This window comes from Castanea sativa, chromosome 12 (genome assembly GCF_040712315.1).
Source record: "Castanea sativa cultivar Marrone di Chiusa Pesio chromosome 12, ASM4071231v1".
NCBI classification, from domain to species: Eukaryota; Viridiplantae; Streptophyta; class Magnoliopsida; order Fagales; family Fagaceae; genus Castanea; species Castanea sativa.
In genome coordinates, this window is record NC_134024.1 from 43,953,341 (window position 1) to 44,228,638 (window position 275,298).

The window sequence follows — 275,298 nt, forward strand, 5'->3', positions numbered from 1 at the left end:
ATATAATTAATGGAAGAGATTCAGAGGAGTTCAAGAGAGAGAGGAAACACTGCAAGAAGGAAAAGGGTAAAAGAGATGAGGGGCTCAGATTCAATTCCAATCTGATTGTCCCCTTCTGATTGCTTTTGGATTATTTGGGTTGGGTTGGGTTGGATTGGATTTTGACCCGACCCAATTCCGTCAACACCATTTTAAAAGCCCCACCAACCAGTTCTGGCAAAGCCCAACCCAGTTTCATATTAACCAAAACCCAGCTCACATCAAACAATATTTTTACCTTTGCTTCTCTCTTTCTTTCATTTTCCCATCCCCTTTCTTAGTTTCTCCTGCTTCAAATGGCAAGTTCGTTTGATTGAAAGGATGAAAAGGTGAGAATATTAAAAATGTAAAAATTAAAGGACAGAAAAGTGGAAATATGAAAAATGTTCAAATTTTCCGTTTTGTAGAGAAAAGATTGGGCAACATAATAAAATCTAAGGAAAAAAGTTTTTTTTTTCCTCCACCTTTACTCCCAACTAGCCGCAAACCCGAGCATTACGCGTGATAATTATTTTTGTAATGGTTTTATTTTATTTTTTTTACAATTTAAACTAATTTAATAAAGAGTAATGTATTTCGTAATCATATTTTTGTTTATTATAGGAACAATCATAAATCATAAATATAAATTTTGTAATACCAAATTAAAAACAATACAATTTTTTTCAGAAATTCAAAAGGCAAGTTAACGAAAATATTCGTTTTTTAATAAAAGTTATTTATAACATTTTGTGAATCACTAAAAAGAATATAAAATTTGGAAATTATTCTTTTAGTTTTAAATAATCTTTCTCAACTCCTATTTTTTCTGCCTACAATCCAAAACAACATAAAACGTAACTAAAAAAATTAATAAAACTTAACAATGATTAATTGGACCAATTAGGAAAACAAATTGTTGTTGATAATCTATTAAGGTTATTTTCTTTGCAGATTTTATAATTTCATCCACCCAAAACATATTATCAAATAAACAATTATTAACAAAATCTAAGAATTAAATTTCTATATATGTATTGTTATAAAATAATAATAATAATAATAATAATAATTAAAATAAAATTGCAAAAGCTAAAATTTGTTACCCATCTGATTATTTTTCGTTTGGGAACACATTTGCTTTTATCTAAATCAATGACATTATAGAGTACTTCTAATACAACTATTAAGAGTACTTTGTCCACCACAAAGGATTAAAAAATAAACAAAAATTAGTAAAGTCTCATAATTTAACATCTAAATTGAGCACTATAAAAAATCATGCAATGTAATAAAATAAATACCAAATTACAATAAATATAAAATTATCCAAATTATGTTATGTAATGGAATAACATTTTATACGCTATATTTAATTCTTTATAAGGCAATATCATAACATTTAACAATCAAAGAGAGCAAAAAAACAAAAACAATTTAAAAAACTAAACTAAATCACATTAACCCAAAGTAGATTTTTAAATAATATAAAAAAAAAAAAAATTATCAACTTAAAGCAGAGATGCAAGAAAAAAAATCCACCAAAAAATTGAGAGAGAGAGAGAGAGAGAGAGAGAGAGAAACAACATTTTTTTGAGAGGGAAAACTATGCATAGAATGGTAGAGGTAGTAACATATTTATAGTAAGAGAGTGTAAATAAGAAGAGACAAAAATAAAAGAAGATGAAGAAAAAGAGGAAAAATGATATTAATTTAAAGGTTAGTGGGGAGATGCAAAGGTAAGGGAAAGAGAAAGGTTAGAGAAGTAGTGAGGAAATGAAAATGTAAGGAATGGAGAAAAGTTGGAGAAGTGTAAATATTAAAAAAAATGTTAAAAACAATTATAGGAAAATTGAAAAGAAAAAATAATAATAATGTGGACACTAATGTGATTCAACTAGAACATAATAACAATAAATGTTATGCTTCAGCTTTTAGATATATATAGATATAGATTTGAGAGGATGGTGTTTGGTGGGCTCAAGTGAAAAGCCCATGCACCCACTTTTCCTTCTTCCCCATTTTCCACTAAACCAAATGATGAAAAACTATCATTTTCTATCTTAGCAATGATATTTTACACTTGTTTTTTTACATTTATTTTTTTAATATCTACTTTTATGTTTTACAATGTAGACGTTTTTGCATCAATTGTTAATATTGATGTTAAATAGTGGTTATAACGAGTGTAAGATGATATTTTCTTTTTCTATCCTTATTCTTTCAACTCAACAAAAAATTCATATTAATCTATATATATATATATATATATATATATATATATATATAACCGAAGCCTCTGAAACTCCCACGATTTTCCACATCAACACAATATTTAATTAAAATTATCATTTTATTTAAATAAATTTATTTTTATTTAGTCCAAACTTAGCATGGGGTGAAACTCTATTTCTCTAACAAATCCAACTTAAACTCAAACTCATCATTTTTTTAAAACAAAACCGAAACCTTTGAAACTTCCACAATTTTCTACGTCAGCACAATATTTAAATAAAATTATAATTTTATTTAAATAAAATTATTTTTATTTAGTTCAAATTTAACAAAAAGTGAAACTCTATTTCTCTAAGAGCATTCATAGTGGGCACACGAAATGCCCAATGAAAGGTACATTTAACATTCAAGCCCAAAACGTGCTCAGCATCTAGAAGTGGGAAAGTGTAAAAAGTCAAATTTTTTTTGGCATGGTGCTACAGTACCATCCTAAATGTAGGATGGTACTATAGCACTTTACCAAAATGTTATATTATATTTTATTCATTTTTTCTCTCTCATCACACGGTCTCTTATCTCTCTGTCCCTCACTCACTTTCCTCTCTTTCTCCCTCTTCTCTACAATCAACAAAGCTCCAACATGATCATCAACCTATGGGTAAGCACCAACGGAGCTCCACGGATCATCCACCGTGATCAATCACTGTTATTGTGGGTTTGCAAATCGAATTTGGTTGTGGGTGGTAATGGGTTTACTAATCGGTTTTGGCCATGGGTTTGGGGCTGAGTTTTAGTGGTGGATCATGGTGGCATCGGTGTGGTGGTCTGGTGGTGGCCTAGCGTGGCGTGGGTGTTGATCGGCATGGAGGATCGTGATGGGTCTCTCACAGGGATCGGCGTGGCATGGAGGATCGTGACCAGTGGCGTGGAGGGTCTCTCATGGTGCGATGCTCACGGACCAGGTGGAGGTTGATCTTGCCCTAGTTGTGGTGGTGAGTACTGTGGTGTTAAATCTTGTGGTGTGATGGGTCTTGCATTGGTGGGTATTTGTTTTGTTTGTGGGTGAAGATCAAGTGGGTTTGTGGTGGAGATCGTGGCAAATCGGTGGTGGGCTTTGGCAGATCGACGTAGGTTATTTTGGCATGGGTTTCTTCGAAGGCGTGGTCAGGTGTGGTGGAAATTGGTGTGGAGCTGTGGTGGCTTTGGCGTTGTGATTGGCTCTGATGGCTCCGTTAATGGTTTTTTTTTTTTTTTTTTTGGGTTTGCTAGTATATGTGGGGTGTTTTGGTTTGGTTTGATGGTTCAATGGTGGTGCTAGGATACATGAGGGTGGTAGTGTGTTCACTATGTTGCTATTTGGAGGTTGTTTGGTGGTAAGAGAGAAAAAGTAAAAAAAGAATAAAAAAGAATATTTAACTAGAGAAACAAATATAGAGTTTAGGGATGTTGAGAGTGTTGTAAAATGGTATGGTATAAATGATAAAGTAGGTTTTGAAATGGTAGAATAGAATGTTTGAAGATTCCATCTACGAATGCTCTAACAAATCCAACTTAAACTCAAACTCATTATTTTTTTTAAACAAAATTATTTTTGTTTAGTCTAAACTTAATAAGGAATGAAACTTTATCTTTCTGACAAGTCCAACTTAAACTCAAACTCATCATTTTTTTAAACAAAATTATTTTTTTTTAGTCCAAACTTAACAATGAGTGAAACTCTATCTCTTTGACAAGTCCAACTTAAACTTAAACTCATCATTTTTTTTAAACAAAATTATTTTTGTTTAATTCAAACTTAATAAAGAGTAAAACTCTATCTCCCTAATAAGTCCAACTTAAACTTAAACTTAAACTCAAATGGTGATAATTTTTCTTTAATATTTTTTGGTCTTTCAGAAGTTTTAATATCTGAATTTTTTAGTTATTTTTTTGTAGTATCTAAAATTGTCTGACAAATTTTTTGTAAGTCATTGTACATTCAAGTAATAACTTCTTTATCAATTTGTAACACAAATTGAAATTATACAAGAGCAAATCATGCAATAATGTAATTTCTTAATCAATTTAAGATTTTATAAAATTATTTTAGTCTACCTCACAAATAAATAAATTTTCATACATAACATTGATTAGCGACTAGTTTTGCATATTCTCAAACTTAACTTCCCAGCTCACACATGAGCCATTAATAAAATTGCATATTATAGTGGATACATATTGACTATGGGAAAATTATTTTGAAATTTTTTTTTGTCAAAGAACACATTCCCTCACAAAGCTCTTTGAAACCCTAAAATCCACTCTCTCTCACAAAACTCTCTATGCGAGCCGAACAACAACACTCTTTAGTCATGGATGACTCCACACCGACTGCTGGAGCAGGCCGCAAGATCGGCGTGGCCGCCGATTTATCCAAGGAATCATCTGACGCTGTGCGATGGGCCGTCCACCACCACCTCAGACCCGGCGACACCTTTATCCTTCTCCACCTTAACCCCATCGACACGGACTCCAATGACATCGTAATTCTGGCAAAACCTTTGGTTGATGCTCAGATCCCTTACAACATTCACAACGTGAACGACCAGAACATAAACGAGAGACTTTGCCTCGAGGTTGAGAGGCTCCGCCTCGACGCTCTTATCATCAGCAGCCACAGCGGACTCATCGCCGTGGCCGACTACTGCGTCCACCACTGCCTCTGTCCAGTCGTGTTAGTTAAAGATGATCAGAAGGAGAAAAAAGATGATAAGATCTGCGTTATTTACAGTCTCTATGGGAAACACTGCTTCTATGTTTTCGATGTTGGCACGCGTGTTAATCATAGCGAACCAATGCCATTGCCTAGAGAGGTTTTGAAATGAGAGACGTGGGTTATGCAATTTTGGTTTCAACAATCTACTGCATCGGCGGTATCTTCTTCCCTGAAGATAAGCCATCTTCGGATGTTTACATCTTTGATACAAAGAAAAATGAGAAATCCTTAACAAAACTTGGATCACGTCTCAATGCCACAAAGTGTTTTCCTAACGTAGTGGTTATCCAAGGTAAAATTTATGTTTTTCCAACAAATTATAGAGAGTAATGTATGATAATAGTTGTCCAGCGGACCAGCACATTATAATATCTCTCCTAGATTTGAGGTTTTCGATCCTCTTAATGGAACATGGAATCCTCTCCCTGAGCCGGATCGCGATGTTAAGCAATTCTGGGTCGAATCATATGTGGCTGATGACTCGAAACTCATAGTGTCAACAAGAGAACGTATATATATATATATATATATATATGTTTAATGTAACCAAGCCTCTAGAAGGATGGAAAAGTGTTCATACATTTTGTGGTGTTACTCGCGTGCCTTCTGGTTTAGTTTTAGCTGACAATGACGATAAGTGTTTCACGCTAGACTATTGTGGCTACGACTCTAATTTCAAAGCTTATGATCTCTCTAAGGATGATGCCTTGGCCAACCCACTCTGCGTATTGCAATTAGAAAAAATGCCCCGTGATTATTAAAGGTTATATTTTGATTGAGGTATTTGCCTTCGAGAAAGGGTAAGAAGGAGGATGATCATCATCAAGTACAAGATGTTTTATTACAATCCAACGTCCACTCCTCCATCTTTGAGGTGCCAGATGGTGATGTTCACGGTTCCCTCATAGCTTGTTTCAACTTGAATATTGCATACTTCAATTCAAGCTGTCATTTTGAAGTAGAGCCATTATTTATTTTCCATAGAAAACTAAATTTGTTCTTTTTAGTATGTTCTGATTTCACTAAACAATATTAATTTTAAGTATAGCTTATCACTTATGATTTATAATGATAATGTTGTGAATTTATCATTATCCATATATATAATTAGACATATTGCGTTGCCATATATAATTTGCTGAGTGGTAAAGCTGTTATTTATTTTTCATAAAAATGTAAATTGTTCTTTTAGTAATTTTTTTGATCAGTAGTATGTTTTAATTTCACTATATTGTTTTTAAGTAAAATGGTTCATTTATTAAAATGACTCCCTAGAACTTTTTTTTTTTTTTTTTTGATGAGAAACCAAACAGTGTGCAGCATTTTATTCAACTAGAAAGAGGAATCATTATGGAGAACTTACTTCTGCACAAATTAAAATGTGTCTCTCTCTCTAACCTAATAAAGAGTCTCCTTTTAAGCTCTACTCAAAACAAATGATACCATAGGGTGGGAAGGCTAAATGATTAATGGTGAGTATACTATAAAGAGAGCTAACAATTTGCTTATAAAGAGTATTCAATTAGATTTGGCAGAGTCCTCAAATCATTATAGAATCACAATACTATAAAAGACAATATTGAAAACTCGTGCCAATCAAGTCAAAGTTTTCTCATGAAAAGCTATTCTAAATATTTTGGCTATGGAAACCTGTTTGTAGAATAGATGAATCTGTTCAGCATTTACTTGTGATTAATGTGGCAATGCTCCCAAGACTTGTGTTCATGTTCTATGGTCATGCCCTTATGCACAAGATATTTGAAAAATAAATTTGCTGTTATAGACACTCTTGGCCAGCATGAATATAGTGATTATAGAGACTGATGTACAGTTACTCTTGCATAAAGATCAATCATCAATGTTTCTTCAACTATTATATTGCTTATCCTTTCTTAGATCGTATGGACAAATAGGAATGATGCTAGTATAAATATAAATAAAATTAAGTTGGGTGCTAAGAGCATTAATTAGCATTTGCCACAATAAATTTTCCTCTCGGACCATCTCTTATCAGCATTAGCATTTTAACGGAGGAAATGACTGTTTATCCTTTATTTTTAGAATATTTAGCCAAGCATCTCTTTTTTCAAAGTATCTAGCAAAATACCCTTGTTTTTAGAACTCAACATTGCTAATGTCGAGTTTAGCAATATCGAATTATGTACATATTTTGCCACTTAATTTTATTTTTTTTTATTTTGCGTAGAACTCAACATTAACAATGTCGAGTCATACTTAAAAAATACACATAGAACTTGACATTACTATTATCGAGTTCTAAGTAGAACTCAATATCAGCAATATCAAGTTCCAAAATAATGGTATTTTGCTAAATACTTTAAAAATATGTTTATTTTGTTACATAAAAAATAAAGGGTATTTAGTCATTTTCCCGGATTTTAAATTTACATATACTTTGCATTTACAGATTCATCTACTTTAGTTTAGAGAGGCGATGAATATTTTGTTGATTTTGATTAAATTTGTGACTTTGGGTCTAGAATCTAGACACAATACTAGTTCTTCATTGTCTTGCCCTCTCATTGATATTGGGTTTATAAATCTAAGAATAGTACAGGAAAAATAAATAATTTCTTTAAGATTTCTATGAATAAACCAAACATAGGAATAGTTAAATTCCAAGGCATCTAGATTGCAATAAATCACATTTGAAGGCATTTGGATGCCGAGGGTAATTTGGATTTTCCAGTGCGAAACACCACCTTAGGCTCTACCTCTAGTACAATGTTTATATGTTGGATCATAACTGAAATTAACTAACCAACATTGATGATTTTATAATAAAAAAAAATTAAAAAAAATGTAATTTAGCCGTTTTTTTTGTTTAAATGGAAAATTTTATATTAATCTAATATGTTACTTTTAAACTGTTTTGATTTTTGATTGATTTGTTACTTCAGCAAGTTTTATGACATAGGGGGCTCAAATAGTACATAGACAATTTTGTAGGCAACCCGTTAATGTTCAATCGTAACTTGCATAAGATATTTATTCTTGTATATATGTACACATTATGATGAAGAGGAAAATGGATAGCAAGGTTGAGGAGCTTACTTTTGTATCCTCAGTTTCTAGAGCAGGAAGAATACTAACTTGTAGGGTTAGAAAGCTTGGTGCTCTGAATTTATGTTCTTCCTACTTTTATCTTCATGTTGTTGAAATGGTAAACACCATATTGAAGTATGTTGAGGTCCAAAATGTGACAAGGAGCCAAACCTGTGGACATGAAGAAAGCCCAACCCATGGGAAAGAGAAAAGAAGGCTTGGGCCCTAAAAGGAAGGGAAGCTCAGCCCAATAAGACAAAGAGGACATTATGAACTACAAAGGCCCAGTAAGAAAATGAAAAATAAAAGACCAAAGGAGCATGGGAAAGGAGAGGATCTGGGTTCAGACCATACATGGGACCTCCAATCCCAAATAGAAGATCCTCAAGAGGGGCTAGAAGATGCTAAATAGGATGTGGACAGCTCAAGAGATGGTCTAGGAATAAGGCACGGGTATTTCAAAAAGGGACAGGAAACAAAGGAAGTCTTATTCATTCAAGTCATGGGATCCAGAAGGCAGCAACAAGAACAAATGATGGCTTCAAGACCAATACCTAATGAGAAGGACCGCGGGATCTCGGGTAAGGCAGAGGATGTGGAATAAGAGGAAAGTGATCAAAAACATTTTCAAGCACACCATTTGTAAGAAGGAATCTGTCAATTTCAGGAAAATGGCCAAATTAAGGAATGTCAACATCAAGATCTCAGGACCTTTGAAATGTTTCTTTTAAAGCCTTGGAAGAAGAATAAAAAGCATTAACCCTAAAGGGAGTCTGGGTTTACCCAAAGGAGCTCCTACAAGTGGAAAGTCAGTAGATGAACTTTCGGCTATCAGATCCCAGGAAAGTGAAATAAGAGGAAATAAGGAAATGACCAGCCACCAATATTTCAGACAAATATGTGGCTCAAGTATCCAAAAGAATCAAGAGATAAAATATTGATTTAAAGAGCCTTCAAAGGACACTATAAAAGGGAGGTGAGCTTGAGAGGCAAAAAGGGGGAGATTTTTTGAACAAGCAATCAAGAGAGAGAATACAAAAGAAGAGTCTTTAGTTTCCCTTAAGCTATTAGTTAAGTTTATTAAGAATAGAGGCATTATAGTAGGCCCAATAGCAAGTACTTGGGGAGCCACTTAGATTCAAAGAGATTCAAACTTTGCAAGTCTTGAGAACCTGGGTAGAATTGCTCAAGTTTGTGATTTTTAAACTTTATTGAGCCTTGTAGAGCATCCACATAAAGTAGGGCCTAATGTACTCAAATACTTAAATAAATGCAATACCATCCTCTTTGAGGGAACTTCATCCTTTATCTCATTTTATTTTATATCGAGTACTTGTTCATTATTATTTGCTTAATCAATATATTAGTCTTGTGGAGTTCATTTGTCTTATGCACAGATTGGTTCTTATAACGACCCAAGAGAGTCGCGGTGAGCCAAGCCCAGTCCAACCAATATCCATTAACCACTTTTGGTGGCCCAAGATCCTCTTATTAGTGTTGGGCTTGGGAACTGTCAAAGTATATACATTATAGAGGAGAGTAAGAAGCTCTTCCCATTGTGCCTTACTCTGATTTTTCAGTTACCGTCTTGGCAACCAAATAGAGTGGGTGTTTGATTTTGCCCAAAGAAATTGTACTTATTATTATTTATTTTCTTAGATTGCTTTTTTAATTTTTAGTCTAAATTTTATTATATAATTTTTTTTAAGATAATAATAATAAGAGATAATTACACTCCCCTCCCTTGAGATTTGAGAAAATGAAACTCGACTCCAAACTGAAGGAAGAAAAACACTTTCCCCACTTAACATACAATTGACCAAGTCTTGCTATTTTAATTAATATTAAATGGTTTTTTGTTGTTGTAGAAATATTCAAAAATGTTTTGTATTAACCTGTCCTTTGTTTAAGGGTACGTTTCCATAATTATTTTATTTTATAATTTAGATTTATTGTTTTAATTTTTTTTAATTAAAGTGTGTTTTAAAATATTAAGTGTGAATTTTGCTTTCTTTTTTTCTTTTTACAACAGGTTATGAAGAGATTTTCCATTGCAAGTGTTTTTTGGTGCTCAATGAATTTTGCATTTTATTATGAATTTTGCATTTTATGCTAAATTTATCAGTAATTTTTTTACTAACCATGATTAAAATTTTTAAAAATGATCCTTATAAAAATTTAGAATATTTCATTATTAATATAACCAAAAGGGTGGGAGAGTGTTAATTTCTTCAAACTTTAAGGGAGGAGAGTGTTTTTTTTCCTTTAGGTGAGGTGAAGTGTCATTCTTCCAAATCTTAAGGGGGGAAAGTGTAATTTATATATATATATATATATATATAATAATAATAATAATAATAGGTGAAGCTGAGAGATACTCAAATTAAAATTTCAAATTAAACTTCCAATTTTGCGCCATGTGTCATAAATTATTTATTCTTAAAGAGTTTTATTTCTTAATTTTAAAATCAAATATGAGATCATATCATAAATATTAGTCAGTCATTAAGGGTTCGTTTGGATGCAGCTGAAACTGAAAGCTGAAAAACATTGTAGCAAAATAATTTTTTAATGTGTAAATAGTAACGTGGGACCAACTTTTAATAAAAAATTCTGAAAAAGTGCGCGCACAGTGCAAGCATAATACGCGCACATTGCGCGCACTGCAGTTTTGTCTCCCCATAGCAAAAAAAAAAAAAAAAATACTGAAACGCCTTTTGCATCTAGACGTGGACGCAAAACACAACACCCAAACGCCCTCTAAGTATAAAACCCAAAAAGTTTAGAATAAATGAATTGTAAAAAAAAAGTGTTTCATAATAATAATAATAATAATAATAAAACATAGACAATTTACATTTTATACCTAATAATATCCTTAGAAATTTTTTGAAAAAGTTAACAAAATATAAAAATGACTATCAATAATATTTAAATTATATATATATATATATATTTATATTATGTATTTTATAGTACATCTTTAAGTGTATTTATGCATACGCATGGGATTACAAGCTAGTTACCCATAATAATAATACATTAGAAAGAGTCAAAAAGGGAATTCTCTCCCAATAATTAAGCCCAAATTTTTTGTTAATAATTCTTTTTCTAATCAATTGAATGTTCGCAATATTGTTTTCCTTTTGATTTTTTTTTTTGTTCCTTCCTTCATTATTGATGATTCATAATGGTTATTCTTTTTGTCACTTCCTCTCAAACCTCTCACTTACTGTTATTACTTAGAATTGGTTCGTATCAATCTAAGTAATTGGCTTATTGGCTCTTCATACCTCATGATATCATGAAATTTTGAGTTCAAAATCTCTGGTTAGTATCTTATGGCAGTCCTAATAAATTACTCTTTGTAATAGCTTTCTTTTTTTTTTTTTTCCTAAATAACCTCTTTATTAAAACAAAAACCAAAAGATTACAAAATAGGAGAGAGCTTGTCACCATCTTTGTCAATCGCTTGAGCAACCAAGTTAGGAAGACCAAAGAAGGGAATTACCCTCCCTATATACAGTAGAAAAAGAACAAGATTATAGTGTGCATTTAGGTTAGAATTAAAAATTAAAATTATTTTACTATTCAGTTTATTTTTGCTACTATTCATGGTCCCACTGCATTTTTTGGCACTATTCATGGACCTCTCTGTACTATTTCAACTAACCTTTACCTTTACCTACAGTGCTTTCATCAATAATTTTTCAATTTTAGCAAAATAAGTGGTATCCGAACACACTTCAGAAAAACAATACTTTTTGTAATAACTTAGGGGCCGTTAGGTATTGTTGTTCTAGTAATGTTATTTGTATTTTTTGAAAATACATGCGGATGAAAAAATGTATAAAAATATGTGTAATATTGTTTAAAAATTAAAAAATGTTGCTTAAAGCCTTAAACTACCCTACCAAACGGCCCGTTAGTACTGTAGATTCAGAGAAAAAATTAGGCATTGAAAAGCCCAATCTAGCCCAATTGAACACCTGGCCCATTGAATCCAACCCAAACCCAATACCCCCAACCCCAAAACCGTAACCCTGGCCCATTTTTGAACTCCTTCTCTATCTCTCATACACAAACAGAAACACACTGCGAGAGAGAGAGAGAGAGAGAGAGAGAAGCAGCAATGGCGGGAGGCAAAATAAGGAAAGAGAAGCCAAAAGCAAAAGGAGGAGGAGCAGGAACAAGCGCACCTTACCAGGGAGGCATATCGTTCCACAAATCCAAAGGTCAGCACATCCTCAAAAACCCTATGCTCGTCGACACCATCGTCCAAAAATCCGGCATCAAAAGCACCGATACCATCCTCGAAATCGGTCCCGGTACCGGTAACCTCACCAAGAAGCTTCTCGAAGCCGGCAAGTTTGTCATCGCCGTTGAAGTCGACCCTCGCATGGTCCTCGAGCTTCAGCGCCGCTTTCAAGGCACCCCTCACTCCTCTCGCCTCAAGGTACCAATTTCATTCTACTCTTTGATTATATATGTGTAAATTGCAAATAAGTTTAGGAGTGATTGAATTTTACGGCTGAAGCTTCAGAAGTTGGATTTTACCCCTTGAAGTTTGAGAGTTTGAATTTTACACCTAAAGTTTCAAAATTTAGATTTTACCTTTAAAGTTTGTAAGCGTCTAGATTTTACACCCAAAATTATGAAACTTTAGTGTAAAATCCAAATACCGATAAATTTTAGAGGTAAAATCCAAACACACATAAAATAGGAGTTAAAATTCAAATTTTGAAATGTCAGGTGTAACATCTAGGCACCTCAAAGTAAAATTTAAATTTTGAAACTTTTGGAAAATCCAATTACCCTAAATATAGGTGTGTTTTAGTTTCTGGGTTTGAATTAGGGAAATTTTTTTTGATTTTAACAGGTGATACAAGGGGATGTACTTAAGACTGAGCTTCCTTATTTTGATATTTGTGTGGCCAACATTCCTTATCAAATTTCGTCGCCACTGACATTCAAGTTACTGAATCACCAACCCGCGTTTAGGTGCGCAATTATTATGTTCCAAAGGGAGTTTGCTATGAGATTAGTGGCTCAACCTGGTGATAAACTCTATTGTCGTTTGACAGTGAATACCCAATTACTGTCTCGAGTTTTCCATCTCCTCAAAGTTGGTAAAAACAATTTCAGGCCTCCACCTAAGGTCGATTCGTCTGTAGTTAGAATTGAGCCTAGGAAGCCGCGAATTGAAGTGAAGCAAAAGGAGTGGGATGGGTTTTTGAGAATTTGTTTTAATAGGAAGAACAAGACCCTTGGTGCGATTTTTAGGCAGAAGAATGTTCTGTCCTTGTTGGAGAAGAACTACAAGACGTTGCAAGCGCTAAATCTTTCTGTTGGTAATAAGGATGCTGAAATGGGTTCTTCGAGGTTAGGGAATGCTAATGAGGTTGAAACCATGGAGATGGATGATGACGACGATGAGGATGGTGGAGCAGATGATGCAATGGATGTGGAAGATGGTGATGCTGAAGGGGAAATATCTGAGTTTAAAAACAAGGTTTTGGCTGTGTTGAAGGAGGGAAATTTTGAAGAGAAGAGGTCATCCAAGCTTAAGCTAGAGGAGTTCTTGTACCTACTCTCTCTGTTCAACAAGGCTGGCATACATTTTTCTTGATTTTAGGACTGAACATGTAGTTTTATTGTTTTCTTTTTCCTCTTCTTTTACAATTAATATAAAATTTTGTTGGTTCTCTTTTCTTGTCAACTTAAAGTCTTATTCTTATTGTTCTGTATTTTGCTTAAAGTTTTAGTTGGATAGTTTAGGTTAAAGAATGCTATTATGAATGTATTTTTTTGTTGCTCTCCTGTAAATTAGCTCATGCCAATTATATACTATTATGCATCCATACTTGTTCAAATTTCTTACATATACCTCCGGTGGAAAATTTTCTATTGGTTTCCATGGAAAAAGGATCCTTCTTATCTTTATAGATGACTTGTGAGAGAATGTAATTGGATAAATCTAGGGACACAAGATTATTGCATTTTTTGCAACTGCTTTCATGGATTGTTGTGATTGGTGGATAATAAAAATGGTGTCAACAGTAGATCATGAAATGGATGTTTCTCTAATCACAACGTACTATGTCAGCAGTTGTGAAAAAAATATAATTTGTATTTTATGCCAGCCCCAGCTGGGAAAACTGTAGTCCACGAATGTTACATAAAACCTTATACAACCTATGTTATATTCTCCTCTTACCTATCAAAAACTAATATGATTATGGAGACCTGATCAATGACTCAATGGCATCTCATTTCAGCCTATGCAGCATATAGATCAGATTGTTTGAAAGCTTTGATTAAACCAACATAGCAAGCTTGATTGAGTTTCCAAAAATATCCTTATGAAATAAGGAAACAAATTTATATATATTTTTTTTTTTAAATCACAAAATAATTTTATCAATTTCTTTTATTTTCTCATCAACCAAACAAAATTACAATCCACAGTATAAGCAAGAGTGCATGACCTGCAAATCTGCAAGGCATTCTCAACGTTCAAAGCTTCAAATAATCGTTAAAGTAGAAACCCTATTCATTTTTTCTTAAAAACATGATATCACCCATTTGCCATTTAGCTTTTTCTTCACTTTTTTTTAGGTATAAGTATGGTTTAATCAACTTTGCCAATAAGCTTACAAACAAAAGCCACTTCCAAACACACTACAAAAATTTCACTAGTAGTGCATAGAAAAAAAAAATGAAGAAAAGTTAAAAAAAGAGCAAAGACCTGTGGCTGAAGTTGTAAGGTGATAAAACGCCAGATGGGTGTCTTGCTGCCCATGCTAGGCAGTCATCTTTTGAACTCAAGGAGCTCATCTTGGACTGGTTTACCATAAAGTAAGCAATCAAACATCAGTTTGCTGAGATTGATGTACAAAACATATGCATTTTATTACTACTCTGCTGCTATTTGTTCAGCACCCCCAGAAACTTTTGGTAATACGTGCATGTATGTATTATGTAACATATCTATTGTCCATCATAACATTTTCTGCGACATGAATCTGTGATTCTTATTGTGTCATAGTGCCAACTTTAGTACAACATTTAGTGGTGAACATTATTTTGAACAACTTTGCTTCGATCTTGTAGCCATTTTTGATAGGTCAGGAAGATATGTAATCACTGGTTCTGATGATGGTCTTGTCAAGATTTGGTCAATGGATACAGCATTTTCCTTGGCTAGCTGTGATGGACATGAAGTGAGTGAAGATTGTCCATATAATAAGTGGAGCTTATAATTTGATAATAAAGCCTGCTCTACTGTTTTTCCTTATATTTTTAATTTTGTCTGCTCGTTATATGATTAGAGGGTGACATTACTGACTTGGCTGTAAGTTCAAACAACGCTTTAGTGGCATCTGCTTCAAATGACTCTGTCATTCGAGTTGTAAGTATATCCTACCTTACATTTTAGTATGCTCCTTTCAAATTCCTTGACATTTGATTAGCTCTTTCTGGTCTATTCAGTGGTGTTTGCCAGATGGAATGCCGATTTTAGTTTAGAGGGGCACACTGGAGCTGTTACTGCTATGGTATTTAGTCCTAGGCCAAGTGCCATATTCCAGCTTTTATCGTGAGCCCCATCTTTAGAGTTATCAACCCTGTCCTTTTGTTGTGCAGTTGATCTGCTGTGATTATTTGTGAACTTAAAATACTGATTAGTTCTGTTTACTAGTTTCAAGTATTTACATATTTTGTTCATTCTATGCACCTCCTGACACTTAGCAAGATCTTTGGCATTAACAGTGATTTAATGGAATTCTTTTCTTTTGTTATCGCATCCGTGCTTACAACATTTGTAGGTTTCTTTGAAATGGGACTGCACACATCCTGTGTGTCAGCACATTTTCCTTTTTCAATAAAATCTTTACTTGTAAAAATAAAAATAAAAATTTGTACGTCATCAGATGATGGGACTTGTCGAATCTGGGATGCTCGGTATTCCAACCTCCAGCTATGAGTATACATGCTGAAACCTTCAGACATTTTAAATGGTTAGAGGATTGCTTCTACATTGTTGCTTATTAGTTAACTAATATTTCTGTGATATGCACTTACATAGTAACTGTGAAGTTTACTGCAGGGAAGAGCAATGGTCTGTCAAGCAACAGACCCTCCTCAAGTAATGATCCACAGAGCCATCAGATACTTTGTTGTGCTTACAATGCCAATGGAACTGTTTTTGTTACTGGTAGCTCTGACACTTTTGCAAGGGTGCGTTCAAACATATACCCTTGAATTAAGTTCGTATGATTCGTCTACCAAAATTTAGCTTACTTGTATTGGTTACTTTGGTTAGATATCGTGTTGGATATGTTCATCAAGAACCATGTACTTGCAGGTTTGGAGTGCTCTAAAATTTACCCAAGAGGACCTGGATTAACCAGTACCTGAGTTGGATGTGTTGCCCGGCCATGAGAATGATGTCAATTATGTGCAATTCAGGTTAGTCCACCCCAGTTAGCGACTGACCTTGCATTTGATTTTTGCGATGTTTCATATTATCTGTGCTGCTTACTTTATGCAGCGGTTGCGTTTTTGCCTCAAAATCTTCGATGGCTGACTCTTTGAAGGAGAATATTCCAAAGTTCAAAAATTCCTGGTCTGTGAATATACCTTCATTTTTTAATCTTATTTTCCTTTCAAAATTTAAGTAGCCCAATATTGCCCCTTCGTTTTTATTTCCTTTCAAAATTACAAAATTTCCACTCTAAAGGGCTTCCCATATTTACCAGTTCTTGAGGTTAGTAATTTAATTTTGTTTGTTCGGCTCACTGCATGCTAAATAGTTTCTCAAGTAGTCTCATGTGATTCATTATGACTATTGTTCATCACATAGCGGATTTAATTTGGTATGAACTTACTGTACTAATTTTGTAGGTTAAAATCATTGTCATTTAGTTTGCCTTTTTTACAACATGACAAATAATATAGTCAAGAAATTTGAATTGTTCAGTTTGCAATTTTCAGAAATACAGTTACAGATTTAAGTAACTGATCATGATTTTGGGATAGAGCTTAGTTGGGTTGGTGAATGAAAGTTACATGATCTGAATATCTTGATTGCCCAACTTTCAACCATGTTGAGTTTGACATAAAGCCATCAAATCTTTTGAAATTAAATCAATATTTTTTAATAATTACTATATGTTGTTGTTGTTGTTGTTGTTGTTGTTATTATTATTTTGCATTTTGGTGAAATTTGCAAAAAAAAAAAAAAAACTTAATGAAAAGATTATTACTGCATTTTGGATTGCACTAATAATATCTTATCATTTTGAAAAGATTGTGGTCTAGAAATTCAGCTATATAAATTCTAAAGCCATTTTTAAATAGCATTGAGTAGGCTGCTGCTTCGCATAAGGCAGAAAAGTATAAATTTTTGTAGTCTTGTAATAAGTGACCAACTACAAGTAACCCGCCAAATGACCTGAAATAATGTAATTAATAAATGTGCCAACAACCCATAGGTCTTCAATGCCCCCTATTGACCATGATTAAAACTAAGACCATAATATTTTGCTTGGAGCTGGAGGGAATGCCACAATATCTTGCTTAAATATGCAAATTTATTTAAACCCAGAGTTGGGTTTGATCCTCTTTTGTCCACTATGCCAAGAAACAATCAGCTGAATATCTTCTTTTTTGATAAAATATGTTGGGTTAAGATAGCTTTATCCCGGTTAATTAATTCAATTACCCAAGTTGATTAATTAGATTTAATTGCATGCAAATTATGGAGGCATCAACAAATCACCAAAAATACTAAATGCAGCGAAAAATGAATTAACACGGTGATTTGTTAATAAATGGGAAAAACCTCTTAAGGCAAAAACGCCACTAGGTGATTTTAAGGTCACTCTTTAGAATTCACTAATCAACAATTAAGCGGTTACAAGAATAAAGAATCTTACCAACTATCCTGGTCTATCCCGAAATACCAACCTATAGTTGAACCTTTGCTCCAATACTCAATTGGATTTGATCTTGTAGTAGCCTTCTTTCCCTTTAATGCACAAACCTCTAATTTGTGATTAACCCTTTGCATGGATCTCAGTATGTAGCTAACTTTAGCAATTTGAACAAATGTTATTGGCTGCAAAGTTCTTCACTTTATCAACAATGAAGATCTGGAAGCATTTGGTTACAAATCTATATAATGTACAAACGCAATAACTTCACACAAAGAAAATAAGTCTCTTGGTCTCTATATCCGTATGTGATGATTTTTAAAATAAACTTTATATATGTCTAGGGTTGGGAGAGAGAAAAAAAAAAAAAAAAAAAAAAATCTAAACAATTACACAAGCCTGGGTCAATTTTAGGTCTAGAAAACTGAAAATTTTAAATCTCGATAGATCTAGCTGCTGTCAAGCTATCTATCGAGCTTCACATTAAGTCTCAATAGTAGGCATCTGTTAAGTTATCTGTCAAGACTTAATGAACAGCTTTTCTTCACTTGTTTCTTGGATCAATCTTTATATCTTTAATACTTGATTTGAACAACATGTTTTTTGAAGTACTAAATATCTTAGATCTATCCAATTACAAGTAAAGTGCATTTTGTCAAATGATTAGCCAATTACAATAAAATATGACTTTAACAAAATAATATCCTATTAGATTTGGTTTCAAATATTAAAAAAATATAAATAAAATAAAATAAAATAAAAAGTAACGCAGCAACAACTAATTGTGTCAAATAACCTCCGGTTATAATTCATCTTATTAGTAAAAATCAAATCTGGAACCATGGGAACTTAATACAGCGGCCTCGTTAGCATAAAATGTTTGTGGAGGATCCTTTAAAACCAGCACTCAAGCACAGGTGTCAGGGTCTGCATTGCAATTAGTTTAGCATGATAATTGAAATAAATACCACAACACCCCACAGAAAAATGGGAATGTTACAAAGGCCTTTTGAGATTGTATAGTAAAGTTTCTCAATGATCTGTACAATTCAAGTGTAAAAAGAAAAACAGGAAATCCAAAACAAGAATGGGTCATTTTGGTAAAAAAGATTGATTCAGCTAAAGCTGAATTATGAAATAGGATTAATGCAAGTCAGTCCCACATAGCTGGGATATAAAGCTTCTTGGTGGTTGTGTTTTCACTTTGCAGTGAAAGGACAGTATCAACTATCTCATACATGATAAGATGACCTTACAGATTCACATGGATCAAACACAAATGTATAGAAATGATCTCAGTCACTGCAGTCAATAACCATTATTTTGCAATGTCTCGGAATTGTATCAACCATTGATAAAAAGAGTAAAGGGGGGGACGGGCTGTTACGTAATAATTATTATATTTCTATCCAAAGATTAGATAAGACAACTAGGAGCAATTTTGGCCAATTTTCTGAGGGATCACTTTTTTTTTTGGTATTCTTGTTATTTTCACAGTAAATAAAGAAGATGGGGACACACACACCAAAAGAAGAAGAAGTTACTTTGGCTACAGGCGTTGCATACTCTAATAGCTAATCTTGATTGATAGAGGATACTCAAAGAACTTTGAATCCTACCAACCAAAAAGTTTTGACCATGTAGAAAAAGTTATGGCTTATGGCTGTTCATCTTGAGCAACTACATGAGACACATCATACAAATGTGCTCAAAATCGCAAAAGCCTTTTAATAGTAACATACTGAGTGAGCAGAAAAGAACTTTGAGAAAAACATATTAAAATAAAAATAAACAATTATGCAGTAATATAATTGAAATGTATAACCAAAAAGAAAAATGAAACAGAGGAAAGCAAAAGCTAGAAAGCACACCAAGGCAGCCATACAAACTTATCACTATATTTATACTCCAATATATAGCAAGTGAACAAACATCATACAAATCGCTCCTACTACTGAGGAACATTTGCACAGCTATCTCAACTCTAGAGACTAAGTAAGTTTATCATTAAATCATCATCTTAAAGAGATGATGCTTTACCTTAAACCTGTGACCATTAAGACATGGAAACTAACAAAGAAATTTAAGTGATGCAATATCGACAGGAGACTTAAAACTAAGTAACAAATCAATTGGATCAACAAATCGGAAAGAAGAAACCAAAGCATGTTCTTGTTTCATTCCATGACATAAATGAGAATCAAGTTCACGGAACATGCTATAAAAATAAAAACATTTACAAGAGCAGGGAGATACCAATTCAGAGCTTTTGAATTCTGCTCAAGCCATATTATGCTTCACAATGATCAGACTCATTAAAAGTCAAAAGGTTCATGCGTGTCTATTGCTGTGTCATAATTAAACATCCAAAAATCCAACTGCCGCTGACTCCATTTTGCAATTGCCATGATGCTTTCTCATTATTCAGTTGCTCCCTAGCAACCCAATGTCCTTGGAATCTGACATAGAGACTCACCTTCGTAATGCTCCTAGAATCACCTCTCATTCATTATAGATCAGTTATTCAGTTTAATTCCTTGTTTTCTAGATAAAGCAAAACAACTGCTGCAAAAAGGCTGAACTGATCTTTTAAGACTCTTATCTGTCTATCATTAAGGTTTGTGGTAGGCAATAGACAAATCTCCTAAAATATTGGGGATGTTGGTGAAAGTTTTTGTTCAACATTGTATTTGTTTATATTATTTTATAATTATACATTTTAATTCTTAGAGAGACATACCAATTCTTCTATGCCTCTTTGTCTATGTATCTATCTAGCCAAGTATACATAGACGCCAGTGTGGTTCATATTTCTAAATGTACTCGTACACCATAATCTATCTAAACCATGATCATTTATTTCATAACATTTATTAATTTAAATCTTAAATTTTATTATAACATATTTTGAATTTTTTTCTCTATATCATATAAATATGATAAAAAATATTCATACTTCCAAAATCCATAGAGTGCACAAATAATTAATTTCATGTATACTATTTTTTAAAAATAAATTGTAAATTTTGTGTAAGTGTCATATCAAATTGCTTTCATTCACATTCAAAGGGCGCCTTTTGTAAAATATAGTAATAATTTTTTTGCCTTAAAAGTTCAAATTTTTAACATAAAGGAGCTCTTTTTATGGATAAATATCATAGAGTACTTCAAAAATATTATTCAATATCAGACAAATATTATGTTTATGTTTATGTTATGTCTTTTACATGTATTGTGAACATACACACACGTACATATACACACACACGCGCGCACACACACACACCTACCAAATTAAGATCTTAAAAAATAATTGAGAACTAATTAATTACTAAAGAAAATTTAAAAACAAAACTTTTGTTTTTGTTTTAAGGTAAATAAAAAATAATATAACTTTAGGTAATATAACATTGGAGATGGCAACTGCAACATGTGCATATTAAATATTCAAATGTCATTTATTCTTAATTTTTTTTTTTAAAAATTAAACTTGAATGAGGGGAGACAAAACTTTACCTGGAACGGTTGTAATAAAGACCTCGTTGAAGCAGCCGGAATCAGGTTAATCATGCTTCTCAATTGTAAGCTAAAACACCCTACTAAAACTCCTACATAATGCAGGAACAATATTGTATGGTTTTTTGTTGCAATACTTAAAGAAAGAAATAAATAAATAATCAAATTCTCCTCTATTAATTGAATTTTTCGTTTTGAGAAAACCTTATTTCTCATTTACTAGTCGAAGGCATTTTATATAATGAGAACAAAAATATACATTCTTCCAAAATCCATAAAGTGCACTTATAATTAATTTCATTTATACTATTTAAAACAATTTTTTTTTGTAAATTTTGTATAAGTTTTATATCAAATTGCTTTCATTCACATTCAAAGGTGTTTTATAAAATATTAATAATATTTTTGTTTTATCTTAAAAAGTCAAATTTTTAACATAAACATCTCTTTAAAGTTAATATCACATTGCGAACCAAAAAAAAAAAAAAAAGAAGTTAACATCACATTGCGAACTTCAAAATATTAATGTTTATGTTTATGATTATGTTCTAATTGTTTGGGCTTACTCATGATTGATTCCGGATTAAATGTCGCAGCAATGCCCTTTCAATGAATAACATCAATGTGTCCATCAAAAACTCATGTTTCATTTCATTATGTTTTGTAGATTTTAAAGTGTCTACTAATAAAACAAAAGTAACACATTTTTGTATTTTACTCTTAGTTTCATGACAAATGCTGCTGGAAAGCAATTACAATGGGGAACACAAAACATTGCCTCATCAACTTCTCCTCCATAGCCTGCATAATTTTAATAAGATGACCTATTCTGTGTTTCCAATGTAGCGAATTATTTTACAATTTTATCCTATGTAAATATTTCTTGTTTCTACATTCATCCATTGACTTCTTCGTAATAGATTCCGTAAATATTTTCACATGCAATTTTTAAATAGTTTTATAGTTACAATTTCATTATGTATTTTCATTTTATGTAAAATTATAAGATTTGCACCAAGGATCTCCCCCACCCCCCTCCCCGCCTTCCCTCTAGAGGTTAATACTGAATTATAGCATCATCTTCCAATAAGTTAAATAATTTCCATTCAATATAATTTATGATTACTACATTTTTCAATTACAAAAATACTTAGGAGTGTGATGAGTATTTATACGAAAAATCAATTAATTATTTCTTCCACAAACACATAACACTCATCACATGTTTTTGGGACATTTTACAAACGCCGCCTAAATCCAGATTTCTTGCAATACCACCCCTTGGTATGATTCGGTTAGTTTTTATTTTCTTAAGAGATGATGATGATGATTATTATTATTATTATTATTATTATTATTATAACCGAAACATCTAAAACTTTCACAATTTTTCACGTCAGCACAATATTTAAATAAAATTATCATATTATTTAAATAAAATTATTTTTGTTTAGTTCAAATTTAACAAAGAGTGAAACTCTATCTCTCTAATAAGTTCAACTTAAACTCATCATTATCATTTTTTTAACATTAAATTATTTTTGTTTAATCCAAACTAAATAAGGAGTGAAACTCTGTATTTCTAACAAGTCTAACTTAAATACAACAATAATATTTGTTAGTTATTACTGGTTATTATATATATATATATATATATATATATATATATATATATATATATATATATATATATATTATTCCTATATATTAAGAAGATTCAGATTATATATTAAAAGGATTCTAAAAATTAGTTATCGCATTTTCTATTCTCTAAAATACCCCTAGCTTGTAATCTCTTTCCAATCAAAAAACACAAGACATAAAAGTAATTTTACAATTAATTTATAATAAATTGACATAAATAACTCAGCTCATATTTTAATGTGTTTTAATTCCCCCTAAAAAGTTCTTTTTGCCCTAAAAACAACCCAACTTCATTGAAATCGTTAACACCAGCCAACCACCTCCACCACCATCTCTCTCTTCCCTCTCTTCCTCCATCAAACCCACAAAGCCAAACCCACCACCCATAGCTGCTGCACGACCCCACAGAAACAACTGGAATGACCACTAGCTAAACCCACCACCTAAACCAAACCAACAATCACTGAAGCACACTACCGGAGCCAACCCAGCCACCATTGAATCCAACCCCACCACAACTGACTCAACTGATTCAACAGATTCACTCACAACCGATTCAAGCGATTCAACCCAAACAAAAATTTCAGCAGAGAAAGAGATAGAGAAGAGAGAAACAAAGTGAATAGACAGAGAAGAGGGAGCATTGGAGAAGGGAGGGATAGTCAAAGAAGAGAGGAGATACCGAGATAGAGAGAAGAAAGGATGATGCCTTGGCCAACCAACTCTGCGTATTACAATTAGAAAACAAGCCCCATGATGATTACAAGGACAAAATGGTAGACTATGATTGTGGATCTGATGGTCATAAAAGCAAGATCAATTGCTATTTAACTTCTACCAGAGATGATGGTGAAAACAGTCGAATTTGTAGAGTGAGATCCAACAAAAAAGAATATCAACTTAATGGTTATATTTCGATTGAGGTATTTGCCTTTGAAAAAGGATACATAAATAAGACGAAGGATAATTATCATTAAGTACAAGACGTTTTACTAATAACCCATGTCCATTCCTCCTCCTTTTTTTTTCTTTTTTTTTTTTTTGAGGTGAAAGATGGTGATGTTTATGGTTCCCTCGTAACTTGTTTCCCAATGTAATTACAATTTTATTATTCATATTAAATTCAATCTGTCTTGTCCCACATCGTTTAGTATCAGTTGTGTGTGTGAGTTTAAAAGCCTTGCTTAAGCCTTCAAGAGATCGGCCTTTTAAAGATTTAAGTATTGTAAGTCTTTATAAAACAAAAAAACATAATACTAATTTGACGAGAAGTAGAGCTATTATTTATTGAGAAATAACATGTTCACAATAATTTTTACAACAATTCCTATTTCTATCCACTAGATAAAATTTATTTTATTTTCTGAAAAGAGAAGTTCTTTACCATCTTATCATCGTTGAGAGTTATAGACTTAAAGTAATGCTAGGTTTTTGTTATCTATATATGAAGAGTGTTGTGCATATATATATTTGGAGAATCTTTTTGCAACAAGTAACAATTATAAATTGCATACATATATCCATTATAATTATTCAATTGAAGTAATGAAAAAAAAAACTTTGGAGAAAATGTATAAAATAAAAGTTGATATATAATGTATCTTTCTCTTTCTCCTTAATTTTAAAATAAAATACACATCCCAAACCAAGGTAATCAATACCGTACCAGTACCAGCCGTACCGGCCAGTATATACCGTATCAGTACGTATACCGGTATCGAAACGTCAACGTTTTATACTGGTTTAAATACCGGGCATATTGACTTGTACAAATTTTTTTTTTTTTTAAAGTTTTGTAATTTTTGAATTTTTGTTAAGGTAGAATGGTAACTTATTTGCATTAATTTATTAGTATTATTTGTTTTCTTAGTATGCAATGAACAATTAAGCTTTATATTTTTTATATTGTATTTTTTTTTTCCTTTTAATTGTCACTAAACTCTAAAATCATGAATAATTTGTTTTGAATTGAGAAAATTTTTTATGGTAAATTTTTATATTTATTATAATACACACACAAACATATATTTATAAATATAAAAAATATCGGTAAACTTGAAACGGTACACCGATATTGATCGGTACTGAAATATATCGTTCCACTAGTCAAACCGGTACAACCTCCAGTACAAGATTGACTCCCTTATCCCAAACACCTATAGTTAATCACATCATTTCCAAACCCCACAAATCCACAACGTTTGACATTGACATCATAATCATAATCGCTGTTGTTACTCAATATAAAATGCAAGCCCTCCTTCTTTAGTTGTAGCCAACTCAAATTGGTTTAGATGAAACAACAATTTTAGAGTTAGGTAGTTGACATCAAAAGATTGAAGGTAAATGACATCATTTTTTGTTGTTTCATGGCAGTGGCGGCTCCAAGAATATTTTTCAGGGTGGTCATTAAGAAACTTAAATTACAAAAAATCTAATTAAAAAAGAACTTCATATATTGATTAAAAAAAAAAAGACGCATACACACAAATACATAAAGTCTTACAATTTCTTTCTACAAATATTTTTTATTTTCAAATTTTTGCATGATAGTCTCATTACCAATGATGCAAATTACATCTCTATCAAAATTTTAGTTAGATAAAAAATTTCTTGGGATTTTTCTTTTTGTTTGTAAAGACCTAATATATTATTAAGGAAACTAAAATTTAAGGACAAAGGTTAGCTACAAACTTAATTGTACCCTAATGCTACAAGCCTACAACTCTCATTAAATAAATTAATATAGCCACATATTTTAAAAATCTAATTGTTGAATTGCATGCTATTTATGTTCTTAAAACGTATGTCAAATTTCATGTCAATTGTATGTTATTTACTTTTAATCCATAAATTTATTTTTTATGTATAATTTTAGACTTCAAAAACTAAATTTAAAAATTTGATTAATGACATAGTTATTAATCTTTTATTTTCTTTAAATTTTTCAAATATGGAGGATATAAGAAGAAAATGTAATTTATTTATGGATTTGTCAAAGTTCACGTATAATAAAAAAAAATATATTAAGTAGAATTATAATCTTAATTTACATCCAAGTTTGTTACCAAATTTTGTTCAAAATTTAATTATAATGGGCCTAAAAAAATTTAGGCGGTCACAAATAACTTTTAAGGATTAAAAAATTATAAATTTTTAAAATTTATATATAATAATTTTTTTTTAGGACAGGACAGTCCTGTGACAAAAAAGATTTCTCATTATTTAAGGTTATACCGTCTGTTATCCATGGATCTCCAATCGCAGGAAACTGTATCCAAGCTCCGTACGTGGCTAGTCTGCGCTCTTTGGACTTTTTCAAACTTAGCAAACTGAAACATCTGAGTAGCTAAAGGAAGGGAAATCAACCATGACCCCGTTAAACTGAATGTGGAGCCGCCAGTGTTTCTCGGTGATTAACCTTCAATCTTTATAGGCCTCTTGTGGGTGTGGAACGAAGAGTTTTACTTTTCGAGGGACTGTTGGAAATGGGTTCGTTGTGAAACCAATTATGGTGGGGTTGGATTGGGTGGGAAGAAGTGGCCGGTGCTCTTGCGGGTTTGAGTGGCTTTGGCTTTGGCTTTGTCTTTGAAACTGTTTTTGATGAATTGGAGAGAACAGTGGTGAGGTTGGGTTCAAATTGGAAGAGATGTTTCTGCTTGCTTTTCTTTGCCCATACACAAAATGGTATGCATCAAAATTCTGTCTTAGTGGGCTTTGTGTTCTTTATTTTCTGAGCGAGTACTTAGAGTAATATTTAGAAATTTATGTATGCTATGCAGTTGGTTCTGGTTTCTGATGTATGGTTTTTGCAGAGATAAATAGAACCAAATCAAGTAAATAACTATTGAAGAAAGCATTAGCTAGTCTTCTACAAATTAAAGAAACTGTTTTTAGTCTCTAGTAGGACTATAAGCCACCATTCATTGCCAAAGGCCAACAATGACAGAATTTTGTGGTCTTATCTTAAGGCGCAAAAGTGCAACTACATACGCATAAAAGGAAACAGTGCAGTTAATTGTCTGTTTTATAAGACCAATACACGCTTGCTCAACTCATAGCTCATCATTTTGTCTTAAACAGAAGCAACGTCAAGCTTATTCAACTATAGCCTCCGTTAAATTTACCATACAACATTTAATCATAGAAAATCCTAAACTTTAATGTCTTATCATTATCAGACCCTTAGGTGTTCTTATCAAGATGCAACACTTGGGGATGACTTCAATTTCTTTGTTAGTGTGCTTGCTCCCAAGATCAGCAAATATGAGCAGAACCACAGATTGATGGACAAAAAACAGAATACAATCAGATGAAAACTTGAGGCAGCATTAAGCACTTAAGTCGCTTGGAATCAGCATCAAGTTAAACTCTCAGGAGTCAGCAACTAACTATTGGAAAATATCCAATCTAAATTCCATTAATCACTTCTATCTTCCAATGCAAATAAACCAGTCTCTTATACAGAAGTAGAACGAGAAATAAAGAGATAAAATAACAACATGCCAAAACTAATCCTAAGAGAACTCAAATTGATCAACAATATCAAGTTCCAAAACAGGGGTATTTTGCTAAATACTTTGAAAAGATGTTTGTTTTGTTACATAAAAAATAAAGCGTATTTAGTCATTTTCCCGGATTTTAACTTTACATATACTTGGCATTTACATATTCATCTACTTTAATTTAGAAAGGCAATGGATAGATTGAAATTTTTTGTTGATATTGATTAAATTTGTGACTTTGGGTCTAGAATCAAGACACAATCCTAGTTCTTCATTGTCTCTCCCTCTCATTTTGTCATACTAAAAGAGAGATAGAGACAATGAATTGAAGTAAGAGTAAAGAAGAAAAAATAAAAGTCTAGACAAGGAGTTCTTTCTAAATTATAGCAAATGAATGTTTAAAAATAAATTATATGTAAAGTTAAAACCATCCAAGATACCATTATATGAAAATAAATAACTGTGCGTGCCATTACCTTGGTTAATGGGCTAACTGTTTTATTGGGCTAACTGTTTTATTGGGCTCACAATTTACTTGTTGTAGTGGGTGTATGGATATCCTACAATGGGAAGCTCCTAAGGGCAAAAATCCTTACCTAAAGTGCAATTAACTGGTCCTCCCAAGCAAGCTTGCTCTTAGTTTCTCTTGTACTTGCTCTAACTCTCTGGTTCCTCTCCCTCTAGTGTCTAACCCCTCTTTCTTCTTCTCCTTCTCTATTTATAGCCTTCCTTAGTGGGTTGGTTATGATTACGTTAGATGGCTTTTCGTGCAAGCGGGGCCCTTTAGCATTATATCTAGCAAAAAGAAGCCCCACTTTGGAAATTGGTATGTCAGTTGTTGGGACTTGCTACAGACGTCGGATGTTGCTCCGCGGCAACAACCCCCAAGGCATTACCGAGATACCCCAAAATGGGCCCCGAGCAAGGTCAAACCTCGAGAACTAAATAGTCCTCAGCCCAATCCATCGAGCATCATGGATTGGGCCTATCGGGAATTATTATCCGACCTACAGCCCATGGGCCTACCAATGATGGGTCAATAACTGTACAATAGCCCCCCTTGATTCCTTCCCACGTCTCAAGGATGGAATTAAGGATCCTCATTAGGTCACCAGTCACTTCTCGGGTATATCAATTGTCAGTCATTAATTATAGACAAGACAGCCTGTGTTTTTGACACGTAGGGTAACAAGCTGTCTAATCAGATGGTCATCATTATCTAACGGTTCGTGTATCGAGGCCACGTGTGTAACAGTTACAAAAGGAGGGATTAAAGCCCTTCCTGTCTAAAACTCATTTAACGCTTCTAGGATTCATCTTCCTATAAATTGGAGCCTTCCCCTTCACTGATCATTTCTTATTTCTCTCCACTCTCTCAATGTTCATAGTTCCCATGCACCTTCCTCCTCTCCAAGATCATCTTTCTTAGCGTATCTACTGTAAGTTCCTTTCTCTCTACCTTATCTTTTAAACATATTTCCTGATATTAAAGATGGGTTTTGCACACCTTCTTAAGACCGAGGCTACTTTAGCCACCTTTAGGGATATATTTAATATCCCTCTAGATGTAGATATAGAGTATTGTCATGAGGGCAGTATAGAAAATGATAGGCCTCCTCAGGTAGTATTTTTTCCTCTAATGGCTATATTAGAAGGAGGGGTTAGATTTCCAGTAGATCCCTTATAACTTAGGACACTTAGGTTCTATAGCCTTTGCCCCGACCAACATCCACCAAATTTGTATAGAGTGGTGAGTTGTATGAGTCGGCTCAACAATTTGTAAAGTCTACGTCTCGACCACCACGACATCAATTTTATGTATAGTATATGTGGTAATAAAAGGTCGGGGTATTACCTTAAAGTTCGAGAGACCATGGTTTGACTAATATTGTGCCTCCCCCAACTCCAACAGGAACTTAGCGGGAGAGTACGTCAAGGTGAGCAGCAACTGGCTTGCCGGTGAACTAACATGCCCGACCTTACCCCAAGAGATTAGTCAGTAACCCCTTTTTTTTTTTCTTTTCTTTTCCTCCTTTCTTTTTCTTTTTTACATGGGAGATGTTTTTGCTCGACACTACCCTCTTTCTTTCTTTCTTTCTTTTTTCTCTCTTTTTTTTTAACACATATGTTCCCTTTTGTCCATGTAGATACAAAGCATTTCAAGCTAGATCTCAACACCGTACATTCTTAGGACCTAAATTTCACACTACGCTCCGAGATCTTTGTGCACTATGATGGTCAACCGAAGGCATCCCACCTCATTCTTGAGTGTACTCCTCCATACACAAGCTACCAGGACCCCAATCAAGCACTCACTACTGGTAGCATGCTGCTTTCCTACCTTGACATTTGTCTTTTCGTGGTTTTCTCCTGAGAGAATTAACACTCAACGAGGCTAGAAGGCTCAGTACTTGACAAATAAGGGAAGGGTCCTTACTTCCTGTCAAGGACGGCTCAATGAACCGAGTATTTCACGGCCGAGCTGAACACATCCCTGTCAAGGAGCCAGCTACAACTGTTCCCATTCCTATTGCTGATCCCATCCCTGTTGAAGAGACAAAGCCCGAGGAGTCTGATACCAAGATGGTGGTCCGGAAGAAGATGACTACCGACCACTTTCTGCCCAAGGGACGGTCGGCCCCTCAACAATAACCTCCTTCTCTTGCTCCCCGTGGACGCAAAAGCCCACAGGATACTTCTGAGTCTACCGAGCACCCAACTGATGCTCCTTCAGGCCCTTCTCCAGTCCCGACTGTCGTGCCATTGGTCATCCGGCCCGAGGCCCACCAAGCTGATAGGCTCTAACATAACTTTCTCCTCTGCACCCCCTTTTCCAAGCTAGTAGAGTGTTTTTATGCTAGGTGATTACCCTTTTCCCACGGACTCTTACATTTAGAACTAGGCCAGCGGGTAGGGTGGTCGGATTGATGACAGCCTCGAGTAGGCACTTTTGTTGCCCGACAACATGCAATACTTTGCTAAGGGCAGTGGTGAGGCTATTTCCCTTAGGCTAAAATGGCATACTATTGCGGTAAACTTTAATTTCTCCCATTGTGTTTACTTTCGTATTATTTCCATGTCTACTTCTAACTTGGCTTTTCTTTCCCTTTATTTCAACTGTTTTATCAGGCCGCTCAAATGACGCACATGCTGGAGGGACAGCTCAAGGGTGTCATAGAGGAGGCTGAAAAGGAAAAGGCTCTCAAGGAGGTGTTTGAGGCCAATTTGTGAGATCATATCACCGCACTAGCAATTGCAGAAAGAAGAGCAGTGGAAACTGAAAAGGCTCGAGCAGCAGCTGAGAAGAGGGTGGCAGAGTTAGAGGGGAAGCTGGGTGATGTTGAGGTGAAGCTTGACCAGGCTGAAAGCGTCAACTCAGCCAGGGATAAGGAGGTGGCTGACTTAAAGGTTTCCATGGAGAAAAGTGAGACTAAATTCTACAACATGAGGTTTACTGGCATCGTGAACTCCAATGAGCGCATCATGCTTTAGTCTCAGTGCTATGAATCTGGGGAGGGGTGGATTCATTTATTTTTAATTAATCTGAATTACTTTGCCTTTCCTTTCTTCTTCTTTTTTATTATAATTATTCCTTTATTAATCCTAACCCTCATCAGATGAACCATGCAAACATTTCTCTTCCTTTAAAGCAATTCTAGTCTTATGTACTTACCATGTATGCCTTCCTTCGAGATCCATTTGGATTTGGAATAAGGTAGACCGAGAACTATACTTCGATTTTTGTCCTTAGGAATTTTTTTTAATAAGGTTTCCACCTAGTCGGTGACTAGGGTCAGGCCAAGGCTAGGTTTTCATCCTTAAAATTTTTTTAACAAAGTTTCCACCTAGTTAATAACCGAGGTCAGGCCGAGGCTATGTTTCTGTCCTTAGAAATTTTTAGTAAAACCATTGAATAAAAAGGGTCTATCATACTTTGAAAATATACAATACCATTGATGTGGAGACAGTTGGGTACAACACTCTTCAAAATTTTACATATTCAATGGTAATATCTTTTCAAGTTTTGCACATTCCATGGTCGGAGAAGTGGTCTCTCTTCTAGATCTTCCAAGTAGTATGCCCCTACTCCAGCAATTGCAGTAACTTTGTACAGCCCCTCCCAGTTCGAAGCCAACTTCTCGGTGCTTTGATACCGAGCACTTCCTAACGCCCTACGTAGCACCAAGTCCCCAGCACTGAATTCCCTCAATTTTACCCCTTATCATACCTTTGAGCCACCTTTTGTTGATAGTTTGCTAACCGAATAGTTTCCATCTCTTGGCGTTCTTCTAGCAGATCCAGCTGCTTCGTCATTAACTCATCATTGGCAGTCGGAGAAAAGTCTAAGACTCTCATATTGGACAGGCTTATCTCCATATGTATGATTGCCTCGACTCATAGGTTAGGGAATAAAGGGCTTCACCAATTGATCTTCGCGGTGTTGCTCAGTAAGCCCATAGCACATTTGCCAATTCCTCGATCCATCTGCCCTTTACTTCTTCCAACCTTTTCTTCAATCCGCTCACAATTTCTTTGTTTGTTGCCTCAGCCTGGCCATCACTTTGCGGATACACTGGGGTCGAATACTTGTTCTTAATCCCAAGATCACCATAATACTTACGGAAAGCCTTACTATCAAATTGCAATCTGTTATTCGACACCAAAGATTTCAATACCCCAAACATTGTCACTATGTTCTTCCAGACAAACTTCTTGACATCTACATCCCAAATATTGGCCAACGCTTCAGCCTCAACCCACTTGGTAAAGCAATCAACGACTACTAGAACAAACCTTCTGTTTCTGGTTGCTCGAGGAAATGGCCTAATGATGCTAGCCCCCATTGCACAAAGGGCCATGAACTGCTTATTAGATTTGAACTCCCTGTTGGTTAATGTATAACTAAGGCATGCTTCTGGCATTGCTCACATCTTTTTACATATTCAATAGCATCCTTCTGCATCTTAGGTCATTACTTAGGTCATTACTTAGTGAGTCAGCGAATGACCCCCAACATGGCTGCCGCATACTCCCTTGTGTAGTTCAGTCAAAAGGTCATTAACTTTGGAAGGGTGAAGGCACAGCAAATAGGGACCTCCAAATAACCTCATGTACAACCTTCGGGTCGAGACAACCAGAACCGTGCAGCAACTCTACGTACCCTCTTAGCATCTTTACTTTCACTCGGCAGCCGATCCTAAGTCGGAAATTCTATGATCGGGTCCATCCAATTGAATCCAAACACCGAAACAACCGATACGCCCACTTGCCGAGTCAATGCTAGGCTTACATAATACCTCTATCATGATCAACTAAGGAATTTCGTTATCCAAGGATGAGGCGAGTGTTGCTAATGAGTTGGCATGCCTATTCTGGTCTCGAGAGATTTGGACTACCTTTGCCTTTTGAAACTTACTCATCATCTGACCAACCAACCTTAAATATTCGACCATTTGAGAATGCTTGGCCTTAAAACTCCCAACAACCTAACTCACCACCAGCCGAGAATCCGAATATATCTCCAAATCGGCCGCCTCTAACTTCTGTGGAGCTCTACGCCCCACGATAAGTGCCTCATACTCGACTTCATTATTCGATGCTCGGAAACCTAATCTTAGAGAATGTTCTAGCTTTATTCCTTCTTGTGACACGATTACGATACCAATTCCCACCCCCCAAGCATTGGATGTGCCATCAACAAACACCTTCCACGACTGGGCAACAACATTATAGACCCCATCAGGGTAAGAAATTATAAGGTCCTCATGGTAGATAAGTGACGTGGTCCACCATTCCACTAAAAGATTCCCACATGTTTAAAATTATTGAGATAGAAATTTTTTTAAAACAAAAACTGATTACTAACTCAGCAATTTTAAACAAATGAGAGTTTTTTAGTGGAATGGTGGACAAGTGACGTGGTCCACCAGAGGATTGTATAATTTCTCCACTAGGGCCCCCTTCAATGGGAGTGAATTCTGCGATGAAATTGATGAGCACTTGTCCCTTGACTAAGCTTCTGGGCTTGTACCGAATATCAAATGACCCGAGTCTAGTTTCGCACTTCGCTATCATTCCTGCAAAGTCAGAACTCTTAAGCAAAGTCTTCAGGGGGTATTCAGTTAATACATACATAGTATGTGCTTGAAAATAGTGAGGCAACTTCCTGGTGGCGTGGACCAACGCCAATGCGAGTTTTTCCAAAGGAAAATACCTGATTTCTGCAACAACCAATGCTTTACTGGTATAATAGATCGGCCTCTACATTCCCTCTTGATACTTTAACAATACGGCACTCACGGCATGCTCGAACACTACGAGATACATATATATATCCTCCCTTGGATCTGAGCAAGATAATATCAGTAAGCTGACCAAATACTTTTTTAGATCCCGGAAGTCCTCCTCACATTCCTCCATCCATTGGAACCCATCCCATTTCTTCAGCAACTAGTAAAAGGGGCGGCATCTGTCCGTCAATTTTGACACAAAACGATTTAACACAGCTATCATCCCTGTCAACTTTTGTACGTCCTTTGGGTTGCACGGTGGCTTGAGTCACTAAATAGCACTTATCTAATCAGGGTTTACTTCTATTCCTCGGTAGGTAATCATATAACCTAGAAACTTTCCAGCCCCAAACTGAAGGCACATTTGTCAACATTGAGATGAAGCTTGTGTCATCTACGTATTTCAAATACCTCTGTCAAGTCTTCTACATGTCTTCAGTCTTCCCAACTTTTCACAATCATGCCATCTATGTACACTTCCACTATACTCCCAATCTTATCTCTGAACATCCTAGTCATCATCCTTTGGTAAGTAGCCACCGCAATCTTAAGACCAAAAGGCATCACCATTTAGTAGTAATTGGCCTCAGGGGTTATAAAGGACGTCTTCTTCTAATCCTCGGCTACTAGTACAATCTGATGATAGCCTTGGAAAGCATCCAAAAAGCTCATCCTCGGGTGTTTACACCTTGTATCTACTAACTGATCAATCTTATGGACATGAAAATGATCCTTAGGGCATGCTTGATTGAGATCAATGAAGTCCACACAAACCCGCCACTTTCCATTCTTCTTCTTGACCACCACAGTGTTAGACAACCATTCTAGGAAAAAGACCTACTGAATTGCCCCAACTTGCTTTAGTCTTTCTACCTCTTGTTTCACAGCTTCAACATGTTACTTAGCCAACCTCCTTGACTTCTGTTTCTTAGGGGGAAATGATGGGTCCACATTTAGCTTATAGGAATTGAATTCTAGATCCACCCCGAGGACATCATATAGGCCCCAAGCAAAAATATCCAAAAGTGAACCAAGGTTAGCAACAGAGCCACCCGATCTTCTTGCATCATGCTTACACCTAGTGGGAAACTTCTATTCTCAAACGGAAGTATCTTACCTTTTAACTAGATCATCAAGCACTGTCAGCCCTTTTGCCTTCTGCGAGCTCCAATAATTGCTATGATAGGTCCTACTCGACCGACTCTTTCTGTTTAATCTCTCGATTGACAGCTGCTACCAAACATTGTCTTGCCACCTACTAATCTCCTCTTACCATAGCAATCCCCTATTTAGTATGGAACTTCACCTTCACATGCAAGGTAAACAGTATAGCTCCCATGGTGTGGATCTAGGGCCGACCAAGGATCGTAGTGTATAGGGAGAAGGAATTCACCACAATGAAGTTTACCATTACCTATTTTCCTTCATTATTAACGGGAAAGGAGATCAGTCCCACAGAGATCACCACTCTACCATCAAATCCTATTAAGGAGGTGGCATATTTAGGCATGTTCTCCGTTTTTAACCCTAACCCCTTGAACAAGTCAGGATACATCACTTCGGCCCCACTTCCCTGATCTACTAACACTATCTTCTCTACAAATCCACCAATTCTTGCAATGACTACGAGAATGTCGTCATGACGCTAGGTCGTCCCTTCCAAGTCCTCATCTCCGAACTCAATCGACCCCCAACTCAATCTTGGTTTCTTCCCTAGCCGGGTGTCACCTTGGGATTCTCCACCGAAACCACACTCAAAACTCCCTTGCATCGACTTAAATTTATGCCAATTGAAGCTGTATGTATAACTTTGATAACCCCCAACGGTGGTGGGGGCGTGTTCCCCTAGGTTCTCGATGTCTGCCCTGTAGCATTGCCCTTGGGCACCACCACAAACTCCTTCAAATGCCCAAATTTTACCAATTTCTCCAAATGATCCTTAAATACCCTGCATTGTTCAGTAGTGTGCCCCTTTTCTCGATGGTATGTGCAATATAAGCTATGATTCCTTCTTACTAAGTCACCTCCCATTTTGCTCGGCCACTAGAAGTATGGTTTGTTCTTGATTTGCTCCAGAATCTTATGAACGAGCTCTTCGAATGCCACGTTAATCTCCCTAATCCAAATGTTAGACTCTTGAATTCTCACTTCTCTCCTCGGCATTGGTTGAAAGCCCCCTGGCCATGAATCCTTTGTATACTGTGAAGTAGCAAGCGCCTTCCCTTTACTTTTCTGGCGATCATCCTCCATCTTTTTATACTCCTCAATTCACCTCATTACCTGATGCATGCTCTTAGGGGGCCTCATGGTCAACAAATCTTTTAGCTCAAAATCCTGCGGAAGTCCTAACCTGAAAGTGTTGGCAACCACCTTCTCATTACCGCCCCTAATTTTATTATACAGTTCCCAAAATCTATTGGCATAACTCTGGAGAGTTTCCCTAGCCCCCATCTTCATGGTTAACAGTGCATCAACAGGTTGGGGCACCCGACTACAAGTCATAAACCGAGCCCAAACTCTGAATTAACTTGCTGAAATTGTGGATTGACCCCTTCCTTAACCCATTGAACCATCTTAAAGCCATAGGTCAAAGACTAGAAGGAAATACTTTGTACATAAGTGTGTCATTCTAAGTATACAACAACATCATCTGAAGGTAAACGACAAGCTATAAACTATGTAGCATAACTTGATCATACAAGAACAGTCATTAAGGAATGACTACAATGATCATTTACCTAGTAAATGATCATCCGGACACGCAATGCAATTAAGTGCAAAGAAAAAATTAATTGCATGTCCAAAACACACAACCAATGCAAAATACCAAAGTATTTGCATTAAGGATACAAGATCCAAGAAGGGCACAAGTGTGTAGTACATAAGATAGACTAAAAGTACCCAAAAAAAATGCTACAAAGCAAAGAGATAAGCACAAAGTACTGAATATTAAATTGAAATTTAACCAAAGTACTTAAAGCTTTAAAAGAAAGCAATGTAAATAAACATGTTCTAGAAACTATGGCAAAAGAAAGTAAACAACTAAACCACCAAAAATTAACCAATATGTCTATGAAGTGCATGTGCTATGCTATGCTCCCCCTCAAAATGTGCAACTCCCCCTCAAAACTTTCTCCCCCTTTTTGACCAGAATGGCCAAAGGAGTTAGAATTGCTCAGATTCCGAATTGGATCCTTGCGCCACAACCATATCCTCAATCTGAGATGATAATGCAATGATTTGGCCTTGAATGTAAGCAAATTGATCCGCGGTGTGCTGGACATAAGACTCGAGCATCCCATACATCTGTTCTACCATTGTAAGAAGGTGATAAAGACAATTAGGTCCCCGTGATTGTGCTTGGGAAGATGGTTGTGCAGAACTCTCCAGGGCTAAGGTAAATCTATCAATTTCATCCTCAATATCTCCACCCTCTTCTTGAACATGAGCCCTTGGTATTTGTGAGACACCGGTCTTGGATTCGGTGATGTGAGCTTTACTTCTAGTCACCGTGTTAACACTAATGGGATAGTCTCTTTATATTATGGTGAGACCGCTCGGAAGTTTAAGCCTTGTCTTTGCAATGAGGCCCATGATGAGAGTAGGGAATGGCAGTATTGTCCTTGAGTTCCTTTTGGTGATGCTCTTGGTTAGAAGATGATAAATGTGTCCACATATGTCGATCTCTTTATGTGTGAAGAGATCATATAGAAAAATGGTCCTTAGCTTGGACAATGTTGTCAAGTTAGTGATCGGGTACAAGTTGTGGATCATGACATATGCTAATGTCCTCATCTCTGCGTCGAATGGAATGGTGTTCATTGAATTCTTGTTTAGTGATCCCCCAAGAAGCGCCACCATTTGCTCAATTGATTCCAATCGGTCATCATATTGCATGGTAATTGGCCAAGAAGGAGGATGAACTTCGAGGAATTCTTGGATTGAGTCTCTTGTAATCACAAATTCCTTGTGATGCACCCAGCAGTTAATGTGGTCTCCGTCCACACTAGCATTCGAAAAGAACTCTCCGATGATTTCGGCGTACACATTGCCACTTGGATTCAGCAGCTTCGTCCATGTTCTCTCCTTAAACACATTAGGAATGCAAGTGTCCTCAAGAGTCTTCCATTCTAATAACTCTTTCCATAATGATTGTGGCTCGTTTGTAGCAGTTGTTATAAGCCATGTTTGCCTCAATGGTCTTGAAGTTGTCAGAGTCTATGCGAGGATGTTTGGAAGATTTCTTAGAAGCAGCATGCTTGGTGGGAGACATCGGCACAAGGAAACACAAAACAGAAAGAGAACAGGTGCAAAAACACAAAAATAGAACACAAACTTGATTAATGTCAAATTAGTCCAAAACACAAGTATAATGACTTAAAACAGAGCACAACAGTGTCAAATGAACATGCCTTAAGTGCTAAAACATGAGAATATCACTAAAATGCAACAACAAAAAAAGTCCACTGTGCATGTGTGTGTATCAAGTGTGCAAGAAGTGTGCATGGTGTGTGCCTAGGTGATGCATGGCAAGGTAAGGTGAGGCACACGTGGGTCAAAATGTGTAAAACACACACCCAAAGATCAAAACATGTTAAACAAGTTCAATCAAGGGTAAACCCAAAAATTGGAACTCATTGGAGTCCAAAACAACTCAGAAATGCCACTTAAGCATTTTATCAAACACATGGAATGCACCACTACGCTACACAAATGAGCAATGCATGAACAGATGAAAATATGCCAAAATACAAGATCAAAATGCCATGAAGGGCCAACACATATACAAACAAAACAATTGGGACAAAGCCCAATCAAAATTTTGAAAATTTTTTCCTAAAATCATAGTTTCCAATAGGGGTGTGCAGAAAACCCACCGACCCGCCAAACCCGACCCAACCCGGCCCAACCCACCGGGTTGGGTCGTTTTTAGGGCTTGGTGGGTTGGGTTGGGTTATAAATTTTTTTTTTTTTTTGTAGTGGATCAGGTTGGGTTTGGGTCATAAAATTACAAATCCACCAAACCCGACCCGACCCACCCATATTTTAATATATATTTAATAAATATTTTTTTAAGTTAAAACCCAGCTGTAGAGCACTTCATCAATTCCTACAAACATATATAATATAAAATCCTATTACTTTCTTTAATATATATTTAAATATATTATATAATTAATAATAAAAAAATATGTGTTCAATTTAATAATAATAATAATAATAAAAATTATCCAACCCATGGGTTCAATCCGACCCAACCCGACCCATGTGGGTTGGGTTGGGTTGGGTTAGACATATGTGATGGGTCGGGTTGGATTGAATTTTTTTTGACCCACCATGGTGGGTTAGGTCAAAAAATTCCCTCAACCTGACCCAACCCGACCCATGCACACCCCTAGTTCCCGACCCCTTTTAAAAAAATAAATAAATATATTCAAGAACCCTAAACAAAATCTGCATAATCTACAATGAAAAGCTAAAAAAAATGTTAAGAAACATACCTTTGAAGAGATTTTGCAAAGTTTTGCACTTGAAATTGGAGGGTTTTGAGTGAAACACAAGTATGGCTTGAGAGAGGTTCGAGTGAGGTGAAGGAGAGAACTCAAGAGTGTTTTAAAACAATAGTCTCAGTAGCCCTATAAAACTGAAAACATGCGTTTTTCGCAGGTTAGATAGTTGCAAAATTACTCGCAAAAAACACCACTGAAGTACAAAAACTTTCGCAAGAAGCTTTTAGTCGCGAGACAGTCGCGAAAGTCTTTGTCAGAAATTTGTGTTTTCTAGTTTTTGCCTTTACCTCTTTTCACTGGAAGTGCTTAGTCGCGAGCTTCTCACAAAAAGGCCTCTGAACAAGTTTTTTAAGAACAACACAAAAATGCATTTTGAACAAAAGCTTAAAGCACAAAAGTATAAAAACACTTTCAAAAACATATAAAATACTCAAAAATCTTTTTGGGTTTGATCGACAAGCAATTAAGTATACACATCACATTTGATCATGTACAATCACACAAATGAAATAAGCATTCATTGAACAAAGTCTTGTGTGTTGTGTGTGAGTATCAAAAACGGAATAGTCCTTAGTCTAAAGTGAAACTTCAATGATCAATTCAATCAAGTCATACACAACTAGTACTAAGTCAAGTGGCCTATCTCAATTATAGAAATGAACATATATGATCTCCCACAAAAAAAAAATGATTACATAACTTTAAAGCTTTTCATTTAGCTTCTTTACAAATCATGACGCTGATCAATTTTGAACAAAACATCTCATTTTGAGATCGATGCCTGAAATTTTTGATATTTCAACTTTATGAGTGAGCCTTTGGCTTTTTAAGGCACCATACATTTCAATACAAGTCGTTTTCCCTTTTTCCTAGTTAAATACTAGTATGTGCGACGGCTTTTGCAGCTCAATATCTCTTTTCAAGATTTGACATTTGATGAGCTATATAGCAAAAACATAAAAGCGTGGAAAAAGATACAAGCACGAGTCTATGCATGTATCAAGACCAACAAGACAATTGACTAATAATTCATGACAAGCTTGAAGATCGATTTATAACAATCACACATAGATTTCAAGATTTTTCCCACAAAGATAGATGTGCATACAAAACAAGCTAAGCTCATAAATGCACTACGCCATTAGTACGAAGATACTAGGCCAAACTCACATGTGATATACACAAAACAAGCGATCAAACTTTTTGGAGATTTTTCATTTCTTTTTATAGGTTTTTGAATTTTTTTTTTTTAATAACACTCTCAAAAACATAATAAGAAAAGTAAGATCAACAAAAACAAGAACAAAACGCAACTTGCAAAAGAAACATGCTATGAACCCGAAGCAATGACACAAGAAGATTTTGCATGACATGATGCATGAACCTATGACCCTAACTAGTGAAAGAATTAATGCAAGGGTATAGGAATTAATCATGCACGAGTACCCTTCTTCGCCCAAAATTTTCGAGTCTTTTGGGTGAGAACCTTGGATGGAGGGATACGACCAACATAGCTTTTCAACCTCGGAATGAAGCTAGCAAGGCATAAAGAGATGTTATTCAGCATTTTCCTAACGTCTCCAATGAGATGTCCTTCATTTTCTCCCTTAGGTTGTGTTCCCTTTGGCCTTTTCTTTGAACTTTCTTGGCCACGTATGGAGTCAGCCTTCTTGAGTGCATGAAGCTCGAAACAATTAGGTCTTGTGTGCCCTTGAACACCACAATGATGACACAAATGCTTCACATAAGGCCCCCTATGATTTTTAGGTAATGACTTCCCTTTATCTTTTGGTTTTGCACCAGTGGTTCTCTTCTCAACAACAACAGTCTTAGCCTCAGGCTTCACTTCTTTAAGTTTCTCAATACTCTTGGCTAATACAAACCTCACTTCCTTCTTAGGTTCACTGCTGAAGCTTCCTTCTCCAGTATAACCCAAACCGATCTTATCATGTGAGGATTTTTGTGAGGACAACACGCTGTCAAGTTTCTTGGTAGAGATACACTCAACCTTGACATTAGCTTGGATTATTTCAAGTCAAGAAACTTGATCTTAGAGTAAGCTTCAACCAGCTCTCCCTTGAGTTCTTCTACTTCACATTTTGACTCTTTAAGTTGCACATGAGTACACCTATGCTCTTCTTCAATCTTCTTCATCTTTCTCACAGCATGGTTCGCAACCTTGGCATATTTTCCACAATCTTCTAGCAAAGAATCATACGCTTCTTAAAGGTTGCTCTCACCTTCATTTTGGCATACATCTTCATCTTCCGATTCTTCAACTTCCTCACCCTCAGAATGCTCACCAAGTTCATTTACCAAATTACTCAAATCATCATTAGATTCAACGGAGGTAATTGCCATGAAAGTCCTATAATTCCCGTCACTGTCACACTCTTCTTCCGTGTCTAAATTTAAGCTCTCAAAGTCACTAAGAGTAGTGGCAAACACCTTACCTTTCCCTCTCAAGTAGTTTAGACATTCTTTCTTGATGTGTCCATAGTCGTTGCATTCATAGCACACAACTCCTTGGAGGGGTTAGGAGTCCTTCCCATCTTTCTTCTTGAACTCCTTCCTACCACCTTTGGATGATGAAAACTTTCCTTTGTTGAAAGACTTCCCACTGTTCTTCATCTTCAGAAATTTTCGGAAGTTCTTTGCAAGGAATGCTACTTCTTTCTCCACATCATCTTCTTCAGAATAGTCATCAATTCTCTCATCATCACTCATCTTGAGTTCTTCAAAACGGGTGGTAAGCATTTGGAGTTTTGTGTCCTTAACTTTCTTGATACCTTTGTAGGTAGTCTCAAGAATCGTCCAAGCTTCTTTGGCAGTCTTCACATGCGATATCATGTGAAATTCATCAGTAGACACACCACAAAAGATAGCATTAATTGCTTTGTTATTGGCATTTGCTAAAGCAAGAGCTGCCTTGTCCCATTCAACCTTGGCTATCGTGGGTCTAACATACCCATTCTCAACGGAATCCCATACGGACTCATCTATAGCACAAAGGAATGCTCTCGTACGAACCTTCCAAAAAGCATAGTTGCTTCCATCAAAGTATGGTGGAGCATTGAGAGATTGTGACCGATCCATCACAAAAGGGGTCTTGGATCACACTTAGGTAATGAAACCACAGCAAGTGCACCCGCTCTAATACCAATTGAAAGTTTAGATTTGTGTTAAAAACACAAGAGTTGTTTAGACCCCAAATTAATAACTTACGACTTAGTTGATTTTACTTTAACTTAAACTAAGCGCAGAATAGAGTAAATGCAAGCGAACAAACAAAACAACTACGCTTTTAGCTTTCATTTTACTGCTGTGTTTTAATGAATATGGCTTAGAGTAGTTGTTTTGTTTGTTCGGTCGCATTTACTCTATTCTGCACTTAATTTAAGTTAGAGTAAAATCAACCGAGCCATAATTTATTAATTTGGAGTCTAAACAGCTCTTGTGTTTTTAACTCAAATCCGAGTTTTCATTGGGTATGTTATAAAAAAGTATGGTATAAATGATAAAGTAGCTTTTAAGATAATAAAATAGAATTTTTTATAGAAACTGGATGTGAATGCTCTTATGTTATATTAATTTGAAATGTTATTTTAACTCTTTTGATTGATTTGTTACTTCAGCAAGTTTAATGACGTAGGGGGCTCAAATAGTACATAAACGGTTTTGTAGGCAACCCCAAATTATGAGTCAAGTTCAATCATAGGAAATGAGGTAAAAGGAATTTGAGTGGGTATATATTAAACTCTTTTTGTGCAGCAAAATATCGATGCATTAAAAAACAAAAACAAAAAACAAAAAAAGAAGATGCTCTCAACAAAAAAGTGTGAAGAGAATTTTATGTGACTTTGAAAAGATAGAATTTCTTTCAAATTGGTTTGGATTAAAAATTGTTGAGAAAATTATACTTTATTTCTTTAAACTAATACTCTCGTAATAGTTGTCCATCTAAATTATAAGAGTGCACACTTATCCTCCCTAAACTATTACACTTTGCACCTTATTCTATGTGTAATAGTTAAGAAAAGTAAGTGTGTATTCTTATAACTTAAGGGGTAAGTGCAAAAAGAATGTATAATTTAGGGAATAAAAGTAAAAATAATATAATTTATGAGGATAAAGTATAAGTTCTCCAAAACTGTTTCAACATAATAGTTTTAAAAATGTGTATTCTTTACTTTTAGTTATATAATCTAATAGTCAATTGGACAGTTTGTAAAATAATTTGCTACTTTATTATTTTCATAACTTTAGTACTTTCTATAATTTAATAATTTTGTGATAATCATATGAATTGTCACATAAATAATTTTAATGAAATTACTACAAATCATTGAGAGAAACTTCTAATTCAAAAAAAAAAAATCATCATTCAAAAAGGAAAATATTATTGGTATACCAACTTGCCGTACAAAAAAAAATGATGACTATGACATTAGCATGTGGTATGCCTTTTGTACGTACTTTGACAAAAAAGCACATCATAATAGAGCCGCAAATCGACGGCTGATCAGGTAAACACAAGACTAGAACGCTACACGTTAAAAAGACCAACAAGATTTGAGATTAGTCTATTGTAGTGAATAGTGTTAGCGAATATATAGTATTCAGGTTGAACAAATCCATGTCTTTTGCTTTATCAACCAACTTCTTCACGGCTTAATGTGCTTGTTCTAATTTGTCCCCATTCAATAAAAAAATTAATCGAAACCAGAGATTATTATTTTCCATGTTTGAATTTTATGACCCTATTTCCCATCAACTGTCAAGGAGAATTGCTACAGTACATTCAAAATTGAAATGTTTAGGCATTTGTTTGTCATGCATAAAATTCCAAGGTTTACCTTTTGGACATGTTTCAATTAAACCTTAAACTTTTAAAATATTTCATTTAACCTTCAAAGTTTTTAAAAACTATTCATTTACACCTTATAGTTCCATTTAATTTTATTTAAACATTAGAGTTTTGCATAAATTTCATCTAAACCTAGTTTGAAATAAATTTCATTTAAACCAGTTGACCACATGATATTTAAATCGGTTAACAGAAAATATGATAAAAGGTTTAAGTAAAAGTTATTAAAAACCTTAAGATTTAAATGAAACATACCAAAAACTCTAATATTTAAGAGATAATTTACTAACTTGAAGAGAATTTTATGTGACTTTGAAAAGATAGAATTTCTTTCAAATTGGTTTGGATTAAAAATTGTTGAGAAAATTATACTTTATTTCTTTAAACTAATACTCTCGTAATAGTTGTCTATCTAAATTATGAGAGTGCACACTTACCCTCCCTAAACTATTACACTTTGCATCTCATTCTATGGGTAATAGTTAAGAAAAATTTGTATTCTTATAGTTTAAAGGGTAAGTGCAAAAAGAATGTATAATTTAGGGGATAAAAATAAAAATAATATAATTTATGAAGATAAAGTAAATATCTCCAAAACTGTTTCAACATAATAGGTTTTAGTATACTTTACTTTTTGTTACATGATCTAATAGTCAATTGGACAGTTTGTAAAATATATTGTAAAATAATTTTTAACTTTATTATTTTCATAACTTTAGTACTTTCTGTAATTTAATAATTCTGTGATAATCATATGCATTGTCACATAAATAATTGTAATGAAATTACTACAAATCATTGAGAGAAACTTCTAATTCAAAAAAAAAAAATTCATCATTCAAAAAGGAAAATATTATTGGTATACCAACTTGCCGTACAAAAAAAAATGATGACTATGACATTAGCATGTGGTATGGCTTTTGTATGTACTTTGACTAAAAAAGCACATCATAATAGAGCCGCAAATCGACGGCTGATCAGGTAAACACAAAACTAGAACGCTACACGTTAAAAGACCAACAAGATTTGAGATTAGTCTATTGTAGTGAATAGTGTTAGCGAATATAGTATTCAGGTTGAACAAATCCATGTCTTTTGCTTTATCAACCAACTTCTTCACGGCTTAATGTGCCTGTTCTAATAAGTCCCCATTCAATAAAAAAATTAATCGAAATTAGAGATTATTATTTTCTATGTTTGAATTTTATTACCCTATTTCCCATCAACTGTCAAGGAGAATTGCTACAGTACATTCAAAATTGAAATGTTTAGGCATTTTTTTGTCATGCATAAAATTCCAAGGTTTACCTTTTGGACATGTTGCAATTAAACCTTAAACTTTTAAAATATTTCATTTAACCTTCAAAGTTTTTAAAAACTATTCATTTACACCTTATAGTTCCATTTAATTTTATTTAAACATTAGAGTTTTGCATAAATTTCATCTAAACCTAGTTTGAAATAAATTTCATTTAAACCAGTTGACCACATGATATTTAAATCGGTTAACAGAAAATATGATAAAAGGTTTAAGTAAAAGTTATTAAAAACCTTAAGATTTAAATGAAACATACCAAAAACTCTAATATTTAAGAGATAATATACCATTTTTTGGGTTTTTTTTTTTAAAGAAATTTTTGTTTAAACAAAAGAGCATGAGAATTACGTAAATTTTTCTGAATTCGGGGATTGCAAATAATAATGGCAATAAGAGAATTCAAATATAGGACTATTCATGTCAAATGGTATCCACCGTATCAGCCGGGCTCCATACAATCCAAAAGGTCTTGTAGACTAGTTCCTACTAATTAGATGACCATTCTCTTTCAAGTCCCCTTGATTTTCAACGAAATCTACGAAAGTTGTAGGAAAAGGTGCAGAATCTGCAGATACGACCGAATATTCAAACAAATAGTTCAAGCAAGTATTTTGAGATTCTCAGAATCAAATTTTATTCTCCTTCTATAAATATATCAGTCCAATTAAAACCATTTCATGCCTCATTCCAACCATCCATCATTCTTTGCATGCAGTATAGTCAATTTTAACGTATCATTATGTTCCTCCTTGTCCTCATGCTTGCATTGGTTTCTTCATCCCAGTATGCTTATTCTTCTTCAGTAACTTTGCCTTCTTTTTCTGCCAATGCTGAGAATGAAGTAGCACAAGGGAAGGAAGCAAAGGCTCTTCTAAAATGGAAAGCCAGCCTTGAAATAAAGAACCAGTCTCCCTTCTCTTCTTGGAGTGGAAGCAACCCTTGCAATTGGACCGGAATAAGTTGCGAAAAGTCTGGAAGTGCTGTCACCTTTATAAATCTTTCAAGTTATGGTGTCAAAGGTACGCTTCACAATCTCAGCTTTGTATCCTTCCCCAATTTACTCGGTCTTGACCTTTCTAACAACTCACTCCATGGAACCATTCCCTCAAACATTGTCAGCCTCTCTAAACTCTCCCATCTTGACTTTTCGGCCAATCAATTCACCGGAACAATCCCATTTGAAATAGGCCTGCTAGGTTCTCTGAGTAAGCTTGATTTGTCATCTAACAATCTTAGAGGTTATATCCCTACTTCTCTTGGAAACCTAAGCAATTTAAACATTTTGAAACTTGCTGAGAATAATCTTTCTGGTCCCATACCTCAACAATTAGGAATGTTAAGTTCTCTGAGTGAACTTATTTTATATACAAACAAGCTCACGGGTCCTATCCCTTCTTCTCTTGGAAACTTATCGAGACTCACTATGCTAGTGCTTTGTGAAAATCAATTGTCTGGGTCTATTCCTCCATCATTGGGAAAACTTAAATTCCTCACTGCTTTAGGATTTTTCTCAAATAAACTTGTAGGCACCATTCCCCCTGAAATAAACAATCTTACACATTTGAAATTTCTTCAACTATCTTACAACCAATTCATCGGTCATTTACCAGAAAATATATGCCTCGGTGGATTGCTTGAAAATTTTACCGCTAGTGGCAATCATTTCACTGGTCAAATACCAAAGAGCTTGAGAAATTGCACTAGCTTGAGAAGGTTTAGGCTTGATAACAACCAATTTATAGGAAATATAGAAAATTATTTGGGCATATATCCACGTTTGGACTATATGAATTTGAGCAACAACAGATTTCACGGTGAGCTTCCAAGGGATTGGGGACAGTTTCATAGCCTAACAAGCCTAGATATATCTAACAATGATATTTCGGGTAGGATACCTCCTGAGCTTGGGGATGCAAATCAATTACAGGCAATTGACCTCTCCTCAAATCATTTTAATGGGGAGATTCCAAAGGAGTTTGGAAAGCTGACACCATTGCTAACACTTCATCTAGACAATAACAAACTTTCTGGCAACATTCCTCATAGTATTGGCATGCTATCCAAACTAGTCAATCTTAACCTGGCAGCAAACAATCTAAGTGGCCCAATTCCTGAATTGATTCAATCTCAAAACCTATTGTTCTTAAATTTGAGCAAAAACAAATTCAGTGAACACATCCCATTTCAAATTGGTAATTTGCAATACCTCCAACTTCTTGATCTGAGTCATAATTGTCTAACGGGGGAGATGCCACAACAGCTTGGGAAATTACAAGTCTTAGAAACTCTAAATCTTTCCCACAACAACCTTTCAGGGCTCATTCCACCCACTTTTGATAGAATGTCCGGCTTGATATCTGTTGACTTGTCCTACAATCAATTGGAGGGTCCTCTTCCAAACATTGCAGCATTTGGCAGCAAAGGATCAATGGACGCATTTAGAAATAACAAAGGCTTGTGTGGCAACGTCACTGGCTTGAAGGCTTGCCCCTCTAAAGTTAACCACAATATTGTCCCGGTTAACAAGGGCAAGAAGGTTGTGATAATAATTTCAGTCCTTGCTGCGAGCATTGTCATATTCATTGTTGTTGGAATTTCATTAATTTTCTTTCGAAGACTTCGGAAAGTGCAAAACAAGCCAAGAGAAGCACAAAAGCATAATCCATTTGCAGTGTGGAGCTACGACGGAAAAATGGTGTATGAAAACATCATTGAAGCCACAAATGATTTTGATGATAAACAGTGTATTGGAGTGGGTGGCTATGGAAGCGTATATAGAGCTGAGTTACCAACAGGTCAAGTTGTTGCTGTTAAGAAACTTCATGGACTACGTGATGACAATATTGCCAATATGAAGTCTTTCACAAGTGAGATACATGCTTTAACAGAAATTCGTCATCGTAACATTGTGAAGCTCCATGGTTTTTGTTCACATCAACGACACTCATTTTTGGTTTATGAGTTCATGGAAGGTGGGAGTTTATGGAACATACTAAACATTGAGGAACAAGCTATGAAATTTGATTGGCTAAAGAGGATAAACGTTGTTAAAGGTATAGCAAGTGCTTTGTCTTATATGCACTACGAATGCTCACCTCCTACAATTCATCGTGATATATCCACTAAGAATGTTCTACTAGATTCGGAATATGAGCCTCATATCTCTGACTTTGGCACGGCAAGGATCTTGAGACCTGACACATCCAATTGGACTTCATTTGCTGGCACCTTTGGATATGCCGCTCCAGGTATGATATTTTATGTTGGCATGCATGGTTTATCTTTATGTAGCCTCTAATAATAAAAGTTGTGATTTGCCAAATAGGGTGTGAGCCCATCATATGTTGGAGCAAACTAATAATTAGTAGAAAATTATTAGATATCTTAGAGTATAGTTCATATGGTACTTTAAACCAATAAAAGCAAACCATTTAATATAAATTTTTTCATATTAGCCTTTTTAGTTTGTATCATATTATTTTAATAGGCGACTTTTTTTGTGTGCAAATTATCATGTCAGTCAAAACTCCAACACTAGACTACTCCTAGTATTTAGTGAGAACATATGTTCCTTTGAATTGGCATCTTGATTGGTATATATATTTTTTTAAAATAAATTAGAATTATATCTTAGAAACAAAACCAAACAAAGTTTATTTACATCAAAATAGGTGTAGTGCCACCAGGATTATCTACCACAGAAGGAAGACAAATTAAAGTCTATTTACACCCAACCCATCCTCTCAAACATTAGAGCATACTTAACAAAAGATGGGCTTTGAGCATATTTTCTTATTCTTTCTGCTTGATATGTTCCTCTCATCTGCAACACCGTTAGCTTCACGGTAGATGTGTTGCAGCTTAAAGTCCCATTGTCGACCTGGAAGATCCCTACAATCATAAACCACCATAGACCTTCCAACGGAATGATTGGATTGAGAAGTTAGGAGATGAATAACAAATGTAGAATCAGTTTCCTAGTAAATATATTTAAAACCCAACTCTCATGCCAGGAACATTATTGTTTTTGATGATTTAGGATAATAGTTCACACCTCACAAGGTCTTCTATAAAACTCTAGTGTTTGGTTGCAGAAGGGGAGCCACATACATTCATGTTAGAGTTTGCAACCGCTGGAGAAATTGCTTGAAAGATTAAACTCAAAATTGTTGCTCGCTATTTCTAAATAGTATGGAACTTTCCAAAGAACATATATATAAAGACTCATTATTATAGAAGTCTAAATATTTTATTACTAATCAGCAGCTATAAAATTTAAGAATTGTACTCAATTGCAGCCAGAGAATTGAGTTAATTAAGTTCCATCAAGTAGAACATGACTCTTGAGTGTCGATCTTTTTTCTTTGCAGAGCTTGCATACACAATGGAAGTTAATGACAAATGTGATATATATAGCTTTGGAGTAGTAACAGTGGAAGTAATTATGGGAAGGCATCCAAGTGATATCATCTTGATCTCTTTGTTGTCTGCATCTTTGTCATCATTAACATCAACAAACCCCCATCATATGCTACTGAAAGATATGTTGGACCAACGCATAACTCTTCCTACATATTAAGTTGCAGAAGAAGTGGTTTTTATGACAAAGATAGCACTTGCATGCTTGCATGTCAGTCCACACTCTCGTCCAACCATGCAACAAGTTTCACACAAGTTATTGGCTCAAAGATATCCTATTAATCCTTTACCAACCCCTTTACACATGATCACATTAGGAGAGCTAATTAATCCCAACAATTCGTCCACATAACTTGTTGAACATATTTACTGTACCACACTTAATTTCCGTAATTTTTTTTCTTTTGTATTTGATGTTCCCATTTTCTTTTTCTTTTTTTTCTTTTTTTTTTTTTTTTGGGCTGAATGTAATGTTTTATTGCAAGAAGATTTTTTATGGGTCTCTGTATGGAGTTGAGAATGATATCAATGAATCTGTTAGAATATCATGCCCAATCCCATTATTAGGCCCAAGCCCATGTACATGCAGTTGTACTTGTACAACTTCACACACTTTTCATGCTTCTAGTGTGACTTTCCAAACAAAATTAATCTGTGTTGAAGATGTTATTTTGATTTACAATTAAAGAAAAGGGTTTGCGGAAAACGTTGTTTCGTGCATCATACACATTAGTATTGAGTCAGAAGACACTTGAAGACTACAAGTTTAAGATGACTCACTCAATGAATTATCTAAGGCATACAAAAATTTCACGACCCTTGCTTGGGCCAGATTAGGAGATATAGAACACCAACTATTTAACCTAGTTTTTACCCTTGTTGCATGATTTTTGTGAGGGGAGATAGTCATTTCAATACCATTGAGAAAGCCTTAATTCCTTGAGCCTAAACCGTCTAAAACCTCTCCCTATGACTGTGAGTTTATTTTTTATTTTCTCTTTATGAGCTTATTCTTGATTTTCCCATTGAGCATTTTTTTCACACTGAATTATTTGATTATTTCAAACCATAGAGATTCTGAAACATTTACCAGTTACCATTTTCATTGGTAGAAATCTTTCAAAAGCTGTCTTTGGAGTATCGAAGTTTTGAGTTGATGTAGACAAGTTTGTAAAAGTTGTTTGTTGAGATTAGACATAGAGTCTAGCTTACAAAATTTCATGAAAAATAATTGATTTTTAGGAAAATGTTAACAAGCACCGTGCAGTGCTTGTTAAGATTTCCCTATATAGGTCCCACTTAATTGAAATAACAAAATTATTAAAAGTTTTGTCAAGAAAGATTTTAAAAAACTACTAAAAATTGTCAAAAATGACAAAAATCTGCAAAAAGTAGAAAAAAAACTGCAAAAGGTTGGTAACGGGCACCTTATAGTGCTTGTTAACACAATCCATTTACTATTTCTTCTATGGTGGATTTTTCTACAAGAACGGATACCCTCGGAGCGATTTTTCTATTAAAAGGTTCTTCAAAAGTTTTCCACTTTACCACCTGATGTTTTCTTTTAATTGATTTATGTCAACTTTTTTCTTTAGAACGTACTGATTTTTACCATAGTTGAACTGTATGTCAAAATTGTTAACTCTAGGCATAAGCTACGATTAATCCGTAAATTAAAACAATGGGGGTAAATCTTAGATTTTTTAAAATAGAAAATTTGAAGCAGCGACAACAAAGATTTGTTGCAGTTTTTTGGTGGATCGAAAATGGCAATATGTAATATGGCATCTCACAAAGAAGGGTTGCTAGAATTGAAGACATATGCTTCAGCTTAAGTGGATAAATTTAACTTAGTACTGTATCTAGAGACACAAAGATGAAAAGAGTTATGCAAGCGTTGTTTTTACTTTTTATTTTATTTTTCCAGATGGTAAACAAAGGAAGATAGCATTTCTAGAATATTGGCTAGCTGAGAGAACAAATGAAAAAAAAATGTGAAGATTTTAACGCATTCTGTGATCCACGTCATTATCTGATAACTATAACCAACAACTACATGAGTTTTTCCTCTTATCCCGTCAGATCATTTAAGTCATCAGCTATTTCAACAGCAGTAGTCAGTGATTGCATCAGTTTTTGTTATCCAAGCAACCTTCTAACTTAGCAGCTAACATGGAAGATCATGCAATGGGTGACCCTTTTGGTTTCTTTCCATTATCTTTCGAGCGAGAGAAATTTGCTTGCCAACCACAAAAATGAATGCCTTACCCTTTCCTCCAGCACCTCTAGCGGTTCTTCCAACACGGCGCACATATTCACTTGGATCACGTGGGAAGTCAAAGAGCACAACATGATCCACCCCAGCAAAGTCAATTCCACGTGATGCTCTGCGAAAATTTTCAGAGACGAAAGTTACCATATTATGGGTCTCATCTGATAGTAAGGCTAATAACCTGGACATAACACTAGTGCTGCCTAAGCATACAGGTAAGTTCTGCATAAAAAGCTAAAAAAAAAAATACCTGTCAGTGCAAATCAAAAACTGAGAGACTTCGTCAGACTGAGAACTGGTGAACTCCTTGATATTTGCAAGCCTTGATTCTTGTGCAACAGCAGCATGGAAGGGTAGAACTTGGGCATGAGTTCCTTTTCTATCGAAACGTTTTAATACATTCTCAACTTTTCTACATGTGTCAATCTGCAAATTGAGTGCATAAACTAACAAAAATAAGAAAGGTTCAAATAACTTACAAAGTAAATGTTTTGATAAGAGCTAACAAAGTAAATGTTACAAGAATGATACATTCTTAGAGCTCTAACTTTCTCTATACATGTTGATTGAGTAAGATACTAAGAATGTAACATAAAAGCACTGATGCACAAGCCAGCTATTCTGGAATTTCACAAGAGAGACTTAAGAGCTCAACTGTACCTTGTTACAGAAAACAATCGTTTTTGAAACTGGACTTCCTTCCAGCAGCTGCAGAAGAGCAGATTTCTTATTCAGAAAAGAAGTTTCTGGAGTTTTTTCAATCCCATCTTCTCCACTGCAGTCTACAAGAACCTGGAAATGCAACATAATGATTAATATAAATTATTTGAGAATTTGTAATTTGTAATTTTTTTATATATATTTCAATAAGAGTGGTTAATGTATGCCCTAAGGGCGGTTAGGGCATACATTAATCATCATTTTAGGAAACTTTTTTATAGGAAATTGAAAAGGTTGTCAAAAAAGTTCAACTTTTCATTTTTCCATAAAAGTTTCCTAAAATGATTTATTAATAGATGTCCTAAGAGCATACGTTAGTAAAACTCATTTAATAATTATAGCACCCACCTGTATTTTACCTTACCTGAACACCCATGCTAACAACAGAATCCTAACAATTAACATTAACAGAGATGTCTCCTTAAGATTCAATGTTCTATAAACAGCCTTCTTTGAAATTAGATGTTGGATTAAGGCTGAAAAAAATACATTTTTTAAGTAATAAAGAATTTTTTTTGAAGAAAGAACTCAAAATATACATAGAATATATGAGTATCCTAAAGAATTCCAGCCTAAGATTTAAGATCTAAACAAAATCTACAAAGAAAGCACAAGATATCCCAGCAATAATAGCACAACATTGAAATAAAGAACCCCAGAGAACTGATTTGAGATTTTCTCTTGATAGTAGATTACTCAACACCTTCAAAAAATCAATTTTTTGCTCTCAAATTGTCCACATAATGCAATTGGGAGTCCCATTTCAAAATGAGGCTGTTGTTATGTTGACCAGACAGCCCTTGCCAGCAGTAGCAGACATCTATTACCTTCTTTGACTTTTTTAATGTATCCCAAAAGCAGAAAATACAAAAGACCACAAATCACTAGTGAGCAACTAGTGTACCAATAGATGATCTGGATTCACAACTACACTTGCACTAAAGGAACTCAAACCAGAAACCACCTTCCTGCCAGCTCAAGCAACCAAGGAGGAACTCCAAAATAGGCAAAACTGGGAGGTTCTGACCAATAGTGCCGAACAGCTCTTTGGTCCAGAAAATTAGTGCCAAACACCACTTACTAAGCCTTAATCAGCACTTTGATCCTGTCCAAGAGTGCCAATCGGCCCGTTGCTTCCATTTTTCAATAGCAGCTCCTTGAAGACTAAAAGCACTCATTAACAGCTGGCAACTCCAGTTAGAAACCTAGAGGGGTTATCTCATATAAGAAGGCTAATTAGGAAGTTAGTTAGAGTAGCCAATCGTTGCACATGCATGGGAATTTAAGCACATGAATGGTGCACTAAAAGTGTATTGAGTCCCTATGATGTGAGTCTTTGGAGGTCTATAATGCAGGAATGGATGACTTTTTCCCAGCACCTTCGGTTCAATCTAGAGTAAAATTCTGGCATGACATATGGTGTGGTAATTTTCCACTCAAGGAGACTTTCCTGAAGCTTTTTAGCATCAGTTCTGTTAAGGATTCCTCAATTGCTGACATTATACGACTCTCTAATAGGGTGCCTCATTGGTTGTTCGCTTCTCTAGACCGGTCCAAGACTGGGAGTTGAAGTCACTGGTTTCATTTATGGATCTTATCTATTCTGAGGCTGTTAGGGGTGAGGGAATAATTGGACTTTGCTGGAAACCTGCCAAGAGTCAGGATTTTGAGGTGCGTGGTTATTATCATTCCCTATATCACCCAATGACATGTTGTTCCCTTGGAAGTTGGCGTGGAGTTCGAAGGTCCCATCTGGGGTTGTATTCTTTTCTTGGACTGCTGCTCTAGGGAAAATCCTAACTACTGATAATCTTTGGAAGAGGCAATTTTTTTATTTTGGATTGGTGCTGCATGTGCAAAAAATGGGGGGAGTCAATGGATCATCTTCTCCTTCATTGCCCTATAGCTTATGAACTATGGACAATGGCATTTGTTTATTTGGACTCCATTGGGATATGCAGAAGAAAGTTATTGATATGTTTGCATCTTGGCCAGGGTCTTTCGGCATGCATAAAATATAGCTATTTGGAAGGTTGTGCCACATTGCATTATGTGGAGTCTTTGGCAAGAACGGAATTCCAAAAGTTTCAAGGGAAGTGAATGAACTATCCTTGAATTTAAAGCCTTCTTCCTTCGTTCTCTGTTGGATTTGAGTGCCAACTTTCTTTCTCTGCCTTGTTTTTCTTTCTTAAATTTATTTGAGCATTTACTGGGGTTGTTTTTCTTTCTAATTAAACACATGTTAAATATGGGAATCCATATTTGAAATTGGCCATTGGCTAAATGAACAACTAATATGAATGGAGCAAGTCCTTGTATAAATGCTCAACTTGTAACTCCTAAAATGAAAAGTGAATAATGATGCAATTTTTTTGGATTTCCCTCTCTCTCTCTCTCTCTCTCTCTCTCTCTCTCATATATTTCTTCTATAAGCTAATAAACTATCACACTCATCGATTTTTTGATTTTCTCAAAATCCAACCCTTGTTTAGTTCCATCATCAATCATATTTCTCCATCACCTAAGCAATTACACCTAAACCACAACTTGATCCTTGCATACAAACGCAACAACAACTGACGATGACAACATTACGGTTAATAAGATTATCCACAACTGCATCCTCCAGTTGATATAGAGCCTTCAACTTCTAATTCCTAATAAAATTTGCCGCCCTTGTGGGAATTCTCCAATCTTTGAAATTAGGCCTCAGTTAAATTTTCATCCCTCAAATTTAAAAAGTTACAATTTGTCCTTGAATTTTTTAAAAGGTGGTAGTATTACCCTTTTGTCCATCAACTTCGAATTGAATTATACACATGGCTAACAGAAGGTTGATGTGGCAAAGTTATACTCTAATGTTGGATTCAGTTCATGGATAGGACAATCTTGCTACCATTTAAATTTTACAAGGGAAATTAGAACTTTTTAAATTTTGAGGAATAAGAATTGAACCTAAGCCTAATTTCAAGGTGCAAGTGTATTTCAAGGGCTTAAAGGATGGAGGTAGAAGAAGAATTTACTGATCACTTATAAAAATATGTAGAAAGTTCTCCATAGACATTTATGTTCGCCAAATGATTAGGTAACATCTTTGGGAAAGACTTCGGAAGATGTTCAGCTTCAGTATTCAGGACTTCAGGGAAAATTGGACTAAAAAATTTATCAGCTCAAGCAAAAGTGATAATATTGTTAACAAGGAGAACAGAATGGCAGTAAAAAAGGACAGCAGAGGAGAGATTTGAATCATATGTCCCAAATCTTATTTATGTACCCTTTTGTAAACAAACGAGGATGAATATTTCAGGTCTAATTAATGTTGAGTAGATTACCAACATGTATGACTTTGTTTGTTTTTAGAGAATCTCTGTTTTCTTGTCCCTGTTTCAACATCAAAATGCCAAGTTGGATCTTCTTTTTTTTTTTTTTTTTTACAAGAAATGGAGAGGATCTTGATCCAACATAAGAGCCTTTGTCACTTATCTACAACTTTACTAAGAAGTCAAGAACACAGATTACAAAATTATTCAGGTTTCATTTTTTTCATTATACTTATCTGTGTGCAGCATAATAATATTAATAGCAATATAATAAGGGAAAAGTCAACAGATGCCTTAAGAGCATTGGTTTAGGAAAAAATTTTAGAAAATTTGTATGGGTAAAGAAACAAGCAACTGGCTTTTTTGACAACTCTTTATATTTCCCATGAAAGCATTATAAAACTTTTTTAAAATGGTCCATTAACAAATACTCTAAAGGCACTCATTAACAGGACCCCCTATAATAATAATGAAAGAAAGAGGGGAAGGGGTGGAGATAATACTTGAAACCAACCTCTTCAAGGCCAGGGCTCATACGGTGCATACCAGGTCCCATGATCAATTCACAATCAGGAAAAATTTCAACTAGTTCGTTGTATATGTCTCTTGGCAAAGTTGCAGTCACAAATAGATACTGTGTGGTAACAGGTGAAGAATTTATCAAAGTTTTCTGTGCTACTTCAAAATCCTCATCATTGAAGAGTATATCGACCTCATCCAACACAGCACTGCAATGCAAGTTTTCAATTAATTTTAGTGCTGGGTAAGTGTCTTGTAAAACATACTTGTGCCATGCAGGTTGATGCACACATATGCACACAAGGCACACACACATGGGCAACAAAATTGAAACGAGCTGTTGTTTGATGGGTCACAACTAGGAGTGACTAACACCAAAATTTGTTCCCAAAGATGATAGCAATGTAGTTGCAGCACTAAAGGAAGCATGAGGCACATTCAGCACAGCTGTTGGTTAGCTATTGTCAGATTTGTATGACCACAAATCAGCCAGAGTGTTTGATGTCCTAATCATGTTCCGCATTCCACACACATAACATAACATATGTTGAATTGTTTGATAAAAAAAAACATAAGTTAAACTGTTTTCATTTCTTAATAGTCCTGAAGAAGGCATGTATATATAAGTATCTCTACAGTTGAAATTAATACTTTAATACAGGAGACTGGGGGCTATGCTTGTAAAGAAAGTAGACAATTACCAGCTTGAAGCAGCATGCATGACCATATTGGGACTATAAAAGGACATTAAAAATAGAAAGTAATGATATTATTGTAAGAATTTATTTTGAACATGATCAGTCCCAGGATATCTTCGACGTGGCTCAGTTCTTTATACATTTTCATCAGTCTCCTCCACAGCTCCTTGTTAACCATTTTCAAATACAAACTCTAAATCCATTAAAACTTCCAGAAACATAAGCACTTACATACATATATCTATGTGTGTATATCCACATGCGTATATTTCATTAATCACACAACACTTAAACTACATCATCCACTCCACATTAATATCCTAACCTCCAATACTCCACACTACGCAATCCATGTATACTTATGCATTGAAAACTTTTTCTCCATTCAAAAAAGCTTTACACTACTGTTTTATTGCTCATTGCAACATACGTTACACTATTCTAAAACATTCTAGTTAACTTGCTAGCCCATTCCACGCTCTAACAAATTATGGTGCTGCTTATTATAAACCTAGATGACAAAAAACAATACAAGATAAATGGGGAAGGCATACATTGCACAAAGGTTCAGAATAAAAGGCTTATAATGTTCAAAACTCTCAACTAGGCACAATTACAGGACAAAGAAATTTGTAGTAAATTAAAGGGAAATAGGTTACCATCTTAGATTTGTTAACTGCAAGAAGCCCTCTTTAATCAGAAACATAAAACGACCGGGTGTTGCTATTAGAACATCAACACCTTGTTGTAAATATTCCAGTTGAGTTCTCTGTCGAAAACCACCTGTTGCAACCACAGATTTAAATGGAACCCCAGACTTTGAAATCGATCTGCAATTACTCAAAACCTGCAAAGGGTTTCGCTTTTATTAACATCCATTCTGCATCAGAGGCATGAAATGAGACCAAATATCCAATTTATTTTTCTAATCTCAAATGAAAACAAGCATCATATCGCATTTGTAAATGGTGAAATTACCTCTTAGTGTCCTGGTTCTCAATTACCTATTTAACAATTCTTTATAGAATAACTTGAATTGCCCTACAAGAAGAGGGCCCATAGTAGAACTTAATACAACATATACGCCTTAAGATTTCTATTTCCACTAGAAGGATATTGAGATGGTTCACTACAAAACTTTTTTTTTTTAATAAGTAATGCCACTACAGAACATACATAGAAAAGAGTGCAATGTGAACGAAGACAGTGCTGCAATGAAATCCTTACATGCAAAAACCAACAAATGATTCATACAAATCAAAAAATCACTAAAATCAAGGCGGCATATGATACTCTCTTAAGGAAATAGAATTAGAGATTCTACATAACAAACCCAATAACTCTACACATTTATAACAACGTACTATTATATTACACAATTACATCACATCATGATACTCAATACCAGAGTATCATCTCAGTAATGGATGAAATCCATTATTTGATGTCTCAATCTCAAATATGTCTTTGTCCCTATTATTTGGGCAAGCTCCATGACTTCCACTTCCCAAGTCTGCCGTATCTAGGGCTTCTTTTCACTCTTTTTGTTAAGTTCCCTATCTAGGGCCATTCCATCTGCCAAATCCCATCTCCTGTCCTTTGATTTCCACTCATCCAGGCAGCCCTATCTGATCAATGACAGGGATGACCTTTGGTAAGTTTCTAGTAGTCCATACATTCAAGTAGCGAAAGAAAGACCTAGATATTGGAACTTTTTTTTTTACATAAGTAATAAGTTTTATTAGAAAATTATGAAAATCAAATACACGAGGTATACTAGATGAAAAATACATCTAAGCTTTAAAAGCACAATGATCAATAAACTCCAATAAGTTTGAGAAAGAAAAATTCCCCAAGGCCAATAACCACTCAAACAAAGTCCTCAGAATATTAAATTTCACATCTAAGGTTGACCTCTCACATCCTTCAAAGCTTTTGGCATTTCTCTCCCTCAAAATACACCACATCAAACAATGAGGAATGGCCTCCCAAATCTCACTATTGTGAGACCAGAATATTGGATCTTGAAAGCGCTTGGAGGGTTTATGGCTGTGTGGCCCTCATTCAGTTGGAAGTAGGAAACCAGTTCTAGCACAAGCAATGACATAGTATTGTTTTAGGGTTTAGGGAAACTTTAATCGCTTAATTTACTAGAGAAGAAATACTGTCCAATAAATTTAAGGAGAAAGGTAGCTAACCAGGCTAATGAGGTAGAAATCAGATCTAACATTAACAAAGTCATGGCTATGATTCTGTTTCATGTCTACAAGCTTAAAATTTGCAAACTTCTTTCCTTCAAGATTTAAAGTTTATTGTCAGCCTCCATGTTCCAGAGGTCCATAAGAGTGATGGAAGGCGCAAGGAGAATGTTCTAGTGAATACGACCAATAAAAAAGTTGCAATGACAAAAGATTTAATATACAAAAGTATATGAAGTATATACTGTTTTGTAGCTTGTGCTTTGTGGAGTGAAGTCTTGAAGATGTTTGGGATTCAATGGGTAATGCCATCGTCTATAGAAGATCTATTAATTGGCTAGAGAAATTGGTTTGGGAAATACTCCTCAAATATAAGGAACCTTTTGCCAGCATGTTTGAAAATGTTAAGATCTTTGGATTATCTTCAACCCTTGTTCATTCATACCCTCTTAGATTGGTCTCGGGTTTGTGTTTTAGTGTTTTACACATTGTAATTCCATTTTTACTTTTAAAACTCTCTTAGATATTCTATCTAATTTATTGTAATTTTTGAAAGAATCTTTGTGCTCATCATCATGAACATAACTTTTTTTAGCATCAATAAAACTCATTACTTATCCACAAAAAAAAAAAAAATGCATATACAAAAGGCACCAGTAGACTATTTTTACACAGAGAGACGAGGTAAACAAAATGAAGAACTGGAAATAAACCATGAGATAATAGGTCAGCTGTCATCTAAGCAACAATGTATAGAAATTAGCAACAACATTAAAAACCAAATAAATTAAAATGAAAAAAAAATGCAGCAAAGCAGTGAGTTGAACACAATAGCACTGACCTGAGAAGCCAACTCAGCAGTTGGTACCATGATGAGAACTCGAGGACTTTTTGATGAGGATTTGCTAAGCTCTTGAAGTTCTTCTTGCCTTAGACGCTGAATTATTGGTGCAAGATATGCCAATGTCTTCCCTGAACCACTTTGATCAGCTATAATACAGCTCCTTCCCTCAATAATAGGCGAAAATGCCATGGCCTGTCAACCAAGATAATCACACAGGCATAAGTTGCACTAAAACTTAAGAAAATCTGCTTTAGGGCATAACTTTCTACAAGAACAACATAAAGTTCATACTCCAGTCTATTAGATGTGTATCATATACAATTCAACTCAACAGAGCCTTAATCCCAATTATATTAATATTATATGTTTATCATGTGTTCTAAAAAATAATAATAGTGCATTAAAAATGAGAGGGACCAACCCAACAAACTACTATTTGAAATATAAAAATCGAGGTGCCCATTTACTTGAATCTAAAGCAGAAGTTGTCATTCCCACAGTCGTATGATTAGGTATCTAGATGGATGCAAGAAGTCTGACATGACAACCTCCCAGAAACTGGAATGCAATATGATTATCAGTTTATCACCATAGACACAGATCTAAGCAAATGAAAAAACTATCCATCGGTTGATTCGAATACCAGAAGACAATATGCAAACATGACATTTATGAAAAAACTAAGATTTTTGTGATAAGTGAGTGAATTTCAATAAAAGGCCAAGGAGAGTGCAATCCAATTACAGAATTACACAAGAGAAACTCTACTAATACTATTCTTTATACTTGCTTGCCTACAAACACTACAACCAAAATTATGAAAATCCAGGTCTATTACAAAAGAAGAAGAACATCATGAAACATAATCACATTACAAGGCAGTCAAAGTGGCAAGTCAACAGATCAGCTGACCATAAGGTCAAATAAATGTTACTTGTAAGTAAGAAACTATTAAGTACAAGAATGGTAGCAGAATTAATCCACAGACCAGATCATTCACAATAAACGAGTAAATTTGTGGGAAAATATTATGACTTTGACAATTCTGGAATTGGATAGGACCTGAATTATGGGCCCAACCAAATCTTCCAATGAAGATAATGTGTGTGTGTGTATGTTTCAAACTTGGTCAACATGAAGATGAGGGTTGATGTACCTGTATATGGGAAGGGCGCAAGAAACGCAACCCCCTTAGAGATTCAATCATAAATTCACTGCAGCCCAAGTTTCTAAAGGATTTTTTACTAAAGAAGCCACTGTCAGTGGATAAGTTCCACCTTTGCTTTAGAAGGTCAGGCACTTCAGATTTGAAGTTGCGTGTGGATCCTCCCCTGCCCCAACCTCTAAAGTTGCTGGCAGAGCTTGGAACTGAAATCCCTGATGTCTGAGTTTTAGTGTCAGATTTGTAAGGTTTACCTGGTGCGGTCGGATGCTCTAAGCGTTGTTCAAAACCATGTTTTGGGGTCATGTCAGAATGATCAAAATCTTCTGCTGTGCCTGTTATTTGCACCATGTCACTGACTTCTTGTGATTGGGAAGCTCTTGGAACTCTTCCTCTATGTCGGAAGGAATTTTCTTTCTGCTTTCTCCCAATATCTTTAAGTATAGGGTGTGAACTGACGGACTTGCCATATGAACTATCTTCTACAAATAGTTTGTTATCATTTTTTCTTACATCTTGCTTCATCTGAGTATTCTTGACTAGAGCTCTCACTCTCTTTGCTTTTAATCTTCCAAAATTTCCAGTGAACCCCCTGGTGCTTGCTTTTGGAGAATCACTGGTTGTAATAGCTGGCACACAACCAGTGTCAGTCAAACCAATACAACCTATGTGAGCATGGATTAAATGAACAAATGTGAGGCTATTAGTAGGGGACTGGGGAAGAAGTGTCTTACAGGTTTCATGGCATAAATATTAAAGAATATGGTACGCATGAGAAAATCACTAGTTCACCAGTAACGTTTCCAAGTTTAATGCATAGGGCAGCTCTCTAGAAGTTTTTACAATTCAATCATGCACAATAAAATCATCAAAGATTTGACCTTTTTGGACTCTTTTCTGGTTAATTCTTTTCTTGGAGTCCAACCATTGAGGTCTGAATATTGAATATGAATTATAAGGTCTATTAGTTAGTAATCAGTGTCAAAGATTCTGCACATTCCAGATAGTAGAATGAATATCCTATGAGGTAACATCATCTTTTTTCTTTTCTTTTTTTTTTAAAGAGAGGTAACATCATCTGTATCAATATCCATAGGATCAATTATAACAAGTCGTGTGAATTAATTAAATCATTTAGCCTTTTTGGAGCCCTCCCTTAGATGAGGCAAAATTCAATTGCAATTGAGTTCTTTCAAAACCATACATCTGGAACATAAGGCCAATAGAATTCACTTTGGGGCCAAAGAGAAGAAATTTTGATTGGGATAATAAAAGTCAGAACTACCCAGAACCCCTTCTTCACATGCCCATGGCATGGCAAGTTGAGCTAATCCACTCCTCACTAATCACCACCCATCAGTCTCGTGATTTTCTCTAATATGAGATCTACTAATATGATTTCCATAGCAGATACAAATAGAGAAAATTTTCTGAATTATTAAGCTTTATTATCTCTAGGTCTAGGTCGTTTCTTTGAAGCTAGAAACATATGCCCTTGATATTTTGAATATAAATGCCTCTGGATAGGTTGAACAAGAGTAATGATCCAATGGGGATAGATTATAATTGTTTCTACAAGCTGATTTAAGTTTTTCTCCAAAAAGGAGGTTTCAATTTCAGATCAAATCAATTGGGGTCCATTCAATTGAGATTTTCAGTTCTATCAAAAGATGATTCCAGTTTAATTGGAAATAAAGTGTGGAAGTAGCGAGAAACTGAACAATAGAGCAGAATATGAAAATTTGAATATGCATACATACATACATACATATATGTGTGTGTGTGTGTGTGTGTGAAAAAACAAACAGCACCTTCATTGGCATAATTGCTACTGATGGAAGTTGTGGTATCTCTAGCATCATTGGGAATGACAGTGGTGGCCGTGGTGATGGAGGGTTGCCAAGAGAGAATGTCCTTTGAAGGAATAGGAGAGTCAGGATGACCATCATCACTTCCTCCCCAAACAATGAACTTTTCACCAGTGTCATTGTCAATAAGCTGATAAGCTCCAGGAGTTTCCATGGGGGTGCGAGTATACCTAGCTCTAACAACCAATCTGACCCCCCTCTCATTGCAATGGTGAGATGACTTCCAGTTTGGCTCACGGAGTCTGGATTTAGTTTTGAGGCTCAAGTTTATAGGTATTGGAGTCGGAGGAGCTTTTGCCAGCAGCATTGCGTTTCTTCTCTCAGATTCTCAATGACACATAACAACAAATTTCAAAACATTTCTGCAATAATTGGGAAGAAAAAGAAAAAGAATTAAGCAAAGGAAACAGTAAAAAAAACTCAATAATTGAAGCAAAAGGTAGGCCAAATAAAGCAAGAGCGTGCTTCTTGGTGCCATCAATTACCTGCACATAGAGACGCTTGCTGGAGCTAGAGACAACTTTGGCCTTTCTGGTGTTCCTTCTACCTGAGAAAACAAAAACATATACCAGAAAGTAGACAATTAGAGAGTCATCAATGATCAAGGAAAATTTCATTTGAAGAAATGTATTTCACCAAAGTACAAAAACAGAGAAGAACTAGTTCATGCTCCCATCCTCTTGAAGGAAAACTAAATAAAAAATTTTAAACTAGTACAATATCTGATAAATATCCCTACAGTGACCCAGTTTGCAATTGCAAATATTTATTTTCTATTCAAAGGGGATCATAAATTGGTAGGTAAGCAATCTGCATGTTTAATTTTAGGTTAATCACGGTCATAGAGACCAATTTAGATCCAATCTTATATGCCCAATTTCCGAGTCCTTAATTATTGAAAGAATGTAAATGATTCTGATCCATCCCATTTTCCTAATCTAACCTCATCTCCTCTTGAGGTGGATAGCAAGTAAAAAATTTATCCACTTGAAGCCCCCCCCCCCCCCCCCCCCGCGGGGGTCCATTTGTTGCTGCTAGTATTTTTTTTTTTTTTTTTGGGGGGTAGAATTTGCTTCTAGTATTCTAGTGAAGACAATCAGGGTCCTAGCAACTATGCTACCTCACTGCCAATAGAATACCTGCAATCACTGTATAGCACCTTACCAGGAGTACCACACTCAGTTAGAGACCATGCCTCATGAAAGTCAATGGTTCAAAATGTCCCCCCCCCCCCCCCACCCCTCCCTTTAGGACTGCTAATCCATTTGAATTTTTTTTTTAGCACAAATCTCTTTGGTGCGATGGCAAGCGCCTTCCACCAAAAGAGATTGGTCAAGGGTTTGAATCCGAGAATCAACCTTTCCAAACAATTTGGTAGTAAGGCTACCTACCATAACCTCTCCTAAACCCCCACAAAAATGGGAGCTTTGTGCACTGGGTACAACAAATATTTTCCAGTCCCTAAAATTTGGGTCAGGGTCTAATTTATTATGTGAAATTTAAAAAGTTCTTTTTTAGTCCTCAAAAAATAGTAAAAGTACCAAGTTAGTCCTTTTGTAGCCTTGGCATTATAACTTGTACTACGCGGTGCTCCTTTATAGTAGTAAGGTTAACCTTTTCAAGGGCCAAAATAAAACCTAACCCAAACTTTAGGGGTCAATCATATGTTTTCACTTTTTTTATTATTAATTTACAATTGCACACGTACTGGGTTTTGAACTCTTAACCTCAAGAAAGTGCCCCTAGTGCCCCATTGTTGTTGCTAGTTTTCTAGTGTAAACAAGCAGGGTCCTAGGAACTTTGCTACCTCATTGTCAGAAGATTATATGTGGTCACTAATAGCCCCTCGTCGAAGGACCTAGTGGGTTTGAACCCACGACCTCACCTTCAAGCCACATTTTTAAGAAAAGGAAGTGCCATCTGAGGCAAGGCTCACTAGTCAAAAAACGGGTAAATTGCACTAACATCCCTCAGGGTTTAGGCAAATGTCAAAAGCCTACTCCTATATTCAAATGACACTTAGCGCCCTCAAGTTATTGTTATTATTTTTATGTTATTTTTCTTGATTTTCTCTCATCATAGAACTAGTTTGACTAGTTAACACTAACTGTGGCTGTTTTGGATAAGATTTTAGTTTGAAAAATGTATATTTCGACTCAATTTGAAATGGCACATAAATGGTTGTAAGAATGAATTTGTTATATATATCGAAACCTCAAGGATGAAATGTTGTTTAAGAAAATAGGAGTCTGACATTTTCTCAAAGGAGAGTAGTGTATTTACTAAAAGGTCCTAAAAGTTCATAGCCAGTGCAAAAAGCTCTCACTTTGGCAGGGTCCAGGAGAGGTAATTTGTAGGCAGCCTTAGCCCAAATTTATTTTGGAGAGATTGATTCCCACCAAGCCCAACCACTAGTGTAATTTAACCCCAAAAAAAAACACCTCTCTTGTCTTTCAACACCTGAAACAGCAACTCTCAAGCCACTGGTACACCTCCATATAAAGTTATAAACACTCAAAGTTGAGTACTAACTTCAACTCATTCAAACCAGAAAATTAGAAAGGACTTATTCACAGATTACAAACTCTCAAAGAACATTCTATAGCTAACAACAACACAGGTGCAAGAGCTAAGTAACTCAACTAAAAGGTGAAGCTGAGCAGAGCACACACTGTCTCACTCATTCAGTCGAATCATTAGGCATTGTTGGGAACCTCAAAAACATGCTAAAAACCAAACTGGATTCATGGGAAACTGTGAGTTTAAGCAATTTATTGCAGTAAAATTGTAATCTTTAATGGGATAATTCAACAACAAATGTTTAAGTAGAGTTCTGAGTCCGAAACTAAACACAAAAACATTTAAAGGGTATTCTTAGATATCGAAAATAGACAGAGTAAACAGAATATATATATATATACCTTTCTTTCTAAGATGTAAGTCGATAATGGTGTCTTCTCTGCTTCTGTCTTTCCCTGTACAAAGATAATAATAGTGATAAAGCGGGTAGAGATGGAAAATGGATACTGGAGACTTGGACTTAGATTTGGACTTGTGGTTGGAGCAGTGCCCAATACTTAAGCCCAACCCAATTCCCTCGTCTCTTCTCAATTCTTTCGTTTTTCCCATTCCAAGTTACAACTACAAATGCAATTTAGATTTTTATTTGTTTTGACGGAAAATATTTGTTGTCAAAAAAAAAAAAAGTGTTCAACTGTTAACACATGTATTCCCATATATATATATTGAAAGTGCAAACCTAATAAATTAGGTACTAATTTAGACTCCTAAATTTAATTACGACTTAATTAATTAAGACTAATTAACTATTAAAGTGGAATTTACATAATTAACCAATTAATCAAACGAACCACTCAACAATTGCATGGATAAACATAATTGAACAATGCAATTAAGATAAAGGGCAGAAGGTAAAGAGAATCTAAACCAAGATAACATCCAAAGTGTAATCGAAGAGAAAAATCGAAAAATTCGACGTAAAAACTTTTTCTGCTGCTCTTTGAGCCAAAAACACTCCACTAATAAATGAGTTGGAGTACAAGAATATACAAAAATTCTCCAAGCTTATGTTACCCAAAGTATTTGAGCCATCCAAGGGCTAGCTACCAACAGACTTATCAAGTCTTGTCTTTACTAGCTTCTCAGATGCCGCAATATTGACTGGTTGCATTACCAAGGCTCATCGGTTGAAAGCAACTTGAAGCATTTCTCCCTTAGACCCTAAGTACTTTGCGTATGGAGAGTTCCAATTAAACTACTAGGCTAGTTGCATATGGACAAATGAAAATAACACAATATAGATGAAGGAAGAGAACCATTCACGTTTTATCTTAGGAACATGTGATTTAGTCACAAAGACAAGGTTTTGATATCGAGTGAAGATCATAGGACAAAGTTAACAACAAAATCAAACAAAAAACAGGTTGTCATACAAATGCAAAAGATGTGATTTTATTTTTATGCCTGGTCAATTTAATCAGTCAATTTAATCAGTTGCTCTCAACAAGTTTGGCATCTATATACATCATTAGAATAGAAATTCAAAACTTTTCTTGAAGCTTCATAACGTCTACTTCAATACAGGTTTACTTAGGGCATTTTCAACGGTTGGGAATTTTAACTCTGAAGAGTTATAGGTTTTCGAGAGTTGAAATTCACAAGAATTAATATTTAAATTGTTTGAATATACTTAGAATTGTATTCATATTATAAACTGTTGATACACATTTTGGGAAAGCCTAGCAGCAGGAAAAAACCCAACCATATGGGCAAGAAGAGAGTTAATAAATTGAGAAAAAAAAACTCATCAAGCCTAAATGGCAAGAATGATGGGTCTTAGGCCCATAAAGCAAACAAATGAGCCTTGGGAAAGCAAATGGGCCAACGGGAGCCTAAAGGAAGAAGCAATAAACTCATGGGCATTATGTGATGTAGAAAAGTGAGAATGGACCATAGTAGGCCCGATGTAATGAAGTAAGAAAGTAAGGGGTTTGTGGAAAGCCTATGAACCCCAAGGATGAAGAATATAGTAATTGGGCCAGGGAAGCCCAAAAGGAGTTGGTAGAAGCCTATGGGAATGTAAAATTGGAAATGGGCCAAGGACGCTCAAGGAAGGAAAATGGGCAAAGGATGCCCAATAAGGAAGAAATTGACCAAAGGAGCCCGCAAGTAATATAATGGGTCCAAGAAGCCCAAAGTAGCATGAGTATGAATCCAATGATCATGCTGGGTCATTCAAACCAATTAGGAGAAGAACGTGCAACAGGCACGGGTTAAATAACACCATAGCAGAAATGGCAGAATGATGTGACAAAAATGACAGCAAAGGTTATGGAATGAGCAAAGAATGGGCTCAAGATGGGAGAACCCACAATCAAACGAGGCCTAGCCTTTGAAAGGAGCAAGCCAATAAAGAACGAAAAATTAGAAGAAAGTTTACGTCATAAGAGGTCAAGGATGAGCGGCAGAATGCACAGATGAACCTCCAGACCATGGCAAACGCATGAGTAGCAGACAAGCTTTTGATGTACACAGAAGAGAAGCACGCGTAAAACCCGGGTACTACCAACCTATACCCAGCCAATACAGGGGTGGTGGTGGGTCATAAGTCAAAGGTAAGAAGGGGTATGGTTTGGCAGTGTGGAGAAAGGAAAAGTCTATTCTAGGGTTCTCGCTCAAACTCTTTTAGGGGAAATGTCCTGCTGGGATGACATACCACCCAAAAGAGAAAGGATGAGCTGGAACCACTAAGTGCATGATATAAGGGATAACAAGAGAGAATACCCATACTGTGGTAAACAAGAATGCCACGGTGGGCAAGCAAACAAAAGAGTTTTCCTTGTCTGGTAATGTTTAGTGGCACTGCCAGCACAGGTAAATGGTGGTGGCTGGGCGGTTGACAAACCAGTGAGTGGTTGAGAAGGACACCCAAATCCAGACAAAAGCAATTAAGGGCTAAAAGGGTAAAAACCAGCCATGGCAAGCAATATATATAGGGCTCTTGTTGTGCACAATAGGAGGGGAGAACAAAACCACAACATTAGCAATCACCAGGAGAAAATCATAGTTTTACCATCACCGCAACACTACACAAGTAAACACGAAGAAAGAAAAGAAAAACAATAACCAGAGAATAAGGAAGAAAAACAGAGAGTGTAGTACGATAGACATGGACTAGTAGGCTAATCCCTTCTCTCCTTCTAAAAGGCTTACTCTCTATTGAGGAAAAATGATTCTTTTGGGCACAAGTCATTCAGGTCCGTTTCCTCAAAGTGAGTAACTTCTGTGGCAGGATTCTCCTAAAAGGTTATTCACATTGAAGAAGTGGATCTCTCCTTAGTCTTAATCCCGTAACATGATTTAATATGGCAGACTAACATTTTTCTTCTTTGATTTAATTACCATTATTATGTCCCTCTTTATTTCTGCCATTCCTTTTATGACACGTCTCCTATTATTGCATTCTTCATTTTAATTAAGGATCATTTATTTACTTTGTCTTTTGTCTAATAGCAAACGCATGTCCTTTATTATTTATTATTACATTTTGTCTGTTATAGCTTTGTTGTAAGTTGTAACAGCTACGCCTGTCATGGGCATGTGATCAAAGTTTGTGCACAAGCCGAGCCAAGGTGAGTTGTAATTGGACCGATCCTAACTCTCCTACCCAGAATACTTCAGCCTCAGTATAGCAGGAGGCAGTCCAGCCCAACATTTTAAAAAAGACCTACCACATAAACAACACTACATTTAAAAATATATATAATTTGATGTTTAAGAAAATCTTAGATGCATTCATGTAGTAACTAAATACAGATGTTAATTCTGGAGAAAAAAAATACCCTTGAATAGTAATAAATATATTATTTAGATAAAAAAAAATATTATTTTCTAAAACTAACTCTATATAATAATTTTTTAAAATGTTAATCAAGTGTCATTTTAGTAATTCTATATTTCCATCAAAAGCAGAATATGTGAGAACTGACATTTGAGACCTAAAATGTTGGAATTCAAACTTCCACAGTTCATAGGACATGAGACGTTCATGTACATGAACACCTCATGTCCTATGGATTGTGAATTTCAATTCTAGATAATTTTTGTCAAAAAACAACTGAATTTTAAGGGATTCTTAACAATTTCCATTCCAAATTCCTAGGTAAAGAACACTCCCTTTTGATTCAATTGGGATTTAGTACAATTTAACTAATCTCAAGTAATTATAGTTATATGTTTCATATATACAATTAAATTATATAAACAAAAATAATTATTGTATAATCGTTGAAAGAATAATCTAAATATAAATGTGATAATATATTTGAAAGTTTTCAAAAACTTTAATATATAACCTAATCTATATAATAAATTGTACAATATCAGATCTTTCTTTCTTTTACCTTAATATTTAATTGTTTTTGTAAATATTCAAAAGCTTGGTTATAATGGAAAACCCTGAAAACGGTATTGAGACATGGCTTTTTTTTTTTTTTTGACAAAGTTTAGCTACAAAATTGGTTGTAGCTTTAGGTAACAAGCTTACTCAATATCTTTTTATTGGAGGTGAATTTTGACAAAACTATCATTGGATGACATCTTATTCTTATATTCTCCATACTTGCAAAATTTCTATAAAGTTAAAGATGAATAGCTGTGTCATCAACATATTGTTTAAATTGCAAATTTTGTAATTTTAAATTATGCATAAAATATAAGTTTATAGATCATATAGTGAATAATATTCGATTGACACAAAATTTGACATGTGCATTAAGAGTGTAAGAAACATGTAATTCAATTATTAGATTTTCAAAATATATAGCAATGTTTATTTTATTGAGCAAAAGTGTAGTCTTAGGCTACAATTATTTTTTTTTCTTTTTATGAAAAAAATTGTTACCTAGTGCACTTTCTAATTTTTTTTTATGAAAAAAAAAATTAGAAAGGAAACTAATGGATGGAATTGACTTGATTTTAAAAGATAGACTAAATTGAAACTACTAATATTAAGGGATCAAATTTAATTGGAAGACCAAATTAATAATTTAGAAAATTATTAAATTAAAATTTTTTAATATATATATATGAGAGAAAAATGAAAATTTGTGATTTTTGGTATGAGTCAAAAGTAAAAAAATATTCTCTAGCACATTTTCAATAACATATCAAATATTGCAACACAAGTAATTTTTCATTAAAAAAAAAATTATAGTTGAACACTTTTTTTTTCCAACAAATATGGATAGAGCATTCCTTAAAACTTACAAGGTTATTGTGGAAGTGTAAAATTTCATAATCAAGTCAATTTCAACTATTAATTTTTTAAATAAATAAATAGAGAGGAAACTAAAGAATGACATTGACTTGAGTTTAAAAATTAATAAATAAAATTGATAAAACTAATGGTTAAGGACCACCAAAAATCTAGTAACTCAGCTAACACCTACCGGTTTATCCTACATAAATATTCAAAATTTAAATCCTCTATTCTATTGTAACTATCAAGTTATCCAAAAAAATAAAGAGTTAAGGGGTCAAATTGAACTTTATCCAATAATTAAATGACCAAATTAATAATTCAAACTTTGGAAGAGTTAAGGGGTCAAATTGAACTTTATCCAATAATTAAATGACCAAATTAATAATTCAAACTTTGGTCCTCCGATTATTCGGTACAGTTCAATTTGGTCTCTCAATTATCAACTATATCAATTTAGTTTCTCAAGTGTTAAAGTGAAGCCAATGTCATCATTTCGATTCCTCTCCATTCTAAATCCTCAACCTCAACGTGATTCTTTTCCTCAAAAATAAAATAAAATAAAACCTTAAACTTAACGTAATTCCTCTTCGTTAAGGGAAGGATAGACATGTAATCTTTTAGAAATGAAGTCAAATTTTAGTATTGAAGCATATCAAGACCAATCAAAACTAAAGCATTCAGCCAAAAAATAAAAAGACCAATCAAAAGCAGTGTTTTCTCCCTAGATGATGTTGGCATTTTTTTTTTATTTGAAGAAAATTTTCCTCTTCAAACTAACCTTCAAACTTCTTTTATATCCTTTTATTAGATACTAGCATCTCAGCATGCATGTTACACATACTCAAAAACTCTTCTATTTAATATATATATATATATATATATATATAATTTTCATGTATACTAATTTGAGATTGTTACATTATCTCTCGTCACATCTCACTCATGTGTGATGTGAGAATTAAAAAAAAAAAAAAAAAGATAAACGTGATATATATATATATATATATATATTTATTTAGAAACAAATAAAAAAGATAAACTTTAGAGATAAATAGTAACTGTAATTTTATTTTTAAACTTATATTGTCCACTATAAGAACCTTATAATTTCTAGTATACTAGAGTCTGCAATAATAATAAAAGTGATATATTTTTTTGAGTTTCATAACAAAAGTGATATTGAAAATATTGGGATAAGGATAAGTAATTCTTGTTTAAATTAGAAGAATTTTTTTTTAATATAGAGGTATTTTATTTTGGATGAAAAAGGAAAACAAATTGCTAAATTTTAGGGAGGGAAAAGGATCAACGTGAAGGATCACATGGAGGTGTTTTATTTGGATGAAAAAAGAATAAAGAAGGCTAAAATTTAGGAATTTTAAGATGAATGTTAGGGGAGAGAAGCCTAAATTTGAGGAGTTCTCTTAGTTTTTTTTTTTTAATTAACCGAGGTGTTTTATTAGGAATAAAAAATGGCTAAAGTTTAGGAGGGAAAAAGAAAGATGAACTTAAAGGGAAAAAAAAAGGCTTAAAATTTTAAAAACTCTCTTTTTGAATTCAAAGCTGTAAGTGCACAATTACACCTGGACCCAAGAAAAGTTGTGGGCTCAGGCCCAATGAGCCTTAAACAATACGAATTTGTAGAGTGTGGGCTTGAAACCCAAGTTAGAAGTATTTGGGGATTAAATGACAAACTAAGGATTTCGAATATTTGGAAACAATAAGGAATATTATAAATTGGCCTCCTCGGACGTAAGCCGAGAGCTGTTCTTATATTATATCCCCTTCTTAGTCTTTATCTTTCTTTTTCGGTTACAAAAGTCCTCCCCCTTTCTGTCTTAAATTGCTCTTTATATACTACTCTTTTGAATGCTTTAGTACACGTGTTGCCTCACCTCTCCCTTAGTTTAGATATTTCTTTTTTTAGTGCCTTTGAATAGTAACCAGAAGTTTCTCTTCCACTGTTCAGGTGTCACTTCTCCATAAATGCGGCCAGGGTGATAGGTGCAGGGTCTTTAATGTGGAGGCAGCAGCCTTTATCTTTGACATTTCTTCAACACCGGTGCTTCTGGGGCGTTCTAGGGTTCACCCCTTTTAACCATTGGCCTTAACTGTGTCATCCCCTAACCTTTATTATGAAATCCCGAGTTCTTAGGTGCTCGTCCGAGGGTAAGTTCACCCTCGGCTGGATCCTCGTATCCTCGGCGTATGGGCCGACCTATAGCACTAACAACTTCCAAACCCAGGGTCAGGTCGACCTTCCTTAACACGGCCCAAAAGGCCCACGTTCCCATCAAGATCTTTTTGCCCCCCACAAAAGCGATAGTTGTAGGTGTTGTAGAAAACATGTGTTTTAAATTTTTTATTTGACATTATTGTCCTTATTTCTAAGAGATCATTGTTTATATAAGGGTATTTTTTTAATCACATAAAAGTCTAGTTCAATAAAGAGATTTTTTTGGGGGAATGGTGTGAGATTATTGACCCTATTCCTAAAACATTTGTAAGAGAAGTTATTAGATACTAGATGAGCGTATTTTTTTTACCATAAAAATCCAGATCAAGGAGATAAATTCTCTTATAAATAGTATAGATGAATTTTGAAGATTTAATTGTTGGATTACATTTTCTTTATGTTCTTAACACGTACATAAATTTTCATTCTAATTAGATAGTATTTACTATTCAATCAATAAACTTATTTTTATGCAATTTTAGATCACAAAAATTTGAAATATAAACATTTGATTAATATAGCTATTGATCTCTGATCTTCTTGAAATTTTGCTAATATAGATGATATAAAAAAATAAAAAAATACAATCCAACGGTTAAATTTTTAAAATTTATATTCAATAAAAAGATAAAATAAGAGAGTTTAAAGGGTTTCTCTTTAAACTAACCACATAACCAAATGAGAGGTAAATACCATAAAATAAAGCACCAAATAACTCTTTATATGTAGCTAGATCGAAGGATTTAAACTTTTGATATCTCCATTAAAAACACCACAATGTATCAATTGAGCCTGATTGCAACATAAAATAACTCTTCCATGAAATGATATGTGTGTGTGTGTATATATATATATAGACGCACGCATAAGTATATTTGTAAATTATCCTATAAAGCTAATTGTATACATCATAGACAGCAGCAAGATTGTACAAGTGTCTCAACAAAAGATGACACCTGTTGCTGAGTCAGAAGCCATTTTGAGTGGTCCTAACCCTAATGGGGGCTGCTTATCTGAAACACTAATCAAACTTATGAGTGTTTTTTTTATGAGTTGGTTAAGTGTCTAAATCCAATTTTTGAGGACGTGAAACTATAAGGCAGGCCCCACCCATGTTCCTCATTTGCCATTTGATGCCCATCCACAGCATACAACTCAAGTTTTGTGTTTTCTGGACATTTATGTCTGTCATTTTGCTCCTTTTCGTAAGTAAAAATCTTCCTAGAAATGTTAAACAATTTTATATTATTGCAATTATATGTACACTTTTTCAATTTTTCTAAAATTGGATTATTTGACAACCGCCCATCCTATGAGAATTTAGATTCTTCTTGATAGGTTGAAAGAATTAAAAGCATGATGACTTTTCAAGTCGGTTGAGATCCCTTGTTTAAAGATGCACTTGCTCTAGAGACCAATTAGGGTTTCGAGTTGACAATTTTGAGAGGTCTTGGAATTATGTCTTTTGCACATTATGATAAAGACTCAAAGGAAAAATACAACTTGCATTATTGAAAAAAATGTTAATTTAAGCAATATGGCATTCAAAAATATTACATTTTTAAAATATTATTGAAATCATTTTTTTAAAATAATTTTTTAAAAATTATGTGGTTCCAATCAACTGTTAAAATTTCTTGTTATCGAATAAAGATTTTAAAATTCAAACATTGTCTGTACCAAAAACCAATTAATATCTTAACTTTTTTTTTGAGGGACTATTAATATCTTAACTTCATAATAATAATAAGAAATCACCATAAGTTGACCATGGACCTAGAAGCCCATATGCGCCAACAGCAACAGCCCAAATCATGGAAGTTCCCCTTTTATTTTATATATGGTGGGCTAGCTTAAACTCTTAAAAAGAAAAAAAGAAAAAAAAGAAGGTGTTGTAATAATACCTACACAATGCAACACCCCTTAACCCACTTTTCTTCTTTTATCTTTTTATTTTTATATAAAAAAAAAAAGGAAAAAGTTTAACTGCAAAATTAGTTATAGCCTAAGACGACAGTCATACTCAATAAAATAAACATAATTACATATTTTGAAAATCTAACCGTTGAATTACATATTCTTTACACTCTTAATGCACATGTTAAATTTTGTATCAATCGGATATTATTCACTATGTGATCTATAAACTTATATTTTATGCATAATTTTAAATTACAAAATTTTGCAATTTAAACAATTTATTGATGACATAATTATTTATTTTTAATTTTCTAGAAATTTTGCAAGTATGGAGAATATAAAAATGAAGATGTCATCCAATGGTGGAGTTGTCAAAATGCACCTCCAATAAAAAGATATTAAGTAAAGTTGTAGTCTAAAATTACAACCAATTTTGTAATTAAATTTTGTCCAAAAAAAATCTATGCCTTAAACCTCAATACCATTTTTAGGGTTTTCCATTATAACCCAGCTTTTGAATATTTACAAAACAAATATTAAGGTAAAAGAAAGAAAGATCTGATATTGTAGAATTTATTATATAGATTAGGTCATATATTAAAGTTTTTGAAAACTTTCAAATATATTATTACATTTATATTTTGATTATTCTTTCAACGATTATACAATAATTATTTTTGTTTATATAATTTAATTTTATATATGAAACATATAACTATAATTACTTGAGATCAGTTAAATTGCACTAAATCCCAATTGAATCAAAAGGGAGTGTTCTTTACCTAGGAATCTGGAATAGAAAAGGTTAAGAATCCCTTAAAATTCAGTTGTTTTTTGACAAAAATTATCGAGAATTGAAATTCACAATTCATAGGACATGAGCATGAACACCTCATGTCCTATGAATTGTGGAAGTTTGAATTCCAACATTTTAGGTCGCAAATGTCAGTTCTCACATATTCTGCCTTTGATGGAAATATAGAATTACTAACATGACACTTAATTAAGTAACATTTAAAAAAATATATATTATATAGAGTTAGTTTTAGAAAATAATATGTTTTTTTTTTTTTTATCTACATTATATATTTATTACTATTCAAGGGTATTTTTTTCTCCAGAATTAACATTTATATTTAGTTACTAAATAAATCCATCTAAGATTTTCTTAAACATAAAATTATATATATTTTTAATTGTAGTGTTATTTATCATATGAATTAAATTAAAATTCTAAGTATATTCAGACAATTTAAATATTAATTTGTGTGAATTTCAACTCTTGAAAACCTATAACTCTTCAGAATTAAAATTCTAAACCACTGAAAATGCCCTAAATAAACTTGTATTGAAGTAGACGTTATGAAGCTTCAAGAAAAGTTTTGAATTACTATTCTAATGATGTATATAGATGCCAAACTTGTTGAGAGCAACTGATTAAATTGACCAGACATAAAAAATAAAATCACATCTTGCATTTGTATGACAACCTGTTTTCTGTTTACCTTTGTTGTTAACTTTGTCCTATAATCTTCACTCGATATCAAAACCTTGTCTTTGTGACTGAATCACATGCTCCTAAGGTACAACCTGAATGGTCCTCTTCCTTCATCTATATTGTGTTATTTTCATTTGTCCATACGCAACTAGTCTAGTAGCTTAATTGGAACGCTACATACACAAATACTTAGGGTCTAAGGGGGAAAGGTTTCGAGCTACTTTCAACTGATGAGACTTGGTAATGCAATCAGTTAGTATTGCGGTTTCTAGGAAGCTAGTGAAGACAAGGCTTGATAAGTCTGTTGGTAGCTGGCCCTTGGATGGCTCAAATACTTTGGGTAACATAAGCTTGGAGAATTTTTGTATATTCTTATACTCCAACTCATTTACTAGTGGATTGTTTTTGGCTCAGAGAGTCGCAAAAAAAGTTTTTACGCCGAATTCTTCGGTTTTTCTTTTCGTTTACACTTTGGATGTTATCTTGGTTTGCATTCTCTTTACCTTCTACCCTTTATCTTAATTGCATTGTTCAATTATTTTTATCCATACAATTGTTGAGTGGTTTTTTTTTTTTTACACAAAATAGAATTTCTACTCTAACCTAATTGAAATGTATATGTGTGTGAAACTCCTTCTTGGAGACTTGAACCCGACCCTTGCCCCCCACACCCTACAAACATTTATATTTGTAGAGTGACCACTGCACCAAAGGTGCGCGGTGGTAGTGGTTGGTTTGATTAATTGGTTAATTACATAAATTAATTCCACATTAATAGTTAATTAGTCTTAATTAATCAAGTCGTAATTAAATTTAGAGTCTAAATCAGTACCTAATTTATTAGGTTTGCACTTTCAATATATATATGGGAATACATGTGTTAACAGTTGTAAGCTAACAATTATTAGCTTCTATTGTTCTTTTGGATTTTGGGATTGGAGTGTGCTATTTTGTGCCTAGACTGGTTCGATAGGTCCATTCTATGAATAGAACTAGACCCAACTTTCTGAACCATATCGGCTTTAGCCCCTACCAAAAGAGTATGCATTGTCAACCAAGCACGTGTCCAGAGCAACCAAAAAAAAAAACCTCATCCCCTACAATTTTGTTGTGAACTTTGTCCTTTAATCTTCATTCGATATCAAAACCTTGGCTATGCGACTGAATCACATGCTACTGCTAAGATATAAATTGAATGGTCCTATTCCTTCATCTATATTGTGTTATTAATATTCCCTTGTCTACATGCAAGCACCTAGCTAAACCCAAACTCAATCCTTGATAGCAATTTGTATTTGGCTTTCTTATCAATGAGGGAGCTGTCAATTCCATGCATTTTTAATATGGGAAAGAAAAAAACAAAAATCTTTGGATTTTGGGAGCTTCAATGTCAACAAAAAAACAAATAAAAGAAGACGAATTTTAGATGGAAGGGAAGGCTACAGTGAGTTAATTGAAAGTAGACCCTGAAAATGATGTGAACAAATAGCTACCAGTAGTTAGAATTATGCTAAAATAATTAGTGAATATGCTAAACTTTCTCAAAGAAAGGAAAAATAAAATTTTTTTTACTCTACTTCTCTAGAGAGCCAATTACTTTGAAGGACGTTGTCATTTTGATGTTGGACAAAAAAGAAATGTGAAACTGCAAAAAAAAAAAAAAAAAGTGATATTTTTCTCATGTCAATTACATGAAGGAGCGCGAGTATTAGGCCAATCATGTGATACATGATTTAATCAATAATCATTAATTAAAGAAATATTTCAATAACATAAACATGAATAAATAATTAATTAAAGAACATACATATTTTAAATTACATGAAAAATACGCATCATATAGCCCATGCTTTTATTAAAAATAAAATTATTATAATAGCCAGATTATAAAATAATTTTAAATAAATAATCGGTATTATTTTAAATATGTTTAAATATTTGAATTAGACCCCTATGTATTCTAAGAGCTCTTAATAAGCAATTAAAAACTTTAGATTTATACCCAAAGCAAAGGATTTAATAATTAAGTTATGATTTGTTCCAAATAGATTATTATGAATTGTTGTCTCAACCATCGTTATTAATCTTCAAATTTAAAGACAATAATAAAAGCAATAAAAAGACACACAAATTTGGTACTAAAATGGACAATCCATGAATAACCTCTTCAATGGAAAACCATTTTGGAGGATCCAACCCCATAGAAAATTCACTAAAAAAAAACAATTACAACTACATATATATTTACAAAACCTTTGCACAAGACTCTTTATTTCAAGTTTTCAACCTCAACAAATGCTCCATTTGACTTTCTATCGTAGTGACCCAGAACATTGGAATTTTTCTACGCAAATCTTTTCCAACAACCAATACCTAATTTAAGGTTTTTACTAAAATCTTATAAATAAAACATGTCACAAGCTATTTGACCATCAGAACTACATATTTTGTAGTATTACAGCCATCTAAAAACCCTAAAAGAATAAAGAAAGATGTGAATACCTAAAGAGAAAACACATCTAAGAGCCAAAACAAAAAACTTATAAAATATTAATTTTACTGTTAATGTTTTGATGACAATAACTAAATTAATGATTACTATAAAATTTTTATATAGAGATCGGATGTCTTAATTTGGTAGAAAATAATATTTTGCATTAGATAGGTTTTAGTCACAACATATGTAACTTTCTATTACTCTTAGTTAATAGAAACTTATTAAGGATCATGAATGAAACAATTTACAATTTAAATAATTTGGGGTGGAACCAAAGATAGAATTGTTCAAGTATAAGGTAGGAGTATTCGCATAAGTTCATGCAAAAATTCATGTCTATTTTAGCATAAGAATCTACTTTTTTTCTATTATATATATATATATATATATATATATTCACTTTTCAAAACAACCTACATCAGAATATCTATTTTACACTATATTTAATGAAAATATAAAATTCTTTTTTTTTCTCCACACACAACAACTATCATTCACTCTCTTCCTTCATTCTCAAAATACTTTAAGAAAAGAATAAAAAAACTAAATGCAAAATAAATAGTGTCAAAGTAAATTTACATAATTACTATGATAACCATGTATTTTTACACAACTATATATAGACTAATATAAGCAAATCTTGAGCTTGATTGACTAAAATGTGGTACTTTTCTATTATACAAACATTATAATGAGTCCAGTCAACTAGGAATATGAGAAAACTGAGCATAATAATGAGTCCCAATAATATTCAACTCACAAAATACTAAAGTTTTGGGAAGTTCTTTCTAGCTATATGTGGTAGGAATTCTGTGAGTAAAGAATTTCAACATCATTGTGATAATGCATGTATGCATGGTGCAGGCTCAAACTTCATTGGAATAAAAGAAAGACAGCTAGCTGTGGGGGTGGTTAGCTATTTGTGCAAAAAGCTAGGAGACCCCTTGCGAGTAATATATATATATATATATATACACACGTTTTGGAAGGGCCATATCACCGAACACTTTTTGTTTTTTGATTTTTGGATGTAGAGCAAATTAATAGTATGGAATATAATTCCTTCGTTGTTTTTTTTAGGTCAAAGAGTGGAGAATATAAATAATTCATCAGATTGATGTAAATATAATATTTTTATGACAACCATGACACCATTTTCTCCACCATCTTCATTATTAGCAACTATTGCCCGTGCCATCACCAAACCTTTACCTCACTAATCACTATCACTTCGTATCAGGCTGCTGCCACTATATATGGCCACTATCATCAACCCATTGATACACTATACTCTAGGCATCGTTGCATCGACAATTTGGTCCTCACCAAGGGGAGGCGAATCTGATAATAATACATAAAGTGATGAGAGATAGTTATAGCTAGTATTTCCATAAAGGTTAAAGTTTAGTTCTAAACTAGTTTGGAGCTAGCTATCTCCTTCAACGTGACAATTTATAAGACTATTCATATGTATTATTTAAAAAATTCACATGACTCTTTTAAAAAAATTATATGATTAAAACTACACATGGATGGTCTCTATTCAATCGCCACATAAGGTTAGACAAAGGTAACTCAAATCTAGTTTGGTGTTAAACTTTTTCCTTGCATAAACTATAAAGACATTTACAATATACACTTTAAACAACAAAATCTTGTACTCAACACTTTAATTCAGCAAAAGCAAAAAAATCACTTTAATTCAAGATGAATTTGTCATATTCATCCTACCATGTAAATTAATTGACACATTGATATTTAATTACGATGTTGATTGTATAATTTTAATGATTAAGTGCGTACATTGCATATACTCTAATAGTTTTTTTTTATAAGTAGTTCCCCTCTAAGGAAAAATTTGAACAATGCTATTGAACCATGAGGCTTCTTAGCATATATGAGAATTTAAAATTAATGCTCCTCAAAAACAAAGCCATTAACGTACATACCCTAATAGTTTATAATGGATAACTACCCACTTATATAATATGTCAAAATTAATACACTAATTTGGATAAATAGTAGATGAATCAATATAATAAATCTCAAACCAATTAAAGTGTTGATAGATAGAAATAGAACGTAGAAGATACATAGAGTTAGTAGCTATAGGTAGTATAGGAAGAACCCTAACAAAACAAAATGAAGAGAGCAAAAGGGGACCCACATTAATCCAAGTGGGAAATGGAACCATGTGCGATCATATGGTGGTTGGCCCCTATGTTGCCCCACTAGACGACTTACCTTTCCCCTCCCAAACCTCAAACTGAAAACGAAAGGAAAAGAACCTCTCTAATTCAATTATTTCTAATTTTATATATATTTTTTTATAAATATTAAAATTAAAAAATAAATAAATAAAATAAAGCATTGATTCCCTGACCTCAAGTCTCCTCCCTCTTTTTAACACCTCCCATTTCCAATCTCTTCTTATTCTTCACATGTTTTTTCATCCTATATTCCCTTATTAGTTATTAACATCTCTCTCTCTCTCTCTCTCTCTTACAATGTAGATATTGTGTCAGAAACTACATTCCCCTTTTGTCCTCCTGAGTTCTGAGCAAGCGGACCCTTTTGTGTCAGAAGAAAATCCCCATCTCCAACTATTGTTTTTCTTTGGATCTATCCCTAAAAGGAAATTCCTCTCTCTAGACTAGTTGGTTACCCGTACAACCATAATATATCTGCATCACCCACAACAGTTTTCACACACAATATTCTTCACAGAGTGTTTTTAGAGAGACCCTTTTGCCCAACATCAATACCCTTTTGAGTTTCGAACCCTAATCTCTTCCCAAACTATGAATTCTAAGCGCTTCTCTCCCACCTCTAGTACAATAAAATCTAGGTTCACCCGCCGCTTCCTTCGAGCCTTGTTGAAAATAAATAGGCAAAGAACTCGTACCCCATCTTCCCCCATGGAGATCTGTCAACGATATCTAAAAGTTAAGCTTGCTGCTGATGTATCCATGGCTTCTGCTGTGGGTTCAAGGAGGGCTTGGAGTCGTGCTATGCTTGCCAAGATTCGACACGGCGTTCGTGCTGGAAGCACGAGCTCTCTTGCCATGAGAAAAAGAAAGATATATCATGGAAAGAAGTCTACAAAGGAGGTAGGTATTGTTGGCAATGCCAAGGTGCTTAGAAAGCTAGTGCCTGGTGGTGAAGCAATGGATACATGCAGCTTGTTAGATGAGACCTTTCATTATATAAAGTGCCTCAGCACTCAGGTAAAGGTGATGACAAGAATTGCTGATCAAATTTGCTCTACTTGATCGAGTTGAGTTGTGATATATTGTCAGATTTTGCGTTGAAATAAATAAATATGCAACCAAAAAGATATAATTTGTTTGTGAAGAATAAATTCCCATCCTAATTAAGGAACACATGGCCTGAGGGATGAACTGTAAAATGTATATAAATAGCATTTGTGTATGGTTTAATTTCTTTTTTGTGCTTCTTCTTTCTTTTTTCCATTAATTATTAGTATTATTTTTCTTGTTAGATGCTATAGTAATTTTTATATAATGAACTATAATGTGGAGTTAGAACCTGATGGGATTTAATACCACTTGTGGCTGAAAAGTTTGTTTTGATTCTATGCTTTTCTCCTCCCATAAGTTTGCCTTTTCTTTTTTTTTAATATAATTCAACAGTTTGCCTTAATTAAGTTTGCCTCTTTGTCTTAATGATTAATCGTAATTTTAAATGAGTTTTAGCATAGTGTTACAGGTATCAAGAGCTATATTAACACGGTTTATTTTATCAAAATAACTTTTGAGCAAACTAATTTAAGATTTACAAACAAATTCATTCATTTAGAAAAGGAAAAGTACTACTTAATGGTCCGATTAATACATCATTATGCTCCCTTTCTTCGAAAACCATGACCCATATGTGCTCCCTTTGGTTTTATATCTTTTAGGGTTGTCATCCAATTGCTTCAAAAGTACACCGGCAAAATGATTTATTTATCCACGTATGTTAAATGCTTCTGCTTACTCATTCCTAGCTAATAGTTTTTTTTTTCCCATTTAATTAACATCGTTAAAGATTTTTTAAAAAACTTGTGTGAGAAAACAACTTAGCATATTGTACTGTTGTAAAACGTCTCACAATAATCAAATATTTTACAATTTTCTTTTTTAAGCTTGTATAAAACTTAATTAGGCATACAAAATGACGTGGTAACATGTGAAGCACAATAGGACAAAGGGTAATTAAGCTTTTTGAAGGGTGAGACCTAAGAGCTGTTTGGTTCTTGTTTTTAGAATTAGTCTTCCCTTTTTAAATATCCACAAAAGCATAAAATAGTTCATAATTATTTTACTAAGCTTGCTTTGAAAAAAAAAAACTGTTATTAGATAATTAATTATCTGTGAAATTTATATAAAATTATATTTTTCTTCTCTAGCTTTTTTGTTTTCCCAACTCCAAAAATAATTTTGTTTTACTTTTAAAAAAAAACACGCTAATTAAGTTCCTAAAAGAAATTAAGATATAAATTTTCACAAGACATGGTTTTATGCAAATTCTAATTAATAGTTTGAAAAGAACAAAATGAATGCTAGAAAGAAGTCTAAAACAATTGTTTAAAATTTATTGATTGATTTTACTTATATGAAGACTATACCTTAAACCTCACCCACAAATAATAATAATCTTTTAATTAAACCTTAAATATATAAATTCATTAAAGCATAATAATATCAAACGAAACTAGTGTGTGTTTAGTGTCCACTGTTTATAACCCTAGTCTACAACTACAAAAGAGTCTAAAACACTATTATTATTTTTGTGTGTATTTTAAAAAGTATTATTGTTTACTTTAAAAAAAATGAAACTAAGGTTTATTAATGTAAAGGTGTGGGGTGTGTGAATAAAGCTCGTAGGTTCAGATTTCATTAATACAAAGAAAAAAAAAACCTTAAGTTCAGATATATCATGCCAAATACCCTCACAGCCTCACTCCCACTAAATTATATTATTAAAGACATAAAAGCACTAACCACACAAACAATACTTGGAAGAACATTAACTCTAATGTACTTGTAGCTAAGAAGATTTTCTCAGGCTAAGTTGGTTAGATTTCTTTCAACTATATCATTTCAATATTTCTGAAAGTATCTGAATTTAGTATTTGATTTATGTAGTCAATATATCTATTTTACATTTTTTTACCAGATATATAAAATGTACAAACATTCAACTAGAAATGATGATCGCAAATATATAATTTTAACCAAATCTTATTAGAAGTTTTACCACAAAATTTGTTAGATTTTAGTAACAGTACGTGAATCGGTCAAAAATAATCGAAATGATGTAATAAAAGCAAGATAACTGGGATTTGGGATCATATATCAGAACTCATAAACTTGAAACTTCATATATACCATTAGAGCTTAACAGCATGATGTACGCCTTGATGTTCAGTCTTGTTGTAATATTTTTGTTCTTTTTAACCTACTCAAGCTTCGCCTATTCGTATCATCAACATCTGCATTAGATTCCCATGTCAGGACAAAATTTGCTTCAAATACATATAAAACAAATGTTTTCCAAAACTACCAATTTTTCATCTGGTTTATTCTATTCAACCTAAAAAAAATAAGGTTATTTTGGAGAAACTCCTCTAATTGTGTGTATTTGTTTTGTAACGTGGAAATTTATTGTGGAATAAAGCGGAAGCAACAAAATAAGACAAAGGAAATAACCATATTACAAATATATAGGCTAAACATCATCCTTGCATCTTGATAATCTTGTCGTTTAACTTTTTATATTTTAATACCAAAATATGATCACAGCCGCTTCTTCTCTATTCTAATACCAAAATTATGAGTAATGTTAGGGAAACAAATAATTTTCATGAAAAAATTTAACAATGATACAGGGCAAACAAGAATGATTTAACAATAAAATTAAAAGACTGGAAATTAAAATATAGAACCAAGGAATTAGTACCTATGCTTACTTGGAGTCAGCAGCAAGTAAAGAAAAATTACCAAGAATCAACACCTAGGGTTGACTGGAGTGAGAGCCAAACCAAAAAACCAAAAGAAATTTACATCAATCCCAATCATCCCCCCTTAGTAGGAGCACATAGTTTGCTTATACAAAATACGAAACCCTAATTATATTTGGTGTAGGAACTAGGAAAGACTACTTATGGAATGACCAAAATTGCCCTAGACTTTCAATAAAAATATTAATTAAATTGATTAAATACTAGGGCCTAATAAATACACAATTGATGTCCACAAAGAAATAAAACAAAATAAAAATAAATTGTATCTTTTGCTCTCTCGTCACACATTTGTTTGACATAACTTACTGTAATATATCACTTTTGTTTAGACCCATTATTGACATTACTGTCATTATCCATTAATCATAACCATGACCATGATGAAAATTACATTTGCTTCCATAACATCTATCTAACATTGTTGCCTCTCCCTCACCTCATTTATATATTTTATCTAGCTTATAGCTCCATTTACAAGCCCTGCATCAATGACGATGACAAAATCCACCAAACCATTCCCCAAGGCCTCCCATTTTAACCCACCCACCCCCCCCCCCTCCACTAAACCATTCTCTCTAAGCTTCAACAGTCATGAGTTCTACTCCCCTTATATGGCTGCAATGCAGAAGAGCTGAGCCCAGACCTCACCTTGCTTGCATTGCTTGGATTTTGGCCTTCTTTTGCTTCATGCATTCTTGCTTTTCACATGTTCCTCTTATCCTCTTGTACAAACAGATTCGGGCCTTTATGGGTCAAATTTTCACTGCTTGATCAATACGGTTTTGGGCCCACTTTATTTCATCTTACCCAAGTTGTTTTGCAGCAAACCTGTTTTGAGTTTTGTCCTTTTCTCATGGTATTTGGGCTATGCTAGACCCAAATTTACTCTTCTTGAAAGATGTATCTCAAAAGAGTCATCTCTTCGGCTCTATTCCCCATTCAGGGATGGGATATCATCCTTGAGTCCCATTTATTCTACCGTAAGTTGCTTTTTCTTTTATTTATCTCTTAGTCCAAGTGCAAGTTTAGGCTTTTATTTCCTGTTGTTTTGGGCTTGACCCATTGATCTTTCATACTTTCGGCTTTCTTGCTAGGCCCTCAGGCCTTACTTCGTTGGGCGTTTGGACTTCTTCTGTTGAGCAATAAATATGTGAACAAACGGGTATCAACACAAATCAAAGAACTTATCAATTTTTTTTTTTTGGTGGCTGAATCAAAGAATTTATCAAATTGAAACAAAAGAAAGCAAACTTATATGACAAATTCGCAACGACTTAGTTGATAAATGCTGGAAATTGTTAATTATAGTAAATTTGTGTATTGGGTGTGATATGAAAGTAGAGTCTAAATTAAGAAGAACGATGGAGATAATTTGGGAAATTTTCATAATAAAAAAGATAAAATTTAAATGAAAATAGAAATAGAATAGAAAGTTTGGTGTATGTGAAATGTAAACGGGTTAAAATAAAATTATTGACTTTTATTTTTAATTTGACTAAATATTTGAAGATGTTGATGGGAATTTTCAAAGTAGTCTATTAGTTGTACTCGGTGTTATTAACCCTGACCAGGCTCGGTCGGTTGGATTGGTTATCCAGTGACCCAGCACATAGACCGGTCTAGGTCATCAATTGGATTGGATGTGCATAAGACCTGGTCAAAACCTGTAAAAGCTGGAGGGTTTTTAGCAAACCGTATAACCTGACTAGGTTTTAATAACCTCAATTGGGTTTGTGAATTGTGTAAAATTAAAATTAATAAGTCCATCCCATTGAAATTTTTTACTATTTCATATGTGATAATATGGTAATTTAAATAAGAGAAAACTTAAAAAAAAAAAATAAAAAAAACCTCTTTTTAGTTTTATGTAGCCAGTTAGCATGTTAGTGTGAGTATATCAGTATATATTACATAGTTTATTGCTTAAACCTTCTTTTCTCTTCTTTTGTTTACGTTTTTTTTTGTTTTATTTGTTTATTATTTAAGTTTAAGCCTTTATCCCTTTTTCTCTTCTTTTGTTTATGTATTTTGAGATTTGCATTTTTTTTAAATACAAAATTTTAAGACATGTATTAATATTTTATTTAGTAAAAGTTTTGTTGCAATCTTATGACATTCTTTTATTTTGCTTGTGAATTTTACAGAATTTCTAATGCTATTGCTTGTGAAACCTTGATTTTGAATTATAATAGCAAGTTTAATTTAGGCATGTGTCCTTTATTATCTCTTATTTTAATATTTTACATATTCATGTTATGATTTCTCAAATTTACTTTTGTATATATTTAATTTTAAAAATCTTTTTTACTTGATCCCGCGGCTCGACCGTTGATCCACTAGTTGAACTAGTGACCCAGTGATCTAGCTCATAGACCCGGCTAATGTCCAATCTGGGTTTGATAACTATGGTTGTACTATTTATGTTTATATTTTATAGGCAAAAAATCACTTTCAGCCCCAATAAATATGGGGTGCATACATTTTGGTCCTTAATTTTTATTATTTTTCATTTCATTCTCTCAATTTTATTATATAGTTTCAATTTCATCCTGTCATCATCCACCTCATGAAATCACAATAAATTTATATATATAATCCCATAACAATAGAACATATCGATATTGAAATATGTCATTCCAATGGTCTAATAAAAAAACCAAAACGATCACTAAAATAAATTAACAACATCATTTTCACTAATCACCAAAAGAAAAGAAAAAATAAAAATCTCAAATTTGAAAGTAGAAGACAAATTATGAAGGTTGATGATATAATATTATTGAAACTTTAACATGAATAAGCCATAACAATAAGAGATCAAAGTTAAAGTACATAACTTCCAAAATATAGTTGACAAGTAAAAGTATTTGCACCAATAACCATATGATAGAAAAATATATCAAATTTACACATTCAAGTTTCAAAATTACCTACATCAGTTGAGTATGTGTAAATTTTCAAATTTGTACAGTAACTGTGTAAATATACACGATTATTGTAGCTTTGTATATCATTTTTTTTTTCTCTCAGCTCTTGTCTCATCAAATTCCTCTCTCTCTCTCTCTCTCTCTCTCTCTCTCTCTCTATCTCTCTCTATATATATATATATATATATATGAAAATACTAATAAACAAATAAGAAAAATGATTATTTAAATAAATAGAAAAGATAATCTGGAGTGGGTGTTTTTAAAAATGGTTGTGTAAGATAGAAAAAGTAGGTTTTCATGCTAATATTTTTAACATAATTTTCTACGCAAGCTAAAGCAAATGAGATCTTTGAGATAGGGGTTCTTTATAGATATTCTTCTAGGTTTTTTGGGATGGATAGAATGGTGATGGTGGAACCGTAGCTTTGGGATAGTGCCGATGCCGATTTTAGGCCCGTCAGAAAGTGGAGGCATTGTAACTTTAGGTAATAATCGTCGGATGGTTGAAGTTGTGGGAATGGGTGGAATTGTGGGCTTTGCCGACATTTGCAATGGCAAAATCGACTTGGGCAATGTTGGTATGAAAGGTAACATGGATTGTGGCTGAGTTGAGATTGTAGGATTTGGCAATGTGGGTTGTGGTATGGTTGGCAATGTGGGCTGAGACATGGTTGGGATAGTGGGAATAGTTGGAGTTGTGGGATTTGGTAACTTTGGAATTGAAGGCAAAGATGGCTGGTTTGGGTTAAGCAAGGTGGGTATGATTGGCAAGGTTGGTACAACCGGCTGAGGAAATTGTAGAAGATGACGAGCTGCCAAGCTAAAGTTGATGCTGCAAATGAACATTGCAATGAACAAAGCTAAGATGAAGCACTTGAAAGATGCCATTATTTCTAAGTGCAGGATTGGACCCAAAATTACAATGTGTCCTATTGCAAAAGATATTTGTGGTTTGAGCTTATAAAGTGTTGGGAGGGGTATTTTTATTATTATTAAAGTATTACTTACAATCTATGTTTTATTTATTGAATATAACTACGTACAGGGTAGAACGTAACAAGTTTTTAAATATGCATTAATTTATGAACATATTGATTTGCAGTTTCATTAATTGGTATTTTAAAAGCCTAAGAGTTACAAATTTTATACCCTTTTAAATTTATTGGAACTGTTAATTTCCTATAGAACTTGCTAGCGTGCTACACTTATAAATAGTCAAGTTCAAGCAAAATTATTAGGTCCATCGAGAGGACAATTTCAGCCGGAATCCAAATCCTTTAGAGTTCCTAAAATACTATACAACATAGAGTTCTTCTAATCTTGACCTTTCATTTTTTGACCAATAGTTTAGATTAAAACATGTCATTAATCCATTAACAAAATCTTAAATAAAGATCTCACTTTAGCTATTAAAAATAAAAACAAATTTACAAGTAATTTTTTTTCAAAAACTTAGAAAATGTAGATGTGAGATCCAAATCACACTGCACCAAGCTTGTCTTTGGTGAGATCATGGTTTTAAAAACCGGACCAGGTGCAAAACTATATTTGCCTCCGATCAAATTAGGTTCATATTTTGGACGATTTTCACTGGTTTTGGGAGTTTTTCCTAAATCAGACTGGTGCTCAGTTCTTGATTGAACCGGTTAGGCCGACTAGTTCCTGATTGAACCAGTTAAGCCGACCGGTTCGGTCTGATTTTTAAAACCATGGATGATATCATAGTGCCAGATGTGACATAGGATGGAGAACTTTAACAAAGACATATTCTCTGCGTTTTATTTAAGGCAAAACCCAGCAATGAAATCAAGATTTTTTTTATAGAATAAATGAAACCAAGATTCAATAAATAAAATTAGATAAGTTCAATGCAGTGAGATCTCGCATTTGGGTTTGACTTAGGGTTTTCTTTCTAATTATTTTCTTAAAATTAAAATAGCTTTAAAAAATCAAAATACGACATGTTAATTTGTTTGTTTTTAATATTTGATGTGGCGTCATTATTTAAGATTTTTATTAGTGGATTAATGACATGTTATAATTTGAACTATTGATTAAAATATGAAGGTTAAAATTAAAAGAATTGTATGCGGTAGAGTACCCTAAAGAATTTAAAGAATTTTGATCCCTACGTAAACCTAGTAATTTCTCCAAGTTCAGGCAATCTTATATTATTTGATTGGTAATAGTTGTCTGCGACTCTGCGTAGAATTAAATCTCTTGATGCACACTGCTATCCACGTAAAGGATGAATTTTGATCCTCTAGAAACCACGGCCGCTTCTTCAGTAGCCTAAATTATGGCATATCACGTTAATAATATTTTATTCTAATTTTAGAATCTATTAAGAGAGAATGAAAAGCAAACCAAGGCATACTGAACTCTAAACATATATTTCTTTTTTCTTTTTTAACGTGTGTTTAGATGACAATATTTGAGTATATGAATTTAGATTTGGGTGATTAAAAAGAGTTAAGGATTTGAATTTGAAAAATATACTAATAATTTTAAATCTTAATATCCTTGAATTTGTTGTAACTTGTAAATATATAGAATTTTAGAAATTCATACAATTTACCTCAATATTTATAAATTTGAAATTAAGACATCAAAATTCTAATCCCAAGTCTTTTGTATGATGACTAGAAAAATTACTAATCCCATCCTCTTATGAATTAGTACTTCATCCCACCAGCATCATTTATATATATAGCGTGGTTTGTGGTTTAAGCACTAATTGTCCTTTCCATTTAACATGCATTACCCCTACCAGCTACCACTGCACATAGAGGCTATTGCACCAGGGTGATGCTGAAGGCAAAAATGGCTTGATTAGGTAAGGCAAATTGTAAAAGATGACGAGCTGCTAGGCTAACATTCAGGGGCAGAGCTACTATGGGGGGCCACCCCCCACCCCAAAAAAAAAAAGCTCGAAAATTTATTATAGCTGCTAAAAAAAAGGTCCTACAAAATTGTTGAAAGAGCTGGCTCCAAATGAAACTAACCGGCCCCCCACATCTCCTTGACTACTTGTTTCATTCAAATTTACTTAATTACTTTGACTTTTTTTTTTCAGTCTTTCCTCCATCTCTCCTCCCCCAACACATCAACAAGCCTACAACTTTTATAAGTTTTACAGTTTTACTCACTTTTACTCACTTTTACTATTAGCTTCTCTTTTCAGTATGTATTTTTCAATATTCTACTTTCCAGTCCCTTCCAAAAGAACTCATCATTTAGTGCAAATGTTCTCATAGTCTTACACTAACTCCCTTCAATCTCTTTACAAAAATTCATTAGAACATTGTTGATTGGGTCATACATAAATAAATGGAGACACATTTTTTGTGAATCAATATGATTATTTAGTCTTGACCGGCCCTCCTAAAGATAAATTTCTAGCTCCGCCCCTGCTAACATTGATGCTTGAAAGATGAAATTCTTGAAAGATGCCATCATTAATACTATACAAGATGAGATCTAAAAAATAATGTGTCATGTTCAACTAGTTGAACTATATCGCTCTAGACTTGATCCCTTTAAGACTAGAGACTTTTGCACATTTGATTTTGAGGGTATTTATTTTATAAAACCTTAAAGTTTTAACTTTGAATTTCAAATTAATTTATGAGGAGTCATCTTCAATGATCTCTTAACTAAGTGACCAAACTAAACCCCCTTGTCTTGAGGATTTAAGATCACTCTACATGATAAAAAGTCTGCCACATGAACACTAAATAGGACGTAAATATTAAAAGAACTAACCTAAAAAAATAGTGAAATTTTTATTAAATTTTGTTTATTAATAATTTTTTAACACATTATTAAGCAGTTATTTGCGCTTTTTACGTGCCGAATAGATGTCAAATGCAACTTCTAGGATTTTCTATTAACTTGAGTTAATAAAGACTTAAGAGTTACAAATTACAATGAACTCATTAATAAAGACGTATTAATTTTATTATCACATCAAATTGATTAGACTTTTTAATTTCACATGCATTCAGCACACGAGCATGCATGCTAGAGAGAGAGAGAATGATTTTATATGAGTTAGAAACACAATTGTAATCAATCAATCAATCAAATATATACATATAAAGTAAAGACTTCACATGGAAGAGGTTGAAGTTCAGCCATGTGGCGCACTTTTGAAAAGAGAATTGAGTTCAAAAGAAGTAAAATATTTTTAAGCCACATGAGAGTTAAAAACAAATCTAAATGGAGACTTTTTGTTTTTATGGTTCAATGTTTCAAGACTTTGCCAATTAAAAGATAAGTACTCTTACCTTTTCACCTCTTGCATGTCTACTCATTTATATACACCAACCCACAAACATTCACGTCAACTTATCTCAAATACACACAAACCAAGAACGATATTATTTATTTTCAACCCTTCAATGACACTTACCTAACTTCAACATTGTCATCTCATCTAATCTTACCTTGTATGAGTTGGAAACGACCAAGGAAGAGGGCTTATATTTTTTATTGACAGACGATGGCTTTATGATTATGATGTTGAGGTCAAACATTGTGGGTTTTGTAAAAGCTGTGATTGGCTTTGGGTCTTTGGATGTTTGAGAACTAAAGAGAAATAAAAAAAAACCTTCAAACTAATTATTGATTAGATTAGTTATTTTTTAATTATTTTTTAGAACTCATAATGTATAGGTTTCTTTGTTGTTTTCCACAACCATTTAGTGTGGTATTGGTACGAGCACGACTATAAAAGTAAAAGGGCAATAATGATTTTAGAGTGTCTTGTGTGTTTTATTTTTTTAATGTGGAAGGCTAGCTTAAGGTAAATAAATATTGATAAATAAAAGTGTTAAAGCCAATTTATTTAATTTTAGGATATGAAAGTATTTTATGCTTTGAATTTTAATTATTAAACCTTCTAACAAAATAAGTACTAAGGTAAATTATATATTTAGTCCCAATCTTTTACACCATATTCCAATTTAGTCCATAACCTTTCAATTATATTAATTTGGTCCTTAACATTTTAGTACGGTGTTAATTTAGTTCTTACCATTATCTCTTGGATGAAAATTGATGATATGGCAAACGGCAAAAATAAAAAATTAGGTTATTGTCACTTCAGCAAAAGCTAATATTTTATTTTGGCCATTGGCCATTAGCCACATCAATAATTTACATCCAAGAGATAACAGCAGAGACTAAATTAACACGACACTGAAATATTAGGGATCAAATTAAAATATGGTGTATAAGATAGGGACCAAATACGTAGTTTACCCTAAGTATTATAAATAAGTCTTAAAAAACATAAAAATATTTCAAATGAATTTGCAAAGTATCTAGCTGTAGTTAATGACAGAACATTTTCTTTCATATGGATTTTTCTTATTTTCCAAGTGTCATTCATCTCGATAAAAATAGGAGAAAATGAAAGGGTTTTATTTATTTATTATTATTTGAGATAGAATTCTACAATAGTCTAATTAAAGTATATATGTATGTGAAACTCATTTCTTAAGACTTGACCCCCGACCCTTACTCCCCACACTCTACAAGCACTTATATTAGAGGAGTGATTGTCTATTCAAGGGTGCACGGTGGTAAATGGAAGAGTTTTAAAAGGGAGAAAAATCAGGCCCTAATATTAGATAGTTGACTAGCCATGAAGTATATGAGCAAAACACTAGCCATATAAATTATACAAGCTACAATATTTATCAATTTTGAATTTCCACCTGTCAATTTATTATTTGAGGTCAAGAAAATAAATACATCCCAACTAGTGAAACAAAATACATTTAGTGTCCATTTTGCATGATTAATGTAAGGACCAAAAACTCATAAAACCAGCTTAAAAACGTTGCTGCTTTTTTATTCACTTAAGGTCCTCATACAATACATTTGGTAGAGAGGGTTCAACAACAAAAAGTCCCCCACTATAGTGTCCCGACTCTTATTTATACTATTTGCTCCTTTCATCATGGCCCTACACCTCACAATCTACTATGTTTTTCCCTCTGACACCTGTCTGTCGGTAAATGAGCAGAGTTCTAACTTTGCGTTCAACACTGTTCAGGTCATATCCACATTAATGCAACGGATTGAACTGGTATCTTCCAATTAATGCGGCCAGAATGGTTGTTGCCGGGCATTTAATGCATCCCTCTAAATTAGCCTACCACCTTCGGATATTTGTAACCCTTATGTCAGCAATGCCCATGCCACATCATCTTCGGGTATTTTTAGGTAACTTCCCTTACTCCTTTGCTCCATCTTACCTAATGCATGTCGGTCTTCCTCTCTTCGGGTCTTCGGGTTCTTGGGTCCTCAGAACCTCACAATTAATTTTGCCAACTTATTTTACTATTTATCTTATTTTTGCTACTATTCATGAGTCCCACTGCATTTTTTGGTACTATTCATGGGTCTTACTGTACTATTTTAACTAACTTTTACTTTTATCTACAGTATTTTTAGCAAAAAGTTTTCAGTTTTAACAAAATAAGTGGATCCCAGATAGACCTTAAATGAAAATTTTGCATTGACTTAGCCTTCGTTTGGATACTAATGAAAAATTAAAATTATTTCACTATTTAGCTTATTTTTGCTACTATTCATGAGCTCCATTGTATTATTTCAGCTAACTTTTATCTTTATTTACAGTACTTTTAGCAATAGTTTTCAGTTTCAGTAAAATAAACGATATCCAAACAAACCTTTAGTGTGATAATTACTGGAAGGGATGATTGAAAGGTCTACAAAGTATAATTGTAGTATAAAATTTCCCCATTGGAAGCAATATGGAATATGGAGTGTAGGTAAATAAAAAAATTAAAGGAGACAATTTGGGAAAATTTTATAGAGAAAAATAAATGTTTATTTAAACGAAAATTACAAAGAAAAAAGAGAGAGAAACACAAGTGTATGTAAAATGTGGACTAGTTAAAATAGGCAAAAATGACTTTTTAATTTTATTTTGGTTAAATATTTGAAAAGGCGGGTATGAATGCTTTAAGTTTTTTTTTTTTTTTTTGTATACATCAATAGTTAAGGGTGGAAGACTTGAACCCTGAATATCTTTATATTAAACATCACAAGATGTCAGCCAAGCTACAAGGCTCTTGTCCTCTAAGTACTCAATTGGTTTTATTGCTTTCATTTATATTTTCTTGTCAAAATATCACTTTTTGCCCCTTTAAAATTGGGTTGTGTTCATTTTGTTCTTTAATTTTTTTCCTATTTCATTTTAGCCCTAAAATTTTATGGTATAGTTTCAAATTCATCCTTGTTGTCATCTTCATTATAAAAATACTGATGTGGCTCATCGATTATTTATGTCAATTATATATTTTAAAAAGTGGTCATATATATATACACACACACACAGAAACAGTATAGCAGAATGTGTTGGTACTAAAATATGTTGTTTTAATCAATGAACCAAAACGGAACCAAATGACAACAAAGAAAAAAATGATAACCTTAAATTTGAAAGTACAAGACAAATAATGAAGCTCGATAACATATTATTTCAACTTTGAGAAACATTAATAAGCAACAAAAAGAAGAAATCAAACTTAAAATTAAAACATCACATAACTTTCACATATAATCATGGGTTTGAGGGTGTAGGGATAGGGGAGAGATTTGGGATAGTGGGAACTATCTTGGGGACTTTGGGGGTTGAAGGACTGCCTAGTGAAGAGAAAAATAACTTGATTAGGTTAGGCAGTTTGGCTATGAATGACAGTACATCTGATTGAGTAAACTGTAAAAGAGGACGAGTGGGAATAGTTGGACTTATGGTATTTGGTAACGTTGGAATTGGAGGCAAAAATGGTTCATCTGGTTGAGTAAATTGTGAAAAATGACGAGCTGCGAGGCTAACATTGATGCTTGAAATGAACATTGCAATGAACAAAGCTAAGATGAAATTCTTGAAAGACGCCATCGTTAATAATATTCAAGTTTTTGGATTCAAAAAACAAATGTGTCCTGTAGCAGAAGAGATTTGTGGTTTGATCTTATATACTGTTGAGGTGTTTTTAAGTTTATAAAATTATAACTTACAATTTGTGCTTACAAGTTTTTTAAAAACGGCTAATTAAGTTACAAACTTTTTGATATGCAATTGCACTAGTTGGTATCGTAAAAGCCCAGGAGTTACAAATTTTTATTTCCTTTCAGAACTATTAATTCCTATGTAACTTTTTAGCCCATTATGCCTATAAATACTCAAAGTTAAGCCAATCTTACAAAAGGTACCCCAAATTTTTAGGGAGTATTTTTTTTCAAATATTAATGGACACCTCCATAGCATTAAATCTAGGATTAAATCTCTTGATGCACACAGCTCTACTTGTAAAGCACGAATTCTGATGCTCCAGAAACTACTGTCGCTTCTTCACTAGCATGAAAATGCCATATCCCTTTAATAATATTTCATCCAAATTTTAGAATTTGTTTTTCTCAGCCACAAATTTGATCAGGCAAGCTAAGCAAATGATTTTATAGAGAGAGTGAAAGAGAGATTGGATTGGAATAAAAAATAAATAAAAAAACCAAGGCATACTAAACTCTCTTTTTTTTTTTAAATTTGAAAATTCTTAATTGGAAATGGGAGATTTGAATCATAAAATTAGAGGCTTTTGCACCTTGTATTTTGGGGATAACTATATGATAAAACCTTAAAATTACATTAAGTTTAAATTATTATATTAGTTTACAATTGTAGCAATTTTTTTTTCTTTCCATATATAATTATAATTTAAAAAAAAAAAAAAAAAGAGACAAAAAACAAAACTTTTTACCCGGAGGGACACCAAATAGCATGTAAATGTTAAAAGACTAACCTAAAAAATAGTGAAATTTTTTATTAAATTGTGTTAATCAGTAAGGTTTTCTAATGCATTATTAAGTAGTTATTTCATATTGTGGCTCTTTTAAGTGCCAAATAAATAGATCTCAAATGCATGTCATAGGATTTTCTCTTAATTTTAGTTAATAAAAACTTGTTAAGAGTTACAAATTATTCATTGAACTCATTAATAAAGACTTATTAATTTTGTTATCACATGAATTTTATTATACTTATTAATTTCATACGCATTGACACAACATGAACTCAATTTGAAAACGCACGTCCATGCATGCTAAGAGAGAAAGCAAAACCTTATAGCACATTAAAGCAATGCAACTATGTATCCACTATATTTTTCTCGCTATACAGCAAAAACTATAAGTTGCAGTTCATGGAAAAGAAACTCTTCTAACTTTACAATTATGCGCTATCACTATGTATGGCTCCTAATCCTGTATTTGATATTGCTACACAAGTTTCAAACAAAATGCCACTGACTCTCATTTCGTTACCTGACCTGAGATTCTTCAAAAAGTGAGCACCAGTATACTTGTATGCTTGAGATTAGTTCCATGATCCACCCCTCTTGCACCATTAATTAACTAAGCCTTGACAGTAGAACCACTTTCTGGCATTAGTAGGGATGGCAGGTCTCTAATTCGATAGCCGCTGCCCCAGAAAGAAGCAAGACAAAGGCCCATAATAGCCATGGCAACTACTGAACAAGCTGGTGGAACTGCCTGACTGCTCCCGAGGAACTGGGTAGCAAGGAGCCCCGCCAGCGTGGAGCTTTGCATTCCTGTGCATAATGAAATTGTCCTACTAACTTCTTCTTCTTGCCTGTCAAACATGAAGTTACATTAGAGGAAAACCAATTCAAAGTTCAAACTCCACAAAAAAAAAAAAATGCCAATTCCAAAGGTGAAATATTCCTACATATGCGTAAGAATGCAAGCCTGTGTGCAGAACATTAAGAGTAGCCAAGCTTGTCTAAATGTGTTCCCCTCCAAGAATTCACAAGATACAACTATTATCAATAGGGGAAGGTGGGCTTTTATCTACAAGTCAATTGAGAAGTGAGCAAGAGAGTTTCAAAGAGAGAGGGATGTTTGCCAGAGTTACAAAAGGCAACAAACGTTTGGAATTGGACCCACCAAACTGCGATCAATTATGGCTGCAAATTCGCAATGGCATTTAGGAGAGACAGATTATTGAATGGCAACCACAAAGTTTGACATGGAATTATACCTACTACTTCCATTCTTTGAGGAGTTTGAAGGACATGAAAGGTATGCGTGACAGACACACCCAATGAGGATATCTGATAAATGGCTCTCCAAAGGTAGTGAAAATGCTATCATCCAGTTTCCACATACCTATGCTGTTAACACTGAGGCTTGGCTTCCACTATAAAAAATAGTAGTTGCAAGAAGGGGTTCTAAGCACAACAGCCAGATATATTTTGATCTCCATATGCTTGACATGAGAAAGAGTGTCAGGATACCTCTCATTAGCAAGAGGGGAAAAAAATCAAATATTTGCAATCTGTTAACCGTAGACTTTGGCTTCAGTTTTTGTTATGAAATCAGCAATCAAGCAACTATGGATCACATTTTAAATAACTATCAAACCTTGGAAGGTTCAAAAGAGAAGTACAATTCTAAGAGCCATAAATTCTACAGAACAGATACAACTTTAGGAGGACAGGAAGATTACAAAAATAGCAACCAATGTGAAGAGAATGAGAAAGGGAGAAAGGAAAAAAGTTAGGCAGGAAATGCAATGAGAAGGAAAAATAGTTTTACCATCATTAGGAAATCAGAGAATTAAGAACCCAGAGATTACATACTGTCACAATTCTAATGATTCAGCCAACCATATATGTTATGCGGTGCAAACCTAAAAAAAATGTCCAGGATAAAAGGAAGCTCAATGATGTTCCTTTAATTCTCCACACTGATGCCCATAGATTAGAACAATCTTATACCTTGAACCATCCCCAATCCCTTGAACTAAGAAACATGCATCTAAACAAATAAAACTTAAATCTAAAAGACAGGAGAAAAAGAGATTCTCTCAAGAATCTGACTTCTTGAAAAGACATACCTGATTGTTAAAGGAATCCTGTTAATGAGTGCCTTAAGGGCACAGGTTAAAGAACCAGATTTTTTAATTCTAAGCAATGGACTCTCTATACCACATTGATAATTGCTCACAAAGGGCTATTAAGAGATAAAAATGGAGGTGCACAATTTTGCAAAACAAGGCAATGCCAAGTGGATTAGTTTCTAATACATCCTTCATTATTAATAGGACAGGACATCAAAGCAAGACATTTAAATTTTCTCAGGCAGAAGGACAAATTTACCTAAAAACTGGAATTTTGGAGACCCAATATCCTACAGTAAAGGCCACAGCATGAAACATAAATATCGGTAAAACCAATCTGAGACCCTCCACAGACAGAATTTGGTTCCGATTTATAGCAAGGGGGCTACCGATGCACAGAGAAGTGCAAATCATTGCAACAAATGGCATCACCGGTTCAAGGACAGTCACAACTGGTTTTGCATAAGTATTTAGCACAAGGCCAAGAGTGACTGGAACTAGAACAACCTGATAAAAAGTGCAAAGGAAATCTATTAGCAAAGTCAAATGAGGTAAAATCATTTATAATTCCACTTGCAATGCACTGTTATTCTTACCTGCAATATTGACTTTGACATAGCAACAGCATCAACCGGAACAACAGACCCAATTAGAAGGCCAGTTAGTAGAGGTGTAACAAGCACTGATGCAATGGTAGTTGAGCTGGTTAGGAGAATGCTCAAGGCCACATCCCCTTTGCTTAAAAAACTAGCGTAGCTAGACAGCTGAGCTCCTGCAACACAAGATGTGAGGACAAAGCCTGCATAGAACATCCGAGACATGCCAAATGCCCCTGCAATTAATACTCCAAGTGCTGGCTTTAGCACATACTGCGCAATGAACCCAACAGACAGTGGCAAAGGTCTGCAACAGATGAAAACTGAAGAACATTGGGAGCACATTCAAAATCTCACAAATGGAATGGAAAAGCAAAATTCTCAAAAGAAATACATTAGAATAAGGTTAAATGATAAAATTCACCATTTTTTGACAGCTCAACCTTTTCAGACATCAAAATTCAACAATGTTAAAATCAAGATTTTACCTTTTAAATGCAAGAGCAAAATCATCAATGGAAAGCCTAATTCCAATAGACAACATGATCCCACCAAGAGCAGGCGCATATAGCTCCTTAGATACCCTGGAGAAGTTTAGAATTCATTGTCTTTTAGTTTTTAAACAACTCCAAAAAAACATAGATTAGCTGAGCAGACGCATTGCAAATGTAAATCTTAACAAAAAAAAACAGTTTTTTGCCATAACACCTGCTGAGTAGGAACTAGAAGACATGTGAAGTAGAAAAACTAGGTAAAACTAAACTCCTTATTAGGAGCCTTTAGTCAAACACTTGTAGTCCAAAACCTGATACGCAACTTCCAGCCTACAAGATTACAACTAATAGGAATTTTAAACTCTGGAAAGCACTCTGCACCTCACTTTTCTCCCAGACAAGATAAAGTAAACAAAAAAGTAACAAACTTGATAAGTAAGAAATCAGGATAAAACAAAAGAATTATTAAGTAATACAGAGATGTTATTAAATATGGATTAATTAAAGTTATGCTATCAGAAAAAGGTTGAAAAAGAACATGCGATTATTCATAAGTTAATTCTGAAAGCAAAGTTTCAAGACAACAATTTCCAAGTATTTTATATAATCAACAATTTTATATTATTAGTACTTCAAAAACGGTGTCTAAAAACTGTATTGGAAACAACAGACAACAACCTACGACTAAGAACAGAAACCGAAGTACTGAAAATAACCAAAATCAGACTGAAACTCAGAAAATCCAATCACAGAAAAACAGAGAAAATCAAATGCGGACAGTTGAAAGCAATTAAACTATCATCAGACTGAATCACTGAAAACCCAATTAGAGAAAAACAATGAAACCCACATGCAAAACTTGAAAACTGAGAAATGAAAACTCAAAACAATGATAAGCCCAAATTGGAAAACAAACAATCAAACTCACATGCAAACACTTGAAAGCGATGAAACCAAAATCAGACTGAGAATCACTGAAAGCCCAATTAGAGAAAAACAAAGAAACCCACATGCAAAACTTGCAAACACAGAAATTAAAGCTCAAACAATGACAAACCCAAGAATAGAAACATGATGAAAAGGCACAAAACCACATGCAAAAGTCGAACACTCGAGGAACCCACCAAGTAAAAGTGGAAGGCTGAGCAAGAGCAGCAATTGCAGTGGCAGCAACCACAAAAGGAAGCGTTGCAGAGAGAATATGAGACAAAGAAGAAGAAGAAGAAGAAGAAGATGAAGAATCCTTGTTGTTGTTCTTTCCAGTATGCGCTATATCGTTCGGGTTAATCCCAAACGACAGCATCGACGCGTTCCCTTGTCGCCCCTGTAAACCGACTCTGCCTATAAACGGTGAAGTGGAGCAGGCGAATATGGAGAGCTTTTGGTTGCTGCGTAGTCCATTGGAGCGTTTGGAAAACGAAGAACAAGAAAAAGAAGAAGAAGAGGAAGAGAAAGAGAGAGGTCTGAATGAAGAAAATGTGAGTTTTGGGTTGGAGAGAGAGAGGAAGGGAATTGAGGACACTGAAGAAGTGGACATGGATAATGGTGGTGGTGGAAAGTAGTGGGCTTCGTCGCCGGGAGAGTGGTAGTTTCCGGCGAGCTTTTGAGGAAGGAAAACAAAGGAGAGGTGGTGAACGAGTGAAGGATGAGATGATAGAGTAAGGCTTAATATAGTCTTTGATTATTATTTTATTATTATTTAAATCAAAGACTGTCACTATATACGTACACACACAAAATTTCATTATTGTTCCGTTCTTTTTAAGTAATTCTAGGAGTACACACCAGACTATGAATAATTTTTTTGTCACTATAGATGCATCCACTCTTTTTGTTTTACTACTCACACTCTGACATGTAATAGTTGTAACAAAAAATTTATGAGATAAAATGTGATACTAATATATATATATTTTTTGTTAAATGACAATTGTTGCTAAAATGTTGTGAGATTTATTGTCAACATAAAAGAAGATAATGGCATAAAACTCATATTTTTCACAATTGACAAAACTTAGTATAGTATTTATGTGCTATTGTTTAGTTTTTGTTCTTAAAATTATGTCATGTAGCTTTTTTCTCATTAGATATAATTGTATTATTAGTTAAGTGGCCACATGGCAAAATCTTAAAGAACAACACTTAAGGTACTGTAGTGCTTTCACAATATCATAAATTTTTTTAGAGTTACAAAATAGTTCTAAATTATATTAGTTTAAAATTATTAGAGTTCACAATTTCTCTCAGCAAAAAATAATTTGACACTAAATAAATTAGGTTTAATCTTTTTAGTAGAGAAATGTTATATTCATAATATTTTTACAGCACTTTCACAACAAATTTTAAGTGACATGTTGTTAAGGGTAATTGTATTTTACCAACCTAAATTATATCTCAAATTCCACTTTACACTATAAACTTTCATAATACATAGTTAGTACCCTAAACTATAACCCATATTACACTTTGCACTATGCTGTCAATTTTGTTGTCATCTTGGACGGAAAAAAAAAAAGTTTATGGTACAAAATATAATTGGGAGTATAGTTTTATGATGATAAAGTGTAATTTTTCCTTTATTTTTAAAGGATTGAGAAGAGAAGCAATTCTGTTTTTTCAAGTGGTGTTATGCTTTTCCATTCAAGATACTTGAAAAACTGAAGGATGGGTGTAAAGTATAACACGAGTTATAGTTTAGGATGCTAACTGTGCATTTTAAATGTTTATGATACAAAGTGTAATTTAGGTTATAGCAAAGGATGGTAAATTGTAATTTTTACTTCTTGTTGTTGGTAGTCAAAAAAGTAATTTCAATGGTGAGTTCAAATTAATACCAATAATAACTTACCACTTAAAATATGTTATAAAAGTGTTGTAAACATGTTATGAATGTAGCACTTCTCATTTTGGGAATGGGTAGATGTGACCAAATATTTTTCATAAGTCATTAAATAATGTAATGAATCACATGATTTAACACATAGATGGTCTTATAAACCACTAAGTAATCTCCTTCAAACCAAATTTAGTAGAAAACTTTATCAATTTTAAATGAAATAATCATAAAATCAATTTTTCTCTTTTAAAAATGTTAAAAGACTTTTTTTTCCAATTAATTTTTAATTAGAGGTAAATTGTATTTTTAGCTCTTAGAATTTGGGTAATGCTCAATTTTCTTCTTTCAAGTTTAAAAATATTTGATTTGGTTAATTAATGAAATTATAAATAAATAAATAAATTCATTCTTGAAATATGTGGTAAGTTCAACTCTGGTCTTTTATATATAGGGTTTGTTAGATTTTGGCACCCTCAAATATGTGATTGCTTCCACTTGGCCCCTGGGGTGCCCCAGCATCCACATTGTCACCTGGAAATAAAAAAAATAAATGGAGAGAATTATATTATTTTTTAACTTTCAAGGACCAAATGAACCGACCTCATATTGGAGGAAAATAATAATAATTTCCCCTTTAATTAAAACTATTATTAATCATATTTTTTCAAATTTTATTAAATAATTTTTACTTATAGTTTCATTTCAATAATTTTAGTTTGTATCTTAAATTTTTTGTTTTGTTTTATTTTCTAATTTAATTTGTTGGGTAACATATGAGTAAAGTCACATATTGAATAATAATAAAAAAAATTAAGTGTTGTCTCTATATGGTATATTAACCTTTCAATAGGAATCTCCCCAATATTGTTATCTCCACAATAAGTGGTGTTATAGTTTAGGGTAGTGTGTAGCAAGGTGTTCAAGGTTCCTTGCGCAATTGAAGCAGCAATATAGCAAGCTTAAAGGGGTCTAACAAAGTAGTATGATGCTAGATCACTGTGAAGTGCAGAATTGACATGTGATTCTCATAGATGGCATATGAGAGCTCTATGGATGACACACTCCATTTAATCTACATCCACACCCCCTCTAATAGGAAACTCAGGATTTTTAAAAGCTTAAAAAAAAAAAAGTTTTTGAAGTCTTTTTTCAGTCATCCAGGAAAGGTCAGTGTAAAATGTAAATATTTATTATTTTAGAGGTAAGTATAATAACATAAAAATTTAAAGGGAGGCCAATGCAATTTTTCCTTTTTTTATTCATCTATCATAATTTTTTTTTTTTTGATAAAAAACAATGATATGTGATGATACGCTTTTGTCCAATAACTTAATATACTTTTACTTTTATTTTATAAACTATTTTACTATCAGCTTTGATGATGATCAAATTCTTTTTTTTAATTTTACATGTGAATTTTCATTAATTTGTGCATTATCACTCGACTAGTATTACATAATAAAAGTGGCCTCCAACACGATGCTTCTTTTTTATATGGCTCACTAATTATTGAGATAATTTACAAAGTGTGAAACTATATCATCAAAGTTTTAAGAAATTTACCTTGCAATTCTAATTGAAATTATATTACCAAAATTTTCCAAAAATATCTCTTGCATAATAAAAGTTATGTATTATATATTTTGGTTTTGTAGAATGAATATTCTCATCTTGTTACTTTATGTTTTTTTTTCTTCTTTCATCATTTGATAAATTATAAGTTAACTTAAAATACTAATACAATTTATTAAAGTCAAACTCTATTTCTAAAGTTCAAAAATATTACTCTTATTAATTTTTAAGAAGTATAGTTTTTAAAATTTTAAAAGATGGTTTATTATTTATTGTAATCAATCACCATAAATTTTTGTATTGTTAATAATTCCAAACATATTATATATGAACACACACATTGTACTTTCACCATTTAGTACCCAGCAAATACATTAATATTATTAACAAAGTTTCTTTAAGTGAAACATAACATTCTCAACAAAAAAAAGTGAAACATAACATTATTGCAAACTTTTCAATAAGTTTAAAATATTACTTCAAACTAAATTCTCAAAATTTTTAAGAATATTAAATGAGTTTTTTATTATTTTAATAATTTATTATACAATATTAAATTTTATTTTTTTGAATACTTATCCTATTTGCTTTGACCACGTAATTTGAGGTAATTTTTAATCTTTTATTTTTACTATTCAGTTTTAATATATTATAAATTCTGCACGAAAATTTTAAGTTTAAAAAAAATGATGAATTTAGTCACTAAATTATTATTCTATCTAATTTAAATTGTATTATTAAATTAGTTTCTTTAATATACATTTTCCTTCTTATCCTTAGTATATAATATTACTACACAAATTCCCCTGACATTGGAACAGGGACATAATGGGAAATCAATTGAAAATAAAATGTTCATTAAGCGAGAAAATTTGTGATATTATACAAAACAATTAATTTAATACCACATTTTTTTGCAATTACTAATATTATTTTTTTTAATTGGTAATATAATAAAAATAGTATCAATGATTGTATGTGTAAGTGCAAAATTTGTACTCGGACCCAACTAAGTGATGGGTTCAGGCTCAAAAAGACTTATACAATAAAATTTATAGAGTGTGAGCTTGAAACCTAGGTTTTATGGATATTGGACAACAGATAGGTGGGCTAGATCGCCACCATCTACGCAATCAATGGATGAAAATAACATAAATTTTCATTGGACATAAGCCAAGGATCACTTATATTGCTTTTCATTCCTTAAGCAAAATATTACAATTGGAACTGATGTATACAGTGCTTTCTTTCTCCTTCTCTTTTTTTCCGATCCCCCTTTCTAATGTCTTTCCTGTCCTTTTATATCATTCTTCTTCTTCCCTTCATCTCCCACGTGTAGCATAAATCACAAATTAGATACTTGTCTCATCCACCACCCTTTGGAAGTCTTCAAACAATAGCTGGAAGGCTGAACATTACTGTTCAAAGGTCATTTTCCATTAATGCGGTCAAAGTGGTAGGTGGAGGGTCTTTAATGCGGTGATAACAGCCTTTTCCCTTGATATTTTTCATACGTTCTTCCTCTCTACAACTGTGTGGAACACATCTTTACCCACTAAGCCTTCCAGAATTCTCTCCCCCAAACATCATGACGTGTCATACGATCTTCACTTGACTCAGTCGAGGAGATGCCTCTCCTCGAACAACCTCATCAATCTTTCCAGCAAGGGTTGGCTCGTGGGCCTCAAAGACTTTGTTCGAACAGGCTCACACCACCGAATTAGGCCCAATGCCCAAATGCGTGTTTTAACTATTTTACCTCCACAGTATGAAAATAATATTTCTTCAACCACAATTTATTATTTTAACAAGTTGTTAAAAAGGACGTGAGAAATTTTAAAACCATATACAAACAAGGTTTAGTGATAGCCTAGTGATAATGTTATTTATGGTATTTTTGCTATGTCCATTTTTTGTGATTTGAATCTCACTGCCACCTCTTATTTACCTCCCCCCATTATTTATGGAATATGATTCTCTATTTCAGGTTATCTCCATTTTGTCTATTTCCTAGTTAAAATTTTATCTTTCTGGATCTAACCATAAACAGACTGTCATGTTATTTAAAATATTAAATAATTAAGTCAATAATACAACTTTAAATTTGTATCATGATATGGGGAGATCCTTTCCCACCATATACCTAAGGTAAATTAAAAATGATAATTACATTCCCCTCATTTAAAATTTGAAGAAATTAATACTCCTCCATTCTATTTACATTAGTAGCATAATATTCTAAATTTCTATAAGAAACTTCTTTAAAAAGTTTAACCATAGTTAGTAAAAACATAAGATAAATTTAGTATAAAAATGAAAAGTTTATTAAGCACCAAAAGACTTGCAACAGCAAATCTCTCCATTGCCCATTGACAAAAAGAAGAAAAAAAAAAAGCAAAAATCATACATAATATTTTTTAATTAAATATTTAAAATTGTGGATTTTAATTCTAAAATGGAGGGTAAGTTTGGAAACTTGCCTTTGAATAAAAACTTTGTATTTTTTATTAAAATATATTTTGATCAAATGGATGTCAAATGCCAATAAAAAAAAAGTTTTTTCCCTTTAATATTTGGGTGAATTGAAGTTCATAGACCTCAAGGGAATTATACCAATTTTTTTTTTCTCATACCAAACTGCCACAGCTGACATGCATGTTGGCACATTTATAAAACCTGTGCCATGAAAATGTTGTTGCCAATGCCATATGATGACCTTGCCTTTGGTTTTTGGAATCAAAAAATTTGGCAATGTTGACAAAATGATGGTGAGGGGTGAGGGGTGTGGAGTGACTCTCGTGTCAAATGCTTTGGCAACAAACTAAAGTGAACCACAGCCATGTGTTTTTTTATCTTCTAGAACACTCCACGTCCATGTTGACTTTGTTGTGGCCTTTAAAAATTCAAAATAAATAACAATATTTTCTTGGAAGATATTGATAAAGAAGAAATGATTAGTTTTATTAAAAAAAATAAAAAAGTAGTTGAAGAGTCTAAAGAATGTGGGTGATGTGAAAAAAGTTGTTGATGGCAATGAAAATATCAAAGTAACAGAGACCAGTAAAACCAACTTCCCTCCAGCCACATTTCTCTCTCCCTCTTTTCTTGGAGAGACTTGAGAATGGGTGCGTGAGTGTCATTCAAGAATAAGGAAAGAAAAAAAATTATTAAAAAAACATTGAGACATGTTTGAATTACGTAATAAAATAATTCAATTTATTATATCTTATTAATTTAAATTTTTAGAAGAATCGGTAATTTAATAATTTTATTTTTTATCTTTAAATTATTAAAAAGTTCATTTTTGTCCCTAAATTATTAAATTTTGTATAATTTAAGGATCCATTTAGTTAGATAAATGTAAAAGTGGGAGGAAAATAGTGAGAGGATTGAAAATATTTAGTTTTCCTTCATATTTATTTGGTTGAGAGATGAAAAGTTTTTTTGTTTGGTTAAGAAGAAAAATGAGATAATAGAAAATAGATTTGGTAGAAATTTATTATTACGTCCCTTTTAGATAAAATAAAAAGTAACACATTATATTTTTATTACAAATTTGTGTATGAATGAATAATTCATTAAAAAAGGCACAAGAAATTCAAGAACAAAAAATATTTTCTTAAAAAAAAAAATTAAACTAAACTGACGTAAAAAGAAACAAATGAAAAAAAAAAAAAAAAAAAAGAGAAAAGGATAACTCCTTGAACAAGGCTGGGTTAATAGCAAAGGGGAAAAGACAGAAAGTAATGTAATGTACCTGGGTAATAGGCGAAGAGCAAGGAAGAAACAGACCATTTTGTTCAAAATGAAGGGGGTAATTTCGTCCAAAATGCCTAGTCTCATTTTCTCTCTCATTTTCTCGCCAATTTGGAGAGATGAAGTTTTGATGAGTCCGGAGAGAAAAACAACCGAACTCTATCAATTTTCTCCTCTCCTTTCCTTCCAACCAAACACCCTTCCTACCCATTTCTCTCCTAGTTTCTACTTTTTTTTTTATCCTCTCTAAAATTACTCCAACCAAACATAGCATAAGTTTCTATGGATCACCCTAAAATTTTTTATAGAACCACCACTAAATTAAGCTCGATATGTTTATGAACAACTCGATTATTTTACAACCATAATCTCAATCTAAATTTCAAATCGGTAAAGCATAGTATATCCAAACTTTAATTTATTGTTTTTTTTTTTTTTGTGTGTGTGTGTGTGTGTGTGTGTTGTGAGTGTGCTTTTTCTTTCTCTCATTTGGGTGATGGGAGGGAGGAATTGTGGTAGGGATTTCAAGTTTTTTTTCTCTTTCGGATACTTGACATGATTAATCATGTGGACATCACATGTTACCCAACTTTTTAAGTTCTTCAATCATCCGAAAAAGGAATAGTTTGTTCGTCCTCATATTGCACTTTAATAATTGCAAAGACTCATTTGATTGATCTCGTAAGTTCATGGCCAAGTTTAGGAATAAGGTCTGTTAAATATTAGCATTGATACACCATGTTGAATATGCTAATATGAATGCGGAAGCGAAAGCATAAAGTATAGAATCCAATAACACTCGAGAGTTACGTGGTCCAACCTAACGACCTATATCCACGAAGGAAACTCTAAAGGGCTATATCAATAATATATTAGAGTGTAGGGATTTCAAGTTTTTTTTCTCTTTCGAATACTTGACATGATTAATCATGTGGACATCACATGTTACCCAACTTTTTTTAAGTTCTTCAATCATCCGAAAAAAGGAACAGTTTGTTCATCCTCATATTGCACTTTAATAATTGCAAAGACTTATTTGATTGATCCCGTAAGTTCATGGCCAAGTTTAGGAATAAGGTCTGTTAAATATTATCATTGATACACCATGTTGAATATGCTAATATGAATGCGGAAGCGAAAGTATAAAATATAGAATCCAATAACACTCGAGAGTTACGTGGTCCAACCTAACGACCTACATCCACAAAGGAAACTCTAAAGGGCTATATCAATAATATATTAGAGTGTAGTACAAATCCTGTGTTACAATGAACCATAACATGTGTATATATAGTAGACTAAACCCTAGACTAATAGACTTCTAGTACAAGTAGGAGACTTGGCTTGCACGCAAAGTAGAATTAGGCTTGAGCTTATACTAATGGGCTAATATATCTCTAACACCCACTCTCAAACTCAAAATGGAAGCTTGATGAAATCTTGAGATTTGATAAGGTTGAGAAGATCCCTTGAATGAAGTTTGACTCTGTGACGGTAGTTTAAGGAAGGCAATGGTCTTGCAATGTTAATCCGACTTCTAACGATTGCATGACTATACCGGAGAGTTTTGACGGCAACAGTGGGAAGCCAAAGAAGATGTACGCAGCGAAAAAACACTGAGGAAGACAAAAATTGCTCTTAAATATACCATAAGGACAGAAAACCATGGCCACAATAAGGTGGCTCTAATACCATGTTAGAAATACTGAATATGTATATTGTATTTCTCAGTGAAAGAATAAATATGAGTGTCTTTATATATGAGGCATTTGAGTGCAGTACAAGTAAGTGTAGTAAGGGCAGTGTAACAATAATAGTCAAGTAAATGTGCATGAATGGATCTTATCCGAATTGAGTGACGAGGTGGAATGTCTTGTGCAAGATTTTCAGGCGGAGCAAGAGCAGGGGACCCAAGCTCAAGGTTGGGGTTGGGTAGCTCATCTTAGATCTGTTCATCTTCCACCTGTTCATTAAAGGGTGAACTGCGAAAGGGATCAATGATATCTGGTGGTTGGACAGAGAAGTTTACAGGAGAATCAGGAGCAACTACAAGAGGATCAGAAGCAACTACAGAAGGAATATGTGTTTCATCTAGAAAAAAATCTAAGACAGAGGAGGAAGATAGGGAGGCATGGAAGTGAGAGAGCTCGACAAAGAGGCGATGTTCCCAAAAGACAACATTGTAGGAGATACGAAGATGATGAGAAACATGATCATAACACCGATACCCCTTTTGAGTTTCGCCATAGCCAAGAAAACAACAAAGCCTTGACCGAGACTCAAATTTGTTATGCTCATGTGGTTGAAGAAGAACGAAACAGACAGAATCGAAAGAGAAAGGTGATGATAATCTGGAGATGACCCAAAAAGGCACTCATATGGAGTTTGATTTTGGATGATAGGACTGGGAATGCGATTAATAGCATGAACAGCATGAAGTGCAGCTTCGCCCCAAAAAGGAGCAGGAACTTTGGCAGAGAGAAGGAGAACACGAACAGTGTCAAGAATATGACGAAATTTTCGTCCGGCTCTATCATTTTGGTGAGAGGTACCTGGACAAATTAGTTGATGAACAGTGCCATAGGAATGCAAAATAGCTTGAAAAGCATATTGAGTGTATTCGATAGCATTATCAGATCGAAAAATTTTGATGTGTTTGGAAAACTGAGTTTCAACCATTTTTGCAAAATTACAATATACTTGCAATAATTTAGAACGATGTTTCATATGAAAAATCCAACTATAGCGAGAGTAATCATCAACAAAGACAACAAAATATCGAGATCCACCAATACTAGAGACAGAGGAAGGCCCCATAAGGTCAAAGATATCAGTGAATATTAATTCAGTAGTATTGAAAGGCAAAGCTGGTTGTTTTCTTAACTGACATGAAACACAATCAAAATTTTCTGTAGACACTGAACCTAACAAACCTCTAGAAGTCAATTCTTGAACCCGAAAGGAAGATGCATGACCAAGTCGGGCATGCCAAAGTGCAAAGGAATGAATAGATGAAACAGCAGCAACTGCAACAATAGAAATAGGAGCAACAAGTGGAAGACGAAGGTTGTCCACGGGAAACAAACGCCCAACTCTGGATCGGTCCCAAGCTCCTGTCCTGTCCTCTGATCTCGCACAATACACCCAAAATAATCAAAGATAATGCAATAACTTAACTCAGCTAATTGTCCCACAGAAAATAAATTGTAAGAAAGGTTAGGAACATTAAAGACCCTAGGAACCGAGAGATTAGAGGTTAAAACAGAACTTATATTATGATCAGACATTGTGGAACCATTTGCTGTGCGAATATTAAGAGGGTGTGGTGCAGGTTTAAAGTAAGAAAATATGGACGAGTGAGGTGACATGTGATTGCAACAAGCAGAATCCATAAGCCAAGAGGTAGGAGACATATCAGATAAAGCTGAGAGAGAAGAGGAATAAGATACATTACCAACCATATGAATGACATTAGCGATGATGTTTATAAGGTCATCTCTGGGGTCTTTAATGTTCCTGACCTTTCTTACAATTTATTTTCTGTGGGACAATTAGCTGAGTTGGGTTATCACATTATTTTTAATTATTCTGGGTGTATTGTGCAGATTCGAGGACAGGACAGAAGCTTGGGACCAGTCCTAGAGTTGGGCGTATGTTTCCCGTGGACAACCTTCGTCTTCCACTTGTTGCTCCTATTTCTGTTGTTGCAGCTGCTACTGTTTCATCTATTCCGTCCCTTGCACTTTGGCACGCCCGACTTGGTCACGCATCTTCCTCTCGTGTTCAAGAATTGGCTTCTAGAGGTTTGTTAGGTTCAGTGTCTACAGAGATGACTGCAGTGAAAAAACACCGAGGAAAACAAAGATTGCTCTTAAATATATCATAAAGACAGAGAACCATGGCCCCAGGAAGGTAGCTCTGATACCATGTTAAATATTAGCATTGATACACCATGTTAAATATACTAGTATGGATGTAGAACCAAAGCATAAAATATAGAACACAATAATACACAAGGGTTACGTGGTTCAGCCTAACGGCCTATATCCACGGAGGAAACCCTAAAGGGTTACATTAATAATATATTAGAGTGTAGTATAAATCTTGTGTTACAATAAACCATAACATGTATATATATAGTAAACTAAACCCTAGACTAATAGACTTCTAATCCAAGTAAGAGACTTAGTTGCACACAAAATAGAATTAGGTTTGGACTTATACTAATGGGCTAATATATCTCTAAAAAGGTCAAATTTTTATCTGGTGTGCGTTTGGTTCCAAATTAAAAAGCCGGTTTATTTTACTATTTAACTTATTTTTGCTACTATTTATGGGTCACATTGTACTTTTTGATACTATTCATAGGTCACACTGTACTATTTCAGTTAACTTTTACCCTGTACTTTTAGCAAAAAAATTTTAATTTCAGCAAAATAAGCAAATCTCAAACAGATTCATAGTATATATACCTGCTTTCCTTTACTGGGTTATTGGTCTGGTTTCATTATTGTTTAATGTTTATCATTCCATTGAATTTGTTTTTATGTGTTTTATAAAGAATTTCATTATCTATATTCATGATTAGACGTCACTCATTGTATTAATTAATACCAGCACTAAGCTGCTGTTTTTCTTGTTCTCATTTCATTAATTTTAATAAAATTATAAAATAATAAAATTACAAGCCACACAACTATTTTATAATTTTTCGTAGTTAAATTAGATGACCTTCCCCCAAAATAAGATGTGAACATTATTTTATTTTATTTTTATATATATGGGTATGAACTATTTTTGATAAATCACACTCAGCCCCAGAAACAGTTTTTGATTTTATTTCTTTCTTTCTAATTTTCTGAGTAATCTAACAACAGGGTAAGTTATTCCCACCAAGTTATTTTTGAATGAGAGTTTAGACTTAGTTTGACAGAAGAATATACTACCATAGTTTTTTTTTTTTTTTTTTAAGTTTTCTAAAACTTTGTTTCCAATAACAACTATTCTTCATGCCATGTTTTCTGTAGTGAAAATTTTGTTGCTCATGAGCCATGAGTCATAACATAGCTGTTTGGGTAGTTTCTTACCAAGTCAGTGTCTATTATTATTATTATTATTATTATCATTATTATTCCTAACAAGATCACTGGAAATTTCAACTAATAACAACTCTAATGAACCTTTAAAAAGAGAGAGAGAGATAAAGGCCCAGGAAAATTCCTCTAGTTTTGATTAGAATTTGGATAAAGTTTAGTTATAAAATTGGTTGTAATCTTAAGTTAAAACCTTCTTCAATATATTTTTATTGGAGGTGAATTTTGAAAAATTCACCATTAGATTACATATTTTTCTTATATCCTTTATGCTTGCAAAATTTCTAGAAAATTAAAAATTAATAACTATGTCATCAATAAATTTTTTAAATTGCAAGTTTTTGTAATTTAAAATTATGCATAAAATATAAACTTATAGATCATATAGTAAATGTAAGGGCGAGTTTTGGATCCTAGGCCCAAAAAGCAACAGGATTAGGGCCCAAAGAGCCCAGTACAATTAATTCGTAGAGAGTAGGCTTACAGGCTAGACTTCAATGGAAGGACCAACGCTCACAGTGGATTAAGGATAGTAGGAAAGTAAAGAAAATTAAGCTGTATGCGAAGAAAATCACTCATTGGCCAAAATCCAAGAAGAGTAGTTCTTAAATATATTTCTTTTAGATTAGGAAACAATTTCAGTTCTAGTTGCTACAGCATATTCTCCATAATTTTTTTGATCTCCTTCCCCTGGAGGGTCTCTCCCATTATATAGTCCATTTTAGATGATCTTGGCCCTCCAGTTGTTGGTTGCCTAAGGTACCACTTAAGTGCTTGTCCTATCAAACACCTTCCTAAATTCCTTGTGAGTTGCAGCAATCAAGACAGCACTGTTTAGGGGTCTTCTCCACATAAATGCAGTTAAGAGGTTTGGTGAGAAGTATTAAATGTGGTGGCAGCCATCGTCCCTTCAATCAGGACTGACCCTTTCCCCGAAACTCCTTCTCTTAAGTATGACCTTCTCTGGTTACGTGCCCCTGAAGTGGCTTTACTGTCCGAGGATATGATCTCCTCGATGCTATTGTGGCCTCCTTGGTCTCAAGCATGACATGTGACAATGTAACCTTATCAAACTTCTATTCTCCACAGTAAATAATATTTGATTGACACAAAATTTGATATGTGTATTAAGAACATAAATTACATTCAATTTAATGATTAAAATTTTAAAATTTTTATTTTTTTTAATAAGGTTATAGTTTAAGGCTACAACAAATTTTGTAGCTAGACTTTGTTTTTAGAGTTTTATTAAGAAACGTCGACCATATTGGTTAAGATTACAATATTTAAGTGTGGAGGAATATTCTCCATCTACTTCTGTATTTTGTTTGTTTTCAATGAATTTTTTATATTCAGCCAAAATATATATATATATATATATATATATATATATATATATATATATATATATATATATATATATTCTCTCAATCTGATAAGTCTATCCACCACAATCATGAGGATCGAAATTTTATGCAAAATATGGAACCAAAAGGTCCAAAACATAACCCTAAAAAAGGGTGATGGTTCGGGAAATGGGATCCCACTCAGTTGGCCTGTATTTTGTTTGTTTTTCCTTTGTTTTCAACCAAAAAAAAAAAAATATTCAGTCAAAAATTAGGGAAAAGGGGGAAAAAAAATCTCATTCTGATAAGTTTATCCACTTCAATAATGAGGATCGTAATTTTATGCAAAGATGGAACAACGATTTTGTCATTTGGGGACCAAAACATGAACCTAAAATTTTTTTTACCATTCAAAAATATATAAATATATATATTAAAATTTAAAATTAAATTAAAAATGAAAAAAAAATCCAAATCTATTCAGTATTGACAAAATAAAAGAAATAGCTATCAAGAAAAAAAAAAAAAACAAAAGAATTGTTTTCAATCTATCAACTACAAGTCAACGTTACTTCAAATTCTGTGAAAATGATGTAAATTTTATTTTATACTGAAATTTGCAATAATTTTCCTTCTAATTTACAAAATTAAATAGATTACTAGAGTATCATCCATTTTGTTGTGAAACTTAGTTTTGATAATATTTATAATTAAAAATGTTTGTTATATATAGTTCCAATTGAAACTGGAGTAATAGTACAAGTACAACAACTCCATATACAAATTGATAAGGTTATTAATTTTCTTGTACTTACAAGTTATTGTCATAATTCAAAAATATTTAACAGTATTAAACTATATTATGCTCGATAAAGTACGAAATTTTTAACCCAAAATTTTAATTTTATTTATTAATAAAATACTATTTCAGAAATTTAAAATTCCAGAAGACCCTAACCCCTTGGTCCCGGGTTGATCTTATGAGCCAGGGTATGGTGGATCGAGAGTAGGATTTGAGTTTTGTCTTTCTCAATGTTTGTGGGTATTTGAAGGTTAGAATACTGTGATATTTTTAGTTTTTTTAATAATAAAAAAAAAACAAAATGAGAATTAAAAAAAAAAAAAGTTGTGGTTAAGATTGAAGAATGAAAATAATGGTATTAAGCCTGTTATTATGCATTCGAGCCAAATTATTGTTTTGTATTTTATATTTTTGAAAATTGTATGTGTTGTCATTGTCCCTTAAAACAAATCTTTTAAATAGTTGAGAACATATCATAATCAAACAGAACTTAAAAATATCTCTGGGTTAAATAATTAAAAAGCATAAATCCGATTCCACAAAAAATAATCGTTCTCTTTCAGTCTCATCTGACATGTCCATTTCTGATGCTGACTTTTATTTTATTATTATTATTATTTTTTTTTTTTTTAGTATTGCGATGGCATTTTCATATGTCTTAGTGTTTGTTTGGATACCATTTATTTTGCTAAAAATTAAAAATAAAAAAATATTTCGATTACTGTTCATTAATGAAATCACTGTTCATGGGACATGAACAATGCAAGAGGCGTTGGACTTTAAAATAAAAAAAGGCAAAAAACGCAAAACGTGGGATGTGGATGTGCAAACCAAACAGACACTTAGTTGAAAATTTTATTGGAAAGATACTAATACTAATAAATTTTAAAAAAATTCTTCTTACATAAAAAAAAAAAATCTGATGACCCAAAAAAAAACAACATAGATATAGAAAAGAAAAGAAAAATCTTTTTACTTGTAATCATGACAAATTGAACTACGTTAATAAACATGCAGTTTTAGTACTGCCATGTGGTGTTAAGTTCTATTTCCCCTCCCCTTTGTTGTTGGATGGGAGTATCAAAAAAGAAAAAAGAAAAAAAAGAAGAACAGGGTAAGGTATCCCTACCGAGTTACTTTTGAATGAGAGTTTAGACTTAGTTTGACAGAAGAATATACTACCATAGTTTATTTATTTATTTATAAATTTAAGTTTTCTAAAACTTTGTTTCCAATAACAACTGTTCTTCATGCCATGTTTTCTGTAGTGAAAATTTTGTTGCGCATGAGTCATGAGTCATAACTTAGCTGTTTGGGTAGTTTCTTACCAAGTCAGTGTGTATTATTATTATTATTATTATTATTATTATTATTCCTAACAAGATCACTGAAAATTTCAACTAATAACAACTCTAATGAACCTTTAAAGAGAGAGAGAGGCCCAGGAAAATTCCTCTAGTATTGATTAGAATTTGGATAAAGTTTAATTATAACATTGGTTGTAATCTTAAGTTAAAACCTTATTCAATATATTTTTATTGGAGTTGAATTTCGATAAATCCACCATTAGATTACATTTTTTTTTATATCCTTTATACTGGAAAAATTTCTAGAAAATTAAAAATCAATAGCTATATCATCAATAAATTATTTAAATTGCAAGTTTTTGTCATGTCCATTTCAAATAATGGTTCTCTTTCAGTCTCATGTGATATGTCAATTTCTGACGTTGACTTTTATTATTATTATTATTATTATTTTAGTATTGCAATGCATTGTCATATGTCTTAGTGTATATTTGGATATTACTTATTTTGCTGAAAACTGAAACAATAAAAAATATATATTTCGGTTACTGTTTATTAATGAAATCACTATTCATGAGACATGAATAGTACAAGAGGAGCTGGATCCATGTGGATGTGCAAACCAAATGGACACTTAGTTGAAAATTTTATTGGAAAGATACTAATACTAATAAATTATAAAAAAAAATTCTTCTTATCAAAAAAAAAAAAATATAATGACCCAAAAAAAAAAAAAAACCATAGATATAGAAAAGAAAAGAAAAGAAAAATCCTTTTAGTTGTAATCATGACAAACTGAACTACGTGAATAAGCATGCAGTTTTAGTACTGATGTGTGGTGTTGAATTCCATTTCCCCTCTCCCCTTTGTTGTTGGGAGTATCAAAAAAAAAGAAAAAAAAAGAACTACGTGAATAAGAAATATCTTTCAAAAGATAAAAAAGCAATTAAAAGTTTTTCTTTGGAATAAAATGATAAAAAAAATTAAAGAAATATAATTCCCCATAAAATTAAATAAGTCAAGAAGCAAAACTCTTATATACCCCACCCTCTCCTCCAAATCTCGAACTGAGGCTCCAACATTCCCTCCATACAGTTAAGGCATGAGGAAGTACCATTCACTTTAACTCACTCAAATGGTAATTACGATAAATTGAATCAAATATAAAAAAGAAAATATAAATTTATGGACTTATGTGAAAGTAAATGTTACTTTTATCAATCATCATAAGTTAACAACTTAGTAATAAATGAAATTAGGTGCGTCCATAAGATTGTTGATAAAAAATATACACATAAGAGACAAGTTATAAAATGCAACAAGTTCTTTAAACATTATTTTTGCCCATGTCTTCTTTTATCACTTAAACAATTCAATTCTTGAATGAATAGAGATTTGATTTTAATATTTCTAATCCGAATATTTTTTGTTAATATATGTCCAAATATTCTAAGATGAGTTGATAAGAAATAAACAATGAGTTGGCAGCACTATAGGGAAAACAAGCAATAGCACTAATAGGTTGTAGTTTCCTTGACAGTGAAAATGAAAAGGGAAAAGTAAAGTTGTGTTTTGAAATGATAAATGGACTGATATCTATACTATTTGAGAGAGTAATTATTGAACATTGGATTAATTTTCAAGTGTTTGGACAATTGAAAGGGCCAAGTATTATTTATTTATTTATTTTTATACAAAATAGAATTTCTACTCTAGCCTAATCTAAGTGTAAATGTGTGTGAAGCTCCTTTCTAGAGACTTAAATTCTGACTCTTGCCCCCCACACTCCACAAGCATTTATACCTGTGGAGTAACCATCGCATCAAGGATGTGCGGTGGTAAGTATTATTTTATTTGAGGACAAGTTTCTTTAAGTTGTTGGACTTGTAAAATTTTGAGGAACAAATTGGGAGATATCTTATATTTTTTGGATGTGCCAATATCATTTTGCCATGTACAGTACTATAGAAGAAATTTTAAGTTCCCCCCCCCCCCCCCCAAGGAGCTATGTGGCTCGGCCACTATGTGAAAGTAATGTAACTTTCATCAATCATCATAAGTTAACAATTTAGTAATGAATGAAATTAGATGTGTCCATAAGATTGTTAATATATATATATAAACATAAGAGATAAGTTTTCAATGCAACAAGTTCTTTAAACATTATTTTTGCCCATGTCTTCTTTTATCACTTAAAACAATTCAATTCTTGAATGAATAGAGATTTGATTTTAATATTTCTAAACGAAAATTTTTTGTTAATATATGTCCAAATATTCTAGTTCAGGGAAACTTGCATAGTGACCATAGAATATTGAAAAAAAGAAGAAAAATTTGTAAACCTAAACAGTTGTTCTTCATATATGTACTTTCACTGATACCGTTTCAAATGGTTCAACTGTTATGTTATGTTGGTAGCCTAATTTAACCTAATCTACACTAGGGTTTTTTTTTAATAAAAAAAGAATGAATTAATCTTAAGAAAGAGTAGAGAATCTAGAGATAATGTTTGTAAATTGGATTCAAGTAGGGTCTCTGCAATGACCAAATCATGATTTACTAAACGTAACCTTGTCTGTAAAGTGGATTCAAGTAGGGTCTCTGCAATGACCAAATCATGATTTACTAAACGTAACCTGTCTGTAAAGTGGATTCAAGATGGGTCTCTGCAATGATCAAATACAATAACAAAGATTGGAAGCACTAGAAACACGCGTCCATTCACACACACACACACACACACACAAAAAAAAAACACTGAAGTCCAACATGTTTGCTGATGAAAACAACATTCCCGGGATCATTACATATGGGACGTTCAGGATTAAACAATCCCTGTCAGCTATCATTATAAGCAAACCTAAATCTCACATTTACCTCATTGCTTACGATGACAATTACATGATCAAATAATTTCATCCCAACAAGCTAGGATCTAAACATATAGAGACACTTGTGCAATAACATAATTTACACGAACCAGTCTAGAGATGAGTGTAGTCAATTCATACCACTTTGCCTAATTTTAACTTTTTTATTTACAACGTTAAATTGGAAAAATCTCCTTCCGCTCATTATGTAGCAATTTATAAGACCGGCCAGTAATTTCATGACAATGTATTTAATCACATAATTCATTAAATCATTTGAACAAGTTGCACGATTATATATTTAGATCTATAATTTCATCATTTTCATGCACAAAGCATGTACTAAAAATAGAGAGTAAATTGTTTATAGATGCAATAAACATAGTTCTAAAATACAACGGACGCAAACAAGCCCACTAGTTAAAGCAGTTGAACAAAAACAAATATAATTGTTTGATATATCGTTATCATACTACTTATATGGACCATCTTACATCTAAAAGAAGTAGAAATTTTGGCACCCCTAGATCCAATTTGCTAAATAGTTTTGCAAACATAAAAACTAACTAATATATTACAAAAATAAAGCTAAATACAAAAAATAAAAATTCAACCGTGCACACTCCTAATCTTAGAAGTTTAAAAAAATTGAACATACCATTAAATTCAACCCGTTACTCTATTAGTTGAACTCGCCCTACTTGTTTCGAAATAAATATTATATCAACAATGGTTTGTGCGAATTAAGCTGTTATTCGCTTATTGCATAGACCTAGCTTTAAATATGTTTGGAGTCAGAATTTATCATTTTTTAGAATTAAAATTGAAGGCCCAAAAATGTTTTTGTTTTAATAATAAAAAGTCAGGGATAAATTATTTTTCTTTAGTTTAAACGTAATTTTGAAAAGCCTGCCTGGTTTGATATCTACCCACTGAAACGGTGCGTTTGCCCCTCTCGTTCCCACTGCAACACTCTCTCTCTCTCTCTCTCTCCCTACAACAGTCAACACTTTCGCTCCGAATCCGAAAATCCATTACAAAGCAGAATTCAACGAATCAGAACCGTAGATCGGAGTGGACTTGAAACATGGTGTTGGTATCGGCCGTACGTGATTACATCAACCGGATGTTACAGGACATCTCGGGCATGAAGGTTCTCATCCTCGATTCTCACACGGTAATCCTCGTTCCCAAACACTCCTCCTCTTCATTTCTCTGTTTGGACTTTTGAATTTGATTTCCTAGAAAATTCCGAGTAGGGTTTGAATTTCGCAGAGTGATATAACTTTATAAAGCCTATGAAATTTTTTTTTCTTATTTATATGATTGACAATTTGAGTTTTTGGAATTTGAATTCTCGTTCCTATAATTATGTTCTACTTTTGTTCATTAATCATTAGTTTTATATTGTTGGTTTTTATAAGTTCAATGCTGTTAAATTCAAAATGCCGTAAAATGCAAGTTTTTCGGGGAAAAACAATTGCTTGGGCCGAGTTTGAATTGCATGAAAATGCTTCATGGTATTGTGTGTGCGTGCTGTCACGCGTTCAAATTTATTGTAATGAAGGGTCTATGGAACCCTGCATCATGGATGTTGTTGAAAAAAATTACAAATTCTTGTGATTTTGTGTTTTTTGGGATAAAATCCTTCTCGTATGAGAGGTTGTTAGCTTGAATTGCTAATGGAATAATGCTAGTACCACAAAAAAAAAAAACCCCATAACTTTGCCACAACTTGCTCACGAACCCACCACTCACAACTCGCCACGTGGACAAATTGTGGAAAAAGTTGTGGGTTTTGTTGTGGCGATTCAGTTTTTTCATGAGTAGTACATGAACTGCCAATGCCCCTTTGTTGTTTGTTTTGATTCTGTTTACAGTTTTTTTTTTTTTGGCTGTAATCTACTGATTTGGAATTTCACCATTGTGTTCGATTCGGATTGGGTCTAGTGGGTTAAGAAGGAAAAGAGAGATGCTCATCAATTTGGTTTATGAATTTGCAGGTTAGTATAGTTAGTGTCGGGTATTCACAGTCGGAACTTCTTCAGAAAGAAGTATTCTTGGTAGAATTGGTAGATTCCATTTACAAATCAAAAGAACCAATGTCACATCTTAAAGCGGTTTACTTCCTTCGGCCCACGTCAGAGAATATCCAGCATTTGCGGCAACAGCTAGCTAGTCCTAGATTTGGAGAGTACCACCTATGTAAGTTTTGTTAATAATTTGAGAGGAGCTACAATGTTATCTTGCCACTGAAATTGTACTTGAATGTTTCAAAATTTCATTATTGCTTATTGGCTATTGATTTGAAGCTTCTTTGTGTGTATACTGAATTTCGTACAGTTTTCTCCAACATATTGAAGGATACTCAGATTCATAATTTAGCTGACGCAGATGAACAGGAAGTTGTCCAGCAGATTCAGGTAACTCTTTCACCAACTAAAAACTGTTTTGCATTACTAAAAAATTTTTGGTTGATATTTTACTTTACTGTATCTTTAGCATGTCATTGTCACAGGCTTGCATTTATGGGGTTGCTTAAACATGGTCTGAAACTCTGAATTCTTGTTCTGATGCATGAGTAGATGTTATCTTATTTGACCTTGTTTTTATGCCACCTCATATTAACTGTAAAGTTTGATACAATTATTATCTGTATCTTGCAGGAATTTTATGCGGACTTTGTAGCAATTGATCCTTACCATTTCACTTTGTATATGCCGTCAAATCACATCTATATGCTCCCAGCAGTTGTAGATCCTTCAAATTCGCAGCACTTCTGTGACCGAGTTGTTGACGGTATTGCATCCATTTTTTTGGCCTTAAAAAGGAGACCTATTATTAGATATCAAAGGAATTCTGATATTGCTAAGAGGATTGCACAGGAAACAGCTGTAAGTGAAGCACTGGAAGCTATAGTGTAAAAACTTACTTGTTCATGATATATGTATTACTGAGTTTCATAAGAATTTTGTGCATTCTGTTCTCAGAATTTAATACACACACATGTAGATGTTACTTGTTCATGATATATGTATCACTGAGTTTCATATTAATTTTAAGCATTCTGTTTTCAGAATTTTTTTAATGTGTAATTTATTTATTTATTTTTATAATTTGATAGTTACAAGAGGGGAGGGGGGATTTGAATCCTGGATGTTATAGACACACCAGGAGATCTGTTTTCAGAATTTTATACACACACATGTATATTTTTTCCCCTAGAAACTGATTGATGATATGTGTATTCATGATAATTCATATCATTGTTAATTTTACTGGGTGCAGTTTCTCCTTCGAATTTTACTATTTTAGGTTCATAGAAATCTGACTTTTATACTTTTTTGGGATGTATCAGAAGCTGATGTACCAGCAGGAAAGTGGGCTTTTTGATTTCAGACGAATGGAAGTTTCCCCATTGTTGCTTGTAATTGATAGGAGGGATGATCCTGTGACCCCTTTGCTAAACCAGTGGACCTATCAGGTATTTGGGGTTGTCAGTACAGATTTTACCATTTATATGAGAACTGCCTCTTTGTTTTGATGTAACATGGATGGTTTTATTATTATTTGAACTCATTTATCACATCATGTTCCATAGGCAATGGTTCATGAATTGATAGGTATTCAAGACAACAAGGTGGATTTGAGAAACATTGGCAAACTTCCAAAGGATCAACAGGTTGCACTGCATTTCCTGTTATATTGCACATATTTATTTTTATGGTTTGCGTTGCTAAGAAAATGATCTTTGTTCAATTCACACTCACAGGAGGTTGTGTTGTCATCAGAACAAGATGCCTTTTTCAAAGCTAACATGTATGAGAATTTTGGAGATATTGGGATGAATATCAAGCGATTGGTAGATGAATTTCAGCAGATTTCAAAGAGTAACCAGAGCATCCAGACGATAGGTTTGTATGAGGCTTGATAAATTCAGACTTATGAGATATTATGTTACTAAATTAGCATGGTGGGTTGAGGTATAACATTCCATCATTCCAACATTTTGAATTTCTGCAGAAGACATGGCCAAATTTGTTGACAAGTACCCTGAGTACAGAAAAATGCATGGAAATGTTTCAAAGCATGTGACATTGGTCACAGAAATGAGCAAGATAGTTGAAGAGAGAAAACTCATGTTAGTTTCAGAAACAGAGCAGGAGTTGGCTTGTAATGGTGGTCAAGTGGCAGCATTTGAGGTAGTGTAATCAATTGTATGGTGTCTTGTTTTTCTCTAAATATTGTTTATGTTACTAAATATATATCCATGAGCCTACTTAGATATATGTTTTTCTAGATAATTTATAATAGAAATTATTATAAGATACATAAGTATGGATTTTGATATATTTTTTAGACAGCTATATGGTCATGAATCAAGCACAAGGAGTAGATTATCCTAGTACAGGAGGTTGAAAAAAAGGATGTTGTCTTGGATGATTTTGTTGTATGCACACATGCATGTAGATACACTCATCAGTATGAGACAGATTAAGATGAATCATGTTATTTACCCAATGCTCAAATATGGTAGGGAAATGAATTTTCAAATTTTAATTTGTTAAAATATATTTTTAAAAAATGATACCAATAAAAAAATTTGTTAAAATATATATAAAAAAATGATGACCTGGTGAAAGTAGTTTTACGCATTGGAACTAATAATAAACTTGAGTGGCTCCACCGACAGCAACTGCATTACTAGCTCCGTTTGTTACTATGTAAGGCATTTTCCTGGTGAAAATGTTTTTTACACAATATTTTCAAGGAAAATAAATTGTTTTATTTTTTTAATTTTTTTTTGAGATCCTAAAATTTTTTTTCTACTATTTGGTTGCACAAAATCTAAGGTTGCGCAAAATTATATGTTAAAACCAACAAAAAGTTAGTAGGCATTGGTGGGAGGAGCTTCTGTATTTTTTTCTTTTTTTTTGGGGGGGGGGGTGTGGAAGGGGGTGGCAGTGGTGAAGTGAGGAGAAGTGGGACAGGGAAGTTAGGAAGGTGGTGTGGCTTTTTTTTTTTTTTTTCCCTAGTGTTAAGGGTATTTTTCTAATTATGTTAAAAAAAAAAAAATTAACTACGTAATTGTTAGTTATCAGTCAGTGTTGCTGGCATAGGGTTTTAATTTATTTATAGGTAAGTCTTAGTTTATGGACTTTTATGTGTGGTTTTTGGTCCAATTCATTCAGGAGTTTGTTTGTTAGTCAAAGTAAGAGTTCTAGTTCTATTGGGCAAAGCTAAGATCTGGAGTCTATAAAAGTTTCATTGCACTTAAAGAAAGATGGAGTTGCTGAATGGAAAAATTGAGTGTTTTGAGTATTGAGGGCACTTTGGCCTTAATGTTCTATTCTCACTTTCAATTCTCTCTTTCTTTTCTCTTTAACTTTTTATTTTTATTTTTATTTTATATAAGTACCAAGTTTAATTGAAAATGAGAAATACCTTCTGTTCACTTTCAATTTCCTCTTTCTTCTCACAAAAAGAAAGACATCCTCCTAGGAATTCTGACACTCCAAATTCTCTTCGAAGGAAAGGAATGAGCTGTAATGCCACAAATAACCTGGTAGTGGGACTGCATTATCAAAAGTACCTCTCCCATTCAAGCTCCTGCTAACATTTATAGGAAAGGAATGAGCAGTAATGCCACAGATAACCAGGTAGTAGGACTGCTTATCAAAAGTACCACTCCCATTCAAGTGCCATCAAATAACCAGGTAGTAGTATCTTCCCATCTCTTTTGCAAACCTAAATCAAATCCTATCTCATCCTTTCCCCAGTTATTAATTGACCCGAAATCCCAAATCCTCCTAACCCTAATCCTCCCACAAGCGCATGTAGACAAATTCCCCAATATGTCCTACGTCACAGTGGTGTCGGCATGAGGGAGGGAGAGAGAGATTGTGACGGTCATGCCTTGTCTGGAGAGAAGAGAAAGGTAGAGGGGATGTGGGGAGATGGCATAAATTATTTCCCACCTCTTTGCTGTAATTTCCACTCATCCATTGAATAGCAATTTTCAGTTGCACTAAAGATATTCTACACTGAAACAAATGGAGCCTAAATTTTTGGGGAGTTGAATGGATGATTGATCAATCAAATAATTCTTCTATGCAAGAATATAAATTGACAAGCTGTTAGGAAGTCAAACAGTTGAGGTCATAGCATAATTTGAGAACTAATTTTAAAGAGATAGTTCATGGGATATGCTGTTTGCATTATATTAGTGCCAGCTGATAAAGACTAGTAATGTAAATGCTTGAATTATGCAATGAATGATCAAATGTTATCTAAGAATTTCAAACAAGTTTCATTTGATATATCACAGCATGCTATTGAAAACCCCTTATTTCTGGTGGTGATGAACATTGAGTACTAGACTTATTATGAACATGATCACAGTCATGATATTAGTGAACTGTGCTTTAACCTTAACAAGTGTTGGTTTAGCTTAATGAGTATGAGATGAAATGAATTGGGCTGTCCAGTTAGTGTTTAGCTTTATATTATGTGAGTTAGAAGATATATCTTCATGAATGATTCTTCAATTGAGATTCGGTCTTTTTATTGTAAGTTGAGGGAATCGTCCTTTGTTATCTTCCCTTGGAAAGCAGTTTGGGGGGTTTAAGGCTCCCTGAAGAATTTCCTTTTTTGCTTGGACAGTGGCATGGGGAAAGATTCTCACAGCTGATAATTTAAGGAGGAGAGGCTTTTATTTAGTGGATTGGTGTTGCATGTGCAGATGTGATGGGGAATCAGTGGACCATCTTTTGCTTCATTGTCGGGAGGCTCACTGGTTTTGGAATTTTGTTTTAAAATATTTTGGAGTTGCATGGGTGATTACTAAGAGAGTGAAGAATCTTTTGCTCGGGTGGAGGAATTGGTTGGAGAAGCATTCTTCCAATATTTGGAATTTGACTCCATTGTGTTTAATGTATTGTATTTGAAGGGAGAGAAACAGGTGTACCTTTGAGGATATGGAATGCTCGAGGGAGCAACTTCTCTAGTCTTTTATGGGACTTTGTTTGATTGGTCACAAGTTTGGGGACTCACATCTAGTGAGTCCCTCCCAATGTTTTTAGATTCCCCTTCTTCTTGTACATAGCTTTAGGTCTATTTTTTATTTTTGTGGCTACTTCATGTTTTCTTCCATGTCGTAGTCTTTTTTATCAATATCTTATCTTACCTATCAAAAAAAAAAAAAAAAATTAGGAGGAGAGGACAATTGGCTAGTGACCATGCCTCATGAAGCAGAGGTCACTAGTTCAAATCTTCTCTTGGCTGACAGTATTGCCAAGTGCTTAACTTTGCAGGGGTTCAGAGCACTATTGACACAATAGGACAAAAACAGTCAGGGTGCCACGGACATGTGGGGTTGAAAGTCCAATTGGCAGGATCTGGGGGATGCGGAGAAGTATGACTGGCAATTTCTCCTCACTAGATAGGGCAGGGTAATTGTTGTGATTGTTTTTTTTGGATAGTGTAGGGAACCTTTCTAAGGAAAAGCTCTTTGGACTCTCCTCTAGCCATTAAAACCTACAAGCAACTTCTCCCGCCTGTCAAAACCAGTTGCCGGGTAATCCAGGGGCATTCACCTCTAATGGGCTATTATAGAGTTTGTCCCCCTATTCTCTTATTTGTTTATTTTTATTTTAGACTTGGTAATATTTGGACTATGACCTACCTATCAAAAAATGTATATTTGGAACTGTGATTGACCCTAACCCAATCTAAGGCTTATCACTTGTCCAAAGCCGAAGTAGGATGATTCATTAGTGACAGGTGCAACATTGAGGTTTCTGATACCAATCAAAGCATTGGCATTAATTTTTACTTTACTAGTAATATATGACATTAAGTTTGGTTAGGATGCAAAGAAGATTTTTGAGTAATGGATTTTTATAAATTTCAGCTGGATCAGACGTAGACATAATTTATTAGTAATTTCGGCATTTATAGGAAGGTTCAATTGGATTTGAGTTTGGACTTGTTAAGTGGGGCAAGATTGGGCAAATTTTTTAAGTAATCCTGAACACGTTGGGGCAAACGTATCCATATATATCCAAATGGGGGCAGGGGCGGAGGGAGGGGGGGGCGAGGGGGGGCAGGTGCCCCCCTGAAATTTCAATTGTTTTCATAGGGGTCCCCTCATGCCACCCAACTACAAAGACAAGACTAGACTTGCAGCAGAGCTAGTGCCGTGCATATCAAAAGATGGATCATTGCTTTACACAGTTCAAATCCATAAGAACAGCTCTCTCAATTTTCTTGGTGCCCCCCCTGATCACAATTCTAATGATCTCTATAACAACTTTGCTACACCTACCCGGATTAGAAGTCAGTAGAACTCTGAAAAAAAAAAGTATATATAATGCAAACAAGGCACGCCTCCCATCACAACGAAAAAATTTCTTTTCAATCCAGTTTCTTTCTTTGGATCTCAGAGTTGCTGTGCAGTTTTTAAAAGCATTCAAGTTGGGTTTCAAAATATGAAAAATCGTCGAGGGCAATTGAGTAAAATAAGCTAGGTGTGAAAAAATAAATTAAAGTTTACATTTTATGTTAGATTCTGTATGACAATTACATTATCATATAGTTGTTTACTTATTTTGTTATTAATAGTGATTAATTTTTTTAGATTAATTTTTTACTTCCAATCTTGTCTTTTAATCTTGCCCCCTCTAACCTAAATTCCTGGCTCCGCCACTGAATGGGGGTTCTTGGGCCAAATGGATAATGAACAAAAAGGTTTTATCCTGTATGTGTTTGCAGAGTTTATAATTAGGATGGTCAGGATTGTTGTCAAAAGAAGATGAGAATTGATTATTTGTGGTGCATGAAGTTGGGGTGAGCTGTGCATTTTTTGTTCTAATCATTAAAACAATTTGAATGTTAGTATTAACATCCAAAATTTACAAAATTTACAAATCACATGCAAGAATGTGATACATCCCTTGGTTATGCATTTCATTATCCTCTCAGTGGACTCTCATAAAAGAATCTCTGCACGCACATTAAAAAGAAATTTCCTTATTTTCCCTTTGAGTTTAGACCAATGGATAATCCAAGGAACTAAGGTTTGGTAAGCTACACCTTCGGTTCATTTTGCGAAAATTAAGCTGAAGATTTTAAACAGCAAGTGCTGGGCATTCTGGGGAGTTTCAATTTCAAGTGTTTTTGGGTGTTATTGTGTCTGTGTTTCCATGTGAATTGGGAGAAAAGTCACATCCTAGTTTTAAACTCTCCACAAGTTTTTGATCTGCCCAATGTTTGAATTTAGGGTTTAAACTTCTTTCCTTGATGAAACCAACAAAACCTAGGTTTAGCCTCATTATTATAAACAATAAAGCCTTAGTCCTTTGGGGTTGGCTATGGATCTATTTTCGATTTTGGGGAGGGCGGGGGGCGGGGGATAAATAGGTTCTCTAGAGGTGTTATGTAACTTATTTGAAGTTTCATAAGCGATTAGCAGTTAATGACATCATCCAATAGGATTAACTCAAAATTTATGCCTTCTCATAAAAACGAAGGCCTATGCAATAAATATTGCTTATGTTTGATTACCTAATTTTCCTTTCTGTGTTACAAGATGCTATTTGGTCTCCTGAATTATTGTGTTCATCTACTGATATTGAGTGCTGCTACATAACACCGTTTAGAGACTTTTTCAACACCCCAACACCCCCCCCCCCTGTGGCGCCCCTGGTGGGCATGTACACTTACATGGGTATACCACTAAACACTGGGGAGGGAGAGGGAGAGATGTGATAGTTGGTACTTTTTTGGAGTCAATAGACTTACCTACTGATATATGATTTGAGATTCCTGAATTTGACAGCTCGAAATTAGAGCCGGAAATATCTAGTATATTGTTCAAATGTTGAACAATGACCTTCTTCCCTTTTCAAACTTCAATGCAGGCAGTGACAAATCTTTTAAACAATGAAAGTGTATCTGATATTGACCGTTTACGCTTAGTGATGCTTTATGCTTTGCGCTACGAGAAGGAAAGCCCTGTTCAATTGATGCAACTTTTCAACAAACTAGCTTCTCTGTCTGCCAAGTACAAACCAGGGGTAAAATAAGCAAACCAGCATTTCTGTTTTGCATGCTTTGATGCTTTAGTAGAGTAGCAAATATGTTGAAATTGTTGTGTTCCTTGCTAGTTGCTAGATGATTCACTGGTTTTGAAAAAATTGGCCATCATGGTATGACAGCTTGTCCAGTTCGTCTTGAAGCAAGCAGGGGTTGATAAGCGAACTGGGGATCTTTTTGGAAATCGAGATCTTTTGAATATTGCTCGTAACATGGCTCGTGGACTGAAGGTTAGTTAGAAACACTTCACTTTCTGCTTGCGGATGTGGTTAGATGCTTATACATCGTTTTCCCCCATGCTGTAGGGGGTTGAGAATGTTTACACCCAGCACCAACCCCTTTTGTTCCAAACCATGGAAAGCATTTCCAAGGGGCGGTTGAGAGATGTGGACTACCCATATGTTGGCAATCACTTTCAGCAGGGCAGGTTTGTTTTATAAAATAACTGTTTCTTCCCAGGAATGTTGCAGTTTATCTCTTGCAACTTTTGGAATGTAGTGTGCTTTCTTTCCACTGTTTTAAAATCCTGAGCAGACCAGCTGATTCAACTGGTTCAATCAAGAACTCTATACCAATCCAAATATAGCCTAAAACAGTAAAACAAGATTTTCTGTGAAAAACCAGGCTTAACTGAATAACCAGTGGTAAGACTGCAAAAACTGGTAACGGGAACTTGTGTGGTACATGTTTATGCATGCGTGTAGTTTTGCATATACGTGTATGTGTGCATATCATCAAGAAGTAGTGCCAAGATAATTCTAGTTATGTTACTAATTTTACTCTTTAATAATGAGAAGAGTTTATGAGGAAAATCCCACTTCATACAAATTTCTTAGTCTAAGTGCACATTTGGATTGCATTGAAAAGGAAAGCAGACGCGCGTCTGCATTTTCGTGTGGGTCCTGTGCACTGTTCATGGGATCCACAAGTACTTTTTCAGCAAAAACAATTTTAAAACTGGGTCCCACGACACTATTCACATTTTTAAAATTTATTTTGCTACAGTGTTTTCAGTTTTCAGCAATAAGCAGTATCCAAACCAACTCTATATAACATATTATCTCTCATCAGATATATGTTGCTAATGTCTAACTTTCAGCACTTGTTAAAGAATGTATGCTGGCCCGTAACTTCCCCCCCTCCCCCCCCCCCCCCTCCCAAAAAAAAAAAAAACAAAGAAATGAAGGTATGCTGGTCCGCTAATGGCTCATTTGAAGCAAACCTATCAACATAGTTTATGGTAGGTTAAGGTCACACACCAAAGGTATCAATTAGGGATTTCTTATTTTTGGGAGTTTGGCCCTGTGCATATTTTGGGCACTGATGCTTCACCCTGACACTGTGCTATATATAGTCATAGGGATTGATTGATATGAGTTAACTGAGGTGGCTGCGTCCCCTCAATTTGTTGAAGACAGTTTTTAAGCCATCTAGCCTACCCCCAGAACTTAGATTATTGTTCATTTAATGGAAACTATTACTGTTTCTGCGTAGCTTCTTGATTACCATGCATCCAAATCAGATATATAATTTTGATAAGTAATAAATTGTATTAAGAGCAAAAAAAAAAAAAGAAAAGAAAAAGAAAAAAAGAGGAATCCTAGTGCATGGGAGGTATGCAAGGAAAACACTTTAAAAAAAAAAAATTATCTAAGTAATAGTTATTTTTTCATTAAGAAAGTGCAAAAAGGGGCACAATCCTAGTACATGGGATCTTTACAAAAAGAAGACCCAAAAGAAATAAATTAACATGTACAAAAGAAAAACTAAAACCAATGAGGTCCGGCTTAAAGGGAATCTCCTCCCCTTGTAAGAAAATACTGAAAAGAGGGGGGGAAAGGACTAAGATATGAAATTAAAAATGTCTATAAATTCCAGAAACAAAAGTAATGGTAAGCTAGAAGTAGATGTCAACGTCAAAATCAGATATATATGCCCCCGATCACCTATCCGCTCAAGTTTTTCTACCATTTTACTTAAGTCTCCTATCTTTCCCCTTCATTTTGCTGTTACATCTTACAGTAAAGACATTTCAAGCATGGACAGAGTATTGTAGGATTGAACGTTAATTTATATTTGAGATAACCATAGCCTTTGAAGTGAAAGTTATAGCCTTCAAATAAAGATTTTTAAAAGGCTTTGGATAATAGCTTGAATGACAAACACTTCATCTTTGAGCAGGCCACAGGAAGTAGTTATATTCATTGTTGGAGGGACGACATATGAAGAGTCCCGTTCTGTTGCTTTACAAAATGCCAGCAATTCTGGAATTCGTTTTATGCTCGGTGGTTCTGTGGTTCTGAATTCTAAGAGGTATGTATGCTTTGGAATCATCATTGTGATTTTAGAAGCACGCTTTTGCTGTGCTAGCTGTGGTTCATGCTTGGCACACACTAGTTTTAAATGCTAACTTCTATGGCCTTCATCTTTCTTGCATCAGCTGCAAATTTGAGAATGTAGTTGTGGGTTGGTTTGCATCATGTTAATTTGACACCTGGTGAAACTTTGTTGGGCTTGTGGATTTTGGTTTGGCATTATTCATCCCATGTAGGTTGAAAGCATGCAATGATTTGTGGTATCTTAAAATTTACGAATCAAAATTCTTTTAAAGTTCCATTTTTGACCCAATCTCGATCCAAGCCTAGAGAATGGAAGGTTGTTATAAGCCAGACTTCTATAACTTCGGTAAACTTCAGTCACACTTTACCGAACTTAAATCTCAACTAGTATAAATAGCCATAAATTTTATTTAATTTATACTCTTGTCATATTTATATGATACGCTTAGTTATATAGTGATAATTTGAGGCTAGTTTAGTTATTTGATGGAATGTAGTTAAAGTGGAAACTACCCTTGCTTTACACGATTTCCTCTGACCCAATAATCATTTTGGTCAAAAAAAAAAAAAAACAGGTTTCTGAAGGACTTGGAAGAAGCTCAAAGGATGGCTCGTTCTAGCACAGCAGTGATTTGAAGGCCCATTATATGGGTCTTGAGAGCCAATAGATAATTTTTATGGCTTTATACAGAGCTTTTGACTTGGTGACTGGCAGTGGTAAGATTGTTAATGAATATTGTGAAGAGGAACTTGATCATCATCAGAATCAACCCACCTTTCTTGCATAAGACATCCAATATTCACCAATTTGCAAAGGAATAAAAAGTAAATATGTTTTTTGGAGACTAAACCCATTGCGTATTGGAATATGAGATATTACTTATTCGCGAGGAACAATTTGCAGATAGCCTTATTGCTTGTTTAACAAGACTACCTTGCCTTGTGAACGAAAATGTAAAACCACATACAATTTTATTTTCTTTCTTTTTTGGATTGTATAGATGCTTGATTTATCCTAGGTAGTTTTGCACTTGGACCATATTGTGAAAAGTTACAGCTGAGCATATGGTTGAGCCAGGGCCAGGGGTTTTGTTTATACTTTAGCAATCAATGTTTTGGTGACATGAGAAGTTTATGAATACTAGTAACTTGCCTATGTGATGCATGAATAATTTTATGATATTTTATATAAAATAGTTTCGAATAATGTTGTACATACATTATAAAGAAAAAGTAAACTAAATTAGAGTAAAGAAACATATATATTTTGAGATATTAAAAATTGGTTTAGTAACTTTACTGCATATTTGTAGCCTTCTTAAGGTAAGATTATTATTATTTTAAATCATGAAACTAAAACTAAATGCAAAAGTGTAACTGGACCATAAAAATCAACTAATTTGTATTGTGTTTATATATTTCATTACTATAAAATAAAAGTATACTTAACTCTTTGACTGTCTTCCACTCATCGATAGTGCGGTATTAAGATATGGTGTGGGCAAGTGTATATGCACATGTCTTATAGATTTAAAATTAAACCATGGTAGAATATGACTTTACATTACCCACAAAATATTCTCTCTACTGATATACCCAAAACAAAAACTAACCAACTAAATTACATAAACCTAAATCATATTTAAGCCCTTAATTTAAAAAGAAAAAAAGATTACCCGTAGAGGTTTCGGTGTCTTGATGGTGGTGGGAGGCCAGTATAACAGAGGTGGTGACCCCTTAGATTCCTTCTTCTTTCTCTTTCAAATGTTTTGTTAGTCTCAAGTCTTTTATTTCAGTAATATATAGTAAAATAGTGTTTTTTATTTAACAATCCACAACATTTTTGTGTTTCTAGAGTCTTATTTTGTTAGTTATTACTATTAGTCCTTACTTTTTTTTTTTAATACTAAAACAGTGGGTATGCTAAAAGACATGAAAAATAGTGAAAGGTTTGCTGTAGGTTTAGGCAATTAATGAGATATTAATGAGATAACAGTAAAATAAGATAATGTGAACCTTTGGGTAACAATAAAAAAAAGCTTAATGAAAGAGGTAAAAAAAATGCTAAATGTAAAATTAGGGTGCCATTTTGTAGGACATCATGCACTCTCGCTTGAGGTCTTTAAGAGAGACATTTTGTAACAACTTTTATTCTACAATATTCCTCCAATTTTTTTTTTTTACTCATTCATTGAACTGAATAATTATAATGGTTATATGTGTGCAATTTATAATTGTTGTTTCACTGCATATTTAAAGCCTTTTCAAAGTAAGATTATTATTATTTTTTAAATCATGAAACCAAAAATAAATGCAAGAGTAACGGGATCATGAAAATCAAATAATTTGTGTTGTGCTCACATATTAAATATTATGAAATAAAAGTATGTTAAACTCTTTCATTGTCTTCCACTCATTGATAGTACAACATTAAAACATGGTGTGGATAAGTGTATGCACGTGTCTTATAGATGATTTAAAACAATGGTAGAATATAACTTTATATTGCGTACTAAATATTCTCTCTACTTATATACCCAAAACAAAAATTATTCAACCAAATTACCCAAATCTAAATCATATTTAATCCCCTAATTTAAAAAGAATAAAAAAAAAATACCTATAGGGGTTTTGACATCTTAATGGTGGTGGGAGGCCACTATGACGAAGGTAGCGAGCCCTTAAATTTCTCTATCTCGTTCAAATGTTTTGTCAGTCTCAAATCTTTTATAGTGAAGTAATGCGTTTTGATTTTGTAGTGAAATAATACATTTTATTTAACAATCCACAACATTTTTGTGTCTCTCTATCTCTCTCCAAGGCCTTATCTAGTTAGTTATTACTTTTAGTCATTAATTGTTATTATTTTTTGCCTTTTTTTTAAAAAAAAATTATCCAACCAAATTACCCAATCTTATATCATATCTAATCCCCTAATTTAAAAAGAATAAAAAAATACCATAGGGGTTTCGACATCTTAATGGTGGTGGGATGCCAATATGACGGAGGTAGCGACCCCTCAAATTTTTCTCTCTCGTTCAAATGTTTTGTCACTCTCAGGTCTTTTATAGTGAAATAATGCGTTTTGATTTTGTAGTGAAACAATGCATTTTATTTAACAATTCACAACATTTTTGTGTCTCTCTATCTCCCTCCAAACCCTTATCTAGTTAGTTATTGCTTTTAGTCCTTAATTATTATTATTTTTTGTTTTTTTAAATATTAAAATGGTGGGTATTCTAAAAGATATGAAAAAAAGAGAAATGTGTGATGCAAGTTTATGCAATTAGTGAGAGACTAATGAGATAATAGTAAAATAAATTAATGTAAAAATCTGGGTAACAATAAAAAAATCTTAATGAAAGAGGTAAAAAAATGCAAAATGCAAAATTAGAGTGTCACTTGGCAAGACCTAATACATTCCCGCATGAGATCTCTACTTTTATATATATATATATATATATATATATATATATATATATATATATATATATATATATATATATATATATATATATATGTTGATAATTATTCCTTTAAAACTCCTAATCACTAATCAACATGAGTCTCAAAAAATTTTGTGATAAGACTTTATCATACGTACAAAATAAGTATAGATTTTTTATCTTTATTTTTATTTTAAAAAAGGATATTGCTATTGTGTTCATCCTTATAAGAATTTAAGCATAGATTAAATTTTCATTATTTTTGACAATTTTTCTTTGATTCCTTTATAATTTATATATTGTGTTGGTTTAAATGAATTTTTTCTCAAGCTTTCAGAGTATGGACTTTAAATAAAATGTTCAACTTTTATACGTCAAGAATTGATTGTAAGTCTTGTACATGGAACAAATAGAGATAAGATATTAAGAATATGGTTAATTTTAGTCGGTCTTAGCTTGATTTGTTTAGGCATCAATTTTCTCTCTTGCCAAAAGCCCAACTTATTTTAGGCGGAAGTTTCCTTGATTATTACTTGTATAAAATTTTAGGATCATTAAATTGAAATAGGTCCTTTACTAACCTAACCAATTGCAATATGATAAAATTTCTTTTCATTCACACTAAAAGTTGTGTACACTTCAAGACAGGGTGGTCACATTTGGTGCCTCCCCCAACTATTAGCAATAAACAATCACTATTTAAAGAATTCAATAATTACCATTGCGCACCCTTAGTACAATAGTCATTCCACAATTATAAACGTTTGTAAGGTGAATGGTCACTCCACAATTATAAATGTTTGTAAGGTGTGGGGATAAGAGACAAAGTTCAAGTTTTCAAGATTGAGTTTCACACATATACATTTATATTAGACTAGAGTATAATTTCTATCTTATTTAAAAATAAATAAATAAACCCAATAATTTTTCTTCATTAGTCAATGTACATTTAAGTTCTAGGGCCAAAAATTGTTTACCTAGACTTAAATTTAAGTTGCCAAAGAAGACCAAAGTTTAGCGGGCCCCCCACAATGGATGGGTAGCAATTACAAACTACAAAACAAAAAAACAAAGAAGACCAAAGTTTTTGTCCAGTATCTTTCACTGAGTAATACTATCAACACATAAAAATGTATAATTTTGTGTCACAATTCGCCATGTGGTGAATTGTAATTAGTAGATGTATAATTGTGGACCATGTGGAGATACACTTTTACCACTCACAACTTGCCACGTAGTAAGTTATAGCAAAAAATTATGCATTTTTTATGTCACCATAGCATGACTCATCTTTCACTAATGTGAACGGGTTTTCAAGATAAACGTTATTCGAGTGTGTGGGTCCTTGACAAATGGACGAAAGCTTGCATACATTGAATAACTCATTTAACTTTATTCATAAAAGAAGAACAACTGATTTTATGTAGGCTAAATTTCATTAATAACCCTCTGACATTTGAGCTAATAGTCTATGAAATTTCAAAATTGTCCACTTTAGTCCTAAGGACAATTTTATCCTAACGGAGTTAACTTCCGTTGCTTATTTTTCTTTCTCCCTCTCATCCCTCTGTTTCTCTCTCTCTCTCTCTCTCTCTCTCTCTCTCGTTCAATCTCTCCTCTCTTGTCCGCCGTCCCTTCACAAATTTTCCAAATTTGTTCCACCAAGTTAGGTCCTCCACAGTCCACACCACTCTCCGCTGAGCCTAACACCGTAGCGACGTTCTTGAAGGCCATGGTTGGCGATGCTCTCCACGATGGTTGGCGATGGTCTCCACAGAGCGTGGGTCGACGGTGGCTTATGGTTTTAATTTGTTGTTGTGGGCATTGTAGCGATGGTGGTGAGGTGGTGGTTGTGGTCTCAAGTAATGGATCTGTGGGCTGAGTTCGATTTGCAGTGGGGGTGGTTGTGGGTTCCGATGGAGTGGTGGGTTTACACTGCAAGTTTTTTGGATTTAAGTTTTGTTGAAGGATTTGGGTTTTGTTGCTGTGGATTTGGCTGAGTTTTGTGGCCAATGGTGGTGTCGTGGTGGGTTTGTTGGGTTTTTTTGGATTTGGGTTTTGTTGCTAAGGTGGTGGTTGGCTGAGGTGGTGGTTATGGCAGAGGATGACGACGATTGGACGGATGCAGAGGATGACGACGATTGGACGGATGCAGAGGATGACGATGAGACCGCCTCAGGTGAACTCTGCTTCATTTTTTTTTTTCTCTCTTTCTCTTGCTCTGGTTTTTTTTTTTTTTTTTTCTTCTTTTTGATCAATTTTTATTTAGGGAGAGAGAGGGAGAGAGGGGTTGATATGTGGTGGGCTTGAGAGGGTAAGGAGATGGAGGCATTGGACATTGAAGGGCCTCCGCTCTGAACCAAAAAGAGTGAGGGTTTGCTGGGTTTTTTGGATTTGGTTGTCTTTGCTCAGTTTGCATTTTCACAGAGGGAGAGAGAGAAAGATGAGCTAACAGAGGCTACCGTGAAGAGAGAGAAGAGAGAAGCTAACAGAGGCTAATGGTGTTTAGGGACAAAATTGTCTTTAGCGACTAAAGTTGTCAATTTTGAAATTTCATAGTCGTTGTTGGAATTAGCCCAAACCGGAATTTAGTCAATTTACCCTTTTTATTTATTTATTTTTTTATGATGGCTCTCAAGCTCGCTGTAGTCTATTATACTAGCCAGTCGGCCACAAGTCTTATTACTGTACTCTTCATCAGAAAAAATGATGAATCCTGCTAAAGAGAATACATCATTGCTTCTTCTCTCCCTTCTTCTTCTTTGCCCAATCTGCACATCCCTTGACACCATAACACCAGACCAACCCCTCAAGGATGGTCAACTTCTAATCTCAAACCAGAAAACCTTTGCACTTGGGTTTTTCAACCCTGGCAGTTCCAGGCACCGCTACGTTGGAATTTGGTATAACCAAATTGCCGAAATAACTGCTGTGTGGGTTGCAAACAGAGACGCTCCTCTCAATGATACCTCCGGAGTCCTCTCCATCAACAGTAAGGGACACCTTGTACTCCACACCCAAAACCAAACCACTCCTATTTGGTCCACCAATGTTTCCTTTTCTGTCTCATCCACAAATAATTCTATGGCTAAGCTCTTAGATATAGGAAATCTTGTTTTGGTTCAACAAGACAGCCAACGTACATGGCAAAGTTTTGATTATCCCACCAATACTCTGCTTCCATTTATGAAACTTGGGCTAGACCGACAGACTGGGTTGAACCGGTTCCTAACATCTTGGAAGTCCAAAGATGACCCGGGAATTGGCAACTACTCATTTCAAATGGTTCCAACTGGGTACCCTCAGTTATGCTTATACATGGGTCGGACTCTATTATGGCGTGGTGTATCTTGGATTGGCCCAAGATCGAACGGTGTACCTGATGTGACATCAAAATTATACAATGTTAGCTTTGTGAATAATCAAGATGAAACCACCATTATGTATAGTATTTTTTCAAATTCGGCTGACCCCAAAGTTTTTACTAAAACGATTGTCGATGAATCAGGAATTGTGCAACGGTTCTTATGGCAAGAGACTAGATGGGTCGAATATTGGTCCGCCCCACAAGAGTTATGCAATAAGTATTTGAATTGCGGTCCAAATAGTTATTGTGACCCACACAATGAGGTCAATTTTGAATGCAAGTGCTTTCCTGGATTTGAACCCAAGTCATCTCGTGATTGCATGAAGGAAAAGCAAGGAGTGTCCATGTGCTACAATGGAGAAGGGTTCGTGAAGTTGGCAAATATGAAGTTGCCGGATACTTCAATAGCACATGCAGACATGAGTTTGAGTATGCAAGAGTGTGAGCAAAAGTGTTTGAGGAATTGTTCTTGTATGGCTTACGCAAGTGCAAATGAGAATGAGGGAGGGATTGGTTGCTTGACATGGCAAGGGGACTTGGTGGACGCAAGAACATATCCTGATCAAGTACAAGATTTATACATACGTGTGGATGCAGTTGTATTAGGTACTCTTTCATCTTCTATCTTTAAAATTTTGGAAAAACATTTTACGAAAATACATAGTGACTTCTCTCATCCCATTTGGTGGCTAGGTCACTGGTCCGGTGAGCTAGGCAAACGATGTTGGTACTTCGGTGGTTGGAGCCACCACTCTGACGACCGGTGCCAATATTCTGGTGGCCGAAGCCATCACTCCGGTAGCAAATGCTAGCAGTTTGGTCACTGAAGCAGCGTGTCAGAGGTTCGATAACCAAAGCCACCATTCCAGTGACCAAAGACACTGCTCTAGTGGTAGTTGCCTAATCTTGGTTGTTTGCTTGAAAAAAATTATTTGCCATCCTAAACACCTAAAAATCATATTTGTTTTACTTCAAAACAAATAGAGCATTAGTGAAGATTCATGTCTATTGTATTATTTTAGTCAGACATTTATATAGAATACTAATCTAACATATAATTTTCCCTATGGTATTTACTTTAAAGTTGGTTTAGGTCAAAATATTGAAAAATGGTTTTCTCCATTTAAAATAGATCCATTTCAAATTATATAGTACAAATCTGACCGAGTATTATGTTCCATATGGGATAGAATTTATATATGGTTTTGTTAAATTATCTAAAAATATCAAAATTTTCACAATGTATACGTTATCTATTTCATAATAGTTCAAAACTCATACAATGTGTGAAGAAGTAAAAATTATTTAAGAGTTGTGTACACCTAATAACACAAGATTTCTACAATTATATTCATCACTCGTAGTTGGTCCTCCTACTATGTAATACTTGTTTTATTTGACTTTTCTTTATTGTTACAATAATGGGGGAGGGAAGATTTGAATTATGATTCTACTTATATTAATAAGAAACACTCTTGTTGTTTGACATTGTTGTTAGGTTTGCAATTTTTGTTTTTTGTTTCTTGTTTCTTCTTTTAACATATTTACGGTCTCAAAAAAAGAGAATCACATATGGCACTTGACATTGTTGTGAGAACATGTTTGCTTTTTTTGTTTTGTTCTTTTGATACATTGGACCTCAAAAAGAGAATCACATTTTCTCTTTTTTAAAATAAAATAAAATCACGTGTTCTCCTTAAACCCATTGTTTCATCCCTACTCTCATTTTCCTGTAAAATTGCATTAATAATAACTTTTTATGTTCAATCAACTTCTCAAATTTATGATGTCATTTGAATAATTTTTTTTTTTTTACTCAGCTCAATATGCTAAGAAAAATGGTCTTACTCAGAAAAAGAGGATGCTGACAATTCTGGGAGTTTCTGTTGCTGTAATGTTTCTTCTTGTAGTCCCAGTTGTGTATTGTTTTGTAATGAAGAAGAAGAAAGGTAAGGAAGTTTAAGCAATTTTTTTAAAACCTATTTCTATATTTCTAAAGCTAGTGAAAAAATGCTCCCAAGATTACTCCAACACTATGTTTTAGGATTTCTAAAAGAACAGGCAGAATTCATAGATCAAGAAAAAATTGAATAAAATGGGATGGAGCTTGATTTATTTTTCAAGCGTAGAAGTTGATAAAAGAAAAATGAAAAAGAACTTGATATATTTTGTTATTAAACTCATAATCATTTCTTTGGATCTAAAGATGGTATATTGAAGTAGCCAAGGAAAATTTTCAAATGCTTCTTACACAGATGTCAAATTCATAAGAAAGAACACTCAAAGACAACATGATCACAAATTCCATTTGACTTCTACAGAAAACATACATGAGCACCATGTATACCATTTTACAAGCCTTTCTTGGGAGGGCAACTTGTCCTTCACTGCCAGCTAAAATATGAAGGACTTGTTGAGAAAAACTGTTTTAGACTATACCAGTTTCTACCATTCATTGAGACATACATGTTTCTTATTTAATTTTACTCTGAATTGCAATCCGTCCTTCATTGCCGGTTAAAGACAGAGTATTAAGGAATGCTTAGAAGCAGCTGCTTTAGACCATACCACTTTCCACCATTCAGCTATATCCATCTTGTTTCTTATTTCACTTCAGGTTGAAATTCATGTGACTTTTTCATATTTAGATGAAATCCAATACATTGAGTCGTCTTAAAGTCTGTTTGGGATCTGTTTATTTTACTGAAATTGAAATTTTTTTGTAGATAAAGGTAAAAATTAGCTGGAATAATACAGTGGGACTCCTAAATAGCATCAAAAAATACAATGAGACCCATAAATAGTAGCAAAAATAAGCTGAATAGTAAAATAAGTTGGCAAAAATAATCTTTGCCAAATGGACACTTAGCTAACTTTAATTAATAAAAAAAAGCTTGTAGGGTAGTATCTTTTGATCTGATAGGTTTCCAAGGCTACTGCATTTCTTTCAAAAAACTGGATACTTATGCAAACTCAGAAATTGCAGTATCATACACCACCTTGTGGACAAAGTTGGGGAAAAAAACACTTTCAGGGTGTCAATTATCATGCCACATGGATAATTTTTTCACCATTTCAACTAAAAGCTTGATGAATAGCCTAACCAATTCCCTGACATTTTAAGATTTTCTCTAGCCCCATCAGTAGGCGTAAGGAACTTTCATCTCCCATAAGTACTTACCTCTAAGAAAAGTGCATTTTCAAATGGAATTTCTTGCCAATGATAAATAGAAAATGTAAACTTCAATTTTTCCTCTTATTTTCCACTATTTCATTCTTTTATTTTAGTGTGTTTCTCAGTTTTATTAAACTAGGCTTTTGTGTGAGAATTCCTAATTGGACAAATATGGTTACTAGCATTATTAATTACTTTTTTTATGACAGATAGCACATATTCATATAGTGCTGACTCTACTTTACCATACTTCGAAGACTCTCCAAGTAGAAGGGATCTTGATGGAACTAGAAGAAATTCAAATTTGCCATTGTTTGATCTAAGAACCATTATTGCCGCTACAGATAACTTCTCTATTGCTAACAAGCTTGGCCAAGGTGGTTTTGGCCCAGTTTATAAGGTAGTCTCATTGAACAAGTCCCATAATTTGCATAATCTCATTTCAAATGTGTTTATGCATCAGAAATTCCATCATGAATGTTTACGGGTACTTGTTGAGTATGAATTTGTGGTGTGCAATTGGGCTTCCCCAAATAATTCACCTAGTTGAGTTTCTTTTAACAATTGTGCACTATGAAAAAATGATATTTGGACTTTAATTGCAGGGTTTGCTACAAAATGGAATGGAAATAGCAGTAAAAAGACTATCAAAATGCTCTGGACAAGGAATAGAACAATTCAAAATAGAAGTTGCACTAATTGCTAAACTCCAACATAGAAATCTTGTGAGAATTTTAGGTTGTTGCATTTACAAAGAAGAGAAGATGTTGATCTATGAGTACTTGCCAAATAAAAGCTTGGACTCTTTCATTTTTGGTATGTCTTTTTTTTCACATTAACCTCACTCATTATCACTAGAAAACGATCTTACCATTGCAAACATATCAATTCCAAGTAGCAAGATTTTATACCTAAGTAAAAAAGCAAGAATGCAATGCAATCTAATCCAAGTTCTCATTTCTTCATTTAGATGAAACAAAAAGATCATGTTTAGATTGGAGAAAGCGATTTGAGATTATTTGTGGAATTGCTCGAGGGATCTTATATCTTCATCAAGATTCAAGGTTAAGAATTATCCATAGAGATTTAAAGGCCAGCAATGTTCTACTTGACAGTGCATTGAATCCAAAAATTTCGGATTTTGGTATGGCTAGAATTGTTGGAGGAGACCAAATTGAAGCTAATACAAATTGCGTTGTTGGAACATAGTAAGTATGGTAGAAAACAAAGATATACTTTTTTAACTGATTACTTGACTACCTTTTTTACATCTAAGGAGAGTACAAACTACAGGCCTTTGTACGAAAAAAATATTAAGGATATCTTTGCAATTCGTTTTCATATTGTGTTACTTCAAATTTTACATGTATGTTAGTGCCCAAATGCCTATTTTTTTTTTATCATTTTATGTTGGGGCTCAATATCTTCATTTTCATTGTGTTATGACAGTGGTTATATGTCACCTGAGTATGCAATGCAAGGACTATTTTCCATAAAGTCTGATATATATAGCTTTGGGGTATTACTACTAGAGATCGTTACCGGTAAAAAGAACAGTACTTACCATCATGATGGCCCTTCTTCAAATTTGATTGGACATGTAAGTACATGTGCAAACAATGACTACAAAATTAAGCCTATATTGTTGAGCCTAATATGATTAATATCTTATCTCAGGTTTGGGACCTATGGAGAGAAGACAATTCCCTGAAAATGGTTGACCCATTACTAGATGAGGCATATCCTGCTAATGAAGTTTCAAGATGTATTCAAATTGGGCTTTTGTGTGTGCAAGAACATGCAATAGACCGGCCAACCATGTCAACTGTTGTTTTCATGTTGGGTAATGACACACATCTTCCTTCTCCAAAACAACCTGCATTTATTTTGAAGGGTACTTACACTATTACAAATAGATCAACTAGTTCAGCATCTAATTCAATAAATGAAATAACACTTTCTACAATTGACGGTCGTTAAAACCCCAAACTATTTGTAGCAAGTGTACTGATATTCCATTACAACATATGATTGAGTTAGTCTAAGTCTACTCTACATTACAATTTTTATTGTATGAACAATTGAACATAATGTATGCACTGTAAAATTATTACAAAAAAGAAGATAATATGTAATATTACACTAACTGTTATTGTCCAGAACTTGTGATGTAAGCACTACCATCTCCTTTAGCTTTTTCTTTCAAGTGGTTTCTGAAATCAATATACAAAAAGTTAACTGCGTATATATGTTCTGTGGAGATAACTTCATTGGTTTTCAGAACAAGATGTCCAAATTTGCAAAGATCTTTTCTTTTGATGTGAAATTTACTAAGTTTAACCATGAAAATTTAATAGAGGAACGCTAAATGCATAATACTGGAATTTGATTTGGATTTCAGGGTGTTTTACTCAAAACGGAACCATTGTATTTATGAATTGTGCAAAGCCTAATGAGATGCTTGGGTATGACTATTATTTTTAACTTAAAAGAACACTTCAACCAAGACAATATGACAAAATAAGTTAGAACAACAGTTTATGACTTTGATGGCAGATCCTCTTGTATAGCAAGGAGAAGGGAAAAATTTTGTAAACAGTACAATTTCTGGAAAATTTTGGGTGGCTAGCATGCGCTCCAAAGTAATTAGTTAGTTGGATTGATTTTGGAACTCGAGTTTGCTAAACTCAAGTTCCATGTCATTTTAAATTTTTTTTTTTTTAATTCCACATCAGGTTGCTATTGGTCAGACCTCGAGTATAGTAAAATCGATTTTGAGGTGGAACTCGAGTTTAGCAAACTCGAGTTCCAAAATCAGTCCAACTAACTAATTACTTTGAGACGCATGCCAGTCATCAAAAATTTTCCGGAATTTGTACTATTTACCAAATTTTGCCCAAGGAGAAGTGTGAAAAAATGGGTGACAAAAAGTTGTAATCATTTCCTCATTTTTGCTTAAATTTGGCCCAATTCTACTTTTGTGGTCACTTATATTTGTGAAGGTGCCGTATTGAGAGTGTGTGATTCTCTCCTTGGAGTTCACTTGAAAAAAAAAAAAAAGGCTCAAACTAGTTTTCACAACATCAGCATTATATGGAACAAATTAATGTTATATTGCAGGACACAAGTGATGAATATAATTTCAGAAAATTTTGTTATGTTAGACATCTACAAATTTTAAACAATTTTAATTTGTCAACCTGCTGCTCGTAGGTTTGCAATTTTATTTTATTTTTTTTTTGGTGAAATGGGGGTAGGTTTGTAAAAATGTTAAGAAAAGAGAAGGTATCCACTGAGAGAATTTTAATATTTTTTGGGATGGTTTAACAAAACTATATATAATTTCTTTGCAACATGCATAAAATCTGGATGTTCTAGATGTGCTAAACATACTATTCAAACCTTCATTTAGTTAAAAGGTAGAACTAAATGTTATATAATGTTTTGTTTAAGACATTGTTTTAAATGATATTATTTTTAACATCTTGATGAAAATACAGGTGCATTCACAACCTTTCTTAAGACCTTGCTATGATGATTTTATTGTCTTCAAAGTTCAAACAAAAAGTGATTCAATGATGCCAATTTATTTATCAATGTGAATTACACTATGTCAGGTAATAAAAAAGAATGCAAGTAACCCCAATACATTTTTTTTTTTTTTTTGTGAAGAACCCAAATACAAATGTAGCATTCTTTGCAAGCCCATCATGGAGAATGGGCTTAGATACTAAAAATGGGCTTCTAAAAGGTGCTACCATACTATACACGTAATCATGTAGGATTTTACATTTTAAAGTGCAAAATATATTTTTAGGGATGTTTGGATTTTATACCTTGAGGATTAAGAATTTGGATTTTACCCCTAACATTATATGCCATTTTGATTAGCAACCCCTATATTAAGTTTATACTGATGTGTTCGTTAAGTGACACATAAGATCATGATGTGTATCTATTGATTCAATCAAATCATGACACATGGATTTCACTATTTTATTTCATATGAATAGCCAAAATAAAAATAAACTTTAATTATTAAAATAAATTCTTTAAAATTCAAAATTGCAAAAACTAAATAAAATAAATAAAAAACTAAAATAATACAATTTTTTTTCCTTAGATATGTTCCTAAAATAAAGGAAAGAAACTAATTATTGTTTCTCAGATCAATCCTTAACCTGGACCTTAAAAATACAATCCTTCATTTATGAGTCACCTTTAGCCAACTTATAAAAAAAAAAAAAAAAAAAGAACCGTTAACATCAAACATATTTGTTTGATCTGGACCTCAAGTTTCACAACCCGTGTTCCTAAGTTTGTAGATTTTGAGTTGTACTAGGTACCCCTGCTTGTCATTGCTCTTCACTAACGTGTACATATTAGTTTTTTTTTTTTTTTTTTAATTTTTTTTAATTTAAAGAAAATAATTTTTTTTTAATTTTATTAATTAAAGTTTTGTTTTGCTATTTATATGTCTTGGAATAGTGAATATCATGTGTAGCTATATGATTGGGTCTAGTGGGTTAAGAAGGAAAAGAGAGATACTCATCAATTTGGTTAATGAATTTGCAGGTTAGTATAGTTAGCGTCGGGTATTCACAGTCGGAACTTCTTCAGAAAGAAGTATTCTTGGTAGAATTGGTCAATTCCATTTACAAATCAAAAGAACCAATGTCACATCTTAAAGCAGTTTACTTCCTTCGGCCCACGTCAGAGAATATCCAGCATTTGCGGCAACAGCGAGCTCTGAAAAATCATATTCAACCCAACTTAGGGAATCTATCATAATTGAAAACAGGAAGAAAAATTGGGAAAAAAGGGTAAGCTTATAGTATCTTTAGCATGTCATTGTCACAGGCTTGCATTTATGGGGTTGCTTAAACATGGTCCGAAACTCCGAATTCTTGTTCTGATGCAGGAGTAGATGTTATCTTATTAGACCTTGTTGGTATGCCACCTCATATTAACTGTAACGTTAGATATAATTATTATCTATATCTTGCAGGAATTTTATGCGGACTTTGTAGCAATTGATCCTTAACATTTCACTTTGAATATGCCGTCAAATCACATTTATATGCTCCCAGCAGTTGTAGATCCTTCAAATTCGCAGCACTTCTGTGACCGAGTTGTTGATGGTATTGCATCCATTTTTTTGGCCTTAAAAAGGAGACCTATTATTAGATATCAAAGGAAACAGCTGTAAGTGATGCACTGGAAGCTATAGTGTAAATATTACTTGTTCATGATATATGTATTATTGAGAGTCATATGAATTTTTTGCATTCTGTTCTCAGAATTTAATACACACATGTAGATGTTACTTGTTCATGATATATGTATCACTGAGTTTCATATTAATTTTAAGCATGCTGTTTTCAGAATTTTTTTAATGTGTAATTTATTTATTTATTTTTATAATTTGATAGTTACAAGAGGGGAGGGGGGATTTGAATCCTGGATGTTATAGATACATGAGGAGATCTGTTTTCAGAATTTCATACACACACATGTATATTTTTTCCCCTAGAAACTGATTGATGATATGTGTATTCATGATATTTCATATCATTGTTAATTTTACTGGATGCAGTTTCTCCTTTGAATTTTACTACTTTAGGTTCATAGAAATCTGACTTTTATACTTTTTTGGGATGTATCAGAAGCTGATGTACCGGCAGGAAAGTGGGCTTTTTGATTTCAGACGAATGGAAGTTTCCCCATTGTTGCTAGTAATTGATAGGAGGGATGATCCTGTGACCCCTTTGCTAAACCAGTGGACCTATCAGGTATTGGGAGTTGTCAGTACAAATTTTACCATTTATATGAGAAATGCCTCTTTGTTTTGACGTAACATAGATGGTTTTATTATTTATTGAACTCATTTATCCCATCATGTTCCATAGGCAATGGTTCATGAATTGATAGGTATTCAAGACAACAAGGTGGATTTGAGAAACATTGGCAAACTTCCAAAGGATCAACAGGTTGCATTGCACTTCCTGTTATAGTGCGCATATTTATTTTTATGTTTTGCGTTGCTAAGAAAATGATCTTTGTTCAATTCACACTCACAGGAGGTTGTGTTGTCATCAGAACAAGATGCCTTTTTCACAGCTAACATGTATGAGAATTTTGGAGATATTGGGATGAATATCAAGCGATTGGTAGATGAATTTCAGCAGATTTCAAAGAGTAACCAGAGCATCCAGACAATAGGTTTGTATGAGGCTTGATAAATTCAGATTTACGAGATATTATGTTACTAAATTAGCATGGTGGGTTGAGGTATAACATTCCATCATTCCAACATTTTGAATTTCTGTAGGAGACATGGCCAAATTTGTTGTCAAGTACCCTGAGTACAGAAAAATGCATGGAAATGTTTCGAAGCATGTGACTTTGGTCACAGAAATGAGCAAGATAGTTGAAGAGAGAAAACTCATGTTAGTTTCAGAAACAGAGCAGGAGTTGGCTTGTAATGGTGGTCAAGTGGCAGCATTTGAGGTAGTGTAATCAATTGTATGGTGTCTTGTTTTTCTATAAATATTGGTTATGTTACTTCATATATATCCATGAGCCTACTTAGTTATACATTTTTCTAGATAATTTATAATAGAAATTATTATAAGATACATAAGTATGGATTTTGATATAATTTTTAGACAGCTATATGATCGTGAATTGAGAGCAAGGAGTAGATTATCTTAGTACAGGAGGCTGAAGAAAAGGATTTTGTCTTGGATGATTTTGTTGTATGCACTACACATGCATGTTGATTAAGATGGATTATGTTATTTACCCAATGCTCAAATATGGTGGGGAAATGAATTTACAAATTGTAATTTGTTAAAATATATATATAAAAAGTGATACCAGTAAAAAATATTTGTTAAAATATATATAAAAATATGATGGCCTGGTGAAAGTAGTCTTATGCATTGGAAGCTCTTCTTGATTTGTTGAAGAGAATGAGATTTGGGGTAAGGTGGTGTAGGTGGATCCGCTCATGCATATCTACAGTCTAATTCTCTGTCTTGTTTAATGGGTCTCCCGCTGATTTTTTTGGGAGCTCAAGGGGATTGAAACAAGGGGACCCGCTTTCCCCCATGTTGTTTCTGGTTATGATGGAGGTCCTCAGTAAGATGATGAAAGAGCTGAAGGGGCTGGTCTGCTTCGAGGATTTAGGGCCGATGGTAGTCGGGAGGGAGGGGTATGTGTATCGCACCTTTTGTTCACGGAGGATACGATTTTGTTTTGTGATGCTGATGAGGAGCAAATTATACATGTCCGGCTGCTTCTTCTTTGTTTCCAGGCAGTGAAAGGTTTAAAGGTTAATACGCTGAAGAGTGAGATGGTTCCCATTGGGGAGGTTCCTAATGTGCATGTCCTGGCAGAGATTTCGGGATGCCGGATTGGGTCTTTGCCTATGACCTATTTTGGTATGCCATTGGGGGCATCCTACAAGTCCCCTACTGTTTGGAATCCTATCTTGGAGAAAATTGAGCGTAAGTTGGCCAGTTGGAAGAAGTTGTATTTGTCAAAAGGTGAAAGACTAACGTTGCTTAAAAGCACACTATCTAGCCTCCCCACTTATTATTTGTCCCTTTTTACTATCCTTACACATGTGGCCAATAATATTGAGAGGTTGCAAAGAGATTTCTTGTGGGGGGACTCCAAGTTTCATTTGGTGGGATGGGACAAGATGTGTGCACCTTTGAAAAATGGTGGGTTAGAAGTAAAGAAATTAACTACTTTCAATAAAGCCTTACTAGGGAAGTGGTTATGGCTGTTTGGGATTGAGGAGACAAGGCTCTGGAGAAGGGTGGTAGCCCTCAAGTTTGGGGAATAATGGAGGGGATGAATGTCCAAGCTAGGTAGAGGGGTGCACGGGTGTGGCATGTGGAGAAGTACGGATGGGAGGATTTTAGCAAAAATATTTGCTTTGAGGTAGGGGTGGGGGATAGAACGAAGTTTTGGATAGATCAATGGTGTGTGGATTCTCCACTTCAATTGACTTTTCCGAGTGTGTATGGGATTGCTTCCAATAAAGAGGCATTGGTGGCCTCTTCTCTGGAGCGGTTGGGGATAGAGGAGCAGAGAAGCTAGGATGTTCATTTTATTCTGAGACCAAATGATTGGGAAATGGGTGGTATGGATGATTTTCTCCGTACCTTGGGCTCTAATCTTCCTCCTATTGAGAATGAAGATCGTATGTGATGGAAGTTGACAAAAAATGGGGACTTTGATATTCGTTCGATCTACAATAAGTTGAAAAACCCCTTGCCCATTAGTTTTCCTTGGAAAGGTGTTTGGAAGGTTAAGGCTCCTCGGCGTGTTTCCCTCTTTGTGTGGATTGTTGTATGGGATAGGATCCTTATAGGTGATAATTTGAGGGGTAGAGGGTTGGATTTTGTCTACTGGTGTATTATGTGCCGTAGTTATGGGGAGACGGCGGATCATTTGTTACTACATTGTGGAAAGGCTTATCGGCTGTGGAGTTTGGTGTTTAGTTCTTTTGGTTTTTCTTGGGTCTTGCCTGGATCGGTTGCAGATACTCTATTCGGTTGGTGGAATTGGCCTGGGAAGCATTTGTCTAGCATTTGGAATTTAGTTCCTTTATGCTTGATGTGGTGTCTATGGAGGGAGTGTAATAGGAGGACGTTCGAGGACATGGATAGTTCAGATGACTAGCTTTTGGCCTCTTTCAGTGGCACTCTGTTTGACTGGTCTAGGGCTTGGAGACTCACCTCTAGTGATTCTCTCCCTATGTTCCTTAGCTCTCTCTTGTGTACTCAGTTACTCTTCTTTTCCCTTTGTATTTTTCTCTTTGCCTTATGTTTTTTTGCATAAGGTAGTATTCTTGAATATATATCTTTATTACCTAAAAAAAAAAAAAAAAAACTTGAGTGGCTCCACCAACAGCAACTGCATTACTAGCTCCGTTTCTTACTATGTAAAGCATTTTCCTGACGAAAATGTTTTTTACACAATTTATTATTATTATTATTTTGAGATCCTAAAATTTTTTTCTACTATTTGGTTGCACAAAGTCTAAGGTTGCACAAAATCTCTATGTTAAAACCAACAAAAAGTTAGTAGGCGGTGGTGGGAAGAGCTTCTGTATTTTTTTTTTGGGGGGGAAGGGGGGTGGGAGGGGGTGGCAGTGGTGCAGTGAGGAGAAGTGGGACAGGGAAGGTAGGAAGGTAGTGTGGTATTTGTTTTTTTTTTTTCTGGCGTTAAGGGTATTTTTCTAATTATGTAAAAAATAAAAAAAATTAACTACGTAATTGTTAGTTGTCAGTCAGAGTTGTTGGCCTTGGGTTTTAATTTATTTATAGGTAAGTCTTACTTAGTTTATGGACTTTTATGTGTGGTCTTTGGTCCAATTCATTCAGGAGTTTGTTTGTTAGTCAAAGTAGGAGTTCTAGTTCTATTGGGCAAAGCTAAGACATAGAGTCTATAGAACTATCATTGCACTTAAAGAAAGATGGAATTGCTTAATAGAAAAATCAAGTGTTTTGAGTATTGAGGGCACTTTGGCCTCAATGTTCTATTCTCACCTTCAATTCCCTGTTTCTTTTCTCTTTAACTTTTTTTTTTTTTTGATAAGTACCAAGATTATTGAAAATGAGAAATACCTTTTGTTCACTTTCAATTTCCTCTTTCTTCTCACAAAAATAATGACATCCTCTTAGGAACTCTGACACTCCAAATACTCTTCGAAGGAAAGGAATGAGCAGTAATGCCACAAATAACCTGGTAGTGGGACCTCACATCAAAAGCACCACTCCCATTCAAGCTCCTGCTAACATTTATAGGAAAGGAATGAGCAGCAATGCCACAGATAACCAGGTAGTAGGACTGCTCATCAAAAGTACCACTCCCATTCAAGTGCCATCAAAAGTACCGTGCATCTGTTACCATATGCATTACTGTCCACGTTACTATTCAGGTGCACTGTTCACAACTGTAGGTAGATTTGATCTTAGTATCTTCTCATCTCTTTTGCAAACCTAAATCAAATCTTTTCTCATCCTTTCCCCAGTTATTAATTGACCCTAAATCCAAAATCCTCCTAACCCTAATCCTACCACAAGCGCATGCAGACAAATTCCCCAATATGTCCTATGTCACAGTGGTGTCGGCATGAAGGAGGGAGAGAGAGATTGTGAGGGTCATGCCTTGTTTGGAGAGGAGAAAGGTGGAGGGGATGTGGGTAGATGGCATAAATTATTTCCCACCTCTTTGCTGTAATTTCCACTCATCCATTGACTAGCAATTTTCAGTTGCTTTAAACATATTATACACTGAAACAAATGGAGCCTAAACTTTTGAGGAGTTGAATGGATGATTGATCAATCAAATAATTCTTATATGCAAGAATATAAATTGACAAGCTGTTAGGAAGTCAAACAGTTGAGGTCATAGCATAATGCTCTTTGCATTATGTTAGTGCCAACTGATAAAGACTAGTAATGTAAATGCTTGAATTATGCAATGAATGATCAAATGTTATCTAAGCTTTTCAAACAAGTTTCATTTGATATATCACAGCATGCAATTGAAAACCCCTTATTTCTGGTAGTGATGAACATTGAGCGCTGGACTTATTATGAACATAAAGCACAGTCATGATATTAGTGAACTGAGCTTCAACCTTTTCAAGTGTTGGTTTAGTTTAATGAGTATGAGACGAAATGAATTGGGCTGTCCAGTTGGTGTTATCCTTTATATTACGTGAGTTGGAAGATATATCTTCATGAATGATTCTTCAGTTGAGATTCGGTCTTTTTACTGTGAGTTGTGGGAATCGTCCTTTGTTATCTTTCCTTGGAAAGCAATTTGGGGGGTTCAGTCTCCCTGAAGAGTTTCCTTTTTTGCTTGGACAGTGGCATGGGGAAAGATTATCACAGTTGATAATTTAAGGACGAGAGGCTTTTATTTAGTGGATTGGTGTTGCATGTGCAGATGTGATGGAGAATCAGTGGACCATCTTTTGCTTCATTGCGGGGAGGCTTGCTAGTTATGGAATATTGTTTTAAAATATTTTGGGGTTGCATGGGTGATTCCTAAGAGAGTGAAGAATCTTTTGCTCGGGTGGAGGAACAGGTGTACTTTTGAGGATATGGAATGCTTGAGGGAGTAACTAGTCTTTTATGGGACTTTTGTTTGATTGGTCACAGGTTTGGGAACTCACATCTAGTGAGTCCCTCCCAATGTTTTTAGATTCCCTTTCTTCTTGTACATAGCTTTATGTCTTTCTTTTTTTTTTCTTTTTTTTTTTGTGGCTACTTCATGTTTTCTTCCATGTCGTAGTCTTTTTTATCAATATCTTATCTTACCTATCAAAAAAAAATTTTAGGAGGGGAAGACAATTGGCTAGTGACCACGCTATATGAAGCAGAGGTCACTAGTTCAAATCTCCTCTTGGTTGACAATATTGCCAAGTGCTTAACTTTGCAGGAGATCTGAATCCATGATAATTCTAGTTATGTTTCTAATTTTACTCTTTAATAATGAGAAGAGTTTATGAGGAAAAACCCACTTCATACAAATTTCTCAGTCTAAATAACATATTATCTCTCATCAGATATATGATGCTAATGTCTAACTTTCAGCACTTGTTAAAGAACGTATGCTGGTCCTTAACTCCCCCCCCCCCCCTCCTCCCAAAAAAAAAAAAACAAAGAAATCAAGGTTTGCTGGTCCGCTTATGGCTCATTTGAAGCAAACCACATTATATCAACATAGTTTATGGCAGGTCACACACCAAAGGTATCAGTTAGGGATTTCTTATCTTTGGGTATTTGGTCCTGTGCATATTTTGGGCATTGATGCTTCACCTTGAAACTATGATATATATAGTCTTAGGGATGGATATGAGTTAACTGAGGTGGCTGTGTCCCCTCAATTTGTTGAAGACAGTTTTTAAGCATCTAGCCTACGCCCAGAACTTAGATTATTGTTCATTTAATGGAAACTATTACTGTTTCTGCGTAGCTTCTTGATTACCATGCATCCAAATTAGATATATAATTTTGATAAGTAATAAATTGTATTAAGAGGAAAAAAGAAAAAGAAAAAGAGAAATCCTAGGGCATGGGAGGTATGCAAGGAAAGCACTTAAAAAAAAAAAAAAAAATTATATAGTAGTTTTTTTTTTTCTTTTTTTCATTAAGAATGTGCAAAAAGGGGCACAATCCTAGTACATGGGGTGACAACAAGAAGACCCAAAAGAAATAAAATTAACATGTACAACAGAAAAACTAAAACCAATGAGGTCTAGCTTAAAGGGAATCTCCTCCCCTTGTAAGAAAATACTGAAAAGAGGGGGGAAAAGGACTAAGATATGAAATTAAAAATGTCTATAAATTCCAGAAACAAAAGTAATGGTAAGCTAGAAGTAGATGTTAACGTCAAAATCAGATATATATGCCCCTGATCACCTATCCTCTCAAGTTTTTCTATCATTTTACTCAAGTCTCCTATCTTTCCCCTTCATTTTGCTGTTACATCCTATAGTAAAGGCTTTTCAAGCATGGACAGACTATTGTAGGATTGAACGTTAATTTATATTTGAGATAGCCGTAGCCTTTGAAGTGAAAGTTACAGCCTTCAAATAAAGATTTTTAAAAGGCTTTGGATAATATAGCTTGAATGACAAACACTTTATCTTTGAGCAGGCCACACAAAGTAGTCATATTCATTGTTGGAGGGACGACATATGAAGAGTCACGTTCTGTTGCTTTACAAAATGCCAGCAATTCTGGAATTCGTTTTATACTTGGTGGTTCTGAATTCTAAGAGGTATGTATGCTTTTGAATCATCATTGTGATTTTAGAAGCACGGTATTGCTGTGCTATAGCTGTGGTTCATGCTTGGCACACACTAGCTTTAAATGCTAACTTCTATGGCCTTCATCTTTCTTGCATCAGCTGCAAATTTGAGAATGTAGTTGTGGGTTGGATTGCATCATGTTAATTTGACACTTGGTGAAACTATGTTAGGCTTGTGGATTTTGGTTTGGCATTATTCATCCCATGTAGGTTGCAAGCATGCAATGATTTGTGGCTACTTAAAATCTACAAATCAAAATTCTTTTGAAGTTCCATTTTTGACCCAATCTCGACCCAAGCCTAGAGAACGGAAGGTTGTTATAAGCCAGACTTCTATAATTTCAGTCACACTTAACTGAACTTAAATCTCAACTAATACAGATATCCATAAATTGTATTTATTTTATACTTTTGTCATATATATAGGATACGTTTAGTTATATAGTGATAATTTGAGGCTGGTTTAGTTATTTGATGGAATGTAGTTAAAGTGGAAACTATCCTTGCTTTACACGATTTCCTCTGATCCAATAATCATTTTGGCCAAAAAAAGCAGGTTTTTGAAAGACTTGGAAGAAGCTCAAAGGATAGCTCGTTCTAGCATAGCAGTGATTTGAAGGCCCATCATATGGGTCTTGAGAGCCAATAGATAATTTTTATGGCTGTATATAGAGCTTTTGACTTGGTGGTGATTGGCAGTGGTAAGATTGTTAATGAATATTGGGAAGAGGAACTTGATGATCATCATAATCAACCCACCTTTCTTGCATAAGACATCCAATATTCACCAATTTGCAAAGGAATAAAAAGTAAATAGGTTTTTGGAGACTAAATCCATTACATATTGGAATATGAGATATTACTTATTCGCGAGAAACAATTTGCAGATAGCCTTATTGCTTGTTTAACAACACTACCTTGCCTTGTGGACGAAAATGTAAAATCACACAATTTTTTTTCTTTCTTTTTTGGATTGTATAGATGCTTGATTTATCTTAGGTAGTTTTGTACTTGGACCATATTAGCTGAGCATATGGTTGAGCCAGGGCCAGGGGTTTGGTTTATACTTTAGCAATCAATGTTCTGGTGACATGGGAAGTTTATAAATATTTGTGTGCATAACTGGTATTGAAACTTTTGCCATTACATATATTTTGATCATGTTTTCTGGTGAATTATATTATCAGAGAGAATCTTTTGCTTTTATTAATTGGTGTTGTCCAATTATGCTCCTGTGGACCTTGGTCTTCTCGATTCAGTCGAGTCATCTTCCAAATTACACTATCTTTGCTTGCTTTGGCTGAACACAAACACAGACAATCTTTCATATAACCAAGCTGTTAGTAGATTGGCATCAAAATGTACTTGCTGATGCTTTATACTTGCTAATGAAGGATGGGTGTGATCAGTTTAAAACTTTAAATAGTGAGCTACAAGTTCTTAAACCCTTAAACTCTGTTGTGGGAATATCAAACTCTTAGCATGCTCTCTCTATCTCATGAAAGCATACACAAGGGAAAAAAAAAAAAAACCTTGATCGGGTCACTTCATTTTTTTTTAATGTATAAAAATCATATCATGTATGGATTTAAACCGCCCAAAAAATTATAAAATTTAAGAAATTTTTAAAATTTTTACTTAAATTAGAGAAGTAAAGTCGTTTATATCTTTTCCTTATCGGTTGGTAAAGAGTGTTACATATGTAACGACACACCTTAACAAATATTATCAATAGATTCAGTACTATCAATAAAAGTAATGAAGTTGAAATATTTGCACATTAGTTGAAATATTTGTGAACAAGTATAGTAAGAAAAATGTTTGATATGGTTACATACGTTTAATTATAGTTCATTGTATTTTTGTCTGATATGATAAATTGGATATATTGGATATGTTTTTTTTAAAGGTACTTTAATAAAACACTACAAAGGATATATTATTATTTATTTATCATCGTTGGGCTATCATTTGAACCTTAATTGTTGATTGTTTGGCTAAACAATCACTTTTAGACAAATCCAATGACAATTATTTTACCACCACAACTTTTGCAATAACTAGTGAAGTAGGCCACAATTTTTGTAATCTTATTATTGAGATAGATAGATAATGGGAGAGGAGGTGATATAAAAGACAACAAACGTTATATAATTATTTATTTATTATCATTGGGTTATTACTTGAATCTTAATTGGTTGACTATTCGACGATAAACAGTCCCTATTAAAAGAACCGCCCAATAATTTTTCTTGACCAGTCACTCTCTCATTGTACATCTGAGTTCTAGGGCCAAAAGTTGTTACCTAAGACTTAAAGTTGCCTAAGAAGACCGGATTGCTTGTGAAATGCGGATGAGCACAGGCAGGTTATACACTTTCCCGAAGCGGTAAATGAAAAATGAGATAAGAGATGTTAGCATTAGCGGAAGATTGATTCTTACCCAAGAAGGCAGAAATAGTACCTGTTGTTAACAAAACGGAGTCTCAAAAACTCAATTCTTTTATTTTCAAGCAGATCACCAGTAAAAGACCTAAAGGCCTATGAAAGTCACGTTTTTACTTAAAGAAAGTTTTCGTTAAGTATCTTTCAAGGTACACGTGATTGAGTAGGTCCTTGACAAGTGGACGATAGCTTGCATATGTCGAATAACTCATTTTATTATCATGCCATATGGATAATTTTTTCACCCTTTCAACTAAAAGCTTGATGAATGGCCCAACCAATTCCTTGAAATTTTAAGATTTTCTCTAGCCCCATCAGCAGGCTTGAGGAACTTTCATCACCCATAAGCACTTAGAAAAGTGCATTTTAACCAAATGGGATTTCCTGTAAATGATAAATAGAAAATTGTAAACTTCAATTTTTCCTCTTATTGTCCTCTGTTTCATTCTTTTATTTTAGTATGTTTCTCAATTTTATTAAATTAGGCTTTTATGTGAGAATTCCTTATTGGAAAAATATGGTTACTAGCATTATTAATTACTTGTTTTATGACAGAGACAACGCATAGCACATATTTAGATAGTGTTGACTCCACTTTACCATACTTCAAAGACTCTCCAAGTAGAAGGGACCTCGATGGAACTAGAAAAAATTCAAATTCAAATTTGCCATTATTTAATCTAAGAACCATAATTGCAGCTACAGATAACTTCTCTATTGCTAACAAGCTCGGCCAAGGTGGTTTTGGCCCAGTTTATAAGGTAGTCTCATTGAACGAGTCCTAGAATTTGCATAATCTCATTTCAAGTGTGTTTATGCATCATAAATTCCATCATGAATGTTTACGGGTTCTCATTGAGTATGAATTTGTTGTGTGCAATTGGGCTTCCCCAAATAATTCACAAAGTTGAGTTTCTTTCAACAATTGTGCACTATGACAATGATATTTGAAATGGCAGTAAAAAGACTATCAAAATGCTCTGGACAAGGAATAGAACAATTCAAAATAGAAGTTGTACTAATTGCTAAACTCCAACATAGAAACCTTGTGAGAATTTTAGATTGTTGCATTCACAAAGAAGAGAAGATGTTGATCTATGAGTACTTGCCAAATAAAAGCTTGGACTCTTTCATTTTTGGTATGTCTTCTTTTTAACATTAACCTCATTCATCATCACTAGAAATTGATCTTCCCATTACAAATATATCAGTTCCAAGTAGCAAGATTTTATACCCAAGTAAAAAGGCATGAATGCAATGCAATCTAATCAAAGTTTTAATTTCTTCGCTTAGATGAAACAAAAAGGTCATGTTTAGATTGGAGAAAGCGATTTGAGATTATTTGCGAAATTAGTCGAGGGATCTTATATCTTCATCAAGACTCAAGATTAAGAATTATCCATAGAGATTTAAAGGCCAGTAATGTTCTACTTGACAATGCATTGAATCCAAAATTTTCAGATTTTGGTATGGCTAGAATTGTTGGAAGGGACCAAATTGAAGCTAATACAAATTGCATTGCTGGAACATTGTAAGTATGCTAGAAAACAAAGATATACTTTTTTAACCGATTACTTGACTACCATTTTTACATCTAAGGAGAGTCCAAACTACAAGCCTTTGTAAGAAAAAAAAATGAATGTTCAAAAAGTGTGTATAACACCTTAGAAATTTAGACTCCCAATTTACAAATTACCAACACAAGCTTATTATAAAACAATGTATGTGCGGAATATGAAAATAAGCTAAATCAGAATTGGTAAAACAATCTAAACCAAAGTTAATCACAACCACAATAGAAATTAAAAGGTAAAGATTAAGGGAAGAGAGATGCAAACATAAAGGCAACACAGCGATGTGTTATCGAAGAGAAAACCGAAGTCCTCGGCGTAAAACCTCTCCGTTGCCTATCAAGTGGTCAATAATCAACTAGAAAATGAATTTGGGATACATGAACAGCAGAAGACCCTCCAAGCCTAATCTACCCAGTGTACCTAAGCCCTCCAAGCTTCTTGCTCCAACGAGGTTACGTCGAACCTTTGTCTTCTCTAGCTTACCGGATTCCGCTATAGGCCATAACATCAACCAATATCAATTGGTCCTTTCCTAATTGCTTCCAAAGCACCAAATAGCCTTCTCACAAATGTGTGTATGGTGAGAAAAGGATTTGGCTAAATGTACCTCTCAAGGATATAACAATGGAGAGGGTGAGAGTAGAGGAATTTGGAGAATCAAAAGATGAAGATTGTGGATGAGTCAATCTTGTTTTTTTTTTACGGTTGCTCTCTCAAAATTCTCTCTGGAAGCTCTCTACAATACGTGGGTATAAAGGGTATTTATACTGGTGTGTGTTTGGAATGTGAAATGTCAGTTTTAGCCAATCAGGGCATTCTGGCAACTCGAGCTCGCGATTGGAATGAGTCGCGAGTTTGAGTCGCGAGCTAACTGCCTGGCCAGTTGGAGGTTTTGTCTTGTAGTGTGACAGCTGGAGTGACCCTTCAGCTCCCCTTGCATGCTTCACATGTGTGCCTCTTTTTGGCGACTCGCTAGTCGTAAACCAGTCGCAAGGTCCAGTCGCGAGCCCCTACTTGAGTGCACACTCTTGAACTTTTCTTCACACTCTCTCACACACTACCCTTACATGATTCCCACCTAAATACAAGGGTTTCTAAATGCTGAATTACAAGCAAATTGGCACGGAATAAAGCCAACAAAATGATTGAATAAATTCAATCTTACAATCTCTCCTTTTGGCTATTCCGTGACAAAACCCTAAAACAAACTCTAGACTTAACATGTGAGTTGGGAACAGTTGAACAAAACTCATTCACACCTAACTCTAGAATCTGCGAAGCTCTTGAACCATACGGACAAGTATATCCTGAAAACCAACAACACAATACAATCATTGTAAGTAGAAAACTTGAAATGCATATGGAGCAAGCACAATGCGATCAAGCAATAATGAATAACAACAGTAAAGCATGTCTATCATATATGCATATTTCTATAATTGAGATGGATCACTTCTCCTCGTGCTAATTATGTATGCCTTGATTGTTTTCAAGACAGAGGTTGGGATAAGCTACTGAGTGATCTGCTTGGGGTATATGAATCTCTGATTAGAGAATTCTATGCTAATGTTGTTTTAAGAGAGGATAAGATCAACTGTTGGATATGAGGACATGAATTCAACATAGATCTGGATGATATTGATAAGGTGCTGGGTTTTGAGGAGTTGGACCATAATTTCACACACTACAAGGACAGGATGCTTTCCATAGAAACTATCCAATCTCATATTGGTGGAGTTAGAGAGGGGAGATGCCTCAACACTATTGCTTTTCCAGCTGACATGAGATGTCTTATAGTGATCATGATGTTCAACTTGTACCCGATAAAGAAGATGACCACCATAAATAATGCTAGAGGCATTTTCCTCATAGAGCTCAAGAAGAACACTTACATTGATATAAGTGCTCATATCTTCAACATTATTGCTGATGAGACAAGAACCACTTCAAGGGCAAAGCTAATTTTCCCTAGTCTACTCATGTGACTCTTTCGAGCTCTCCCACAAAACTTGATAACATTATTTTGAAGCTTTTCATTTGGCTCTATTTACATCATATCATTTGATCTTTTAGAAACTATACATCTCATTTTGAGATCAATGCCTGAAATTTTTTATATTTCAATTTGATGAGCAAGCCTTTGGCTTTTTGGGCATCATACAATTTTTCACAAAAGTCGCTTTCTCTTTTTCCTAGTCAAATACTAGTATGTGTGAAGGCTTTTGCAGCTCATTATTTCTTTTCATTTTGAGATTTACATATGTTGAATTTTTTAAATAAAAATTAAATGAGTGGGAAGATATATAGGCACAAGTCTATGCAAGTTTCAAGATCAACAAAACCATTGACTAATCATTCATGACAAGTTCGAAGATCTATTTACAATAGTCACGTAGACGTCAAGATTTCTCCCACAATGATATGAGTGCATAGAGGACAAGCTACGCTCTTAAATGCACAAAGCCATTAGTATAAAGATACAAGGCAAAATATGCTTGTGACAAAACACAACAATGCCGATCAAACTTTTTGGATTTTATACTTTTTATGTGTTTTTGGATTTTTGACATAAAAGCAAGAAAAGATTGATCAACAAAAATTTAAAACCATTCAAAGCAAAAAAAAAAAAAAAAAAAACAGAATAATCAACACATGTTTAAATGATAACAAAAAGCACACAACCAACCCACAAAACATAGGAAGAATTAATGCATGAACATGTTGTAATACTTATGCATGAGTACCCTTCTTCACCCATACGACACTTGCGTTTAGGGTGATATCCTTAGAGGATTGGGTAACATTGTTCTGAGTTTCAAACCTTCTGGTGAAGCTTGTTAAGTAGGTGGTGAAGGCATCAATCATCTTCATCACATCTCTCATTCTGGGATTACTTTCTTGACCTTTAGGTTGCTCAGCAGTCCAATTTCCTTTGCCATGTCTTCGTCCTCTCGACCTTTGAACACTTGAATTCTTCAATGCTTGGAGCTTATGACAATTTGGTCTGGTGTGTCCTGAAATTCCACAATGATAGCTGAAATGTTGAGTTCTAGGACCTCTTTGTGACTTTGGGAGAGATTTCCCATTACCCTTAGGTTTTACTACTGATTTGTTAGGGGGCTTAGTCACAAACCTTTGGTCAGTCATGTTCCGCTTCTTTTCAGGCTTCACTTTCTCAACAAAAGTTTCTACCACTTGTTCCTTAGCTTTCACAAATTTCATTTCCTTGGATATATTAGCAACCAAACTACTTTCTCCAATGTATCCTAATCCGCTTTTGTCGGAAAAAGGTTTTTGGTGAGCAAGCATTTCATCAAGCTTCTTGGAGGAGACTTGCTTTATTTTAGCATTAGCTTGAACCACTTCAAGCTCAAGAAATTTTATCTTCGAGTAGGCTTCAATCAGCTCTCCATTCAGCATCTTGACTTCACACTTAGTCTCCTTGTATCGAACTAAAAGGCTCTTGTAGTCTTACTCTGCTCTCTTCATTTTCTTAATGGCTGCATTAGCCACTTTTGCATATTCACCGGTTTTCTCAAGGAGAGAGTTGTAGGTCTCTTGCAGTCCCTCCGCTCTTTCATCTTCGTCATCATCGGATTCTTTCACTATCCCCACCGACTCCAATTCAATGTACTCACCAAGCTCTTTCACCAACACACTTAAATCATCTGAAGATTCCACATGAGCAATGGTCATGAATGCAGAGAAGTTTCCCTCTCCATCACAGCTTTCATTTGAATTTGAATCAGAGGAGTCGGAATCACTAAGAGTGGTGGCATACACCTTGCCCTTCCCTCTCAAATAATTGGGACATTCTTTCTTGACATGTCCATGTCCATTGCATTCGAAGCATGTGATTCCTTCAGTGGATTGAGACTCCTTCCCATATTTTCTCTTAAATTCTTTTTTATCTTTTCCAAAACTTGGGAATTTTCCCTTCTCAGCAAATTTTCCATTCTTCTTGAATTTCAAGAACTTTCAGAAATTCTTTACAAGATTTGCCATATCTTTCTCAACCTCATCCTCATCCAACGAGTCGTGAGTTTCCACCCTCTCATTGATTGTCTTTAGAGCAAGGGATATACTCTTCTTTTGTGATGGCAATGACAGCTCATAAGTTTGAAGTGAGCCAACTAATTCTTGAACTTTGATATCATCACGGTCCTTGCTCTCTTCAATAGCTGTAACCTTCACACGAAAGCTCTCCGGCAATGATCGAAGGATTTTCCTCACTATCTTTGAGTCCTCTGTCTTTTCACCCAAGTTGAACTTGCTGATAATTACCTCATTCAGCTTGCCATAGAATGAGTCGAATGACTTGTCGTCACTCATTTTCAGCTCTTCAAATCGAGTGGTTAGCATCTGTAATTTAGTGTCCTTGACTTTTTTTTGTTCCTTCATAGGTGGTCTCCAATATTTTCCATGCCTCCTTGGCAATTGTTACATGAGAGATCCTGTGAGACTCATCTGGAGAAACACCATGAAAAATAGCATTCAGTGCCTTGCTATTTGTAGTGGCTGCCGCAAGTGCTACCTTATCCCATGTGGATTTAACGGCCTTTGGACTAGTCCATCCAACATCTACAACATCCCAAAAAGTCTCATCAATTGAACACAAAAATACCCTTATACGAACTTTCCAAAAAGCATAGTTGCTTCCATCAAAATATGGTGGAGTATTGAGGGATTGAGATCGATCCATCTCAAACGGGGTCAAGAATTGCACTTAGGTAATTAAACCACAACAAGTGCACTCGCTCTGATACTAATTGAATGTTCAAAAAGTGTGTAAAACACCTTAGAATGTTTAGACCCCCAATTTACAAATTACCAACACAAGCTTATTATCAAACAATGTATGTGCAGAATATGAAAATAAACTAAATCAGAATTGGTAAAACAATCTAAACCAAAATTAATCACAACCACAGTAGCAATTAAAAGGTAAAGATTAAGGGAAGAGAGATGCAAACATAAAGACAACACAACGATGTGTTATCGAAGAGAAAACCGAAGTCCTTGGCATAAAACCTCTCCGCCACCCACCAAGCGGTCAATAATCTACTAGAGAATGAAGTTGGGATACATGAACAGTAGAAGACCTTCCAAGCCTAATCTACACAGCATACCTAAGCCCTCCAAGCTTCTTGCTCCAACGAGGTTACGCCGAACCTTTGTCTTCTCTAGCTTACCGGATTCCGCTATAGCCCATAGCATTAACCAATATCAATTGGTCCCTTCCTAATTACTTCCTAAGCACCAAATAGCCTTCTCACAAATATGTGTATGGTGAGAAAAGGATTTGGCTAAATGTACCTCTCAAGGATGTAACAATGGAGATGGTGAAAGTAGAGGAATTTGGAGAATCAAATGATGAAGATTATGGATGAGTCAATCTTGTTTTTCTCTAGGGTTTCTCTCTCAAAATTCTCTCTAGAAGCTCTCTACAATACGTGGGTATAGAGGGTATTTATACTGGTGTGTGCTTGGAATGCAAAAGGTCAGTTTTAGCCAATCAGGGCATTCTGGCGACTCGAGCTTGCAACTGGAATGAGTCGCGAGCTAACTGCTTGGCCAGCTGGAGGTTTTGTCCTGTAGTGCGACAGTTGGCGTGACCCTTTAGCTCCCCTTACATGCTTCACACGTGTGCCAATCGCGAGATCTAGTCGCGAGGCCCTTCTTGAATGCACACTTTTGAGCTTTTCATCACACTCTCTCACACACTACCTTTACATGATCCCCACCTAAACACAAGTTTCTAAATGTTTAATTACAAGAAAATTTGGCACGGAATAAAACCAACAAAATGATTGAATAAATTTAACCTTACACACATGTGAAGCATGCAGGGGGAGCTGAAGGGTCACGCCAGCTATTGCACTACAGGACAAAACCTCTAGCTGGCTAGGCAATTAGCTTGCAAGTCAAACTCGCGACTTATTCCAGTCGCGAGCTTGAGTCACCAGAATGCCCTGTTTGGCTATAACTGACATTTTGCATTCTATACATACCCTACTATAAATACCCTTATACCCACGAAATGTAGAGAGCTTCCAGAGAGAATTTTGAGAGAGAAACCCTAGAGAAAAACAAGATTGACTCATCCACAATCTTCATCCATTGATACTCTAAATTCCTCTACTCTCACCCTCTCCATTGTTACATCCTTGAGAGGTACATTAGCCAAATCCTTATCTTACCATACCCATATCTGTGAGGAGGCATTTTGGTACATGGGAAGCAGTTAAGAAGGGACCAATTCATTTTGGTTGACGCAATGGGCTTATTGCCGGATTCGAAAAGCTAGAGAAGGTAAGGTTCGGCGTAACCTTGTTGGAGCAAGAAGCTTGGAGGGCTTAGGTGCACTGGGTAGATTAGGCTTAAAGGGTCTTCTGCTATTAATGTATTCCAACTTTATTCTCTAGTGGATTATTGATCGTTTGGAGGGCGGCAGAGAGGTTTTTCGCCGATGACTTCGATTTCCTCTTTGATAACACATTGTTGTGTTATCTTTGTGTTTGCATCTCTCTTTCCTTAATTTTTACCTTTAAATTGCTGTTGTGGTTGTGATTAATTTCGATTTAGATTGTTTTACCAATTCTAATTTAGCTTATGTTCATATTCTGCACATACATCGTTTGATAACAAGCTTGTGTTGGTAATTTGTAAATTGGGGGTCTAAATGTTCATAGGTGTTTTATACACTTTTGAACATTCAATATTACTGATTTGCAAGAAACAATTTGCAGATAGCCTTATTGCTTGTTTAACAACACTACCATGCCTTGTGAACGAAAATGTAAAATCACACAATTTTTTTTCTTTATTTTTTGGATTATATAGATGCTCGATTTATCCTAGGTAGTTTTGTACTTGGATTGTGAAAAGTTACAGCTGAGCATATGGTTGAGCCAGGGCCAGGGGTTTTGTTTATACTTGAGCAATCAATGTTTTGGTGACATGGGAAGTTTATGAATATTTGTGTGTGCATAACTGGTATTGAAACTTTTGCTATTACATATATTTTGATCATGTTTTCTGGTGAATTATATTATCCGGGAGAATCTTTTGCTCTTATTAATTGGTGTTGTGTCCAAGTATGCGCCTGTAGACCTTGGTCCTCTTGATTCAGCCTAGTCATCTTCCAAATTACAATATCTTTGCTTGCTTTGCCTGAGCACAAACACAGACAAGCTTTCATATAGCCAAGCTGTTAGTAGATTGGCGTCAAAATGTACTTGCTGATGCTTTATACTTGCTAATGAAGGATGGGTGTGATCAGTTTACAATTCTAAATAGTGAGCTACAAGTTCTTAACCCTTAAACTCTATTGTGGGAATATCTAACTCTCAGCATGCTCTCTCTCTCTCTCTCTCTCTCTCTCTCTCTCTCTCTCATGAGAGCATACACAAGGAAAAAAAAAACCTTGATCAAGTCATTTCATTTTTTTTAATGTATAAAAATCATATAATGTATGGATTTAAACTGCCCAAAAAATTATAAAATTTCAGAACATTTTTAAATTTTTACTTAAATTAGAGAAGTAAAGTAATTTATATCTTTTCCTCATCTGTTGGTAAAAAGTGTTACATACGTAACGACACTCCTTAATAAATACCATCAATAGATTCAATACTATCAATAAAATTAATGAAGTTTGAAATATTTGCGCATAAAGTTAAAATATTTGTGAACAAGTATAATATGAAAAATGTTTGATATACATTATTTACGTTTAATTATAGTTCACAGTATTTTTGTCTAATATGATAAATTAGATATATTTTTTTTAAAGATACTTTAATAAAACATTACAAAGGATATATTATTATTTATTTATCATCGTTGGATTATCACTTGGACCTTAGTTGTTGACTATTTGGCTGTACACAATTACTTCTAGACAAACCCAATAACAATTATTTTACCACCACAACTTTTTCAATAACCAATGAAGTAGACCACAATTTTTTTAATTTTATTATTGAGATAGATGGATAATGGGAGAGGAGGTGATATAAAACACAACAAACGTTATATAATTAATTATTTATTATCATTGGATTATTAATTGAATCTTAAGTGGTAGACTGTTTGACTATTAGCTCATTAAAAGAACCACCCAATAATTTTTCTTCAACCAGTCACTCTGTCATTGTACATCTGGGTTCTAGGGTCAAAAGTTGTTACCTAAGACTTAAAGTTGCCTAAGAAGACCGGAGTTTTCGTTGAGTATCTTTCACTAAGGTGAACTCATTTTCAAGGTACACGTGATCGATAGCTTGAATTTGCCTTCTTTCGTATGTCGAATAACTGATTTAATTTATTTTTATTTTTAAAAGAAGAATGACTGATTTAAGCTAGTTGCATGTAATGTCTTTAGCAATGAAGTAGGAAAAGATGAGAAGATTCTTGGAAGATGAGGGAGGCGTTGCAAACTGATTAATTAATGTAGAAAAAAATGAATACTTTGTCACGTGAATGCCGGACCCCCTGTCTCCATTTTTTCTTTTGGTTAGTCACGGAAGGCGCAAATCACCATCAATGATGACTATTCTCTATTCTTTTCTAACTTTTTGAAAAAAAAAAGAGTGACGTTTACGTCATCCTCACATTAAGAGGATTTTTGTCTTGCACCTCCTAAACTTGGTATTTTATTTTTTTGGGGTTAAATTTTGTCCTTTTAAAAAAAAATCACGCGTCTTAATAATATTTTTGGAAATTGGTATAGTTTATTTGATTTAATTTAATTTGATTTATATACAATTTTTTTTTGAAAACTTTTAGATTTCTCCTCGCCCACCCATTAACAAAAGCCTATTTTAAATGATAATAATAATACAATTTTGGAAAGCTTTGCTATGAAGGTTCGTGGTGTCAGAGGGAGGATATTTGAGAACCGAGTTTTGTGTGAATAGAATACTTGACTTCTCACTTTTTTCTTTTGTGGCGTTTGGTACGGGAAATTCACATTACTTTTAGCATTCAGATTCCTAGGAATCAGATTCTTAGGAATCACATTCCTAGGAATGTAGTGATTCCTAGGAATGTAGTTATTCCTATGTTTGGTTTCATTGTGAGATTCCCAGGAATGTGAGATGATAATGTTTGGTGTATTCCCAAGAATCTTAAATGAATTATTTGTTTTTTCCATTTTATCCTTAAATTTGAATGTGAAGTACTAAGTCCTTTAAAAAAAAAAACTTCCTTTAAATAAATAATGAAAAAATATATATAAACTATTAATTAGTCCTTTAAAATATTTCTTACTCTAAATAGATAGATAAAAAACATTATATAAACTATTAATTAGCAACACATTCATTAAAACTGTGATCTAACATTTCAAAATGACAAGAATAATACAAAAATAACTATTAGCAGAGTTATTTATCCTGTTTATGTTGTTTTGGCGGGAAAAGATAAAGACAAAAGAGAAGATATTAATAATTTGTTTTATAGTTTATCTTAATTGCTTAAATAATAAGGAAAAAGGGTTAAAATTGTCAATTTATAAAAAATACAATTTCTTTTAAGCTTGAGAATCTGGATTCCCACCTGTTTTAAAAGGAATCCACAATCCTACTGAGAGGGGTTTAAGGATTCTCCTGGCATCTGATTCCCTAGCATAATTTGCAACCAAACATGGGAATCTTTAAACATTCCTAGGAATCCTAAAACATTACCCCGTACCAAACGCCACCTTTTGGTTATCTCTATTATTCATTTTCATATTGTGTTACTTCAAATTTTACATGTATGTTAGTGCCCAAAGGGCTATTTTTTGATCATTTTATGTTGAGGTTCAATATCTTCCTTTTCATTGTGCTATAACAGTGGTTATATGTTATCTGAGTATGCAATGCAAAGACTATTTTCAATAAAGTCTGATGTATATAGCTTCGGGGTGTAAACATTCTCAACCCCCTACAGCATATGCGAAAATGATGTGATAGGCCACAAATGTATTGACCTATTGTGATAAATTAACAAATTAATTATCCAAGTGAATTAATTAGGTTCAATTATATGCAATGAGTGTGGTAGTACAAACAAATCACCAAATAACTAAATGCAGTGGAAATTAAATTTGACACAGTGATTTGTTTACGAATGGGGAAAATCTCCGAAGCAAAAATCCCACCGGGTGATTTTAAGGTCACCACTCCCGAGAATTTACTATTAATAAAACAAGCGGTTACAAGTAAAGGAATCTCAGTACCTTATACCAACCTACAGTTGAACCCTTACCCCAATACCTAATTGGACTTGTTCTATAGTGAATCTCTCCTTGTATTGCACGATTCCTAGTACGTGACTAACCAATTGCGCGAATCCCAATACGCGACTTCAATTACCAACTTGAGAAGGATATTAGCTGTAAAGTTCTTATGCTTTTCAACAGATGAAGATCGTGAAGTTGCTTGGTTACAAAACCCTATGGTGTACAAACATAGTAGCTTCTTCAAGAACTAGGGCAAACTAGGTTTCCGGTCACACTTGTGGAATTATGCTCTTGTGCAATTATGTTCTCAGCTGTGTAATCTAATATGACCCTTAAAATAATCCTTATATATGTTTAGGGTTGTGAGAAAATAAAGCCCAAATACATAATCACAGATTGGATGAAAAACAGTCCAGAAAGACTGAATTTCATAAAACTTGATAGATACCCTAGCTGTCGAGCTGTTGTCGAGCCACGAGCGAAAACAGCTCTTTAAATCTCGATAGATGCTAGCTGTTGAGCTTTAATGAACAACACTTTTCACACTTGAATATTGACAGATTTGCATGGCCTTAATACTTGGACTTGAACTCTTGTTCCTTGAAGTATTAGACACATCCTAGATCTATCCAATTACAAGTAAAATGCGTTTTGTCAAAGGATTAGCCAATTATATAAAATGTTGACATATGTTCCTAACATCCAATCACATATGTCCTAACAACAAGGAATAGAACAATTCAAAACAGAAGTTGCACTAATTGCTAAACTCCAACATAAAAACATTGTGAGAATTTTAGGTTGTTGTATACACAAAGAAGCAAAGATGTTGATCTATGAGTACTTGCCAAATAAAAGCTTGGACTCTTTCTTTTTTGGGATGTCTTCTTTTTCACATTAACCTCACACATCATCACTAGAAAACGATCTTCCCATTACAAACATATCAGTTCCAAGTAGCAAGATTTTATACCTAAGTAAAAAGGCATGAATGCAATGCAGTCTAAACAAAGTTCTCATTTCTTCATTTAGATGAAACAAAAAGGTCATGTTTAGATTGGGAAAAGAGATTCGAGATTATTTGCGGAATTGGTCGAGGGATCTTATATCTTCATCAAGACTCAAGATTAAGAATTATCCATAGAGATTTAAAGGCCAGAAATGTTCTACTTGACAATGCATTGAATCCAAAAATTTTAGATTTTGGTATGGCTAGAATTGTTGAAGGCGACCAAATTGAAGCTAATACAAATTGCATCGTTGGAACATAGTAAGTATGCTAGAAAACAAAGATATAATTTTTTAACCGATTACTTGACTACCATTTTTACATCTAAGGAGAGTACCAACTACAGGCCTATGTAAGAAAAAAACACTAAGGATATCTTTGAAATTTGTTTTCATATTGTGATACTTCAAATTTTACATGTATGTTAGCGCCCAAAGGGCTATCTTTGATCATTTTATGTTGAGGTTCAATATCTTCCTTTTCATTGTGCTATGACAGTGGTTATATGTCACCTGAGTATGCAATTCAAGGACTTTTTTCAATAAAGTCTGATGTATATAGCTTTGGGGTATTGCTACTAGAGATCATTACTGGGAAAAGGAATAGTACTTACCATCATGATGGCCCTTCCTCAAATTTGATTGGACATGTAAGTACATGTGCAAACAATGACTGAAAATTAAGCCTATATTGTTGAGCCTAATATGATTAATATCTTGTCTCAGGTTTGGGACCTATGGAGAGAAGAAAATTCCATGAAAATAGTCGACCAATTATTAGATGAGACATACCCTGCTAATGAAGTTTCAAGATGCATTCAAATTGGACTTTTGTGTGTGCAAGAACATGCAACAGATCGGCCAACCATGTCAATTGTTGTTTTCATGTTGGGTAATGACACTTCTCTTCCTTCTCCAAAACGACTTGCATTTATTTTGAAGGGTAGTAACAATAGTACAAACAAATCAACTAGTGTAACATCTAATTCTATAAATGAAATAACACTTTCTAAAATTGACGGTTGTTAAAACCCCAAACTATTTGAAGCAAGTGTACAAGTATTCCAGTACAATATAGGATCGAGTTACTCTAAGTCTACTCTACATTACAATTTTTTTTTTTTTTGTATGAACAATTGAACATAATGTATGCATTGTAAAATTATTGCAAAAAAGAAGAGAATATATAATATTACAGAAACTGTTATTGTCCAGAACTTTTGATGAAACCACTATCATCTCCTTTAGCTTTTTCTTTCAAGTGGTTTCTGAAATTAATATACAAAAAGTCAACTGCGTATATATGTTCTATGGAGATAACTTCATTGGTTTTCAGAACAAGATGTCCAAAGTTACAAAGATCTTTTCTTTTGGTGTGAAATTTACTAAGTTTAACCATGAAGATTTAAAAGAGGAACGTTGAGTGCATAATACTGGAATTTAATTTGGATTTTCGGGTGTTTTACTCAAAACGGAACCATTGTATTCATGAATTGTGCAAAGCCTACTGATATGCTTGGGTATGGCTAATATTTTTAACTTAAAAGAACACTTCCACTAAGACAATATTATGAAATACGTTAGAACAACAGTTTATAACTTTGATGGCAGATCCTCTTGTATAGCAAGGAGAAGTGTGAAAAAATGGGTGACAAAAAGTTGTAATCATTTCCTCATTTTTGCTTAAATTTGGCCCAATTGTACTTTTGTGGTCACTTATATTTGTGAAGGTGCCTTGTTGAGAGTGTGTTATTCTCTCCTTGAAGTTCACTTGAAAAAGAAAAAAAGAAGCTCAAACTAGTTTTCACAACATCAGCATCATATGGAACAAATTAATGTTATATAGCAGGACACAAATGATGAATATAATTTCAAAAAATCTTATTGTGTTAGACATCTACAAATTTTAAACAATTTCAATTTGTCAACCTGCTGCTTATAGGTTTGCAATTTTATTTTATTTTTGGTGAAATGGGGATAGGTTTGTAAAAATTTTAAGAAAAAGAGAATGTATCCATTGAGAGAGTTTTAATATTTTTTGGGAAGGTTTAACGAAACTATATATAATTTCTTTGCAACATGCATAAAATCTGGATGTTCTAGATGTGCTAAACATCCTATTCAAACCTTCATTTAGTTAAAAGGTAGAACTAAATGTTATATAGGGTTTTGTTGAAGAGATTGTTTTAAATGATATTATTTTTAACATCTAGATGAAAATACAGGTGTATTGACAACCTTTCTTAAGACTTTGCTATGATGATTTTACTGTCTACAAACAAGAAGTGATTCAGTGATGCCAATTTATTTATTTTCATTTATCAATGTGAATTACACTATGTCTGGTAATCAAAAAGAATGCAAATAACCCAAATATATATATATATTTTTTGTGAAGAACCCAAATACAAATGTAGCCTGCTTTCCAAGCCCTTCACCGAGAATGGGCTTAGATACCAAAAATGGGCTTTTATGAGTTGCTACCATACCATACACGTAATCATGCACATCACTATTTCACAATATGCAGCTAGATGTTTGGATTTTACATTATAAAGTGCAAAATATATCTTTAGGGATGTTTGGATTTTATACCTTGAAGTTTAAGAATTTGGATTTTACCCCTAACGTTATATGTTGTTTTGTTTAGCAACCCCTTTGTTAAGTTTATACTGATGTGTTCGTTAAGTGACACGTAAGGTCATGATGTGTATCTATTGATTCAATCAAATCATGACACATGGATTTCACTATTCCATGTCATATGAATAGCCAAAATAAAAATAAACTTTAATTATTAAAATAAATTCTTTAAAATTCAAAATTGCAAAAACCAAATAAAAAACTAAAATAATACAATTTCTTTCTTAGATTTGTTCCTAAAATAAAGGAAAGAAAACAATTCTTGTTTCTCAGATCAAGGATTGATCTGGACCTTAAAAATACAATCCTTCATTTATGAGACACCCTTAGCCAACTTAAAAATAAAGAACCCTTAACATCAAACATATTTGTTGGATCTAGATCTCAGATTTCACAACCCGTGTTCTTGAGTTTGTAGATTTCGAGTTGTGCTGGGTACCCCTGCTTGTCACTGCTCTTCACCACCATGTACATATTAGTTTTTTTAAAAATAAATTTAATTTAATGAAAATAAATATTTTTATTTTATTTTAATAATTAAAGTTTTGTTTTGCTATTTATATGACGTGGAATAGTGAATACCATGCGTCGCGATATGTTTTGATCAGTCAATACACACCATAAGTTTACATGTCACTTAACGGACTGGACACATCATCAAAAAATTAACTGAAGGGTTGCTAATCAAAACGGCATATAATGTTAGGTTGTAAAATTCAAATTCTGAAACTTTAGGCAATGTACAAAAAAAAGTTGGTGATGGCAATGACAAATTGACAATGGGTATGTGGCAAGTTGGTGTCTAGTAAAACCCTCTCTCTCTCTCTCTCTCTCTCTCTCTCTCTCTGTGTTTCTCATAACCACAAGATAACCGACAAACCCTATCTCCTTTGTTGGAGAGACTTGAGAATGAGTGAGATTTGAAAAAAGAAAAAAAAAAAGAAAAAGAGAGGAGGATTTGAGGTAGTCTAAAGTTTGTACACTTTTAAACTTTTTTCTACAACCCACTACATGATAGTTGAAAGGACTATCGAGTATCGATATGTACTTTTAGTCATATGAACAATTTAATGAATCATAAGACTTGTTTAAATAATACACGTGAATTGTAATTCTTCATGTAATAGCTTGGAGGAGATTTCTTCAAATTGGTTTGGAGTAAAATGTTGTATTTTTCGTAATCTCTTACTAATCACTTTATTTAAACTGTCAATCAATTTTTACAAATTTCTTATTAATCATAGTTGTTCACTCGTTAGAAACTATTATTTGTTGGTTGATTTGGTTCAACAAGGTAGCTGTTAGTTAGTGTAGTCTGTGACTTGAATAGCCCTAAAGATTTTTCAAAGCTTGCTCATCTCAAGCTCAATGCCGGCTCTATAGTAGATGCAGTTGATATGGTCGCGTAAGGCCTGGGTAGAAAAAAGGCCCCTAAATTTTAACCAATAGGGTTTTTTAAAAAAATTAATTAAGCTGAAATATTAGCTAACAAATAAAATAATTTTTTTTACCAAATGAAAAACAAGAAAAAAAATAGAGAAATGCTACATCCGCAACATTTTTCACAACATTTTTACAAAAAATCCTAAATAGCAAGTTGTTACAAGCCGTTATTGATGGCAAAAAATTAATTCTAGTAGTAGGTTCAAATTAGAATCAGTTACAATTTAACACCTAGGATTTGTTCTGAAAAAACTTCTCAAAAAATAACAAGTTCACGCCATTTTCACAATAATTGAGTTGGCAAATTTTTACTAGTTTTCACCTAGGTCCACTACTAACATCATGTTTTTACTTACCACTATTAATCTACCACATCAATAGTTGTGAAAAGTTTTGTCAAATTTTTTGTGTCTATAGACTTTCTAATTTTTTTTTTACGTGGTTCATGTTAATTACTAATTAGTAATTGTGGAAGTGATTGATCCGAGCACACTACTTGGCCATGGGCCCTGTTTAAGGATGAATAAAGATCCCAATATATGTCAACTAAAATCTGACACGTGGACCAGGTCCGAGGAGGGAAGACGTCTAGATCATTCAAAAACAGACGAAAGCTGTGAATGAGAGGGCTGAGGAGAAAAGGCAGACCGGTTTGCCGATCGAGGATCCCGAGGAGCAAAGACACCTTAGGAATACTTTAAGTGCCTACACCAGAAAGTAAAGCTTCTGGGAAGACAATAAAGCTGTATAAGTAACGGAAGGAGGACATATCTAGGAAGGTGACTGCCACCTCCACGTTTAATGCATTGTACCAACTGAACTGGCCGCATTTATGAGGAAAAGACACCTAAACAGTGATTGCACAGCTCACAGCCCTTTCTACCACCTCTAGAAGGGTCTTGATGGGACAAGCATCCAAATGGTTCCCCTAAAACGTACAAATGGAGGGCTAAGATGCAATGGGAGGGACAATATAAGGAAAGGAATCCCATAGAAATAGGGGATGCACATTTGACACAAGAAATAGAGAAAGGTAGAGAAAATTGAATCTCATTGTGAAAGTATCAACAATGATTTTTAATGAACAACTCCTCCTCGGACTTGCTCTAGGAAGATTTTATGCTTAATTTGCGTCTCTTGCACTTATATTAATAGCACTAGCCCAATCATCCACAAGTCTGTATTTACTCTGCATTGTAGTTGGCTCATAAAACTCATTCTCTTAAAAATCTATTGTTTTGGGCTTGTTGTCTAGGGTCACACTGCTCTAAGTGGGCTTGGGCCGCTATCCTAGTCCTTACAATTGGCACCATCTGTGGGAAAAGGCACCTACAATCTTTGTTAGTCAGGCTTTCTTTCTGCTAGCAAGGAGAAGAGATGGCAGGCTCTAGGTAGAATAGAGAGGAGTCCGTGGGGTCGCAATGTGTAGACCATTTTGTCAGCTTGGAAAGAAGAAGGGATCGAGAGGCTAACCGAACTCCTAGTGTACGGGTTGAAATGGACTACACGGATCATACTAGCAGAAGTCATTTGAGGCCTAGAAGTCATATCTCTCATGATGAAGAAAGGAGGAATCACAGGCTAGAGATTGATCATTTACATAAGAAGTTTTGCCGCAGGCCGCATGTTAGAGGGAATAGGACGCTCCCATCCAACTCAGGGACTATTAGGGGAAATTTCCTTTAGTTTCCCTTTGAGTTTAGACCAATGGATAACTCAAGGAATTAAGTTTTTGTAAGTTGCATCTCTGGTTCATTTTGCAAAAATTAAGCAGAAGAGTTTAAACAGCATGTGCTAGGCATTCTAGGGAGTTTCAATTTCAAGTGTTTTTGGGTGTTATTGTGCATGTGTTTCCATGTCAATTGGGAGAAAAGTCACATCCTAGTTTTAAGCTCTCCACAAGTTTTTGATCTACCCAATGTTTGAATTTAGGGTTTAAACTTCTTTCCTTGATGAAACCAACAAAACCTAGGTTTAGCCTTATTGTTATAAAATATTGAAAGCTCTGATTTGTGTTAAAAACACAAGAGGTATTTAGACCCCAAATTTAAAAATTATAGCTCGGTTGATTTTACTCTAACTTAAATAAGTGTGGAAACAAGAGTACATGAAGCGTAAATAACCGATACTACTCTAGTGCATAAACACGAATAACAAACAATAAAAGGAAAGCACAAGAATAAGGGAAGAGAGATGCAAACACAAGATAACACGATGATGTGTTATCAAAGAGAAAACAGAAGAACTCGGTGAAAAACCTCTCCGCCGTAGCGGTAAATCGATCCACTAGAGAATGAAGTTGGAGTACACAAATAACAAAAGACCCTCTAAGCCTAGTCTACCCAATGTGCTTGAGTCATCCAAGCTCCTGCTACCAATGGACTTCATGGAGTCATGTCTTTTCTAGCTTTCCGGATCCTGCAATATGCCCGATTGCATCCGCCAAGCCTCACCGGCTTCTTTTGGCAAATCCCCAAAACTTCCCAATCTCCAAAACACTCTTTACACTCTCCAAAACACATCGGTATACTCTTTAGTATACTAAAGAGTATACCGATGTGTTTTATCATTTCTATATGACTCATGTGCACATTCTTAAGGGGAGAAATTCTACCTCGTGCACATTCGTAGGGGGAGAAAGCCATATGGGAGTTGCATATACTAAGGGGGAGAAGACAACTTTTATGAGAGAACCTTGTTTTGTCTTTGTTTTACTTTATGCGTGTTTTCTCGTTGTTTTATGTTGCTTTAAGTTACATTTAGTATCTATGCTTTGTTGCTTTCATTGCATCGTGTTTTTGTGTTGGAACACACTTATGCCCTTGTTGGATCATGTATCCTTAATGCAAATACTTTTGTGTTTTGCATTGGTTATGTGTTGGACATGCATACATCCTTATGTCATTGTGCTTTAACGATTGCATGTTCGGATGATCGTTTGCTTTGCTATATGATCATTGTAGTCATTTCCATATGATTGTTTTGGTGTATGATCAAGTTGCTCATATGTTTCACATCATGTTTACTTGATCACATTTTACTTGTTAGATTATACTTGTCCTTTTATCACTTGATTTACCTTGAGGGTCTAATGCGTTTTGTGCAAGTGTTTTAGGTTACAAGTATATATGTTCCAAGTGCTTCACAGCTTCTAGATTTAGGTGTGAGTTAGTTTTGCCATTGTTCCCAAACTCACGTTTAAGCCTAGAGTCTGTTGGGGATCAAAATACCTTGAGGGTGTCAATTATCATGCCACATGGATAAGTTTTTCATCGTTTCAACTAAAAGCTTGATGAATAGCCCATCCAATTCCCTGACATTTTAAGATTTTCTCTAGCCCCATTAGCGAGCCTGAGGAACTTTCACCTCCCAAAAGCACTTACCTCTAAGAAAAGTGCATTTTAACTAAATGGGATTTCTTGTCAATGATAAATAGAAAATGTAAACCTCAATTTTTCCTCTTATTTTCCTCTGTTTCATTCTTTTATTTTAGTGTGTTTCTCAGTTTTATTAAATTAGGCTTTTGTGTGAGAATTCCTAGTTGGACAAATATGGTTACTAGCATTATTAATTACTTGTTTTATGACAGAGAATAGGCATAGCACATATTCATATAGTGCTGATTCCACTTTACCATACTTCAAAGACTCTCCAAGTAGATAGGACATCAATGGAACTAGAAGAAATTCAAATTTTCCATTATTTGATCTAAGAACCATTATTGTAGCTACAAATAACTTCTTTGTTGCTAACAAGCTTGGCCAAGGTGGCTTTGGCCAGTTTATAAGGTAGTCTCATTAAACGAGTCCTAGAATTTGCATAATCTCATTTCAAGTGTGTTTATCATCATAAATTCCATTATGAATTTTTATGGGTATTCATTGAGTATGAATTTGATGTGTAAAATTGGGCTTCCCCAAATAATTCTCCAAGTTGATTTTCTTTCAACAATTGTGCGCAATGACAAAATGATATTTGGACTTTAATTGTAGGATTTGCTACAAAATGGAATGGAAATAGCAGTAAAATGACTACCAAAATGCTTTGGACAAGGAATAGAACAATTCAAAACGGAATCTGCACTAATTGCTAAACTCCAACATAGGAACATTGTGAGAATTTTAGGTTGTTGCATTCACAAAGAAGAGAAGATGTTGATCTATGAGTACTTGCCAAATAAAAGTTTGGACTCTTTCATTTTTGGTATGTCTTCTTTTTCACATTAACCTCACACATCATCACTAGAAAATGATCCTCCCATTACAAACATATCAGTTCCAACTAGCAAGATTTTATACCTAAGTAAAAAGGCACAAATGCAATGCAATCTAATCCAAATTCTCATTTCTTCATTTAGATGAAACAAAAATGTCATGTTTAGATTGGGGAAAGTGATTTGAGATTATTTGTGGAATTAGTCGAGGGATCTTATATCTTCATCAAGAATCAAGATTAAGAATTATCCATAGAGATTTAAAGGCCAGCAATGTTTTACTTGACAATGCATTGAATCCAAAAATTTCAGATTTTGGTATGGCTAGAATTGTTGGAGGGGACCAAATTGAAGCTAATACAAATTGCATCGTTGGAACATTGTAAGTATACTAGAAAACAAAGGTATACTTTTTTAACCGACTACTTGACTACCATTTTTACATCTAAGGAGAGTCCAAACTACAAGCCTTCGTAAGAAAAAAAAAATATTAAGGATATCTCTATAATTCGTTTTCATGTTGTGTTACTTCAAATTTTACATGTATGTTAGTGCCCAAAGGGCTATCTTCGATCATTTTATGCTGAGGTTCAATATCTTCCTTTTCATTGTGCTATGACAGTGGTTATATATCACTTGAGTATGCAATGCAATGACTATTTTCAATAAAGTCTGATGTATATAGCTTTGTGCTAGAGATCATTACTAGCAAAAAGAACAGTACTTATTATCATGATGGTCCTTCCTCAAATTTGATTGGACATGTAAGTACATGCGCAAATAATGACTACAAAATTAAGTCTATATTGTTGAGCCTAATATGATTAATATCTTGTCTCAAGTTTGGGACCTATGGAGAGAAGAAAATTCCAAGAAAATGGTCGACCCATTATTAGCTGAGGCATACCCTGCTAATGAAGTTTCAAGATGCATTCAAATTGGGCTTTTGTGTGTGCAAGAACATGCAATAGACCGGTCAACCATGTCAATTGTTGTTTTCATGTTGCGTAATGACACACATCTTCCTTCTCCAAAACAACCTGTATTTATTTTGAAGGGTCCTTACACTAGTACAGACAGATCAACTAGTTCAGCATCTAATTCAATAAATGAAAGAACACTTTCTAGAATTGACGGTTGTTAAAACCCCAAACTATTTGTAGCAAGTGTACTAATATTCCATTTCAACATAGGATTGAGTTACTCTAATTTTGCTCTACATTACAGAATTTTTTTTTTGTGTGTGTGAACAATTGAACATAATGTATATACTGCAAAATTATTATAAAACAAAAAAGATAATATATTATTACACAAACTTTTATTGTCCAGAACTTGTGATGAAATCACTACCATCTCCTTTAGCTTTTTCTATCAAGTGGTTTTTGAAATTAGTATACAACAAGTTAACTGCGTATATATGTTCTATGGAGATAACTTCGTTGGTTTTCCCAACAAGATGTCGAAAGTTACAAAGAGCTTTTCTTTTGGAGAGAAAGTTACTAAGTGTAACCATGGAGATTTAAAAGAGGAATTCTAAATACATAATACTGGTATTTAATTTGGATTTTAGGATGTTTTACTATTGAGATGCTTTGGTATGGCTTATGTGTGTGTGTGTATATATATATATATATATAATAGTTGAAGCTGAGAGAAACTCAAATTAGAATTTCAAATTAGAGTTCCAATTTTGTGTCATGTGTCTTAAATTATTTATTTTTAAAGAGTTTTATTTTTTAATTTTAGAATCAAATGTGAGACCACATCATAAATATTCATCCAAGTGAGTTATTAAGTACAAAAACCAAAGAATTTTAAAAAAATGAATCGTAAAAAAAAAGTGTTTCACAATAATTAAAAATAAATGGACAATTTACATTCTATACTTTATAATATCCTTACCAAATTTTTTAAAGAGTTAATAAAATATAAAAATAACTATCAATAGTATTTAAATTATATATATAGGAATTATATTATGCATCTTATTATATATCTGTAAGTGTATCTATGCGTGTGCATGGGGTTACAAGCAAGTCTATATCTGTATAATACTAAAAGCTGAAGCGAGACATTTATTGCTGCTGAGCTCTTGTTGCGCCACCTCATTGCTACGTTATTCGCTACATAATTATTATTTATTATTTATTCCTATTTTTTTATACAAAAAGTATATATATATAAATAGATTATTGACTTTACATATTCATCTTTTTCCCTTTTAACATCTATATATATATATTATTTCCAATTTTCCTATAATTGTTTTTACACTCACTTATTTTTTAAATATTTACATTTTCTTCAACCTTTTTTCTTCCCTTACCTTTTCATCTCCCCACTACCCTCTACTTTAAGATTGTTATTCATCTTTTCCTTCATCTTCTTTTATTTGTCTCTTCTTATCCATTCTTTCTTACTATAAATTTGTCACTCTTTTCCATTCTTTGCATAGTTTTCTCTCACAAAAAAGGTTCTCTCTCTCTCTCTCTCTCTCTCTCTCTCTCTCTCTCAATGTTTTGGTGGATTTTTTTTTTATTGCATCTCCCCTTTAGATTGATAAATTTTTGTGTTTTTAAAAACTCTAATTTAGGTTGATATCATTTAGTTTTATGTTTTAAGTTATTATTATTATTTTGCTCTTTGATTGTTAAATTTTATCCGATTACATTATAAAAAATTAAAGATAGTAGATAAAAATAAAATAGTATTCCATTACATAGCATAATTTGGATAATTTAGTGTTTATTGTTATATCTTTAAATTTTTTTTTTCTTCTCTTCTATTTTACTCAATATTGAAATTTAGCCACAAAGAAAAGACTGAGTTAATTCATCATTGGGTATCCTATAGGGGGCAGACACTTGCTAGAACATGTTTGATAATGATGAGTTTTGTGGTCTGTCCTTAACCATAATTGTATATGGATTTCAACTTATACTATGTGCTTCTATCAATATGTTTGTGCTAGTAAGAGGGATGATGTACTATAAGCAGGCTTTAGAACTTTAGTGCTTCCTGGAATTTACTGATGATGATGGTCAGTAGTTTGTGTCACAGATACTAATTTTGATTCTAAACTAATTCATTCAACTTTTGGTTCCAACGTTTTTTAAAAGTTGATGCTATGGCAAGACATTTTTAATGATCTATTTATTGTTTTCTTTGTAGCTATTCTTGGTGGCTATCGGAACTTTATGTTATATGATGATCATAAGGCTTTTCAAGATCGTGCACAAAGCCCTGGCTGATTTGAAGTTTACATATGTTGTATCTTGCTGGGTTTAGTTGTGGCTATGATTAACAATTTCCAGATTTTAATGCACCCCAAATTCCCTATTACTGATTTATCTTTCATAATATATTTGTACTCATTTTTTTTTTAACATTTACACTTTCTCCAACCTTTCTCTTTCTCTTTACATTTTCATCTCCCCAAACATTCTACCTTGATGTCACTCTTCCTCTTTCCTTTTATCTTCCTTTATTTTGTTTCTTTTTATTATCATCCTTTTAGTATAAATTTATCATTCACTCTTTACATAATCTTCTCTCACAAAAAAAGTGGTTATTTCCCATTCTTTCTCCCTCAATTTTTTGGTGGATTTTTATTTTTATTTTTCTTGCATCTCTATTTTAGCTCGATAAAGTTTTGTATTCTTTAGAACTCTATTTTGGTTGATGGGATTTAGTTTTGTGTTTTAAGTTTTTATTTTTATTTTTAATTTTTTTATGACTTTGATTCTTAAATATTATCATATTGCATTATAAATAATTAAAAATAGTAAATAAGAATGTACTATTGTTATATTACATAGAATTATTTGGATAAGTTAGTTTTTATTGTTATGTATTTTATTTTTATTTTTTTCTCATATCATTTTATTGAACATTTAAATTCAGCCACATCCCCCATATATATCATTAAATTATTTATATTTCCACTCCTTTTTTATTTTAAAAAATTTAAAATATAATATTTTGCCTAAATTGAATAAAAAAATTGTCCATATTAAGTAGAGTAATGCTAGGAAAACACTCATTCTCACACCCAATGTATCAAAGGAAGAATGAAATACAAAACAAATCAAGTTAGAAACACTAAATTAAAATATAAAAAAAACTAATAATGCATATTTAATGTCATAGAATCATCATCATCAAATTTTGGAAAATGATAGGTTGCCAATGGAGAGAGAGAGAGAGAGAGAGAGAGAGAAAAAACCAATACAAAGTAATAAAGAGTAGATAAAGAAAAAAAAAACTTCAATTAGTATCGTTGATTGGAAAACAAAGAGGTTGTAAGGAGAAGTAAAAAATAAAATAGAGATTACCGTGTGAAGAACATTAAAAACTTTATAGTGTAGTAACATAAACTGTTAAATTCACATAAAAAATTAAATCAATAATCAACAGTTAAATACAATTATAGTACTAAATTTAAATTTAAAACTAATCAAACTCTAACTATAGAAATCATATTAATCATAACTAAAAAAGAGATGTTCTCTGATAGTAGTAGAAATTACATAAGAAATAAAGTTAGAAAATGTAAAAATCCATTTTTTGACATTTCATTTAACCTTATTTATAATATATATAAAATTAATTAGCTACTATCATTATGGAGTAGTAGTCTATAATTTTACGCATCCAAAAAAGTGGAATATATAGAGTTTTCTTAGTTTTTATTAACTTAAAAACTAATGAAAAACCAATGGTTAATAACTAAAATTATAGTATTAATAAAATATTTAATGAGACCATCCTAAAAAATTATCACGAGCAATGCGCGGGTATACGACTAGTATATATTAATAGCCAAAACTGAGAGAAAATTCAATTAGATTTCAAATTAAAATTCAATTAGAGTCTAATTTTGTGTCATATGTCTCATCTAATCTAACCTTTTAAATTTTTGTGCCAAGTGAGTTTATTTAGTATAAAAAATAGATTTCAATTAGAGTTTAATTTTTCGCCATGTGTCCCGTCTAATCTAAATTTTTAAAATTTTTGTGCCAAGTGAGTTAATTCAGTGTAAAAAACAAAGAGTACAATATAAATAAACCTAGATAATATATATAGAGGTTGGGTTCAAGTTATACCTGGTGTAATTTTAGCAACGTTACACTACTCAATATTTTGTAATTGAATGCCTATTTTAACAAATCAACCATTAAATTATATTATCTCATGCATTCTCCATGCTTGCAAAATTTTAAGATAATTAAATATTAATAGTCATGTCATCAATCAATTATTTAAATTCAAAACTTTCTAGTTTAAAATAATGCATAAAAAATAAATTTATGGATTGAATGGTAAATAACAATTGATTAGAATGAATATCAGAATATTGATATGCATGTTAAAAATATGTTGAACATGTAATCCATTGGTAGAATTTTTAAAATATGAATTCAACAAGTTATTGGATATTGTATATATATACACGCACGCGCACACATACATACACACACACACACACACAAAGTTTAGAGAAAATTTGATTAGAATCAAATATTCTGCCTTTGTTAGCTTTTCGTACAAATTAAATTGTTTAGATTTTTGTTGTAATTTTTTTTGAACTAATGAGTATATATTTTTTATACTATTTTTGTTTAGATATTTTGTATATGAAGATCTTAAACGTAACAAACTGTGATTGAGCTAAAAAATTCCATGCATTTATCTCCATTCAATTTAGGAAATACTATTGAACCAATTTATTCTTTTATTTTGTGTTGTATTTAGTAAAATTTCACGAACAAAGATAGTGAATTGTTATAGTATATGAAGTGTCTAATAGTAATTTTCAAAATTATATATATAACAACAGTGTAATGAGAAATTTGGCGTAACTAATATCGTTAAAATTACAAGGAAAAATCATTTTAGTACCTCAAAATTTCCTGGTCGAACTAATGTTTTATATATTTAATAACCCAAATTAACATCAATAGAACGATGACAATTTATCATTTTTGTGGGTAAGCACAGGTTACATACTAATGAAAATTATGGACACAACAGTTTCACAAAAATCACAGTAAATTCTATGTGACAAGTTGTTAAGAGTAATGCTACAGTCACAAATTATTTTATAACATTTTTACAAATTATTGATGTGACTAATTTCTTATTAATTTTCACCCGTCTACCCTTAATATCACTTTTTAATTTATCCTATTTTGACAGCCATGACTTGAGGGATATCTTGCTTGTTTTAACACGTAAAACAAGACGGTGAAAATTGAGTATCAACGTATTGATATGACCTCTACATTCAATGTGGAAATAGGTAAAAAGCAAAATGACAAACAGAGCGGAAAAATAGAAAAATCTTTGAGTGTCAAACACGATGGAAATTTATCATGCTCCAAAAAAGTTCATCCAATGTGGAAAACCAAGAAAGTGGAAAACTGAGCAGGAAAATTTAATATCCAGCGAAGTGTCAAACACGGTGGAAAAAATTATCTAGTCCAAACATCCAATGTGAATGTGGAAATGCCATCAATCACAGTCCAAGCATCCAAGATGGAATGTGAAATTACCGATATCATTAACTAAGAGCCCACTTATTTTCTTCTACTTGATAATCATAAATTGAGTAGTTGATAGACTACTATATTAAAACACTATATCTTTTTTTTTTGGCATTTATTTTTTAAACACTAGAGGCATGTTATTGTGATGATAGCTTGTAATCACCTCACTTGTATCAAATATGGTATAATGGCCTTAAAACAAAGTTGTGCTGTAAGTTTCAGTTAGATTAATCAGCATGTAGTAGATAATATTGGTTTTAAATTCTATTATATTTAACCAAATTTGAGAATTTAAAAAAAAAAAAAAAAACTGGGGTAAAATTTTGTATTTTTCATGCGTCTGATCCTAAATAAGTTACAATACATACTACAAGATACTTATAAAACCCTCCAAATTTAGTAGTATTTATGTACTCAGGCCTTCCAAATTTTTGCTTGCAACTAACTCTACTAGTATGTAACTTTTTTTGATGAACAAGGGGGGGGGGGGGCACCATGTATGACTCACCCCCTTAGGCGTGACCATAAGGGCACCCCTCGGCTAGGGAATATTGGATTGAGCCATAACTACTGTGATTGGGGTGCCACAGACCTTACCCTAGCACCCCAAGAGAGCTAGCAGTAAGGTACAACGCATGAGTGCTCCCACCTCCCATCCCCAATACCCGCCAGGGTTCGAACGAGGGATCATTGCGCATGCGTGCAGGATCCTTACCACTAGGCCACCCCTCCTGGGGCAACTAGTATGTGACTTAAAAGAACAATTCAAACCAAGACAATACTACCAAATAAGTTAGAACAACAGTTTTATAACTTTGGTGGTAAATCCTATTGTATAGCAAGGAGAAGTGTGAAGAAATGAGTGACAAAAAGTTGTAACCATTTCCTTCTTTTGCTTAAATTTGGCCCAATTCAACTTTTGTGGTCACTTATATTTGTGAAGGTGCCTTATTGAGAGAGTGTCATTATCTCCTTGAAGTCACTTGAAAAAATAAAAAAGAGCAAACTAATTTTCACAATGTCAACATCATATGGAACAAATTAATGTTATATAGCAGGACAAAAGTGATGAATATAATTGTAGAAAAATCTTATTATGTTGGACATCTACAAATTTCAACTTGTCAACCTGCTGCTTATAGGTTTGCATTTTTTTTTTGGGGCGAAATGGAGATAGGGTTGGAAAAATTTTAAGAAAAAGAGAAGATAGCCATTGAGAACATTTTTATAATTTTTTGCACAGTATAATGGAACTATATATAATTACTTTGCATCATGCAAAAAATCTGGACGTTCTAGATGTGCAAAATATTCGAAAAGTGTTAGAAAATGGGAGATAGATAGCTATTATATCACGTAAAAATAAGAAATTATTAAAAAGACTTTAAAAACCTAATTGGAAAATCATCCTATTCAAACCTTCATTTTCCTTTCTTTCTCGTACTTTAAGCAAAGTTTCCCGTACTTTTAGATTTTGGTATGGCTAGAATCATTGGAGGTAACCAAATTGAAGCAAATACAAAATTGCCTCACTGGAACATAGTAAATATGCTAGAAAGCAGAGATATATTTATACTTTCCATTCAATTACTTGCTACCAATTTTATATCTAAGAACAGTACAAGCTACAAGCCTTTGTAAGAAAAAATATAAAGGATATTTTTTGTTGATCTTTTTCATCCTATGTTACTTCAATTGCTACAAGTTCTCAAACCCTTAAATTCTGTTGTAGGCATATCAAACTCTCTTCATGCTCTCTCTCTAGCATACACACAAGGAGAAAAAAAAAAAAACCTCCTTGATAGGGTCACTTCGTTTTTTTTTTTTTTTTTTTAATGTATTAAAATCATATCATGTATGGATTTAAACCGCCCAAAAAATTATAGAATTGAAGAAATTTTTTAATTTTTTACTTAAATTAGAGAAGTAAAGTAATTTATACATTTTCCTTATTGGTTGGTAAATAGTATTACATAGGTAACAACACACCTTAACAGATACTATCAATAAAAGTAATGAAGTTTGAAATATTTGTGTACAAGTATAATATGAAAAATGTTTGATATACGTTATATATGTTTAATTATGGAAAACGTTTATTTTTCAATGTATTTTTGTTTGACATGATATATTGGATATATATATATATATATATATATATATATATATATATATATATATATATATATTTTTTTTTTAAGGTACTTTAATAAAACACAACAAAGGATATATTATTATTTATTTATCATCATTGGTTTATCACTTTAATCTCAGTGGTTGACTATTCAGTTAGACAATCACTTTTTAGATGAACCTAATAACAATTATTCTACCTCCACAACTTTTGCAATAACAGATGAAGTAGACTACAAATTTAAAAAAAAAAAAATTATATTATTGAAATAGATAGATAATGGAGGAGGTGATATAAAACACAACAAATGATATATAATTATTTATTTATTATCATTGAGTTATCTCTTGAACCTGGTTAATTCTAGGCGGCTCTAGGAATTTTTTTAGAGTGGTCATTAAAAAACTTAAATTAACAAAAAAAAAAACTTGAATATATTAACATTACAAAAAAAAAAAAAAAACTCGCAATTACATAAAGTTTTAAAATTTTCTTCACAAGATTTCATATTTTGAAATCGTTGTATGATATAGTAGTTTTACTATCAACGTTATCAACTACATCTTTTACAATATACGCAATTAAGTAATCATTAAATTACTGATCTCCTTTTCAATTAGCAACATATTGCCTAAATAAGTAACAATATAAACAAAATGCATTACTTTTTTGAAAAAATGTATCACATAAATCCAACAAATTCGACTAAAGACTAAAACAAGAACTAACATACTAGTTATTTGAAAAGTGTGCATTTTTTTAATAAAAAATGGCGATTTTAAAATATACCATTTGAAAACACAATTTAAAAAATCACAATGAAATGTTTGATTTAGGCTTTTAGGCTAATTTGTTTGTTTGGGCAATTTTTGAAAGTGTTATGTTCACAAAATTTTTACACTTACACAACAAAGCCTAAGTGGTAAAGTTTTTACTAGCTAATTCTAATTTGAACATGTCACTAAAATTATTTTTTTGTCCACGATTAATAACTTGCTATTTAAGATTTAATTGCTAAAATATTTTAAACATAACATTTCCCGCAATTTTTTGGTTCAATATACAACGAACCAAAATTTTGGAGAAGTTGAATTTAATTTTTAATAGGCTCAAATTGTTATTTAAGGTGTTCAAGTCTTTTTAGGGTGGTCAAGTTTTTTTTTTCCCTTTTTCTAAAGGGGTTAACAACCAAATTAATTTAAAATTCAATTTTTTAAGGTATTTTTTTTTTTAAATTCCAAGCCAGGAGGGTCACATTTGGCGCCTCCCCTGACAGTAAACAATAAACAACCCTTATTTAAAGAATCCAATAATTACCATTGTGTAGTGCAATAATTACTTCACAATTATAAATATTTGTAAAGTGTAAGAAGCAAGAGTCAAACCACCCCTGAAATTTGTGATAATATAAACTAAGTCATCAATATTTTAAAACCTACCAATTTCATCCTAAAAAGGCAATTTTGTCCCTGGACTTAAAAAAAAAGAATAAACGCCGTTACTGTTTTTTTTTAATTTCCTCTCCCACTCGCTTCTCTGAGTTTCTCTATCTCAGAACGCCAAGGCCGTGAAGGACCTCCGATCCTGCATGGACGCCGACGTGTCCCTCGCTCTCAAGAAGACAACCTGATCAAGGTCAAGCTCGAGGCGCTGTGGACCCGGTTTGTCTTCGGACCGGACCAGGACCTCCGTGGTGAACGGGTTGAGGAAGAAGCTGAAGGATTCGACGGAGAGTTTCAATAATCTTCGGCAACAGATCTCGTTGGAGCATCGGGAGACTGTACAACGCCGGTACTTCCCCGTCGCCGGCAAAAATCCCGACTACAAAACCGTTGACCTTATTTCCACAGGTCAGCTTTTGTTTCAGACACTTCGAATTTTCTGTTGAGATTTTTAGGAGATTTCATTGGGAATTTTCAGAGGGATTTATTTGTGTTGTTTGGCTTGGATTTTTGCTGTTTTTTTTTTTTTTTGGGTTTTTGGGGTGGGTTTTGTTGGGATTTTAAGGAAATTTCATTGTGAATTTACAAAGGGATTTATTTGTTGTTTGGTTGGATTTTTGCTTTTTTTTTTTCTGGGATTTTTATTAGGATTTTTAGGAGATTTCATTGGAATTTTCAAAGGGATTTATGTGTGTTGTTTGGCTTGGATTTTTGCTGTTTTTTTTTTTTTTTTTTTTTTGGGGGGGTTTCTATTGGTTTTGAAAGAGTTTTTATTGGTAGTGTTGTTGATGCCGGTGACCAAGTCATGGGCTTCACCGTGGCTAAGGTTCCATTACAAAGAAAGTTCTGAGATGGAGAACTCAGAGAAGAGAGGGGGAGAGGAAATAAAAAAAAGTAACGGCGTTTATTTATTTTTTATTTTTTAAGTTCAAGGACAAAATTTTCTTTTTAGGATAAAATTGGTAGGATTTAAAATTTTTTGGACTTAATTGGATATTATCACAAACCTAAGGTGGTATGTGGAATTTACCCTAAACAAATATATAAACCCAATAATTTTTCTTCATTAGTCAATGTACATCTGAGTTCTAGGGTCAAAAATTGCTGCCGACTTAAATTAAAGTTGCCAAAGAAGACCAAAGTTTTTACATGGCTATCAAGCTCGCTCTCTCTACAAGCCAGTCTGCCACAAGTCCTTTTTTTTTTATTTTAATGAACAGTCAGCCACAAGTCCTGTTACCATACTCTTCATTAGAAAAAAAATGATGAATCCTGCTAAAGGGAACGTATTATTCCTTGTTCTCTCCCTTCTTCTTGTTTGCCCAATCTGCACTTCCCTTGACACCATAACACCAGACCAACCCCTCAAGGATGGTGATGGTCAACTTCTACTCTCAAACCAGAAAACCTTTGCACTTGGGTTTTTCAACCCCGGCAGTTCCAGTCACCGCTACGTTGGAATTTGGTATAACCAAATCATCGAAAAAACCGTTGTGTGGGTTGCAAACAGAGACGCTCCTCTCAATGATACCTCCGGAGTCCTCTCCATCAATGGTAAGGGAAACCTTGTACTCCACACCCAAAACCAAACCACTCCTATTTGGTCCACTAATGTTTCTTTTTCTGTCTCATCCACAAATAATTCTATGGCTAAGCTCTTAGATATAGGAAATCTTGTTTTGGTTCTACAAGACAGCCAACATGTTACATGGCAAAGTTTTGATTATCCCACCAATACTCTGCTTCCGTTTATGAAACTTGGGCTAGACCGGCGGACTGGGTTAAACCGGTTCCTAACATCTTGGAAGTCCAAAGATGACCCGGGAATTGGCAACTACTCATATCGAATGGTTCCAACTGGGTACGCTCAGGCATGCTTATACATGGGTCGGACTCTATTATGGCGTGCTGGATCTTGGACTGGCCTAAGATGGAGCGGTGTACCTGAAATGAAATCAAAATTATTCAATGTTAGCTTTGTGAATAATCAAGATGAAACCACCATTATGTACAGTATATTTTCAAATTTAGCTGATCCCAAAGTTTTTCCTAAAGCGATGGTCGATGAATCAGGAATTGTGCGACGGTCCTTATGGCAGGAGACTAGATGGGTTGAATATTGGTCTAGCTCACTAGCATTATGCGATAAGTATTTGAGTTGCGGTCCAAATAGTTATTGTGACCCATACAATGAGGTCAATTTTGAGTGCAAGTGCTTTCCTGGATTTGAACCCAAGTCATCTCGTGATTGCGTGAGGGAAAAGCAAGGAGTGGCCATGTGCAACAACGGAGAAGGTTTTGTGAAGTTGGCACATATGAAGATGCCAGATACTTCAATAGCACATGTGGACATGAGTTTGAGTATGATAGAGTGTGAGCAAAAGTGTTTGAGGAATTGTTCTTGTATGGCTTATGCAAGTGCAAATGAGAGTGAGGGAGGGATTGGTTGCTTGACATGGCAAGGGGACTTGGTGGATGCAAGAACATATCCTGATCTAGGACAAGATTTATATATACGTGTGGATGCAGATGTATTAGGTACTCTTTCATCTTTTATCTTTAAAATTTTAGAAAAACATTTTACGAAAATACATCCCATTTAGTGGCTAGGTCATTGGTCTGGTGAGCTAGGCAAACGATGTCAGTACTTCAGTGGTTGGAGCCATCGCTCCAATGACTAGTGCCAACATTCTGGTGGCCGAGGCCATCATTCCAACAACAAATGCTAGCAGTTTGGTCGCTGAAGCAGTGTGTCAGAGGTTCGATAACCAAAGCGACCATTCCAGTGACCAAAGACACTGCTCTAGCAGTAGTTGCCTAATCTTGGTTGTATGCTTGAAAAACATTGTTTGCCATACTAAACACCTAAAAATCATATTTGTTTTACTTCAAAACAAATAGTATGTTTGTGAAGATTCATGTCTATTGTATTATTTTAGTCCAAAGTTTATATAGAATACTAATCCAACATATAATTTTCCCTATGGTATTTACTTTAAAGTTGATTTAGGTCAAAATATTGAAAAATGGTTTTCTCCATTTAAAACAGATCCATTTCAAATTATATAGTACAAATCTAAATGAGTATTACATTCCATATGGGAAATAATTTATATATAGTTTTGTTAAATTATCTCAAAATATCAAAATTTTCCCAATGTCGACCTTATCTATTTCATAATAGTTCAAAACTCAAACAATGTGTGGAGAAGTAAAAATTATTTAAGAGTTGTATACACCTAATAACACAAGATTTCTACAATTATATTCATCACACGTAGTTGGTCCTCCTACTATGTAGTACTTGTTTTATTTGACTTTTTATTTTTATTTTTTTTTTATTGTTACAATAATGGGGAGGGAAGATTTGAATTATGATTCTACTTATATTAATAAGAAGCACTCTTGTTGTTTGACATTGTTGTTAGGTTTGCAATTTTTGTTTTTTGTTTCTTCTTTTAACATATTTTCTGCCTCAAAAAAAAAAAGAAAAAAGAATCACATATGGCACTTGACATTGTTGTGAAAACATGTTTGTTTTTTTTGTTTTGTTCTTTTGATACTTTGGACCTCAAAAAGAGAATCACATTTTCTCCTTAAAAAAAAAAAAAAAAAATCACATGTTCTCCTTAAACCCATTGTTTCATCCCTACTCTCATTTTCTTGTAAAATTGCATCAATAATAACTATTTATGTTCAAACAACTTGTCAAATTTATGATGTCATTATAATTTTCTTTTTTTTTTTTACTCAGCTCAATATGCTAAGAAAAATGGTCTTACTCAGAAAAAGAGGATGCTGGCAATTCTGGGAGTTTCTGTTGCTATAATGTTTCTTCTTGTAGTCCCAGTTGTGTATTGTTTTGTAACGAAGAAGAAGAAAGGTAAGGAAATTTAGAGCAATTTTTTTAAAACCTATTTCTATATTTCTAAGGCCAGTGAACAAATGCTCCCAAGATTACTCCAACACTATGTTTCAGGATTTATAAAAGAATAGGTAGAATTCATAGATCATGAAAAATTGAATAAAATGGGATGAAACTTGATTTATATTTCAAGCGTAGAAGTTGATAGAAGAAAACTGAAAAGAACTTTATATATTTTGTTATTATACTCATAATCATTTCTTTGGATCCAAAGATGGTATACTGAAGCAGCTAAGGAAAATTTTCAAATGCTTCTTACACAAATGTCAAATTCATAAGAAATATCACTCAAAGACAACATGGTCACAAATTCCATTTGACTTCTACAGAAAAAATACATGAGCACCATTGTACCCCATTTTACAAGCCTTTCTTGGGAGGGCAACCTGTCCTTCACTACTAGCCAAAATATGAAGGACTTGTTGGGAAAAGTTGCTTTAGACCATACTAGTTTCTACCATTCATTGAGACATAAATGTTTCTTATTTAATTCTACTCTGAATTGCAATCTTTCCTTCACTGCCAGCCAAAGACAGAGTATTAATGAATGCTTAGAAGCAGTTGCTTCAGACCATACCACTTTCTACCAATCAGATGTATCCATCTTGTTTCTTATTTCACTTCAGGTTGAAATCCATGTGACTTTTCCATATTTAGATGAAATCAAGTACATTGAGTTGTCTTAGCTAATTTTAATCAATGAAAATAAGCTTGTAGGGTAGTATATTTTGATCTAATAGGTTTCCAAGGCTACTGCATTTCTTTCAGAAAATTGGATACTTTTACAAACTCCAAAATTGCAATATCATACACCACCTTGTGGACAAAGTTGGGGATCAAAACACCTTCAGGGTGTCAATTATCATGCCACATATATAATTTTTTCACCTTTTCAACTAAAAGCTTGATGAATAGCCCATCCAATTCCTTGGCATTTTAAGATTTTCTCCAGTCGCATTAGCGGGCCTGAGGAACTTTCACCTCCCATAAGCACTTACCTCTTAGAAAAGTGCATTTTAACCAAATGGGATTTCCTGTCAAAGAAATAAAAAATTGTAAGCTTCAATATTTCCTTTTAGTTTCCTCTGTTTCATTCTTTTATTTTAGTGTGTTTCTCAGATTTATTAAATTAGGCTTTTATGTGTGAATTCCTAATTGGACAAAAATGGCTACTAGCATTATTAATTACTTGTTTTATAACAGAGATGAGGCATAACACATATTCAGATAGTGCTGAATCCACTTTACCATACTTCGAAGACTCTCCAAGTAGAAGGGACCTCGATGGAACTAGAAGAAATTCAAATTTGCCATTATTTGATCTAAGAACCATTGTTGCAGCTACAAATAACTTCTCTATTGCTAACAAGCTTGGCCAAGGTGGTTTTGGCCCAGTTTATAAGGTAGTCTCATTGAACGAGTCCCAGAATTTGCATAATTTCTTTTCAAGTGTGTTTATGCATCATAAATTCCATTGTGAATGTTTACGGGTACTCATTGAGTATGAATTTGTTGTGTACAATTGGGCTTCCCCAAATAGTTACCAAGTTGAGTTTCTTTCAACAATTGTGCACTATGACAATGATATTTGGACTTTAATTGCAGGGTTTGTTACAAAATGGAATGGTAATAGCAGTAAAAAGACTATCAAAATACTCTGGACAAGGAATAGAACAATTTAAAACAGAAGTTGCACTAATTGCTAAACTCCAACATAGAAACCTTGCGAGAATTTTAGGTTGTTGCATTCACAAAGAAGAGAAGATGTTGATCTATGAGTACTTATCAAATAAAAGCTTGGACTCTTTCATTTTTGGTATGTCTTTTTTTTCACATTAACCTCACTCATCATCACTAGAAAACTATCTTCCCATTACAAACATATCAGTTCCAAGTAGCAAGATTTTATACCTAAGTAACAAAGCACGAATGCAATGCAATCTAATCCAAGTTCTCATTTCTTCATTTAGATGAAACAAAAAGGTCATGTTTAGATTGGGGAAAGCGATTTGAGATAATTTGCGGAATTGGTCGAGGGATCTTATATCTTCATCAAGACTCAAGATTAAGAATTATCCACAGAGATTTAAAGGCTAGCAATGTTCTACTTGACAATGCATTGAATCCAAAAATTTCAGATTTTGGTATGGCTAGAATTGTTGGAGGGGACCAAATTGAAGCTAATACAAATTGCGTTGTTGGAACATAGTAAGTATGGTAGAAAAAAAAGATATAATTTTTTAACCGATTACTGGATTACCATTTTTACATCTAATGAGAGTCCAAACTAAAGTCCTTTGTAAGAAAAAATATATATATTAAGGATATCTCTATAATTCGTTTTCATATTGTGTTACTTCAGATTTTACATGTATGTTAGTGCCCAAAGGGCTATTTTCGATCATTTTACGTTGAGGTTCAATATCTTCCTTTTCATTGTGCTATGACAGTGGTTATATGTCACCTGAGTATGCAATGCAAGGACTATTTTCAATAAAGTCTGACGTATATAGCTTTGGGGTATTACTGCTAGAGATCATTACTGGCAAAAAGAACAGTACTTATCATCATGATGGTCCTTCCTCAAATTTGATTGGACATGTAAGTACATGTGCAAACAATGACTACAAAATTAAGTCTAGATTGTTGAGCCTAATATGATTAATATCTTGTCTTAGGTTTGGGACCTATGGAGAGAAGACAATTCCATGAAAATGGTCGACCCATTACTAGCTGAAGCATATCCTGCTAATGAAGTTTTAAGATGCATTCAAATTGGGCTTTTGTGTGTGCAAGAACATGCGATAGACCGGCCAACCATGTCAACTGTTGTTTTCATGTTGGGTAATGACACACATCTTCCTTCTCCAAAACAACCTGCATTTATTTTGAAGGATCCTTACACTAGTACAAATAGATCAACTAGTTCAGCATCTAATTCAATAAATGAAATAACACTTTCTACAATTGACGGTCGTTAAAACCCCAAATTATTTGTAGCAAGTGTACTAATATTCCATTACAACATAGGACTGAGTTACTCAAAGTCTACTCTACATTACAAATTTTTTTTTTTGTATGAACAATTGAACATAATGTATGCACTGTAAAATTATTACAAAAAAGAAGATATATAATATTATACAAACTATTATTGTCTAGAACTTGTGATGAAATCACTACCATCTCCTTTAGCTTTTTCTTTCAAGTGGTTTCTGAAATTAATATACAAAAAGTTAACTGCGTATATATGTTCTATGGAGATAACTTCATTGGTTTTCAGAACAAGATTTCCAAAGTTACAAAGATCTTTTTTTTTGGTGTGAAATTTACTAAGTTTAATCATGAAGATTTAAAAGAGGAATGTTGAATGCATAATACTGGAATTTAATTTAGATTTCAGGGTGTTTTACTCAAAACAGAACCATTGTATTTATGAATTGTGCCTAGCCTATTGACATGCTTGGGTATGGCTAATATTTTTAACTTAAAAGAGCACTTCAACCAAGACAATATTACTAAATAAGTTAGAATAGCAGTTTATAACTTTGATGGCAGATCCTCTTGTATAGCAAGGAGAAGTGTGAAAAAATGGGTGACAAAAAGTTGTAATCATTTCCTCCATTTTGCTTAAATTTGGCCCAATTCTACTTTTGTGGTCACTTATAATTGTGAAGGTGCCTTATTGAGAGTGTGTGATTCTCTCCTTGAAGTTCACTTGAAAAAAAAAAAACCTCAAACTAGTTTTCACAACATCAGCATCATAAGGAACAAATTAATGTAAAATAGCAGGACACAAGTGATGATTATAATTGTAGAAGATCTTATCATGTTAGACATCTACAAATTTTAAACAATTTCAATTTGTCAACCTGTAGCTTATAGCTTTGCAATTTTATTTTATTTTTTGGTGAAATGAGGATAGGTTTGTAAAAATTTTAATAAAAAGAGAAGATATCCATTGGGAAAATTTTAATATTTTTTGGGATGGTTTAACAAAACTATATATAATTTCTTTGCAACATGCATAAAATCTAGATGTTCTAGATGTGCTAAACATTCTATTCAAACCTTCATTTAGCTAAAAGGTAGAACTAAATATTATACAATGTTTTGTTTAAGACATTGTTTTAAACGATATTATTTTTAACATCTCAATGAAAATATAGGTTTATTCACTACCTTTCTTAAGACCCAGCTATGATGATTTTACTGTCTTCAAAGTTCAAACAAGAAGTGATTCAGTAATGCCAATTTATTTTTTATCTATTTTTGTTTATCAATGTGAATTACACTATGTTGGGTAATCAAAAAGAATGGAAGTAACCCAAATATTTTTTTTTTGAAGATCCCACATACAAATGTAGCCTGCCTTCCAAGCCCTTCATGGAGAATGGGCTTAGATACTAAAAGCGGGCTTTTAAAAGGTGCTACCATACCATACACGTAATCATGTGCAACACTATTTCACAGTATGCAGCTAGATGTTTAGATTTTACATTTCAAAGTGCAAAATATATCTTTAGGGATGTTTGAATTTTATACCTTGAAGTTTAAGAATTTGAATTTTACCCCTAACGTTATATACTGTTTTAATTAGCAACCCCTCTGTTAAGTTTATACTGATGCATGTGTTTGTTAAGTGACACGTAAGGTCATGATGTGTATCTATTGATTCAATCAAATCATGACACATGGATTTCACTACTCCATGTCATATGAATACCCAAAATAAAATTAAACTTTAATTATTAAAATAAATTCTTTAAAATTCAAAATTGCAAAAACTAAATAGAATTAAAAAAAATAAATAATATAAATTTTTTTCTTAGATTTGTACCTAAAACAAAGGAAAGAAACCAATTCTTGTTTCTCAAATCAAGGATTGATCTGGACCTTAAAAATACAATTCTTCATTTATGAGTCACCTTTAGCCAACTTAAAAATAAAGAACCCTTAACATCAAACATATTTGTTGGATCTGGACTTCAGATTTCACAACCTGTGTTCCTGAGTTTGTAGATTTCAAGTTGTGTTGGGTAACCTTGCTTGTCACCACTCTTCACCACCGTGTACATATTAGTTTTTTTTTTAATTTTAAATTTAAGGAAAATAAATATTTTTTTATTCTAATAATTAAAGTTTTGTTTTGCTATTTATATGACGTGGAATAGTGAATACCATGTGTCGCGATATGATTTGATCAATCAATACACACCATAAGTTTATATGTCACTTAACGGACACATCAGCAAACAATTAACTGAAGGGCTACTAATCAAAACAACATATAATGTTAGATTGTAAGATTCAAATTCTGAAACTTTAGGCAATGTAAAAAAAAAAAAAGTTGGTGATGGCAATGACAAATTGACAATGGCATAGTATGTGGTGAGTTGGTGTCTGGCAAAACCCACTCTCTCTCATAACCACAAGATAACCGACAAACCCTATCTCCTTTGTTGGAGAGACTTGAGAATGAGTGAGATTTGAGAAAAGAAAAAAGGAGGATTTAAGGTAGTAAACTTTTTTCTACAACCCACTACATATAAGTTGAAAGGACTATCGAGTATTGATATGTACTTTTAGTCATATGATTGTTTTAATGAATCATATGACTTTTTTAAATAATACACGTAAATTATAATTCTTCATGTAATGTCTTGGAGGAGATTTCTTCAAATTGGTTTGGAGTAAAATGTTGTATTTTTCGTAATCTATTACTAATCACTTTATTTAAATTGTCAATCAATTTTGAAAAATTTCTTATTAATCATTGTCATTCACTCGTCAGAAACTATTATTTGTTGGTTGATTTGGTTCAACAAGGTAGCTGTTAGTTAGTGTAGTTTGTGACTTGAATAGCCCTAAAGATTTTTCAAAGCTTGCTCATCTCAAGCTCAATGTCATCTCTACAATAGATGCAGTTGATATGGTTGCCTAAGGCCTAGGTAGAAAAAAGGCCCCCAAATTTTAACCAATAATGTTTTTTTAAAAAATTAATTAAGCTTATATATTAGCTAACAAATAAAATAATTTTTTTTATCAAATGAAAGACAAGAAAAAAAGAGATAAAAATGCTACATCCACAACATTTTTACAAAGAAAAAAAAAAAAAAATCCTAAATAGCAAGTAGTTATTGATCGTTATTGATGACAAAAAAATAATTGTAGTAGTAGGTTCAAATTAGAATCAGTAACAATTTAATACCTAAGATTTGTTGTGAAAAAACTTCTCAAAAAATAAATAGTTCACCATTTTCACAATAGTTGAGTTGGCAAATTTTTACTAGCTCTCACCTAGTCCACTACTAACATCATTTTTGTACTTACCACTATTAATCTACCACATCCATAGGTGTGAAAAGTTTTGTCAAATTTTTTGTGTCTATAGACTTCTAATTTTTTTTTTTACGTGGTTCATGTTAATTACTAATTAGTAATTGTGAAGGTGATTGATCTGAGCACACTACTTGGCCATGGGCCCTATTCGAGGATGAATAAAGATCCACATATATGTGAACCAAAATCTGACACATGGACTAGGTCCAAGGAGGGAAGATGTCTAGATCATTTAGAAATAGACAAAAGCTGAGAATGAGAGGTCCGAGGAGAAAAGGTAGACTGGTTCGCAGACCGAGGATCCTGAGAAGCAAAGACACCTTGGGAATACTTTAAGTAACTGCCTACACCAGAAAGTAAAGCTTCAGGGAAGACAACAAAGCTGTGTAAGTAACGGGAGGAAATATCTAGGAAGGTGATTGACACCTCCATGTTTAATGCACTGCACCAATTGAATTGACCGCATTTATGAGAAAAAGACACTTGAACAATGATTTCACAGCTCACAGCCCTCTCTACCACCTCTAAAAGGGTCTTGATGGAACAAGCATCCAAATGGTTCCCTTGAAACGTACAGATGGAGGGCTGAGATGCAATGGGAGGGACTATATAAGGAAAGGAATCCCACAGAAGTAGGAAATGCACATTTGATACAAGAAATAGAGAAAGGTATAGAAAATTGAGTCTCATTGTAAAAGTATCAACAATGATTTTTAATGAACAATTCCTCCTCGGACTTGCTCGAGGAAGATTTTATGCTTAATTTGCGTCTCTTGCACTCATATTAATAGCGCTAGGCCAATTATCCACAAGTTTGTATTTACTCTGCATTGTAGTTGGCTCATAAAACCCATTCTCTTACAAATCTATTATTTTGGGCTTGTTGTATTGGGTCGCACTACTCTAAGTGGACTTCGGCCACAATCCTAGTCGTTACAATTGGTGCCATCTGTGTGAAAAGGCACCTACAATCTTTGTTAGTTAGGCTCTCTTTCTGATAGCAAGGAGAAGAGATGGCAGGCTCTAGGCAGAATAGAGAGGAGTCCGTGGGGTCGCAACATGTTGACCATTTTGTCAACTTGTAGAGAAGAAGGGATCGAGAGGCTAGTCGAACTCCTAGTGTATGGGTTGAAATGGACTACACGTATCATACTAGCAAAAGTCATTTGAGGCCTAGAAGTCATATCTCTCATGATGAAGAAACGAGGAATCTCATGCTAGAGATTGATCATTTACATAAAAAGTTGTGCCACAGGGAGCATGTTAGGGGGAATAGGATGCCCCCATCCAACTCAGGGACTGTTAGGGGAAATTTCCTTAAGTTTCCCTTTGAATTTAGACCAATGGATAACTCAAGGAATTAAGGTTTGGTAAGCTGCATCTCTGGTTCATTTTGCGAAAATTAAGCGGAAGATATTAAACAGCATGTGCTGGGCATTCTAGGGAGTTTCAATTTCAAGTGTTTTTGGGTGTTATTGTGTCTGTGTTTCCATGTCAATTGGGAGAAAAGTCACATCCTAGTTTTAAGCTCTCCATAAGTTTTTGATCTGCCCAATGTTTGAATTTAGGGTTTAAACTTCTTTCCTTGATGAAACCAACAAAACCCAGCTTTAGCCTCATTATTATAAACAATAAACCCTTAGTCTTTTGGGGTTGGCTATGGATCTGGTTTTTTTATTTTGGGGAGGGTGGGGGAATCCTTACAGTTTCTTTTTTTGGGGGAGTGGGGTGGGGGTTTGGGGGGGGGGGGGGGGAATAGGTTTTCTAGAGGTGTTTGTAAGTTATTTGAAGTTTCATAGGTGATTAGCAGTTAGTGACATCATCCAATAGGATTAACACAAAATTTATGCCTTATCGTAAAAACGAAAGGCCTATGCAAGAAATATTGCTTATGTTTGATTACCTAATTTTCCTTTTTCTGTTACAAGATTATAATGCTATTTGGTCTCCTGAATTATTGTTTATATTAGCATATCATGTTTATTCCCTTTGCATTCTCAAAAAAAAAAAAAAAAAAAAAAAGTTTATTCCCTTCAAGTTATTGTCTGAAACAAAGTGTTCATCTACTCATATTGAGTTGTGCTACATAACACCGTTTAGAGACTGCACCCCCCCCCCCCCCCCCCGGCGCACGCGCGCGCACGCAACACTAACATGGGTACACCAGTAAACACTGGGGAGGGAGAGATGTGATGGTGCTTTTTTGGTGTCGATAGACTTACCTACTGATATATGATTTGAGATTCCTGAATTTGACACCTTGAAATTAGAGCCGGAAATATCTAGTATACGGCTCAAATGTTGAGAATTGACCTTCCCTTTTCAAACTTCAATGCAGGCAATGACAAATCTTTTAAACAATGAAAGTGTATCTGATATTGACCATTTACGCTTAGTGATGCTTTATGCTTTGCACTACGAGAAGGAAAGCCCTGTTCTATTGATGCGACTTTTCAACAAACTAGCTTCTCGGTCTGCCAAGTACAAACCAGGGGTAAAATAAGCAAACCAGCATTTCTGTTTTGCATGCTTTGATGCTTTAGTAAAGCTGCAAATATGTTGAAATTGTTGTGTTCCTTGCTAGTTGCTAGATGATTCACTGGTTTTGAAAAATTGGCCATCATGGCATGACAGCGAACTGGGGATCTTTTTGAAAATCGAGATCTTTTGAATATTTCTCGTAAACATGTCAAAATATTGTTGACTGAAAAGATCAAAAACAGAAGAAGAAGAAGAAGAAGAAAGATCCAGCAGCTCAAGCTAACAAAAGATGAAGAGTTGAAACAGGTTGAAGGTTGAACAAGCACTGCATTGAAGATGTTGCCTCAGGCAGAGAGGCAGAGCATCAAAACAGAGTATTGGAAGAATTGCAGTTGTGACAACTATACGACAGTCATTTACTCTACAGTAGCTGATACGACCTTTAGTTTTACAATTAGTTCAATTAATAGATATTTTATATATGAACACGTGTAATGATTTGATTGGTTGTAAGGGTTAGATCCGTATAATGTGGAGTTAGTTAGGAGTTCCTTATCTCTTGCTTGTTTTCTCTCTTTGTTTACTTTACTAGCTCTCTGTTTTCTTACAAAACATGGCTCGTGGACTGAAGGTTAGTTAGAAGCACTTCACTTCACATCATTTTCCCATATGCTGTACGGGGTTGAGAATGTTTACACCCAGCACCAACCCCTTTTGTTCCAAACCACGGAAAGCATTTCCAAGAGACGGTTGAGAGATGTGGACTACCCATATGTTAGCAATCACTTTCAGCAGGTCAGACTCGTTTTCTAAAATAACTGCTTCTTCCCAGGAAGGTTGCAGCTTATCTGTTGCAAATTTTGGAATGTAGCATGGTTTCTTTCCACTGTTTCAAGAACTGGAGCAGACCAGTTGATTCAACTGGTTCAATCAAGAACTCTATACCAATCCAAATATAGCCTAAAACGGTAAAACAAGATTTTCTGAAAAAACCAGGGTTAACTAAATGGTTGTGGTCAGACTGCAAAAACTGGTAACTGGAACTTCTTGTGCATGTGTGTGTGGTACATGTTTATGTATGTGTGTAGGTTTGTATGTACATGTATGTGTGCATTTTATTAAGAAGTGGTGCCAAGGTAAGTCTAGATATGCTACTAATTTTACTCTTTAATAATGAGGAGTTTATGAGGAAAACCCACTTCATTCAACTTTCTCAGTCTAAATAACATACTATCTCTCATCAGATATACGATGCCAATGTCCACCTTTCAGCACTTGTTAAAGAAGGTATCAATTAGGGATTTCTTATCTTTGGGAGCTTCTTGATTTCCTTACTAACATCCAAATCAGATATACAATTTTGATAAGTAATAAATTGTATTAAGAGGAAAAAAGAAAAAGAAACAAAAGGAAATCCTAGTGCATGGGAGGTATGCAAGGAAAGCACTTCAAAAAAAATATACAAGTAATAGTTTTCTTTTCATTGAGAAAGTGCAAAAAGGGGCAAGGGTGGCTTTTTTGGGAGTGTTTTCATAGAAGGGTTAATGAGAATTTGGGATGTGATAAGAGAGCATGGGATTGGGTTTTTGGGTCTTGTGGGTACCGGTGGTGGGTAAGCTTTATTTTTTGAGATTAGAGGTTGTTGGCGAGGGTGATGGTAAGGTATTGAAATGCAAAGAGGCTTGCATGGCTATCTGAAAATATTTGGGAGAGAAGAAAGGTGTGTGGAAGAAAATAATGGTGTGGGATACTTTGGTTGCTTTGTTGGTGTTCTTATAGGAAATGAACAAGTACTGTGTCAAGCGGGAGCTATCCAGCTCTTCGAGCGAGTAAGAAGAGCAATGGACACGTGTGAGATGTGTTTGAACTTTGAAGGTTGGGCGAAAATGGGCAAATGCCCATTTTGTGCAAAACAAAATGGGCAAATTCTCCCTTTTCCAAACTAATTTGGTGAAACTCGATTTTCTCAAAATCGAGTTTTAAAAAAAAAATTTTGGAGCCCTATAGCGACGTTTAAAAGAGCTTATACTGACATTTTGTAACTCGAGCTTCATCGAGTTCTAAAACACCGCTAGAGGCTCCTTAAAACGTCGCTATAGGGCTTAACTTGATTTTCAGAAAATCAAGTTTCAAAAGAGGGGTATTTCCCTAATTAGTTTGAAAAATTGAGCAAAATGCTTTTTTTTTTTTTTTTTTTTTGCACGAAAAGAGCATTTACCTATTTTGGCCTTGAAGGTTGGGTTATGTACTATTTATTCAACATTAACCTTTTCCACTAGCAAGTTATCATTTTTTTACTTTTTATGGTAAAAAAGCTGGTTAAAATTAGAAGTTTTGTAGAAATCAATACGAATACTTGTCCTATTCTAGGTGCTTCACCAACCAACCGTTAGTTACCATATGTAATAGTGAAATATTAAGATTCAGAAACCCAAAAAAAAAAAAAGTGAAATATTAAGACTCAAAAAGTAGTACCCAACTTTAAAACATATAATTTGATAGTTAAGAAGAATGAGATTTGAACTCAAAATATCCTAATTGGAAGTATCAATGAGTACTACAAAACTCTTAGCAAATTCTAAAATTTTTATCTATATAGAAATACACTAATACTACATGAGATTTATGCCAATGATGAATTCAAATAGTAGCCTATTGCAATGTATTAATTATGACTCAAAAACCAAAACTAGCAATCACCTATCACAGACATTACTCCAAAATCCAAATCCAAATCAACCCCACAATGAAACCAACCACCGCAATTACACCATCACAAATCAACCCAAATACGACAAGCAAGTCACTATCTTAGCAAAGGCTAATCAAAAACCAAGTTCTATGGTTGCCTAGAAATATAGCCATCCCCTACAAACCATGATGACATTTATAGTTATATATTTTAACTTTTACAACCATTTTTAGTGCTAAAGGTAAAATAGTAATTTTACACAGGTGTAAATTTCGTAAATGACCTTGACATGTAATTTCACACATCACTAGTAGTCATTATGCAATTAATAAGGATTAATAGGTCCGTATATTTTGTGTACAAAACAATGCTTAAGACTATTGTTTTATGGAAGCTTTGAATTTTATTGGTCAACAAATTATTTTACCACAGACATGCATGCGTAAGATTATCATATATTAATTTGTATTGGTCCTAAAAAATTAATTCTATTGGTCTGAATTTGTAAGGCACAAAACGATTCCAAGTTTTTTTTTTTTTAAGAAGAAGGTTTAGGTTGTATCTTTATTAAAACAATAGCCAAAATCGGCTACGAATACAATATTAAGATGTGAAAGAACATCCTCTATCCGCACCAAAAAATTGCAAATACTTTATATCTTTTTTCTTGTAAAGGATACACATCAAATAGTGTCTTCAAATGTAAGACTGTTCAACCCTAAATACAATGAAAATGCCTAAGTTTCCTCTTACAGTGATTCTTAGGAGCCCCAATACACTAAGTTCACCCACACACAACCCAAGCCACAAAATTTACTATATTTCTTTGAACTTTTTTTACCACACACATATTATAAATATTCATAGGATTCGTCCACTTACAACAACTTTTAGTCATTTTCTAGCTTATCATATTGGTTACATAATCAATGGAGCATAGATTTGCCGAAAGCATAATTGTTTCGAAAAAAATCATTTAAAGAGCATGTGTATATCGGGTAGTAGAGAATGAATATTAGATATTGAATTAATTGCAAAGGAGGGTTTATAGAAAAGAGGATCGAGACACAGTACCAAGAGATAGAGAAGAAACAAGAAGAATGCCGGAGAAAAAGGGAGTGAATAGTAACATTTCTTATGTAAATGTGGCTAGCTTGTATGAAAAAAGTGGGTCATCCCTTTAAGAATATCGGTCTTTTCTTCCTTATTTTTCTCTTAGGGCGGAGCCCTCCTTTTGTTTTTTGTTTCCCTCTCTTATAAATTCGCTGTTGTAGGCCACTGTTGGACTGATCCAGCCATTATTCTAAGTGGGCTTGGGCAGCCAGTTTTTCTGGTCCTTACATTTTTCATGCATATCTTGGTTAGATTTATACGTCTGTATATTGAAGATGATTATATGATATGAAATTTTTTTTCCAACATGTGTCACTGAGTTTACATCATGTAAATTATAAATTAATAAATTAATTAAAGAATATGTTTTTTTTGGGGTCGTGTTTTGCATGTCATTTTAAGATAGATCTATGGACCTTTTTTTTACGTAATAATTATATTAGTTCACATGAAATTGGAAAAAATAATTTGAATACTAAAAATTTTCAGATTTGATTTTTTATAAGAGTTCTCATGATATATGTTTATTCATCATTCAGAATCCGGAGCTAGGGTTTGTGTAATTGTACAGTTGTACCCTCACACGTTGATGAATTGTACATGATTTTGTGGATATATGTTTGTGGATGTCCTATCCTATTAGATCATAATGTATTGCATGTTTTTCCTACTTTTTTTGTTTTCACTTATTTCTTTCATGATTAGCCTGTTTATGTCTTGATTTCCTAGTTGTTATTTTTAGCTAAGCAAACTGAATGTGCATGAAATTTGAAAATTTTTAGTTTTAATTTTCTGTTTTCTATTACATACAACTATCATGTAATTGCATGATTAGATAGGTGGATTTATTTATATTGGCTATTTACTCTTAGTGACCAACTTAGGTTGGGCAAGATAGGTTCCTAACACTTTTCACCTGATAATTTAGCCCATAAACTTAGTCAATTAGATGCAATGACGAAGCGAGATTTTTTTCTTGAGAGGAGGGGAGCAATGAGTAAAACTGAATATATATATATATATATATATATATTTCATTTTTCATGAAAGTTGCAAATGGTTGTAGGGAATTTTTTTAAAATCCAAGGGGGCCTTGGACCCCCCCCCCCCCTTTACCCACCTTCCCTTTGCCAATGATTAGACTCAGATTAGGCCTTTCCACTGTAAGTTTTCTTATTTAACTTGAAAATAAAGCTATATCCGTTTAATTTTGTAGATTGTATTTAAAATTAAAACCATGCAAGTCAATTTTTGGCATTTCAAAATTGACATATTGCATATTGTATGTGAGTACATAAAAGGTCATTCATATTCTAGAAGACCAAACTATTTACGAAAGTGGGTGTTTAACATCTTCCCACTCTATAACCTAACCCCCAAATTTAAGATTTTAGGTTCATAAATTAGTCTTTTCTTTTTCTTTGGTAGAATGTAATTAGGACCAAAATTTTGTATTCTTTTACTTATTAGCAAGCCTGTTCAAGATCCAACCGGCACCGATGAAACTGGCCGGTGCCGAACCGATCCGACCACTTCCAAGCCCACCATAGGTGTCCAACATGGTGGTCGGCGGCGATCTAGACGAACCGACGACGTCTGGTGTAGAGAGGCGTGGCTATTTTGCACTCCGACGAGAAACCACACTGCACCGAAATACACACACACACACACACACACACACTATAATTTAACATATATGTATCAATGTTTACAGTTTTATATTTTTATGTTTCGATATATTGAAGAAAAGAAAATCCAGAGAAGACATGAAAGAAAATGCAATGAAGAACAAGAAGAAAACAACGTTGATGGGTTAAGGAGAATGATAGGTTTTCTTCTTAATGATAGGCAAAAAATGTATTGACCCCTTGTGATGGATAAATTGATTAATTAGCCAAGTTTAATTAATTAACCAATTTAACTTGCAAACGCGTGGTAGCACAAACAAATCACCAATAAACTAAAGTATGCAGCGGAAAATAAATGACACGGTGATTTGTTTACGAATGGGGAAAACCTACACGGCAAAAACCCCACCAGGTGATTTTAAGGTCACAATTCTCGAAATTCCACTATTATCACAACAAGGATTACAAGTAAAGGAATTCCAAGTACCTTACCAACCTACAGTTGAACCATTACCCCAATACCTAATTGGACTTGTTCTGTAGTGACAATTACTCATTTCAATGCATGGCTCCCAAGTACGTGACTAACCAATTGCACGAACCCCAGTATGCGACTTCAATCACCAACTAGAGAAGATTTTTGGCTGCAAAGTTCTTCAATTCATCCACACAATGAAGATCAAGAAGATGTTTGGTTACAAAACCCTACGGTGCACATTACACATCAACTTCTTCACAAGAGAGATGAACTAGGGCAAGAACTTTGTTTTTTATCACAACTTACTTGAACAAGGATTTCTCAATGCTTATGCAACTTGTGAAAACTTTGACGGACCTTAAAATAATCCTTTTATATGTCTAGGGTTAGGAGAAAAGAAGGCCCAAAGACACATCTACGGATTGGAATTAAAACAGAACTCAAAATTTGTTTTTCTTAAACCTCAACAGATAAAGGTATCAAGATGCTGTCGAGCAGCTGTCGAGCCACGGGACTGGAACATCTCTTTAAATCTCGACACATGCTAGCTGTCGAGCTAGCTGTCGAGATTTAATGATCTTGCACTATTCAGCTTGTTTCTTGGACAGACTTGATAACTTCAACACTTGATCTTGAAACATAGTTTCCTAAAGTATAAAACTCATCCTAAATGTATTCAATTACAAGTAAAATGCATTTTGTCAAAGGATTAGCCAATTACATAAATGAATGACATATGTTCTAACAAAGTGAAACACATATGTCCTAACATTTTATATATATAATTTGGCACTAAAACTACGTTGGTTTAGAACCTGATATCAAATTTTAATATCAGGTCCAAAACGACGTAGTTTTATCATCATATTTAAAAAAAAAAAAACGTTTTTTTCCTTCTAATTTAAAACCCTAGGTTTATTTACCCACCCCTCTCCTTATCTCTCACTCTCATCTATCTTCCTCTTCCAGTCTTAGCGAGTTAGCAACAAAAAGTCTTCATCTCTCCTCTCCTCTCTCTCTCTCTCTCTCTCTCTCTCTCTCTCTCTCTCTCTCTCTCTCTCTCTCAACCTCCACTGCTTGCTGCCACCGCAATCTAGTCCTTGATACTGCGTTTTTTGGAGTTTACCCTCTCTCCTTTTTGTCACAATATTCTTAAGAGTTTCCAGTGAGCTCTTCCTTGCAAATGCAATGCTTTCTACCAGGTTTGTTTATGTAATTTATTTTCATTGGTTTTGTTTCATCTTTTATAGGTTTGGTTTAGTTTTTTTATTTGGGTTTTTGTGATTTGAAATGGGTATGTTTGAGAGAGAGATTGTGAATTTGTTTTCTTTTGATTTTTTGTTTTTGGAATATTTGGGTTTTTTTTTTTTTTTTTTTAATGAGGATGATGTGGTTTGGGTTGTTAATTGCATTGTGTTTGGTTCCTTAGAAAATGAGGAATTAACCAAACTAACCGAATCGAACCGATATTTTGCACCGCACCTTGTGTAGATCAGTTCCCACCTCTCCACAGGTGAGAGGTGCGGTTAAGGATGAGGGAAAACCGCCCATATAGGTGTGGTGGAAAAATGCCTCAAAAAATCGGCCGCTCTACACCGTGTACAACCCTACTTATTAGATTGTAACTAGGACCAAAGCGATGTAATTTCTACCAATTGTACATATTTTGATTAATGAATACTTAAGACAAATTAGCTATACAGTTTTGTATCTTGTAGTTTTTCTTATTTTTTGTAATATAAAAAAATAAGTGGTGACTAGTGCTCTACATTAATCAAACCCAAAGAGGTATGGCATATACTCTTTTGAGAGATCATCTGAATCTTGTCTCTCACACCTAGATGTCATAAACATATCAAAAAGTGTCAACCAATTGAGTTACAAGGCTTTTGGTGATATGATAGGATTCTAAACTATAACATTTACTACATACTTATTATTCTTTACTATCAAGTCAAGACATCGATGACTTTCTTTTATCTGAAATTTTTTTTTTCTTGAAGATAAGAAACATTACCTAATAAATTAAATAGAACCCACAACTCTATATATGATTCTAAATTAAAATACTCCTATTAATTATCTTTACTTATGATTATATCCCACTTATACGAAAATCAATTAGTATCTTGTTTTTGATGATAATTATCATGGAGCAGAAGCTATATGTTCAAAATGAATAAATATTTTTTCTTTTGTTTTATTGTTTTTTAAAAAAAATTAAAAGAAAAATAAGTTTAATGACTAAATTTTTCATCAATTACTAATTTGATTAAAAAATGGATGAAATGACAAATTAAATCAGCATAAAGAAATATATATTAAATGATAAAGATAAGAATAGTTTTTTTGATCACAAATGAGAAAAATATTAATAATACAAAATCAGGAAATAAGAATATTGACTCTACAGTATAAAATTTTATAAACTTTTAATATTTACAAAAGAGGAATGAAAGAAACATAAATTATATAAATTACGAATTCTTTCTTCATCTCTTTAATAAATGAAGAAGAAGATATTTTTATGGACTTAACTTTTAAATTTCACTAGTCTCTAACTCATGCTATGCACTAGAGCTTACATATTTGTGAGGTAAACTAAAATAGTTTTATAAAATCTTAAATTAGTTAAGAAATTACACCATTGCATGATTTGCTCTTGTATGGCTTCAATTTGTGTTATAATTTGATGAAAAAGTCATTGCTTGAACGTGCAATAACTTATAAAAAATTTGTCAGAAAATTTCAAATACTGCAAAAAAATAACTCAAAAATTCAGATATTAAAACTTCTAAAAGACTATAAAATATTAAAGAATCAAATGATTCATTGCTTAGAAATTATTGAAAAAAAACAAAATATATATGACTGAACAATAGATAAATATAAAAGAAAGATGAGTTACATTCAAAAGAATAATTTCAATTATTGCAAGTTTTTTTATCTCGTAAAAAACAACTAAAACAAATTTGGTGGTTTATGTGCAAAAATTAATTTTTAAAGAAGTTACAGTAGAATTGTTCTATTATCCAAAGAAATTGAACTTTATCAATAGTTGATGATTTTTATATTTATCCAAATAAAGCCATATTTAGGACAATCTTAATATAGGATTTATTCAAGTTTTTATTTATTTATTTTTTTTTAATTAACGTTTGAATTTGAGTTTAAGTTTGATTTGCTAGAGAGATAGAGTTTCACTCTTTGTTAAGTTTGAACTAAACAAAAATAATTTTTTTAAAAAAATTATACTAATAAGTTTGAATTTAAGTTGGACTTGTTAGAGAAATAGAGTTTCACTCATTGTTAAGTTTTGACTAAACAAAAATAATTTTATTTAAAAAAATGATTTAAAAAAATGATGAGTTTGAGTTTAAGTTAAACTTGTTAGAGAGATAGAGTTTCACTCCTTGTTAAATTTGGACTAAAAATAACAATTTTATTTAAATACAATGATAATTTTATTTAACTATTGTGCTAATTAACGTGAGAAAAAGAGAGTCACTCTTTATTAAGTTTGGATTAAACAAAAATAATTTTATTTATAAAATGATGAGTTTGAGTTTATATTAGATTTGTTAGAGAGATAAAGTTTCACTCCTTGTTAAATTTAGATTAAATAAAAATAATTTTATTTAAATAACATGATAATTTTATTTGTAAGGATACAATTCAAATTCCCAATCTACAACCGAAAGGAAATGGGCTTGAAGGGCCTTTTTACAATAAATTTATAGAGAGTGGCTTTCTAATCTAGATTTCAAGGATGGTTTAAATAACAAAGAAAAGAACGGGCGCCGGGCCCAATGGCACGAAATAAAGAGTTATTTGTAAGAGTATGACTGAAAGCTCCTCCTCGGACACAATCTGAGGATAGTTTATAATAGTATTTCCTAAGGTTTGATACAATTATCGATTATCATATACTATTGTCCTTCTACTTCACCGAAAAAGCCCTCCCTTTCTTCGTAGGTCTTTCTCTTTATTTATACTTCCTCTTCTTCTCTTCATCATCTTCCACCTCATGGTTGTAACGCTGGCTTTGGATACTTGTCCCATCAATTCTTCCCCAAAGTCCTCTGGGATCAGGGACCAAGTTCCGAACCTCATGCTCAGGTCCCATCTTTCCCTCTCTGCAGTCAGTATGTCAATCACAGAGTTTTTAATGCATGGGCGGTGGTAGCAGCTTTACCTTAGATATTCCACCGCTCTTCCTATTGTCCTCCACGTATGTCGTGTCTTCCCGTAGTCATAGAATTTCTTATAACATAGTCCTGGGACTCCAAACCTCTCTTCCTATGACCTCGGCTTAACAATCCGAGGACAAATCTATTCCTCGGACGTAATTGGTCACTCGTTTATCATATCTTTACTTGGCATTTCTTTATGAGGTACATTTAGGTAATCCTAGATCATTTGATGTCCTCGGATTTGAGTTTCTAGCCCAAAAGACTTCGTTGGGCCATCCTTGGTAAATTACTGGGCCCAATGCCCCTACATTATTTAATTATTGTGCTAACGTGAAAAATTGTGAGAGCTGTAGAAGCTTCAGTTTTATATATATATAGATTAGGTACATGTATAATTTATCTTTAAAAAAAAAAAAAAACTAAGTAAATATAGTATTAGATTTTGGCAAAATTTATATACAATACTTTAGGTATTATTGCAAGAATAAACTGCATTCTACATGTTATGTTATGTTATATGACATTTATCAATTGTGCTAATTAAATGCAATCAAGATCATGTTGATAAGCAAATTCATTTGGCAGTAAAAAAATGGAGGCGCTGACTGCTGAGTCAGTGTTACCTGAAATGATCACAAATAGCAATTAACGTTCGTTAAACCCTCTCAGTACCAAAAGCAGGTGGAACTTTGAGAAAGTAGTGCTGGCAGGAAATCATCCCCTGACCTTAGGCATTTTGCGTAAACTAAACCGTCGCACTAGCACTACCCATTGAAGAGTTAAACACATGACATCACTGGATAAAAATGTCCAAGGGAATATATATATTTCTCTTTCTATATGCCTCATCATGACCACCTTTTTAGCTTGGAGGTGTAGTGTGACTTGCTAATCCCAAACACGTCATTGTCAATTTGTATAATAAATTCCACTTTCAGGTTACTATGAACGTAGACATAAAGATCAAACACGTGTCTTTAATTTTATCTTATCTTATCTTATCAGATAAGACGGGTTTGAACTCTGCATGCTGTCCGTATTTATTGATTTCTGTTTTTTTTGGATCTTTTTTCTTCCTGCTGGTGCATGTGTAATGTTAGTGTATAGTTTAGACTGGATTAACTCATTGGGTTTAGTTCAGTATATTGTACCTGTAGTTTATTCATATTATTTATACTGTACATATACCTAGTTTATATAAGGCTCTTTATTGTACATTATTATTTACATATAATATACAAACTATTTAGTCTTTCTCTCTCACTTTATATTTTTAAAATGGTATCAGAGTCAATGCTCTGACTTTCTGGCACCTGTGGTCTTCTCCGGCGTCTTTCCGCTGCCCTTGCCATTGTCCATTGCCCACTGTCAGAAGCAAGTTACTGCCATCAAACCCACATCATCAGAAACTCTCGGATCTAGTCTTTCTATCCATTACCCTACCAAACTAAGAGCACAGGTTGATAGATCGCACAATTTCAACAAAAACCCAACCCGAATCAACTCCATCCGGAACTACACGCGCTTCCACGTGCCACCAAAAGGTTCGGTCTTGCAGTAACACGCGCCCATGGGCCTACATGCGCCACCGCCCAATCTCACGTGTTGTCACGCGTCCACACACCATTCATTGCCGCTTCGCCACGTCAGCCCTAGTGATGTCAGCACACGTCAGCCCTGTGACATTTGCCCTAGTGATGTCAGCATCTGTTGACTTTGCCGCCGTCGTTGACTTTGACTACTGCCGTTGACCGAGGTCAAAATTTTTCAAAGGGGCTTATCTTGCTCAATTTTTCACATAGATTCCGTTTCTGGGTTCAATTACTTCATTTGGGGCCCCTAAATCCCTCTTTTTGGTCATTTTCTTCATCATTACTATGACAATGGTTATATGTCACCTAAATATGCAATGCAAAGACTATTTTCAATAAAGTCTGATATATATAGCTTTGGGGTATTGCTACTAGAGATCGTTATCGGTAAAAAGAACAGTACTTACCATCATAATGGTCCTTCCTTAAATTTGATTGGACATGTAAGTACATGTGCAAACAATGACTACAAAATTAAGCCTATATTGTTGAGCCTAATATGATTAATATCTTGTCTCAGGTTTGGGACCTATGGAGAGAAGACAATTCCATGAAAATAATCGACCCGTTACTAGATGAGACATACCTAATGAAGTTTTAAGATGCATTCAAATTGGACTTTTGTCCGTGCAAGAACATGCAACAGACCGGCCAACCATGTCAATTGTTGTTTTCATGTTGGGTAATGACACTCATCTTCCTTCTCCAAAACAACCTGCATTTATTTTGATGGGTACTAACAATAGTACAAATAGATCAACTAGTGCAGCATCTAATTCTATAAATGAAATAACACTTTCTAAAATTGACGATCATTAAAACCTCAAACTATTTGTAGCAAGTGTACTAATATTCCATTACAACATAGGATTGAGTTACTCTAAGTCTACTCTACATTACATTTCTTTTTGTATGAACAATTGAACATAATGTATACACTGTAAAATTATTACAAAAAAGAAGATAATATGTAATATTACATAAACTGTTATTGTCCAGAACTTGTGATGAAATCACTACCATCTCCTTTAGCTTTTTCTTTCAAGTGGTTTCTGAAATCAATATACAAAAAGTTAACTGCGTATATATGTTTTATGGAGATAACTTCATTGGTTTTCAGTAGAAGATGTCCAAATTTACAAAGATCTTTTCTTTTGGTGTGAAAATTACTAAGTTGAACCATGAAGATTTAATAGAGGAATGCTAAATGCATAATACTGGAATTTGATTTGGATTTTAGGGTTTTTTACTTAAAACGGAACCACTGTATTTATGAATTGTGCAAAGCCTATTGATATGCTTGGTTATGGCTATTATTTTTAACTTAAAAGAACACTTCAACCAAGACAATATGACAAAATAAGTTAGAACAATAGCTTATAACTTTGATGGCAGATCCTCTTGTATAGCAAGGAGAAGTGTGAAAAAATGGGTGAAAAAAAGTTGTAATCATTTCCTCATTTTTGCTTAAATTTGGCCCAATTCTACTTTTGTGGTCACTTATATTTGTGAATGTGCCTTTATTGAGAGTGTGTGATTTTGTCCTTGAAGTTCACTTGAAAAGTGATGAATATAATTTAAAAAAATCTTATTATGTTAGACATCTACAAATTTTAAATAATTTCAATTTGTCAACTGGCTGCTCATAGGTTTGCAATTTTATTTTATTTTATTTGGTGAAATGGGGATAGGTTGGTAAAAATTTTAAGAAAAAGAGAAGATATGCATTGAGAGAATTTTAATATTTTTTGGGATGGTTTAACAAAACTATATATAATTTCTTTGCAACATGCATAAAATCTAGATGTTCTAGATGTGCTAAACATCCTATTCAAACCTTCATTTAGTTAAAAGGTAGAACTAAATATTATACAATGTTTTGTCTAAGACATTGTTTTAAATGATATTATTTTTAATATCTCGATGAAAATATTGGTGTATTCACAACCTTTCTTAAGACCTTGCTATGATGATTTTGCTGTCTTCAAAGTTCAAACAAGAAGTGATTCAGTGATGCCAAATTTTTTTTTTTTTTTTAATCAATGTGAATTACACTATGTAGGGTAATAAAAAAGAATGCTAGTAACCCAAATACATTTTTTTTTTTTTTGTGAAGAACCCAAATACAAATGTAGCCTACTTTCCAAGCCCTTCACGGAGAATGGGTGTAGATACTAAAAATTGGCTTTTAAAAGCTGCTACCATACCATACATGTAATCATGTACAACACTATTTCACAATATGCAGCTAGATGTTTGAATTTTACATTTTAAAGTGAAAAATATATCTTTAAGGATGTTTGGATTTTATACCTTGAAGTTTAAGAATTTGGATTTTACCCCTAACGTTATATGCCGTTTTGATTAGCAAACCTTATGTTAAATTTATACTGATGTGTTCGTTAAGTGACACATTAGATCATGATGTGTATTTATTGATTCAATCAAATCATGACAAATGGATTTCACTATGTTATGTCATATGAATAGCCAAAATAAAAATAAACTTTAATTTAAAATAAATTCTTTAAAATTAAAAATTGCAAAAGCTAAAATAATACAATTTTTTTTCTTAGATATGTACCTAAAATAAAGGAAAGAAACCAATTCTTGTTTCTCAAATCAAGGATTGATCTGGACCTTAAAAATACAATCCTTCATTTATGAGTCACCTTTAGCCAACTTAAAAATAAAGAACGCTTAACATCAAACATATTTGTTGGATTTGGACCTCAGATTTCACAACCCATGTTCTTGAGTTTGTAGATTTCAAGTTGTGTTGAGTACCCCCTGCTAGTCACTGCTCTTCATCACTGTGTACACATTAGTTTTTTTTTAAAAAAATTTAATGAAAATAAATAATTTTTTTATTTTAATAATTAAAGTTTTGTTTTGCTCTTTATATGACGTGGAATAGTAAATACCATGTGTCGCGATACAATTTGATCAATCAATACACACAGCAAGTTTACATGTCACTTTATGGACACATTAGCAAAAAATTAACTAAAGGTTGCTAATCAAAACGGCATATAATGTTACATTTTATAATGTGCCCCTTTGTTTTGTTATTTGCTTGATTTATCAACATAAGCCCCATTTTCCAATTCCTTGGCATTGAAAGACGTTCTTGCAGATGCATACTCAGACATAGACATATCAGAAGTAGTCTCGGAATCTATTCTCCTCAACCCAAGAATAGCAGTGAGATCCTCATACCCCAGCTGGCCATTCTGATTATAATTAAACACGGCCCTCTTTTCGCGTTTTTGACCCGAATTAGCTACAGCAGGAACTCTTCTAGCAGCAACACGATCCTGCATAAACTCCAACGAAAACTCCTCCCCAGTCCGTACTGAAACATTGTTATTTACATTTGGCATGACCAAAGTCGGTTGTTGTTGAAGGAAAAGAGAGGGTAACTCATCAATTTAGTTAATGATTTGTAGGTTAGTATAGTTAATGTCGGGTATTCACAGTCGGAACTTCTTCAGAAAGAAGTATTCTTGGTAGATTCCATTTACAAATCAAAAGAACCAATGTCACATTTTAAAGCGGTTTACTTCCTTCGGCCCACGTCAGAGAATATCCAGCATTTGCGGCAACAGCTAGCTAGTCCTAGATTTGGAGAGTACCACCTATGTAAGTTTTGTTAATAATTTGAGAGGAGCTACAATGTTATCTTGCCACTGAAATTGTACTTAAATGTTTCAAAATTTTCATAAGTGATTATTGGCTATTGATTTGAAGCTTCTTTGTGTGTATACTGAATTTCGTACAGTTTTCTCCAACATATTGAAGGATACTCAGATTCATAATTTAGCTGACGCAGATGAACAGGAAGTTGTCCAGCAGATTCAGGTAACCCTTTCACCAACTAAAAACTGTCTTGCATTACTAAAAAAATTGTAGTTGATATTTTCCTTTACTGTTTTTCATTTTACATACTCTGAAAAATCATATTCAACTCAACTTAGGAAATCTATCATGATTGAAAACAGGAAGAAAAATTGGGAAAAAAGGGTAAGCTTATAGTATCATTAGCATGTCATTGTCACGGGCTTGCATTTATGGGGTTGCTTAAACATGGTCCAAAACTCTGAATTCTTGTTCTGATGCATGGGTAGATGTTATCTTATTTGACCTTGTTGTTATGCCACCTCATATCAACTGTAAAGTTAGATATAATTATTATCTCTATCTTGCAGGAATTTTATGCGGACTTTGTAGCAATTGATCTGACCATTTCACTTTGAATATGCCGTCAAATCACATTTATATGCTCCCAGCAGTTGTAGATCCTTCAAATTCGCAGCACTTCTGTGACCGAGTTGTTGATGGTATTGCATCCATTTTTTTGGCCTTAAAAAGAAGACCTATTATTAGATATCAAAGGAATTCTGATATTGCTAAGAGGATTGCACAGGAAACAGCTGTAAATGAAGCACTGGAAGCTATAGTGTAAATATCATTTGTTCATGATATATGTATTGCTGAGTTTCATATGAATTTTGTGCATTCTGTTCTCAGAATTTAATACACACACATGTAGATGTTACTTGGTCATGATATGTGTATCACTGAGTATCATATTAATTTTAAGCATTCTGTTTTCAGAATTTTTTTTAATGTGTAATTTATTCATTTATTTTTATAATTTGATAGTTACAAGAGGGGAGGGGGGAATTGAATCCTGGATGTTATAGACACACCAGGAGATCTGTTTTCAGAATTTCATACACACACATGTATTTTTTTTCCCCTAGAAACTGATTGATGATATGTGTATTCATGATATTTCATATCATTGTTAATTTTACTGGATGCAGTTTCTCCTTCGAATTTTACTACTTTAGGTTCATAGAAATCTGACTTTTATACTTTTTGGGATGTATCAGAAGCTGATGTACCAGCAGGAAAGTGGGCTTTTTGATTTCAGACGAATGGAAGTTTCCCCATTGTTGCTGGTAATTGATAAGAGGGATGATCCTGTGAACCCTTTGCTAAACCAGTGGACCTATCAGGTATTTGGGGTTGTCAGTACAGATTTTACCATTTATATGAGAGCCTCTTTGTTTTGACGTAACATGGATGGTTTTATTATTATTTGAACTCATTTATCACATCATGTTCCATAGGCAATGGTTCATGAATTGATAGGTATTCAAGACAACAAGGTGGATTTGAGAAACATTGGCAAACTTCCAAAGGATCAACAGGTTGCACTGCATTTCCTGTTATATTGCACATATTTATTTTTATGGTTTGCGTTGCTAAGAAAATGATCTTTGTTCAATTCACACTCACAGGAGGTTGTGTTGTCATCAGAACAAGATGCCTTTTTCAAAGCTAACATGTATGAGAATTTTGGAGATATTGGGATGAATATCAAGCGATTGGTAGATGAATTTCAGCAGATTTCAAAGAGTAACCAGAGCATCCAGACGATAGGTTTGTATGAGGCTTGATAAATTCAGACTTATGAGATATTATGTTACTAAATTAGCATGGTGGGTTGAGGTATAACATTCCATCATTCCAACACTTTGAATTTCTGCAGAAGACATGGCCAAATTTGTTGACAAGTACCCTGAGTACAGAAAAATGCATGGAAATGTTTTAAAGCATGTGACATTGGTCACAGAAATGAGCAAGATAGTTGAAGAGAGAAAACTCATGTTAGTTTCAGAAACAGAGCTGGAGTTGGCTTGTAATGGTGGTCAAGTGGCAGCATTTGAGGTAGTGTAATCAATTGTATGGTGTCTTGTTTTTCTCTAAATATTGTTTATGTTACTTCATATATATCCATGGGCCTACTTAGATATACATTTTTCTAGATAATTTATAATAGAGATTATTATAAGATACATAAGTATGGATTTTGATATAATTTTTAGACAGCTATATGGTCATGAATCAAGCCCAAGGAGTAGATTATCCTAGTACAGGAGGTTGAAGAAAAGGATGTTGTCTTGGATGATTTTGTTGTATGCACACATGCATTAGATACACTCATCAGTATGAGACAGATTAAGATGGATTATGTTATTTACCCAATGCTCAAATATGGTTGGGAAATGAATTTACAAATTTTAATTTGTTAAAATATATTTTAAAAAAAATGATACCAATAAAAAAATTTGTTGAAATATATGAAAAAATGATGACCTGGTGAAAGTAGTTTTATGCATTGGAACTAATAATAAACTTGAGTGGCTCCACCGACAGCAACTGCATTAGTAGCTCCGTTTGTTACTATGTAAAGCATTTTCCTGGTGAAAATGTTTTTTACACAATATTTTCAAGGAAAATAAATTGTTATATATATATATTTTTTTTTTTTGGGATCCTAAATTTTTTTTTCTACTATTTGGCTGCACAAAATCTAAGGTTGCACAAAATCTCTATGTTAAAACCAACAAAAATTAGTAGGTGGTGGTGGGAGGAGCTTCTGTTTTTTTTTTTTTTTTGTGGAAGGGGGGGGGGGGGGGGGTGTGGAAGGGGGTGGCAGTGGTGCAGTGAGGAGAAGTGGGACAGGGAAGTTAGGAAGGTGGTGTGCTATTTGGTTTTTTTTTTCCTAGTGTTAAGGGTATTTTTCTAATTATGTTTAAAAAAAAAAAAAAAAAAAAAAAAAAAAAAAAACTACATAATTGTTAGTTATCAGTCAGTGTTGCTGGCATAGGGTTTTAATTTATTTAAGTCTTACTCAGTTTATGGACTTTGATGTGTGGCCTTTGGTCCAATTCGTTCAGGAGTTTGTTTGTTAGTCAAAGTAGGAGTTCTAGTACTATTGGGCAAAGCTAAGATCTAGAGTCTATAGAAGTGTCATTGCACTTAAAGAAAGATGGAGTTGCTGAATGGAAAAATTGAGTGTATTGAGTATTGAGGGCACTTTGGCCTTAATGTTCGATTCTCACTTTCAATTCCCTCTTTCTTTTCTCTTTAACTTTTTTTTTTTTTTGATAAGTACCAAGTTTAATTGAAAATGAGAAATACCTTCTGTTCACTTTCAATTTCCTCTTTCTTCTCACAAAAAGAAAGACATCCTCCTAGGAACTCTGACACTCTAAATACTCTTCGAAGGAAAGGAATGAGCTGCAATGCCACAAATAACCTGGTAGTGGGACCGCACGTCAAAAGTACCTCTCCCATTCAAGCTCCTGCTAACATTTATAGGAAAGGAATGAGCAGTAATGCCACGGATAACCAGGTAGTAGGACTGCTCATCAAAAGTACCACTCCCATTCAAGTGCCATCAAAAGTACCGCGCATCTGTTACCATCCGCATTACTGTCCACGTTACTATTCAGGTGCACTGTTCACAACTTGTAGGTAGATTTGATCTTAGTATCTTCCCATCTCTTCTGCAAACCTAAATGAAATCCTTTCTCATCCTTTCCCTAGTTATTAATTGACCCTAAATCCAAAATCCTCCTAACTCTAATCCTCCCACAAGCGAATGTAGACAAATTCCCCAATATGTCCTATGTCACAGTGGTGTCGGCATGAAGGAGGGAGAGAGAGATTGTGAGGGTCATGCCTTGTCTGGAGAGAAGAGAAAGGTGGAGGGGATGTGGGTAGATGGCATAAATTATTTCCCACCTCTTTGCTGTAATTTCCACTCATCCATTGACTAGCAATTTTCAGTTGCACTAAAGATATTCTATACTGAAACAAATGGAGCCTAAATTTTTGGGGAGTTGAATGGATGATTGATCAATCAAATAATTCCTCTATGCAAGAATATAAATTGACAAGCTGTTAGGAAGTCAAAGAGTTGAGGTCATTGCATAATTTGAGAACTAATTTTAAAGAGATAGTTCATGGGATATGCTCTTTGCATTATATTAGTGCCAGCTGATAAAGGCTAGTAATGTAAATGCTTGAATTATGCAATGAATGATCAAATGTTATCTAAGCATTTCAAACAAGTTTCATTTGATATGTCACAGCATGCTATTAGTGAACTGTGCTTTAACCTTAGCAAGTGTTGGTTTAGCTTAAAGAGTATGAGATGAAATGAATTGGGCTGTCCAGTTAGTGTCTAGCTTTATATTATGTGAGTTGGAAGATATATCTTCATGAATGATTCTTCAATTGAGATTCAGTCTTTTTATTGTAAGTTGAGGGAATCGTCCTTTGTTATCTTCACTTGGAAAGCAGTTTGGGGGGTTTGAGGCTCCCTGAACAGTTTCCTTTTTTGCTTGGACAGTGGCATGGGGAAAGATTCTCACAGCTGATAATTTAAGGAGGAGAGGCTTTTATTTAGTGGATTGGTGTTGCATGTGCAGATGTGATGGGGAATCAGTGGACCATCTTTTGCTTCATTGTGGGGAGGCTCACTGGTTGTGGAATTTTGTTTTAAAATATTTTGGGGTTGCATGGGTGATTACTAAGAGAGTGAAGAATCTTTTGCTCGGGTGGAGGAATTGGTTGGGGAAGTATTCTTCCAATATTTGGAATTTGACTCCATTGTGTTTAATGTAGTGTATTTGAAGGGAGAGAAACAGGTGTACCTTTGAGGATGTGGAATGCTCGAGGGAGCAACTTCTCTAGTCTTTTATGGGACTTTGTTTGATTGGTCACAGAGATGTGAGTCCCTCCCAATTTTTTTAGATTCCCTTTCTTCTTGTACATAGCTTTATGTCTATTTTTTTATTTTTTTGGCTACTTCATGTTTTCTTCCATGTCGTAGTCTTTTTTTATCAATATCTTATCTTACCTATCAAAAAAAATATTTTAGGAGGAGAGGACAATTGGCTAGTGACCACGCCTCATGAAGCAGAGGTCAATAGTTCAAATCTCCTCTTGGCTGACAGTATTGCCAAGTGCTTAACTTTGCAGGGGTTTAGAAGCAGTATTGACACAATAGGACACAAACAGTTAGGGTGTCACAAACATGTGGGGTTGAAAGTCCAATTGGCAGGATTTGGGGGATGCGGAGAAGTATGATTGGCAATTTCTCCTCACTAGATAGGGCTGGGTAATTGTTTTGATTGTTTTTTTTTTTTTTTTGGATAGTGTAGGGATCCTTTCTAAGGAAAAGCTCTTTGGACTCTCCTCTAGCCATTAAAACCTACAAGCAACTTCTCCCGCCTGTCAAAACCAGTTGCCGGGTAATCCAGGGGCATTCACCTCTAATGGGCTATTATAGAGTTTGTCCCCCCTATTCTCTTATTTGTTTATTTTTATTTTAGACTTGGTAATATTGGACTGTGACCTACCTATCAAAAAATGTATATTTGGAACTGTGATCGACCCTAACCCAATCTACGGCTTATCACTTGACCAAAGCCGAAGTAGGATGATACATTAGTGACAGGTGCAATATTGAGGTTTCTGATACCAATCAAAGCATTGGCATTAATTTTTACTTTACTAGTAATATATGACATTAAGTGTGGTTAGGATGCAAAGAAGATTTTTGTGTAATGGATTTTAATAAATTTCAGCTGGATCAGACCCAGACATTATTTATTAGTAATTTAGGAATTTATAGAAAGGTTCAATTGGATTGGAGTTTGGACTTGTTAAGTGGGGCAAGATTGGGCAAATTTTTAAGTAATCCTGAACAAGTTGGGGCAAAGGTATCCATATATATCCAAATGGGGGTTATATGGATACCTTTGGGTTTAGACCAATGGATAATCCAAGGAACTAAGGTTTGGTAAGTTGCACCTCTGGTTCATTTTGCGAAAGTTAAGCTGAAGATTTTAAACAGCAAGTGCTAGGCATTCTGGGGAGTTTCAATTTCAAGTGTTTTTGGGTGTTATTGTTTCTGTGTTTCCATGTCAATTGGGAGAAAAGTCACATCCTAGTTTTAAACTCTCCACAAGTTTTTGATCTGCCCAATGTTTGAATTTAGGGTTTAAACTTCTTTCCTTGATGAAACCAACAAAACCTAGGTTTGGCCTCATTACTATAAACAATAAAGCCTTAGTCCTTTGGGGTTGGCTATGGATTTGTTTTCTATTTTGGGGAGGGTGGGGGTGGGGGGGGGGGGGGGGATAAATAGGTTCTCTAGAGGTGTTATGTAAGTTATTTGAAGTTTCATAGGCAATTAGCCGTTAATGACATCATCCAATAGGATTAACTCAAAATTTATGCCTTCTCATAAAAACAAAGGCCTATGCAATAAATATTGCTTATGTTTGATTACCTAATTTTCCTTTCTGTGTTACAAGATGCTATTTGGTCTCCTGAATTATTGTTTTATTAGCGTATCATGTTTATTCCCTTCAAGTTATTGTCTAAAACAAAGTGTTCATCTACTGATATTGAGTGGTGCAACATAACACCGTTTGAGACTTTTTCAACACCCTAACCCCCCCGCCCCCCTGCAGGTGGGCATGTACACTTACATGGGCACACCACTAAACACTGGGGAGGGAGAGGGAGAGATGTGATAGTTGGTGCTTTTTTGGAGTCAATAGACTTACCTACTGATATATGATTTGAGATTCCTGAATTTGACAGCTCGAAATCAAAGCCAGAAATATCTAGTATACTGTTCAAATGTTGAGCAATGACCTTCTTTTCTTTTCAAACTTCAATGCAGGCAGTGACAAATCTTTTAAACAATGAAAGTGTATCTGATATTGACCGTTTACGCTTAGTGATGCTTTATGCTTTGCGCTACGAGAAGGAAAGCCCTGTTCAATTGATGCAACTTTTCAACAAACTAGCTTCTCGGTCTGCCAAGTACAAACCAGGGGTAAAATAAGCAAACCAGCATATCTGTTTTGCATGCTTTGATGCTTTAGTAGAGTAGCAAATATGTTGAAATTGTTGTGTTCTTTGCTAGTTGCTAGATGATTCACTGGTTTGGAAAAATTAGCCATCATGGTATGACAGCTTGTCCAGTTCGTCTTGAAACAAGCAGGGGTTGATAAGCGAACTGGGGATCTTTTTAGAAATTGAGATCTTTTGAATATTGCTCGTAACATAGCTCGTGGACTGAACGTTAGTTAGAAACACTTCACTTTCTGCTTGTGGATGTGGTTAGATGCTTATTCATCATTTTCCCCCATGCTGTAGGGGGTTGAGAATGTTTACACCCAGCACCAACCCCTTTTGTTCCAAACCATGGAAAGCATTTCCAAGGGATGGTTGAGAGATGTGGACTACCCATATGTTGGCAATCACTTTCAGCAGGGCAGGTTTGTTTTATAAAATAACTGTTTCTTCCCAGGAATGTTGCAGTTTATCTCTTGCAAATTTTGGAATGTAGTGTGCTTTCTTTCCACTGTTTTAAAAACCTGAGCAGACCAGCTGATTCAACTGGTTCAATCAAGAACTCTATACCAATCCAAATATAGCCTAAAACAGTAAAACAAGATTTTCTGAATAAACCAGGCTTAACTGAATAACCAGTGGTCAGACTGCAAAAACTGGTAACTGGAACTTGTGTGGTACATGTTTATGTATGTGTGTAGGTTTGCATGTACTTGTATGTGTGCATATCATCAAGAAGTAGTGCCAAGATAATTCTAGTTATGTTACTAATTTTACTCTTTAATAATGAGAAGAGTTTATGAGGAAAATCCCACTTCATACAAATTTCTCAATCTAAGTGCACGTTTGGATTGCACTAAAAAGGAAAGCAGACGTGAGTCTGCATTTTCTGTGTGGGTCCTGTGCACTGTTCACAGGACCTACAAGTACTTTTTTCCAGCAAAAACAACTTTAAAACTAGGTCTTACGGCACTATTCACATATTAAAAAATAATTTTGCTATTGTGTTTTCAGTTTTCAGTAATAAGCGGTATCCAAACAAACCCTAAATAACATATTATCTCTCATCAGATATATGTTGCTAATGTCTAACTTTCAGCACTTGTTAAAGAATGTATGCTGGTCTGAAACTTCCGTGCCTCACGACCCCCCACCCCCTACCAAAAAAAAAAAAAAAAAGAAAAGAAAAGAAAAGAAGGTATGCTGGTCCGCTAATGGCTCATTTGAAGCAAACCTATCAACATAGTTTATGGTAGGTCACACACCAAAGGTATCAATTAGGGATTTCTTATTTTTGGGAGTTTGGCCCTGTGCATATTTTGGGCACTGATGCTTCACCCTGACACTATGCTATATATGGTCATAGGGATTGATTGATATGAGTTAACTGAGGTGGCTGCGTCCCCTTAATTTGTTGAAGACAGTTTTTAAGCCATCTAGCCTACCCCCAGAACTTAGATTATTGTTCATTTAATTGAAACTATTACTGTTTCTGCATAGCTTCTTGATTACCATGCATCCAAATCAGATATATAATTTTGATAAGTAATAAATTGTATTAAGAGGGGGAAAAAAAAAAAGTGGAATCCTAGTGCATGGGAGGTATGCAAGGAAAACACTTAAATTTTTTTTTTTATCCAAGTAATAGTTATTTTTTCAATAAGAAAGTGCAAAAAGGGGCACAATCCTAGTACATGGGATCTTTACAAAAAGAAAACCCAATAGAAATATAATTAACATGTACAAAAGAAAAACTAAAACCAATGAGGTCCGGCTTAAAGGGAATCTCCTCCCCTTGTAAGAAAATACTAAAAGGGGGGGGGGGGGGGAAGGACTAAGATATGAAATTAAAAATGTCTATAAATTCCATAACAAAAGTAATGGTAAGCTAGAAGTAGATGTCAACGTCAAAATCAGATATATATACCCCCGATCACCTATCCTCTCAAGTTTTTCTACCATTTTACTTAAGTCTCCTTTCTTTCCCCTTCATTTTGCTGTTACATCTTACAGTAAAGGCATTTCAAGCATGGACAGAGTATTGTAGGATTGAACGTTAATTTATATTTGAGATAGCCATAGCCTTTGAAGTGAAAGTTATAGCCTTCAAATAAAGATTTTTAAAAGGCTTTGGATAATAGCTTGAATGACAAACACTTCATCTTTGAGCAGGCCTCAGGAAGTAGTCATATTCATTGTTGGAGGGACGACATATGAAGAGTCACGTTCTGTTGCTTTACAAAATGCCAGCAATTCTGGAATTCGTTTTATACTCGGTGGTTCTGTGGTTCTGAATTCTAAGAGGTATGTATGCTTTGGAATCATCGTTGTGATTTTAGAAGCACGCTTTTGCTGTGCTAGCTGTGGTTCATGCTTGGCACACACTGCCTTTAAATGCTAATTTCTATGGCCTTCATCTTTCTTGCATCAGCTGCAAATTTGAGAATGTAGTTGTGGGTTGGATTGCATCATGTTAATTTGACACTTGGTGAAACTTTGTTGGGCTTGTGGATTTTGGTTTGGCATTATTCATCCCATGTAGGTTGCAAGCATGCAATGATTTGTGGTTTCTTAAAATTTACAAATCAAAATTCTTTTAAAGTTCCATTTTTGACCCAATCTCGACCCAAGCCTAGAGAACGGAAGGTTGTTATAAGCCAGACTTCCATAACTTCAGTCACACTTTATTGAACTTAAATCTCAACTAATATAAATAGTCATATTTATATGATACGCTTAGTTATATAGTGATAATTTGAGGCTAGTTTAGTTATTTGATGGAATGTAGTTAAAGTGGAAACTATCCTTGCTTTACACGATTTCCTCTGATCCAATAATCATTTTGGCCCAAAAAAAAAACAGGTTTCTAAAAGATTTGGAAGAAGCTCAAAGGATAGCTCGTTCTAGCACAGCAGTGATTTGAAGGCCCATCATATGGGTCTTGACTCTTGAGAGCCAATAGATAATTTTTATGGCTTTATACAAAAAGCTTTTGACTTGGTGACTGGCAGTGGTAAGATTGTTAATGAATATTGGGAAGAGGAACTTGATGATCATCAGAATCAACCCACCTTTCTTGCATAAGACACCCAATATTCACCAATTTGCAAAGGAAGAAAAAGTGAATAGGTTTTTTGGAGACTAAACCCATTGCGTATTGGAATATGAGATATTACTTATTCGAGATATTACTTATTCGCGAGAAACAATTTGCAGATAGCCTTATTGCTTGTTTAACAACACTTTGTGAACGAAAATGTAAAATCACATACAATTTTTTTTTTCTTTCTTTTTTGGATTGTATAGATGCTTGATTTATCCTAGGTAGTTTTGTACTTGGACCATATTGTGAAATGTTACAGCTGAGCATATGGTTGAGCCAGGGCCAGGGGTTTTGTTTATACTTTAGCAATCAATGTTCTGGTGACATGGGAAGTTTATGAACACTAGTACGTTGCCCGTGCGATACATGGATAATTTTGTGATATTTTATATAAAATAGTTTTGAATAATGTTGTACATAAATTATAAAGAAAAAGTAAACTAAATTAGAGTAAAAAAACATATATATTTTGAGATATTAAAAATTGGTTTAGTAACTTCACTGCATATTTGTAGCCTTCGTAAGGTAAGATTTTTTTTTTTTTTTTTTAAATCATGAAACCAAAAATAAATGCAAAAGAGTAACTGGACCATGAAAATCAACTAATTTGTGTTGTGTTCACATATTTCATACTATGAAATAAAAGTATACTTAACTTTTTGACTATCTTTCACTCATTGATAGTACGGCATTGTTGTCAAAAATTGTTAACCAAGGTTTAACGATAATTGTTAGATTATGTTTAACAAACGTTGTCAATTTATGTTTAACAAAGGTTGTCAAATTATGTTGAACGAACGTCGTCGAATTATGTTTAACAAATGTTGTCAAATTATATTTAACAAATATAGTCAAGTTATGCTTAACAAACGTTGTCAAATTCGTCAAACATAATCTCACCCACAGGCCCTTTTGGCGTATGAGTTTTTATTGATGTGAGTAGTGCCTATTTAAAATAATGTATCTCTTAATTACAATCTCTTGTTTCAAAAGAAGACCCTTTGATTTCAATCACGTTGTTTTTATACATAAGTTTATCTATTTTTACGTTGGAGGGGATATGTGTTTTTATTTATTTTTTGCTGCACCTAATAATTTGTTTAGGTTGACTACGTATCCTTGGCGGGGATCAAGCCACTTCGTAATTCTTAATTTGAGAGCTTAAATTTAAAGTCTCAAATATGGTTTTGTCCAATTTTAAGTGATGGATCTTTAAGTCAATACTTGGTGTTTAATTAAGTATTGACATAATTTTTGAATTTGGGTGAGATAATTTATTTTAATCTTAAGGATAAGTTATGGACCATATATTTTATGGAAATTGAACCAAGGATTCTATCTTTGAGAAATTAAATGTCCAAACAATTTTTCCTTTCTTTCATTTGCTTCTTTGTAGGAATTTTAATGGCATTTTGATTGAAATTCCCAAATTTAATTAAGGGAAAGAAAACTCATTTGAAGCAATTTAATCATTGTGAACATATTTGGAGTTGGAATATTTCCTTAAATCAATTTTAATGGTCATTTTATTTTAGGAATTATTAACTCTAATTTTGATTAAGGAATTGATAATCCCAAAGAATTCATCATGATTAATATAGTGGAGTCAAGTACTCCACTAAAAAAAATTAGAGTCAAGAACTCCATAATTTAGTAGAGTCAAGGACTCCATTGATGGGGTAGAGTCAAGGACTCCATTAATGGGGTGGAGTCAAAGACTCCATTATTTTTGTGGAGTCAAGGACTCTATTGATGAGGTAGAGTCAAAGATTCCATTGATGGGGTAGAGTCAAGAACTCCATTATTTTTGTAGAGTCAATGACTTCATTGATGGGGTAGAGTTAAGGACTCCATTATTTTCGTAGAGTCAAGAACTCCATTAATGAGACAGAGTCAAGGATTCCATTAGTTTAGTAGAATCAAGGATTCCAATTAAAGAGAACATTACACCACAACTTTAAGAGAATTTTTATTTGGTAATTTTCAAATAAGATTTACGAGTCAATGACTCATATCTAAAGCCTCATATATGGAGTTAGGAACTCCTTATGAAACCCAACCTTATTTGTTTTACAAAACAAAAATTCATATTTTAAAAACAAAGTGAATGAGAGATTTTAGTGGTGTCAAGATGAGAGAATTTTTATTTGGTAATGTACAAATAGGATTTACGAGTTAGGGACTTGTATCTAAAGTTTCATGCATGGAGTTAGGAACTACTCATGAAACCCGAACCTATTTGCATTACCAAGCAAAAATTCAGATTTGAGAATGAGGGCGAGAGAGAGAGAGAGAGAGATTTAAAGAAGAAAGGGACTGATGTGAAAACCCATATACAAACCTATGCTGCGTATTCTTCCTCCGCTTGATGTTGCTCTCTCTGTCTGTGCCTCTCTCTTTTTTTTTCTTTGTCTTTACCGTGTGTGTACTTGCTCTTTTTTGTGTATCTGTCTCTTCTTTTTTTCTTTACTTGTATTCGTTTTTTTTTTATTTGCCTCCTTCTATCAGTGTCTCCTTTTTCTTTTTTCTTTTTTTTATCCGTATCTCCTCTCCAATTTACAGAGAAACTAAGAAGCAATTTTCCCCTATTTTTGCTCTTAACTAATCAATTCATGGGCCGAAATTGCAAAGAAAGTGCAATATGCACTGGCATCCTTTGGGTACAGTTGAGTTGGCGAGGATTGTAGCTAAATTTCAACTACTTTTGCTTTTGGAATTGCTTGAGTGGTACGTGTGGCAGGAAGTTACTCAGCCACACGTCCCACTTTCATCTTATCTTCTTCTTCTTCTTTTTTATTTATTTTTAGGGTCCGTTTGGATAGAGCTTATTGCTGAAAACTGAAAACTGAAAACACTGTAGCAAAATAGTTTTTAAATGTGTGAATAGTACTGTGGGACCCATTTTTAATATTTTTTTCTGAATAAAATGCTTGCGGGTCTCATGAACAGTGCGTGAACAGTGCAGCTACAGTGCGTGAACAGTGAAATTGGTCTCCCGCACAGTGAAATAACGTGCATGAACAGTACTCGTTACTGTTCATGCGTGTTGAAAAAAAAAAATCTACAAAACGCATAATCTCAAAACGTGGCCACAATAAGCTGAATCCAAACTAAGCTTTAATAAGGATGTGACACTGTGGCGGTAAGTTTACTGCCACTCCACCTCTTTTCTCTCATGATGTGAGTGTGGGGTTTTGTTTTTTATATATATATATATATATATATATATATATATATATATATATATATATATTAAGCCATCAATTTGACAAGACTTATCCTCAATTCTTTTGCACATGAGTGTGAGGTTATATATCATCTTCTTTTTTTCTTTTTCTTTTTTTTAACTATTGACTTTGTTAATTTTGGAGAAGGTATTTATTTTTAGTCCCACAAACTTGTCCAAAATATATATTTTTTGATAAATTTTGCTTGAACAGTTTCTTATATAAACACGTTTTGCTTTTAAATTTCATATTTCAACAGGCATTAAGACATGGTGCGGGCAAGTGTATATGCATATTGTCTTATAGATGGTTTAAAATTAAATCATGGTAGAATATGACTTTACATTGCATACCAAATATTCTCTCTACTTATATACCCAAAACAATAACTAACTAACCAAATCACCTAAACCTAAATCATATTTAAGCCCTTAATTTAAAAAGAAAAAAAGATTACCCGTAGGAGTTTCGATACCTTGATGGTGGTGGGAGACTAGTATAACGGAGGTGGTGACCCCTCAGATTCCTCCTTCTTTCTCTTTCAAATGTTTTGTTAGTTTTAGGTCTTTTATTTCGGTAATATATAGTGAAATAGTGTCTTTTATTTAACAATCCACAACATTTTTGTGTCTTTCTATCTCTCTCTAGAGTCTTATCTTGTTAGTTATTATTGTTAGTCCTTACTTATTTTTTGTTTTTTTTTTAATACTAAAACAGTGGGTATGCTAAAAGACATGAAAAATAGTGAAAGATGTGCTGTAAGTTTAAGCAATTAATGAGATAATAGTAAAATAAGATAATGTGAACTTTTGGGTAACAATAAAAAAAAAGCTTAATGAAAGAGGTAAAAAAAAAGGCTAAATGCAAAATTAGAATGTCACTTTGCAAGACCTCATGCACTCTCGCATGAGGTGTCTAAGAGAGAGACATTTTGTAACAACTTTTATTCTATAATATTCCTCCAAATTTTTTTTTTTTTTAGTCATTCATTGAATTGAATAATTATAATGGTTATGTGTGTGCAATTTATAATTGTTGTTTCATTGCATATCTAAAGCCTTTTCAAGGTAAGATTATTATTATTTTTTAAATCATGAAACCAAAAATAAATGCAAAAGAGTAATGGGACCATGAAAATCAAATCATTTGTGTTGTGTTCACATATTAAATATTATGAAATAAAAGTATGTCCAATTCTCTCACTGTCTTCCACTCATTGATAATGTGACATTAAAACATGGTGTGGACAAGTGTGTATGCACGTGTCTTATAGATGATTTAAAACCATGGTAAAATATGACTTTATATTGCGTACCAAATATTCTCTCTACTTATATACCTAAAACAAAAATTATCCAACCAAATTACCCAAACATAAATCATATTTAATCCCCTAATTTAAAAAGAAAAAAAAAACCTGTAGGGGTTTCATCGTCTTAATGATGGTGAGAGGCCAATATGGCGGAGGTAGCGACCCCTCAAATTTCTCTCTCTCTCTCTCTCTCGTTCAAATGTTTTGTCCATCTCAGGTGTTTTATAGTGAAATAAGGCGTTTTGATTTTGTAGTGAAACAATGCGTTTTATTTAACAATCCACAACATTTTTGTATCTCTCTATCTCCCTCCAAGGCCTTATCTGGTTAGTTATTAATTTTAGTCCTTAATTATTATTATTTTTTGCTTTTTTTTTTGAAATATTAAAATGGTGGGTGTAGGGTCATTAGGCCCAGGAATATGTGTAAGATGACCCAAGAGTATCTTTTGGGCTAAAGGCCCAATCCGAGGACACCAAATGGTCCGATGATGGATGTATGTCAACTCAGAAAGCAATACTAAACAATAAAGAGGTAATGCCTGAATAAGTATGTCCAAAAGGACAGTCCGAGGATGATTATGTCCTTGGCTATGTAAAGCCAAGGTAAGTGAAAACTTGGTTAACATCCACAGGCTATGTTCTAGAAAAATCCTGTAGGTAAGGGCGGTGGAATATCTAAGATAAAGCTGTTACCACCGCCCTCGCATTGAATGCTCTGCAACTGCTACTCTGGCCGCATTAATGGGAAAGTGAGACTTGAACATCAAAGTTTAACTTTGCTCCTATCTCCAAAGATTTCAGGGGAGGTGGATGGGACAAGTATCTAAACCAGCGGTCTAACCATAACGTGGAGGCTAAAAATGGGGAAAAGGAGGAAGTATAAAAGAGAGAAGGGACCTTCGGCAAAGGGGATCAGAGAAGAAAGAGAAAAAACACGGTAGACCTCATTATGCATAATTATATTCTATCTAAGGAAGAAGTAATATAAGTCATCATCGGTCTATGTCCGAGGAGAAGATTTCTTTCATATTCATATAAATAGTTCCTTGTACGTACCATTGTGATCAAAGCCCATCATTTTTGTTATCTAAACATCATTAGAACCTAGATTTCAAGCCCACTCTCTATAAATTTTATTGTAAAAGGCCTTTAAAGCCCATCCCTTTCTGACAGTGGGTTCAGGCTCAAATTGTGTCCTTACAGTGGGTATTCTAAAAGACATGAAAAAGAGATAAATGTGTGATGTAAGCTTAGGCAATTAATGAGAGGCTAATGAGATAATAGTAAAATAAATTAATGTAAACTTTTGGGTAACTGTAAAAAAATCTTAATGAAAGAGGTAAAAAAATGCTAAATACAAAATTAGAGCATCACTTGGCAATACCTTATGCCCTCCCACATGAGATCTCTGCATATATATATATATATATATATATATATATATATATATATATATATTGATGATTATTCCTTAATAACTCCTAATCACTAATCAACATGAGTCTCAAAAAATTTTGTGATAGGACTTTATCATACGTACAAAATAAGCATAAATTTTTTTATCTTTATTTAAAAAAAAAAAAAAGGATTTTGCTATTGTGTTCATCCTAATAAGAATTTAAGCATAGATTAAATTTTCATTATTTTTGACAATTTTTCTTTGATTCCTTTATAATTTATATATTGTGTTGGTTTAAATAAATTTTTTCTCAAGTTTTTAGAGGATGGACTTTAGATAAGATGTTCAACTTTTATACGCCAAGCATGGATTGTATGTCTTGTACTTGGAACAAATAGAGATAAGATATTAAGAATATGGTCCATTTTGGTTGGCATTTTCTTGATTTGTCTAGACATCAATTTTGTCTCTTGCCAAAAGTCCAACTTATTTTAGGTGGAAGTTTCCTTGATTATTACTTGTATACAAAATTCCAGGATCATTACATTGGAATAAGTCCTTGATGATTATTCCTTAATAACTCCTAATCACTAATCAACATGAGTCTCAAAAAACTTTGTGATAGGACTTTATCATACGTACAAAATAAGAATAGATTTTTTTATCTTTATTTAAAAAAAAAAAAAAGGATTTTGCTATTGTATTCATCCTTATAAGAATTTAAGCATAGATTAAATTTTCATTATTTTTGACAATTTTTCTTTGATTCCTTTATAATTTATATATTGTGTTGGTTTAAATAAATTTTTTCTCAAGCTTTTAGAGGATGGACTTTAGATAAGATGTTCAACTTTTATACGCCAAGCATGGATTGTATGTCTTGTACTTGGAACAAATAGAGATAAGATATTAAGAATATGGTCCATTTTGGTTGGCATTTTGTATGTCTTGTACTTGGAACAAATAGAGATAAGATATTAAGAATATGGTCCATTTTGGTTGGCATTTTCTTGATTTGTCTAGACATCAATTTTGTCTCTTGCCAAAAGTCCGACTTATTTTGGGTGGAAGTTTCCTTGATTATTACTTGTATACAAAATTCCAGGACCATTACATTGGAATAAGTCCTTTACTAACCTAACCAATTGCAATAGGATGAAATTTCTTCCCATCCACACTAAATGTTGTGCACACTTCAAGACAGGGTGGTCACATTCGGCGCCTCCCCCGACTGTTAGCAATAAATAATCACTATTTAAAGAACCCAATAATTACCACTGCGTACCCTTAGCACAATGGTCACTCCACAATTATAAATGTTTGTAAGGTGAATGGTCACTCCACAATTATAAATGTCTGTAAGGTGTGGGGGGCAAGAGACAAAGTTCAAATTTTTAGGAGAGAGTTTCACTCATATACATTTAGATTAGACTAGAGTAGAATTTCTATATTGTTTAAAAATAAATAAATAAACCCTTCATTAATCAATGTACATCTGAGTTCTAGGGCCAAAAATTGTTTACCTAGACATAAATTTAAGTTGCCAAAGAAGACCAAAGTTTTTGTCAAGTATCTTTCACTTAGCAAAACTATCAACACTTAAAAATGCACCATTTTGTGTCACAACTCGCCACATGGCGAGTTGTGATTGGTAGATGTATGATTGTGGGTCATGTAGGGACACACTTCCACCACTTACAACTTGTCACGTAGCGAGTTATAGCACAAAATTGTGCATTTTTTATGTCACTATAGCATTAGTCATCTTTCACTAATGTGAACGGGTTTCCAAGGTAAACGTTATTTGAATGTCTGGGTCCTTGACAAGTGGACGACAACTTGCATACGTCAAATAACTCATTTAACTTTAGGGTCATGCTAACGAATGCACTTAGGGCATTGGTTAACAATCCAATTTAGGAAAGTTTTGACATAATTTTTATGGGAAATGAAAAAAATTGTCAAAATATTAGTTGTTTTATTTTCTTTTCCTATAAAAACTTTATTTAAATGAATTATTAACCAATGCCCTAAGGGTATTCATTAGCATTTCCCTTAACTTTATTTATAAAAGAAGAACAATTGATTTTTTTTATATGGCTCTCAATCTCTCTATAGTCTATACTAGCCAGTCAGCCATAAGTCCTATTGATGTACTCTTCATCAGAAAAAAAATGATGAATCCTGCTAAAGGGAATACATCATTGCTTCTTCTCTCCCTTCTTCTTCTTTGCCCAATCTGCACTTCCCTTGACAACATAACACCAGACCAACCCCTCAAGGATGATGGTCAACATCTACTCTCAAACCAGAAAACATTTGCACTTGGGTTTTTCAACCCCGGCAGTACCAGTCATCGCTATGTTGGAATTTGGTATAACCAAATCACCGTACAAACCATTGTGTGGGTTGCAAACAGAGACACTCCTCTCAATGATACCTCCGGAGTCCTCTCCATCAACGGTAAGGGAAACCTTGTACTCCACACCCAAAACCAAACCACTCCTATTTGGTTCACCAATGTTTCTTTTTCTGTCTCATCCACAAATAATTCTATGGCTAAGCTCTTAGATATAGGAAATCTTATTTTGGTTCAACAAGACAGCCAACATGTTGCATGGCAAAGTTTTGATTATCCCACCAATACTATACTTTCGTTTATGAAACTTGGGCTGGACCGGCAAACCGGGTTGAACCGGATCCTAACATCTTGGAAGTCCAAAGATGACCCGGGAAATGGCAACTACTCTTATCAAATGGTTACAACTGGGTACCCTCAAGCATACTTATACATGGGTAGGACTATATTATGGCGTGCTGGATCTTGGACTGGCATAAGATGGAGCGGAATACCCAAAATGACAGCAAATTACTTCAATGTTAGCTTTGTGAATAATCAAGAAGAAACCACCATTATGTTCGGTACATTTCCAAATTCAACAGACCCCAAAGTTAGTATTAAAATGGTGGTGGATGAATCAGGAATTGTGCGTCGGTCCTTATGGCAGGAGACTACATGGGTCGAATATTGGTCCGCCCCACAAGAGTTATGTGATAAGTATTTGAATTGCGGTCCAAATAGTTATTGTGACCCACACAGTTTGGTCAATTTTGAGTGCAAGTGCTTTCCTGGATTTAAACCCAAGTCATCTCGTGATTGCATGAGGGAAAACCAAGGAGTGTCCATGTGCAACAATGGAGAAGGGTTCGTGAAGTTGGCACATATAAAGGTGCCGGATACTTCAATAGCACATGCAGACATGAGTTTGAGTATGAAAGAGTGTGAGCAAAAGTGTTTGAGGAATTGTTCTTGTATTGCTTACGCAAGTGCAAATGAGAGTGAGGGAGGGATTGGTTGCTTGACATGGCAAGGGGACCTGGTGGATGCAAGAACATATCCTGATGTAGGACAAGATTTATACATACGTGTGGATGCAGTTGTATTAGGTACTCTTTCATCTTTTATCTGTAAAATTTTGGAAAAATATTTTACGAAAATACACAGTACCTTCTCTCATCCCATTTAATGGCTAGGTCACCGGTTCGGTGAGCTAGGCAAACGATGTTGGTACTTTGGTGGTTGGAGCCACCACTCCGATGATCGGAGCCAACATTCTGGTGGCTAAAGCCATCACTCTAGCAGCAAATGCTAGTAGTCTGGTCACTGAAGCAGCGTGTCAGAGGTTCGATAACCAAAGCCACCATTCCAGTGACCAAAGACACTGCTCTAGTGGTAGTTGCCTAATCTTGGTTGTTTGCTAGAAAAAAAATTATTTGGCATGCTAAACACCTAAAAATCATATTTGTTTTACTTCAAAACAAATAGAGCATTAGTGAAGATTCATGTCTATTGTATTATTTTAGTCAGACGTTTATACAGAATACTAATCCAACATATAATTTTCCCTATGGTATTTACTTTAAAGTTGGTTTAGATCAAAATATTGAAAAATGGTTTTCTCCATTTAAAATAGATCCATTTCAAATTATATAGTACAAATCTAAACGAGTATTACGTTCAATATGGGAAAGAATTTATATATGGTTTTGTTAAATTATCTAAATATATCAAATTTTCACAATGTATACCTTATCTATTTCATAATAGTTCAAAACTCATACAATGTGTGGAGAAGTAAAAATTATTTAAGAGTTGTGTACACCTAATAACACAAGATTTCTACAATTATATTCATCACTCGTAGTTGGTCCTCCTACTATGTAATACATGTTTTATTTGACTTTTTTTTTTTTTTTTTATTGTTACAATAATGGGGGAGGGAAGATTTGAATTATGATTCTACTTATATTAATAAGAAACGCACTTGTTGTTTGACATTGTTGTTAGGTTTGCAATTTTTGTTTTTTGTTTCTTCTTTTAACATATTTTCGGCCTCAAAAAAAGAGAATCACATCTGGCACTTGACATTGTTGTGAGAACAAAAATAATAAAATCACATGTTCTCCTTAAACCCATTGTTTCATCCCTACTCTCATTTTCCTGCAAAAATTGCATCAATAATAACTATTTATGTTCAATCAACTTCTCAAATATATGATGTCATTTGAATAATTTATTTTTTTTTACTCAGCTCAATATGCTAAGAAAAATGGTCTTACTCAGAAAAAGAGGATACTAGCAATTCTGGGAGTTTTGGTTGCTATAATGTTTCTTCTTGTAGTCCCAGTTGTGTATTGTTTTGTAATGAAGAAGAAGAAAGGTAAGGAAGTTTAGAGCAATTTTTTTTGTTTTAAAAACTATTTCTATATTTCTAAGGCCAGTGAACAAATGCTCCCAAGATTGCTCCAACACTAGGTTTCATAATTTATAAAAGAACAGCCAGAATTCATAGATCAAGAAAAAATTGAATAAAATGGGATGGAACTTAATTTATTTTTTAAAGCGTAGAAGTTGATAAAAGAAAAATGAAAAAGAACTTGACATATTTTGTTATTATACTCATAATCATTTCTTTGGATCCAAAGAAGGTATACTAAAGCAGCCAAGGAAAATTTTCAAATGCTTCTTACACAAATGTCAAACTCATAAGAAAAAACACTCGAAGACAACATGATCACAAATTCCATTTGACTTTCTACACAAAACATACATGAGCATCGTTGTACCCCATTTTACAAGACTTTCTTGGGAAGGCAACTTGTCCTTCACTGCCAGCTAAAATATGAAGGACTTGTTGGGAAAAGTTGCTTTAGACTATACCAGTTTCTACCACTCATTGAGACATACATGTTTCTTATTTAATTCTACTATGAATTGCAATCCGTCCTTCACTGCTTGTTAAAGACAGGGTATTAAGGAATGCTTAGAAGCAACTGCTTTAGATCATACCACTTTCCACCATTCAGCTGTATCCATCTTGTTTCTTATTTCACTTTAGGTTAAAATCCATGTGACTTTTCCATATTTAGATGAAATCCAATACATTGAGTTGTCTTAAAGTCTGTTTGGGATCTGTTTATTTTGCTGAAATTGAAAACTTTTTGCAGAAAGAACTGTAGATAAAGGTAAAAATTAGCTAGAATAATACAGTGTGACTCATAAATAGTACCAAAAAGTGCAGTGAGACCCATGAATAGTAGGCAAAAATAATCTTTGCCAAATGGACACTTAGCTAACTTTAATTAATGAAAATAAGCTTGTAGGGTAGTATCTTTTGATCTGATTGGTTTCCCAGGCTACTGCATTTCTTTCAAAAAGCTGGATACTTATGCAAACTCAGAAATTGCAGTGTCATACACCACCTTGTGGACAAAGTTGGGGTTAAAAACACCTTCCAGGTGTCAATTATCATGCCATATGGATAATTTTTTCACCCTTTCAACTATAAGCTTGATGAAAAGCCCAACCAATTCCCTGACATTTTAAGATTTTCTCCAGTCCCATCAGCGGACCAGAGGAACTTTCATCTCCCATAAGTACTAACCTCTAAGAAAAGTGCATTTTAACCAAATGGGATTTCCTGTCAATGATAAATAGAAAATTTCAATTTCAATTTTTCCTTTAATTTTCCACTATTTCATTCTTTTATTTTAGTGTGTTTCTCTGTTTTGTTAAACTAGGCTTTTGTTTGAGAATTCCTAATTGGACAAATATGGTTACTAGCATTATTAATTCCTTTTTTTATGACAGAGAATAGGCATAGCACATATTCATATAGTGCTGACTCCACTTTACCATACTTCGAAGACTCTCCAAGTAGAAGGGACCTTGATGGAACTAGAAGAAATTCAAATTTGCCATTGTTTGATCTAAGAACCATTATTGCAGCTACAGATAACTTCTCTATTGCTAACAAGCTTGGCCAAGGTGGTTTTGGCCCAGTTTATAAGGTAGTCTCATCGAACAAGTCCCATAATTTTCACAATCTCATTTCAAGTGTGTTTATGCATCAGAAATTCCATCTTGAATGTTTACGGGTACTCGTTGAGTATGAATTTGTGGTGTGCAATTGGGCTTCCCCAAATAATTCACCAAGTTGAGTTTCTTTTAACAATTGTGCACTATGACAAAATGATATTTGGACTTTAATTGTAGGGTTTGCTACAAAATGGACTGGAAATAGCAGTAAAAAGACTATCAAAATGCTCTGGACAAGGAATAGAACAATTCAAAACAGAAGTTGCACTAATTGCTAAACTCCAACATAGAAACCTTGTGAGAATTTTAGGTTGTTGCATTCACAAAGAAGAGAAGATGTTGATCTATGAGTACTTGCCAAATAAAAGCTTGGACTCTTTCATTTTTGGTATGTCTTCTATTTCACATTAACCTCACTCATCATTGCTAGAAAATGATCTTCCCATTACAAACATATCAGTTCCAAGTAGCAAGATTTCATACCTATGTAAAAAAGAAAGAATGCAATGCAATCTAATCCAAGTTCTCATTTCTTCATTTAGATGAAACAAAAAGGTCATGTTTAGATTGGGGAAAGCGATTTGAGATTATTTGCGGAATTGCTCGAGGGATCTTATATCTTCATCAAGATTCAAGGTTAAGAATTATCCATAGAGATTTAAAGGCTAGCAATGTTCTACTTGACAATGCATTAAATCCAAAAATTTCGGATTTTGGTATGGCTAGAATTGTTGGAGGGGACCAAATTGAAGCTAATACAAATTGCGTTGTTGGAACATAGTAAGTATGGTAGAAAACAAACATATACATTTTTAACCGATTACTTGACTGCCTTTTTTACATCGAAGGAGAGTACAAACTACAAGCCTTCGTAAGAAAAAAATATTAAGGATATCTTTGCAATTCGTTTTCATATTGTGTTACTTCAAATTTTACATGTATGTTAGTGCCCAAAGGCCTTTTTTTTTTATCATTTTATGTTGGGGCTCAATATCTTCATTTTCATTGTGCTATGACAGTGGTTATATGTCACCTGAGTATGCAATGCAAGGATTATTTTCAATAAAGTCTGATATATATAGCTTTGGGGTATTGCTACTAGAGATCGTTACCGGTAAAAAGAACAGTACTCACCATCATGATGGCCCTTCCTCAAATTTGATTGGACATGTAAGTACATGTGTAAACAATGACTACAAAATTAAGCTTATATTGTTGAGCCTAATATGATTAATATCTTTTCTCAGGTTTGGGACCTATGGAAAGAAGACAATTCCATGAAAATAGTCGACCCGTTACTAGATGAGACATACCCTGCTAATGAAATTTCAAGATGCATTCAAATTGGACTTTTGTGCGTGCAAGAACATGCAACAGACCGGCCAACCATGCCAACTGTTGTTTTCATGTTGGGTAATGACACTCATCTTCCTTCTCCAAAACGACCTGCATTTATTTTGATGGGTACTAATAATAGTACTGACAGATCAACTAGTGCAGCATCTAATTCTATAAATGAAATAACACTTTCTAAAATTGGTGGTCGTTAAAACGCCAAACTATTTGTAGCAAGTGTATTAATATTCCATTACAATGTAGGATTGAGTTACTCTAAGTCTACTCTACATTACAATTTTTTTTGTATGAACAATTGAACATAATGTATGCACTGTAAAATTATTACAAAAAAAGAAGATAATATGTAATATTACAAAAACTGTTATTGTCCAAAACTTGTGATGAAATCACTTCCATCTCCTTTAGCTTTTTCTTTCAAGTGGTTTCTGAAATCAATATACAAAAAGTTAACTACGTATATATGTTCTGTGGAGATAACTTCATTGGTTTTCAGAACAAGATGTCCAAATTTACAAAGATCTTTTCTTTTGGTGTGAATTTTACTAAGTTTAACCATGAAGATTTAATAGAGGAACGCTAAATGCATAATACTAAAATTTGATTTGGATTTCTGGGTGTTTTACTCAAAACGGAACCATTGTATTTATAAATTGTGCAAAGCCTATTGATATGCTTGGGTATGGCTATTTTTTAACTTAAAAGAACACTTTAACCAAGATAATATGACAAAATAAGTTAGAACAACAGTTTATAACTTTGATGGCAGATCCTCTTGTATAGCAAGGAGAAGTGTGAAAAAATGGGTGACAAAAAGTTGTAATCATTTCTTCATTTTTGCTTAAATTTGGCCCAATTCTACTTTTGTGGTCACTTATATTTGTGAAGGTGCCTTATTGAGAGTGTGTGATTCTCTCCTTGGAGTTCACTTGGAAAAAAAAAAAAAAAAAAAAGGGTCAAACTAGTTTTCATAACATCAGCATCATATGGAACAAATTAATGTTATATTGCAAGACACAAGTGATGAATATGATTTCATAAAATATTATTATGTTAGACATCTACAAATTTTAAACAATTTGAATTTGTCAACTTGCTGCTCCTAGGTTTGCGATTTTATTTTATTTTTTTGGTGAAATGGGGATAGGTTTGTAAACATTTTAAGAAAAAGAGAAAATATCCATTGAGAGAATTTTAATATTTTTTGGGATGGTTCAACAAAACTATATATAATTTCTTTGCAACATGCATAAAATCTGGATGTTCTAGATGTGCTAAACATCCTATTCAAACCTTCATTTAGTTAAAAGGTAGAACTAAATATTATACAATGTTTTGTTTAAGACATTGTTTTAAATGATATTATGTTTAACATCTCGATGGAAATATAGGTGTATTCACAACCATTCTTAAGACCTTGCTATGATGATTTTGCTATCTTCAAAGCTCAAACAAGAAGTGATTCAGTGATGCCAATTTTTCTTTTCTTTTTTTAATTTTATTTATCAATGTGAATTACACTATGTCAGGTAATAAAAAAAGAATGCAAGTAACCCCAATACTTTTTTTTTTTTTTTTTGTGTAGAACCCAAATACAAATGTAGCCTGCTTTCCAAGCCCATCTCGAAGAATGGGCTTAGATACTAAAAATGGGCTTCTAAAAGGTGCTACCATACCATACACGTAATCATGTATAACACTATTTCACAATATGCAGCTAGATGTTTGGATTTTACATTTTAAATTGCAAAATATATCTTTAAGGATGTTTGGATTTTATACCTTGAAGTTTGAGAATTTAGATTTTACCCCTAACGTTATATGCCATTTGATTAGCAACCCCTATGTTAAGTTTATACTGATGTGTTTGTTAAGTGACACATAAGATCATGATGTGTATCTATCGATTCAATCAAATCATGACACATGGATTTCACTATTTTATGTCATATGAATAGCCAAAATAAAAATAAACTTTAATTATTAAAATGAATTCTTTAAAATTCAAAATTGCAAAAACTAAATAAAATAAATAAAAAACTAAAATAATACAATTTTTTTTTCTTTAGATTTGTACCTAAAATAAAGGAAAGAAACCAATTCTTGTTTCTTAGATCAATCCTTGATCTAGACCTTAAAAATACAATCCTTCCTTTATGAGTCACCTTTAGGCAACTTAAAAAAAAAAAAAAAAAACCCTTAACATCAAACATATTTGTTTGATCTGGACCTCAGATTTCACAACCCATGTTCCTGAGTTTGTAGATTTCAAGTTGTGCTGGGTACCCTTGCTTGTCATCGCTCTTCACCACTTTGTACACATTAGTTTTTTTTTTTTTAATTTTAATTTGATGAAAATAAATATTTTTTATTTTAATAATTAAAGTTTTGTTTTGCTATTTATACAACGTGGAATAGAGAATACCATGTGTCGCGATATGATTTGATCAATCAATGCACACCATAACTTTACATGTCACTTAACGGACCATTGTGTTAGATTCGGATGGGGTCTAGTGGGTTAGGAAGGAAAAGAGAGATACTCATCAATTTGGTTAATGAATTTGCAGGTTCGTATAGTTAGTGTCGGAACTTCTTCAGAAAGAAGTATTCTTGGTAGATTCCATTTACAAATCAAAAGAACCAATGTCATATCTTAAAGCGGTTTACTTCCTTCGTCCCACTTCAGAGAATATCCAGCAATTGCGGCAACAGCTAGCTCTGAAAAATCATATTCAACTCAACTTATGGAATCTATCATAATTGAAATGGGAAGAAAAATTGGGAAAAAAGGGTAAGCTTATAGTATCTTTAGCATGTCATTTAAAATATATATAAAAAAAATGGATTATGTTATTTACCCAATGCTCAAATATGGTGGCGAAATGAATTTACAAATTCTAATTTGTTAAAATATATATTAAAAAAATGATACCAGTAAAAAAAAAATTTGTTAAAATATAAAAAAATGATGGCCTGGTGAAAGAAGTCTTACACATTGGAACTAATAATAAACTTGAGTGGCTCCACTGACAGCAACTGCATTACTAGCTCCGTTTCTTACTATGTAAAGCATTTTCCTGACAAAAAAATTTTTTACACAATATTTTCAAGGAAAATAAATTGTTTTATTTTTTGAGATCCTAAATTTTTTTTTCTACTATTTGGTTGCACAAAATCTAAGGTTGCACAAAATCTCTGTTAAAACCAACAAATAGTTAGTAGGCAGTGGTGGGAGGAGCTTCTGTATATATATATTTTGGGGGGGTGGGAGGGGGGAGCTTCTGAATATTTTGTGTGTGCATAACTGGTATTGAAACTTTTGCTATTACATATATTTTGATCATGTTTTGTGGTGAATTATATTATTAGGGAGAATCTTTTGCTTTTATTAATTGGTGTTGTGTCCAATTATGCTCCTGTGGACCTTGGTCTTCTCGATTCAGTCGAGTCATCTTCCAAATTACACTATCTTTGCTTGCTTTGCCTGAACACAAACACAAACAATCTTTCATATAACCAAGCTGTTAGTAGATTGGCATCAAAATGTACTTGCTGATGCTTTATACTTGTTAATGAAGGATGGGTGTGATCAGTTTAAAATTTTAAATAGTGAGCTACAAGTTCTTAAACCCTTAAACTCTGTTGTGGGAATATCAGACCATTCCAGTGGCCAAAGACACTGCTCTAGCGGTAGTTGCCTAATCTTGGTTGTTTGCTTGAAAAATATTATTTGCCATACTAAACACATAAAAATCATATTTGTTTTACTTCAAAACAAATAAAGCGTTAGTGAATATTCATGTCTATTGTATTATTTTAGTCCGAAATTTATACAGAATACTAATCCAAGGTATAATTTTCCCTATGACATTTACTTTAAAGTTGACTTAGGTCAAATTATTGAAAAATGGTTTTCTCCATTTAAAATAGATCCATTTCAAATTATATAGTACAAATCTAAACGAGTATTACATTCCATATGGGAAAGAATTTATATATGGTTTTGTTAAATTATCTAAAAATATCAAAATTTTCACAATGTCTAACTTATCTATTTCATAATAATTCAAAACTCATACAATGTGTGGAAAAGTAAAAATTATTCAAGAGTTGTATACACCTAATAACACAAGATTTCTACAACTATATTCATCACTCGTAGTTGGTCCTCCTACTATGTAATACTTGTTTTATTTGACTTTTTTTTTTTTTTAGTTACAATAATGGGGAAGGGAAGATTTGAATTATGATTCTACTTATATTAATAAGAAACACTCTTGTTGTTTGACATTGTTATTAGGTTTGCAATTTTTGTCTTTTGTTTCTTCTTTTAACACATTTTCGGCTTCAAAAAAAGAGAATCACATATGGCACTTGACATCTCTGTGAGAACATGTTTGCTTTTTTTGTTTTGTTCTTTTGATACATTGGACCTCAAAAAGAGAATCTCATTTTCTCCTTTTTTTTTTTAATAATAAAATCACTTGTTCTGCTTAGACCCATTGTTTCATCCTTACTCTCATTTTCCTATAAAACTGCATCAATAATAACTATTTATGTTCAGTGAACTTCTCAGTTGAGCCGTGACCCACTTTTCAGCCCCCTTTTCTTTTCTTTTTTTCCTCTCTCTCTTTTATTTGTTCTGTTGCTCTTTTAAACTCCTTTTTAGTTGGTGACATCCCACTTTTCACCAAACCGTGTTCACTTTTCAAGCCCACTTTCTAGTGGTGATAGACTGATAGTTATCAGCAGCTTTTTTTTTTTGTTTTTTTTTTTTTTTTTTTTTTTTTTTTTTATCTTTTGCTTTTGTACTAGCCAACAGGCTATGAACGTGGCTCATATTATATTATTATTATTATTATTATTATTATTATACTTTTTTTCTTTTTCTTTTTTGTAGTATTGGCTTGATGCTGACCCTACATTATCACACTTTTTGAATCTAGCTGTCGTGTAGTATTGTCTAGTCTTAGCTGCCGTGCAGTCGCAAAACTTTTTATAAAGTAATTTTTTAGTTTCAACAAATATAATTGTAGAAAAATCTTATTATGTTGGACATCTACAAATTTTAAACAAATTTCAACTTTTCAATCTGCTGCTTATAGGTTTGCAATTTTTTTTTTTGGGGTGAAATGGGGATAGGTTTGGAAAAAAAAAATTAAGAAAAAAGAGAAGATAGCCATTCAGAAATTTTTATTTTTATTTTTTGGATGGTATAATGAAACTCTATATAATTACTTTGCATCATACATAGAATCTAGACGTTCTAGATGTGTAAAATATTCGAAAAGTGTTAGAAAATGAGAGACAGATAGCTATTATATCATGTTATAATAAGAAATTATTAAGAAGAATTTAAAAACCTAATTGGAATATCATCCTTTTCAAACCTTTATTGTCCTTTCTTTCTCATACTTTAAACAGAGTTTCCTGTACTTTCAAATTTTGGTGTGGGTAGAATCATTGAAGGTGACAAAATTGAAGCAAATACAAAATTGCCTCATTGGAACATAGTAAGTGTGGTAGAAAACAGAGATATATTTATACTTTCCAATCAATTACTTGCTACCAATTTTATATCTAAGAACAGTACAAGCTACAGGCCTTTGTAAGAAAAAAATATAAAGGATATTTTTTGTTGATCTTTTTCATCTTATGTTATTTCAATTGCTACAAGTTCTTAAACCCTTAAATTCTGTTGTAGGCATGTCAAATTCTCAGCATGCTCTCTCTATAGCATACACCCAAGGAGGAAAAAAAAAAAGAACTCCTTGATAGGGTCACTTCATTTATATATATATATATATATATTTTATGTATAAAAATCATATCATGTATGGTTTTAAACCGTCCAAAAAATTATAGATTTGAAGAAATTTTATAAATTTTTACTTAAATTAGAGAAGTACAGTAATTTATATCTTTTCCTTATCTGTTGGTAAATAGTATTACACATGTAACGACACACCTTAACAAATATTATCAATAAAAGTAATGAAGTTTGAAATATTTATCTACAAGTATAATATGAAAATTTTTTATATACGTTTAATTATAGAAAACATGTATTTTTCAATGTATTTTTGTTTGACATGATATATATATATATATATATATATATATATATATATATATATATATATTTAAAGGTACTTTAATAAGACACAACAAAGAATATATTATTATTTATTTATCATCATTAGTTTTTCACTTCAACCTTAGTGGTTGACTGTTCAGTTAAACAATCACTTTTTAGATGAATCTAATAACAATTATTCTACCACCACAACTTTTGCAATAAATGATGAAGTAGACTACAAATTTTTTTATTTTTTTATTGAAATAGATAGATAACGGAGGAGGTGATATAAAACACAACAAATGATATATAATTATTTATTTATTATCATTGAGTTTTCTCTTGAACCTAGTTGATTGTTGGCGGTTCCAGGATTTGTTTTTATTAAAAACTTAAATTAAAAAAAATTAATAATAATAAAACTTAAATATATTGACATCAAAAAAAAAAAAAAAAACTTGCAATTACATAAAGTTTTAAAATTTTTTTCACAAGTTTTTATATTTTGAAATCATTATATGATACAATAGCTTCACTATCAATGTTATCAACTATACCTTTTTCAATATACACAATTAAACAATTATTAAACTACTGATCTTCTTTTCAATTACCAACATATTGCCTAAATAAGTAACAATATAAACAAAATCCATTACCTTTTTGCAAAAATGTATCATATAAATCCAACAAATTCAACTAAAGACTAAAGAACGCACTAACAGATTAGCTATTTGAAATGTGTGCATTTTTTTTGAAAAAAAAATTAGCAATTTTAAAATACGCCATTGGAAAAGACAATTTAAAAAATCACAATTAAATATTTGATTTAGGCTTTTAGGCCAAATTTTTTTGTTTGGGCAATTTTTGAAAGTGCTATGTCCAAAACAGTTTTACAACACCTACACAACAAAGCCTAAGTGATAATTTTTTACTAGCTAGTTCTAATTTGAACATATCACTGAAATTATTTTTTTGTCCACAAGTAACAACCTATTACATAGAATTTATTACAAAAGTGTTACGAAAATATTGTGAACATAGCATTTCTTGTAATTTTTTGTTCAACATTCGACGAACCAAAATTTTGGAGAAGTTGAATTTAATGTTTAATGGTCTCAAATTGTAATTTAAGGTGTTCAAGTTTTTTTTAGGAGGGTCAAGTTTTTTTTTTAAGCGATTAATAACCCATATTAATTTAAAATTCAATTTTTTTAAGGTGTTTTTTTAATTAAAAAAAAAATTCAAGCCAAGGTGGTCACAGTTAGCGCCTCCCCCAACGGTTAGCAATAAACAATCACTATTTAAAGAATTCAATAATTATCATTGTGCACCCTTAGCACAATAGTCACTCCACAATTATAAACATTTGCAAAGTGAATGATCACTCCACAATTATAAATGTTTGCAAAGTGAATGGTCACTCCACAATTATAAATGTCTGTAAGGTGTGGGGGGCAAGAAAGAAAATTCAAGTTTTCAGGATTGAGTTTCACACATATACATTTAGATTAGGCTAAAATAAAATTTCTATTTTGTTTATAAATAAATAAAGGTGAAAATCACATTTTCATGGAATTCTGACTTTGATCCTTAACTTTTATTTTCACCGCTTTTAGTGATCATTAAAATAAAATAAAAAATATTATTAGACATTAAAAAAATGTCATGTTAGATCTAAAATAAAAAAAATTAATTTATTAATTTTAACTAAATAAAAAAATTAAAAACAGAATTAAATACCAAAAAACCCCCAAGTCCAAAATCAAAATCAAGCAAAACCCAGATGAAACCAGTAAGAAAAAACGCCAAAAATGACCTCCAAAACCCACTGGAAATCAACAAGCGAAAGCTATAGAAAAGTGAAACAAATCAAAAATTGGGCAGGAAAAAGAGAATCTCAACGGAATTGGAACTGCGTCGCCTTACACCGTTTCACTCAAAATCAAAATTTACCGTTCGGTTGGCTGGGTTATAACAAAGGCCATAGGTTCTGTTGGAATTTTTTTTTTAAATAACTATAAAATCAGAACTATATCATTAGTAAACGAAGGTTTGAAACAAATTTGGTTTCTAACAAATCGAGTCCAGAGAATTCGATTTTGGGCAAAGAAATCGAGTTCAATGGACTCGATTTGTTCATCTGCCAGCAGCTGACGTGGACAGGGAGGCCACGTCGGCCTAGAAATCGAGTCCATTGGACTCGAATTAAAAATGCAGTAAATCGAGTCCATTGAACTCGATTTCCTTGAAGCTTAATTCCACTTAATCCCTCAATTTCAAACACTCTCACCGTCTCTCTCAGTCTGACTCTGAAATCTCTCTCAGTCTCCACCGTCTCTCACTGTCAAGCTCTCAGTCTCTCCACCGTCTCTCCACCTCTCTCCACCGTCTCTCACTGTCAATCTCCCCGTCTCTCCACCGTCTCTCACTGTCAATCTCTCAGTCTCTCCCCCGTCTCTCCACCTCTCTCCACCGTCTCTCACTGTCAAATCTCTCGGTCTCCACCGGTTGTCCACCGTCTCTCCACCGTTTCTCCACCGGTTCTCCACTGTCTCTCCACCGTTTCTCCACCGGTTCTCCACCGTCTCCCACTGTCAAATCTCTCTCATTCTCCACCGTCTGTCAGTCACACCAGCATCTCTCAAACACTCTCCCACCGTCTCTCCACACACCCAAATCCGACCCAAAGACCCAAACCATCTCCATTGCAAGGTAAGTTTTTACTAATTTTCCCCTTCATTTTTCTGGTTCTTAATTTATTCTTGTGTTAATAAATGGTTGATTTTGTATTTACATAATTTAATTTTTACTATTAATTGGCTAATGAAATTTGAGGGCATTTGTTGAGGAGGAGGAGGATAATCTGTGCTATATGTTCAAAGTCCAGCAAGATTTGGTTTTTGCATATGTCCTAGTTTATGATTAGTTTTAGGGTTATTTTACAAAAGAAATACAGTTGATAAAAATTTGGATAAATAATTAATGAAGTAGATAATATATATATATATATATATATATATATATATATATATATATATATATAAGAATTTGTTTTTGTTGCATGTAATACTATAGGTGTTGAACAATTATTGTATCACAGTAAAATCGAGTCTAAAAAACTCGAAATGTTAGTTTGCTAATTAGTTTGAAAACGATGTTAACTAACGTTTATGTTTGAAAATGGGTGTCTTATGCCAATTTTCTCCAGGATTCCTTACTCCTTTTATCTTTCAAATGCCCATTTGGTACTTTTTTTTTCACTTTTTTTTTTTTTTGAAAATTTAGCACTATTAGTTTACCTTCTATATGTAAGATTAACATAAACAAATGCATGAACTTTGTATAATATTATACAATGTTATGCAAATGTGCACAATAAATGTAAACTAACAATTATCCATCCTCTTATTGGTTAAAAAATCACTCATTTTAAAAAAAATTGTAAAAAATAAATAAATAAACTACATCAATTTGAGGGCAAATGTGCACAATTATTGTTTATAATAGATTCTTTTATGGTTTTTCTGTAATTGTGCTTTTTTTAATTTAGAAACAATAATTGTGCTTGTTTCCTTCAAACTAATATAATGTTCATATGATGAACAACTTAATTAAGAATTATAATATAAACTAGAGACAAATATTTTAACCATACAATTAAATTAAATAGAAAATTATAGGGGATTATATAATTTACTAATGTTTTTAATAAAGGAGGGTCACTTGACACCAAGAGAATTTAGCTACTTAGGACAAATAACTTTGAGACAAAACTAGTGAAAATTAGCACCCTTGAAAATCATTATCATTATTATGATCATATTTGACACCATATTATCACACATTTTTAAGAGAGATTTCTCTAACAGGAGTTGCTTTTAGGCTCAACTAGTTTGATGGTGTAAGTGTGCATGGGATTTCAATTTCATAAATGAACTAGTTGAGGATTTTTCTTTGAAAAATTAACAGATAATATAGAAATTTACTTAATAGTTAACTAGCTATTCACATGGATGAGGTTAATACTTTTATGAAGTGTTTAAACACCTATCGTGCTTAGTCATGTCAGTTCATCAACTTGGAAAAGTTTGGGGGGGGGGGGGTTCCCTTCAAAGTAGTACACTAAAAATTTCTAAAGCAAGTTAAAAACCAATTGGCACTAATTAAGCTACATTATGGGGTCAAATATTAGGGGCTCCTTAAGTTAAAACTAGTGGTTGGAAAAGTAAAAAACTATCATAGGTAGGCTACACTTACTAAATTAGTGGCCTAGGCCACCCCAATTGATACTACATTAGCCTTTCAATCCCCAAAAGCATGTGTGAATATATGGATGTAATATTTAGGGGATTATGGTGTAAGTCAAAGAAAATAGTCCTCCAACCATCTCGTACCTTTGGTATGGTCATCCCTATGTAAGCTGTTGGTTGAAGGAGACAAGGGTTTAGGCTTTTTTTTCTTTACAAACAATATAGCAATGCTTGCCAAACTTGCTTGGTATGCTATCACGTAAGGATAACTCGTGTTAGAATCCTATTAGCAAAATATAGGTTGGGAAGTAACTAGTTGAGGAAAAGTTCAACAAAGAAAGCACCATGGATGTGGAGAAGTTTGGAGAGGGTTAAGTCATTGTTGTCAAAAGGAACTTACCGCCTAGTTCGGAATGGGGACCTAGTTTGGGAGGATCACATCAATGGAATTCATATTTATTAGACCATAGTAATTAATTACTTAATATGCGTTATTCCTAAGTCATAAGCCATAGTGAATTTGTTAAATTAGCAATAATTTATCCAATTTTTGCACACAATGAAGAACTCTACAAGTAGAAATGATGGGGACAGATCGGTACCCACAATAGAGCTAAGATAGGGAACTGCACTGTGCAGTCCATCGGGCATAGCCTCCAGGAGAAGAAACAATGGCTACTTGATGGTAGGCATACAGTCATATAAATACATGACATGTTATATACTTGCAATGTGTTCTGTTCAGTCCCCAAATATTGACTGTACTGAAAAAACAAAGTAGGAAAGACAGGAGAAAAGAATTCCATCTCCCCCCCCCCTAGCGGATAAGCAATGTAAATTTTATTCAACTAAGAAAAAAAAAAGTCATCCAATTAAGTACACAAATTACATCCTGTATACACCTGGGGACCAATACAATGAAGTACACAAATTACAAGCATCCATCAACTAAAATCTATTCCGATAACATTTTATAGAGGAAAAGAATTCCAGCTTTACTTGCCAACTTTACTGCAATCATAAACTTTGGGTTGGTTCTATCTTCTATTCAAAAAAATAAAAATAAAAGAACAAACTATGGGCTGAATTAATCATGCCATTTTGGAAGAGTAGGCATAATTTAATGGGACACGTTTCAGATCTTTAGAAACAGCAGAATACTACCAACAAATTTGGTCATGCCAAAAAAATATCCTGGTAATATCTGCTAGAAATTCCTTGTATGTATTTGTTTGTGGGAAATGAGACTTGGGGACGGATTTACTTTAAAGAAATCATGCTAACTTCAAAGATATAAAGCTTTAGGCAATTGATGCATTTTCTTCTAATTTAATATGTAGTATGGCTGCCGTTGCTGGGGTGGATGATGAGTTCGGTCCTGGTCCCAGGGTTCCTTCGGTGTTAAGGTTTCTAACAGAACATCGATCATCTGCTGTTTGGGAAGGCCAGGTAAAATTAAAATCGACGACCTGCTAAATTTCTATATTCTTTTCTTATCCTTTGACATTATGTTGATTTTTCTTTTTTTTCATTTCTAAAATCCTAAGTTTGTCAATGGTATCACTAGCTTTGAATGCATAGTAATGCTCTTGCAAAATGGTCTCTAAATAATTATCTACCTCTTATCATTTTCATTTTAGGTTATACTCCTGATTTTGTTGATGTAATTCTTCTTGAGCATAACCTTAATCTTGATATATAGCTTTTGTATTTTTGGTTTTTGTATAAAAAAATAAGAAGACTACAAACCCTTCATTAAATAAGTTGTCATAAACTCATGGAAATTCCAATTGAAGAACTTATAGTCTATTTTCCCAACAATAGCTACAATCATTTATACAAAGGTTATGGCATATTACATCTCATCACCATGGTTCTATCATGTGTAGGATCCGGGGGTATTGAAATGTCGTGGTCGTAATGAGGAGTTTCGAAAACGAAGCCCGATGGTGGATGATCGCGTCCTCGACATTGTCAAGAGAATTGGATTAGAGGGGCTGTATAGGACTCCATTTAGAGAGCTTGACCATAATTTGATAACGGCCTTTGTTGAGCGATGGCGGCCTGAAACCCACACCTTCCACCTTCCACATGGTGAGATGACGATCACATTACAAGACGTGGAGGTTCTGTTGGGGATTCCAATCGATGGTGAGGCAATTGTTGGAACTTGTGCCTTGAAATGGGCTGTTGAATGTCAAGAAATGCTTGGAATTGTTACTAATTCCATGGTGCTTAAAGGACAGAGGATCCAAATCAAGAAGCTACTTGAAAAAATTGACCAAGGGTTGCCCGATGGTGCAGAAGAGGTTGTTGTGCATCAGTATGCACGGTGTTATATTCTAGCACTCCTAGGGGACACAATTTTCGCTGACAAGTCTGGCGATAGGGTGCATACGATGTGGTTGCAGATGTTGAGGGACCTTCACAATCCACCTCGGTACAGTTGGGGGAGCGCTTGCCTTGCATGGTTGTACAGAGAGTTATGCAGGGCAACCAACAAAAACGCTAGTCAGATTGGTGGGGCCTTAATACTCGTTCAATATTGGGCATGGTCCAGATTCCCTTTCTTGTGCCCAAGGATGGACCTCCCACCAGATGGTGCATATGGCCCACCATTACCATCTTCGCCATTGTCTATTAAGTAAGTCTCTTCCTTGACCGATTCTCTCTATTTTTTTGGATCCATCATTTTAAACGATATGACACATTGAACTTAGCATTATTCAACATACATATCCTTTTTCTTTTTTATTACATTGCATATTTGGTAGATATTGATTTCCTCTTTCTTCATTGTAGATTGGTTTGGGTCGTGAGCACGAAGAATAGCCCCGCCGAAATCTGTTTGGTTCGGTACCGTCAGCTTCTAGATTCTATGTATCCCAACCAGGTATCCAAATTGTGTTTCTTGTAATGTTATCTTAGTCTATACTGTTATAACTGTAAAATATGTCAATTCAAAATAATGGAACATTGCATAATGTGCTGCGCTTTTTTTTTACTACAACAGGTGGTGTGGCAACCATATGAAGCCAAATTAGGCCACCCGCCCGCGTTCGTGTAGCGGGACGGGACATGTGGACGGCGACGGTGCCGCTTGTATGTTTCTGGCTAGTAGAGAAACATACACCGGATCATGTTCTTCGTCAGTTTGGGATGGTGCAAGAAATTCCCGAAGATGTTGATACTGACGATGCCCTTCATAAGATAGACTTGAGGGGGAAGATTGAAGTGGATTGGAGGGTCAGACATTTTAGCCACATCCAAGTATGGAATACGAGAGCACAGAAACTATGTCATGGAGCACGACTAGAGGGTGCTATGTCGAGTGTTCATCCATACTTCGGCTGGTATGGTAAAGTCACATGGAGGTTTGTCGACCACACTAGCGCCTCTCTCCTTATTACGGTAATCGCTTTGACCTTTCTTTCCAAATTTTGTTGCGTATTACCATTTTTGCGTTAGGTGTACTAATTGTATTACAAAAATTGCAGGTCGCCATGCACAAGCAGATGTTGATGCGTTATGTAGTAGACAGTCCTGAGCACAAGCTGATTACAGCTATGCTGAAGGAAGTGGATCGCCTTCACCGTCTAGCTGCCCATCTTCCCTTGGAAGATGCGGATACAGCAAATCCAGAACTGCCAGAACATAATGCACGACCAAGCACGAGCTCAACTCCCGCCGGCCATAGCCATGGCCAGTGTGTTGCACCCCATCAAGGCCAAAATCAACCCCCACCACCCCCACAAGCTTATCCCGCCCTGCAGTTCCCTCTACCCCCACATGCATCACCTGCCCCAGAGTTCCCTCCACCCCCACATGCATCTCCTTCCCCAGAGATCCCTCCTCGTAGTACTCCCGCATTTCCAGACCTACAGATCCCTGTACCTACTGCACATGCATCTTCTCACCCCGAGATCCCTTCACCCACCCTATGTACATTTTCTGACCCCGCGCATCTATCCCTTACTCCACCATCCTTTGATCTCGGCATTGATTTCAATGATGCCCCTCAGGTCATGCACACTCAATCTCCCTCGTACAGCATTGGTCATATACACCATGTACCACCCCATAGTGACTCCATGTCATTCATGCCCACTCCTGGACTGCATACAGCTCCTATGACTATGAGCCTCACTCACATTCCATCCGCTACACCATCCTCCCCCGCAGTTGTAGTATCTTCAGTTGTTGGGAGTCAAGCAAATCAACCAGCTGTGCATGTCGAGAATGAGCAAGTTGATGATCTACAGTCTCCCCCACAAGGTCGGCCTAAACGCACAAGAAAAGCACCTCCTTGTGGGACAGGTGGTCACAAAGTAGGACACAAGGCTGGCCCCACGGTATGCATTAGTCATTTACTAGCTTTGAATACTTCTGTGACTGCTGTTATAGTTGGTATTAAAATTTATTTGATCCATTGTTTCTTTGTAACTTCGTCTTTGCAGCAAGGCAAGGAGCCTGACCAGGGAGATGCGGTACCCCCTCCCCCACATACCAGACATTATACAAGACAGCGTAAGCGTCAAGTGCCATAGGGTGAGCACCCCATCTGCCTACAAATGGTGTTCAATTCAGCATGTATATTTTGCCCAACTCAGCACCCTTTGCAAGATTTGTAAGGCTTATCAATATGCTTGAGGGTTTATGTTATTTCTTTTTATATGTTTATGCTACACTAGTCCTGAATATTTTTGATTGAGGTTCTTGAGGACTAACATACCAAGGGACTTAATGAAAACAAAAACTAGGAAATTATGAAGCTTGGAAAAGTTCTCATTTAGTTAGTGCTATCCCAAGGATTTAGGTAATCACCAATCATGAAATAGTCCGTCGCCTCTTTAACTTTGACCAGTAGTCCGCCACTTGTTAGTTCAATTGGAACTTCTGTTAGGTCATAATTCTCATTATTTCTTGATTTTTGCCATTGAGTTTTATGATTTTTTTATTTATGGAAAACCACGTTTATTGAGGCTGTTATGTCCCTGTAACCTCGCTTTTTTGCTGTCAAACTTTTTATTTGTCCCTGTAATCAGCTGCTTTCCAATATTTGCATGACTAGCTATGGTGCTTCTGTCATTTAGGTGCTTTCTAGTGGAATATTAATCTCAGAAGGTCTAGTCAGCTCATTGCTCGCCCTCTCTTTTCTTCTCTCTGTGTTTTGTATTTTGACCACATTCTCACAGTTTACCTTAACCCCTTTTACCACTTTAAGGTTTTCTCTTCAAGGATTTTGCCATTTATATTCTCTTCTCTGCCTCTGCTTAGACACCCAAAACCAAAAGAAAAGCCTCTTTCCATTGTCACTGTTCCAAAAGCATATAGTTTCTTATTCTTTCCCAGAGCAAAAGCTACCTCCTTCAAATTATTAAGCATCAAATTCCAAGAACACCCATAAAGGTAAAAATCTCTTTATACCCCACATATTTATAATTATTATATATATGCATGTGTGAGAGCTTATTCTCTGATTTTAAAACTCTCTTGCATTTTTTTACCCTTGACAGAAAATGAGCACTGCAAGCTTCACTTCGAACTTCTTTGGTACTGGGTGCTTTTGGAAGGTTTGTATTTGTATAGCTTTCTGTATGTTTCTTGAGAAAATGTAGTAAAAGAAACAAATATAAATTTCTGAGTTTTGAAACAGCTGTGCTATTTAGTGTGTGTGTGTGTGTGTGTGCATGCCTGGGAATTTGTCTTTTTACTCTATGAATTCTTAGATTCTATTAGCGTTGAAAATTCCTTTTGAAGCACATGTATGTGTTTAGGAAAGTGTGTGTGTGGGGTGTGTTGAGTTGCTCTTGTTGGTTCACCTGAACCGAACTAGCTGCCAAGTTTGGGTGCTTTATCTGGCCTTCTACTTTCTGTCATGCTGTTTATGTTTTCACCTTACCCCATCATGTCAATTTTGTTTGTACAGTCCTCGAATCATGCTATTTATAACTCATTTTGAAATTTCTTTGTTATTAGCATGGAGGCCTTGAATTAGGCCTCATATTGAATTTATAACTCATTTTGAAATTTCTTTGTTATTTAAACTTGCTTATCCTTAGCCTTTGGTACTTCCATTAGAGGTCCCTGGAATTGAGTGATTGGTTTTTCTTGATGAACACTTATTTCAGCTCTAGATTATCTATTTTCTTACCTGGTCTCTGAAGTACTGAATTTAGTTTCTTTGAAAACCCTTTTTATTGATTTATTCAAGCTTTTCATGATTGGAAATTGGAGAGGGTGGCTTCCCTAATGGGTTTGTTGTATCCTAATTTTATGTTTGTTGTGGGATCTGTTTACTTGTGATGGGTTCCAAACTGTTATGGTAAATTTGTTGTATGCTCTCGTTATGAATGTTTAAGAGGTGCTGGTAGTAGCCATTTGGTGTGTATGGGGCAGCTAAGTGCCTAAGAAAGTGGCTTTCCTTGTGGCCACAGCTGCATTGGGTAAAAATTTTAATGTGGCTTATCTATTAAATATAATACTATTCTGGTTAATCGGCATTGCATGTTTAAGGGCAAATGTGAATTTGTGGATAATTGATTGTTACATTTCTCACTTGCTCATGAGATGTGGTCCTTTGTATTTTCTGTGTTTGGGTTTTCATTGGGTGATGCCAAAGAAGTTAACAGATGTTTTATTTTGCTGGAAGGGTTGTATGGCCAGCATAGTAATAGTGTCATTTGGAATGCAAGTCCTTATTGTCTTATGTGGACAAGTTGGAGAGAGTAAAACAACAAACCTTGGAAGGCACAGGGAGATCTAGTGACTACTATTGAGATAAAAGTCTATTTTCTTTTGTTTGTTTGAATGTTTTACCATTGTTGGGGGAGTATCTTGTAATTCTTTGGTGGAGTTCATGGACCGCTGGAATCTACTATTATGAATGTTAGGAAGCTCTATTATGTGAGCTTCCTCTTATCTAATAACATTATTGATTACTTGTAGAAAAAAAAACATTGTTTAGGAAATCACTATTTTTTATGGCTTTTCTATAGCAAAGGTTGAATGCTTAGTGTGCCTTTTTGAACCTTAAAATCCTCCCCCCTTTCATTTTTTTTTCCTTCTATATAAACATTGACCATTTGGACTTTGATGAATTAGAAGAGTATGATATTTTTTGTCCAGGGATTTTCTTAATTTTTCATTTGCCCTTTCAATATGTCAATTACTAGCTTGCTTGGTGTGCCTTTTTGAAAATCCTCCCCCCCCCCCCCCCATCAATGTCTTGTGTAAGGAAATCTTGACTTCGAATGTAGAGGTGATTGGCAGTTTCACTATGTAGAGATAAACTCACAGTCACTCATCTTTTTCTTTCATGTTTTGAAGGGATATTAAATGTGCAAATATCTTGGTGGATGCAAGTGGATCTGTGAAGCTTGCAGATTTTGGATTGGCAAAGGTTTTTTTTTTTTTTTTTTTTAATTTTGCTTCCTCAATCATGTTTCTTTCCATCATCTTAAACAACTTCTGAAACGATTTTCTTTTCTTTGTCTAACATCGCTGTGTACCATTTTTCAGGCTACCAAATTGAATGATGTTAAATCTTGCCAGGGGACTGCATTCTGGATGGCCCCTGAGGTTTGGCTTTACTCTTTTCTTTTATGTTTTTAGACTAACAAGTGGTTCCTGTAACAATGAATTCTTTTATGGTCAGTTTCAAACGTTGGAGAAAACATGTTTTAAATATTATCTTATTTGAGTGCATGTCAGCTCTGTTGACAGTTATTGCTGATGCATTATGATTTGGCTCTTTTATTTGTTAGGACTTGTGTGTAAGTCATGGACTGGCATTCTTTATGTTTGTATAGCTTGACCGCTTCAGTTAGGAACCATCATCGTTGGTAATTGCAGTTGGAAGCATTGAGTTTGCCACTTTTAGAAAAACCTTTTCCCAAACTTTGATAGATCCATTTCATAGACTCAATCCTGTTGCTGAGTTCACCAGTTCATATTAGTAACTGACAATTAGATTGAAAGCTAAAATAGCCTTAGAAATCAAAGAAAATGCAGGCAATCCAAAGTGTGCAGTGAAATAGTGTGTATCAGCCAGAGGCACCGTTATGATTATGTTATTTTGTTCTTGCAGTTCTAACAGAATCTTGATATTTTGTGTTTGTACTTGATAACCTTGTTTCTCATTCTAATTGAATCTAAAATGCTGCAGTTTGGTCCATAACCATATGGGCCTTATGCATTTGACCTGGCTACTTACCTAAGAGCCTGTCTGGTGTGGTAACCTTCCTTGTGAGTTGTGGATTGTCCCATCTCAGATCATTTTGGATTTAATGTGAAATTATTTTCTACAAATGAACTACATAGGGAAAGCAGAACTTAACTAACCTTTACTACCAACTTGATGCAAACGGTAAAGAGTTTGAGGAAAACAACATTGAACATTAAACAATTCAAGAATTGCTGTCTTGTTTCGATGTGGGGCCTTCTTTGTATTTCATGGTCTACTTTAGTTACTATTGAGTCTTTCATAGGCCTTCTTTGTATCTTTCATAGGCTACTGAAAAAATAGATCATATATATAAGATTGCCATCGTGCATCTGAACTTATCTTTTCCATAATTTTACATCATCTATATGTTTAAGCTAGATCATTTCAATAAGTTGATGGACATTGAAGGTTGATGATGGGTTTTATACTGCTGCTTTTTTGGTGGAGTATCACAAAATTTGTGTAATACCAGCCTTTTCTTTATCTCCAATTAGAATTTTTTTGTTTAGATGGCCTAATGCTATTTTTTGGAGGCATATATATATTTAGTGGACATTTCTTTGCCTTTGAAAGAATTGAACTTAAAAGATATTACACATTTTATGAACTTTGCCATTTGTTGTTGGGGAGATTGCATGCTGATTATATGGAGTATATAATGTCCAGTAAATTTTATCAATTACCCCTATTTGCACTTTTCCAAGAATTGATTTTTATTCATATATACAAAAAAAAGTATCAATTGTTTCTGATTATCATGCTGTGCATGTACAGGTTGTTAATAGGAAGAACCAGGGTTATGGACTTCCAGCTGATATATGGAGTCTTGGATGCACTGTATTGGAGATGTTAACCCGCCAGATTCCATATGCAGAATTGGAATGTGTGAGTATCATGCTTTTCTTTTTTTTCTCCTTGATGTTTATTGTTATGATGATGGTGATGTGGTTTATGTATTAGTGAAACATGTTCTTCTCTTATAATTGTTTAGATATACTTATTTGGTTGATTTTGAGAAAATTCTATGGTATTCAACACATTCAGTTTGAAGTCAATTTTTCTTGCATGCACACACACACACACACATGCATGTGTGTATTCTATTTTTGCAATTTTTATTAAAAAAATTTATATAATTTTCTCTTTGCTGATGCAATGCCCTTTAGTGGAACCTGCATGATATATCTCACTCCTTTTTTTATTCATGCAATTTGATTTGTGCATGACTGTTGGTTTTGTGAGATTAACTGTGTTATTTACTTTTGTGACTTGGCAGTTTGCAGCATTATTTAAAATTGGAAAGGGTGAGGCACCCCCTGTTCCTAAGTCTCTCTCAAAAGATGCACGGGATTTTATCCTGCAGTGCCTTAAAGTTAGTCCAGATCATCGTCCCACTGCTGTTCAGCTCTTAGACCATCCATTTGTAAAGAGGCCACTCTCCACATCCTCAGGCTCGGCATCTCCTCGCAGTCTTGGTAGACGGGGTTGAAATATTTTCCTTCACAAATCCATGAAAGATGATAAGGTGAAAGTTATTATTTATTTTAACATCTTTATGTAGCCTGCTCTTTCTTCCTGACACTCCATGACAGTGGAAGTAAACAGAATAGGAAAATTGAACATGAATGTTACCTCTGTCATGTTGTTGCAACCTGAATAATTGAGAAATTCCTTTCTATTAATTAGAGTATCAGACATTGTCATGGGTGTTCATCTTTGTCACAACATGAGAACCTTTTTCCTTCCTCAACATGGAGTGGTTGAGCTGCAAAATTCCCTATTAATTAACGTGAGAGATTTATCCCTCCTCCTAGGGCCAAAAAAAAAAAAAAAAAAAAAAAATCCTGCAAGTTACTCATAGTTTTTCCCATATCTGCAGACAAGCTCGTATGTTACTATCACATATTCTGGGTTAATTCAAATTTCTTTTATGCATCTTTACCTTTTCTCTGCATTTTGGGTTAGTTTTATTATTTTCAGTCACTGATACAAACTCTTTGCTATTCATAGCAGCTATGTCCATCTTTAAGTGCGCAAGAATTTTTTCATGTTGCATCCCCATGTGAAGTGTTTTGGGACCCGTGTGGCAGCCATTAAGTTTTTCTTGTTCAGTGGACAATAAAAAGTCAATCTGCATGTATGTTATGGCTTATAAATAAAAAATAAAAAATCCTGAGGTGTGGCACCCCATTTGATCTCATTGACAACTGTTTTTTTTCTGCTAAATTCATTGTTCTAAACCCTGATTTGAGTATGAATTATTTGTATGCCACTATCTTCAGATTGTGATCCATTCTATGTCTAGTGTTTTAGCTGGTCTATTAGGATTAAAGTGGATGACAGAGCTGAACATTGGTTTTTGACTTTGTTACATATAGCAAGGGCATAGTAGTATAGCAAATTGATACATGAGGTAGCTCTTTAGAAATAAGATTCTTAACTGATAAAAAAAGAGTAATTGCAAGTTGTGAATGTTTTCTAGACCTTTATTAATTCTTAGTTGAGCTTGTTTACTTTGTCCCACTTTTGTTTTCTTGATTAAGAACAATGATGGGCAGTTTTATCCCGTTTCTACATTTGTCTCTTACAAAGAAAATGGATATAGCATTAGAGTTGTCAGTTCATCACTGTTTGTTGCTTTGTTCTCATTTCATGAGGAGAATATTTTTGGAGGGTTGAGTCATAATGTTTTCTTACTATTTTCTTTTTTGATGCAGCTGGGTCTATTAACATCAGCAACATCTTGACTGGGAAGTGCCTAGCTAAAATAAATGCCACCAACAGCAGTCCACTTGACAGAAAGGCATCCAATTTCTACTGGTACAATTAGTATTTTGTCATTAAGTCCATTCTATTGTGGGGCAAGGGTACTAAAGCATGAAACTCTGGCATCCTTATCCTTGAACTTTTTATTTTAAATTTTATTTTTTATGGTTAACTTACTTCACAGATTTCATGTGTACTAGGGTTGCACACTTTTTCTTGCTTGATTTTAATTACACATTTACAAATTATTTGTACACATGGTTTTTTCCCTTTATGTAAATGAGTATTTTATTACCTGGATGCAGAAAGAAGTTGTATATGGTTTGACAGAGGTTTTGAGAGAGGAAATTAAAAGTGCACGCCTAGTTGCCAATCCTGGTTGTTATCCAACGTCCATTCAACTTCCTCTTGTTCCTTTGATAAAGGTGTGCATACACTATCCTGTGTTTACTCTATATTGCATGTCGTATAGGTCATTAAGTGCTAAGAGGCAGTTGGGTAAATTACTTGGCAGTGTCTTCGAAAGTTTATGCTGAGGTCATTTTAAATTGCTAAATACATCTATGAAAGCAATGTATGAGAGTTGTGCTTGTGATTAGTTGACTGAAAATTTAATGATTTAACTATTTAAGAACGAATCTCGGAGACAAACTCAATAAATACACAGGATAACAGGCAGAGAGGAAATATGTATGCTTAGAGGCTTCTCTCTCAAGCCCTATAATCCAAACCTATACAAGTACACAAGCAACACCCCCCCCCTCCCCCCTAAAAAAAGGAAGAAACAAATCAATAAGTAATGCAAAAAGATCAAGTGAATTTATTGGAACCTTAGCTGTCCTAACTACTTTTTTATTCTAATGTAAAATTCCTCTATATCCGAGTTTAACTTGTTTGACTGGCCTTCGACTTATCAAAAGAAAAGAGAGACTGGACTTCCAGGATATGGTGATGTGCAGGCTTGAAATATTTGAAATGTGCATGGTTTGAAACCCTTTGTAAATTTGAAATGTGCATGGCCTCTAGATTTAGGACTCCCATTGATCACTTCTATGCCTTACAGTTTTAATGATGTTTGTCTACTTGTTGTTTGGCTTGCAGGCTAATCTCATTGAATATAGAAATATCATTATCGACGCAAAATCTGGTGTGAGTGGTGCAAGTTAGGATGTTCTCACCTCCTTTTAAAAAATATATATATATTCTTTGCTCAATATTCTTGGTGCATTGTTTCATGGCTTTTGCTTCCTGGTTCACCATGCAGGGCGTGGTGCCAAAGAGGCAAATTTGTATACTGAAATAGTTGAAGGAATATATTCTTATGGAATTACCAGGCATCGCCATGGTAAGATTTTATTCTTTTAAAACTTGAAACATGTGTTGATGCTTCATGGAAGGACTAGCCACGGATTGTAAATAATAATGTTATTAATAAGCGCAGTGAAATATGTTAAACACATGTAGCTAAAAAAAATTTATTTTGGCTAGAAATGTTACCTAGGCAACGACAAAAGACATCCCTGATGGAGAAAATGGCCAGCCTTTTGACCATTATGCTCAAGTATGAGCTGACGATTAGGGGCAGTATGTTAAATGACTAGGAAAATGCCCCTCATGGATCTATGCAGTTTGCAGTGTGCAAGAACTATCCACTGGTAATTTGCACTGATTTATGTTTCGGTCATGAATACCAGCTCTTTTGCAGAGTTGAATACTGCATGATCTTCCCTTATTGCAGGGGAGTCTTAATTTGAGGTTAACTTTTGTATCATGTCTTCTTGTTTCTGGAGCAAGTTTATGTTGCTTGAATAAAACAAATCCTCATGTATGACTGGGTTTAGGTGGCCAGACATAATAGGTGGAATTTGCTGATCAATTTCAGTCTTCAGTTGGGTGCTTTATGGTTTTGAATTGGCTGTCTTGGTCTTCCCTTTTTATTTCTTTTGTCTAATTTAGAACTATTTAGTTGTTCAATAGTTTTTGTGCTTATTTGAGGAGGTAATTTGTGACTTTGAGCACTATATTTGTATTCATTAGATGACATGAAACACTAAACTTGGTTATGTGTTAAATGCAGTTCCAGAAATTGAGCAGGGACTCTCTGATGCTGCAAATTCAAAAATAACTGTCAGTTTTACTCCACACCTAATGCCAATGGTAATGATTAATATCCTCTTCAATTTTTATGTTTCTCTATCTTCACTAACTCTTTCAAAGTACTAAAGTATTTAATTCCTTTTCTGTCTTCTAGATCCGTGGAATGCAATCAACGATATATTTGGAAATGGCTCCAGGTGTAACAATTGAGGACTTCTATCAACAATTGAAGATCTCTTATGAGGTATACCATTTCATTGTAGTTCAGTGGGTGAGCTACTTGTCAAGTCCATCGTTGATCATCATAAGGAGTTAAAGTGATTGAATTGAGCATAAAATAGAATGATTGTGGTGTATTCACACAACAGGCACACATAAATTTTAAGACATCAATTATAGATAACTTGCATCTCCTTGGGCATACTTTTGGTCTCAGTTTCAACCGTTACCTGATAATAGGCTTCGTGTAATTGCTTATATAACTTGGATTGACCTAGTACACGCAATCCATTACCAATTTTCTGGGTATCAAGAGTTTCTTGTCAGCTTAGTTTTTCATATTTTTAGTTTGGTGTACATTCTCATCTGCTGAACGCCCGAATGCATTCTTGAGTTCTTAGCATGGATTTATTGATTTCTACCTTTTGGGATCTTTTAAACACAAGCATTTGACTGTTTGTGTTGTGTATTTATTTGTATCTTGTGATAAATTGTTTACTATCATTTTTATTGTGTTATATATGTGGGAACAGCACTAGGTAATGACTATGCACACAGTTGAAGAGAGCATTTTATAATTTTGAGTATTTTTCTTATTTTGGATTTTGTTGCTCTTTTTTTTTTATTTTTTAATTTTTTTTGAAATCTAGGGAAATGTAAGATTATTTTAACTTAATAAGAACTAATTTGTCAGGATGATGGCGTGGCTGTTGGATTCTCAAGTATATTTGTATTTGTTGTCTCCCCCCCCCCCCCCCTCTTCATCTTCAGTAATCTTTTTAGGAAAATTAGTTTTGAAGTTTGAATTGCATTTACCTCCCAATTGTGAAAATAAATATCTGTGAGGTAGTCCCTTTATTAATCCTCCCAACCATCATTATTTACCTAAGTTTCAAGTAATTTGGTAGATTCTTCTTCATCCTCATAAGTAAATTTTTTTTTTTTGAGTTCTCTAGCTGTTTCACCTCTAAGTGTGAAAGCAAACACCTACAAGGCTGTCTCTTCTTCCAAACAACTTACCACTATGTCCCCAAGTTTTCAGTTATGTAGTATATCTTGTTTGCTTTAGATAACCTATCCCTGAACCCCTGGCCCTCTCTCTTCCTCTCATTGGCTCTATTATCTACTGACACATCTTTATTTGTGAACATATAATAGTTAATCCTCCATTTCTGAATTCTTTTATAGCTACTGGCAATCAAAAAACTGGACACTAAAGTTTCCGGGCAGCAGAGAGATGAGGATTTTTTTGAACTAGTTTCTAGTATCTCTAAACTTTGCCATGCTAATATTGTGGAGCTTGTGGGTTACTGTGCTGAGCATAGCCAGCGGCTACTTGTATATGAGTATTGCAGAAATGGGACACTTCATGATGCACTGCATGATGATGAGATTCAAAAGAATCTTTCTTGGAAAACACGCATCCAAGTGGCGCTCGAAGCTGTAAGAGCACTGGAGTAAGTTGAACAAATAATTCACAAATAACATAAGGAAAACTAATTTGAGATATGAACTTTGTTAGTTCCTTATATAGAATGCTCATGTTGGCCTAGGAGCTCAAAAACAAGTTTTTTTGTCATTTCTTTTATTTCTGACCAATGAGATTACAACTTGTAGATTTCACATTTTTGTGAGGAAATCTTCTTTCATCCGTGTTTGGTCAATTAGAAACTGATTTTTCCTCTTATTTGTGGTATAGATATTTGCATGAGATCTGTCAACCACCCATTGTTCACCGAAATTTCAAGTCTGCCAATCTTCTCCTAGATGACAAGCTTGAATTATGTGTCTCAGACTGTGGTTTGGCTCCTCTATTATCGTCTAGTTCAGCGAGTCAGGTAATTATGTGTGTATGATATTTAATTTCTGTTCATATAGAGTGCTACAAATTATTGGTACTGACTGATGTTTGTAACTGTTATTGAAACCATGTGATTCCAACTTTATGCTTTATAGCTCTGTTAATTAGAAAATTGATGGAATGCTATTGAACAATTTTAGAAAAATTTCGAAAGTGTAAAACTTTGTGGCAAAGATGCTGAAGAAATATGAAATTGCTAGATGTTGGATCTTTTGGGAGATGAAACTAGAGAAAAGAAATCATTTCCTTTGGGGTGGGGAGGGGGGAGGGGGGTGATTGGGGTTACCAATATCTGGGCTTTAGGACAGGAACAAGTTGATGTTCCTTGCCTTTGTATGTTTGGAGCTTCTTTAAAGATGTATAGCCAATTAATTTAAGGCTCCCAAGTTGTAGGAATTTCAATATAATGCTTATCTCAGTAGATCTTTGTTATTCGTGCACACCTAGAAAAAAAAATATATAACAAGCAGAAAATAGAAAGGGACACAGATCTAACATGGTTCACCAAGAGTTCGTGTCAATTCACTTTTGCATTTTCCCATAAAGTTCTGTTAAATGGTTCATTATACATTTAGCTGACGGATTGTGATTAGTTATTATGACTGTTGGATTTGTTATTTAAATTCTGTTGTTGTTGTTGTCGTTGTTGTTGTTGTTGTGTCTTAATATTCTTTCACATCCTTGGGCAGAGCCTTACAATTACTTTGGTAGAAGGGGACGAAAAGAACCTGAAGCCCTTGCTGCTGCCTCCCTGAAGCGCTTGTTTGTACAGAACCAGCCTTAGTTGGTGGTTACAGCCAACATGCATTTTCAGGCAATTCACTGCCTTCCAGTGGTGTCATTGGCTCTAAGTTCTCTTCTACCCTTCAGAGACTGAAAACCTCTGAGCTTGATACTCCTAAAGACATACGTTCTATGGCTGAGAAATATACATACATGAAGGAGACTTTCCGAAAGAGACTAGCTTTTGGTAAGAATTGATTTTATTTTACTGAACTTCCATAAGAATCAATGTTATCTATCCTGTTTTATTGCCATTTTAGTTTTGCATGTATCTAGCTGATTGTGTTAATATATTTCATAGATTTATTATGTCATTTCTATTTTCCTACTGATTTGTATTCACTGTTATCTTCCATCCAGTGACACATTGAGGCAAGTGGTATGATATGTCAATCGAGGCAAGTGGTATGATATGTCAATTGAAGAAGCTGCAGAGTTGGCTAGAAGGTCTATTTATCATGCAACATTCCGTGATGGTGCCAGTGGTGGAGTTGCTAGCGGTACTCTCTTTTCTCTCTCTCTCTCTCTCTCTCTCTCTCTCTCTTTAAACACCACACATCCATGATGATTAATCTATAATTTGAACTTGTTCTTTTTATCAGTTTATTATGTGGGACCTGATGGATGGAAAAAGCTCTCTGGTGATGATGTTGGAGAGCTTCATTACCACTACTATCCAATTATGCCGAGCACAGTGGAACAGGAAATGGTTGAAGTAACTGGGGCATAAAGCTCTTGCTGAACTTGGACTCTGCTATAGATGTTTTCTCCGTAGGAGATGGGGGCCTAAAATCCTTTAAGCATGTTTTTTTGCATTTCCAGTTGGTCTTTGAAACAATTTATAGATAGACTTGTCTCTAAGGTTATATCACTTATCAGAGCCCTATGATTCATGGCTGTGTAGTGTTGTTGGACAGACTATTGTTGCTGATTGTTCAAAAGTTTTAATTAAATTCTATTTGGTTTTAGGATTTTTTAGACTCTATGTGTGTGCGCGCTTTCATGGCAATACCTAAGAAAAATCTTGCTTTAGCTGCTGCTCTTGTGGGCAATGGAAGACCTCATTTGGTTTGAGAGGTTCTAGTAACAAGAGACTTTATTTGGTTCAGTAACAGTGATATTGTAGAGTTTTACCCAATGTTTATGCTAGTATCTTTTTGGGAAGGAAGGATTGAGTATATAGTATATACCAATAATATAGAACTTAAAGGAGATGAGGTATACCATTGGCCACTGGTTAATTTAAGTAGAAATGTTTTAAATTCCATTTTGCACCCAATGCATATTCCAGTACCCAAAAAAAAAATCTCTTTCCATGGTGGGATGTTCTGGGCGTTTAGCTTATTTTGGCTTGAGCATTTTTACTATTTTTTACTCCCCAAATCAAATCTGAACATGTACATGTTATTTAAAATTGGCCATTTCAAAAAATTTGATTCTTCTTTTGAAAATATTATGGGAAAGGTATTTGAAATGACTCGGTTGTTATTCCTGATATTTTCGTAGTATAAACATTATCATTCAAATTATAATAAAAAAAACATTATTATGTATTGAGTAATGACTAAAGAGTGGGATGATAAATTATTTTTTAGTTATTATATTTATTTTATGAGGCATATTTAGTTACTATTGTAGTTATTTTAGTTTTATTCACACAATTTTATTTAAAACTTTGACATTTTTACAACACTTTTTAAATAGTACGCCAATTGCCAAATGCTATAAATATATTCAAAATTTTTGGCATAACATTTTTTTTTTATTTAAACATGCTCATAATATTAACTAGTCATAAACTCACAATAACTCTATTACAAAATAGTTAGACTCTTATCAAAAAATAAAAATTATTTTCACTTACAACTTTTTAGGAGAAAAACTCTCCATCTAAAACTTTACACCATACAAACTCCCCAAATTCGAGTTTCCAGGCAGAGAGCTCAGCCAGAAAGTTGGGACAAACTCGATCCCTATGAAGTCGATTTTTACTAGTTTTTTTCTGAATTTTTTTTTCCTTACTTTTTTCGGATCCTTTTTTTTTTCTTACTTTTTTTTCCTTACTTTTTTTTTTTCCTTTCTTTTGCTTACTTTTTTTTCTTACATTTTTTTTTCCCATTTTCTTTCTTACCTTTTTTTTTTTCCTACATTTTTCCATTTTTTTTCTTACTTTTTTTTTTTCCTTTCTTTTGCATACTAATTTTTCTTACCTTTTTTTTCCCATTTTTTTTCTTACCTTTTTTTTTCCGTTTTTTTGCTTACTTTTTTTTCCGTTTTTTTTTTCCTTTTTTTTCTTGTAGTCTCAACAAGAAATACCAACACAGATGAGTATAACAGCTAATACAAATAATTAACAACTAATTGAAAGATAAAATTAACCATTCATAATATCACAATATAGAAACAGGTACATTGGATACAGAATACTTCGATTACAAGTGCATTCAGTGATAAAAGAAAATAATAATTGTGCCGATACAACCCAGTAGTAAGTTCAAATACACAATAAGGAGAACCACAATTTACATCTAGAATGACATTCCAAAATTGAGTATCTGCATACCTGAGAAAAATTGAAATATTGTCGTTAGGTACCAACAATCAAAACAACGGTACTAATCTATGTAACTTGGATAATTGATACAATCATGAAATTTTATATAAAAGCATCACTTACCTAGGTTGGGTCAGTATTGCTTGTCGAAGCCCCACGAGAAAGCGGACATTTTCTACGGTTATGCCCATGTTGATGACACAGTCCACAGCTCTGCTTTTGTTGAATCTCCCTCAAGTCAGAATCTGGCCTTCGGCTTCCCGGTTTTCGCCGGACCCTATCCATCTCATTCCGTATCCTAGACTTCACAGGTCGGCCTTTACCCCGCAACAGGTCTGGGTCAGGCACCCACTTTGGACCTTCCACATCCCTCCACAATGACTCTGACTTTGGCACCACAAATTGGTGTGAGTAGGTGCGAATGGCGTTGTCCAAACTATAACATGGGTCAATATATGCAGTTCCATCTTGCCCCAAGTACTGAAGAACTGTAATCGCATGTGAACAAGGGATCTTTCGATTTTGCCACTTTCCACAACCACATGTTCTGGCCAATATGTTTACTTCATGACTATGTTGTCCCCTCCGCAGCTATGGATGTTGAACGCTGTCGGTACTTGATATACACCATGGACATTATTAAACGGCCTTACTTGGTGTGTTTTAGATTTTTTCAAATTTGCATCAAAGATTTCTAAGGCATATTTACTCCACACCTTGCCCTCCAAGAGATCATGAGTAATTTTTTTGTGTCGATCATGGAAATACGCAACAAGTTTGCTCCAAGTGAATTCAACCAGTGCAGAAATGGGCAAAGCCACAGGCACCTTTGAGTACTCCATTGAAGCACTCTGAGACATTGGTTGTCATAGCCCCATAACGGTATCCACTATCACGTAGCTGGGTCCACTTCTCTATATCCTCTTTCATTAGATATGTGTATGGCATGATGGATGGGTCAGGTTCACTTACCTGTTGTTCAGTGGCTGATTTCTTCCTAAGGGCCTCGATCTCGGCTTCCTTGATAGGTTGCATGTACAACTCAAATTTAGCGTCCTGAGTAGCATACCCCGCTTTCAAGGCCAATGACTTTAAAGTGGCGTCCTGAAAATGCGTGTTGAAGTTGCTAGCAACATGTCGAAGGCAATATCTGTGGTATACTCGTACTCGTCCAGGATCATCTCTAGGCCAGTTGGCAATTGCGTTTCGAATACCCTTATGTCGGTCAGAAATTATGCATATGTCCTTATTTGCTATCACATCCCCTGCAAACTCCGACGCAATCTAAAAACCACCTCCAACTAGGCCCCGACTCTTTGTCCACAACAAAGAAAGGCGAGAGGCAAAACCTTGTTGTTGGCATCGGTGGCCATTGCAATCATCAACACCCCTCGATATTTACCATACAAATGGGTCCCATCAATACTGATTACTGGTTTACAATGTCTGAATCCTTCAATGCAAGGAGCGAAAGCCCAAAATACATATCGCAATATTGTAACACCTTCCTCCCTCGGTTCAGTGAGATACCAGTACCGGGTGCCAGCTTCTTGATCCAAGTATGCCAACAACAACTTTTTCAGCCTTTCGTAAGACTCTTCCCAATCGCCGAATATCTTTGCAATAGCCCTTTGTTTCGCATCTCATATCTTATAGTAAGAAAGCTTATGTTCATAATACTTCCCTTTGATGTAATCTCTAAGGTGTTGAATTGTTGCCGTGTGATTTTCTCGCAACATTGGAACAAATTCTGCTGTATGAAAATTACAATCCATCATTCTACCATCAAGAGCCATGCCAAGGGTCATACAACTGTGAGGACCCCCATAAGATGTGACCATCCATGTTCCCTGTTTAGGCTTCATGACTGCTCCAACGTACCACTTGCATGACTCATCCATGCATTTCACATACAGTCTACTTTTGGTCGACCTACTAGTCAGAAAGTTTCTGTTATGCTTTGCGGCATAAATTGTTAATGCACGTTTCACCGCTTCTTTATTCGCAAAAATCAACCCCGTACAAAAATTCATGTCCGCATTCCAAGAAGAAGCAAATGCTTGCTCACCAACTTCAGGATCAACCATATTTTCCCAAGTATTTTCATAAAATGATAAGGCGGGAGGTTCATAAACAGGGGTTGCATTTATAACATGCTGAACTCTAACAGTAGGGTTTGCATCATCTTCATCACATTCATCCATATCATCAACATTAGGATTGAGAGTAATTTCATGGTCATCAACACCCCTATCAAAGTCACCTCGCTCAATCCTCTCTTCGTACTCATCTCTATCGTCAAGATCTTCCCCAACACAGTGTTCGTCTTCAGCTTCAACTACTGGAACTGTAGAGGATTCACCTCGATGTGTACAAAATTGATCTTCATATCTATTGCCAAGTTCACTCTCAACTGTTCTTGGTGTCTCTTGAAAAGGGGGTGTATAGCCTCCCAACGTGGTGCACTGATCATCTAGGACTGCAAACTGTAGAGATGTAGTTGTTTGTACAATATCCTCTATGCCGACTTCTGCACGAGGCTCCAAAGTGACGTACAACTCAAAATTTGCTATTTGTTCCCATTGACGCATCTTGTGAAACATGAACTTCACATGTTTGTCTTCTGTTATCGCCATATATCTGTAATTAATGTATTGATTGAGGACTTCATGTGCAGAACGGAAAGTAATATGTATGTCATGCAAAGCAGGGTTCAGTTGCAGCTCTTCCATAATTTTTATCTTCAAATCACTCAAGGTCTTTAACTTATGGCGTATCATCATATAACAGCACTGGATACCCAGACCTTCAAATGGAAATCCGTCATAAGGGTTGGCATTGCTAAGGGATCCACTGTAGTATATATTTATATAGATCATTATCAACCTATAGATCATCAAGTGCAATTGTGTTAGTGACAAATTTATAACTCTCAATCAACATTAATCACAAAACTTTGGGTATGACATGCCAACAATACTAACCTCAACCAAATTTGCATATACTCACATCCAAATCATTCTAGAGGCATGACATTCAAAACCCATTCAAATAAGATATGATGAACAAAAATATTATAGCAACTAGTTACCCATTGAAATCTTTGTTACAAATCTGAAACAACTATATCTTGAAATAATTTATACTAAAAAGACTGTAATGGGTGTCTTAGGTATCAAACTCATAATCCATTTCATACCAATGACAAAAACCTAAAAGTACTAAATATTCCTAACAATTGATCACAATATTTAGTACTAAATATTCCCAATATTAATTTTGAATAAAAACCTAGCATAATCACAATATTTGGTACTAAATATTTCCCCAATACTAAATATTCCCAATAATTAATCACAATATTAATTTTTTTTAAAAACCTACAAAATAATTTAATCACAATATTTACACTAACAAAAAATAAGCAAATATTCTCAATATGTTGTAATAACATAATTAATCACAATATTTGGTACTAAAAATTCCCAATTTACAATCACAATATTAATTTCCTAAAAAAAACTTAGCAAATAATTTAATCACAATATTTACACTAACAAAAAAAAAATTTCCAAATATGTTGTAATAACATTAATCAAAATATTTAGTACTAAGTATTTCCAATAATTAATCATAATAATAATTAAAAAAAACTAACAAATAATCACAATATACTAACAAACTACCCACAAACAAACAAACAAACTAATCACAATATTTACACTAACAAACTACCCACAAACAAACAAACTAATCACAATATTTACACTAACAAACAAAAAAACAAAAATTTTCCTAATATGTTCTAATTGTTTCTTAAAAAAAATAACCTAGCAAATAATTACTATATTTAACTAACAAAAAATATTATCAATATTGTAAAAAATATTACCTGAGAGTTGATGAAAGTTGATGAAAGATGAGTGTGATTGTTGTGTGAGTGAAGTAAGTTGTGTGGGTGATGAGGGTTGTGTGAGTGATGAGGGTTGTGTGAGTGGTGCTGCTGTGAGAGCAGAAGAGAAATGAGAGCATAAGTGAGCCGAGTAAGGGGGAAAAAGGTCCCATTTGGGACCCACATGACACGTGGATGGGTTGGGGACCATTCACAGAAATCGAGTTCAGGAGACTCGATTTTCAGAAGCAAATAAATCGAGCCTCCTTGACTCGAGTTACATCCACGTGCCCGAAAACTATGGTGCCCAAAAATCGAGTCCAGTAGACTCGATTTACCTTAAGTGATCACATGACCAAAAATCGAGTCCACTGGACTCGATTTACTAACGTGATCACGTGCGCCGGCGTGAGTGTGTAAAATAGAAATCGAGTTCATTGAACTCGATTTTCTTGACCAAAAATCGAGTTCTTTGAACTCGATTTTTGTGCCAACGTGGCCTCCCTGTCCAGCTCAGCCAGTGCCGCGTAGGAGAAATATAAACCGAAAATCGAGTCCAATAGACTCGAATTGTTAGAAATCAAATATGTTTCAAACGTTTGCTTACTAATGATATAGTTTCAGTTTTGTAGTTAGTTTTGTAAAAACGCCGTTCTGTTGTTTTAGTAATGATACAAGTGTGTGTAATGAAGCAAGATCTGAGAGAGTGAGACAGAGAGAGCTGATGAGAGAGTGAGACAGAGAGAGATGATTCGGCAGAAATCAAGGGGTCACCGGGACCCACACCACGACCACCGACACCAAAAACAAAAACCGTTTGACAATCGCCGCCACTCTGTCAAAACCGAGGTCTGAGATCTCCTCAACCGCCGTAACTTCCCGAGAAAATCCGTTACAGGCGACCACGTCAGCTCCTCCTCCGCCGCCGCCGCTTCGAATGAAAGTCTCGCCCGATTCACTGCAATACCCGCCGGGTTTCCTCGGAGCTGTACCGGAGCGTACCGTCACAGAAGGCGGCGGTGAAGACATTCTCGAAGCAATGGGTTACCTCGCCAACATACTCTCCTGTAAGGTCTATTTTGTGTGGAGCTGGGTTTTGATTTACTTTTTCTTTTTTTTCTTTTTTTCTTTTTAATAAATTTCTGATCTTGTACCTAGGTTTGTGTTCTTGTTCAAGAATGTTTAGATTTCAATTTATATGATTTTTGGTTTTTAATTTAGTTAAAACTAATAAATTTTTTTTTTTTTTAAATTTTAGATGCTATTTGGCATTTTTTAATGCCAAATAACATTTTTTATTATTATTTTAATAGTCACGTCAGTTTTTAGTGTGCTAATAGTGCATTTCATTTGCTACGTATGTATTTTTCGTCTTTGATGTAACGGTAAAGACAAAAACGAGACGCGTTTTCTAGGATAGGGGCCAAAAGAGATGAAAATAAAAGTTAGGAATCAAAGTGGAAAT

The 275,298-nt window shown here is 33.9% G+C and overlaps 12 protein-coding genes, 1 long non-coding RNA gene and 3 pseudogenes across 19 annotated transcripts; 14 read left to right on the forward strand and 2 right to left on the reverse strand.

Moving 5' to 3' along the window:
* The first annotated feature begins 4,604 nt into the window (after positions 1 to 4,604).
* Positions 4,605 to 5,117, forward strand: LOC142620740 (universal stress protein PHOS32-like). The gene has a single exon (XM_075794062.1). It carries the CDS (start codon positions 4,605 to 4,607, stop codon positions 5,115 to 5,117), a length of 513 nt encoding a protein of 170 aa, XP_075650177.1.
* A 7,036-nt stretch (positions 5,118 to 12,153) lies between these two features.
* On the forward strand, positions 12,154 to 13,814 carry LOC142618230 (ribosomal RNA small subunit methyltransferase-like). Its single transcript, XM_075791138.1, has 2 exons — positions 12,154 to 12,530; positions 12,954 to 13,814. Exons 1-2 carry the CDS (start codon positions 12,207 to 12,209, stop codon positions 13,701 to 13,703), a joined length of 1,074 nt encoding a protein of 357 aa, XP_075647253.1. The 5' UTR covers positions 12,154 to 12,206; the 3' UTR covers positions 13,704 to 13,814.
* Positions 13,815 to 46,398: 32,584 nt separating this feature from the next.
* On the forward strand, positions 46,399 to 50,430 carry LOC142618375 (uncharacterized; annotated as a pseudogene).
* A 1,534-nt stretch (positions 50,431 to 51,964) lies between these two features.
* Positions 51,965 to 66,725, reverse strand: LOC142619876 (DEAD-box ATP-dependent RNA helicase 50). 2 transcript variants are annotated; one of them, XM_075793225.1, is made up of 10 exons: positions 66,601 to 66,725; positions 64,165 to 64,226; positions 63,623 to 64,041; positions 61,806 to 62,440; positions 60,647 to 60,841; positions 58,267 to 58,454; positions 56,905 to 57,118; positions 53,011 to 53,142; positions 52,601 to 52,776; positions 51,965 to 52,465 (listed from the first exon to the last, which is right to left on the reverse strand). In XM_075793225.1, exons 3-10 carry the CDS (start codon positions 63,984 to 63,986, stop codon positions 52,246 to 52,248), a joined length of 2,124 nt encoding a protein of 707 aa, XP_075649340.1. In that variant the 5' UTR covers positions 63,987 to 64,041; positions 64,165 to 64,226; positions 66,601 to 66,725; the 3' UTR covers positions 51,965 to 52,245. The 2 variants fall into 2 exon arrangements, with proteins under 2 accessions (XP_075649340.1, XP_075649339.1); XM_075793224.1 differs by having other exon boundaries at positions 61,806 to 62,476.
* Positions 66,726 to 82,062: 15,337 nt separating this feature from the next.
* LOC142619951 (transcription factor IBH1-like) lies at positions 82,063 to 83,068 on the forward strand. The gene has a single exon (XM_075793357.1). It carries the CDS (start codon positions 82,415 to 82,417, stop codon positions 82,883 to 82,885), a length of 471 nt encoding a protein of 156 aa, XP_075649472.1. The 5' UTR covers positions 82,063 to 82,414; the 3' UTR covers positions 82,886 to 83,068.
* A 14,673-nt stretch (positions 83,069 to 97,741) lies between these two features.
* On the reverse strand, positions 97,742 to 102,285 carry LOC142618594 (putative sodium/metabolite cotransporter BASS3, chloroplastic). The gene is made up of 5 exons (XM_075791536.1): positions 101,743 to 102,285; positions 100,613 to 100,708; positions 100,125 to 100,431; positions 99,788 to 100,035; positions 97,742 to 98,259 (listed from the first exon to the last, which is right to left on the reverse strand). The coding sequence occupies exons 1-5, from the start codon at positions 102,153 to 102,155 to the stop codon at positions 98,022 to 98,024; spliced, it is 1,302 nt and encodes a 433-aa protein (XP_075647651.1). The 5' UTR covers positions 102,156 to 102,285; the 3' UTR covers positions 97,742 to 98,021.
* Positions 102,286 to 121,146: 18,861 nt separating this feature from the next.
* Positions 121,147 to 133,806, forward strand: LOC142619359 (vacuolar protein sorting-associated protein 45 homolog). Of its 2 annotated transcripts, XM_075792441.1 has the most exons (13): positions 121,147 to 121,377; positions 122,204 to 122,405; positions 122,544 to 122,623; positions 122,867 to 123,094; positions 123,559 to 123,684; positions 123,802 to 123,882; positions 123,973 to 124,114; positions 124,224 to 124,402; positions 130,121 to 130,276; positions 130,418 to 130,525; positions 130,601 to 130,722; positions 132,477 to 132,608; positions 133,210 to 133,806. In XM_075792441.1, exons 1-13 carry the CDS (start codon positions 121,288 to 121,290, stop codon positions 133,268 to 133,270), a joined length of 1,707 nt encoding a protein of 568 aa, XP_075648556.1. In that variant the 5' UTR covers positions 121,147 to 121,287; the 3' UTR covers positions 133,271 to 133,806. The 2 variants fall into 2 exon arrangements, with proteins under 2 accessions (XP_075648556.1, XP_075648557.1); XM_075792442.1 differs by lacking the exon at positions 122,867 to 123,094.
* Positions 133,807 to 137,488: 3,682 nt separating this feature from the next.
* LOC142619361 (G-type lectin S-receptor-like serine/threonine-protein kinase RKS1) lies at positions 137,489 to 144,784 on the forward strand. The gene is made up of 8 exons (XM_075792444.1): positions 137,489 to 138,259; positions 138,350 to 140,053; positions 141,268 to 141,396; positions 142,832 to 143,022; positions 143,228 to 143,438; positions 143,593 to 143,830; positions 144,072 to 144,222; positions 144,300 to 144,784. Exons 2-8 carry the CDS (start codon positions 138,787 to 138,789, stop codon positions 144,600 to 144,602), a joined length of 2,490 nt encoding a protein of 829 aa, XP_075648559.1. The 5' UTR covers positions 137,489 to 138,259; positions 138,350 to 138,786; the 3' UTR covers positions 144,603 to 144,784.
* Positions 144,785 to 147,118: 2,334 nt separating this feature from the next.
* LOC142620741 (vacuolar protein sorting-associated protein 45 homolog) lies at positions 147,119 to 203,724 on the forward strand (annotated as a pseudogene).
* LOC142619360 (G-type lectin S-receptor-like serine/threonine-protein kinase At1g11410) lies at positions 189,693 to 196,232 on the forward strand. The gene is made up of 7 exons (XM_075792443.1): positions 189,693 to 191,681; positions 192,898 to 193,026; positions 194,272 to 194,471; positions 194,674 to 194,884; positions 195,039 to 195,276; positions 195,519 to 195,669; positions 195,747 to 196,232. Exons 1-7 carry the CDS (start codon positions 190,406 to 190,408, stop codon positions 196,047 to 196,049), a joined length of 2,508 nt encoding a protein of 835 aa, XP_075648558.1. The 5' UTR covers positions 189,693 to 190,405; the 3' UTR covers positions 196,050 to 196,232.
* A 13,244-nt stretch (positions 203,725 to 216,968) lies between the features above and the next one.
* Positions 216,969 to 227,767, forward strand: LOC142620743 (vacuolar protein sorting-associated protein 45 homolog; annotated as a pseudogene).
* Positions 227,768 to 235,487: 7,720 nt separating this feature from the next.
* On the forward strand, positions 235,488 to 241,433 carry LOC142619362 (G-type lectin S-receptor-like serine/threonine-protein kinase RKS1). Of its 3 annotated transcripts, XM_075792447.1 has the most exons (7): positions 235,524 to 236,811; positions 237,957 to 238,085; positions 239,516 to 239,715; positions 239,921 to 240,131; positions 240,286 to 240,523; positions 240,763 to 240,913; positions 240,991 to 241,433. In XM_075792447.1, the coding sequence occupies exons 1-7, from the start codon at positions 235,539 to 235,541 to the stop codon at positions 241,291 to 241,293; spliced, it is 2,505 nt and encodes an 834-aa protein (XP_075648562.1). In that variant the 5' UTR covers positions 235,524 to 235,538; the 3' UTR covers positions 241,294 to 241,433. The 3 variants fall into 3 exon arrangements, with proteins under 3 accessions (XP_075648560.1, XP_075648561.1, XP_075648562.1); XM_075792445.1 differs by lacking the exon at positions 237,957 to 238,085 and having other exon boundaries at positions 235,488 to 236,811; XM_075792446.1 differs by lacking the exon at positions 240,763 to 240,913 and having other exon boundaries at positions 235,488 to 236,811; positions 240,991 to 241,128.
* A 13,079-nt stretch (positions 241,434 to 254,512) lies between these two features.
* LOC142620744 (serine/threonine-protein phosphatase 7 long form homolog) lies at positions 254,513 to 254,981 on the forward strand. Its single transcript, XM_075794063.1, has 2 exons — positions 254,513 to 254,792; positions 254,932 to 254,981. The coding sequence occupies exons 1-2, from the start codon at positions 254,513 to 254,515 to the stop codon at positions 254,979 to 254,981; spliced, it is 330 nt and encodes a 109-aa protein (XP_075650178.1).
* Positions 254,982 to 255,496: 515 nt separating this feature from the next.
* On the forward strand, positions 255,497 to 257,010 carry LOC142618297 (uncharacterized). Of its 2 annotated transcripts, none has more exons than XR_012841242.1 (4): positions 255,497 to 255,786; positions 255,892 to 256,061; positions 256,528 to 256,843; positions 256,951 to 257,010. It is a non-coding gene; the product is annotated as an uncharacterized LOC142618297 (long non-coding RNA). The 2 variants fall into 2 exon arrangements; XR_012841241.1 differs by having other exon boundaries at positions 255,503 to 255,786; positions 255,892 to 255,982.
* A 1,691-nt stretch (positions 257,011 to 258,701) lies between these two features.
* On the forward strand, positions 258,702 to 261,807 carry LOC142618371 (mitogen-activated protein kinase kinase kinase 1-like). Of its 2 annotated transcripts, none has more exons than XM_075791293.1 (5): positions 258,702 to 258,836; positions 258,956 to 259,015; positions 260,436 to 260,546; positions 260,938 to 261,186; positions 261,672 to 261,807. In XM_075791293.1, exons 2-4 carry the CDS (start codon positions 259,004 to 259,006, stop codon positions 261,148 to 261,150), a joined length of 336 nt encoding a protein of 111 aa, XP_075647408.1. In that variant the 5' UTR covers positions 258,702 to 258,836; positions 258,956 to 259,003; the 3' UTR covers positions 261,151 to 261,186; positions 261,672 to 261,807. The 2 variants fall into 2 exon arrangements, with proteins under 2 accessions (XP_075647408.1, XP_075647409.1); XM_075791294.1 differs by having other exon boundaries at positions 261,675 to 261,807.
* An 877-nt stretch (positions 261,808 to 262,684) lies between these two features.
* LOC142620745 (uncharacterized) lies at positions 262,685 to 268,355 on the forward strand. Its single transcript, XM_075794065.1, has 10 exons — positions 262,685 to 262,852; positions 263,529 to 263,589; positions 263,692 to 263,772; positions 264,505 to 264,584; positions 264,679 to 264,768; positions 265,932 to 266,200; positions 266,443 to 266,581; positions 267,294 to 267,574; positions 267,748 to 267,887; positions 267,990 to 268,355. The coding sequence occupies exons 1-8, from the start codon at positions 262,685 to 262,687 to the stop codon at positions 267,357 to 267,359; spliced, it is 954 nt and encodes a 317-aa protein (XP_075650180.1). The 3' UTR covers positions 267,360 to 267,574; positions 267,748 to 267,887; positions 267,990 to 268,355.
* Positions 268,356 to 275,298: the final 6,943 nt, after the last annotated feature.

Bases quoted from the DNA above. Each gene is read 5' to 3' on its own strand.
- LOC142619876 (XM_075793224.1), bottom strand. From the start codon at position 63,986: ATGCTGCTGGCAAAAGCTCCTCCGACTCCAATACCTATAAACTTGAGC. The intron at 57,119-58,266 runs GTAACCTATTTC...CTTGCATTGCAG, and splicing joins CAGTTAACAAATCTAAGATG to TGCTGTGTTGGATGAGGTCG. The intron at 52,777-53,010 runs GTACAGTTGAGC...CTCAATTTGCAG, and splicing joins CGATTGTTTTCTGTAACAAG to ATTGACACATGTAGAAAAGT.
- LOC142619360 (XM_075792443.1), top strand. From the start codon at position 190,406: ATGATGAATCCTGCTAAAGGGAACGTATTATTCCTTGTTCTCTCCCTT. The intron at 194,472-194,673 runs GTAGTCTCATTG...CTTTAATTGCAG, and splicing joins GTTTTGGCCCAGTTTATAAG to GGTTTGTTACAAAATGGAAT. The intron at 195,670-195,746 runs GTAAGTACATGT...ATCTTGTCTTAG, and splicing joins CCTCAAATTTGATTGGACAT to GTTTGGGACCTATGGAGAGA.
- LOC142620744 (XM_075794063.1), top strand. From the start codon at position 254,513: ATGTGGACGGCGACGGTGCCGCTTGTATGTTTCTGGCTAGTAGAGAAA. The intron at 254,793-254,931 runs GTAAAGTCACAT...CAAAAATTGCAG, and splicing joins TCCATACTTCGGCTGGTATG to GTCGCCATGCACAAGCAGAT.
- LOC142619951 (XM_075793357.1), top strand. From the start codon at position 82,415: ATGAATTCTAAGCGCTTCTCTCCCACCTCTAGTACAATAAAATCTAGG.
- LOC142620745 (XM_075794065.1), top strand. From the start codon at position 262,685: ATGGTTTTTTCCCTTTATGTAAATGAGTATTTTATTACCTGGATGCAG. The intron at 264,585-264,678 runs GTAATGATTAAT...TCTGTCTTCTAG, and splicing joins CTCCACACCTAATGCCAATG to ATCCGTGGAATGCAATCAAC. The intron at 266,582-267,293 runs GTAATTATGTGT...ATCCTTGGGCAG, and splicing joins CGTCTAGTTCAGCGAGTCAG to AGCCTTACAATTACTTTGGT.
- LOC142618371 (XM_075791293.1), top strand. The intron at 260,547-260,937 runs GTGAGTATCATG...GTGACTTGGCAG, and splicing joins CATATGCAGAATTGGAATGT to TTTGCAGCATTATTTAAAAT.
- LOC142619361 (XM_075792444.1), top strand. From the start codon at position 138,787: ATGATGAATCCTGCTAAAGAGAATACATCATTGCTTCTTCTCTCCCTT. The intron at 140,054-141,267 runs GTACTCTTTCAT...TTTTTTACTCAG, and splicing joins TGTGGATGCAGTTGTATTAG to CTCAATATGCTAAGAAAAAT. The intron at 141,397-142,831 runs GTAAGGAAGTTT...TTTTTATGACAG, and splicing joins TGTAATGAAGAAGAAGAAAG to ATAGCACATATTCATATAGT.
- LOC142618230 (XM_075791138.1), top strand. From the start codon at position 12,207: ATGGCGGGAGGCAAAATAAGGAAAGAGAAGCCAAAAGCAAAAGGAGGA. The intron at 12,531-12,953 runs GTACCAATTTCA...TGATTTTAACAG, and splicing joins CTCACTCCTCTCGCCTCAAG to GTGATACAAGGGGATGTACT.
- LOC142620740 (XM_075794062.1), top strand. From the start codon at position 4,605: ATGGATGACTCCACACCGACTGCTGGAGCAGGCCGCAAGATCGGCGTG.
- LOC142618594 (XM_075791536.1), bottom strand. From the start codon at position 102,155: ATGTCCACTTCTTCAGTGTCCTCAATTCCCTTCCTCTCTCTCTCCAAC. The intron at 100,709-101,742 runs GTGGGTTCCTCG...AAACTTCTCCAG, and splicing joins CAGCCTTCCACTTTTACTTG to GGTATCTAAGGAGCTATATG. The intron at 98,260-99,787 runs GTAAATTTGTCC...CATGTTTGACAG, and splicing joins TCCAAAATTCCAGTTTTTAG to GCAAGAAGAAGAAGTTAGTA.
- LOC142619359 (XM_075792441.1), top strand. From the start codon at position 121,288: ATGGTGTTGGTATCGGCCGTACGTGATTACATCAACCGGATGTTACAG. The intron at 123,685-123,801 runs GTATTTGGGGTT...CATGTTCCATAG, and splicing joins TAAACCAGTGGACCTATCAG to GCAATGGTTCATGAATTGAT. The intron at 124,403-130,120 runs GTAGTGTAATCA...ACTTCAATGCAG, and splicing joins GTCAAGTGGCAGCATTTGAG to GCAGTGACAAATCTTTTAAA.
- LOC142619362 (XM_075792447.1), top strand. From the start codon at position 235,539: ATGATGAATCCTGCTAAAGGGAATACATCATTGCTTCTTCTCTCCCTT. The intron at 240,132-240,285 runs GTATGTCTTCTA...TTCTTCATTTAG, and splicing joins CTTGGACTCTTTCATTTTTG to ATGAAACAAAAAGGTCATGT. The intron at 240,914-240,990 runs GTAAGTACATGT...ATCTTTTCTCAG, and splicing joins CCTCAAATTTGATTGGACAT to GTTTGGGACCTATGGAAAGA.